At 37.0% G+C, this 288358-nt stretch overlaps 2 protein-coding genes and 1 long non-coding RNA gene across 5 annotated transcripts; 2 read left to right on the plus strand and 1 right to left on the minus strand.

Moving 5' to 3' along the window:
* The first annotated feature begins 8821 nt into the window (after positions 1-8821).
* Positions 8822-88448, plus strand: TBC1D15 (TBC1 domain family member 15). Of its 3 annotated transcripts, none has more exons than XM_007503054.3 (18): positions 8822-8944; positions 25028-25126; positions 25767-25841; positions 28435-28573; positions 37434-37644; positions 44244-44346; positions 45206-45256; positions 45586-45783; positions 47362-47490; positions 47940-48043; positions 50022-50116; positions 65161-65277; positions 78093-78193; positions 80661-80760; positions 81176-81273; positions 84041-84157; positions 86281-86367; positions 87073-88448. In XM_007503054.3, exons 1-18 carry the CDS (start codon positions 8843-8845, stop codon positions 87292-87294), a joined length of 2148 nt encoding a protein of 715 aa, XP_007503116.1. In that variant the 5' UTR covers positions 8822-8842; the 3' UTR covers positions 87295-88448. The 3 variants fall into 3 exon arrangements, with proteins under 3 accessions (XP_007503116.1, XP_007503117.1, XP_056654438.1); XM_056798460.1 differs by lacking the exon at positions 8822-8944 and adding an exon at positions 22669-22687; XM_007503055.3 differs by lacking the exon at positions 45206-45256.
* Positions 88449-103877: 15429 nt separating this feature from the next.
* On the plus strand, positions 103878-239808 carry TPH2 (tryptophan hydroxylase 2). The gene is made up of 11 exons (XM_001363038.4): positions 103878-104138; positions 109677-109817; positions 115388-115571; positions 115663-115763; positions 124785-124852; positions 148536-148732; positions 151662-151797; positions 169614-169740; positions 219694-219789; positions 238462-238595; positions 239113-239808. The coding sequence occupies exons 1-11, from the start codon at positions 104034-104036 to the stop codon at positions 239285-239287; spliced, it is 1464 nt and encodes a 487-aa protein (XP_001363075.1). The 5' UTR covers positions 103878-104033; the 3' UTR covers positions 239288-239808.
* Positions 239809-275789: 35981 nt separating this feature from the next.
* On the minus strand, positions 275790-276518 carry LOC103105865 (uncharacterized). Its single transcript, XR_472353.2, has 2 exons — positions 276259-276518; positions 275790-276093 (listed from the first exon to the last, which is right to left on the minus strand). It is a non-coding gene; the product is annotated as an uncharacterized LOC103105865 (long non-coding RNA).
* Between the last annotated feature and the right edge of the window lie 11840 nt (positions 276519-288358).

The raw sequence follows: 288358 nt of genomic DNA on the forward strand, positions 1-288358 counted from the left end.
AATTAACAAGTATAGTTTATTAAGATTAGATATTTAATATTTAGTTAGTTAAGGAGTTTAAGTCAGGCTTGAGAAATCAAGCTTGAAGCAGTGTCTCGCGAGACAGATACGGGCAGTGGGACATAGTTTAGACTTCTTAGATTAGGGAATTTATCTCAATCCTATATTTATCCTTTCCTTTCCTTTCCCTGCTCCTTTCAACAATATAAATAAATAGGTTTTTGTTATAAGCTGTCTCTAGCCAGTTTCCATCTACCAAATCTTCAACTAGGCCCTAACTGCTTTGATGGAATCACAACCAATACCAGCTGATAGGCCTATTTTAGATCAATAATAACTGGCCCAATCTATACAGTATCAATTTACCTTATTACACTAGGTATAGACCAACATCTTGCACCATTCACTAAGATAAAATCAAAATGGAGACAAGATCTAGACATAAAAGGAGATATCATAAGCAAATTAGAAGAGGGAACATATTACCTATCAGATTTATGGATGGGAGAGGAATTTATGAGTGAACAAGAGATAGAAAGTATTGTGAGATGTAAAATGGATAATTTTAAGTACATTAAATTGAAAAGGTTTTGTACAAATAAAACAAATGTTGCTAAGATTAGAAGGAAAGCAGGAAGTTGGGGGAAATTTTTCATAGTTTCTCAGATCGAGATCTCATATCAAAAATTGAGAACTTTGTTAAATCCATGAGAATAAGCACTATCCTACAATTGATAAATGGGCAAAATGAATAGACAATTTTCAGATGATGAATAAAAAATGCTCTAAGTCATTACTAATTAGAAAAATATGAACCAAAACAATTCTGAGGTATTATCTCATACCCATCAGATTGGCTAAAATGACAAAAGGACAAAATTACAAATGTTGACGGGATGTGGAAAAGTGGGCACACTAATTCACTGTAGGTGGAACTGTGAATGGATCCAACCATTTTGAAGAGCAATTTGGGATTTCACCCAGTTATAAAACTGTGCATACCCTTATACTGGGTATTGCTGGGTCTGTTTTCCCAAGGAGATCAGGGAAAAAGGAAAAGATCTTATATGTTCCAAAATATTTATAGTAGCTCTTTTTGTTGTGGCCAAGAATTGGAAATTAAGGGGATGCTCATCAATTGGGGAAAGGCTAAACAAATTGTGGTATATGATTGCGATGGAATCCTAATGTGCCTTAAGAAATGTTGAAAGAACTGCATAAGATAATGAAGAATGAAATAAGTAGAACCAAGTGAACATTGTATATACATACAGATCTAATATTTAAAGAATCATTTGTGAATATTCACCTCCAGAGAATGAACTGAGAAGTGGAAACAGGAAAGACATAAGCTATATATTTCACCAGATGATGCCTTCTGTGGTATGTAAGGGAAGGGAGGTACTGAATTAAAAACAAACAAAAACTTGTCTAAATATGGCAAAAATAGTTTTCATGTGAGGTATTTAAGCGAACAGATCTATGATCCTTGTTTATGTATATTTTGTGAAGTGGAGGCAGAGTTAAGAGTTATGAAGATGTGGGTTCCAATCTATGCTCTGGTACTTACTGGTTGTGTGTCCTCAGACCAAGCATTAACCTTCTCTGAACTTCTGTGTTCTTCCAGAGAAAATGGGCATAATAATACCCATTGTAGTATCTACCTTGTGGATTTCTTAAGGGGCTCAAATTAGCTGCCTCTATCATTTTTTTAAAATAATTTTTTTAAGCCCTTACCTTCCATCTTAAAATCAATACTGTATATTTTTATTCTAAGGCTGAAGAGCGGTAAGGACTAGGCAATGGGGGTTAAGTGACTTGCCTTGGGTCACACAGCTTGGAAGTCATATTTGAACCCAGGACCTCCCTTCTCTGGGCCTAGCTCATAATCCACTGAGCCACCCAGTTGCATCATGTTTTCTTAAGAGGAAAAGTCTGGAAAGGGTTTAGGCTAGAAAAAAGAGATCATTTCTTAATATTTCTATAAAGAAAAAGGAGGTTTTAAATATGATTCCACAGAAATTAAAATGAAACAAGGCACTTGTGGACCATAAAATCAATAAAAATAATTTTACTGATGAGCTAGGAAATATCTGAGGCCACATTTGAACCCAGATCCCATTAACTCCAGCCCTGGAACTCTATCAGTTGGGCTATCTAGCTGCCCCAGAAGAATTAATTTTAGTAAGGAATAAAAAAGAATTCTTCTTTAGAGAAGGGAAGGAAAGAGAGAATAGCCTATACTGTTGCTAACCTTTGATGCATGAACAGAGGAATTTAGGGGTTCCTATGAGAGTCCAGTGATCTTGGTCAACCTAAGAAGAAAGAAAGGAAGCAAACAAGTATCTACCATGTGCCAGGCGCCATGCTAAGTGCTTTAAAAAATATCTCACTTGATTCCCACAAACAACCCTGCTATTATTATTCCAATTTTATAGTTGGAAGAACTGAGGCAGTTAATTGACTTCCCAAGGTCACAGTGTCTGAGGCTGGTTTTGGACTCAGATCTTTCTGAGTCCCAGTCTAGCGTCCCATCCATTGTGCCACCCACTTGCTCACAGACTTTTGGTAATATACTTTTGACAGAATGCTTTGGTTTCATGACTGCTAAGTCATGTCTCCAGGTATCAGCACCAACCCAGCCATTTCCTAGAATTGCTTCTTTCTTGTGCTTTTCTCCCTTGTCTGCTACAGATAAGACTTCACTCTGAGGCAGATAGCACCAAATGAGGCCTCAATACCTATCTTTCCTCACATGTGTGCTTTATTCCCTAATTGTTTTCTATGTAACATGACTGCAAAATTATGGCCATATCCAGGTGACAACATTGGGGAATTATATAATGCTTGTCTCTTCTTTGAAACTCTCTAAAATGCTTTACTTAGAAATGAGGATATAAAACAAAATATGTCTTGGTTATGGGATTTGTGGGGCATCCCAGAAGTCTGAGTTTTTAAGCTATTAAAGCCTAATCTGTGCTAAAATTTAATAGCACTAATATTACAATCAGACTTATGGGGCCCTTTATAACTTTTGAGGACTTGGTTCTAGAAAAAAAGTATAAAAATTTAATTCAACAAGCACTAATTAAAAGCCTGGTGTTGTGTCTAACTATCCATGACCTCGTTTGGGGTTTTCTTGACAAAGATACTGGAATGGTTTGCCATTTCCTTCTCTGGCTCCTCCTGGGGAAACTGAGGCAAACAGGGTAAAGTGACTTGCCTCTGGTCACCTACCTAATAAGTATCTGAATCCAGATTTGAACTGAGGTCTTCCTGACTCCAGGCTTGACACTCTCTCCACTATGTCACCTTCCTGCCTCAGAGCCTGCTGTGTGCCAAACATAGTATTAGGTGCTGGAGAGACAAAGGCAAAGACAAAACAGTACTTGCCCTTACGGAGTTCACATTCTATGGAGGAAAACACCTTGTTGGAAGGAAAGCAAATATAAACTATGTATAGCGTGAATGTGCAGTCATTGGAGCACTAACAAGGAGGGGGGCATCAAGAGAGGGCTCTTGGAGGAGCCGGCACTGGACCTGAGCCTTCGATGAAGTCTGGGGTTCTGGGAAGGGATTCTTCTTTGGAGAGAGAAGAAGCAAGGCATGGAAGCACACAGTCCATGCAGTCAGAGAATATACTGTATGCAAAGAACATAGAGTCTAAGTTGGCTGAAATGTGGAACGACAGGCAATAAGTCTTGAAAGAGAGACAGTCACTAGGCTGTGCAGGGCTTTAAATGTTAAACAGAAATTTGTATTTGATCCCAGAAGCAGTAGGCAGTCTCTGAAGTTCCTTTAGCAGTAGAGAAATGTGATCAGACCTCTATTCGCTCACCATCGTCACCTTTCTTTGAATTGGACCTAGGCCAAAGAAGAATCCCAGAGTGGTGACGTAGCCATTCCTGGGGATAACAGCCCGGCCTAGTTATTAGCCCCGAGCTGAATGTCCTGACGTTTCATGGAAGCTGGCTGAAGCAGACCACTGCCCCAGGGTTGGAGAGAATCAAGGAGCCACAGAGGCCTATGGGCAGAATGTCCATGCTCCTACTGAGCATCCTTGTCAGAAGACATGTCTGATCAACCAAATGGTCAGTATGGATTCCTTCTTGAGCTCAGACCTGGACACCTACCTAAGTCTTGCTGGGCTGATTGAATTAACAGAATATCTCTGCCGTTTTATCAGACTAGCACAGACAGCCTCAGTCTTCATACTCAAGCCAGAGGTTAAGTCATGTGCTTTAAGTGTGATGGGTGGAGTAAGGAAAGTTTGTGACTGCTACTCTGAGGAATGAGAGAGGAAGTCTGTTTCCTCAGCCTGGAATGTATCTTGGCCAGTTTTTGCCTCAGAAAATCCTACCAGTCTTTCTAGGCTTAATTGAAATGTGTCCTACTCCATAGCCACCCAGTCAGAAGCGTTTCTGTTCTCTATCTACACTCCTACAACACTTAGCTTCTATTACCCAATTTACTATGAATACATATTGTCTTATATTATGTTTATTTATTAGATTGTAGGGTCCTTGACAGCAGAGTCCATCTCTTCTTACTCATTTCTATATATTTCAGAGCACTTACTGCGGAGGGAAAATAATGACATTCTAGAAATGTAGTAGTACAATATGATTACTAAAAAATGAAAGTTTTAGTGAAAAAAGCAGAGGATCCAAGACAGCCCATTAATGATAAGTTGAAAAAAAACTGGGAATGTTTATCCTGGAGGAAAAAAAAATGACTTAGGGGGAAGAGTAGTATTTGAAGGACTGTCATGTGAAAAAGGGATTAGCTTTTTTGTCTTTTGGTACCAGAGGGCAGAGCAAGGAGCAGAGTACAAGTTGCAAAAAGGAAAATCTGGGCTCGATGCAGGGGAAATAACAATTAAAGCTGCCCAAAGTTGAAAAGATTGCCTCTGGACACTGAAGGTTCCCCTTTCAATGAATGAATGAATGAAAAAATATTCATTAAATTCTTAATACATACAGAGCACTGTCCTAAGTGCTGGTAATATAAACCAAAAAGGAAGAAATGGGGCTAGGATAAAAGCAGGACCAGTGATCTGAAGGGAACTACTGTTCCAAGGGGCTCTAGACTTACCTGCCTTTTGGTGGCAATTGGTCATTGGTTACCATTGAGGGTGGGAGGATTGTAGGCCTCTTCTCCAAAGAGTTGACCTCCTTATTGGTGGTTTACAGAACCAGGATGATCTAGGGGCACTACTATTTCTGGGGATCTTGGGCTCAGGGTCCTGGACTATCTCTACCAGGGTCTGAGGAGAGGCATTAGTCAAAGTGGTTTTACCTAGCTGGTACATACCACTTCCTATGTTTTCCTCATGGTGACTCACTACTTCAGCTAGACTGAGTCATCTTTCTTCTTGGTGGCAGATGGTCAGCAGTTAGTGGCAGGAATGGCAGGGACCTTCTTTACAAGGATTGCAGGTATGGTATAGTGAGTAGGCAGTTGTTTCATGTATGGGTTGGCCTAGATCTGTGCTGGCGAATCTATGGAACCCATGCTGGAGGGGGGCTGCTTCTTTTCCCCTCTCCATGAGCACCTGAGGACATTTCTCACATGACCCACTCCTCTGCCCAGCAGCCTAATGGGAGCACTTCCTCCCTTCCCTGTCTGGGGCAGGGGGTGGGGAGGCTCCCATGTGGAATGAGGGTTGTGGTTTGGGCACTCTGTCTCTAAAAGGTTTGCCATCATTGACCTAGATGGTTATAAGGTCTCTTATAAGGGTTTATGAAATATTGTTTCCCTCTAGTAGAATGTAAGATCCTTGAGAGGAGGGAGTGTCTTTGTGTTTATAGTACTCAGCACAGTCCTTTGAAAATTTAGTTTTAGTTGCGTTTTTTTTTTTTTTTTGGAGGGGGGAGTGGAGCAGGGTTTTTAAACCTGTGATTTTGCTGGATAATGGAATACTCCATGAAGAAATGAAATTCTGTTCTCTTGGGCCAAATAGAATAAGCCTAAACCTTCTTCCACACAACAACTCTTCATAGGATGTAGAATGGGAAGGAACTTTACTGAGCATCTAGTCAAGTCTCTTTATTTAAAGATGAGGAAAATGAAGTTTGAGAAGCTAAATGATTTACCTAAGGTCTCATAAGTAGAAAGTAACATTTCTGATTTCAACTTTATCCAAGCAAGTACTTGTTCTTGCTCTCTGTGCATGTAGTTGTCACTGATGCTGGAGTTGTACCAGGAAAGGGAGAGAGTCCCAAAGTGACTGGGAAGGACAGATCCATTGTCCAATCCTTCATCTTAGCTATGCTTATACCATAGGTTCAGTCCTGTACTTTCTTAACTCCCTTATACAGTTTCACTTGGTGATCTCAAGAGTTCCCCTGGATTTAGTTAGTAACTTTATTGATTTGTTGCATGATTTGTTGATGATTCTTAATTCTACTTGCCAGCCCTAACCTTTCTTTGATCTCCATTGTCACATTTTCAATTATCTGTTTGTTAGCTTGCATTGGATGTCCTATAGACATCTTAAATTCATTATATCCAAAATTGAATTCATCTCCCCACATCCCCACCTCAATCTCCCCCTGGCCAATTCCAAATTTCTCTATTATTGTTAAGGGTACCACCATTCTCCTAGTTACTCAGCTCAAAACTTAGATTTCATCTCCTATTTCTCTGTCTCACCCACCAGATTCAATCTGTTACCAAGGCTGGTCAATTTTGCCTTCCTAACATACCTTGCATATGCTGCCTTCTCTCCTCTGATGCTGCCATTACTATGATACAGGCTGTCATCACCTCAAGCTATTCTAGCAGCTTTCTGGTTTGTGTGCCCACCACATACCTCGCCCTACTCCAGTTCTCCATTCATTCATTAAAGTGATTTTCTTAAAGTGCAGGTTTAACTGTCACTCCTTTACTCAGTAAACTTTTTGGCTCCCTATCACCTTTGTATTCTGTTCCCTATTCCCCATCTTTCCAGGGTTTTTACACTTAACTCTCCCTCCCCCTAGCCCCAGCCCTCCACTTAATGATCAATTCAGTGATACTGGCCTCTTTGTAGTTCGTGGCCTTGTCTCTATCACATTCACCTTCCTTCCCTGTCTTCCTTCAGGTCTAAGCAAAAACCCTGACTTTCACAATCTCTTTCAGTTCTAGTGTTTGTTAATATATGGTTATTTATGTGTTGTCTCTCCCATTAGGCTATGAGCTCCTCGAAGGCTGGTATGGTCTTTTGCCTTTTTTTGAATGTGTAAACATGTGGCCCGGCACATAGTAAGTACTCAATAAATGGTTATTGACTGACTGACTAGAGCTTTGACTCACATACCCAGATCCATCAGAAGTGTTTGCGCCAGGAGAAAGAGTTGTACCAAATTACACTAGTTTAAATAGCTCTATCTCCACCCATTTGTACATTTATATTTGCATGTATGTGTGTATATATATGTATACCTTCTGTCTTAAAGCCAAAGCAGTATTAGTTCCAATGCAGAAGAGCAGCAAGGGTTAAGCATTTGAGGTTAAGTAACCTGCACAGGGTCACACAGAGGGTTGAACTTTGTAAGGTTCCTGCTAGCTCAAAAATCTCTGATCCTTTCAACAGTAATATGGTATAACAGAGAGCTAGCTTTGAAGTCAGAGAAACCTAGCTTTATATCCCACCTCTGATGTATGCTGGTGGTATGGCCTTGGGCAATCATGGAACCTCTCAATGTCTCAGACAACTTCCACAGATAATCTAGATTCATAGTAAAGTTTGAAGGGGCCTTAAGGTCATCTAGTCTATTCTCCCTCATTGAATAGTTGAGGAAACTGAGGCCCAATGAGGTTTAAATGAATTGTCCAGGATCACACAGGTAATGAAGAACAGAGCCTGGATTTGAACCTTCCCCCTCTCCTATCCTACATTATTTTCGTACCAGTTACAGCAAAGGACCTGATGTGAGTTGGTAGAGTTTCCTCACCCAGGAGTTTCCTATTCCAATGAATCACAAGCCCACCATCTCTCCAAGGACCCTGATAAGACAGCCCAGGACCCCCAACCTAAGGAGCCTTTACAAAAAATGGCTCAACATCAGAAAGGAATAGGATTCCATTGATTAAAATTAAATGAAAGAAGAGGCATTACTACACCTTAACTAACCATGGGACGTTTCTGACTTGCTGCTGAAATTTCCTGTGTCATTTCCCCCTCTTTGAGAGCTAGGGGTTTTAATGTTGGTTGAATGAAAAGAATTGTTATTTCTTAGACACCAGTCAAAGTAATCAATTTTGCTGGATCTAGCAGCTGACTTGCAAATGTAACATCTCACATGTGTTACCACCCCCTATTAGAATGTAAGCTATTAAAGTAAAAAAAAAGCAAGCTCTTTCTGAACCCGGACTATCTTTTCTATTTATATCCTCAGTCTAAAGGCAAAGAGTTTTGCATATAATCAGGGTTTCAGAAACGCTTCAGTTAGTCAGTCAACAAACATTTATTAAACACCTACTATGTGCTAATAAGCCAAGCGCTGCTTGGTTTCATACTCTGTACTTAGGTTTCCAGCACATAGGCCAAGGCTTGGAACCTGCTAGACATGTAAGTAGATGTTGATTATTACTATTTTTTTTGATTGATTTTTGAAGTAAGGTGGCAGTAGAGTAAGTAGCGAAAAAGAAGTAGAAGGGAGTGATGTTTAGAACTGACACTGTCCGTCCCCAATACTGGTTCCTTTTATTTTGCTCCCAACAACTACTTATCTCTGGAGAGAACAATTTCTTTTAAAAAAAACCCCAAACAAAACAAGCACCTAGTGCGCACGCGCAGTTCCCACACTTTCCCCCCCCCTTGCCCCTCCCCCTTGCCCTCCGCCCTTAGTTTCGGCGGATGTTGTGGTGTGTCGGAGCAAAGCACGTGAGGGGCGGCACGTCATCACAAGCACGCGCAGACAACATGGCGGCTGCGGCGGCGGGTGTCGGGAGCGGGAAGGTAAATAACGGCCCTGGGGCTCCGAGGCGCCTCGGATTTTCTCTGGGGAAGGGCAAAAGGGGGGCATCCCCCCTCCCCCTCGTTGGACTGAGGCGGGAGGTCTTTCCTTCCTCCCCTCCCCCCTTCCGAACCCTGGTCCGGCAAGCCGGTGGCGGGACTTAGTAGGGGAAAGAGGACGTGGCGGTGACAGCTGCCCCCTCCCCCGCCTCCGTACCTGCGTCGGCCCCGTCCCCTTCCCTTCCCGTGGGCCTCCGCGGCTGAGCTGTTTCTCCCCTCCCCGAACTGCTAGAGCTTCGAGCCCCTTTGCTTCCCATGAACCTCCGCGGTTGTGGCGCCCCTTCTTCCTTTTAGCTGCTAGAGTTTCAAGCCCCTTCACTTCCCGTGAGCCTCTGCGGCCGGACCATTCCCGCCCCCTCCTCCTCCTTTCTGTCGGGGTGTGGGGTGGGAATGCAGAGTGTGTGTGGGGTCTCATCTGTGGCCGGGATTGCTTTGAATTCCTTCTTTTCCCGTGACCCTCAGCGTCTTGGCGCTCACTGCTCCCCTCAGCCTCGAACTGGGATGCCCGCCCTTCCCTGTTATCTCCCCGTCTCCCGGCTGCTGAGGACGTCTTTCCCCCCCACTCCTAGAGCCCTCGCTCCTCCTATGTTCTTTTCACCTCCGGATCTCGGGCAACTTTGAGCCTGGCGCATGTTCTGGGGGCCCTCAGGCATCTGTAGGAGGATCGCATGCAGCCCCCTTGCTGGGGTCGGGGGAGAAGTCTGGGGAGGGTCTGGGACACCGCCTTGCCCAAGGTCTCCAGTCCAGGATGAGGTTTGGAGAGGGCTGACCGAGTTCATTGTCTCAGGGCATGCCTGGTATATTTGAGTCCGCCTTTTCATTCTGCATTTTCCAGCTTTAAGGTTTGATAAACATTTGCTAGAAAGGATGAATGATCATCGAACACTAAGGGCTAATTTATCTTCGATTGATACTGAGCTCATTTTCTCCCTACTCCCCATGATCCTCTCTATTAATACTTTTTAGTTAACCATTTACTTTTCTTCTCACTTGTCTTCCCAAAAGAAGACACGAAAACACTTAACAACTATGCAGTAGAGAAAAAGGAATTCCCACACTGGCCAAGTCCAAAGATGTGTGTCAGTCAACATTTTCCCTCTGTCACTTCTTTGCTCATAAGTCTCTGATTACCTCTGCTTAATAAATACGTGCTTGTTGACTTCTCAGGAGGAGTGAGTAGCATGCTTGGGAATAAAGGTTGATCACCATTGAGCCCTGTTCTTAAATGATTTAGTTTTTTGTCCTTACAGCAAAACTCACTTGGGCGTTTGTGGGAATCTAGAAACTTGTTTTCTGTAAACTTGGCTCCTGAGGTACTTGGATTCTCTGTGCCAATTTTAGTCATCTATAAATGGGTAAAATACAGCTCTCAGTTTTGCTATTAGGGACCAAGTAAAGGAGTAAGGACACTGGTTTTGAATTCTTTTTTTCTGCAAATTCACAAGTCTGTTAACCTCTCATGAATCTATTTCCTAATCTGTAAAATGGAGCTGACAACTTGCACTGGCTATCTAACCTGGTTGTTGTGAGAAAAGGTTTTCAATCTTTTAAGTGTTATAAAAATCCTTAAAGTGATAGTGATGTTTTAGGTTCAGTGGTTCCAGTCAAGTCAGACTTTTTATAATCCTATTTGGGGTTTTATTGGCAAAGAAACTGGAGTAGTTTGCCATTTCCTTCTCTAACTCATTTGACAGATGAGGAAACTGAGGCAAACAGGGTTCAGTGACTTGTCCAGAATCCCACAGCTAGTAAGTGTCTGAGGCCAATTTAAACTCAGGGAGATGAATCAGTCTGATTTCAGACGTAGCACTCTATCCTGTATGTCACTTGAAAGTAAGTAAAACCCTTTAGGAAAAAGAGGAAAATTTCTGAAAGTAGAATGCAAAATATACATTCCAATTTTTAGGTATTTATAGGTTCAAGCTTCATTTTGTGAATTGTCCTTATTTTTCTTCTATTTTTTCTTCTAATGTGTGAAGGAAAATAACCATTTCTGTAATTTTCTTTGGCCAAAGATTTTTGAGGGCTGCTTCTTTATTTGCCTATGTTAGGTCACCTTGATTTTGAATTTGAACAGAATTTTCATCTGCTCACCTGTTGTTTGCATTGGTCCTGGAAGGGACCGGGAAATTGAAATTCAGCATTTTTGTGAGTAAGAGAATATTCCATATTATGGGGAACTCTAGGGAGGAGGGTGTTCAAATTTCAGTTCAGGATTCCCTGAGTAGTTAGGAAAGGACTGAACTTCATTCAGTCAATCACCATCTTTTATGGCTTGGTGCTTCATAGGATCTGGTAATATAAGTACAAAGTGAAACAGTCCCTACTTTCAAGTCAAGTCTATTTAGCTTCTGCTATGTGCCAGCCACTGCTGAGCTTGGGGATGCAGTGATGGAGGCAAAAAAACCAAAACAATTTCTGCTCTCAAGGAACTCAATTTAATAGAGGAAACGACTCTCAGATTTTACATTCTAAAAGGAGAGACATATACTCTCTAAAAAGAAAATATAAACAGCAAAAAATAATGTGAAGGGATACAAATTAGTTAAATACAAGGTAATTTGGAAGGGAGAACACTAGTATTTGGGATAAGGAAAAGCTTCATCCAGAACCCCAAAAGTTCAGTTGGGACCTGAGCAGATGGAGAATTGGCTACATGGTTTGTATCCTTGTTATAGAAAGAGCCCAAGAAAAATTTTTGTTGACTAAAAAAACAAAACCTATAAAAATTTAAAATGAGATTGTTTCATTCTTGTCATAATGTTCTCTGTTGGTTTGGAAATGATGTTTTAATGGAAGGAGATTTTTTAAAAAATGGAAACTTGTATGAATTTAAAGTGGAGTAGAAAAGAGAGTAGACAAGAGGAAGTAGTATTAATTGACATTACTTAGTGTAGACAACCTTAGTGTACTTGGGGTAATTGTTAACTTAAAATTTCTTTGAGCTTTCTTCTTTTTTTTGAGCTTTCTTTTTTTTTTTGTAGGCAAGTGAGTAGTAGTGTGGTTAATGGATGTTTGCTATCTGAAGAACTGAACTTATGAACAAAGGAAAGAAAAGTTTACATACATTGAAAATTGCTGATAGCACCTACAAAAGTATGATAGAATGTGCCCTAGTGAAAAGGAAAGGAGAGGAAAAGAGAGTTATCTTTAGAATGGGTTCTAGACCTGACTAAACTTTTTCCCCATTTTTTTTTTGGTAGAACCTTCAGATAGTATCCAGCCAATAGGTTTTAATTACTATAAAGAAATCATAATAATATAGTGCAGAAATCTTTCATCCTTTTAAATTCATCAACAAATGATACTAAACATTTTTATTTTATCTAGTTAAATGTACTGAATAAGTATTTTACTTATATTTATACTATTTTCCAGATGCACATGGTTTGTTAGGCGGAATTAAGATAGTTCTCTTAAAATTTCTGAATTCACAGTAGAAATTCACTTTAAAAATAGTAGCCTTTTTGCTATTTCTTTTCTGAGTGGATTGTGGTACAAGTACGCTTGTATTGGGATTTGAGAAATATTTTAACTTAAAAAGAATCCAACTGAAAAGGTTTGAAACAACTGCACATTATAATTTCTAATGTATCTTCTAGTTATAGAACTTAAAATTAGTTCTATGATCTCATTAGTTATGAGAAGTTCCACCGGTGTATAAATGTCAGTTCCTTCCAGGTTTTTAGTCTTGTGTAAGTCTCATTAATATTTAGTTATGATTTGGACTTAAAAAAAAAAACTTTTACCTTCTTTCTTAATATAATTTCTAAGATGGAAGAATGGCAAAGACTAGGCAATTGGGGTTAAGTAATTTGCCCAGGGTCACACAGCTGGGAAGTATCTGAGGCAGATTTTAATCTTGGTTCTTGTGACTAGAATAGTAGAGATACTTCTTCATGGGATTTTTGGATTTGTCTTTATCCTTTATCTTTCTGTTGGCCTTTGTCACTGTTACCATACATACTAGGATTTGGAAGTCAAATGCATGAAAAAAATGAATTAAAAAGTATTTGCTAATCACTTAATCTGTGCTAGGCATTGTGCTAAATGTAGAAGATATAAATGTAAGTAAATAAGATAGTTCCTGCTCTCCAGGGAGGATTTTACCTTTTGTTGGCAGTTGAAGAGAGGATTTATTGGCATTGAGTGAGACAGGAAGACCAAGTTAGGTAATTACAGTGGTAGTGCAGGTGGAGAGATGATGAGGTTTATGGTTTTGTGGGGAAAAAGAAGGGGACTGTTCTGCATTGGTCCTGATTTAGGCCAATCCCCTGAGGGTTGGTTAGGTGTTTGAATTAAATGAGATACTCTTGGACATTTAATAATTAACAAAAGATTTACTTATTCTCTGTAAGCTTCCCTGCTTCTGTTATCTTCCAACCTTGCATCAGAGCAAACTTGAAGTTATTTAGTGCTCAGGGAACTTGGGAATGATATCTAAGTCTTTGGACACCTGAAATAAGTAAGTCTTGAGGATAGTTTCAGTTTCTTTTATTGACAGATTAGGCCAATTTGCAGTTTGGATGAGGGCATTATGGTTTTGTTCCTACTACTGGGGCAGATATGAGAGATTTTGTGTGGGTAGAAATGACAGGATTTAGTGATGGATTAGAAGATATGTGGTATGGAAATAAGGAATTCAGGATGGACACTAACTTGGGTTGTGAGACCAGATGACTGGGAGGACCATGACATCTTTGATAATAATAGGGGAGTTTGAAAGAGAGTAAGATTTTTTTTGAAAGATAATGAATTCTATTTTGAATATATTGCGTTTTAAGATGCCTATGGGTTATCCAATTTAATTTGCCATATCATGGCTTACCCATATGCCAGATATTCTATTAAATACTGAGAGATTTAGAAAGGCAAAAACAGTTCCTGCCCTCAAAACACTTCAGAATCTAATGGGGGAAGACTACGTGAAAACAAGACATATACAAACAAGATTTATATATGTGTATGTATGTATATAAAGATTTGGAGGTAAACTCAGGGCAGGCAATAGCATTAAGATATTAAGGTCCAGATAAAGACTTCTTGTAGAATATGGAATTTAGCTGAAACTGAAAGAATCTGGGGAAACATGGAGAAGGTGAGAATTCCAAACCTGTGAGACAGTCAGTAAAATTGGTCTTAGGAGATAGTGTCTTATAGGAACAAGAAGGAGGCCAAAATCACTGGGTTGTGGACTATGTGGAAGGGAGCAAGTTATAAAAAAGGACTAGAATGCTAGAAAGGAGGCTAGATTGTGAAGAGCTTAAAAAGTCAAACAAAGTCTTTTATCTTTGATCCTATAATAATAATAATAATAATAATAATAATATCACTGAAGTTTATTGAATAGGAGTGTGACCCGTGCTTTACAAAGATCACTTTGAAAACTTCATGGAAGATGGAATGGAATATTAGAGACCTGAGGCAATCTAGAGTCAGGGAGGCCAACTGGCAGGCCATTGCTCTCCAGGTTTAAAGTGACAAGGACCTGCACCAGGGTGGTGGCTGTGTCAGGAGAGAAGGTGAGTATAGGAGAAATATTGAAAAGGTAGAAAGTTTGGGGAGGGCTGCTTCCATTGAATAAGGAGGTTAGAAAACAAATTACAAAGGATTTGGAGGGTAGTAAAACTAGTTGGTTGAGGCTGAAAATCCAAATGTAAATCAGCTTTCTCAAAGAGTTTATCAGGAAGAGGTGGAGAGCTATGGAATGATAGCCTGCTGGGAATGATAGGATCAAATCAAGGTTTTTGTAGGGAAGGATCTAGGTTGTACAATAAATCTCTGGATCTGGAGTCAGGAAGGCCTGAGTTCAAATCCAGACCCAGACACTTGCAAACTTTGTAGCATTTAGGCATTGATTGTCTCAGTTTCTTTGTCTGTAAAATAAGGATAATTGCACCTATGGGGTTGTTGAGGATAAATGCAATCATATTGCTAAAAAAGGCTTTGAAACCTAGAAGTACTATACAAATGTGTTTATATAATAATAATATCATCCTCATCATGATTATTGTTATTAATTTTAGTTTTTATGAGCTATGAGAATCCTCATCCCAACTCCCACTCCTGGAGATAAGTGAATTCTCAAGAGCTTGGTTACATCTTGGCCTTAGAGTTCTGGGGGGTACTGTCAAGTTTTTACTGATGTGTTTCTTTCTAAGATTATCAATTAAGAGTCATTTTTGTCATAGAGCCTTTAACTTTTAGAAGGATATTTACTAAGGTGATATGATAAAAACACTTGCCATAAAACATTCCCACATGTTTATTTCCCATGAATCCAGAATCCAGGAAATAGTAGGCTCAAGATTAGAGAAAGCCCCTGTGGCATAAGGCTAGCTTAGTCAGCTCTGGGTTTCTTGAAGTCCTTTTCTTCTATTTCTGGGGTTCTTGAGAAGCTCATTTTTTTAGACCTAGTATGGTTTTGTTCCTGTGTGTTCCTTCTAGAGCTTTGAGTATAATTTCAATTCCTGCCTCCCAGTACCAGTGCTGCTGCCATTTCATTTGGGGACACCATTCAGGTTAGAGACAGCAGTAACATTCTTTTTTTTTTTTAAAAACCCTTAACTTCCATCTTGGAGTCAATACTGTGTATTGGCTCCAAGGTAGAAGAGTGGTAAGGGCTAGGCAGTAGGGGTCAAATGACTTGCCCAGGGTCACACAGCTCAGAAGTGTCTCAGGCTAGATTTGAACCTAGGACCTCCCATCTCTAGGCCTGACTCTCAATCCACTGTGCTACCCAGCTGCCCCCAGCAGTAACATTCTTAAAAGCTGGAGAGTCTTCCTCTGGTCAAGAGCGGTGGGGAAGGAGACCCTGATGGAGACTGACTGAAATCTCTCCTCTCCTTTCCTTTCTTTGTGGTTCATCAGAGATGTGATAGAAAACTGCATTCCAATTTCTAGAAAAAGTTTCCCATTTCAGCTAATTCATGTTTGTTTTTTTTAAATTTTATTTAATTAGTCAATTTAGAACATTTTTCCTTGGTTACAAGAATCATATTTCCCTCCCCTTCCCCCATCCCTTCCCATACCTGACACATAATTCTACTGGGTTTTACGTGTGTCCTTGATCAAAACCTGTTTCCATGTTGTTGATATTTGCACTAGGATGATCATTTAGAATCTATATCCCCAATCATGTATCCCCATCGATCCACGTAATCGAGCAGTTGTTTTTCTTCTGTGTTTCTACTCCCACAGTTTTTCCTCTGACTGTGGATCATATTCCTTATCCCTCCCAGTTGTTCTGGATCATTTCATTGCCACTAATGGAGAAGTCCATTACATTTGATTGTACCACAGTGTATCCGTCTCAGTGTATAATGTTCTCCTGGTTTTGCTCCTCTCACTCTGCATCAATTTCTGGAAGTCTTTCCAGTTCACATGGAATTCCTCCAGTTCATTATTCCTTTGAGCACAATAGTATTCCATCACCAACATATACCACAATTTATTCAGCCACTCTCCAATTGGGGAGTGTGCATCCTCTCATTTTCCAGTTTTTTGCCACCACAAAGAGCACAGCTATGACTATTCTTGTACAAGTTTTTTTAACAAGACTTATGAACATAATTCATGTTTTTATATAAGACCAAAAGAATTAAAAAAAATCTCACAGCCAGTTAGAACAGACCTCTTGTCTGGTGTCATTTCACTTCATCAGTTGATTTTTGAAGACTTTCTGAGGGGCAGCTAAGAGGCTCAGTGGATAGAGAGCCAGACCTGGAGCTAGGAGGTCCTGGTTCAAATGTGGCTTCAGATGCTTCCTAGGTATGTGTCCTTGAGTAAGTCATTTAACCCCAATTTCCTAGCCTTTCTGCCTTGGAATTGATACTTAGAATCAATTCCAAGGCAGAAATTAAGGATTTTTTAAAAATGGAGACATGAGTATGTTTGTAGGTAGTAAGGAAGGAATCAGGAAAGATGAACGATAGAAAGGGAGGATGATAGGGGAAGCAATTTGCTAGAGAAATATGGAGGAGCTTGAATTAAATATGTACAAAGGACAGTTGACCTTGGCCAGAAGTGCTCCTTTTTTATCTGAGACTAGAAATGAAGATAGAAGAGCTCTCCTTGAATGGCTTCTGACCATGTGATTCCTGCCTCTCACCCCCACAACCCTCCTTTCTCCTCCTACACCTCCTTAATAAATTCCTTTGTGATTATTTCTTGTCTCCTGGATCAGTAGAAACCCCCTTCTTTGGAATTATTAACTTCTCTTCCACATGCACTACAATCCAGTTATTCTCTCCTATTTGGACAGGACAATCCATTTCCTGGCTTCATGTCTCTGTATTGGTTGTGTCACATACTTTGCTCCATCACCTCTGCTGCTTGGTTTTCTTTGCATCTTTCAAGACAGCTTCTGCCTCTCCATCTGCAGGAGGCCTTTCTTTGCCCTTCTAGCCACTGATGGCTTCCACACTCAAATTGCCTTTGTCTATCCCATATATATTGTGTATCTATCTAGGTATTTATATGTTGTCTTCTCTGTTTGAATGTTAGCTCCATAAGGTCAGGAACTATTTTTGCTGTTGTTTTTCTCACCAGTGGTTAGCACAGTGATTTAATACACAGTTCATTGAATAGTGACTCAACTTTTTCATATTACCCAGAGTTCCTTGTTTCCTTCTTCTTTCCCTCTGAGAACTGTCCCTTAAAACAAAAAATTAAAGGGGGAATAAAACTCCCCAAAACCCACTGAAAAAAATAAATCTGATATACTCAATATTCCATATTTTGTAGACTACACTTCTGCCCAGGGGGATGGAGAAAATGTTCTTTCATATCTTTGGAGCCTCTGTCATTATTTTTTCCCAATATTCATTTTGAATGGTTTTGTAGTTCTTTCAATTTACATTGTTGCAATTGTTATATAGATTATTTTTCTGACTTTGCTTATTTTGTATCAGTTCATGTTAAGTCTATGCTTTTCTTTATTCATATTTGTTATTTCTTATAGTACAGAGATATTTCATGTACCACAATTTGTTTAGCCATTCCCCAATCTGTGGACATATATTTTGTTTCCACTTCTATATTTTGGTTTATATGGTGTCATTCTTTTGTCTTATCTTCCATGAGGTATATGCCTAACATGCTGGAATCTTTGGGTTAAAAGGTATGGACATTTTGGCCTCTTTATTTTTGTATAATTCCAAATTACTTTCCAGAATGGTTATATCAGTTCATAGTTTCACCAGCAGTACGTTAATATACCAGTCTTTCCTCAACCAATTTGTTATATGTGAAGTAAAAACTTAAAGATTGTTTTAATTTACATTTCTACTATTAGTGATTTGGAGCCTTCTTTCATATGGCTATTAATACTTTGTGGTTCTTTTTAGAATTGTCTCTTCATTTTCTTTGACCACTTCTCTGCTGGGGAATGACTTTGGTTTGTTCTGTTCTCTATCTTGCAATATCAAATTCTTATCAGAGATATTTGATACAAAGAGGTTTTTTCTCCTAGTTAACTGCTTTTCTTCTTATCCCAAATGTATCAATTTTATTTGTGTAAAAGGTTTTCATTATAATGAGAGCTATTTTATCTTAAAAAATTATGAAGCTCTGCCTTTTTTCACTTTCCCTATCTCATTGAGAAAGCAAGAAAACAAAACCCGTTACAAACATGTATAGTCAAGCAAAACAAGGTCCTACACTGTCTATGATGCGTGCATGTGTGTATATGTATGTACGTGTGCAGACATACATATATATACACACACACATATTAAGGCCTTCACTCTGAGTTTATCTTTAAGCAGATGGGTGGTACGTTGAGTTCTCTGGAATATAGTTGATTATGCTGTTGATCAGAATTCTTAAGGCTTTTGAAGCTGTTTATCTTTACAATATTTTCTTATAATATAAATATTTCTCTTGGTTCTATTGCATCAGTTCATACAAATATTACCAAGTTTCTCTGAAATGTTCCATCATTTCTTATAGCATATTAGTATTCCATTATATTCATATTTCATAACTTATTCACTATTGCTCAAATTTCAATTCTCTTCCACCAGGCAAAGAGCTGCTTATAAATATTTTTGTACATAGGGATCCTTTCCTTATATTTTTCATCTCCTTGAAGTAGAGAACAAGTAAGTGGTATTGCTGGGATCAAAGGGTTTTAATACACAGTTTAATAACTTTTTGGTCAGAGTTCCAAATTGCTTCTAGAATAATTGAACTGATTCAGTTTTATCCACAATTTCTTAATGTACCTGTTTCCCACAGCCCTCCTAGCATTTGGCATTTTCTTTTTATGTCTCTTATGCTAATTCAATGGTTAGGAGGTAAAATCTCAGTAGTTTTAATGTGCATTTCTCCAATTATTAGAATTTAGAAACGTTTTCACCTTTGAAAACTGCGTACTATGTCCTTTAATCAAATGATCAATGAGAGAATGGCTCTTATTTTTATATAATTTCAGTTAGTCCACCTTATTTTATCTTTTGCAATTGCCATTATCTCCTGTTTCGTTAAGGAACCATTCTCTGCTCCACACTCTGAAAGGTATATGATTTGCTTCTTTTGTGTGATCTTTAATATTGATTGGCATTATAATGGGAGAACACAGTATATACAAAAAGAAATTAGAAAAGGAATTGGAAGTTCTGTGCTCAATTTCATGGTTTAGAAATATAGGCAAGATTAAGTTGAAATCCCATTTATAAGAGTCCAAGGTCATAAAGGCTGTCTGAATTCCAGAATGCAGGGGTGGTATGGTTTGAAAATGTCGAAGAATAGTGTAAAGAGCACTGGTTCTGGAGTAAGAGGACCTAAGTTCAAATATCTTTTCTCTCTCAGTTTAATACCTGTGTGGTCATGGTCAAATCATTTAACTTTCTTGGCTCAGTTTCCTTAACTGTAAAATAAGGGCATTAGTGGGCTATCTGGCCTCTTAGGTATCTTTCTGCTCTAGATCTGTGTTTGAGGTTTCTGTGATATATGGTGCCCATGGCTTTATTATTTCATTCAATCAGGTACACAATAGTAGGCCCAGGGGATGAAAATCCAAAGAATGATATAATCACTGTAATGAGTTTACATTCTTTTTTTTTTCTTTTTTATGCGATAAATTTAATCTTAATACCTAACCAAAGAAGGGAAAAGCAAAGAATAAGGACTATAGATATATCAATGAATATTCATTCAAAAATTTAAATAAAATACAATCAAACTGACTACACAGTTTATGAGTTTACATTCTAATGGGTGACAAGTACATAGATAAATGTATAGCAAATATAAGTGCATACAGACAGAATAGTTAAAAACAGTAGTTTGGGAGGGCATTAGAGCTCAATCATTTGGTGGAATCAGGAAAAGACATCATGTAGAAGATGGTGCCTGAGCTGCATCTTAAAGGAAGTGAGGTACTTTATGAAGTGAAATTAAAGAAGAGGGTGCATTCCAGGTTTGAGGGAGGAAGGTACAGTGAAAAGACAGAAATGGCAGAAGGGGTACAATGAATGAGGAACAGACAGAAAGCTCATTTAGCTAGATCTCAGAGCTTGATGGGGGGAACTATGTATGGTGAGTCTGAAAAAATAAATTGGGGTCAGGTTGAGATCAAGAGCTTTAAAAGTCAAACAAAGGAGGTTCATCTTATATGTAGCATTTCAAAATTGATATTCACTTCTGGTCTTTTCATCATAGATGCTTGAAAGCCCTCCAGTCTATTATTTTTCCTCTGTAGGATTGTACTCAGTTTTGCATATTAAATTATTCTTAGTCATAAGCCTGTTCTTGTCATTTGGTGTTTTATATTTCAACATCTTATACTTGGTTTTAGAAGCTAACAAGCCTTTAGTGATCCTGAGTATAGTTACTTGGTACTTGAATGGCATCTTTATAGAGAAGTAGTTTTTCTTTCTTTAGTTCCTCTCAGAAGGTGATTGGTAGATTCTTGCTATATTTCCTTTGCTTTCTGATTCTAATAGATGTGAAGAATTTTCAGTTATGATTATTTGAAATAAAGTGACATCTTTTTTTGGGTATGTTTTTATTCAGCTGGTCTGATTCTTGAATTACTCTTTTATCTTTTTTTAGGTCAGTTGTCTTTTTTTTTTAAAAGATATTTTACATTTTCTTCAAATCTTTAATGTTTTGATTTTGTTATATTTCTCACCCTTTCTAGGAGCCATTGGTTTTTTTGTGGTTTATACTAATTTTTTCAAGGGTGTCTGTTAGTTGGACATACTATTTCCTGATCTAAGCTGTTGTTATTCTTTTCTAGTTTTTTTTGGTTGTATGCCCAATTCATTAGTCTGCTCTTTCTCTATTTACTGATATAAGCACTTAGAGATACAAATTTCTCCTTGGGTACAACTTTGGCTCCATCCTGTAAATTTTGGTGTGTGGTTTCCTCATCATTGTTTTTAATGAAATTGATTGTTTCTGTGCTTTTTTCTTTGACCCATTCATTCTTTTAGGATGAGATTATTTAGTTTCTAATTAATTTTTAGTCTTTCTGCTGCCCTTTGTTGAATATTATTTTTGTTGCATTGTGATCTGAAAAGGATGCATTTACTATTTCTGCTTTTTTTACATTTGCTTGTGAGGTTTTTATGCTTTATCATATAGTCAGTTTTTGTGATGGTACAGTGTATTGCTGTCCTTTAACTTTTTTTTCCCATCAACTTATCCTATTAAGCTTACTTCTTTCTATGTAATAGTGGTAATATTCTAAAATATCTTAAATACTTTAGGTATTTATCATGATACTAATACATAATACATAATACATAATAATAGGTAATTATCATAGATACAAGTATTTTATCACCTTCCCAGGTGTCATGTTTTCACTTTTCTATTTACCTTTTTATGCTTGTTTGAGTGATGAATTTAATCATTGAATTTCTTTTTAGTTCTGTTTTTTTTTTTGGTCAGGAATGCCTGAAAGTGTTTTCTTTCATTAAATATCACTTTTTTTTCCCCTGGAGAATTATGTTCAGTTTTGTTGTATCTGTGATTCTTGGTTATATTCTTAGTTCCTTTGCCTTTTGGAATATAATATTTTATGCTTTTTGGTCCTTTAAGGTAGAAGCTGCCAGGTCTTGTGTAATCCGCACTATGGCTCCATAATATTTGAATTGTTTCCTCCTGGATGCTTGCAGCACTTTTTCTTTGGGGATTTTTGAATTTGGCAGTAACAGTCTTGGGATATTTTATTTTAGGGTTGTGTTGGTGAAACTATGGCACACATGCCAGAGGGGCTGCTCCCTTCACTCTTTGCACACATGCCTGAGGACATTTCTTACATGATCCACCTCTCTGCCCAACAGCCCAATGGAAGCTCTTCCTCCCTCCCCATTGTTTTAGGACAGAGGTCTTTTAGAGAGGGAGTGCTTGGACCTGCCTTCATCCAACCCTGCAGACTGAATGCTGTGCCCTCCCCACCTCCCCCCACCCCCATCCCGACAGGGGAAGGATAAGCACTCCCATTGGGCTGCTGGGAAGAGAGACAGGTGAGGGGAGGCCCACATGGAGGGGGGGGAGAGGAGAGTGGCCCCTGTACTCCGTTCCCTTCTAGCTATATGTCATGCCCCTTCTAGCTATATGTCATGTTGTGAGCTCTGCTCCCCTCAAACCTAGCTCCTCTCTAACCCCATCACAGGAATCACCCTCGCCACAGACTCAACAGGCTGCTGTCTGCACCACACCTTCACACAGCATGTGAGTGCTCCCCTCCCCCCCAAGCACTGTACCCCAGACAGGGGAGGGAGGAAGTGCTCCCACTGGCTGCTGGACAGAGGGGTGGGAGAAGTGAGGAATGTCCTTAGGTGCATGAAGAGGGGGAGGGGAACAGCTCCACCCCAGTCCCTCTGGCTTTCAAGTAAAAAAATCTAGCAGGTGATTGCAGATGTGCCTACAGAGAAGGGCTCTGTGTGCCCTTTTTGGCATGCGTTCCATAGCTTTGCTATCACGGTTTTAGGGTCTCTTTCAGGAGATGATCAATAGATTCTTTCCATTTCTATTTCCTCCTCTTCTTTGAGGATATCAGGGCATTTCACTCTGATTTCTTGTTGTGTGGGGTCCAGGCTCTTCTTTTTGATCATAGCTTTCAGGTATTCTGATTATTCTTAGTGTCTCTCTTTTGGGATCTGTTTTCTAGGTGATTTGTTTTTCTGGTGAGGTATTCCAGATTTTCTTGTTTTTTTTTCATTTTTTTGATTTTGTCATATTGTTTCCTAATGCTTCATGGAGTCATTAGCTTCTATTTGCCCGATTCTTATTTTTAGGAAGTAATTTTCCTCTTTGAGCTTTTGTGTTTCTGTTTCCATTTGTCCCATTCTAGTCTTTAGGGGGCTGTTTTCTTCAGTGTCTTGTTCTCCTCCCACACCCTTCCCCAATTTCCATTTGACTCATCCTAGTTTTCAAATTGTTTAATCTTTCTGTCATTTCTCTTATTTGATTTTTAAATTTCTTTTCAAGTTCTTCAAAGAGTTCTTTTGGGACCTTATTCCCTTTTTTCACTTTCCTTGGGGCATCACATGTTTCTTTTTTTGCCATTGTTGTACTTTTCTGAGTTGATATTTTGAGCTTCCCCTGTCACTAAAGTAACTTTCTAAGGTTAAGTTTTTTTTCCTTTATTTTCCTCATTTTTTTTTAGTAATTCCTCTCCAGTTGCCTTGTTTATCTGTTGAGGTTATGTTTTGCTCCTGGGGATGAGGGAATATTGTTCCAGGCTTGCATTGTAGCCTTCTCTGGTGCTTGGGGGTAGGCTCAGCTGTCTGAGTTCCTTGGTGTGAAATTTGAGGAGTTGGTGTGACTGGCTTCTTGTGGGGAAGCTTGTAGTTGTTTTGTTCAGGCTTTGCTCCCAGTTGTGTTTTTGGATTGGGTAGTTGGCCTTGTTTGGTCTTTACCAAAATCTCTTAGATACCTGTACTGACTTCCCAGGTGTGCCTAGGTTATAACACTTGACTCTTTGAAGTTCAGAGTATAGATTCTTTTTCAGAAGATCATGCTATGGATCTCTGGGTCTTGGTGTCCCTGCCCTATATCTCTCATTCTCCTTTTACTGTGATTTTCAAGGTTCCTATCATTGTTTTCCAAATACCTCGAAAACATTTTTATGGGAATCCTCAACTTTTGTTACTAATTCTGACTAGATTCTTGCAAGCTGCATATATTTCTGTTCCCTCTCAGGTTATTTTGGGTGGGTTTCATCTAGTTTGCTTTGGGTGTCACTTTTTTTCAGGACAAATCTCCCTTTTTTGCCTTTTAGCATCCTTCTTGTGCAGTTCTGACATGAAAAATTGTAGTTTCTCATTAGATTTTTTTTTTGGCCATTATTCAGCCCAGTGCTCTTTTAATATTTTTGCCAGAGTAAAAGTATATGACGGGGGGGGGGGGGCAGCTGGGTGGCTCAGTGGATTGAGAGTCAGGCCTAGAGATGGGAGGTCCAGGTTCAAATCTGGCCTCTGACACTTCACAGCTGTGTGACCCTGGGCAAGTCATTTGACCCCTACTGCCTAGCCCTTACCACTCTTCTACCTTGGAGCCAATACACAGTATTGATTCTATGACAGAAGATAGGAATTTTATTTAAAAAAAAAAGTATATAAGAGCTAGACTCCTTTCCTCCATGTAGCTAGACATCATGACTGGAAATCCATATTTTTTTTTTATTTTGGCATTCTGAGAGATCTGTGATCCTTCAGGTGAAATCAGTGAAAATCACAACCTAGCCATCCCTCAGATGCCTCGATATATGCAAATGTTATTATGTATCCCCAAATTATTTTATAACTTGAGATTTTTTTCCTTTTACAATTTTAGTAAAAATCTGGTAATATAAAAAAGCATTTAGTGGTGAGTTTGACTCAGCATATATCAAGATTTTGCTATTGTTGCTCTTAATATCCAAGTTTTAAGATGCTCTTTAAATATTAAATTTTGTAATGAGTATGACTGTGTGCCTACCCAGATAACATAAGAACACTTCTTGTATATATTTATTTGAAATATTGTAATTGATATAAATAACAATATTTTCCCTTTTTTGAATTACAGATTATATATGAACAGGAGGGTGTATTTATTCATTCATCTTGTGGAAAGATCAATGATCAAGACAGTTTGATTTCTGGAATATTGCGTGTCCTAGAAAAGGTATTAATTTTGTTAATGAACGTATTTTAAAAAATTGTTATGGTTAGCTTCTACAGAAATATTGGATAATTTTTGCCAAATGTCACAGATGAGACTAACTGATATATGTAACCCAATCCCAAAGGCCACTGGTATGGGACTCTCCTTATTGGAGGATATCAATATCTTGTGCCTGCTTATAAATTATTCTCAGTATTTGTAGTTACTATATATTGTACTGCAAATCTTGTGTTTGGACAGACTTGAATTTAAAATAGAGATGTGGTCTTTGAAGTCAGAGTTCAGCTAGTAGAATGTCAGTCAGTGAAAAATCTAACTTTTATAAAGGTTGGATTAGTGTTTATGTTGCTTTTAAAATTGGGACAGTGTATTCTATTAAATTTCAAATTGGCAAATTTCACTTTAGTTTTTCAGTAAAAATGACAAAAGATGCTTCCAACAACTATTTAACATAAATCTATATAGTTTTTCTACAAGGTAAGCAATTTCAAAGATTTTATTTAAAACATTTCTTGAGTATAAAAATTTTTTTCTTTAGTCCTACTGAATGTCAGGATATTAGCTGTTAATGGGTTACAGTTCTGCTATAGAGAATGAACCATGTAACAAATATTAATAGTGCTTAACTTATATTTTATAGGATGCTGATGTAATAGTGGACTGGAGGCCATTGGATGACACATTAGATTCTTCTAGTATTCTTTATGCTGGAAAGGTATTAAGCAAATTACATTAACATTTCATTTCCCATTTTATAACAGAGAAAATTTGCTTATTTTCATTTTCTTTATAGCTCTTTTTTATTCAACCTGTTGTGTTTGCCATATTTTCCCATTCTTTTTCATTAGTTGTACACCTTTTTATAATTTTGTTAATGCTTTGTTTCCTTGATTTCATTTCTACTTTTCCTTATTTATAGTTTAACATTTGTGACCTCTTTATTTTTCCTTTACTTTTATTTTATTATTCTTTCCTTTCCTTTTCCCCATGTCTTTGTTCCTCATTTATTCTTAACCTCCGCTTTTTATTTTTTTTTAATTGCTGCTTTCATTATCATCAAAAATCATTAAGTACCCATGGGAGGACTCTAATGGGTTTGAATCAGAACCTAGCACAGTGCCTTGCACGTAGAAGGGATTCAAATATTTCTGTAAGTTAAAACATTTTGCTTGTTTTCTGTATGTTATATTTCTGTAGTATCTCTGAATGCTGTGGTATTGTGCTAGGTACTATTCAGGGAGAGAATTACATACCCTGTATGGAGATTTTACAATTGAAGTCAAATGAATGAAAGAAAGAATAACAAAACATTTATTAAGCAAAACTGTGTCCTTGTGCCAAATATTGTAATAAACATTGGAGATACAAGACAGTCCCTGATCTCAAAGAAGTCACACTCTAATTGAAGGAAACAACACATAAAAGAAAATTGAGCAGCAAAGCAGATGGGCAGCTCCAGGAATCCTAAGAATGCAGCAGTGGGGCAAAAGATAAGTCCCAGGGATTCTTAGGTTTTAAACATAGTGATGTATTTATTCTATACATGACATAGAACAAACAATAGAGTTTGAGTAGATCTACTCGAGATTAGTTGAAAGGGCAAGCTAGGAGACAGAGAAAGTAAGGTAATTCAGGACACCCATTTACAGAATTTTTGCAGCACAGTGTGAATAGTAGACTCTAGGGTGTTATTAATCTGTCATTGAGCTCTGAAAGGAGATTGAGAAACAGAATTGACAACTTGGAGGGTGAGGTAGAGAACCCTTAAGTACTAAAAATTGTTTCACTAAGAGTTGAATGTGAATGTGGGGACAGTGCATAGAAGAGGCAACTTATTTCATTTACCATATTAAGGAACAAAGAAAAAAAGATGAAGAACAATACTTGGGAAAAGAGATCATCACATTTTATTGATATAAAAATATTGGGGAATAGATACTGCTTCACCAAGTTCAATTTGAGTTGGTGGAATGTTGAATCTGAGATGTATATTATAGGAGTAGCTCTGTAAATTCCACGATAATATTAATAACGTGTACATAATGATTTAACAGTTTTCAAGGTGTTTTACATTAGTGTTTGGAGTGCAGGTATTATTATTCTTTTGTACGTAAGGAAACTGAGGCATATGTTAAGTGACTTAATCTGAGCCATGTGGCTATTAAATGTCAGCGTTAATGACTCAGGCAGATCTTTTGACTCCCAAATCCAGGCTTTGTGACCTTCATTAAACTTGGGCTTTGTAGTATACAGTAAGAAAATCAAGAAAAAAAGAATGGAGACTTATATAGCTCTTGATGTCAGAGGAATAGTTTGTTATAGTACTGTTGAGGAAGATAGGAATGGCCAAATATGGGAGAGAAATTGATGAGTTTATGCTGAAATGCAGATTATGATGAAAGCTTATAGTATTCAGAGCTAGAAGCAGTTGTAGGGATCAGCTACTCTGATCTCTTCATTTTGCAGTGAAGGACTTGTTTGATTTTAAGTTGAAACTCATAGATATTAAGTGATTTTACAAGTGATGACTTAAATATGATTTTGAGGTGAGACTTGTAGATATTAAATGATATGCCCATGATCACTTAGATCGTAGTATCATAGCAGAGTCATAATTTGAACTCTGGTCCTCTGACTCCAAATCTAGTCTTTTGGTTTGTCTCTTGGTTTGATAATATATTTCATTCCTACTGTGAAAGGAAAACTCATCATTTATAAGGGGTTATATTATAAATGTTTGGTACTTAATTTTGTTGGTTATAAAGTGCATATACATTTATCATTGGATTTTGTGTCTGGTGTCTTCAGATAGGATGAATAGAGGACAGACTACTGGCCTGGGAGCCACTATGATTTTTGGATTAGTTGTGAACCTTTAACCCTCTGTTTGAGTCTAGGTTATAGTTGGAAAACAAATAAAAATAAAATCTTCATTTTTGATTTTTAAATTTCCAAGTTTGACAGAACTTTCATGTATGTATATAAGGAAGCATCATGATATTGTGGAAAAAATTCTACATATCAAATTAGAAGATCTGAGTTTGATCTCTTTTTTGCCAGTAACTAGTTGCAAGTTTCATTGTCTCTATTAATTTCTTCATTTATAAAATTTAGAAAAATATTTTGCTCTTATTACTTTACTAATTCAATTTTAAGATCAATTACAATAAAATATAAAGACGTCTCTTTATAACCAGAGTTCTGTATGAATTTAATAATAATAGCAATTATTGTTAGTATGGCTTATATATGTTAATTAGATTTTATGAATTGAATGTAAACTCTGGTAAAAATATTTCCAAATTTAGGACTCCAGTTCAGTTGTGGAGTGGACCCAGACCCCTAAAGAGAGAGTTCTTCGGGGATCAGAACATCTGACCAGTTATGAAGCGGAGTGGGATATGGTCAGCACAGTTTCATTTAAAAAGAAACCACATACTAACGGAGGTATGAATGAATTCTTTCAAAATCTTAAAACTATTTCTAGAAATAGAAACTTAATACTCTGTTTAGAAATTAAAAGAATGAATATCTTCCTAGATATTCGTTCTTTTAATTTTTAGGTGCTTTTGTTAGTTTCCCTACCAGGACTGCAAATTTATGTGTCATAGAAATTTATGTTTCAGGTTTTAGAAATATAATTAAAATACAAATGTTCAATTTTTAATAACTAATTTGTTTTAATTTTCTCTTTAAATCTACTAGAATAAAAGTGTCACTCATAATTATCCAGAAGTTTTGTTGCATTAGTTAATATACTGGGGGAGATGTAATGTATTATTGTGGAAGAGAGAATTCTATAACTTCAGAGCTTCATAATATTGTAGTCTCACTCTATTTTCTTGCTGTACCTCTATCTGCTATCATCTTTGTGAAATGAGTTCTTTTAGAGATGAAATAAAAAGTAAAAAGCAAAGTAAAATTAGTAGCCTGACATTTTTGGCTTGGAATATAATATATTATGTCCTGTTGATGACCTGGCAATGAAAAGTTAAAAATCTTTTCTGATAAGATTAATACAATCTTGGATCTTATAGGTAGAAGGGACCTTAGTGATTGATTTTCTAGGACATTATAACTGAAAAAAAATTTTCCATTTATTTATTTAAAAATTTTAAAATTACATTTTGAAGTAGAATATCTTAGAATGTTGGACTCAGGGTCAGCAAATTGTTGTTGTCCAGTCATTTCAGTCAGTGTCCAGCTCTTTGTCAAAGATACTGGAGTGATTTGCCATTTACTTCTTCAGTTCATTTTACATGCGAAGAAATTGGGGCAAACAGTATTAAGTGACTTGCCCAGGGTCTCACAACTATTAAGTTTTTGAGGCTGTATTTGAAATTGGATCTTTCTGACCCCACTATCCATTGCAAGGGCAGCAAGACCTGGGTTCATTTGACTTAGTAGCTCTGTGACCCTATGGAAATCACTTAACCTTCTTTGGCTTCTGTTCCTAATCTATTAAATTGAGGTCATTGGACTAGATCAGTGATGGTGAACCTTTTAGAGATGGAGTGCTGGGCCTCACTCCCAGACCAAGTGCCATGCCAGCTCCCCCCTCCCCTCAGATGACATGCTCTGCCCCTCTCCCCATCGAATATTGGGTGCACTATATCCCTCCTTTTTACCCCACACAGAGAAGGCAGAAAGTGCTCCTATTGGGCTGCTGGGTGGGTGAAGTGAAGAATGTCCTCAGCAAATGTAGAGAGGGGGAGGGGAGTGGCCCAAGCACTCTGTTCTCTTCCAGTTCTGCTGCCTGTGAGCAACCCCTTTTACCCCTTCTGTGCTCCCATTGGGCTGCTGGACAGAGGGGTGGGAGTGTGTGAAAAAATGTCATCAGGAGGGTGGAGAGGGAGAAGGGAGCAGTTACTTCTGAATCCCTATGCCTTTCTAGTAATGGACTTGGGGGGTGGGGGTGGCTGAGTACCCACAGAGAGCATTCTGCATGTCATCTTTGGTACCTGTGCCATAGTTTCAGCATCACTGGACTAGGTGGTCTTTAATGGACCTTTTAGCTCAAAATTTATAATGCTATGATCTTCTATGTTTTTTCTTTAACATTACTTTGAATTTTTTTTTTTAACCATACCTTCTCTTCTATCTACTGAGCCATCTCTGAAAGTGGGATGGGGGACATCATTTCAACAAAACTGACCAATAGTTTTTGTGATGATGAATCTCAGTTTAAAAAAAAATGTGTTAACTCTTTTTTTCAAACTTAAGTATATTTATTTAAAACTTAAAAGTGCTTTAAAAAAATCCACACTTTGTTTTAGAATCACTACTTAGTATTGATTCCAAGGCAGAAGCATGGGAAGGAGTAGGCAATTGGGATTAAGTAACTTTCCCAGAGTCACATAGCTAGGAAGAGTCTAAGGTCAGATTTGAACCTAGGACCTCCAGTCTCTGGGCTTGGTTCTCTCTATCCACTGATCCCATTGACCTGCTCCTTTTTTTTTTGGTTGTTGTTAATATTTATTATTTTTAACGCTGTTTATTTTTTTATTTTGCATATTGCATTTTTCAGATCATTAATAAGGTGGCTAGATCCTAGCTGAGATATTCTTACTATATTTGTAGCATATACTTTCAGTTAATACCAAGAAATTAGTCTGATTTTTTATATGTGGATTATAGAATCAGTTTTGTTACTTAGGCTGCAGACAAAATTATTTCTAATGAACATGGTTATTTGTAATTAAGCAAGAATATGAAGCTTTTGGGTGATAAATCAAGCTCTTGTTTAGAGAAATCATTAATATGATTTGTGATTTTATAGTTCTTATATACAATTTCTTACAACATTCTACCTCTAATGCTGGAGGATGCTATTACTAGAACTTAAGAACCCCAAGAAAAGAGAGTAAATTAGGATTTTGGCATATGATCCATGAGGTGATGATGAAACCTCTGGACCAGACCAAAGGAATTGGTTATATCTATGAAATTAAGTAGTGTGATAAAGTGTTGACTATTTTTGATAGATCTTGTGAGAAACTGAAAACCAAAGACTGAGAGACTAATTAAGATAAGGCAGTTATTATTATCATTATTCTATGCTTCTTGACTCAGGAAGAGAAGGAAAACAATTTGTAATAGATTTGAGATTAATACTATGTTAGGCTCTAATTTTTTATTAGATATATAATTTAGGAAAATCTCACTTATGCATTGCAGAGGGACATACAATAGGAGGGACCTTTATTCTATAAATAATAAAGGTGAAGAGACCCAACATAAAATATGAGTTAAACATTAGGAATAAGAGGTTGATTTATATTTTGTTTATAACACTAAAAATACTCGTTTTTCACATTTAAGAAATATGTTAATGCTAAAAGTAAAGGTCTGTTTTTTCAAACCTTTAAATTTTTTTGGAATACTCAAAAAACTTTTCATTTCTTATTTCTCATGTCAGTTCTTTAGCTGTTACAGAGACCTGATGACATATTAAAAATATTGTATATCATTACCAGTATTTCTTTGCCTTTTTTTGGTAATAACAGCAAAGAGGAAAGAAAAAGAATAACCAATTTCCCCCCTAAGTTTTCTTCATAGGAAAAACAACATAAATTATGATCTTGAAAATAGTACCAGTTTTTCTTTTTGTCCTTCCAGCTGTTGTTAGTATGCTAAGTTTCAGATTTATTTTTCTGTTTAACTTGTTGGGCTAATATTTAAATATTTTTCCTGTTCTCTCTCTTCTAATTTAATATAGTGAAATGTAACAAGAAGCATTTAAAAATATTTATTAAATCATCTGCTTTTGTTCCATTAACTAAGGAAATAAGCCTACTTAAAATGATAATTTGTGCTTATGAGACAATATTTTTCCAATCTAGCTTTGTTTTGTTAGTTTGAATATTTAGCCTTTTGGAGATTTAATTTAGCTTCTTCGTTATTTTGACCTTAATGATGCTTCTTCGAAAAATTTGGATACTGACAGTATGGATTTTTGATTTTTGTTAATCTTTTCCTTCTGTAGTTTCCTATTTTCATTTACTAAGAGGTAGGGATATTAGTTTATTGGGAGGAAGATAGGTGGATTTCCATCATTATGTTCTGAGTTCTATTACAATTACTTCTCTAATAAAATTATGTGAAAATGGTACCTGTGTGAAAATAGACCATGGACTTGGAAATTAGGCTAGTTAAGTCAGTGTGATAAAGTCATAATTTGGTGACATATTGGACTTTCTGGACTTTGGCATTTGGCTGAACTCTGTGAGTTGGTGGAAATTATGAGGATTTTATAGTGTGTCTTCATTTGTGCATGAGAATATTTATGGATTTCATCTAGATTCTCCAGGAGTTTTATATTAACTATAGAAGCCATAGTCCATAGTATTCCCATTTTCCTAGTTTGGTGCCTTTTGATTCATTTAGTGTAGCTGGCAAATTAAATAAATATTTATTGAAGGTCCACTGTGAGCATTGTGCTAGGTACTGGCACTTAGTTTAGGCAACTCGTATCCTCATGGTGCATACAGTTTAAAAAAGGTCTATCATATATACAGACAACTATAATGGAAATAATATGATATATGGAAAAGAGTGTAAGCTCAGGAAACAAAGAACTTGGGTTGAAATTCACCTCTGAAATTTAACCTGTATTACTCTGGGCAGATCATTTAAACTATGTTTCCCCATGTGTAAAATAAGAGGGCTAAACTAGATGATCCTTAAGATCTCTTTCCAGTTTAACATCTGTGACATAATTTAATGTAAAATAACACATAAGAGGGGAGAGTATTACCAGTGGGAGGAATCAAGGAGGGTGTCATGGAAAATATGTCATTTGAATCGAGATTTAAAGAATAGGAGTTTAATGGGTGATGAAGTGAGGAAGTCATCCTAGATATGGGAATCAGATGAACAAAGGTACAGAAAAGGTAAATGAAGGATGTATTTGGGAAATGGAATAGTCTCAGTTTGGCTGTTGCCTAATGATTGCTTGTTGATTTATTGGAGGACAATAATATTGAATGATATTGCAAAAGTAGGTTGGTACCAGATTGTGAAGAACTTTGAAAGCCAAAAAGAGTTAGATCTTGGTAAGGATCTTAGGAGGATTTTTGAGCACCAACGTGATGTGACAAGATGCATTCAAAGTTTATTCTGGCATTGGCATAAAGACTTGATTGGAGTAGAGAGTAAAAGAAGCCAGACTGAACGAATCAAAAGCCAGAATTAAGACTGTCAGGAGAAATATCAACAATCTCAGATATGTAGACAATAACACTCTGATGGTAGAGAGTGAAGAAAAATTAAGAAGCCTCTTGATGAGGGTGAAAAAACAAAGTGTAGAAGCTGATTTGCAGCTTAACATTAAAAAATCTTAAAATCATGGCAAATGGTCTCATCACTTCCTGGCAGACAGAGGGAGAAGAAATAAAAGCAGTGTCAGATTTTTATATTCTTGGCCTCAAAAGATCACTTCAGATAGCATCTACAGCCTTGAAATTAAAGACATCCCTGGGAAGGAAAGCTATGGCAAGGATGGACAGCATGCTTAAAAAGTAAAGACATCTCCTTGCTGACAAAGGTTCAAAGCTGTGGATTTTCCAGTAGTAATATTTGGCTGTGAGAGTTAGACTGTAAGGAAAACTAAGTGTTTCAGAATTGACACTTTTGAATTGTGGTGTTAGTGAAGACATTTGAGTCCCTTTGGGACAGCAAAGACATCAAATTAGTCAGTACTTAAATTAATTTATACTATTCACTGGAAGGTCAGATCCTGAAGCTGAAGCTTATGGCTATATAATGAGAAGAGAGAACTCAATGGAAAAGACTCTGACCTTGGGAAAGATTAAAGGCAAAAGGAGAAGGGGATAGCAGAGGGTGAGATGGAGAGAGTGTCATGGAAGCAACAAAAATGAGCTTGGACAATTGATTTTGGGGGATAGTGAAGGATAAAAGGATTTTGTGTGTGATGGTCCATGGAGTCATAAAGAGGTAGCTATGACTGGATGAATAGACCCAATTAGTGCTAATGAGAGTCTGTATTGAGGTGATTGTATGAATTGAGAGGTGTGGACAAATGGAAAAAGTGCAAAGAGATGAAATTGATAGAATTTGGCATTTAGTTGTATTTAAACTTTTAACACCTTGAGGTTTTGTTTTTTTTTAAACATCTGAGTTTTGATCATGAGAAGTTGTCACTGACAGAAAAAGGAGAAAGAATGAATTTAACCAGAAAATGATTCGTTTTGGACAGTTCAGATTTGAGGTGTTGGTGGCACAACTAGATAGAAAATGTCTGTAGAAAGCTGGGACATATGTGTTTGGAGATCAGAAGAGGGATTAAGACTGCAAATATGAATTTGGCAGTTATTTATATAGAAGTTAGCAGTTGAAGTAATTAGAATGAATCAGATTCAAGGAAAGAGAGTAGAGAGAAAAAAGGGGTCAAAGACAGAAATTTGAACCACATGCTCATTAAAGAAAAGGGGATAAAATGATAATTTCAAAGGAGATAGGATAGTAAGAAAGGCAGAAAAAGGAACTAAGGCAGTGAGATCTTTGAAATCAAATAAGGAGAAGAAATCTAGAAACAATGGTCAACAGTGTCAAGGTATCAAGGACAAAGAAGCCTGAAGAAAGAGCCATTGGATTCTCTATTAGTAGGCTAATGGTTTCTTTCAGAAGAGCATTTGAAAGTGGAAGTCAAGTAACAGTTGATTAAAAAGATATTGGGTCATGAGAAAATCTGGTTTATGTGGGTTATTTAGGAAGTTTAGCAATAAAATGGATGAGAAAGGTAGAAAAACAGCTGGATGGGCTAGAGGGGTTGGGGGAAGAATTTTTTAGAATTAGGGAGAACTGATTATGTTGGTAAGCAGATGGAAGGCAGCAGTGGAGAGGGAGTTTGAAGACCTATGAGATGGAAGGGATCATTATTGGAGCCAAGTTCTGGAAGAAATGATAAAGAGTATTAAAAAGAGTGTAGAGAGATTAACTTAAGGATTGTAATAGTAGATAAATAGTTAAAAATTAAAATAGAACAAATATATAAATCTCTACTAAAAGCTTCCTGTGCTTCATTGTGGAATGGAGGTGACCCAGGGCCCTGCAAAGCATTGTCAGGGATAACAAATTCTAGCAGGTCCTACTTACTTTTAATATGAATGATTAATGAATTAAGATTTTTATTAAAATAAGCTGGATATCAGTTTTAAAGTCCAGCCCAAAAAACAACAGCCTTGAAACAATCACTTTTCAGTTTTTGAATTTGAATAACATATTTCTTTGTTAATCAGTGTTTTGTTTATTGACATAATATTGAGGTTATTTTTTAGTTGTGTCATTTGTTGAGTATAAGACTTTCCTCAGCCTCTGGCAGAGTGTTTTGAGTGAGTGTTTCCTAAGGGTTCAATTGATGATTGTTTTTTTGGGTGGGGGTGATATTTATAAACCAAACAACTATTAAGAAATTTTTCTGTCGGGGTCACATTTATGAATATGTTTTACTTATATTTGAATTGTCTTAATTTATTGCTTTTTAATAGGATATGTTTTTGAATATCAGATACTTTTTATGTCAGTTGCATATTTCTTATTTCCTAGATGGTACCCAGTATTACTCTATAAGTAAGAAACTATCAGAAAATTCTTTAATTTACATCTTGTTGATAATTTTATTGTAAAAATGAATAATTTCATAATTTTTTCATGTCACTATAATGTTATGAAAATTTTGAGAGGAATGAATAAATTAATGAAAAAGCATTTATTAAGCCCTTACTATGTGTCAAGCCATAGTACTGACCTGGCAGGAAAGCTTTCTCCCCACTCTTCTTATAGCCCACTTAAATACCTGAGGATCTGAAAAAAAATTGCCATCAGCTACACTACTCCTTCAGCACCCCCGTCACTATCTTCCCTCCTCCTTCTAGAGTAACATCCTTCTAGATGAGCAGGCCACTGCCAGATCATCTAAAAATTCTGTTATGATAGAAGATTTCTAAGCCTTACCCTGCCATTTGCATTATAAGAGCTCCAGAGTTTGCCATCTTCTCTATACACATTCCACACCTGGCATTACTGTGTAAGGACATCTGGATTATCAGATTATCAAAGTCTCTTTGAACTGAACCCTTGGGACTTCAGGCCTTTCCATTGCCCCTGAATCTGAACTCTCATATAACTTATCTCCAGCAGCATTTGTAAGTGCCTTGAGAGCGGATCAGTGACTGTGTTGCCTTTCTTTTCTCTTTCATTCACACTTCCTCAGAATTTTCATAAAATGATAGTGATCTAAAAAAGTTTAATAGAGCAAGATATTATCTTTCACAATAGAATTACAATTAGAATATAAAATACATTTCCTCGAACCAACATATTTATAAATACTTAAGACTATGTTATCCTCATGTATATACATTTGGATGTTGTAATTATAGTCCTTCTTAAGTATTTCCCAGCCCTTTTTATTTATAGTACTACATTTATATATTTGAGCTGAGGGGATAGTTCATTTTATCTTTTTTTTTTAACCATTACTTTCTGTCTTAGTAGCACCTCTAAGACAGAAAGGTAAGGGGCTAGGCAAACAGAGTTAAGTGACTTGCCCAGGGTCACACAGCTAGGAAGTGTCTGAGGCCTACTTTGAATATAAGCCCTCCCAACTCCAAGCCTTGCTCTATCCTCTGTGCCACATAGTTGACCTTGATTCAAGCTTTATCATAGAATAATAATTTTATAGTTGTAAAGGCTTTTATGATTATTCAGTCAAACTCTTCCTTTTCCCTTATAAGAATACTGAGGCCAGAGAAGTTATGACTTCCCTAAAGTCATATAACGTAGTTAATGGTGGTGCATGGACTAGAATCCAGACCTCAGTTCAGTCATTTGCCTGTTTACATACTTTTATCACCCTTCAGTGTATATGTATTCTCACATTGTGTGTGTTGTGTACTAACCATTATTATTCAGTACGATTACTCTCAAGGGACTTAAGGAATCTTAATTTCAGATGAAGACTTAATGGATTTACCAGTGTACCAGCAATGGATTTGCAAATAAGCGCCCCAGATTTTTATGGGTGATTTTATAGAATGTGAAGAGGAGGGAAACTTATTTGAAATAAGAATAAATTAAAAAATTTTTAAGTCCTGGAGCAATCATTATGAAAATTTACATAAGAACAAATATCCTGCACTATTTACTACAGGTGGGAAGGCATAGAATTTCTTGTTATAATGCATATGGATGCAGACAATTTTTATTAGGCAGTCATGAGGTGGGTGATTAATACCTTTTTTAAAAAGGTGAACAAAATATTATGGCATAATTTTTTGTTTTTAAGATGCTCCAAGTCATACGAATGGGAAAAGCAAATGGTCATTCCTGTTCAGTTTGACAGACCTGAAGTCAATCAAGCAAAACAAAGAGGGTATGGGCTGGTCTTATTTGGTATTCTGTCTAAAGGATGACGTCGTTCTCCCTGCTCTTCACTTTCATCATGGAGATAGCAAACTACTGATTGAATCTCTTGAGAAATATGTGGTATTGTGTGAGTAAGTATTAAATTATTTTATATCTATTCAAACTGGGCTATTGCAATAATTATAGGCTGAAGTATTCTCCATTTTTGTTATCTGAAGTCTGTTGCCTAAGCATTTCTGTAGCTTTTCCTCTGTGACCTTGATGTTATTCATGAACTCACATCATGTTTAGTATTTTAAGTTTGTATTTTTATGCTTATTAATTTAATGATGATAAATTGAAACATTTTAAAAGAATAGCACTGTGTTAAACTGCAGTGCCATAGCTTATTGAATTTGCTATTGCTTATTCTACCTTCCATATTAAACATGAAATCTTACCTTTTTTTACAAGTGTAATGAAATGCCAAAGTTTCTAATGTAAGAAATAACCTATTAATCCTTATAGTAGAATCTTGTATAAGAGGATTATATATATATATATATGAGTCCATAAATAATCTAGATAATGTATTAGTACCTTGGATTTTGTATAGCACTTTTCTCTAACATTGTTTACCGTCTGTTTCTGAGATACCTCTGACTGCCCATTATTGTTAGTGGCAAATAAGTAGGATATAGTCAATACTTTTGAGTTTGAATTCATAAGGGAGATGGAGCTTGAGCCTGGAACCAGAGATTGTGAAGCGGGTCAGGGGAATGGGACTAGAGAAAAAAGTACTGTTATAATATAGCAGTAGTCTAGAACCTGGGAATTATAATAATAATTAATATTGTGATTTTTGAAGACTTTCATTTGATCCTTAAAATGATGTAGTGTGGCTAGTAGTTATCTTCATTTTACACATAAGGAAACTAACGTTTAGAAAGATTTGATGACTCTTACAAAGCTAGTAAATTGGGAGAGGTAGAATTCTTTTCTGATTACGCCCTTCTGTTTTTTGTTAGCAAGAACCTCTTTATCAATAATTTATCAGTAATTTATGACATAAAATAGAGTGAACAGGAAGGAGAAATGATATTAGATACACACTGAATTGGAACTCATGAGGGAAAGTTGTTACTTCCTTGTGTTATGTTCTATATATAGTGGTATCAAAGCAATGTTATTGAACCATTTATAATTTTAATTTCTTCAATTTAGCAGAATTACCAAAGGGATAACGAAAAGAGAATGCCCTAGGAGCCAGGAAGATCAGAGTTCAAGTTCAGTTTATAACATATAACAGCTTATGACCCTGAACAAGTCACTTAACCTCTTAGTGCTCTTGGTAGCTCTTTCTCATTTTAAGTAGAGCTAACCTGCACTGGCAGAAGGAATTTTGTCCTAGGTGTTTTTTATGCTAGAAAAACCCTATGCTTGGTCTCAAGCACTAGAGGTACTGTAGGCAAGGTGGCTAGCAACCTAGTCTTGGAGACTAGGAAAGTTGGGAGCAAGTCCTGCCTTTGACACAAATACTGGTGGAGTGGCCATGGGCCAGGCTGCTATTTGAGATAGAAAGTTAAAAGTGATTTGTAGATTTGGTTTTGAGGAGGGAGTCTCAACATTAGGAATTTCTTCCATGTGTAAACCACAGATCCTGCCTTCCCTTCCTGCAGGAATTAGGAAGACTTACATTCACATCCTGCCTTCCATACTTGTTATCTGTGTCAAATCAGGTAGCTCTCTTGAGTCTCAGTTTCTTAATTTACAATACCTGGAATATAACTTTTAGGGTTGTTATTGGGCTCAAATAGCAATATGTAAAACATTTTGTAAACTTTAAGTGCTACCTAAGTATTAACCATTGCTATTAATGGTAATATTTGTTTATTGCCCACCCTTTGTTTCATTGATGAGAAAAGGTGCTAAAATGACAAACATTACCTTGTTCTGTTTAGAATCATAACTTAGGAGACTTAAGGATATTTAGGAAAAGTATCTATTTTATTAATTCAGATAAAAATACTTCAGGGTTTTTGGTCTAGAGATAAAAAACTATTCTACTTTTAAAATAACCTACTTTTAAGGATTTTATAAAGTACTTTTTTACAATCCCTATGTGTCAGATAATGAAATTATTATAATTCCCATTTGACAAATGAGGAATATGAGGCTCTAAGAGGTTAAATGACTTGCCCAAAGTCACAAAGCATTGTGATCTAGTAGGAAGAGCACAGGATTGGAAATCAGAAACCCTAGAACTATGTTGGTGAACCTATGGCACATGTGTCGGAAGGGACTCTTCTCTCTTCTACTCTACATGTGCCTCAGGACATTCCTCATATGACACACCCCTCTGCCCAGCAGCCCAATGGGAACACTTTCTCCCTCCTGTCTGGGGTAAAGGGACAGTTCACATGTGTGCGAGGGTCGACGTTTGGGCACTCGGTCTCTAAAAGGTTTGCCATCATTGCCTTAGGGTAACATCCAAACTCTGCTGCTTGTTCTGTAACCTGGAGAAAGGTTACAGGAGAAAGGAGAAAGGTCCTCCTAGGGCCTTGGTTTTCTCATCCATAAAATGAGCCAGTTGGACTGATATTGTGTAAGGTCTCTTCTAGTATAGGACAGTTTTTAATCAATGGCAAGATTATAAAATATACAACATATTTTAGAGTGTAAGCCCCTGGTGAATAGAGATTGTTTCATTTTTCTGCTTATATCACCAGAACATACTCAATGGCTGACACATAGTAGTCACTTAATAAATGTTTGCTGATTAATTGATTGTATGCTTTAGATAGTAAGTTGATGTATTAACATGCAGAATTTTCTTTGATAACTGTCATTTTTTGGATAAAAGAGTTTGGAAACATAGACTTTAAATTCTAAGATTTCTTTATGTTAGGAAAACCATGATTTTCCTTTTAGAGTAAGTAACCTTTATTTTCCAGGTTTTCTGAATAGCTAGGGATTAGCTTTGAATGTCAGAATTTTAAATTTTTAATGACTTGTTTATATAAAGTTTATAAAATACCCTAGAACAAAAGAGAGAGAGACAGACAGAGAGAGAGAGAGAGAGAGAGAGAGAGAGAATGTGTGTATAGGACGTGTATATTGATATATGGTGGTTTTTTTGGATGATGAAGGGTCAGTATTATAGTACATTTCTACTTCTTTTTTTGGAGGTGTTAAGTAGTTGGAAAGGCAGTTGAATAAATAGGGAATTGGTCCTTGAACTTGCTTTTGGTGTTATCCTTTTTCGTTATTTATTTTCATCTTAAGAAGGTGGAGTGAAATGTGTATCTGGATAATCTTGGACAGTGTAACATGGCTTCCTTTCTGGAAACTTTAATTAATAGATTAGAGAAAGTCTGAAATAGCCATCTCCCAGGTACCTTTTTTACCTTCCAGAAAATTATATTCTTATTATCAGTTATGTGCTTTATTTTGTCAGTACCATCCAGAATGTTATCTATAATTTATATCTCACTGAAAAAAATTAAAATAGGCACCTCCTTGGCAACTCGTGCCAACTTTTGTGTGCTATTTATCCTGAGTTTGTCCATGGGGTGTGACGGAGCAGTTTGATAACTTGCTTCAAAATTTGCAGCTTCTTCATGAAAAGAAGATGAACGTTTATAAACATATCGTTAGGTCATACTTTTCTCCAAATTCTTCTTTGTACTTTTCTTTAAATAGAACTCAAGTACAAGCAACACACTATTATAATCAGTTTAAAAGTTAATTATAGTTTTTGTACCACATACCAACTTTTTCTTTTGAAATTCTTCTATAAAATTATTTACTACTTTGAAAAACATTCTGGTTTATTGACTGAATTGATAACAGCATTGATATATGAAGAGAATAAGATAAATATTACAAGAAATCAACCTCTCTTCAGAAAGAGCTCTGTAATTATTCCTCTATTATTGAATGGCTGTCATATTTTAACATGATAACATTGATACTTTCTTTGGGGCCACTGAGATTTAAATAGCTTTACCCTCTTCACAAACAGGTGAGCTGTGGTCAAGGGTTTGATGTGCCTTTTGCCTAACATATAGAGCAGTTTTAGGAATTACTAAGATATATCTTAGACGACTTATAAGACTATCTGCCTTCCCAAAATGTTGTTGTTGTTTTTTTAATTGTCAGGAGTCTCACTGCTTACTGCTGCATTTGATCTCCATCATTTATTTTCTTGTGAAACAACATTTCAGAGTTAGAAGAGACTTCAGTGGCCATTTAATTAAAAAACAACTGCACAACAAATGGTGATCCAACTTTTGCTTGAAGGCCTCCAATGGGAGAAACCCACAGCTTCCCACAAAGTAGCCCATTACACTTTTGGATAGCTTTAATTTTAAGCAGTGTTTTTTTCCCCCTTATATCAAGCCTGAATTTTCTCTTTTAGAATGGCTCGCCATTGCTCTTTGTTGTGTTCTCTAAGGCCTATTGTACTCTCCTCTAAAGTTAAACATCCCCAGCTTCTTGAAACAATTCTACCATGAACTTGAAGCTGTTCACCCTCCTGTTCTCCTCTCTAGCTTATCTGTGACTTTCCTGAAATGCATTGTTTAGAATGGAGCACAATATTACAGATGTGGAGTGACAATGGAAAAGTATAGCAGTCCTGTTACTTCCTTGTTTCTGGTTGCTATATTTTTATTAATGCAGCTTGAGATGATTCTGTTGATTCTAATTGTGCTTTTTAGGCCACTACAACTCCATTTTTTCTTGCTGTCTCTTCATAATTTTACCATTTCATACTCGTGAATTGACTTCTTTTTGAGCCAATGTATATGTGAATCTTCCCTGATGCTTGATAGACGGCTAAATTTCAGTTACTCATTTGTAATTGTGTTTTAAACTTCCGTTCACTTTTGGTTGCTGGATTACTTAGGGGATACTGCTTCACTGCCAAAGAGAGTATTTTTCAGTTTTCCTTCTCTGGTTACTTCTGGGTATAATCAGTCACTCAAAGAGAATATTGAGTGCTTTGCTTACTTGGTGTCTGGCACTATCATAAGTGCTGAGAGTAAAATGAAAGTAAAGACCCTGCATAGGGAAATCCTACTGTATTGTTGCCCTTCCATTCTAACATTTAAAGCTTCAAGACTTTTATAAGAAGTAATTGAATTTTTAAAAAATTCTTGATGAAGATGGAATATTGAATGTTTTTGTTACTGAAAATGCGCTGCTTAAATGTTATTGCTTTCCTTTTTTTGTTGTTCCTTTTTAGTTGCCTCTTAAAAGTTTACATTTTGAATAACTGCCCTATAAAGTTATATAAATAAGTTCCCACATTAAACATCCTCCAAAAAAGGTATCTAGAGAAAATGTTGCAGTATCTTTAGGGTGTTCACTTTACATGACTAAATGACTTAGCCTTTATTTCTTTTGCTACTTTTAGCAAAACTAACGGCTTTAAAACTGCTTTTACCTAGAAATATGAGAATTGTACATTCTGTCTGAGTCAGATTCCATTTTGGATTTCATATCCCCTAGCATTACAGTTGCATCCTGCCATGTTAGAATGGAAAAGAGATAACTATTATTAAAGTTCTTATCTCAGACATTTATAACAAAGTAGGTGCTGTAGGTAACAGTGAAACAAATTAAAATTTTGTTCTAAAGATCTAAAAGTTCTGGTTTAGTATCAATCACTTTCCTAAATAAAAACTTTTAGAGTTTGGGAAATTTTTAAAAATTAATTTAGGCATTAAAAATGCTTGGTTATTCCATGTTAGTCAGATGTTCATGTTCTTAGTGGACTTACTTTATGTGCTGTATAAGAAAAATTTGTACAAAAAATTGCCACCAGGACTTGAGCAAGTATTAAAATTATACTTAGCATATGAATGTATATAGATTTTTGTTTGTAATTGGGAATAAGAGAGTAGAATCATAGAATTTAGGAGTTAGAAGGCCCATCTAGACTAATCTATAATTGTAGTTAAAACTCTTAAAAGTGATGCTTTTTAGTATGATGAATGACAACTACCTTTTGTATTAACTGATTTTTTCATGTACCTTTATGACAAGAATAGCCAGACTGTTTTCCTAATGTTATTTGTAATAGATCATGTTATATAGTTTTAAAAGGTTAATTGAAAAAAACAAACCAGTGGAATAGGGATAGCAAATAGACCAGTGTTTCATTATTTTAGGCAAATTCCAGATTTCTTTTCAGCTTCTTATTAGTATACAATAATTCTTTCTCTCTTAAAGTTAAAAAATGAATTATATTTGAGTATTGCATATTTTTTAAAGAATTTTATTTTTTTATCAACATATTTATTAATTTTTTTACTTCCCCACCCCTTTGGGGGAAAAAAGAAAATTTGGAAAAACTAAACCCTCATAGCAGGTATCACTGAATATTTGCAAGCATTAAATTAGAGAGACAAGCATGGTAAATTGGGAATGATGTTCCCACTTTGTATTAGGAGGCCTGGGTTTGATTTCTGGCACTGAAAACTCTTTGTGGACCTGGTCCTGTAACTTCTTTGAACCTTAGTGTCTTCATCTGTAAAACAGTGATGCATAATAATAGTACTGATCTCCCAGGGTAATTATGAGGCAATTGCTTTGTAACTTAAGGTTGTTATTGGTTAATATTATTTAGTAGTTTGGAGAGTTTTCTTACTCAAATACTAATGCATAAATTATTCAAGAATTCAATAGTTACTTCAGTATGTCAATTTTTCTATAAATTAAAAATGCAGTCTTCATTTTATTACAGATCTCCACAGGATAAAAGAACTCTTCTTGTGAACTGTCAGAATAAGGGTCTTTCACAGTCCTTTGAAAATCTCCTTGATGAACCAGCCTATGGCTTAATTCAAGTATGTTTTTTAGGTACCTGTAGGGCTAATCTTTCTGTCTTCAAAAATCCTCCAACCCTTTCACCTTCCTTTTCCCAAATTTAATTTAACTTGTGTCTATAATTTAAAGAAGCTGACTTTATGTATTAATCATGGAGCCAGTCTTTATTTTATTGCCACAAGTCATATGTTTTGAATTTGTAGAGTAAGAAACTCTCAGGGATGTTGGTGACTTGTTCTTTCTTGGTCTTTAGCAAATATTAGGGCAGTGGTATTTTTTCTCATGAACATAATTTTGACAATGCAAATCAATAGTTTTCTGTTAGTATTGAATAAATTTAGCATCGTTCAGCTGTGTAGAATGTTTGGGTTAATTCATTTCAGTGAATCAAACAATTAGTTTAGATAAATAATTGGTTGAATTGATTTCTTTGTCATTGATAGATTATTTATTTTGGAACCATGTAGCCTTTGAATGTTGGGATACCAAAGGATTTAGTCCTTTTTATCTATTTAATTGTGTTCCAATGTCCAGCTAATTTCAGATGTGAAGTTACTTTATGCTCTTTTTGTTATACTTGCTGATTTCTACATAAGAAGCTTTGTTTCTCTAAAAAAATTTTATTGGTTAAATGCTAATTTTCACTAATGATTACTATTCAGCTTGAAACTAGTTGGAAATTTTAGTTTGTAATCCATAACACTGCCTTATAAATTAGTTCTTTTCCTTTGTGGCTCTTGAGTATCAAATAATTTAACTTATGTACAAGCAGAATCAATATTGCTTAAGCAATTTTATTTTTCAGATGCATATTAAATAGATTTTTTATAAGATTGTAATAGGGCAAACCATGCTTCAAGAAATATTTTTTCTGTGAAGGCAGGACTTCTAGACAGAAGAAAGTTGTCGTGGGCCATTCACCATTGGAAAGTAAGGACAATATTCATTTTTTGATGTATGTGGACTGAATGAGACCCACACATCATTTGTTCTATTGCATTTTGAATCAGTAGCAGCAAGTTGGCACTTATGATAGAATTACTTTTCTTTGATTTTTACTCAATTAAAAAGTTAGCATAGAAAATTCAAATTTTTTCTTCCCAGAAAACAATAGAATCGTCTAGAGAAAATATTAGAAAATCATCTTTGTTTTAGTTTTGATTCTCCTCTCTTATTCTATTTGACCCTTCTGTTAACATCCATTTGTTCACTTTTTGGTACAGTACTACTAGAGTTATTTTTGTTTTCCTGTTCTATAGAAAATCAAAAAGGACCCTTATACAGCAACTCTTGTAGGATTTTCCAAAGTCACAAACTACATTTTTGATAGTTTGAGAGGCAATGATCCTTCAGCTCATCAGAGACCACCTTCAGAAATGGCAGATTTTCTTAGTGATGCTATTCCAGGTTTAAAGATAAATCAACAAGAAGAACCAGGATTTGAAGTCATCACTAGAGTGAGTGGAAACGTGTGTTTATACAACTTAATCTTGAAAGGGGAAAAATTTTTTAATCTTGTACTGGATATAAAAAAAGCCAGAAGATTGATTTGGTTTTAGTCATATATTTCTATCATCTGTTCTTTTTCCTTGAGCCTTCTATCTAACAGCATTTCCTACCTATAATGCTCTTTCTGTTACCAAATCTTTTGATTTTAACTTGACCAGTTATTTTTTTTCCCTTTGGGTCCCTTATGATTGATGGGCTATATATTATCATGGTGTTGTGTAACTTTTGAGAAAGTAACCTCTGCCCAATAAACCCCTAGTTCAATCTCTACTTATGGAACCAGGTTCTTAAAAAAAAAATGAATATCTTCTTTTAGCTAACCAGTTGGAGAATTGTTGAATTTTGTTTAATTTTTTTCTTAAGTAGAATTTTGTTTTCACTCAAAATTGGCTTTAAGCCCTGAATTTTGACATATTCTGATACATGTTCAGAGAGGTCTTTGGTTTTTGACAGATTCTGAATTTGAATATTTTTAAACATTTCAAATATTTAAATTATAATGATATAAAATAATTATCAATGTCTGCTAAATCAAGTATAGTATAAAATTATTAATGTTTCTTAAGGGGTTGCAGATGAGTTACCAAAAACCTACATTTTTCTCTAATTCTTGCATTATGTTTTAGAATCAATAGTAAGTATTAGTTCCAAGGCAGAAAAATGGTAAGGGCTAAGCAAAGGGGGTTAGGTGACTTGCTTAGGATCACACAGGTAGGAAGTGTCTGGGGTCAGATTTGAACTCAGGACCACCTCCCATGTTTAGACTTGGTTCTCAATCCACTGAGCCACTTAGTTAACCCCCAAACCTACATATCATAATGGCAAGTAAAAATATGTTCTGGATGATAATTTATAGAATAATTTTATAGCCAAAAAGTTTTTATAAATGTAATACACTGATTTGAACAGTTTGTTATAAATTTTGTTAGTTGAATGCTTCCATATAAGATTTTAGCAGTATGTTTGATTACCCTGCAAATTCCTTCATTTCCCTAGGTCTTACTTTCTTTATCTATAAAAGAAGGAAATTGGTCTAGATCAAGGGGTTCTTAACCTTGAGTTTGTGAACTTTTGAAAAAACATTTTGATAACTTTCAGTATAATTGATTTCCTTTGTTGTCTGACATAGCTTATTTTATCCATTTGAAAACATTCTGAGACTTCACTAGACTGCCATGACCAAAAAAAAACCCCCAAAAAACAACATTAAGAACCCCTGGTGTCTAGATGTTTCTATGATCCTTTCTAGTTTTAATTATCTGATTTTTTTTTTGCCTTAATACCTAAAATTTGTGTATTTGTTAGCAAGGGGGCAAATTTGTGGAATACTAACTATACTATACTAGGTAGTTTAGATGTCACTTATTAAATAAGTTTTTGAAATAGAAAATAAATGGAAGGAAATTTACAAAAGTGTTGGTACTTATGTCTAACAGATATTGTTATTTCTTTTTTTTTTGTAATCAAAGTTTATTTCTTTTCATTGTTTAATGATGAATAGTTTGTAACTTATCTTTCCATTTTAGATTGACTTAGGAGAACGACCTGTTGTTCAGAGGAGAGATCCTGTATCTTTGGATGAATGGTCTAGGAACATGGATTCAGAAGGAAGAATCTTAAATGTAGATAGTATGAAGCAAATGATATTCAGAGGGGTAATTTAATTAACTATTCTATCATGGGAAGAACTACTTTATTTCCTTGAAGCCTTGAGGTTTTCTGATGGAATGGGCTGATGATATGGTATTCTCTTGAGCTCTTTGGGAGTCAGAGGGAGGATTTACTTGGAGATTAAGGGAAAAGTATTTCTTGCCTCTGTAAAAGCCCATGGCTGTGGGTATGGAATAATTTTATCACCTAGACTGATTTATCACCTGTATTGATCTTTATAATTTGCTTATTAATCATGGACCATATTTTCATGGCATTTAGATCTTAAAAATTTAAATGTTTCAGTATGATATAAGAAAGTAATGTTCATTGAATTGATAATTCCTAATGAAAATTTCACAAATATATAATCTTACTATGGCATAGGTTAGGAGCAAGTCTTACAGTCAAGTCTTTCATTATTATTAATTTGTTTAATGTGTACTTACCTTAGGGGCTCAGTCATGTATTGAGAAAACAAGCATGGAAGTTCCTTCTTGGATATTTTCCTTGGGATAGCACTAAAGAAGAAAGAACTCATTTGCAAAAATTAAAAACGTAAGTATTATCACAGTAGTATTATCCCACTTAATAGGCATTTAATAAACATTTGTTTAATTTATTAAGCCTTAAAAAATAAGTAACTCATCTATATAAGTTAGTGTAGAGATGATCTTTCAAGATGTTGGCAAATGAGAATTTTTATTAAAAAATGGAAATACAATTAAAACTTCTGTATGATACATCAGGCACAAGTCATCACCCTGTCATCAGACGTAGGATCATTATGCCATTGAATTGTAAGAGAGACTTTTGCTTGCTTTGGAGATTAGCAAAAACATCATTTTCATGTTTGATATCTATAAAGAGTATTGGACTTGGATCTTGTGGACTTAGTTTCAAGTCTTGTCTCCTGTCTTGCCAAGTTGTATGACAAGGTGAAGCATATATAAACTCTGTGTTCTTCAGTTTTGTCACCTGCAAAATGGAGGTGATAATTCTTGTTCTACCTATTTAAAAAAAAACAAAACCCTTACCTTCCATCTTGGGAGTTACTACTGTGTATTGGCTCCAAGGCAGAAGAGTGGTAAGGACTAGGCAATGGGGGTTAAGTGACTTGCCCAGGGTCACACAACTAGGAAATGTCTGAGGCCTGATTTGAACCTAGGACCTCCCAATTCTAAGCCTGGTTCTCAATCCACTGAGCCACTCAGTGCCCTACCTATTTTAATAGCTTTTTGTGATGAAATTCTTAAAAACTGTAAAGAAGTTATTCATGTGGATTGTTATTTAACATCTTTCATGAATTGGAAAGTTTTATAATTAGACAGTAACATTTTGAGAATTGTCCAATAATTGGTTAAAATAGTGTATCACTATTTTTTTGTCTTGGGAAGCTCATAAGGATATCTTGAATTGGATTAGTTAGCATTCGTTAAATGGTATAAGAAATTAGAAAAGTGTATTTCATTTATTGGTTTCTTCCTTTTTAAAATGAAAGACTTAAGGGTTTATAATTTTACATTATTTTTATTGATTGAGAATAAGATATAAATAAATATAATTCAAATTTTCTTCAGATTAAACTTCCTATTTATAGATTCCAGAATTGTTTTTTGTAACAATGGTTCATCTGTATTTTCTGCCAGTTATACAACTATAATTAAATAGTACAAGATTCCTTTAATATTTTAAAAATAAACATTTTCCCATTGTCTAAAAGATTATTGGATTTAGAGCTAGAAAAGAACCTTAAATTTCCTCATTTATTGCTTTAGGAAGCCATGAAATAGAGGTTAAATGTCTTGCTCAAGGCCACAAAGGTAGTAAACTAGGATTTGAATGTCAAAATCCTTATTTCAAATTCAGTACTATCTCTACTATATCATGCTGCCAGGATACCTGGTATGATGAACTGTTCTAATGATTTGAAAATGCTGCTCTTAAGTAACTTCATTTTATAAGTATTTTTCTTTATATTTACTTTAGAAACCTACGTGATTAACATTTCATTAACACAGTAGTATTTGGTATGTTGGATTTCAAGAACTGATTGCATATTTTTTACCCTAACTAGATTCCTGTGGTCTACATGAGGTTAATTTTTACATGCGTTTAAGCTAGCACTTAACTTAGAAGCAATTGAAAATTTTCATTTAGTGATTGATTAAAGAATAAGAGACTTGGAATTGGCAGACTTGTATTCAAACCCTCCTTTGGACACTTTACTATTTGGGTGACTGTGAGGAAGTAATATTAATTATGAGCCTCAGTTTCTTCATCTGTTTAATGGGGATGCCAATATAGATGTCATCTCCCTCTCAAAGTTCTGAGGAAAGCACTACGTTATCCTTAAAAAGCTATATGAATTTGAATTATTTTCCAGCCAATGATGATGACTTAAAGAATTTAACCATGATGGCATTATTATGAAATTATGTCCCATTAACATCTTAAATAATTTTGATAATCCCTTTATACCTTGATGATTCCTATTAACAAGCTTCCTTTGAAATAAAGTTATTTTCTTCTTTAGTGATGAATACTTCCGGATGAAACTACAGTGGAAATCTGTCAGCGAGGAGCAAGAGAAAAGAAACTCAAGGCTGAGGGATTATAGGAACCTTATAGGTAATTTTCCCTTATGAATTTGGAAATGGCAGTGATTGGGAAGGAGGTGTTTAAATTAAAATATTTTTTATAAGACTAGAAAAGAGATATGCTTCATATTGTAGGATTGGAGATATAGATTAGAAATTGGAAATAAAAAATTGAAAAGATGGAAGATGGATTGTGTATAGATTTCATTGTATGGTTATTGTTCCTCATCCTTTGGCTGATTAAATTAATTTTCCTTTTATTCGAAACTCATCCCTTTATATACTTAAATTTAACAGTTTTCACTGTTTGTAATAGAAAGGTTTCTAGAATATTGCACATCCCTACTTAAAAAATATACTTCAATTTGATCAAACCTTTCATTTCTCCAGCTTCCCATGGCACTTTTTCCCTACCTTAGCTGAGGCCTCATATTTCATTAGGAAATTTGAGGTCATCTGCTATTGAATACTTCCTCTTTTTACTTTTCTTTTTTAATCTCATATCATTCTCTTCCATTATCTACTTCACCCCTGCCTCATAAGAAGTAGTGGCCCTTCTCCTTGCCAAGGCAAACTTCTCTACATGAACTAGTGAGCCTATTTCATCTCATCTATTTCAGCAGCTTCCTTCTTCTGTTCTGATTCTGTCATTAATCTTTAATCTTTCCCTTTTTAGTGATTTATACCTTGTTGCCTACAAATGTACCCATATATCTCCCATACTTAAAAAGATCCTTTCTTGATCTCTACTATGTTTGCTACCTATCATCCTCTTATCTCCCCTTTAGGAAGACATTGTTGGTGCCTCTACTTCCTCCTTTTTAAAAAAGAAATCATGCAAAACACACTTTCACATTGGTTATTGTTGTAAGAGTACACTCATACAAAACCAAAACTTAAATAAACTGAGGGGAAAGATAGTCTCCTTTGATCTGCATTTGACCCAACAGTCCTTTCTTTGGAGGTGGATAGCATTCTCTATCGTAAATCCTTCAGAACTGTCCCAGATCATAGCACTGTTGAGTGGCCAAGTTATCACAGTTGATCATCGGACAATATTGCTATTATTGTGTACAGCATTCTCCTGGTTCTGCCTATTTCCCTCTGTGTCAGTTGATGTAAGTCTTTCCCGATCTTTCTGAAATCATCCTGTAGCTCTCTTTCCTCTTTTAAACTCTAGGGACTGCTTCTAACCTCATCATTCAATTCAGGGAAGCAGTAAATGGGAAAAAGTTAGCATAATCAGCTGGTCTTAAAAAAATTGAGATACTCATCGTCTACATTACAGGTTCCTTCAGAATAGAGTATTAGATTTTATTTGTCCTTTTATCCGCCTTCATTAATAGCACTTTGCTCTGTGTCTCTTTTTATTAGATACTAAATAGTGAATATAATTTGCAAATAAGCCTACTATCATCTGTAAGGCAATGGAGGGGAAGCTAAGGGAATACAGAAGTTTATATGGGAATTATCTGCTGATTGGGTCTAGCATCACTTTTATTTCCCTAATCCCCTAGTTTTAGCTGGATCCTTCTCCAGAGTTTTTTTTAGATCTTTGTTTTCATTTATATTTTTAAAAAATTATACTTGTACTTTTAGAAAATTAGGATGTTGGACTTCTCACACTGTTATTTAGCACTGAGAGAGTGAATTAAATTTTTTTAAACTTTTTTTTTATTCAAACAACAAATTTGCACATAAATTTTCCAAAGTTATATGATTCATGTTGTCTCCCTCTCCTCTTCCCTCCCCCCCTCCCAGAGTTGACTACCAATTCCACTGGGTTATACATGTGTTATCACTCAAAACTTATTTCCTGAAAGAGTGATTTATATAAAGCACTGTGTTTAAGTAGTGGGGAGATGTAGTAGGTCAACAAAAAAAGTTTGTGTGGGAAGTATTTGCTCTTTTAAAGCAAAAATTTGTTTCTTTTTTCTTGGAAAATTTTATTTATAATTAGTCAATTTAGAACATTTTTCCTTGGTTAAAAGAATCATATTCTTTCCCTCCCCTCCTACCACCCCAAACCACGTGCAATTTCACTGGGTTTTACAAATGTGTCCTTGATCAAAACCTATTTCCATGTTGTTGATACTTGCACTAGGATGATCATTTAGAGTCTACATCCCCAATCATATTCCCAAGAACCCATGTAATCGAGCAGTTGTTTTTCTTCTGTGTTTCTATTCCTGCAGTTTTTCCTCTGATTGTGGATAGTGTTCTTTCTCATAATCCCTCTGAGTTGTTCAGGATCATTGCATTGCCACTAATGGAGAAGTCCATTACATTTGATTGTACCACAGTGTATCCGTCTCTGTATATAAGATTCTTCCGGTTTGACTCATCTCATTCCTTTTGAGCACAGTAGTATTCCATCACCAACATATACCACAATTTGTTCAGTCATTCTCCAATTGGAGGGCATCCCCTCGTTTTCCAATTTTTTGCCACCACAAAGAGCGCAGCTATGAAAATTCTTGTACAAGTCTTTTTCCTTGTGATCTATTTGGGGTACAAACCCAGCAGTGCTATGGTTGGATCAAAGGGCAGACATTCTTTTAGTGCCCTTTGGACATAGTTTCAGATTGCCCTCCAGAATGGTTGGATCAATTTACAACTCCACCAGCAATGCATTAATGTCCCAACTTTGCCTCATCCCCTTCAGCATTCATTACTTTCCTTTGCTGTCATGTTAGCCAATCTGCTAAGTGTGAGGTGGTACCTCAGAGTTGTTTTGATTTGCATTTCTCTAATTATAAGAGATTTAGAATACTTTTTCATGTGCTTATGAATAGTTTTGATTTCTTTATCTGAAAATTGCTTATTCATGTCCCTTGCCCATTTATCAACTGGGGCATGGCTTTTTTTTTTGTACAATTGATTTAGCTCCTTATAAATTTGTGTAATTGGACCTTTGTCAGAGGTTTTTGTTATGAAGATTTTTTTCCCCAATTTGGTTGCATTGGTTTTGTTTGTACAAAACCTTTTTAATTTTTAATTTAATGTAATCAAAATTATTTATTTTACATTTTGTAATTTTTTCCAACTCTTGCTTGATCTTAAAATCTTTCCTTTCCCAAAGGTCTGACAAGTATACTATTTGTGTTCACTTAATTTACTTATAGTTTTGTTCTTTATATTCAAGTCCATTCGCCCATTCTGAGTTTACCTAGGTGTAGGGTGTGAGATGTTGTTCCAAACCCAATCTCTCCCATACTGTCTTCCAATTTTCCCAGCAGTTTTTATCAAATAGTGGATTTTGGTCCCAAAAGCTGGGATCTTTGGGTTTATCATAGACTGTCTTGCTGAGGTCCCTTACCCCAAGTCTATTTCACTGATCCTCCCTTCTGTCTCTTAGCCAGTACCATATTATTTTGATGACCACTGCTTTATAGTATAGTTTGAGATCTGATACTGCTAGGCCCCTTCCTTCACATTTTTTTTTCATTATTTCCTTGGATATCCTTGATCTTTTGATATTCCAAATGAACTTTATTATGGTTTTTTCTAATTCAGTAAAAAAGTTTTTTGGTAGTTTGATGATTATGGCACCAAATAAGTAAATTAGTTTGGGTAGGACTGTCATTTTTATTATGTTAGTTTGTCCTACCCATGAGAAATTAATGTTTTTCCAATTGTTTAGATCTAGTTTTAATTGTGAGGAAAGTGTTTTATAGTTGTGCTTATATAGTTCCTGTGTTTGTCTTGGCACATAGATTCCCAAGTATTTTATATTATCTAGGGTGATTTTAAATGGAATTTCTCTTTCTTAATTCTTGCTGCTGAAATGTGTTGGAAATATTACAACCACTACTTCTAGTTCTGCCCCATGGGACCAAATAGAACAAAGCTGATCCCTATTTTGTATCATAGCCTTTCACATTCATGATGATAGTGTGATTGAAGAAATATGGGAAAAGAAAAATTGGATCTGCAAAGCAAGGAGAGCTCAGAATCTTTGGAACACACAAATCATCAGAGGAGGGGAGAGAGAGAGTTCCATGGAAGTTTGAAAAAGAGGGACAGTTGGACTTCAGTTGCTTGGAGTTCATTCTTCTTCTGCCTGAAGGTGGTTGAGGACAGATCCTCTCATCTCTTCTCTGGCCATTACCTTATTACTTCCACTGTGAATTGAAGGAATAGTCAGTCTTTCCCAGAAGAGACCCTGCTAGAGTTATTGCCATCTTTTCTCTGAGAAAATATTTTATTTATTACTTTTGAAGAGACTTAACTTTTTCAAAGCCTTCAATCAGTGTTAATATTCTGATTTAGGGACATCCTTTTTCCTACTTCCTAACCCCACCTTTACCTCCTCCCCAAAAGAATAAAAGATCCCTTAACTAAGGAAAGTAGTTAGAAGGATCATTGTTACTAGAGAGAAGAATCAACTTACCATCTGTGAAGGAAATCTCCATTAGGCTTGCTCAGTGGGAAAGAATAGGAAGTGGAGAGGGGAGGGACCCAAGATTCAGTCTCTTCCTTTTGCTTACTTCTTGGTGTAACTTCTGTTGATTTCCCAATTACATTTCACCAAGTTCCCTCTCTAGTACAATTTGGCACCCCAGGAGAAGTCTGCACCAGGCTACTGGATATAGATCAACTAGAAAAATGATGCTGCAAATACTATTTGGGTTATCAGTGTTAGCTATCATTGCCTGTTACTGGATATACAGCATTGTGTATGGTGCCTTGACTGGAATTGTGATGAGAACTATAGGTCTGAAAACCAAGTCCACACCATTCATGATGATGATGCCTTTTACAGACAACAAAGTTGTATGGCAAATAATCACCCAAATTTACATATTTGCAATGGTGGCTATCTAAACCTTTACATATATCAGAAATGTTCTCAAGTTCTTTACACCTAAAAAGGCAGCCCAGATTTTAGTGCTAGATGACATCTTGGAGCAAGTAGTCAAAAAGATGTGTGCTGAATACTTAGAGAAGCAGGGAAAAATGACAGGTCAAGGAAGTGAAAGGGAAAAAGACAAAAGTACTGGCAGATACAGAGAATAAGGACAAAGAAAATAAAATAAAAGACCAAATAAGAATGGGGCCTGAGGGAAAAGATAAGGATAATAAAGAAACTGGAAAGATCCTGCCATTAAGAGACATTGCAAACATTTCTGATATAGCCGGTGCTCTTCACTCAAAAGTCTACAAACTCTACCCAGGAATTGGATTGGATAAAATGCAGATTCCTAAAATTTTTATCAGAACCTTATAGGGCCCTTAAAGAATTGAAAAGGACATTTAAAATGTTTGAACCAGATTTTGAAGATTCAGACCTTCTTTTATCTGAATTATTTAGTCCTCATGGGCATAGGCAATTTATTGATAAGACCAGACAAGATATATCCCTGGTAAGTTGGCCTACAGTGGATGAAAGGGAAGATTTGATTTTGCTAACCCAACAAGCTTGGCATACTTTAGAAAGTGCAGGGAAGACCTCCTTGTAGGCAATGAAGTCATTTTGTTCCAAGCCGAATGCTTGGAGCAAATTTGACAAGTTGAGTCAAGAAAAAGATGAACAACCTGCAACATTTATAGACAGACTGGCCGAAATGGTTGAATCTATCATGGGTTTGAATCAAGATTCACTAGAATCAGTGGCTCATGTCAGGAGACAATTCCTGAGAGGTTGTAACTCCCATCTAAAATTTTTTTTTCAGGAATTATTTTCCCAAATATGACAGTATTACGATCAATGAACTGAGAGGTACCGCTACTTACTTGTTTGAAAGTTATACGGAACAAGAATGAGAAAAACAAGAATTGAAACAAAAACTACAAAATACAGAGGAATCTCTTAAGCAAAAAGAGATTGAACAAATCAAAAATTTGCAATTAAAACATACTCTAGGCCCTCATACCAGCAACAGAGAGGTCAAAAAGAGAATAGAAAATGTTTTTTTATGCCATAGAGTAGGCTACTTGGTGAAAGATTGCTATTTAAAGAAGAAATATGAACAAAATAATAAAAGCAACAAAATACAGGGAAGAACATATTATAGATCAAACTCAATCTGATGCTGTGAGCACTGCAGTCCTAAGGTTTCAAAAACCCCAGACCTTGAAAGCATGAAACTGGCTATAAAAACGGGGGCAAAGCCTAAATATTCAGAGGTTGTGACGAAGGGAAGGCATTCTTAATTAAGCCAGGATTTTAAAATAATTGAAAATAAGAAAGGGCATGGAAGAAAAGAATGGCAATGTGAAACTTAATATGGGATTTACAGGATTGAAACATAAAAATAGAAAGGAAGAAGAAATTACATGGGTGGTACCTAAAAATGAATTTATAGGGTCTGTGAGAATTTGTGATGAAGAATCAAATCAAAACATAAGTGAAAAGCCTAGACATGTAAAGGAGATAGACCAAGAGGTCAAATATATGGTAGCAGAGATGAAAACTGATATTGGAGATTCATATGGAAAGTGCATAGTAAGTAACCAGTCAAGAGAACAGCAAAGAACAGATCAAAACATATCTAGAAAATTTCTTTGAGTACAGATTGGGTCCCGAGATTGAAAAGGGGAGAAAGAGAATTCATGAGAATTTACATAAATAAAATCTTAAATTGATGAATGAAACAAGATAATCATGTGAATGCACAGACTAAGGTTACTATTACAAATATGTCTTTAGGAGGTATAGGCAATGTAAATCTATGTAATCTCACAGACAAGGATAAAACCCCACTTAGATCAATTAGAAATTCAAAAAGCTGTTTGGTACAGACTTCTTTAGAGAAAATATCTAACTTGAATCCAGAAGCAGAAACTTTTTACCCTATACAAAACAACTTAGAAAATTCAAATCTAAAGGGTAATGGAGCTGAAAATATAGTTAATATTGATAATCATATTCAAAGTATTGAAAGTGTAACATCAGTTAGATTTGAAAACATAAATAGAATGTAGGGCTAACAACTGCCATGATGGCTAAGGGTTCAAGAAACTTCCACGAAAGCCAACATTCTGAATGGATGGGGGTGGTCTGACTAAGTCAAAGTATATGAACTAACAGATAGCTATGGTTTAAATTCATATTCCAAAGAAGAAGACGACAACACAGAATCGGGTGTAAATAAAGATCAATCTGGAAACAAATTAAACTAAGAAACTTTAATTGGTCCAACCATACAATTAGCACCATGCTAATCATATCTAGATTCATCAAGTTCATGCAGGCTGATCTCAGGGGGCTATACTATTTTGTATGTCCTATGGATTATCTAAGCTTATTTCTTTCCTTCCTAAAATGTAGTGCCCAGAATTGAGCACAGTACTTCATATAATGTCTGGCCAGGGCAGTGCATAGCAAGTCTGTCACTTGCTTTTTCTTGAACACTTTAGGTTAATATAGCTCAAGATATGATGTAGTTGCTACCATTAATCAGCTTATGTTCTAAATTAGAACGGTAATACATACAAAACATTAAAATAAAACAACTTGGACCTGTCAGAATTGGTGGCATATATAGTATATGTTATTTTTAATTGAGAAATTAATTCTAATTCTAATATAGGGAACTAGACAAATGGAAGTTTAAAAGTAGCCTGGTGCAGTGATCTAGACATGGTATCAGGAGACCTTAGTTTTGAATGTCATCTCTGTCACTTGTTAGTTATGCAATCACAAGAAATTTACTTAATTTCTAGGCAAAAAAAAAAAGAAAGAAATCTATAAACTTCATCATTGGATTATTTAGTCTTACTTCTTTTTGTCCAAGTCCATAATTTATTTGGAGGAGTAAATTCCCCCCTATTAATACATACACTTGCTCTGCAACTTATAAGTTGCTGAGGATTCTAAAAAGTTCGTGATTTGTCTAGGATCACTCAGTCAAGGCAGGTATACAATTTGAATTCAGGTTGTTCTCTTATTTATTGAATCATGATGGCTTTAGACTGTTACAGGAAATTAAATGAATTAATTCCTTTTTTTAATAGGAAAAATAAAGTACAATAAAATCTATTTAATGCTTATTAGGGTAATTCTAGCTGAATTACTTAAAAGTTTAATTAAATTAGGATAACTATTGTAATGATGAAGTGAAGACCTGAGGGGGAGGCTTGTGAGTGCCCCAAACCAGCATATATCCAGATAGAGGTCCCTCATACCTCTCCTTGTAGAGAAGACTTCCCTGCCACCCTTTAGGGCTGGCACAGTCACTAAGTGGCAAGCCTTTACTGAGGGGAGATCTCCATTTTGTCTCCCTCAAGTAATTCAGGTACTCTGGGAGAGAGTAGTGTGAGAAGCCGTTTTCATCAACCTTTTCCTCACTTCCTTTAATCCTTATTTCTTCATCTAAGGAGTAAGTCCCCCCCCCCCCCCCCCCAATTTACACTATTTAAAAAAATACAGTTGCTTTTGAGTAAAGACAATAATTGAGACTGCAGTGGAGACCCTGTTGGTATTTTTAAAAAAAATGATTTTTCATTATACTTACTCACATTTTGCCTTGGATAGGTAGATGAAGCATTTTATATTTTAGTTATTTAATTTTGAATAAAAATAAAAGTTTTATTTGACTCGTAATGAAAAAAATACAAAGGAAAAGAAAGACTGTCCCTATCCTCAAGGAACTTATATTCTAGTCAAGGAAGACAGTACATAATAGGGAACTTAGAAAGGGTGAGGTGTGCTTCAGAAGATATGATAGTTGGGGAAGAGAGAGGTGGAAAGGTAGTTTGTGGCATCATAGAATGGCCTGCGTTTCAGGAGGTGGCTTTTGAATTGGACTTAAAAATAGAAAACAACTAAACAAGTCATAAAAATCTTACCTTAAGTTCTGAAGCACAAGAATGGTAAGGGCTAGGTAATTTGGGTTAAATGACTTGCCCAAAGTCACAGGTGAATTGGCCTTTAATGTATGGGTGAAAATTCCCCAGGTGAAGAGGAGGTAGCCAGTTGTGATAGTGAAAAAGTAATCTGAGCAAGGTCAGTGAGTTTTGGCTGTTAAAGTGCCTGATGGGAGTAGATAAATGGGGGAGGGAGGGAGAATTGGCTCATTTTGGCTAGATGTAGAAAACTTGTAGTGCTAGTCGGCTAGAAAGCTGAGGGTGGTATTTGGTTATGGAAGGCTTTAAATATCAATTAGAATTAAATATATTACTTGATGGGTAATAAGTAGTTGCTGAAAATTGTTAAGCATATGAGACCAAAGTTTTATACCGCTACTGAGATTATTCTGGCAGTTGTACAGAGGTTGGATTTCTGAATATGGAGAGCAGAGGAAAGCAGTCCTACTAGATTATTATTTTAATGCCAGGGAATGGTAAATGAAGACCTATACTGTTGTGGTATCTGCGAGACTAGAGAGAAAATGGATTGGATGTAAGAGATGTTACAAAAATGAAACTGTCCAGGACATAGTCATTATTAAAATGGAAGAGGGAAGGAAAATGCAGAATCAAGACATACAACATGATTATCACAATTGATACCTGGGTGAATAATCAAGTTACAAGAAGGAAGAATGAAAGGAATTTTGTAAATTGATTCTGGACATGTTAAATTAGAGATAGTGAAGTCATATTTAAGTGGCAATGTTTTGTAGACAGTTGGGAATGAGTCTCTAGAATTCAGAAGATAGAGCAAGAGGGGAAATAGACATCAGGGTATAAATTATATAGAGGTAATTTTTGAAGTCTTTGGAGTGATATTGCCAAAAGAACGAATATGTGGAAAGAAGAGAGCTAAGCCCAGAGTTAGGATGAAATTGAAGATCTAGTCAGAATAGACACTATGAAGAAGGAAGAATGAGACAAGCAGGAAAATATGGAGAGAAGGAAAATTAGGACAGGTGGGAGAATGAGAGGGTCTTATCTTTAAAGCCAAGGGAGTAGAAAGTATCCAGAAAAGAGAGTGGTTATCATCATTGTCAAGAGACCAAGAGATGATGGAAAAAATACTACTCAATGGTATTTCTAGAGCAATTTCAATATAATATTTGGAGGTTGAGCCATTTTGGTAAGGAGTTACTGAGACACTGGGTTTTGAGGTGCTGGGCACAAATCAGTTTCCTAAGTTTAATTGTGAAGAGGTTTTATTTTATTTTTTATTTATTTATTTATTTTAAAATAATATTTTATTTGATCATTTCCAAGCATTATTCATTAAAGACAAAGATCATTTTCTTTTCCTCCCCCCACCCCCCATAGCCGACGCATGATTCCACTGGGTGTTACATGTGTTTTTGATTCGAACCCATTTCTATGTTGTCAATATTTGCATTAGAGTGTTCGTTTAGAGTCTCTCCTCTGTCATGTCCCCTCAACCGCTGTATTCAGGCAGTTGCTTTTCCTCGGTGTTTCCACTCCCATAGTTTATCCTTTGCTTATGAATAGTGTTTTTTCTCCTAGATCGCTGCAGATTGTTCCGGGACATTACGCTGCCACTAATGGAGAAGTCCATTACATTTGATTATACCACAGTGTATTAGTCTCTGTGTACAATGTTCTCCTGGTTCTGCTCCTCTCGCTCTGCATCACTTCCTGGAGGTTGTTCCAGTCCCCATGGAATTCCTCCACTTTATTATTCCTTTTAGCACAATAGTATTCCATCACCAACATATACCACAATTTGCTCAGCCATTCCCCAATTGATGGGCATCCCCTCGCTTTCCAGTTTTTGGCCACCACAAAGAGCGCAGCTATGAATATTCTTGTACAAGTCTTTTTGTCCATTATCTCTTTGGGGTACAGACCCAGTAGTGCTATGGCTGGATCAAAGGGCAGACATTCTTTTGTCGCCCTTTGGGCATAGTTCCAAATTGCCCTCCAGAATTTATTTTTTTTTTATAAACATTTTATAAGAAACTTGTAGTCAGGAAAAAGAGGAACCAGTTACAGGGTGAAATGAGAGAGATGTGTAGTATTCTTAAGGTGTTGGGACTGTCTGAGGAAGGCACATTTGGTATGCCCTCCTGTAACAAATTTAAGGGAGAATATGGATAAGTTATACTTTTAAGGTAGGAATGTATAATGTATAATATAATATATATATAATATAATATAATATATTATAATATAATATAATGTATAATAATACAAATCCATTTGAGACATACGTTTATCACTTTACCAGTCATTAACCTAAATTCAGAGTCTATTATGTGTCAGGAAGTGAGGATACAAAGAAAAATCAGATATTGCCTGCCTTCAAGGAGCTCACAATCTAATGGGAAAGACGACATACAAATTATTATGTATAAAGAAGCTCTAAAGAGAATAAATAGGAAATAATCAACAAAGAGAAGGCACTAGACTTGAGAAATTGTGAAAAGTTTCCTGTAGAAGATGGGATTTTTACTTGGATGAAGGAAGCTAGAGAAGGGAGGTAGAAGTGGTAGAGACTGGACTGGGAAATAGCTGTTAAAATGCCTAGGATTGGGAGAAAAATAGCTATATGACCAGTGTTACTATATCAAAAAATATGTTGAGGGGGAAGGGGGCATAAAGTATAAGAAAATTGGAAAGACATATGTGGGAAGGTTATGAAGGGCGTTGAATATCAAATAGAAGGTTTTATATTTGATTCTGGAGGCGATACAGAGCCCTAGTTTATTGACTAGAGGAAGTGATATAGTTGAACTTGTGCTTTAGGAAATTTTCTTTGACATCCGAGTTCAGGATGATCTGGTGTAGAAAGGGACTTTTGGCAGAGAGATCAGCAGGTTATTGTAGTAGTTTAAGCATAAAAAGATGAGGACCTGACCAGGGTCAGAGGAGAGAAGAGGACATATACAAGAGATACTGGGAAGGTACAATCCATAGGCCTTGTCAACTAATTTAATATATTGAGTGATTAATTGAGAACGACATTGAAGTTTGAGCTTGGGTTTCTGGGAGGATGGTGCTACAGTTATAGAGGTTTGGAGTTGGGTATGGTTTTTGGGAAAAGAAAACATTCATTTTTGGACATGTTGAGTTTAAGATGTCTATAAGACATTCTGTTCAAGATGTCTAGTAGGTAGTTGGATATATGATACTGGAGGTTAGCAAAGTAGTTTTGAGAATCTTAGCATAGAGAGGATGATTCATGGAACTGACAAAATCCACAAGCAAAATACTGTAGAGGGAGAAGAGAATAGGGCCTAGGGTAGAGCCCTTTGGGATAGTCATGGTAACAAGCCTGACCTGGAATCCAGCAAAAGAATGAAGTGAGACCAGATAGGTATTGAGAGAACCAGGAGTGTGCTGAAATATTAGAGAAGAGAGTATCAAGGTGAAAAGAATAGTTAACAGTTTACTGGGGGTAAAGAACAGTAATGTTGATCTAGTTCACTAAAGAGTCCTGATGGGCAAAGGTGGAAAGGATGAAGACATAGGAGAGAACTGAGGGGTTGAGAGAATGGGGGTCACAGTGTGGATGAAGAGCAGGATTTTGGTATTGGAAGGCAGAGGAAGCTGTGGGAATTTCTAATGTTGTGAACAGGAAAGTGGCACATTTTTCAGTTATGGCAGGATCAAAGATAGAACTATCTTTGGGAAAAGAAAACATTCATTTTTGGACATGTGGAGTTTAAGATGTCTACTAAGGTGGCTAAGGCTAAGGTGGGATTGAGGAAGAAGTCACGGAAAATGAGTGGGTTGCAGAACTGAAAGGTTAGGGTGCTTGGGGGGGGTATCAGTATGTATTTCAAAGTCTCCTAGGTGAGGTAGGTGTTGAGGAGGAGAGAAAGATGGTGAACCATGTATGGAACTTACTTAAAAAGGAAGGGTTTGTAGACTTGTAGGCTATCAGAATTTTCATTGGATGGTAGATTATCAATTATCAGTTGGAAATGGGCAATTTTAACATATTTAGACCAAAAAAACCTACTGATTATAAATCATTTTTGTTTGCAGGTTAAAAAATATATATACACAATTAAACATACATACATATATAATCAAAGGTTTTATAGTTTTAGAGGCACAGGTTTATTTCTTTGAGAATATTACTTTGTTAGAAACAAAATGAAAACAAAAACATCCCAATAACCTCACTCACAGTATATCTAAACCAGTGTTTTGTTATTGATAATTTATTTTGATTAATTATTTTTTGGTGACGAATAGATCCTCTTCCAGTATAGCACCAGTTTTTTAAACTCACATATGTATTTAGGTATGAGATGGAAAGATAAAAAAATACTCAATTGAGTTGATTAGAGTAACAAGTTTATAATTTGGAAGTTCTACAAATTCCTTTTTACTGATGATTCAGTATAGAATTCAAATAGGGAAATTGGTTATATAACTTAGAAAGCCAGATAATCAATTATATTGTATTGTAATATTTTGTTTCAACCATAGAATAGTTTTCAGCGAGAACTAATAATTTATTTTTCATTTTAGCACAATAAAAACCTGTAGTAAATTTTGACTGAACAACGCTTAAGAATAAATAAGCTACTAGAAAAAAATTATTATGGAACATGACAAATTACAAGTTCATAAATTTCTTAAAGGAAACCAAGCAATTATGAATGAAATGGAATTCTTTTGATTAAACTTGATTGCATAATAGCTTTTTTCATTACTTATTTTAAATATTACCTGTATTTTGTTACTAGTTAAATGTGCAATATTCTTTAGTGTTGCTTTTAATTTACTGAAAATGTTTTCTAACATTTAATCAAATGAAAAAAATGAAAATCTATTAAGTTAATCATCTCAATTTAAAACACATTATATTTTATATTGTATAAAGATGATTCATGGCATTTGATAAATTCATTTATCTTTACTTTAAAACCTGTCAACAGGGGGCAGTGGGATAGGATAGCTCAGTGGATTGAGAGCCAGGCCTAGAGCTGGGGGGGTCATAGGTTCAAATCTGGCCTCAGATACTTCCTAGCTGATCTTGGGTAAGTCTCTTAACCCTCATTGCCTAGTGTTACAAGGGAATCACTTTAAAAGACTGATATATATTAATTTAAGGTCGCCAAGGAATTCAGCTATGTAATTCCTAAATGAAAACTCAAGTCAGCAGTCAATCTTTTATGGAGTTTAATTACAATAGGAGGAAGAAAGGAATTAGAGATAGAGAGAGAGAAAAAGGGAGAGAAGGGAATAGGGCTTAAATACCCCTTCTGTTTAGGCTGGGCCAAAAGGCCCAAGCCCTTAGATAGCTGGGGCTAAGAAAAGAGATCAGTCCCTATTACTCACGTGACCAAAATGGAGAAACAGTCTCAGAGGCCCCCACCTTCAGCTTCCTTCAGAGCAAGCTTCTCAGAGCACACACCAACCACACCGACCAACTTCTCAACCACCCTCCCCTCGAGTCTTCAGACTCCCCTATCCTTAAGGAAACCATCCAAGTTCCCTCCCCTCAGTTCTCACATCTACCAATCACCTGTCCATCAATTTCCCTGTGCCAATGGAGGCTCTAGCTTAACCCAGGACCGCCCAGAGGTCTTCTGGCTTTGCACATGTCTGTTGAAGGTCATATTTTCAAATAATTAAATCTTTGATCCTTTGCTACAGCCCTTTCTAAATCCTGTTAACCTGAGTAGGGTAGAGATTGAAATAATTAAATTTTGATCTAGGCTGCAGCCCTTACTCAATTCTGTTAGGACTGAATAGGGTGGAGATTGATTCCAAGTATCTTCATTGTATCAATTCTAAAATCAATCATGACTCAAAGAAATTCCTGTTCTATGCTTAAGCATAGGTCAAAGTCCTTTCCATTGTTCAGCAAAAGGTTTCTGTCCTAAAGTAATCTTAAGAAGGGAAGAGAAGGAACCTCCCATGCCAATGGGGTTTCACATTCTAATAGTCAAGACCCACTATCAATAGGGAATTTTTCAAGTATGAAATTTCCCAATGGTGAAATTTCCAACATTTATAAGTCTAAGAAATTTTGAGGTTTACACTAGCCCTTACCACTCTTCTGCCTTGGAACCAATACTTTTAGTATTGATTATAAGATGGAAGGTAAGGGTTAAAAAAAAAACAACCTGGCAACAATGTAAAATTAATAATGAGGAGAAATGCTTCATTTTGTAAAATATGAGCTTAATACAATTGGTTTTGGTAAGCATTTAAAATACTATGTGACATTTTTTTCCTCTTCAGAAAAAGATGTTAAGAGAACAGATCGAACAAACAAGTTTTATGAAGGAAAAGATAATCCAGGATTGATTCTTCTTCATGACATTTTGATGACCTATTGTATGTATGATTTTGATTTGGGTAAGTTTTCTTAGATCATCTTTTAAAACAATCTTTTACGTTTTAGAATTTAAAGTTCTTACTGTTCATTAGCGCCTGTTGTTACTCATCATATATTCTTGTTATTTTTAGAGACTGAATGAGTTTGATTTTTGACATTTTGTCCTATCCTCCTATTTTCAATTACATGTTGTTTCCCAGAAGATGGCAAGGTTATTTGTCAGGTTAGGTAACTATAGTTGCATTTTTCTAGAGGTTTTAGAATGATTTTATCCCCATTCTACAAATCTCCAATCATAATTTGCCATATAGTATCTATTCCTATGCCCCAGCTAATTTAGAATTGTTGATGTGGAGACTTAGAAGTCTTCTCTTTTCCTTTCAAAAATTTCTGATTAGAAAAACACCGAAGAAAGGCAACTGCTTGACTACAGGGGCCGAGGGGATATGATTGGGGATGTAGACTCTAAATGAACATCCTAGTGCAAATACCAACAACATGGAAATGGGTTCGGATCAAGGACACGTGATACCCAGTGGAATCTCGAGTTGGCTATAGGAGGGGTAGTGGGAGGGGAGGGAGGAAAAGAAAATGATCTTTGTATTCAATGAATAATGTTTGAAATTGACCAAATAAAAATAATATTAAAAAACAAAACAATACAAAACAAAAAAAATTTCTGATTGTTTGACTCTCAAGTTTGTATAGAGTATAAGATATGGATATCTTATAGATGGATTACATGGATCACCATGTAATCAATCAGTCAGTCAACATGTATTTATAAATCCTTTGTCTGTGCTAGATATTCTGCTAGGTCATAGGCAAACAAGTACAAAGAATAAAACAATTCTTACTGTCAGTGTTATGTTCCAACGCAGAAGATAACCAACACATAAAAATGTAAAGTTAGTAAAACATATATAGAAAACAGTTAAATACAAGGTAACTTGAGAAAGAAGAGAATAGCAGTTTGGGGCAAACAGAAAGTTGATGTTACTTAGGCAACATTTTAAAGGTGGAGAGGACTTCTGTCAGGGATCCACAACTGGAAACACAGTAAGTAGGAGAGAGGTGAATTTCTTTTTAAATAATGGAGGAAACTTAGATACCTTTGACAGCAGTAGTGAAAAAAATAGTTGAAAGAAAATTTGAGAGAGAAGAATAGTTGAGTTTGCAGTTCCCTGGAGAAAGTGGGAGAGGATGGGATCATGGGATGCACACATGGAAGGTTTAGCCTTGGCAAAGAGAAGGGCAATTTTTTTGTCAGAGACTTGGGGAAAGGAGGAGAAAGTAGGTGATGATGTCAAAGGCTTTTGAGGTGATGAGAATGGGAAAAGGGGGAGCTCTTATGTGGGAAATTTATTAACAGAAACACCAATAAGGGAAACAAAATCTCCAAGCCCAAAAGAAATAGGTTTATTGCTAGAGGGCCAGTTCCACAATAAAACTGGACCATAGTCAAGACCAGAGCCACTGATGGCCTTTGTGTTATGCCCAGAAATCTGATGATACTGTGTCAGATTAAAGACAGAATATACAGTTAAATTTAAATAGAATGAACATAAATCTTCCAAGTGAGCAGGTTTTAATTAATGACAGAAGTGCTGAATAAGCTGGAAAGTACATAAGTCATAAGGCATGACCTTTGTAAGGCTTTTGCAATAAGGGCATAGGGTCTGATTTTTGCTGACAATCCTTATCCCTGTCAGGAGTCAGTCACCTGTATTTTGACCTAAAGATGGTACCCAAGGATGACTGACCTAAGCCATTGCACCTAGTAGCTAGGCATCCTCTACTCTTGACTGAATGCCTCATGTCAGGCCCTCCAAAAGCAGCCCTCTTACCTCCTGACTGACTTACTGTCTTATGTCCTATCATCAGGGTGTGGTGGGCTTGGTAGGAATTTTTGGGTTACAGGCTTAAAAGGTCAAAATGCCTGTCAGCAAGATTTAATGCCACCCTAAGCTATATTTTTCTTAGCTGTGGCTTATAATTCATATAAGGCTAACTATATTACTTGACTATTAACTCAAAATATTGTGTTATAAAAATAATCATAAAGGCTAATACTATTATAATCATAAAGGGGGTAGGGGGCTTCACATTCATGGTTAAAAAGCCTTAATTCTTTTTTGTAAGCTAAGTAGCAAGGTTCTTAATAGAGAGATTTATCTATGAAATGGGAAAGAGGATGAATCAGATTCAGGCTTAGAAATATTAAAGCCCATTTTTTCAAATATCCCAAATGGCCCCATATTATTTTCTCTGGATCATTTGACCTCATGGCCCAATTGATTAATTTGTTTCATATTGCCACTTAAAATTTCTATTTCTCCTAGATAGCCAAAACCTTTCTGTTACTCCTTTCCATATTCTCCCTTCTTGAAGGGAATGATCAATTAAAACCCTTCATCAGATACCTCAGCCCTAGATGGGTAGGTCACTCATTATTTATGATCCTTGCTTTCTCAAACCTTCTTCTGGAATATCTTTTCTGAGCTCTTTTGACTAGATAAGATGGTGAAATCTCCTTTCTTTGCAATGTTTCCTTCAAGAGGATGGTAGAGTTCCAAGCCATAATCCTCTATTCAGCAGGTTGTTTCCTCCTTTTAAGAGGTGGGTTATAGCTACTCAAAGCCCTCCTTCCTTAAAGTTAATGTATGATTCATTCAGAGCAACATATCCATAGTTATATCTCCTGACTACTATAGAGTCACTATTCCTTCCAGTATACTTTAATAAAATGATATGAATTGACTTTAGCCTCCCAGCAATAATTTTAGTTCAGCCTATTCTCAGCATCATTTTCTGTCTTATTTCTTCATAGTTTTAGTACCCGAACAGTTGATGAGAGGTACTATAATGTAGTGGATAGAGAACTGGCCTTAAAGTTAGGAAAGTCTAGCTTGAAATCCTTCCTACTTGTGACACTTACTGTGTGACCAGGAGCCACTTCATGTCTCAGTGTTATAGGGAGCTCTTGAGGACTAGATATTCAAGATGAGATATGCTAAACTGCATTGGTACAAGGAACTTCCTTACTGGGGAGTTTGCTGTATCAATGAAATCACAGGTACAGTCCCTTTCCTCATGAAAAGTGTTTTCTTTTTTAGGAAAGTGAACATTTTTTTAAAACCCTTGCCTTCCTTCTTAGAATCAATACTATGTATTGGTTTTAAGGCAGAAGAGTGGTAAGGGCTAGGCAATGGGGGTTAAGTGACTTGCCCAAGGTCACACAGCTAGGAAGTATCTGAGGTCAGATTTGAACCTGGGGCTCCCATCTCTGGGCCTGACTCAATTCACTGAGCCACCCAAATGCCCCATGGAAAATGAATCTTTGAAGAAATGTTATCTCAGAGAGCTATCATGTTTTCCCTTATCTATTTAATGAGACCTCAACTAAGGCCCCTTTGACATTTTCCTGTATTCTTCTAAAGTGGAGTGACTTTGAGGCAGTTTTCCCTAGAATAGTATATACCCTGCCATGCAGTCCAAGTGACTGGCATCTTTTTTTTAAAAAATCTTTTATTTTTATTTATTTTTAATTTTATTTAATTGATTAATTTAGGGTATTTTTCCAGGATTACAAAAATCATGTTCTTTCCCTCCCCTCCCCATAGCAAACACACAGTTCCACTGAGTTTTACATGTATCAAAGACCTGTTTCCATATTATTGATATTTGCACTAGGATGATCATTTAGGGTTTATAACCCCAATTATATCCCCATCAACCCATGTGATCAAACAGTTGTTTTTCTGACTGGCATCTTTAGAACTTAAAACCTTCTAAAGAGTCTCTTACCGGACTGGGGACCAGAAGTTCTAGTTGTAACAGCAGCTAGGAATATTTGGCAATGAGGTAGAAATGGGATTTGAATATAGGTTAATTATGATGTTAAAGGAGACAATGCCATAGGAATAAAATTATAAATGAAGATTCAGCTGACCAGTGTTATATTAAGGCTTTACAACATCATGGTTCTTGTATAGGATATTGAACTTTCAAGTCAAGAAATTTGGACTCAACTCCCTACTCTGATGCTTTGCTTTTTGATCATGGACAAGTCCTTTAATCTCTTTGAACCTCAGGTTTCCTCATCTCTAAAACAGAGACAATAATATTTGTGTAGATTTGCTGTAAAGAAAGGGTTTTATAAGTTCACACACTACTTGTGAGTTTTAGTTGTATTTGGATGGATATGTTTGCATTATAGATGTTAGTGTTGAAATAGTGTTCATTGAGACAAGTTCTTGGCAGCTATGCTTATACTCAGATTTGCTCATTTTAAAAAATTGTAACCTGTGAATTTTGAGATATTGAGGAATAAACATTACTTTTACTCAAGATGAACAAAGTTTTTGTTTAGTTCATAAAGAATACTGAGGCACCATCACAGAAACTTTTTTGTGAGAAGAGTTTCCTTTTTAGTGTTAAAGTTAAAAGAGTGGTTGCCATAAACTGTGACCGTGAAAATATGGGTTCAAGACTTTGAATTGCCAAAAGCATAAAGATAATTTTTAGTGTCTTGATTTAAATAAAAAAATAAGTGGTCGCCATGGAAAAAATTCCCAAATATGAAATACCCACGTCAGCTGGGTTTTATAGAGATTTTAATTAATACAAATTAAGGAATTAAGGAAAGGAAAGGCCAATGGCCTAGGCCTTTCTTTTAAGAGAGAAAACTAAATCAGTCGTTAATCACTCACCACAAGATCTTTCCAAGCAAAACTGTAGTGTTCAGAGAGACCCTCCAGTTCAGCTCCTGAGCTCCACTAAGTTCAGCCACCGAGAGAGCCAATTCAGCTTCCTAAGCTGAACTAAGTCCAGAGGCCTCTGACCTCCTTTTAAAGAGAATTTTCTCTTATGTCACCTCCCCTAAATTTTCACATTTACCAATCACAGTAGATGTTTTCCAAAAGACTGACCATTCTTAATTCACATCTTGTTATCACCTTCTCTGAGTAGACTAAAACTTCTGAGTATTTCACACCTCTTTGCTAAGGTTGTCCTTTGCAAGTTGCCTGACCTTTTAGTGATTAATTTGACCTTCATAGGTACTTAGCACCCTTTTGTATTAGGTCTAAAAATAGACCTAGCTTAAGGGCTTTTGCCTCACTATGAGTATGAGTTAAGTACTTTTCCATTGTTCAGTAAGGAGTTTACAACTTTATCTTCCCCTTAAGGTATGCCTAAATATGGGTGGAGTAAGGTTAAGTTCTCAATACATTCCTGATCAAGTACCTTCATTGTTTAAATGGGGAATAACCTTAACCAAATGTTTTAAGGTAGAGTTTGAGCAGTTTTAAGATTCACATTAGTTCTCTAAAGTTTTGAGATTAAGGGTTGGCTTAGGGAATGGGGAGTCAGGTGGTTGGAAGAATTCCTCAGCTCCTTGTTTTAGTATGCTAGAAGGAGTGGTGGTACTGATGAAAGTTGAGGGATCAAGGGACATTGGTAGCTTTAAGTTTACTCTTGTGTAGTCCATAATGACGGGTGTGCATGTGTGTGACTTTTGTCTTACAATCCACACTATATAACCAGCTATGGGGACTAGAGAGGGCAGGTACTAAAGAAGTAGAAATCAAAGTTTCTATTGTTAAAGAGCATAAAATTTAGTTAAGGAGGCAAGCAATTGCACATGAAATACCTTTACAAAGTTCTTTTATAACACCAAGTGCTGTGTAATTAGTATAAAACCCTGAAGAAGTTGGGGATGGGGATAAAGAATAAAGGAGAGAAGAAAATGGGGTAGTTAGTCCAGGAAGACTTCTTAGAGGAAGTTAGTTGAGATCTATCTTCCAACTGATAAGTGAGGAATGCTGGTTATAGTTTTAAAATAATTCTAGACATACATTTTTTCAACTTTGTTTAGTCTTACCAACGCATTTCCTCATGTAACCTAGAATATTGAAGCCTCTATGACAAGCAAATAAGGCCTTATTTCATTTTCTGCAAAGTACTATGGCTATAAATTGGGAGAAAGGGATTTCTGCCCTTATACTTCTGTGGAGCCCATGGAGCCATTGTTGTGGCCACTGAATTTTGCTTGAAGGAGAAAAGAACTATTGCAAATCTGATCTTTTGCTCATTTTTGTTTTTGATTAGGAACTGCTGCTAAATGGCATTTCATGTTTTTTGAAATCTGATTATGACTCTTTTTGTGATATTGTTAACCTCTGTTTAAAGAGGCAGGGAAATGTGTACCAGGAAGATTTCCATCCAACTTGGTTAAATAGAAAGCACAGTTTTGATGTTTGAATTATTTGAAGAATTCACTTTTTTAACAACACTTTCCATGACAGTGCCCAAATTGCAATGTTACTTAATTTCACTCTAATAATGCAGGAATTAGGATTTGTTAGATAAAGTTCTAGATTTCAAGCCCAAGTTTTAAATCCAATTCTGACATTAACTATGACTGGACAAGTTCCTTACCCTTTGTGTCCTTCAGTGTTTTTACACTCATCATGCTGACTTCCTAAGCTCATTGAGAGTGATGTAGTAGCCTGGAAAAGGCTTTGTGAACCCCTAATTTCATTATGAGATGTGTCCTTCAAAATTTTTTGTTCTTTTTAAGAGGGAATATTTTAGGCTCATTAAGAGCCTTCTTTCCCCTCTTTTTTTATTCCACATGCTAATTTTCTATGAAAACAATTTTGATGAAGTACTTCAGGGCTTGCAGTTGTTCTTGTTAATATGTGTATCAGTCAGCATTACTCTAGAATCTTAAGTGTTATTGAATGCTAATTTAATCAGCTATAATCTTTCTTTAATTAAAAGGAATTTATATATTAATTCTTGGCCCCTGCAGCCTATGGCATACTTTCAAAGGACACCACGTGTAAAATAAAATATACTGAAACTCAAGAAATAACATAAAATCAAGAATAATTGTACTACTTTCTTCACAGTGTACATTAAAAGTATGTCAGTGGTCCTATGTGAAAGCTGAAGGTTTAAAAATTTTAATCCTTCAGAACTTTTTATTCTCTAATAACTTTTAAAGATATGTTTCACAAATGAGAGGCAGTTTGTAAGTCTTTTACTTAGCAAACTTTAATACTGCATTTTTCTTTTTTTTGCTATTTCTCTAAGTTTGACATTGAGGTAGGTAGGTAGCATGATATACCGAAAAGTCTAGAGAATTTTTCTTGATTCATTTTTTTAACTACCTAGCTGTATAATGTGGGCAAGATAGGTAAGCTTTTTCTTTTCTTATCTGTAAAGTGAAGTTATTATACCAAATGGAAGGTCTTTCTATACAGTCCTTCCCTCCTCTATTTAAGAGAATAGAGCTTTTAAGCTCTAGTTTCCTTTAAGGTTCAGCTCATGTGCCACTTTATATAGGAAATCTTTCCCAGTCCTCCTGGTTGTTAATGTTCTTTAATTTATCAAATAATTATGTTTATACTTGTTTATCTCTTTAATCCCCCCTCATATGATGGGGGAATCTGCTTCCTTGAGGGAAGTAACTTTGTAATCCCTTGAGTGTACTTACAGTGCTGTGTACTTAGAAAGTACTTAAATGTTTGTTATTGGATTTTTGACAGTGATTAGTCAGGAACTTGAACATATGGGAAAAAGTAGAAAAAAATTTAAAAATAATTTCCCAGCCTTTGGACCCTTAATTATTAATAAGCAGGTGCCCTCCCAACCAAGAAAGCAAGACTTGGGGACCAAACTGTCCAAGTGTGATATGCCTCCCCAATCCTCTATTAACACACTTGGTAATGCTGTCCCAGTTGGGTTGTGCTATGGCTTTCTGCTCCATCAAGTAACACAAGATGCCATTGTTTTTTCTTTCAAAGAATATTGCATTGCTTTTTTTAGCCAGCACCTCAGTTGCAAAATAAATATCAAATTAATGTGAAAATCAGACACATATTTTAGGTGGTACTAATACCCTTCTCTAAACAATGTTCTTTCATGTTGCAATGGTTTGGTTGGGGTAAGGAGTATATAATTATTGTAGCATTAAAAAAAAAATCTGAATAATTGTTACTTAGAAAAGGGATTTGAATTGTTATGTTATGAACCAGAGAACAAATGTAGTACTAGTTAACAGATAATTGCAGTAAGGTAACCACTGGCCATGAGGGCAGGTCATAAAGTACAGAAGGAAAAATTACAGAAAAGCAGGCTTCCTGCAAATTAAGGAAAATTTCCTGATACTTGAGTTGTCTAGAAATGCACTGGGCTGCTTTGGAAGCTAGTGAATTCTTTGTTATCTGAAGTCTTTAGTCAGAGGTTTATTCATAACCTCCTGTCAGAAATATTGTAAATGAATTCATGCTTGAGGTAATGTGAGGAGATTATGGGTGAAGTACCAAGAAGTACTCAAAAGATTACAAGGCAGTAGTCTCTCGGGCATTTAAGTATGTGGCTCCCGAGGCCCTTGGACATACAAACAAATAGTGATTTGGGCAGACAGTGGAATGTGTGCCCAGATCCAGACTCTCAGGTCTCTGGGTTATATCTGATTGTTGTTGATGGGTAGATTCACAGAGACTGAGAGGCAAGGGGACCTTAGGGAGTAGTCAGTCAGTGAGTGGTCTGGGCTGCAACCCGACCTTTCCATATTCCCAAAGACCACAAGGTCATTGTGATTAGGAAAGTTTGCCAACCTTACATCCACTGATTAGACTAAATTTGCCAATATGACTATAGTTAGGAGAACTTTGTATTTCTTGGGTAAAAGAAATTGACCTCATATGGGTACATAAGGAACTTCTCAGTACATATAGGTTACGTCATTCAGTGGTTAAACCTGGAGTTATTTTTGTCAGCTAGGCAGAATTAGAGGGATCTTTCTGTTCGGTAATTCCATGATTTTCTCTGTTCATATCATCTTTGTTTCATGTTCTTATTCATCATCCAAATCAAGCCACCTATATTTAAAAATCTGTTTGAAGTATCATCAGTATATTGCACTTCAGAGCAGGAATGACACCTCTCGCTAAAATCACTGATGTCAATAAATCCACCAAAGTTCTATCCTGCTCAATAAAGTATTTATAAGAAATCTGAGAGCACACAGGAATAATATATCAGATCCTTTGGGCTAATTAATTCCTACTAGAATTATAAAGCTGTTAATGGTATTGGTAATAACAGTAATAATAGTAGATCTGCCCTCTATATTTTAGAACGAACTCTTTACAGAGGCTAGTACCTGTGCTAGTCTACATCCCATAACACTTTTAGTTCAAACTTTTCATAGTTTGAAACCAATTAGAACTATTTTGAGAGGGTCTGGATTTATTTGTTTCTGAAGCATGGCCATTGGTACTGTGGTATAGAGAGTACTTAATCCCCTAACACTTCATTTTTGTTCTTAGAAATCACCTAGTCCTTCCTCCTTGTTTTACAAATGAGGAAACTTAAGCCTTAAGAGGAGTTAAGTGATTTGCTTAAGATCACAGAAGTAGAAGCACTAGATTCAAACTCCAGGTGTTCAAGCTCCAAATCTAGTATTTTTCCTTCTGGACTTCATGGCCAGTGGTTACCTTACTGCAATTGACTTAATTAATTTTCACTTAACTTAGGTCCTGGGAATACTGGTAAAACCAAATTATTAAAATGAGATGGAGGCTTATACATCACTTTCTGCATAAATAATAAATCATTTTGTTGTATTTTTTCTCTCTACCTATCCCAAATACAAAGAAATTAAAGTGAATAAATTTCAAATCTTTGGAACTCTCAAAGTGATAAATGATTTCTTGAACAATTAGAGAATAGAACTTATAATTAATGACTAGAAGAAATTATAGACCTTGTCAAACTCCCTTTTTTTACAGTTGAGGAACCTAAAACTTATTGAGGATATTACTTGACCATGGCCAAGCATCTAGTTTTAATGACATAATTCAGACTACAGCTTCACCCTCATAAAAGTTTATATAATTTTTTTTGAAAGGAATGGGATGGAATGTGAGGCCTTTTTCTTTAGGCAATCTCTGTCTGTCTGTCTGTCTGTCTGTCTGTCTGTCTGTCTGTCTGTCTGTCTATCTATCTATCTATCTATCTATCTATCTATCTATCTATCTATCTATCTATATCTTTCCATGTTTATATGATTCACTTTCTTTCCCTTTGCCAATAAGCACTTCCACTGGGTTGTACAAATGTCACTTCATACCTATTTCTGTATTATTCCTTTTTGCTATAGAGTGATTTTTTAAAAGCCTAAACAAATCATATATCTTTATGAACATGTGATAAGTGATGTCATATGTTTTGCTTTTGCATTTCTACTTCCATATAGTTCTTTCTCACAATATGGATAGCATTCTTTTATATAAGTCCTTCAGGAGTGTCCTGGCTTATTGCATTGCTACTCATAGCAAAGTCTATTACTATGGATTTTTCCACAATGTTTTACTTTCTATGTAAAATGTTTCTCCTGGTTCTGCTCATTTCATTCAGCATCAGTTCATTGAGGTTCTCCCAGTTCATATGGAAAGCTTCCAGTTCATCATTCCTTTCAGCACAATAGTAATTCATCACCATCATATACCACAATTTGTTCAGCCATTCCCCAATTGAGGGAAACCCCCCACATTTTCCAGTTTTTTGCCACTACAAGGAATGTGGCTATGAATATTTTGGTACAAGTATTTTTCCTTATTATCTCTTTGGGGCACATACCCAGCAGTTGTATGACTGGGTGAAAGGGTATGCATTCTTTTAAAGCTCTTTGTGCATAATTCCAAATTGCCTTCTAGAATGGTTGGATTAATTCACACCTCCACTAGCAATGTTTGCTACATTCCCTCCAACATAAAAGTTTATATAATGTTAAAAAAAATGTAAAAGCTGAACAACAACAATATAAAAATGTAGTGTGAAAGGACCCAGTGTGAAAATTTTTTCCCATGGTTAGTGAAAGTCACTGATCTTTCATTCTTTTAAGACTAATTAAGTTTGATTGTAGGAATTCAGAAGAATTCAGTTTCAGAAGAAAGAAAGAAATTAAAAGGGAAAATCAAGATTTTGCTGAGGAGAACCAAATATTCTATAACCAGGGCTTTGTATTTTGAGAACCTCATGACTTTTTATTTTGTATTGACAAATCTATCTGAAAGGCTTCCCAACTATGCTGTTTTGGTATCGAATTTATAGCAGACATGAGAATTGTAACAGGATCATGAATAGCATATAAGGCAGAATGAGAAGTGGAGGAGGGGTATACAGATTGAACCTAGTAGAGGAAATTGGATTAGAAATATTGTTGCTTTATACTGCCTGGATTATAGAGAAGGAAGATAAGTAAGGGGAAAACAAATTTCTTTAGAGAAGAAAAATAGATTTAAAAAGGACTACATAATTTTGTATTCAATTAGCTTTTGGCTCTGCTATTTTGCTCTTCCTCATATGCAGTGAAAATTAGCTCTTTGGAAGGGCAATTTGTATAATAAAAAGCAGTTGCTTTTTGAAAAAAAGGTTTGTTAAATTCAATTATATGATTACTTTAGAAGTTCCAAAAATAATTGGGTAGATTATTAATGGAAGACGATTTGTTTACCCATTAAACAAGCCTACTTTTTGCCCTTTTCCTAAGAACTCAAATATGTATATGTCTATGTGTGTATAAGTGTATAAATCTGCCCAAAATGTTCTAGTGCAACTGTGGACAAGTGACTTAGCTTCTTTGTACTTAGAGATTTGTCTGATCTTTAAGACTCTAAATTAAACCTTCATTGGTGGGGTGTGTCTCCTCATACAGGGGTTTTTGATACCAATGAAATAAAAGATCTGAAATGATAAATGGTACATCCATATTAGAACTTTCCTATTTCCTTAGGTCTTTCCCCTCCTTTCCTTCCTCTCAAATGAAAATATTTAAAAATTATCATTTAGGAGAATTCCTTATAATATCACAGTGTAACAAACATTTATTCATCATTTTCTGTGGACTAAGTACTGTGCTAGATTCTAGAGAAAGACCATATTTAGATAAGATGGTCCCTGTCCCCAAGGATCATACATTCCATTAGAGGAATGAGAAACTAATTCAGAGAGCATTTATTACAGTATTTTTCATAAACCTTTTCAGCTTATTGTTTTCCTTTAAACATCTTTCCTCATTGTAGAGAAAAAATTTTTATTTATAGTTCTCCTTGACAGTGTGTGTACATACATGCATATGCACACATGTATTCATGTGTAGGTAATTACAGCAATACAATTTTGCCAAGTCATGATAGTTTGATCTCTCTTTAAATCACCATAGGTCTAACCTTTTAGAAATTTACTGTTTTTACCTTTTTTTATTGTTGTTACCAAGGAAAGCTGTGATAAAATGTGATTTCATATGGTTTTCTGAAATGTTATTTACTGAAGCTACTTTTAAATCCAGTTTTGAGAGAGTAGTAATTCAATTGTCATATTTTGGATAATATATTAAATGACTACATGATTTAATGGAATTTTCAAGCAATTTTCGTTCCTCAAACTTTTTTTGGTCTGTGTCTAAAGTTTAATAATCATAGAGATTTCCTGGTATGGAAATGTCTTCCAATACTATTGATGAGTAAATCTTCTGTAATATTGTCTCACAGAATTGCCTGAGACAGAAAGAGCTTTAAGTACTTACCCATGGTCATACAGTATTAGAGGTAGGCCTTGAATACAACTTTTCTTGATTCCAAATTCAGCTTTACATTTGCTATGCTATGCTTATTCTCGGTCCATTTTATATGTCTTTAGCATACAAGGATACCGAAATTTTGCTATTGTTGATATTTTCATACCTACCAATGTTAAGATTTGGGTACATGTTAACTTAAATTTATAATGTATTATTATTTTCTTCTCCTTTGCTCAGGATATGTCCAGGGAATGAGTGACTTGCTTTCCCCTCTTTTGTATGTGATGGAGAATGAGGTGGATGCTTTTTGGTGCTTTGTATCTTACATGGATCAAATGGTAAGAAAAAGATTTCCGTAAAAGTTTGAACTCATCAAATGTAGCTTATTGATAAAAATTTCCTTGTATAAGCCTCTTTGTTTTGTGGCTTTATGTAGGTTGAAAGGTATTTGCATAAATTTTTTCCCATAGGTTTTATAACATTATTTTCTTTAATAGAAAAAGGATAGTTTTAGAGTGTAAATAGCAGAGTCAGAACTTAATATAAACGAGTATTCATATCTGCAGAAGTATCATATAGAATATTGATCAAATAAATGAATTGTGCCCATGTAGAATAGTTGAGCTTAATCTTGTTATCTATTTGAGATAAGGCCATAGCCCTACTACTCCTAACCAGGATGACTGACCTTGGGCTTTGTCATCATAATACTTCTTCAACCTTTCTCATTTTTTCCTCTTGTATTTTACTTGTTTAACCTCACCACATTCTTTGTAATTGTTTTTTTTTCTCATAAATGTATAATTATTAGCATGTATAGGATGTTATGCCTGTCTTTAGCTTAAAACCCTTTGAAACAGGCTAAGTTCCCAGAATAATGTAATCAGAGTATTAACAAGGAAGTAAAATTGATTATAAAAAAAAAGATGGGAACTTAACCCAGATAAGTAACGAGAGCCCAATTGATTCTAAGGCAGAAGAGTGGTAAGGGCTAGGCAGTTGAGGTTAAGTGTGACTTGCCCAGGGTCACATAGCTAGGAAGTGTCTGAGACCATATTTGAACCCAGGACTTCCCATCTCTAGGCTTGGCTCTCAATCCACTGAGTAACCCTGTAACTTTTTTTTTTTAATTCATACCTTTTCTTAGAGTTCATAAGGGCTAGGCAATTGGGTTTAAATGACCTGTTCAGAATCACACAAGCAGGAAATGTCTGAGGCCAAGTTTGAACCCAGGTCCTCCCATCTCCAGGGCTAGACTCTCTTTCCACTGAGTCACCTAGCTCCCTTCCTCCCCACTATGTAATTTTCAAAACTCTTCTACTTCTGCAAATCTTTTTGGCCTTCCTTCTGTGCATTTTAAAAATGTTCCAGTGAACCTCCTATTTTTCTTTTTCTTTTTTTTTGGCAACCCTATAATGGTCATGCCCCTGTTTCCTCTTCACTCCTTCTAATTTTTCCATTGGGGAAAAAAAAGAAAAAAGGTCCTTGTAACAGATTTGCCTAGTTAAGCAAACAAACAAAAAAAAAACAAACAAAAAAACCTCACATTGCTTATATCCCAAAATATGTCTCAAAACCAATATGTTCTGCACCTTCAGTACATCTTATGTCTTTATCAGGAGGTAGCTAAGCATTATCAGTCCTCTGGTATCCTAATTTGGCATTGTATTGACATTTATGGTATAAATAACTCTGTAGGACCTTGTTTCATTTTATTCAGTATGAGTTCATACAAATTTTCCTCAGATTCTCTGAAACTCTTCCTTTTGCCAAATTACTTTCCAGAACATCTGAACCAGTTCATAGCTTCACTAACATTGCATCAGTATTTGCCAATCCTTTCATAGACCTTCCAGCAATTGCCACTTTTCACTTTTTTTGTTTGTTTTTTTATTTTTGGCAATATGATTTGTGTGAGATGTAATCTCAGGGGTGTTTTAATATGCATTCCTTTTATTATGTGATTTGGAGCATTTTTTTCAAATGATATTGATAGTTTTCATTTCTTCTTTTGAAAACTAACTTCATATCTTTTTGAACATTTATCTTTTAGAGAATGGTTTTGGCTTGTTCTTAATGATTCCATGGTGGTTTATAGTGGTTATTCTTTCTAAATGCCAACATATGGTGAAACTTAATTCAACAACCATTATATATTTAGACAATAAAAGTTTTTTATAATACTTTCCAAAGATTCTATGGAATTGTTAAAATCTAAGATAATCATTTAAGCAACAGGTCATTTGTGTTAATTTAATGAGAAATACTTTGTTAGAAGTTGATTTCATTTTGTAACTTATGATATAGAATGAAGGGTAGTAATTTAAAATAGTGTGTTTTCCTTAATGTTCATATATGCATATGTATATGTATACATACACACAAATAGAGGGGATCAGAGAGACAAAGAGACAGAGACAGAGAGACACACACACACAGAATTTAAAGATATTTCTGGTAACATTTTATTGCTGTTGCTCAATTTTTTTGTCCTTTCCAGTAAATTTCTTGTTCTAGATAGAAAGTATATGAATTATTCACTTAAGATATGATATCTCTATATTTTGGTTTAGAAGAGAATAAAAGAAAAAATAGCCTTTTGCCAAGATAACCAAACCCAAGTTCCCCCCCTCCCCCCACTGCCCCTATTTGTAGGCTCTATTTTAGAATTGTATGTTTATCCCAGAAATCAACCGAACATTGATAAGTCCATGTTTGGCTATATAAATGACACTTTTGTGTGATTATCTGGATGGTATATATCTTATATATCTATGGAACCTAATAATTCTTTCCTTTTTAAAGCATCAGAATTTTGAAGAACAGATGCAAGGCATGAAGACACAGCTAATTCAGCTAAGCACCTTACTTCGCTTGCTGGATAGTGGATTTTGCAGTTACTTAGGTATGTTATATGAATCAAAACTAATTTCTAATTTTAATAGGTAGTTTACAAAAAAGAAAACTTAAGGATCCCTTAAGAAGGACTATAAACAATTTTACAGATATCTTTGGGAAATGAATGACTGAAACTAAATGGTACTTTTGTAATAATTGTAGTCTAGAATAAATACCATTCACTGAACGAAATATTTTTACATGCATGTATGTATGTATTATGTATGTATGTATGTATGAGTATACAGCTGATTTCCCCCCCTTTTATAGGTTAATCTGTGAGTTTTCATTATTTGATAATTACTAATGTACATTTAAACATACTATTCTTTTAATGAAGTAAATATGTCATAAATTTCAGATTGGTCTCTATAATGTTACAGTGCTTTTTGTTTCTAAAATGTCTTTTTCTTTCTTTTTAGAATCTCAAGACTCAGGGTACCTTTATTTTTGCTTCCGTTGGCTTCTAATTAGATTCAAAAGGGAATTTAGCTTTCTAGATATTCTTCGATTATGGGAGGTAACAAGCTATGTACTTACTGAATCTTCACTTTTATTATTCAGAGAAACTTTGTAGAGTGCAACTAGAATTTATTGGTGTTTTTGAATGTATTAAGGTTTTACATTTGCAGTCTTTCCTTCTATATCACTACACTGCCCATGAAAGTTTCAGGCTCAGTCATCCAAGATGTTCTGCAGTACCCAGATACCTATCAGACGTTGGAAGAGGGGAAGATAGTGTCAGGCATACTCTGGAACCATCTCTTCTGACCGAGAGCTGCTAGAGCTATGAACAAATGCCTTTGAGGGTTTCATCTCGAGAGGCAGTTTAGCAGATCTGGAATAGACCTGTACTTCAGAGTTCTTGGAGGCTATGAAACATGAGCTTATAGGAGAGTACTGACAGTGTAAGCCAAAGTGGCTGCTTGTTCCACTATGACACCAAATGAGAAGTATACCAGATTAATGTATGTTTTAAAGGAAGATTTTAAAATCCAGAGGATTACAAATTTTCACATTCTTCTTTTTACATTGAACTTGACATAATGCCAGTGTAAACCAAGAAGAGGCATAGAGGATGTCCCCCCAAAATAGGAAAATGAAGTCCATTATGAGAGCAGAAAAACAAATCTATCCACCTAACAACTGTATACTGTGTTGATGATGCCAACTATTTGTGCCAGTTATTCTTCATAAGTACTCTTACCTAGTGATCCTTGTGCCTTGCAAGAAGGACATGTTTAAATTGAGAAGATTTTTATTGCTTTATACAGTTTTCAGATTGTTCTATGTTTTAGAGTGAAATTTCAGAAATATAGTTATTATATTTTTTGCAATTGGTATTATTTTTAAGGTTCATCATTTATTTTTCATGGCTTTACTTCCATTAAAAAAATTATTTGATTAAGAAGGTAGCTAGGTATCACAGTAGATAGAGTGCTAGGCCTGGAGTTGGAAGAACTTGGGCTCAAATCTGGCCTCAGATACTTCTAGCTATGTGGCTTGGACAAGTCACTTGACTCTGGTTACCTTGTCCTTGCCATTCTTCTCTCTTAGAATCAGTACTAAGAAGATAAACATTAAAAAACAAAACAAAACATTAAAACTTACTGACAAAAAGGAAGTACCACATATTTGGAATTACTAAATTGTCTTGGCTAAATAGAATGTTTTAAGTGAAATATTTGAGATTAATTGCATCATAATTAAACTTAAAATGAAATTTTGTTGAGCATTTCTTAATCAAAAAACTAGGAAAGGTAGGAGACCACTGATAGCTTGAGCAGAGAGTAGGGTTCAGTTTTTTGCTGTTATTTTAAGGATTGGGCAGATCTTAAGTGTGTTTATTGGGAAGGAGTCAATGCAGTAGAAAGGTCAAGTTTGAAGGTGAGGGAGAGAAGGAATGATTACTGAGTTGTGCTCTCCAAAGGAATGGGAGAGCCTCGGGAACAGAGCCTCAGCAAGGAGGAATGGCAGTGCTGGAAATAATTTTAATAATAGTAGCTAGCGGGGGCAGCTGGGTGGCTCAGTAGATTGAAAGCCAGGCCTAGAGATGGGAGGTCCTAGGTTCAAATCTGGTCTCAGACACTTCCCAGCTAGGTGACCCTGGGCAAGTCACTTAACCCCCATTGCCTAGCCCTTATCACTCTTCTGCCTTAGAACCAATACACAGTATTGATTCTAAGATGGAAGGTAAGGGTTAAAAAAAAATAATAGTAGCTAGCTTTTATAGATTGCTGGGCTACACAGTACAAGGTGGGAACGCTGAGCACTTTGCAATCATTATCTCATTTGGTCCTCACAACAATCTTGGGAGGTGCTGTTACAGTTGAAGAAATGGAGGCCAACAGAATTGTGACTTTCCCAAGGTCACACAATGAATGTCTGAGGCTAGAGTTGAATTCAGTCCTTGCTGACTCTAGGCCCAGCACTATTCTACCTAACTACAATAGTTGTGCATGATTAAATTTTATTAAAATCACATTTATTTAAAATATCACTCTAGAAAATAGCTTCTTAAAGTTTATATTTAGCTGGACTTAAAAATTACTTGTTCATATTCCTGTACAGTTGCCAAACACACCCATTAAGGTATATTTCATTTTTTAATCACCATTTCTTCTGAGATAAAAAAAAAACTCTTTATGTGGAAATCTGATACTCTTATGCAGATTATTAATTCTTTTTGTAATTTGTGGACTTAGAGAGATGCCTGGGGCATTAAGAGGTCTAGTGATTTGCCAGTCACTTGATATGAAGCAAAACTTATCTTTGGTCTCTTTGACCTCAAGATCAGCACTCATCATAGTTATAACTAGGATTTAGACTGCTCCTTCTAGGAGAAATAATTAAAAATCAAGAATTTGAGGCATCAGAAGAAATCTTATAAAAATAACCTTAAAGCTTTGGCTTGGTCACACCCACAGGTCTCTTAAACTTTTAAAGAATATTGTTGTTATAGATTAGGCAAAAGAAGTTTGCCAGACTTGACTTTGTAGCATGATTTGAAGTTGCTTTCTTAATTCAGAATACTACATGATATGCAATTTAACATTTTCTGAATTATTCTGAAATTATTTTGAATTCTAACATTCTTAGCTACTTGCTAACAAAGATGCCATCTCATGTCTATATTTCTCTATTAGTGTATGGGGCTACAGAGATATTCTTTTTGTGTTTAGCATTGTGTCTGCTGTAAGGTTATCATTGTCTCTCTAAGAATCAAAATTTTAGAAATGTACCTTAGAAACTTTAGGAAAATTTAAACATTTCTCTTGTTTTTACAGGTAATGTGGACTGAATTACCTTGTCAGAATTTCCATCTCCTTCTTTGCTGTGCTATTCTGGAATCTGAAAAGCAGCAAATCATAGAAAAGCATTATGGTTTTAATGAAATACTTAAGGTATGTGGTATTTTTTTAAGATCAATACAATCTTGAATTTTAGTATTCAGAAGACTTTCTTTTGTTTCATTTTGATAGCATTGACATACAGATAATTTTTGCAATGGTATATAAATACATTTCTTGAACAGCTTCAATTAGTTAAAATTTAGGCCACATTCATTTCCCCAAATTGGGCTTCTACAAAACTGAATGGGGCTGATAATTGAGATCTCATGGTGAGAGAGACTCCCTGGTTTCCCCAGCAGAAACAGTAGGTTTCTCTGTGTTCTCCAATACTGGGTTGGATGCTTTTGCTTCTAGTGCTACAAAGAAAGGAAGACTATCCCTTGCATGTAATGGTCTACATCCTTGCCTAAAGTCCATTAGCAATTAGGATCTAACTTTCCCTTACTTCCGCAAAGCAATAGATGACTACCAGGTGTGGGTGGTGGCAGGGGATCATCAAGAGTTCTCCCCAGGAGTTTACAATTTTGTCCATTGGCTGACTTCTTACTTAGGATTATTGGATTTTAGCTTTGTAAGGGAACTTGGAAATTACCTATTGATAGAGGATCTTGTTGCTGATTCTTGCAGCTGGAGAGGTATCTCCGTGACCTTGGTAATAGAGTGGAGTATTAGGTAGAGGAGGAAAATGATGGGGTGGAGCTCTTGGAGCTATGGGGCTTTGGAGCTTTGCAAGAAGTTGCTGTGTTACCCTTTTTCTCCTTGCTGCTGGTATCTGCAGACCACCAGACTTCTTTTCCTCCTTTTTCAAGGAATCTCTTAGTCTCTACCTAAATTTTTGTGAGCTCTTAATATTCATATAGATGTCTTCTCCAGCACTCTGTCTTCCTCCTTCAACAATCCCAACACCCATGTCCTACACTTTTATTCTTTCTCAGTCATTCCCAGAAGTAACAACTGAAAGTTGGCTTTTAAAGCATAACTCTAACCATATCACTCACTTGCTCAGAAACCTTTCATGGTTTTTCTTTGGCTTGAGGATGATACGTGACATTCTAGAATAAGCTTTAATAGCTTAAAATTGTGTTATGTTTTTTGGAACACCCTGTGTAGAATTTCCTCAGCCTGATAATTAAGATTCTTTTGAATCTATCTTACATCAGCCTCATTTCATACTATTCTCTTTTCTAGTTTAAAAACTTTTATTTCTCTCCTGTCCATACTCCTATCGAAAAGAAAAAACCCTTATATCAAATATGCATAATCAAGCCAAACAGACTCCTACCTTGTCTATGTATAAAAAGTTTAATAGGTTGTATGCTCCACCAAATCAGACCATAGATTAACATTCTCTGACATTCTTCTTTCCACCTTTTTGCATTTCAAATAAATTTGGCCTTTGCCCTCTGGACTCTTTCTTCTGCAGCTTTACCTCTCAGAGTCTGCTAAGGCTTATAGCTTAACTTCTAGCTCTTCCATGAAGTCTTCTGATTAAGTAAATCAGATTTTAAAAATATACTTTTCTGTAAATGTTGTCTCTCTCCAGGGGAATGGAGACTAGAAACTCCTTGACCATTGTGGTTTTCAAAATGGAATCCCTAGAACCTAAGAGATTGAGTTGGACAAAGGAGGTCAAAATTTAAAAAGGAGGTCAAATGATTTAAAAAGGGCAATAAAAGTGGCCTATTTTTATGTCATTTGGAAGTTTTGAACTTCATGGGAAGTAATTACTGTTTAATGTTTACCTAAATATTTTTTCATTTCAAAAAGATTTTAAGAGATTAGCCTGTATTTTAATCAATGAAGTAGCTCTAGACTCTAGGTGAGAGAATGCAACAAGTATGTACTAATTCTTATTTTTTCTTGGATAATCGAAGAAAAAATTATATTTAACAAAGAGTATGTTCTAAACTTAAAGGAGAGCAGCTTTATTTTCTTACAGTTTGCACATGGTACAGTATAATTACTAAACTTATTCCATAAAATTAAATGCTATTCTTTAAAATAAAAAGTTTAATCAGTTTGATGGAAGGAGTATTGGATTTTTGGGGGGAATAATATGAATGCTTGGAATGTAAAAATCTTATCACCAATGAAATATGATAAAATTATTTTCATGGTAACATATTACAATGTATGATTTCTGAGTGTAATTTTATTTTATAAATGCATTTTAGCATATCAATGAACTGTCCATGAAAATTGATGTGGAAGATATCCTATGCAAAGCAGAAGCAATTTCTATACAGATGGCCAAATGCAAGGTATGCCATAATAATTTTAAGAATTGGAGGAATTTGAGATGCGTAGCTAAAGGAATTATTCTTTAGTTGAGGCAAAATAAATAATAAGAGTTTTAGGAATGCCAAAGAAAGCACTGGCTGGTTTTTTGGCAACTACTATGGATTATCTCTTTTAATTTAAAACGTTTGCCAGTTTGGAAATATTAAGACAATGTAGCAGATATTACTGAAGACATTTTAGAGGACTCAAGAAGCTACAAAATTGAACTAAACCATGATATATTATCCAATTGAATTAGTAAATGCAAAATAGGACATTTTATTAAGCTTGCAGTAGTGAGAAATAGAGATGATCAGAAATAATTAAATGAATAGTATTTTGGTTCTCCTATTAAGTTTTACTAATTGGACTTTTAATCCATTTTACAAAGTAAATTACTTTTTTTCCTTGTAAAACAAAATTAATGCTCAGTAGGTTTTGTTTAAATCAAATCATTATTCTGCATTCTGTTTTTGTCTCATGAATTTCTTATGAGAATTTTGAATTCTTGCTTTGTCATACTTTATTTTTTTAAGGATCTAAACACCAGTTTTAATAGGTAAATAAAGCAGCCTGTTTAAGTAGTTTTGAGTGAAATGTGCTTTTAAGTCTGACAACAAAATTTACATGATTTTTTTCTTCTCCCAAATGACTCTTATCTTTTATTACTTTTTTTTCCTACCTAGGAATTGCCACAAGCAGTTTGTGAAATTTTGGGACTCCATAACAGTGAAGTCACAACACCAGATTCAGATACTGGTGAAGATGAAAATGTTGGTGTGATTAGTTGTTCTACACCTGCATTTCAGAATAACTCCTTGCCTTTAATTACTGCCAATGGAACCAGAGATGATAACACAAGGCAGTTAGGGGTATCACAAAGTGTCAGCAGGTTAACACCTGCATGATCAGTCTTCTTTACTTAAATTTTTAAGAGACACTTTGCTTCAATTCTTTTTCAAGTACTTGAAAGGTGGATATTTATAATTTGGAGTTGATTATGCTTTAAGGTTTTTGGAAAGAAAGTGTACTGTGATGTTCTTGCATTAAAGCTTTACAAAGATTTAAACTAATTATTTTTGTAGTTACTTCTACCAAATAGCCTTTTCTTTTCAATAACATTCCTTAATATTTTTATAGCCAAGTGCATTTTCTTTTCTTGCTGATGAACTGGAATTGCATAATATTTTAAGTGGATGAGCTAGAAATTATGCACTTTGAAAAGCATTCACTTTGTTTACCAGAAGTCTTGGTGGTTTTTGGACTTGATGGAATTAAAATTGGAACCAGCAGCCAAGTTGAAAAGTAGCTTGTTTCCCAGTAGATTTGACCAAAAAAAAGGAAAGAAAAAAAGAAAGATTTGTTTCTTAACTGTTTACAAAAAATACTCTGCCTAAGTATTTGTGCTATTGAATGTAGATTTGAATTGGACATTTTAAAATTCAATTTGATGTCCATTTAATGATTTTCCCATAAGTGGAGGAACAGTATATTTTTACATGTTAACATCTCTTCACTTGTGCATATAAATACTACATATACAAGCAAAATGAGTATTAAAAGGATAGGCATATTTTCATTATTCAGTATAATAAATTTGACTATTGATTTGTATAAACTAATCTGACAAAATTAATACATACCTTCAGTATGAACTCTTTTTTCAAAACTATTTTCTTAACTAAAGATTTATTTCATGAGAATACATTTACTCCTGTTCCTAGTGTAATTTTAAAATTAATAATAATTTACTAATAATGTCTATTCTTTCCTAATAATGCATTAACTGATTAGTAAACTCTTTAAATTTTTATGAAGGACTCCTGGGGGGAGGGGAACCTGAAAATATGTATAAAATTTCAATCAGTAATCACATTTCTCATAATAATGCATTTTTTTTGTATATGACAAAGGTTGTTTTGTTTATACCACACTATGTACTGCATGACTTTTTAAAGTTATGTGGAATTAACATAACTGATTCACTGTATTAATTGTAATTTGTTAACTACTGTACATATTATGAAATAAACCTGAAGTTGATTTAGTGTTTTCAATTAAATCACACTTAAGAGGAAAAGTCTCTTGTTAAGTATGAAAAAAGGGGGGATCCAAGCTGGACCTCAGTTTATCTCATTTTTGTGTGGGCTTGTAACAATCTTTTGAATGAATTGTGGAAGAAAGAAATTCGTTCCCTTAAGACATCAAAATTTCTTGATCACCATTGACTATGAAGGAGATTTATTATCTGGCTCTTCATGGCATTTTATTGAACCTGATATTTACAGTGGAAAAAGAGAAGTTCTTAACATAGCACTGAAATGAGCCAGAAGATAGATTATTTCAGGAAGTTGGGGAAACAGAGTAAACTTTCTTCCCTAGTTGAATAGATGTTGAGAATCATCACAGTAGAACCATTATATTTTAGCTTTTAATATCATATGTGTGTTATCTTTCATCATTTAATAATGAATAAGCCTATTCAGAGAAAAAGCAAACTGATCTAAAGCTCAACATCTCCAGTTTTTCATTTCCTGTTATCCAGGAAATTACTAGGACATCATGATGCCCTTCTTGTTCTTCCTGCCTGAATGCTGGCTTTGGAAAAAAGGGTCAGGGGGTAGTTTTTCTATGCAATTTACTATCTACTTTGATTTTTATTCTTTTATACGGTTTGTAAATTGAATTGCTGTAAAAGTAATGACACTTTAAAAAAAATATGAACTTTTTTGTTTAAAACACATTTTAACCAAATATTCTGTCTTTTTTCATACAAAAATGTCATTAAAGGTATTTTATAGGCTCTGACCAAGACTGCATCAATGCAGCAAGAGGTAAAGAAGTAAACATTTTCACACTGTTACTGCCTTGACAAAGCAAAAACTGGGTGGATTCTAACTCTAAGTTATCTTTACGAATGGTCAGTATTTTCAGTTTTCACCTAACAGTGAGATGTTTTGGTACATGTTTGAGAGGATCTGAATGGCAAAATGAAAAGAATCTTGGTTTAGAAATTAGAAACTCTAGCTTCTAGTTCAGTCCTGACCCTTTTACCAGCTTTGGGCTTTTTGTTGGTCTGGTCCCCTACATCTTTCTCATCAGGAAATATGAATAACTTTTTTTTATCTCACCTGGTTATTGTGACATTCAAATGTGAAAGCACGTTGAAAACCTCAAAGCACCGATTAGAAGTTATTGTCAATCGAATCAATTAAAGACAGGGCTTGTTGTATTATGAAATAGTCTCCCCAAAGGGCTACCATAATTAAGCTCAAGTTCTTAAGAGAAACAATACTAGAAAGAGAGCTCAAGTAGGCTGTTCTACTCATGGAACTGTATCTAGTACAGGTGATTTCTGCTTTTAAATGTCTAAGAATATCTGAGTGGTTAGAAAGTTTTACTTCTAGTAGTTTTAATAATTTAATAATTGTTATGTATTTAATATCTTAAATTTTTTCACTTTTAAGAGCAAACATCTTAGGGGACTTCCCTTAGGGACATGACACATTTTCCCCATTTTAAATGACCCTTACAACATGGTTTGAAGACAAACAATATAAAAATGTGCTGCAGTGATCACAAATGGCAAAAATCAAAGGTAATAAAACTTTTCAGAACTGTTAGCTACCAAAACCTTGACCAGCATTTTAGAAAAGATGATCTCTGATAAACTTGACATTTTCAGTGTTTTGTAAACAATGAAACCTCAGGACATAACTATAAAGTGCACTTAGAATTATAGGGAGATGACAATTATTGCAAACTCCCTGTAACCTTACAAAGGACAATAGTATCTTCAAGCTGTTGAAACTAAACAAAAAAAAATGCTAAACAATTTTTTTTTCTGATCAACTACAAGTTAGCCTGCTAGTTTCCTTGTATGATTTGGCTACTCATAGAGTCAATAAACATTTATTAAATAACTTCCAGGCACTTGAATACAAAAAGGGGTGAAAGACAATCCGTAAGTAAGAAAACTGAAGTAAATGATTTGATCAACTAGTTTATCCATTCCAGATAACTTGGGATATTTTACCTCCCTTTTTTCATTTGTTATGCTCAGGAAAACAAAGTATGACAAGAGTGTTCTATAATATTCCAGTTAGTTATGTTGAATGAGTAATTTTTTAAGATGAAAAATTAGTGTGGTATGACTAGAATGCTTTTAAAATTGCTTAGGTCTTGTTTTGTAATAGAAATCTGATTTGAGAGCTAGGAGCTATCTAGTCAAACTCCCTTATTTTAAAGATTCTAGTAGGTTAATTGATTTGCCCAAGGACACACAGTGACAGATTCTTGAATTTGAACCCAGCTCCTCTGACTTCTAAGTTCAGCCCTCTTTCCATTGGACCATACTGCTTCCCTTTTAACATGACCATCCAATAAAAGATACCCTCATTATTTGAGGGATAAAAAATTAGTGAGCAAATTGGGGTATGTTAGTGTAATTCTGCTGAAACCCACTTGGGTAGTTGGCTATATAGTGTCAGGTTGTTGGGAAAGATATCTTCCCTGGGCATTACTTGTTCACCCTAGGAATGATAAATAGTTCCCTGGTAGCATGGGGAATTTGCAGCACCTTTTAGATTCTTTGATTTTTATATGGAGCATAACAATTTGGATTTGGGATCAAGCCTATTATATCACAGATTTGGGAGGAGAGAGAGATGAGTTAATAAAGCATTTAAGTATGGAGTTTAGGACCTTCTAGACGGCCATCTGTAAACAAGTCAAATGAGGCTTGTGCAGAATTAAGAACCTACATATTTTATAGCAAAAGGCTAATGCAAATATTTAGTTATTAAATACACAAGAGGAAGTTTTAGAAGCACATTTCTTGTTAAGCTAGTGGCTTCATTGTGTGTAAAAAAAGCTGGTGTTAGTGAATAAATTTCAATTTTCAGAATACATTGATATGTTTCTAAAAGTTGGCTTTGAATAAAAACTTTAAATATTTCAGATAACCAAAATTACCATTGAATCAGGTCTGATAGGGGTCATCTTGAGGTCACTCTCTGGGCTAAATAGGACATTTCAGGAGACCTAGTGAGAGGGGCCTCCACAAAATACTGTTTGTGGGTTCAGGGTTTCAAAGTTTTTCAGATGATGCAAACAGGTATAAAATGAGCATATATGATGCTCACAGGAGGCTGAGATGATGGGAAGATGGGTGAAAAGTGGAGGAGCAATGCATCTCTGAAGCCTCTGGTATGAGCTACCCAAGCTATTTGTGCTGGTAAAAAGGAGTTTGTGGGCAATGATTTTGAATGTCACATCCATAACATGCCTAGAACTTGGGATTACTTTTCTGAATGTTTACGTGTGAGGGTTGTGTCCAGATGCTACAATTAGAGCTTCTTCCCTCCTTTCCTTTCCATGGAAGACATTGATTTCTTAATTGAGCACATTTATCTTTTAGCTCTTGGCACTAGTTCCAGAAGTAAGTTTATTAAGGGCAATATTTCTGCTCTTGCCCTTCTTTGGACATTTCAAGATCAAAGATTGCTTCACCTTCCTCTATACTTAAATAAGCAAAACTTTTGAGCAAAGCTTGAACTAGGTCAGTTTGTAAATAATCCACCATGTGGATCAAACTGGTAATAGCAATAAGAAATTTCCATTAATATTTAAGTGGAGAAAACAGTTCATCAAAGGCAACTGATTGGGCAGGGCAAGAAAAAGGTTAAAAAAAGAAAGATAGAAGAGAAAGGTAGAGTAGATAGATTTCCCTTCCAAGCTTTTCAAAATGTTAAAGGATTAAAAATTAGATTAATTGAAGTCCCTGTGAAATAAAGATTTGAATTTACTTTTTATTTGCCTTGATATTTGTAAAATATAATTGTGGATATATACTATTCTGGGCGAAAGGATGAACATGTTCAACAAGAAGTAAGAGAAACTGTTAGGGGCATTTAGGTGGATTGAGATCAATATCTGGAGACAAAGGACCTGGTTTCAAATTTGACCTTAAGACTTTGCAGATGTGTTACCCTAGGCAAGACACCTAACCCCAATTGCTTAGCTCTCATCACTTTTTCTGAAATCATCCTGTTCATCATTCCTTACAGTAAATAAGATTCTATCCAGCATATAGCACTATTTGTTCAGCCACTCCCCAATTGATGGGCAGGCCCTCGATTTACAAGTTTTGCCACCACAAAAGTGCAACTATAAGTATTTTTGTATAAGTAGGTTCTTTCGCCCTTTTATGATCCCTTTGGGATACAGATCTCTTAGAGTAGCAGTTCTCAACCTCTCAATTTGTAGCAATGAGAATCCATAATGCATATCAGGTATTTACATTATGAATCATAACTGTAGCAAAATTACAGTTTTGAAGTAGCCACCAAAATAATTTTTTGGTTTAGGGTCATTGCAACATGAGGAACTGTATTGTGGGGGTCACAGCATTAGAAAGGTTGAGAACCACTGTTTTAGAGAATCAAAGAACCTGCACAGTCTGGGCATAATATCAATTGGCCATAATGGTTGGATCATTTCACAACTCCACCAGCAATGTATTAGTGTCCCAATTTTGCCACATTCCCTCCAATGTTTATCACTTTATTGTTATATTGGCCAGTCTATTAGGTGTCAGAGTTTTTTAAATTTGCATTTCTCTAAGCAAGAGTGATTTAGAACACTTTTTCATATGATTATTGATAGCTTTGATTTCTTCATTTGAAAACTCCTTGTTCATATCTTCTGTCCATTTGTCAATTGGGGAATGATTTTCACTCTTATAAATTTGACTTACTTTTCTCTATATATTTGAGAAATAAGATCTTTATTAGAGAAATTTTCTTTAAACATTTTTTTCCAGTTTGTTGTTTCCCATCTAATCTGGGTTATTTATATATATATATATATATATATATATATATATATATATATATATATATAAAACCCATATATATGTATGTATGTATATGTTTTGTTTGTACAAAAACTTTAAACTTAATATGTGAATTTTATATCTTAAAATAAAGTTAGTATTTAAAAATATAAAAACTATTCTTAGTTCATGAGCCATATAAAAGTAGGTAGTGGGTCAGATTTAGCCATAATTTGTCAACTTTGGAGCAAGATGATATTTATTGTCAGTCCCAGGTAAAAGGTTCTGTGATTCTGTAATTGTTGGTTTCCTGCCTGGCTGTTAGTCCAATTAAAAGGTCATTTCTTTGGTGGTGCATTGGATAGAATGCTAAGGCTACTGTGATCAGAAAGACGAGTCCTAATCTAGCTTCAGACACCTTAGACAGTTTGCTTCAGTTAATCAACTATAAAATGGGGATAATAACAAGCATCTGCCTTGCAGGATTGTTGTGAAGATCAAATGAAATGGCAGTTCTAAGAAAACCACTTGGTACAGAGCCTAGAACATAGTAGATGTTACATAAATGTTTATTCCCCACCTATTCCCCCCCCCCCCCCACAGGATACCTTTCTTTATTTGTTTTTCTATCTTTTTTTCTAAAGAAAGATGCTTTGAACTTTGGTCCCTTTTAGTAAACTGTAATGCAGTCTTAGAAGATGCCACCCCAAGAAGCCAATGTCAAGGGGTAAAATTAGGGGTTATTGACTAAATATATTATACTAGTGGTCACCAGGGATTAATTCAATCCTAATAAAATATTCAAGTCAGTATGGGATTTTTATGGTGGTTTAATTACAATAGAGGGAAGAAATTATGAAGAAGAAGAGAGAAAAGTGTATAAGATTTTTCTGGACTAGCCTAAGCCAAGGGAAGTTCAGAGAACTCAGCCATGAGGCCTCCTCAGAAGATTAAAACTAGCTCAGCTTCCAGCCATGAGGCCTACTCCAAGATGAGGAGCCTCCTGTGAGGATAGTGCTTTAGGAAGTAAAGGAAAGGAGAAATCAGCCTAACCACTCACCCAGGTCACTCAGAGAAGATGCCTCACCTAACCCACGCTACAGAGCTTCTCCAGTCACCTTATTGGCAAGCCGCAACCCTCAAACTGCCAAGATGCCCAGCATGCTACCACAGCCACATGAACCAGAGAGAGACCACGTCTCCGCGAGAGAGGCCGGAGAGAGGAAGTGACGTGTAATATATAGACCGTTCTTTACACCACTTCCTGCATCTCACATGTACCAATGGTAGCTTAAGCTTGACTGTCAGTTGTTTCTTATTTGTCACTTGCTAGCACATGTCTATCATAGGCCATCCTCCTCAACACTTAATCCTTAAGTAGGGGTGTATACATTCCTGGTTGCTAGAATTTTAAAGACTGGTCAGGGTGAATAAAATCTAAAATTCACAACACAATACCAAAACAGTCCTCCAATTAAGTGAAATGGGAAAATAGTCAAACTGGCTGCCTGAATTGTTTGGGTAAGTCACTAGTGGATTGAGTCAGATGGGAATCTCCATTAAGGTTTTATTCTAATGTCTCACTGTGGGGTAGAGTTTACCTTGGGTTTGCTGTAAGACTGGATCAAGACTTGGTACCATCATATCTTTCTTGTGTAAGGTGGGGAGGTGCATAGCCAGGCTGGTTCCAGGGTTATGATTTTTTCAGGCACAGCCTCTGTTGAGGGCCATCTATTAAGTTATAAAGGAGTTGTGATTTATGGGAGTAGACACTGATAAAATCATGAAGTATTGGAGCAGCTGCATTGATGACCTCCATATGGATACAATCATATGCAATCTCTCCTTATTGCATACTGTGCTTTTTGTCTAAACTTCTTCCTGAAGCACTTCTGTCCCAGACATACAGCCCTTATTTTCAATCAAGTCTCCAACCTAATTTGCATAATATTTAAATCTTATTTTTCAGATGACATCAGTGTATTTTTCCTTCATTGAAAAAAAGAAAAAAACCCAATCCCTTCTATCAAATATTCATAGTCAAGCAAAATGGATTCTCCCATTAGCTGTCCTACTCCCCAAACCTCCTCCCCAAAGTTATGTTTCATTTTGCACCCCAATTTCATGGCTTATCTGTCAAGGTGTATAGCATGCTTCAATTTTGAGATGCAACCTAGGATACTGGTCTCAATTTAGCTCCTGATTCACTGTGTGACCCTGAATGAGTCACTTACCCTATTTGTTAGCTGATTCCATTCTCTTCAAGTAGGCTATAAATGTGCTTGGTTGTTGAATCTATTTTTAAAAAATTGGGATGGAGAACCATAAATATTAATGCAATGCCATGTGTAAGATACTGCACTGATTTCTGAAGCAGTTTCTATTTAAATATATATTATTATCTAATAATAACATCTAACATTTATGTAGCACTTATTCTCACTATAATAATAATGGTAGCATGTATTTACCCAATGGCATAATCTTTTCATAAACCCTTCACAGTTTCTTATTTGATTGTCACATAACCCAGTCAGGCAGGTGTTCCTGTTAATCCTATTTAATTTTAATTTTAAATTTATTGTTATTAATAAAAAAAAAAACCTTACCTTCTCTTTTGGAAGAGCGGTAAGGGCTAGGAAATGGGGGTTAAGTGACTTGCCCAGGGATACACAACCAGAACATGTTTGAGGCCAGACTTGAACCCAGGACTCCTATCTCTGGGCCTGGGTCTCAATCCACTGAGCAACCTAGCCATTCCCCATGTTTTATTTTTTTTTACAATCCTCACCTATCACTGTACATCTATCAGATTGGCCAATATGGTAGTAAAGGAAAGTGGTAAATTTTGGAGGGTATGTGGCAAAATTGCTACACCAATGCATTGTTGGTGGAGTTGTGAACTGATCCAGTCATTCTAGAGGACACTTTGGAACTATACCCAAAGGCCTATGAATGTGCCAAACCTTTGATCCAGCAATTCAACTACTGGGTCTGTATCCCAAAGAAATAATTAAAAAAATGGGAAAGGACCCACTTGTACAAAAATATTTATAGCTGCTCTTTATGGTAGCAAAGAATAGGAAATTGATGGGATCCAATGGGGAATGGCTGAACAAATTGTGGTGGTACATGTTGGTGATGGGATACTATTGTGCTATAAGAATATATAAACAAGATGAATTCAGAAAACGCTGGATAGGTCTGTAGGAACTGATGCAGAGTGAAATAAGCAGAACTGGGAGAACATTATACACAGTAACAGCAATATTGGAGGATAATTATCTCTGAAAACTTGGCTACTCTCAGCAATGTCCTGATCTGTGACAACCCTGGATCCTGAAAGATTTGTGATGGGGAATGCTAGCGTCTTTCCCATCAGTGTATTTATGGTTTTATTTATGACTTTGCTCTTACAACAAATGACCAATATGGAAGTGTGTTTTGCATGACAATGAAAAAGAAAAAAAAACCTCACGGTCTGACTTAGAATCAATACTAAGTGTAGGTTTCTAGGCAGAAGAGGTGTATGAGCTAGGTAATTGGGTTCAAGTGACTTGCCCAAGGTCTCTATCCACTGAGCCACCTACCTGCCCCTGTTATCCCTATTTTATTTAATTAAAAAAAAATCCTTACCTTCTGCCTTAGAATTAATACTATGTATTGGTTCAAAATGTCAAATTCTGAATCATTAAAAGGAGATTGGGTATAAATGAATGGGTCATGGTCTCACCCTCACTTTAAAAAATGTGTTCTCAGGACAGCTAGAGAGCACAAAGAATAGAATGCCAGGAGGCTTGAATCTGGCTCAGACACTTCCCTGCTATGTGACTCTGGGCTAGTCACATAACTCTGCTTCAGTTTCCTCATCTGTAAAATGAGCTGGAGAAGGAATTGGCAAACCACTCCAGTGTCTTGCCAAGAAAATCTCCATTGAGATCATTCTAAGAGTCAGACGTGACTGAAAATGACTGAACAAGCCCTTTGGCACTTTGGTTAAACCCTTCTCAGAATAATGTTTTTAAATGCATAAAATAAAATATTTAGGATTAGAAGAGTAAGCAAATATGTGGCCAAAATACGTAAAAACAAATTCATAGAACTCAGGTAAAGAATCCCTGAACTAGATGTTCAATTCATTCAAATGAACTTTTCTATGACCATCTCCTAGTCATTTTTTGCCTTCATATAACAATAATAACTAGCATTTATGTAGTATTTCCTGTGTCAGTCACTGTGCTAAACCCTTTACAAATACAATTTCATTTGATCTTCACAAAAGCCTTCCAAGGTAAGTGATATTATTTTCTAAAAAACAATGTTCTCAAAGGAGGATTCATAAAGGGGAACCTAAGCAAACTGTACTCCCGACTGAGAACTGACAGAAATGTTCAGAAGGGACACCAGCTTCAAATTATCTTGGAGGTTCCTTCCATGTTGGTACTTTTATGATTCTAAATGGCCTTTTAATCTCTACTTTAAAATATCCAATAATAGTGAAGTCCCTATCTCTCACTGCAACCCATTTCAAATTTGGATGGCTCTAATGCTACTTCCTCATTTTGAGCCCAAATCAACTCCTTTATAACTTTCTTCCTGTTGATTGATGCTAGTTCTACTCTCTGGAGCTACACAAAATGAGCCTAGTTCTTCCTCTACATGGCAGGTCCTTGGATATTTGAAGATGATTACTATGTTCCCCTAAATCTTACATTCCCCAGGCAAAATATTGCCAATTCCTCCAACTATTCATCATATGACAGCTTCAAGAACCTTTACCACCTTTGTTACTATCTTCTAGAACATCCTAACTTTTATCAAAACTCTTCTAAAATGTGGCACCAAGAATTGGAGTTCACATTCATTTTACTTCATGTAAAATAGGCTTTTAGGCTCAAGGCTGCCAGTCAAACTCTGTCTCAAGAGGTCTAAACATCTAGATGCTCTAATAGGAAACTATGGTCTTCAAGCAAGAGAAAGGAATAAAAGTAACAAATATCCTCAGAGTTCACAATGGATCTTAAAAAATGGAGCAGAAAAGGTAACCAAAAATTTGAATGGACAATCTATTGGGAAATCAAGGTCCTTTGCTCTTTGATGCTGACAGGTACACTAGCTAAGCATGATCCTCTTCCACATTGCAGTCTATTACTCTCCCACTCTAAAAGCCTAGCTAATACTTGGACAGTAATAATCCTGATAAACTTTAACTCACAAAGAGTAGAATAAAACAAATACTTTCATCATCATGGATATTCTTCATTTACCAAGGTGGTCCAACTCATTGACAGCTTCATTGCATTGTTGGTTCTCATTGAGTTTGTAATTAACTAAAATCGTCTACTTTCTTTTTCATAAAGAGTTGCTTTTAAGCCAAATCTCCCTTATTCTTTACATGTGAAACTGATTGAACTTCAATGCTAAGTTCTGCATTTATATCTATTCAATATCATGTTTTTAAATTTAGGTTCTTTGGTTCCAATTGTCAAGATCTTTTTGAGTCCTGATCCTGTCATCCAACATATCCATTCTTTCTGGTTTTATCTTATCTGAAGATTTGGAATTTGAAACATTCTTTCTGCCTTCATTTAAGCCATTAAAATGTTGAACATGACAGGGCTAAGTAGAGGGTCCTCTGGCATGTCATTAGGATCTACTTTCATCTTGACATTGATCCATATTGATCAACTTTGGGTACAGTTGTACAACATTCTACAAATTCACCTAACCATACAATCATCCAGCCCACATTTCTCCATTTTTTTCTGGAAAGATATCATGAGAGACTCTATTAAATGCCCTGTTGAAATTATAATATAACATATATCCCTCTGTGAATTGGTATGGTTAAAATAATCCTGTGAGAAAAGGAATTGAGGCTAGCTTGGTATGACATTCTTGGCAAGTTCAGTGCTAGCTCCTCTCTATTTTATTTTCAGTCTTACAGATCAACTTCTTGCCCCTAATTAATGTAAAAAGTTATGTATGCGAACCCTTAAAAAACCAGAAAACTCTAAATCGATAACAAATATGAAGGAAATTAGGTGACATGGTAGATAGAGAACTGGACTTAGAGTCAGGAAAACTTGAGTTCAGCTCCAGTCTCAGACACCGTATGATCCTGGGCAAGTTACTTAACTGGTCTTCCTCAGTTTTATCAGCTATAAATGGGGATAATAATAGCATTTACCTTGCAAGGTTTTTGTGAGGATCAAATAAGAGTATTTGTAAAGGGCTTAGCACAGTGTCTGACACATAGGAAGTTGTACGTATATGCTACTTATTGTTACATGAAGGCAAACAGTGACTAGGAGCAGAGGGTAACAGAAAAGTTCATTTGAATGAGTTGAACCTTTAGTTCAGGGATTCTCTATCTGAGTTCTATGAAATTATTTTTAGATACTTTGATCATTATATTTTAATATAATCACTTACTTTTGTAATCCTAAGTTTTTGATTTTATGAAAAAACATAATTTTGAGAAAGGATCCATAGACTTTACCAGAGTGCCAGAGGGTTTGTTCAGCCATTTTCAATCATGTCTGACTCTATGATCCCATTTGAGATTTTCTTGGCAGGATATTGGACTAGTTTGCCATTTCCTTCTCCAGTATAAATTTGTCTTCCTTATTGTTTGTTCTTGTATATGGGTGCCTATGGGTTTTGTGTATGTCTTTCCATAGGTTTGTTCATTTGTTTCTCTCAAAATTTTAGCAAATCTCTATTTTCCCTTTTGAATACACCTTCAGGTTCACTAGCTATAGGGTTTTTCTTGCATTAATTCTCCTTCCCTCTTAACATGCCTATCTATTCTGTTTCCTACATTGATGCTTCTAACACCCATCTCTATTATCCAGACATGATGCAGTGGAAAGAAGGCTCTCACTCATGCTATCCTTTTTCAGTGCTATTTTAATCACCCTACCCTCACTTATCCTATCCAATCCTTGCCCTTCTAGTTTGTTTTAAACCTTTACCTTCTGTCTTAGAATGAATGCTGTGTATTAGTTCCAAGGCAGAAGAGTGGTAAGGTCTAAGCAGTGGAGGTTAAGTGACTTGCCCAGGGTCACACAGCTAGGATGTTTCAGAGGTCAGATTTGAACCAGTACCTTCTGTCTTGAGTTCTGACTTTCAATCCACTGAGCCACCAAACTATCTTTACTTCACATCTATTTCACCTTCCTCTTGTGTCTATTGGAGCTTTTGACTCAGTCTTAGATTTCCCTTTGAGCTACTGAAACTTGGCTGTTTTCTGAAGAAACTTCTCATCACTCTTATGAAAGCTTCATTTTTCTCTCACTCTTTCAGGTTAATTGAGAAATGTGGGGGGATCCAGCCTTTTTGAATTCCAGACCACCAGCATTTTATCCTTATCAGATCTCTAAAAAAGAAAATCCTTTACTTAAGTGGTCTTCCTCAGTTTTATCAGCTATAAATGGGGATAATAATAGCATTTACCTTGCAAGGTTTTTGTGAGGATCAAATAAGAGTATTTGTAAAGGGCTTAGCACAGTGTCTGTGTAACTCTGAAACAGAAAGGCAAGGACTAGGCAAGCAGGGTTAAATGACTTCCCCAAAGTCACATAGCTAGCTAGGAAGTGTCTGAGGCCAGATTTTTTTTCAGCTTTTGAAATCTGTCGTTCATTTTTGTTTACCATATTCTTTAATTCACCTCTCACATTCACTACCACTGAGAGTCAGTATGATGCAAAGGAAAAGAGCAAAGGTGCTTGGATTCAAAATGAAATTTGACATTAATTACCAGTATGATCTTGTGCAAGTCACTTAACTGCCAGGGGCCTCAGTTTCATGATCTGTAAAGTGATAAAGTTGAAATAGGTGGTGTCTGAGGGCCTTTTTAATTTTATGAGTCTGTGACTTGTGATACTATGATTTCTCAGGATCTATTTGCACTTAAAAACAAACAAAAAACCCTTACTTTCTGTTTCAGAATCACTACTGTGTATTGGTTCTAAGACAGAAGAGTGGTAAGGGCTAGGCAATGGGGGTTAAGTGACTTGTCCAGGATCACACAATTAGGAAGCGTTTGAGGTCAAATTTGAACCTAGGACCTCCTGTCTCTAGGTCTGGTTATCAATCCACTGAGCCATCCTGTTGTCCCTTATTTCTTCTTTCTTAAGTGACTTTGGTGCCTATAGAACATTCTTCCCCTATCTCTCATCATCTGCTATCATTCTCAGTGATTTCAACTTCTTTGTTTATTGGCCATTGCACTCCTTAAACTTTTAGTTTTCCACCCTCCATTCTATAGTCCTTCTACTCCATCTTATGGACTCCAACATATCCATGCCTAAGACCTAGTAATTATAAATGTCACCTCTGAGAGTTTGTATCTGTAGCTACATATTTCCAATGACAATTCTACTTCACACATCCAATATATTTCAAACCTATTGAACTGGTTTTTTGCCCTTCTTTCATTTTATGCAGTAGCCTTATTTCATTTGTCTCTTTGTCATTCTTGACCCTCTAGATAGCCACTTCATGAACTACTCCCTAATAAGCTATATTGCAACTTCTTGTTCTTCACCATTTTCACGAGGGCAATGTCTACCCCTGGAAGACATTGAATCATCCCTTTTCTCATTTTTTTCTCTCAGGATGAAAAACATCAAAGGAAGAAGTAATGGAATTATATGATATTTTTCTAATACAAATTCATGCTATCCTATTTCATATAGGCTCCCACTATTGCTCAGCAATTATTTTATTCATTGTCTGTTGATTCCTTAGTATGCTATGTGGCTATACACAGCGGTTATGCCAAACTTCAAACGTACAAGTAACATTTTCCCATTTACTTGTGAAGAACATTAGCTCAATCACAAATGAAAAAGCTTCACTGAACAGAATCCAGAAGTTTATCAGAACAATAGATTTTGATATTTTGGACATGTAGTTAAGAAAGTCTGGGTACAAGTCCTGCTATAGAAACTTAAATCTGGGACAGCTAGCTGGACTGATTAAAATCTGGCCTTAAGACTTTCTAGCTTTGACTCTGGGCAAGTTTAACTCCATTTGACAAGCCCTTGCTCTTCAGTCTTTGAGTTGTTACTGAGACAGGCAGTAAGGATTTATTAAAAAAAAAAAAAGAAACTTTTATCTGTGTGATACCTGTAGAATATCACCTGTTTTGAACTCAAGTTTTTTTTTTGACCAGTAAAGTACTGATAATATCTGTAGCATTTATGGAGTTTTTGAAAGGATATATGAAAAAAACTATGTAAAGTGCTTCATTCTATCCATTGCATCCAGAGAGTTAGATGGTACAATGGATAGATTGCTGGGCTGAGTTAGTAAAACCTGAGTTCAAATCCAGCCTTAGACACTTTCTTGCTGTGTGCCCTTGGTATGTCCCTTTAACTGTCTTCCTCAGTTCCTGCAAATGTAAAAATGGAACAACAACAGCACCTATCTCTGATTTAATCCATGAGGATTAAGTAAGATGATATTTGTAAAGTGTTTTGCAGAGTGCTGGGCACTTACTAGGTGCTTAATAAAGCTTATTCCTTTCCTTTCCTTCTTTTTGCAAACTTCAGAGTACTACATAAGTGCTACAAAGTACTACTACATAAGTGTGAAATAATGTTAATAATGATATCTATATATCTACATATACTATAATGTTAGTAACAAAGAAATTATTATTGACTTTGAGTCCAAAGACCTGGATTAGAATTGTAGCTCTTCTATTTACTAGTTGAAAGATTTTGGGCAAGTCAATTAGTCCTTGTGAGTTTCATTTCTCTTAGCTCTAAAATAGGGATAATAATACTTAGACTCTATAATTTACACAGCTGTTTAAAAAACCACTTGTAAAAGTGATGTACAATATAGGTGTGAGAGCATTATTACTATTGATGATTTTTGTGTGGATCCTTTTTTTTTTAAACCCTTACCTTCTGTCTTGGAGCCAATACTGTGTATTGGCTCCAAGACAGAAGAGTGGTAAGGGCTAGGCAAGTGACTTGCCCAGGGTCACACAGCTGGGAAGTGTCTGAGGCCAGATTTGAACCTAGGACCTCCCATCTCTAGGCCTGGCTCTCAATCCACTGAGCTACCCAGCTGCCCCCTATATGTGGATACTTTTGCACCTCACATTCCTTCTTCTTTCCCAGGATCTGTAGGTTAAACATTATACAATGCCTAACTTGTAGCTAAATCAAGTCCTCCAATTTTTCTGCAATAAAGCTAGCTTGTATGGAATATGAGAAACATTGTCTTGTATTTACGTCAAAGAACATTCCATTGTTTTCTTCACTAGGAAAAGTGTATTCTATTGTGAAAGGCATCACACTAAAATAATAAAAGACATTTAAGGCCATAGAAAAATGTTAATGTGTGAAAAAAAGTAAGATGATGGCTTAAAGGTTTCAAATATCCTTTGAGAGGAGAAATCAGTAGGAAGATCAGGCCAAGTTGTTTTCTTGTACAAAGAAAGCTCTCTTGTATGTTTATTCCCCAATACGCACGAAAAGGTCACGATGAAATAAAAAATCTCTGTGGGTAGAGATAAACCAAAGGCACAGGTCTTTAATCTGGCTGAAGCCATCTCAGGCAGAAATGAGTCTGCTTAATCAGACTTGCATCAGTTCCCAGTTACGCATATAAAGAGCCTAGAGGGAGAAGAAGCTTCACAGCTCCTTCTTCAGCACCGGAACTCTGGACAGCTCATCCTCTGTGGCCTCCCTCGTCTTCTTTCTCATACTTTGCAGCTGGAGCTGAGGACTCAGCCTTAGCCTCTGGCTGGTTCCCCCTGCTATAGAGAAAGGAAATTAAACAGATTTCCCCATGCAGCCTGCCATGATGATGTTTTCCAGTAAATATTGGGCAAGGAGGGGACTCTCTTTGGATTCAGCGGTCCCTGAAGAACATCAGTTACTCAGCAGCTTAACAGTGAGTACTAAGAGATTGACACTTTCAAGAAAGCATTTCCTAGGCTCAACTGTATCTACCTGTGGGTTAGTAAACCCTGCACACCCTACACACATTAGAGCACCTCTAGACACCCTTCTGTAATGAATTAAAACATTTATCAATGTACTAAAGTAACATATCTCCATGTCTTTCCAGATGCCTTCTCAGAAAGTTATTTGGAAAGGATTTAAAAAGTTATAGAAAGCAAGATAAAGTTGTGAAGAACTCTTTCTTACTCTGGAGTAGGAAAATGTGTGTTAGATTTAGAAAGGACATTCTTGATGAGGAAAAACAGGGAGAGCTAGATTTTTTCTGGACTTTCACCAGTATATTGCTGTTTCCTTCACACATATCCTCCATTTTAAAGTCCATAATTATTGTTTTCCATTTTTATCTTTCAAAACTATCTTTGGTAATCATTGCTGGATCTAGAACATCTTGAAAACTGGAAAGAAAAGATTGGATTAATTTTGAAAGTGCTTCATTTTTCCTCAGTTTAGTTTCAAAGTTATTTAAAAGTTTAAAAAATGGAATGAAACAAAATGATTTCAGATCCTTATTTCAGTTGAAAACTTTAGCAAAAGAAAATGAATCCAGGTCTTTATGCAATGAAAGTATTGAATGGTATTTCATTATTGCAATAACAGACTTTATCAACTGTTTTAATTCTCTGAGGGAGGAAAAAAAGTCTGTTTGAATATCTTAGCTCTGTATATCAGCCAGAGGGCTTTATTATATTTACACATATTACTACTAAATGAGTTGATAAAGCAAGGAAATTTTACTATTATAATTATAGTGTTTTGTAGAACTATTTAAATCAATTTAAGAAAATTCTGAATAAATGTAAATGACTTTCTGTGCATTTTAATAATATATAGATATTTGAAATGATTCAGTAAGTACATCGAAGACTTCTAAAGAGAAATACTAAATTTAGAAAACAAAGAAACAAAATTCATGTCCACAATGAAGCTTAAATATTTAGGGTTATGTTTTTAATGTGATGAGGAGGCAGATGTTGAAAGTAATAGGAAATTATAGTTTAAAATAGCTTTAAACAGAGTCACCATCAAATACAGAAATCAACATTCATTTCTAACCCTCTGTGAAATTATGAATAATGAAGCCAACACATCATTTTTCTATGAATTTCTGACAATTAAAAAACTGAATAAGAATGACTTGTGATAGAAGGTTAATATGAAAATGAAAAAAAGGGGGCACAGAAGAAGAGAATAGCAAATTATTCTTTGCTGAATTCCCTACCAGAAACACATTTTTTGGTTTCTGCCAAAATACAGGTAATGTTGTAAATGTTTTAATATCTTCATTTGCAGAGGGGGAAGCACTCTCCTTCTCTAATTGTCAGAGCTTAGTGAGTATATTGCATAACCATATGCATTTGGATGAGAGTACCATCACTTCATAATTTTACAATAACTTTACATCATCTGTCAAAGGCAATTTGCAAGTTATTTTATTCCCTCATGTTCTACTCAATTCTGACAATGCTTTGACTCCTAAGAATCTGTCATCGTTCTCATTAGCAAATTCCAGCTACTAGTCATTACTTAATCACATACTATATAGTATCTTGCATGGCTAATGAAGTTTTAATCCCTTTCAGTTTCACTGATGCCTCTATTTGCTCATGAGGATTAGTGATCTAGTTTTTTCATGTCTCGATTTTAACCCTCATTTCCATTGTTATCTACTGACACAATTTAGGTAGGCCTGGATGATATACTCTCTGCCAACATTGTAGTAATTAGATCTCTACTGACAGAATAAAATTAGAGAGTCAAAAGTTAGAAATGATGGTTTTATTGATTTAGGCACATGCATAGTCAGATGGAAGAATATAAAATGGTTATTTACTTTCCAGTTATATTGGAAAAAAATAAGGATCTATGTGGAAAAATGAATCTTCAATCATTTTGCATTTGCTTCAGTACCAGGTTTAATTCATATTGTAGCAGTAGAAGGAGGATTGGGCTCCATGTCAGAAGACCTGGGCCTTCTCTGGTTAATTAAATAAATAAATATTTATTTACTTTATAACCACTACTTTTTGTCTTAGTCACAACTCTAAGACACTTGCCTTGGGTCACACAGCTAGCAAGTGTTTGAGATCACATTTGAACCCAGTTCCTCCTGATTGCAGACCTAACCCTCTATCCACTGTGCACCTAGCTGACCCTCAATAAATATTTATCAATAAATTACTATAGCTACAAGAAAAGCAGTGTGGTCTATCTTATGGAGAACTGATTTTTGAGCCAAGGAGTGAGGAGTTCAAATTCCACTCCTGACATATGCTGTCTGAGATTTTAGGCAAGTCACTTAACCTTTCAGTGCCTCAGACAACTCTCTAAGACTATATAAATTGCAAAGCAGTTACCAATCTGCATTGGTAGAGGGAATTTTCTCACTGGAAATTCCCTAGAACAATAAAATCACAAATTCCTTCCCTATTTCTAAAGATAGGGATACCAGGTACTCTGATGAGGATGGCTGGGGGAGGAAACAAAAACAAAATCTGAAAACTTAAAATAACTTGAAAAATAATGCCATTCAATTCCTTACAGTAGCTTTTAAATTTCTTTTCACTTCTTTTCAAGGACTAAACTCTTCAATCTCACAGTTGCTTCCTATTTAGTCAATTAAAGCCAGCAGGAACAAATTGTTTTAATTCTCCCTTTTCGCTTCTCTCAATCTATCAGTATGGAACTATATTGTTCTCCTTCCCTTCACTCCCAGAAGCTGAGAGGATCTTCCTCTTTTGCCAAAACTAACCATCCCCCTGGACCTTTGGATTTATCTAATTTGGTCTCTTCTGCGGATCTTGTTCTATTAGTTCCACTATATCTCTTGACCACATTTCTTTTTTCTACTCCCATTGAAACCACCTTAATGTAGGCTTTCATCACTTCTCACCCAGATTATTCTAAGAGTCTCCTTATTGGTCTTTCTGCTTCCAGCCTTTCCTAATTGCAATCCACCCTTCTCAAAGCAACTTGAGTTTTTTTTCTAAGGTACTTCTCTAATTATGTCAGTCCCCTATTGAAAAATCATTTGTAGGGGGCAGCCGGGTGGCTCAGTGGATTGAGAGCCAGGCCTAGAGATGGTTCAAATCTGGCCTCAGACATTTCCTAGCTGTGTGACCCTGGGCAAGTCACTTAATCCTCATTGCCTAGCCCTTAAAAAAACAACTGTTTTTTTAAAATTCTTACTTTCAAGTAAGAATTAAAAAAAAAAACAGTTGTAACTCCTCATTGCTTCTCTGAAAGAATATAAACTCTTTATTCTGGCATTCAATACCTTGTGCAATCTGATTCCAAATGATCTTTTTAGACTTATGAGATACTTTATGTGCCCTGTATTTCACTAAATTGGATCACTCTCTGACCTCCTACCCTTCTCATCCATCTCTTTTCTATCTCTTTGCTTTCACCTGACCCACTGAAACATCCTTATCTATTGAAGTCTGTAATTTCTTTCATCTTCCTCCTTTCTTCTACTTCCCTAAGATTCAAAGATCCTGTAGTGCAGGGTCTGTGACCTGTCTTTAACCTGCACATGGTAGGTGCTTTATACATTGTGAATTAATTGACTTGTACTACATACTAAGTTTGTGACTGGATCTAATTTCCCTAAGACTCACTTTCCTCATTTGTAAAATGGTTATAAAAAGATACTTGTAATGCCTACTCAGTATTTTTTAGGAATAAATGAGAAGTATGTGAAATGCTTGTTACTGTAAAATGCTATATAAAATTTGATGATAATTGAATGAGATATACTTTGATGCCACTTACAAGCTGGAAAGAAAACTTACAAAAATTGGAGATTACTAATGAGTAATTCTTTTCATCCTCTTCTTAAATGTTTTATTGATGTTCTTTTCTTTTTTATATCATCATTCCTTTCCAATTACTCTTCCCTCCTCATCCCTTACCTCCCTCACTTATAATAAAAAATAAGTACAATCAAGGAAAACAAATCAATATATTAACTAGTGAATAATTCCTAAAACCCGTTATTGTCCATCTTAGAGTCAATACTGTGGATTGGTTCCAAAGCAGAAGGGCAGAAGGTTAAGTGACTTACCCAAGATCATAGAGCTAGGATATGTCTGAGGCTAGTTGTGAACCTGGGACCTCCTATTTCAAGGTATGGTCTTCAATCTACCAAGTCACCTAGCTGCCCCCATGAATAATTCTCAATGCATCTTGACAGTTAGATATTTTTTCATGGATAGAATGGACACAAACCTTTTGAATTACTAGCTGATAGGCTGAAAGCAGTTGAAATTAGTGAATCAAAATAACCTACTATCACCTATCTGATTTTTAATTTTGAGCAATTCAATTTACCTAGAATATCTTGATAGAGTTTGGTTGCTCTGTTCATGTTAAAGTTGTCTCGATAATAGTCTAGGCTCTCTGATCAATTTATTTATGGGAAGCTTATCTTTACATATTATCTTTAATTTGTTCATAAACTACAGTAAGTATAGTCTAGTGGAAAGTCTAGTGGGAATCAATAATCCTAAGTGTGGGTCCCAGTTCTGTCACTAGCTGACTGTGTGAACTTGGGTTTATGCTTTGCCTCTCTGAGCCTCACTGTCTTGATCTGTAAAATTTGTAAAAAAAGAGAAAGAATTGGACTAGATGAAGCTCCTTGAGAATAGGAACAATTTCATTTTTGTCTTTGTTTCCTGTGCCTGGAATAGAGTGGGTGCTTTATGAATGCTTGTTGGGATAGAGGATAGAGGGTTGGATTTGGAGTCAGAAAGACCTCAGTTCTCATTTTTGCCTCCCATACTACCTTTGTGACCCTGGGCAAGTTACTTAATCTCTCTCCCCTTCAGCTTCCTCCTGTTTAAAAAGGAATCATAATAGGGGTCCTTTTAAAAAATTAAAAATGGGGGAAAATATACAAAGTACTTTGTAGACTTCAAAATGCTATATTTGTTTTTGTTGAGTAGTTTTTCAGTTGTCCCTGACTCTTCATGACCCAATTTTGAGGTTTTCTTGGCAAAGATACTATTTCCTTCTCCAGCTCATTTTACAGATGAGGAAATTGAGGCAAATGGATTTAAGTGTCTTTTACAGGGTGACGCAGCTATCAAGTGTCAGGCTGGATTTGAGTCTTCCTAGGGGCAGGCAGATAGATGGCTTAGTGGATTAAGAGGCAGATCTAGAGACAGGAGGTCCTGGGTTCAAATCTGTCCTCAAGACAATTCCTAGCTGTGTGACCCTGGGCAAGTCACTTAACACCCATTTCTAATCTTGTGTCTTGGAACCAATAAACAATATTGATTGTAAGAGGGAAGGTGAGGGTTTAAAAAACAAGAGATGAGTCTTCCTGGTTCCAGGCACTCTGTTCACTACACCACCTTGCTGCCCCAAGTAAAGGGCTATCTATATACATACAAGCTCTTATTGACTGAATAATCTCTGAATGGAAAGGTGCCTTTCATTGTCATTTTCTGTCCCCTCTTCTTTACAGTTCAACAGAGCAAATGATGAGAAGAAAGGCAACAAAGGGAGTGGCAAGAATGAAGTTGCTGGGGAAAGTGGAAAGACTGCAGTTGTGTTTTCTTTGAAAAATGAAGTTGGTGAATTGGTAAAAGCCTTAAGACTCTTTCAGGTATGTGTCAAAACTTCTGACAGAGCCACGTGCTTTGTTATGGACTTATCATCTGTTGGGAAGCATGATTCAGTGAATGAGTCAGTTTCTGCAGACTGGTATAATTATGGATGTTGAAATGTACAAAGGAACAAAACTTTATGAGGCTTCACAAATAGAATTTGTCACTTAAAAATGACAGAATAAACACAATCATGTGAAATAGACTTTTTTGATCCAGATGATCTTTGGGGAATGATATAACCCTCTTACGAGATGGAAAGGTCAGTAATACAAAGCTATATAGGGGTGTTGCTATTCACGATGTGTGAGAAATAGAGATCTGCACAAAGTATTAATTGGGTATGATTATTAATAACAGCTTGATGTAGCAGAATCAGCAATAAACTTAGAGATGGAAGACTGGAGTTCAAATATATATATATGTATATATATTTACTACTTACTAGATGTATATACTCCAGGGAACTATCTGCTTTTTTTGTGACCATGAAGAATGGAGGGCCAAAGAAATTAAAGGATTTGTCTAAGATCATACAAGTAATAAGTGATAAAGCTGTGATTTAAATTTAGGTCCTTGGACCCTCAATCCAGAACTTTGTATGTTGTCCCATTATTATCATAGAGCTCTTCAGCATCTTCATTTTTAGGATGAAGAGTTGGGCTGGGTTATATGGATTCTTAGTTCTCTTTCAGGGTAAAATTCAGTTCAGGGTAAAATCCTACGGTCCTATGAACTTTACAACATTATTCTCTCCTTTTCAGAAGGATTCTCAGTGGTACTCCTTTAAATAAAAATCTTCATTGGACATTTAAAATAATTTAATTCACACATACTTTGTAGATGGTAATTTGTGGTATCATAGATGAAATAGATTCTAGGCTAACTTTACTCCTTGACTGAACAGGAGGGGTAAGATTTAGAAGATTGCAAGTGGGATTCTCCTAGGAAATGCCATATTGCCATCTTAGTTGAAGCATCTTGCTAGAAGAACCTATGCAATTGGCTCCTGTGACTTGGGGAGGAAAAACTGGGAGAGGGAAATTTGATGTATATATTCTGCAGCTACACCATTATTGAAGCCACCAAGACCTCATTTGGTCCTCACAATATTCCTATGAGGTATGTTCGACTATTTTATGGATGAGGAAACTGAGGCTGGCAGAGGATAAGTGACTTGTCCAGGGTCACATGGCTAGTAAGTATTAGAGACAGTATTCAAATTCAGATCTTCCCCCTTCTAAAACCAATAAATCTCTTAATTGTTCGACACACCCCAAATATATGCCATTACCCGTGATATGTTGGTGAGTGTTTCACAATTGGCTCTCTCTCAAAAAAGAAATATTCAAGACACAATTTTAAGTTTAATATATCTCATTTACATTTTCTTCATCATTTTCTTAAGGCTAGAAATCAATAGAAGAATACATCAAGCTCTGATTTGTAGTATTTGTCAATTTCTGAAGGGTAATTCCCATGCTGAAAATGTGGTAATCAGCTCTCCCAATCAGTACACACTTGGTCATAACCATCAGCGACCATGACAGCTTTTCAGGATGAATCGTATTTCCCTAGGAGTATTGACCCTACACAGAAACAACAATGAAAAGTGACTTGTCTTTCTTTCATTTCAACCCAGCAAGAGGTTTTCAATAGAAATCCATTCCTTTTTCTTTATGTTGTGTGGTTGTGTGGTATTGATACTCTCATACCTTGATTTCCTATTGATGATTAGAGAGTTTAGTTGTGTTTTTGTATTAGTGTGAGGAAAAGCAAGAAGACTAGACCATAAAGTGAAAGGAGAGTAGTATAAACAAGGCTGGAAAGGTGACTTGGGGACAAGTAGAATTACGGACCAGAGGAGTACAGGGATCCACTGTAGTTTATTGAGTAGGTCAGACCTGAATTTTAGAAAGATCTCTGGGGCAAGTGTGTGGTAGATGGGTCAGAGAGGGGAGAGACTTGAGGCAGGGGGAAGGCAGGAGGGAAGAATATTTGAATAGTACGATGATAAGGTCTGGTTAAGGGAGCAGCTGGGAGGGTGAAGAGAAGGAAGATAGATGTGACAGATAATATGGTGGTAGAATTGACAAGATTTGCCAACTGCTGGGTTATGTGGAGTGAATGAAAAGGAAGAGTAGAAGGACCATTGAGGTTGCAAATCTGGGTTACTGGAAAGATTGGTGGTGTCCTTAACAGAAATAGCCAAGTTCTAAAGAATGGTGGATTTTGGTAAAAGATAGTGTAATGAGATGCTTGATGTTCATTACAATTCACTCATGCCTGTTCATCTTGTCCCACTCCAAATGAAAATGTGAGGTGGGGTATTTACTCACTGGTGACTGCCCTGCAGTGAGGAGCTTCCCATTTAATATGATATGATCTGCAACCAATCTCCTAGCTATATCTTATTTGAAATAATTGTTTGCATCTTGTTTAGACTGTGAGCTCCTTGAGAGCAAGGACTAGTGTCTTTGTTCTTACATTACTTAGCACAATGATTAGCATGTGGTTCGAACTTTGCAAATGCTCTTTGTCTTGGACTTTTTTCATATTTTATTCAGTTTTAATATGGCTTCCATTATTAACTTTTAAAATAAAATGATTTCCAGTTTAGAAAACAATGCATTGAACACATAATACCTTTTTCTTTTTATGGTTATACAAATATTCTAAATACACATTTTATGTTCAAGATGATGGCAAATGAGATGAACTGTACAGTGCATAAGGGAAGAAAATATTTTAGCATATTTAGAAGCAATAGAAATGTCTATGCAAAACAAATATTTTCTTGATGACTCTGAGGAGTTCCTGTAATAGTCATGAGATAATTTGGGAGGAAGTATAGCTAGGATTTTCCTCCCTCTCCCTTCTCTCTCCATGGCACCTGCACAGCTGCTGCTGTAGGTTAGTTATAACTGAGGCATCAGCACTGGGCCTGAGAAGAGAAGTGGTGTGAGGGGTTGGAATTGAGGAGAGTCCATCCATATTAGGTAAAGGGCAAGTGTGGTTGCAGTGGAGATGAGACCTATACTTCTCTGTTCTAGGGAAGGGTAGAATGTAATACATCTTTCTACTCTCCAGTTGATCCATTGTACATTCCTGGATATCAGTGGCTAGTTTACTCAAAGATTGTGAATTATATAGGTTTGGGACAGGATTCAGAAGATCTAAATTCTAGTTTGAGCCCTACTTTTTAACTAGCTGTACAACTTTGGGAAAACCACTTAAACTCTCTGTGTAAAATGGAAATAAAAGTACATGCCTTTCCTACCTTACAGAAATATTATGAGAATCAAATGAACTAATTGATATGAAAGCACCTCGAGAGTAATACATTTCTTAGTAATATGTTGTTATTATTAATTTACTTTATGACTCCATGACTGGGTATTCATTCCTTTATCATAGATTGTAACTTCTTTACACCTTAGTGGAATTGCTACATCCCCTTAAATGAACCAGTTGGCACCTGGTGGTCCTTCTGGTGAGCCTCTCCACATGTAGCTAAATTCTTCCTCAGGTGTTGGATGGGTTGTCCTTCACTAGTCCCTTTCTATCGTCTTTTAATCTTTTTTATCTTCATGGGTCCTACCATGGTGGCATAGTGGACAGTGAGTTGGGCTTGGAGTCAAGAAGACTTGTCTCTGTGAGTTCATTCTGGCTTCAAACTCTTACTAGCTGCAGGACTCTGGGCAACTCACTTCTCCCTTTTTACCTCAGTTTTCTCATCTATAAAATGAGTTGGAGAAAGAAATGGCAAACCACTCCAGGATCTTTGCCAGGAGAACCCCAAATGGGGTCATGAAGAGTCAGACATGACAGAAATGACTGAATAACACCAGATTACAAGGATACACCATCACTTAAGCTCTGTTGGTCTACACGAGGAGACCTTGAGTGAAGAGATACAATGAGAGAATTTCAGCACTCAGGATCACAAGTCAGGCGGATTATTACTCAGTGGCATGAAGATAGGAGGCTCTCCAGTCCACAGTTCTAACTGGCACTCAAGGGGTGGTGTGGATGTACTATGGGGGTGCATCCCTGGATCAAGAGTTCATATCTCTGTCTTTATAACTGATTGTTGTTGCTGAATAGGGATGGAACAGGAAAGAGACCTTAGGGACACTTAATCAATAGTGGTCTGGATTGTACTCCCCCTTGTTTAGACTTCAAGGTCATTGTGATGAGGAAAGTCTACTAATCTTGTTGACCTGGATTGGAATGGAATTTGCTTGCTTTGCATTCCTTGCCCAAATGTAGCTGACCAAGCGAATTACTGAGTACATAGAAACTTCCTGGTACATAGGTGGATCAATTGGTGGTCAAACATAGGGTTTTATGTGTCAAAATGAGACCCTAAGTTGGAATTTAGTGAAGGATTATTATTAATCAATTTGAGGTGTTTTTTAAAACGTAAAACCAAGATCAGATCATCTGTAATAGTATACTTGAATGGGTACAGAACACAGAATCAAGAGCTCTGTGTCTTCCTCCTGACACTCCTTAGCAATTTGATTCTAATCTCTATGGGTCCCAATGTTTTAAATTAGAAAATGAAAATTTTATAATAAATATACTCAAAGGCTCTTTCAAATCAAAAGTTTTATGATTCTACATTCATTCATTCAGCAAACATTTGAGTGCCTATTCTATGGCCAAGGGGTTGTCCAAGGTAAAGATCTATTGGCATAGTCTTCACTTTCACGTTTCTTATAATTTAGTAGGAGAGACAAGATACATATACACAAAGCTGGAATGCAAAGTAGTATTGTGGTACAATGAACATATTATAGAAGTTCAGGAAAGAGGAATAGAGACTTGGCTAGGATGATGAGAAAAGAGGTGGAAAGGGAAAGAATTGAATTGGGTCTTGAAGGATAGAGGTGGGAATGGGGGAAGAGATGGACCTGGTTGGGGTGGGCATCCCAGGGATAGAGATCGGCAGGTTCAGGGACAAGAAGCCTCATATTTGTTTGAGTAATATTAAGTAGTCTAATTTGAAAAAAATGTAGGATTCGTATGGAAGAAATGGGAAGGTTGGCTAAAAATGGAGGTTGGGTCCAGATCTGGACTATGGGAATGTGCCTGTATTTTCATTCTAAGGAATATACTGAATAAGTCACTTTAATGAATTCTTGAGTGAGACCATGTCTATATGACACCAAAATCACTGGCTAAAAGTTGAGAAGATTCAGCTAGACAACTAAATATTAGGTCTACATGATGCCAAACAACTGCTCTTATTTGAGTATTTTAAGTATAACAGTTGAATATTTTGACATTTTATTGATACTGGTAAAACTGTAGTGTTGTTTAGTGTAACCAAGTAGCATAGCTTGTAGACAATTTTTTCCTTTTTTTTTTAATCAGGAAAGCTAAGAATAAATTATTTTTAAAGTGTAGCAAAAAGTGCAACCCAGAAGTCATTTTTGTTATGTGTAAAAAACCAAGTTTATCCGTAGTTTTGTGTTGATTGAGAGCAGTAACCTGTTGACCACTGGATATTGATGATGAAAAGACTAAAAGCATGGAAATATGTTTTCTAATGTTTCCATAGGAAAAGCATGTGAACATGGTTCACATTGAGTCCAGGAAATCCAGGCGAAGAAATTCGGAGGTAGAGATCTTTGTGGACTGTGACTGCAATAAGAAAGAATTTAATGAGCTCATTCAATTGCTGAAATTTCAAACCACCATTGTGACACTGAACCCACCAGAGAACATTTGGACAGAGGAGGAAGGCAAGGCTACTTCTGCATCTTTTGCTTTTTCTTTCTAGTCCATATTTCATAGGAAGAATGAGCTAATATTTTTGATCTCACACTCTAACAGACCTGGAAGGTGTCCTGTGGTTTCCTCGGAAGATTGCTGAATTAGACAAATGTTCTCACCGAGTTCTTATGTATGGCTCAGAATTGGATGCAGATCACCCCGTAAGTAAGAGGAAAAATCCCAGTGAGATTATTACATGTCAGACTTTATTGTGGGCTTATGCTATATAGCTATTTATGTCAAGTTACTGAGAGAAGCTCTTTAGACTAAAATGTCTCAACCTGCCATAGTCAGGCTAGAGAAGGGAAGGTCTTAACTTTTTTTTTTTTGCACCCTAGACCCCTCTGACAGTCTGATGAAGCTTATGGATTCTGTTTTTGGAATAACAGTTTAAAATAAAATAAATAAATAAATAAATAAAAACAACAAAATAAAAAACACAGGATTATAAATGAAACTATTTACATTGAAATAGTTATCTATCCATTTATCCTTCTATCTATCAATCCATTTCTCTAGCTTTCACGCAAACATACAATACCAAAACTACTGACCTACCTGGATTAAGAATTCTTGGCTTGAGGAAAATAGTGTTTCCACTTTTGTGTCACATTGCATTTCATTTATTTTTAAAGGATTAAATACAGGAAGTGCATATTCCAAAATTCCTGAAATCTATTGTAGGAAGATAATCCTATATATTTGAGAAATTAGTCCTTTATCAAAGATAATTACTACAAAAATTTTTCCCAGCTTTTTGTTTCCTTCTAATCTTCTTTGTATTTGTTTTGCTTGTACAAAAATTTAAATGTAATATAATTAAAATGAACCATTTTATATTTTATAATGCTCTCTGGCTCTTGTATTGTCCTAAATTTTTCTCTTATAGTACATAGATCCTACAAGTAGATAATTCTGCTCTCTGCCATACCATTTTCTAATTTTCCCAACAATTTTTGTCAAACAATCAATTACTGTTCTAAGAGGTTGGAACTTTTGATTTATCAAATACTAAATTACTATGGTCATTTATTAGTAGGTTTTGTGTACCTAATTTATTCCACTGATCCTCTACTTTATTTCTTAGCCAGTAACAGCTTGTTTTCATGATTACTGCTTTATAATGCATTTTGATATCTGGTACTCATAGGCCACCTTCCTTCACATTTTTTACCATTGATTCCCTTGATATTCTTAAACTTTTGTTCTTCCAGATGAATTATATTATTAATTTTTCTAGCTCTACAAAATAATTTTTGGGCAGTTAGACTGGTATAACATGGAATCAGTAGATCAGCTTAGGTAAAATTGTCATTTTTATTGAATTTGCTCAGCCTATCCATGAACAATTAATGTTTTTCCAGTTGTTTAGATCTGACTTTATTTGTGTAAAAAATGTTTTGCAATTAAGTTCCTTTAGTTCCTGGGTTTGTTTTGGCAGGTAGACTTCCAAATATTTTATATTATATACTGTTAATTTAAATGGCATTTCCTTTTCTTTCTCTTGCTGCCATGCTTTGTTGGTAATACACAGAAATACTGATGGTTTATGTAGGTTATTTTATATCCTGCAACTTTGCTAAAATTGTTGATTATTTACACCAATTTTTCAGCTGATAGGATTTTCTAAGTATACCATCATATCATCTTTGAAGAGTGATAATTTTCTTTCTTAATTCAAACCAATTTATTTAGTCTCAGAGGGTGGCCTTTGGAATAATAATTAACCAAATTGGATTTTACTTTGGGGAAGCTGAAGACATTATACTCTATCAAGAATTCTTAACCATTAGGGAGAAGCTGAGCATGGATTTGTTTTTAAAAAGTATTTTGGCAACTTTATTTCAATATAATTTGTTTTCTTTATATCTTATTTCATACATTTAAAAATATGATTCTGAAGATGATTCTTTAGACATTACCAAGATTTCCAAAGGGATCCATGACACAAAAAAGGATCAAGGGCTCTTGTCCTGTGGAGACATTCTGAAAGAATGATACTCTACCATCTTCTTTGTTAATAGTCAAGTAAGGCTTTAGACTCAATGGAAATGCACAAATTTCTAGAACAGAATTTGATGAAACAGGCTAATCTGTTCTTCTTCATGCTTCCTACTCTACTCCAACACAAATTGTCTTTAAAATAATATGGACCTTTCACAGTGATTTTCCACTATTTTCTTTGTATTTCATTATCAACATTTCTTTAACATGAAACTTGGATGTCAATTTCTACTCCATCTGAAGTGTAGTGTAATAGTGTGGGAGAAAGAATCCATTTAATCACACACATCTTTAAAAAATTTTGATTTTTTTTTTGCAACAAGAACATTTATTTTTCTCTTTTTCTCTACCCAATTGGAAAAAGAAAACAAAACCCTTAGTAGCTGTGTGCCCCTGGGCAAATCATTTACTTAACCCTTTGCCTCCATTTCCTCCTCTGTAAAATGAGATGGAAAAGGAATGGCAGACCACTCCAATATCTTTGCCAAGAAAACCCTAGATGGGAACATGAAGAGTCTAAAATGACTGAATAACAACTTTTTTTTTCTGGAAAATTAGCTTTAATCACCATAGCTGCTCTGCTTCTAATCATATTGCCGTTTTCTCTGAGAATGTGGGGAGTCCTTGCCCTTCTTAATGCTTTGTGCCACTTTTTGAGTGTGTAATAATTTTTACAAGCTTTGGGAATCTGCATCATGTTGGCAGCACTAAGAGAGGGAAACAAGCCTGGAAACAGAAGGATCAATCTAGTGACTTTGAAATAAAGCAATATAGAATAAAATAAATATTCCTGCATGCTAGAACAAAACAAAACAAAACATGGGAAACATTTGATAATCCTTTCATTAATTCTTCAGGGAAAGTCAGCTTTAGCTAGATAGCTTAGGAGGCCTTGCCACATAGTGAAAAGAAAGCTGGGCTTGGACCCAGAACATGTGTTCAAATCCCAGCTTTGCCACTTACTAGCTACATGACTGTGGACAAATCACTTAATGTCCCTGAGCCTTAGTTTCTTCATCTGTAAAGCAGGAATAATGATAGTTGGCTTGCCCATCTCCCTCATGGGACTGTTGAGAGAAAAATGCTTTGAAAACTTTAAAGCATGGAGGCTTGATGTATTGGAAAGCCCTGGATTTGGAGTCAAGAGTTTATAGAATCCTACATTAATGATTCATAGCTAGAAAGGACCTTAGAGGCCAGATAGTCCAACGTTTTCATTTTATAGATGAGGATCAGAAGCCTGGAAGGATGAAGGGGCTTACCCAGGGTCCCAAGGGCAGGAGGCAATGGAGCTGGGATTCGAATCAAGGTCATCTGATCCCAAGTCCAGTACACTTGCTGCCTTTCCAAGGGAGAGATTAGGCTAAGGAAGAAAGATGGCACAGTGGAAAGTGTACTGAATTTGGAATGACAAGACTAGGCTTTGAATCTTGGCTGTCACTGAATTCTTCTCCCCCCACCCCTTTAGCCCCATACCTTCTGTTTTAGAGTCAATACTAAATAAAGGTTCTAAGGCCAAAGAGTGGTAGGAGCTAGGCAATGGGGCTTAAGTGGCTTCCCCAGGGTCACACAGCAAGGAAGTTTCTGAAGGCAGATTTAAACCCAGGACCTCCTATCTGGTCTGGCTCTCTATCCACTGAGCAACTTAGCTATCCCCTCTCACCCTTCTTGTGTGATCTTTTTTTTTAAACTTAAGTAATGTTTATTAAATTTACTAATTATATATTTTTCAAAAAATCTTTAACACTTTCCAGCTAGAGAAGATTTTCTTGTGTGATCTTGTTCAAGTGTCTCAATTTCTTTGGCCTTCAATTGACTCACTGGTAAAATGGAGGTCTTGGTTTGGTGACCTTTTAGATCCCTTCCAGTTCTAAATCTGATCCTGTGCAAACAAATACATTATACTAGGTCCCTTCCAATTCTAAACCCAGTTTATGGTGGTGGTGTAGTTGTTTTCAGTCATGTCCTACTCTGTGATACCTTTGGGGGGAGGGTTTCTTTCTTTTTTTTTTCTTTTGAAACATTTTATTTAATTAATTTACAATATTTTTCCATGGTTACAAGATTCATGTTTTTTCCCCTCCCCTCACCCCACCTCCTCCATAGTTGATGTGCAACTCCACTGGGTTTTCATTGATCAAGACCTATTTCCATATTACTGATATTTGCACTAGGGTGATCGTTTAGAGTCTATACCCTTGGGGGGGGGTTTCTTGACAGAGATATTGGAGTGGTTTACCATTTCCTTCTCCAGCTTGTTTTACATATGAGGAAACTGAGGCAAACAAAGTAAAGTGACCTGTTCAGGGTCACAGACCTACTAAGTGACTGAGGTCAAATTTGAATCCAGGAAGATGTCCAAACTCAGTGGTCCTATTAATACTGTTAATTATTAATACTGTTAAAAAGGTAACCTATCCTAGAGCAATGCAAAGACCAGCTGTTAATTTTCTTGGTGATTTCGGATAAGTCCTTTCACCTTGTGAGCTTACAGTTTATATATGCACATAAATACACATATGTATATATATATGCATCTTAATTTTCATCTTAATTAATTTTGTATATATACAAAGTGAAAATTAAGATGCAGCTGGGACTTCAGAGGAGCTATTGAAAAGACTAGCTAACAAAACAACTGGAAAGCATCTTGGAGAGCATAGACGCTTGCTCCCACAACTGGAAGTGATCTATTGCATCACCTCACCCATCTCTCAGGCCACAAAGGAGTTATTTCCAACCTTAAATTCCCAAATGCTTCACTTAGGCTAGTTTGAAAATTGTCCAACCCATAGCAGGGGGTCAGCCATTTCCCCGAATGACTACAACATCACTGACCTTGCTGTGAAGAAATTTTATTTTGGTATCCAGCCTAAATTTCTCTTCGCTTAATTTCATCCCATTACTCCTAATTATATCCACCTTATGAGGCCTTCTCTTATTTGATGTGCAACCACTAGAAATAATTGCAAGTAGTTAGCAATTCCCCACCTCAATCATGTGTTTTGGTGTTGGGTTTTTTCTCCCACCACATGTATTTATTATACAGATAGATCAAATGTTCCTTGTGCAAAAGTTAATTTTGGTGCATTATTATTTAATGAGTAAAGAAAAGGAGATAGCATGCTTTTCCCCCCTTGTGCATGGACAAACTCAAAGCTGGGCTGACTAGGAACAGGGATAATTGGGATACTGCCCCTTGGACACCTGGCTTTGATGTCCTCAGAGGGAAACCGGTTGACCACGAGACTCAGAATGTGAGATTTAGGGAGATAAGTCTTATTGGACAGAGTTTAGAGGATCAGAGATTTAGAGCTAGGTGGCCTAATAATACCAATAGCTAGCATTTTCATAGTTTTTTTCTTTAAGGTTTATAAAGTGTTTTACACATATGATCTCATTTTAATCTCATATCAGTCCTTCAGAGGTAGGTGTTATTTTATAGACGAAACTGAATCAGGCAGAAGTTAAGTGACTTGCCCAAGGCCAGAAAGCTAGCACATATTTGAGGCTGGATTTGAATTCAGATCTTTCTGGCTCCAGGTCCATCACTCCATCCATTGTGCACCCTCCATGTGTCATAAGAGGTGAAACACTCTAAAGTTATAATAATAGGGGGCAGCTGTGTGGCTCAGTGGATTGCGAGCCAGGCCTAGAGACAGGAGGTCTTAGGTTCAAATGTGGCCTCAGACACTTCCCAGCTGTGTGACCCTGGGCAAGTCACTTAACCCCCATTGCCTAGCCCTTACCACTCTTCTGCCTTGCAACCAGTATATACAGTATTAATTCCAAGATGGAAGGTGAAGGTTTTATTAAAAAAAAAGTTATAATAATAGAAAGTAAGTAAGCTGGGATTTGAACCCTGGTTCTCTGACTCCAAGTCCACTGTTCTTCTCATTACATCATAGTTAATAGAATGATATAACAGTTGAACTGATATTTAATAACAAAGTATTATCAACGTTCAGTTGAGGATACTAGGTTGCTTACCCAGTGTGGGAGTTCTTGCTTGAGGGGATAACACTGAAATATTGACACTGTGACCAATTGTTTCCCAGCTTCGACTTCATGTGCTCTAATTTCTAGTGTAGATGCTCAATGTCCTTTCTTCCCAGTTTTAGTTAGGAAGCTCATGTTGCCACATAGGACAGTCTGGATTGCTGGAGCTAGACAGAGCCTTTGGATAATTGCCATACTTGTTTAATGAGGAATGGTTAGTGATTCATTCTTTCAGCTACTCTGGGATGATGCAGGTGCCTGCTTTGAAAGAGTGTGCAAGATTTCTCTGGAAACCCCACAGGAGTGGGACGCCATTGGGATAGCGTCATGCCTCTCAAAGAAAAGGAACAGATGTGGAGTAATCCATGGGCAGGAGCCTTTTTCTTTTGCCCTGATATTCATCACTTTGAAAAATCTGGTTAGCCCAAAGAATAGACTCAGCTTTACCATCTGGAATACCTTGACTTTATCCATGAATTTTGAAAATTGTACAACTTCTGACCGTCCTGTAGTGAAGGGAAGATCTCTGCTTGTTTTTCAAAAAATATTTCAATTGACAAATATTTATTTTCTCTTCCTCCTCTCTCATTACTTTTGGGGAAAAAACTTCCAGCAAAACAAAACTCTTGTAGCAAATATGGCTAGCCAAGGTAAACAAATTCTCACATCTGCCATGTCCAAAAATACACGCCTCATATTGCACCTTCAAATCTTTACTCCTGCTTCTGTTATATGGATTGTTTCTCTGGGAGTTTACAAAATGCTACCTTTAAGACTAAACTAGTTTTTCCTTTTGTTTATTAAAAATTACGATCTCTTCCCAATTTTATGACTAGATAAAATGGTTTATAATGAGCACATCAATTATTTGTAAGCTGAGCTTCCAAAGCTTAGAAGATTCTTGAAAACAGTTCTCTTTAAGTAGCTGAAACATTCTCTCTTGAAATCTTGTTTTTGTCATCAATGGACTCAGCTACTCTTTTTAAAATCAAATTTGTTTTTTATTATGAGCGTAATCAGCCAACATAAACATTCTACTTCTACCCCTATACACCATTCTCTGGTAACCGAGAAATATAGTTTAACAATACGAAGTCAAAATTGCCCAGGTCTGTTACCATCTCTGCCAAGAAGATGGGCATGGACTTCATGGCCAGTCCTTTAGAGATAAGTCTCTGTGTCGACCAGAGTTCTAACATCTTTCAGATTTGTATGCCTTTATCTTATTGTGGTCACAGTGTAAATAAGACATTATCTTTTTACCATCAAAAGAGGGAGTCCATGGGGTATATAGTTCTTGAGTTTCCTGCCAAGCTCATTTTGTGAAGATTTTAGGCCAATTCTCTGGGGCCAACGGACCATTTTCTAGTGAAGTTGGGAGGCTTGACAACAGAATAAGCCCAAGTCTATTTTGGTGTGTAGACATCTTCCTACTGTCTCTTTTCCTTTTGAAATTATTTCCTCCACTTAGCTTGAACTCCTGAGGAGATACATTACTTACAACAGCAATCCTTACTCTGTCTCCATTTTCAGAGTTGTGTGGAGGCTTCCATAATATCGCTCCAGGTGCCCGGACTGTGGAGGAGAAAAAGCAAATCTGGAAAAAATATTGCTTATACTTTGCTCATAGCATGAAGAAACAATTCCCTTATTTGTGGGTGGCTGAGAACATCCCAAGAAAAGGAAAGCAGAGAGCCACATACAGAGAGGAGAGATTCTTCCTCTCAGGAGTCCTTTCTTGCAGAAGTCTAATAGAACCCCCTCTAGGTGCAGGTGGTAAATTCCCTAAATTTAGATTTAAAAAAGTCAGTGTCTTCCAAGCACTCTCAGAAACAGTGCATTTAACGAAAAACAGAAACTGTCTCATTGCCAACCAAAGAGGCAGAACTTATGAAATTTTCAAATTCCATAAGACTTAAAGATGGGAAAGATATCTTTTGTGCTTGGGATTTATAGTTGTGGTCATTTAATGCAGTAAAATCTCCTCCATTTTGACTAATTTGGGGGGAACGAGTGACTTAAAAACTATTAAAAAAAAGAAATACTGTCTTATTTTCAAGTCCACAAAAGTAACTGAAATGAAGCTAACAATTGCCCAAAGAAGTCTCCAGGGGACCAGTTTTATGAAGATATAAAAATGGTTTATAATGAACACATCAATTATTTGTAAACTGAGCTTCCAAAGCTTAGAAGATTCTTGAAAACAATTCTCTTTAAGTAGTTGAAACATCCTTTCTCTCTTGAAGTCTTATTTTTGCCATCAATGAACTCAGCTACTCGTTTTTAAATCAAATTTGTTTTTTATTATGAGCTTAATCGGCAAACATAAACATTTCAATACATAAAGAATGAAGAAGACAGATGTATGGGAAACCATGAACTTTTTGCAATTAAAAGAAAGTATGTTAAATTTAACAAGGGAGTAGCAAAGTTGTTCTGTTTGTTTTCCCTCTAGAGTTTCTTTGTTCCTTCTGTATATTTTAAATATTTTATTGGTGTTATTATTATTTTTTGTATCCCAATCATTTCCCACTAATTCCCTTCTCCAAACAGAAGTGCTCACTTGCAACAAATATGTCAAGTCAAGCAAAATACTTCAATGTATTGGCCATGTCTGAAAATGTCTCTATGTCTCATGCTGTCTCTAGTTCCTCTAGTTCAGTGGTATGAAACTCAAAGAGAAATGGATCCCTGTAGGGTATATATTGATTTAGAAAAACCACCAACTAATATTATCTATGTTGTATTTTTATTTATTTTGTTAAACATGTCCCAATTACATTTTAGTTTGCTTTAAGCTTCTCTCGGGAGTTTTAGCAGTGTCTAGTTCAACACCTCTTCTAGTCCATCACTTCTTCGCCAGGAGGCAGGAAGCTTGCTTCTTTATCAAGCCTCTGAAGTCATGGTTGGTTTCTCAGATAAATCATTCTTTATAAACTATGGGGAACTCAACTTCAGCTTGATTGAACACATGTTCCAAATCAGCAGAGTCCCAATTGTGGAGATTTTACTAGCAGTTCAATTTTGCCATTTTTGAATCAATGGTTAGCCATCAAAACACAATGCTGAAATTTGAATTGATCACTCATTATGTAACACTTTGACTATTTCCTTTTAGTCTTCCTATAGCTGATTTTCTTGTACTTTGTTAAATAAATGAATCTCTTTCTTTGCTTAAGGGATTTAAGGACAACGTCTATCGACAGAGAAGAAAGTATTTCGTGGATGTGGCCATGAGTTATAAATAGTAAGTACCCATATAACTCTTTTTTGTGCCTTTGTGCTGACTAGTTAGAAAAAAAATGTCATGCTGAGTTAAATGAGAACTGGGTTCTCTTAGCTTTAAGTTTTCTAGAAGCAGACATGAGCTTTTACACATTAGCCAGCTCCATAGAGGCAATAAGTGCCAACACTGATGCTTGACATCCTGGAGTAATTGTAAAATAATGAGGGTTATGGGCCAAGTGCCAGATGCTACATATTCAACATTGTGTTCCCATTCCTCTAAGGCAAGGTGCCATGTTTTGTAAGCCTCTGCGTGGTTCTCCATCATTCTTTTGCGCTCCCTTGGTGCTTAATGTAGGGTTTGAATAGGCAGCTCTGCAAATAGGTTCTACTTTTGTTTTTGCATTGACTTTTTTAGTCATTCTCTCTCTTCTAACCCCTTCCCTTTCCTCCAAAGAAGCCCTGACTACCCCAAAGGAAAGTTCCTGACCCCTACATGGTGAAAAGGTGCATTTATACGGATAGAACAGAAAACAAACTTTGTCAAGCCTTAAATTGAAGGAAAAATTTCCTAGAAGGAGAAGTGTGAGAGTGATTGTAGTCATTCATGGATGCTTTAAAAATTGAATCCTTACATATCGACTCTAAGATTGCTCTATGTTAAGTAAGGAGTCTTAGACATGGGATGAAGTGAGTGCTCCTTTTTACACGATAAGGTCTCTAGTATTGTGATGAGAACAAATCTTTGAGAGAGATTTCCTGAATTTCATAGCAGAGAGGGAAATCATCTATTTTGGAATTTAAACAAAAATCGAACTCTTTCTTATATATGTGCAGACTTTGATAAAAACACTCTTCTAATCTGTTGATTGAAGACCTATAGTATATTGTTATAGAAACCCCCTAACTCTGTAATATATGTATATATGTGCGTGTGCATGTGTCTGTGTGTGTGTGTGTGTGTGTGTATGTTGTATGGTCCCTTTAGACATTCTGGTAAAGACATAGCCAAATGGAATCTTTTTTTTTTTAATCTTTACCTTCTGTCTTAGAATCAATATTAAGTATGCCCTTCTGTCTCCAGGCCTGGCTCTCTCTCCACTGAGCCACCTAGTTGTCCCAAATTGAATACTCTTTCAAAGTGAATGCATTGATGTAGTAGAGGGGATCAACTAGAAAAAGGATCTGAAGAGTGATTGAAAGGCCAGAGAAAAAGATCTTCATCTTATCTCCTCTTATAGAGTCATTCCTATTATTTTGTCAATATTGACTGAACAATAAACTGAATTTTGGCATGGTTAAAGTTGTATGCACCTTATGGTCTCAGGGTCTTCTACTCCACGAGGTCTAGGACACTGTGAGGTTTTTTCTTCATTCTGTAGATAAATAAATAACTTTTAAAGGAGAAATGAGTTGTTTTTAATGACTAAAATGCTGGAGTTGGAGTCAGGCAATTCTAAATTCAGATCCCACCAGTGACGCTTAGTCCATATAGAAGTATTAGCAGATCATATCTCCTTGAGTCACAGCTTCCTCATCTATAAAACAGGCATAATAATACCCACAATAATTACATAGGATTATTGTGAGGCCTAAAAGCTATGATAATCCTTTCGTAAACAGATTTAAATACTTTAAAATGTTCTATAAATTTCAGCTATCACCATCATTATTAGTGCAGGTGAGTTAGAAGGGGGTAAAAATGGGAAGAGTCCAAGATACATCTCAGACATACACAGACACAAATTAAAGGAGCCCTCTTTCCTTGTCTTCTAGTTATATGAATGGGGCTCTCAGAAAGAGGGGAGAGAAATGAAAATCTTAGTGTAGTTCCATGTTCCCTGTTACAGGAGTCTACAGAAAAGATTCCTCCGGATGAAGAAACTCATTAGGTTGGCATCCACTCATTACTATACTTCATGAGTCCTCAATAATGTGAGTGATTTCACTAGCCAGCTAGAAGATACATTAATTCAAGGCAAAAGACTTAGTGACAAGAAAAGATTCCTGACATAGTCATGTATTATGAATTCTCCCATAGGTTTGCCACATAACCAGTGAGAGAGGATGTGTACATATAGAACACATTACCAGGAAAAACTCATAGAGAACACACTTATATGGGATGTGTGTGTGTGTGTGTGTGTGTGTGTGTGTGTGTGTGTGTGTGTGTGTGCTGAGCTAGGGTTGTTCACAATTTTGAGCAAAGCAGACTGCTGATGTCACAATACACTCTCTTCTGGGAATAGTTAAATTCCCTTCTGAGTACTAAAAAGTGCTTTTGGGCATGGGTAGGGCTGGTGGTAAGGAGCAGAGATGGACATAAAATAGAGAAGGGCTTGGTAGTATATCACAGAGTCCATGTGAAGTGTCCTAATCCACTCAAGGTGCATGTAGATTTGGGACGAACAGATGAATGAGATATAGTTTGAACTATCTGCAAGTGAGTGAAAACGAAGGAAACAAATGCAGTATAACACATATATTGAAGCAGTAAGCAAGAAACACCCTCCTGGAGCATTAGTTATGAATAGCTGCGTTTACTATGGCATTCTTGAAAGTATAAAATGAGACTAGGAATCAACACAAGCAGAGAAAAATGAAGAATCCCACTCTATGTGGAAAACCAGTAGAGAAAAATGTATGTTGTTGTGAGTTTGAAAAAGAAGAGGAAGTGGAGAAATGTAAATGTGCTGAGAGCTGCCAGTAGATGAGACTCTGATGAGTTTCAAGACTGGCATCTCTGCATAGAGACACGATCAATCACCCTCCCTTAGATGTCCATAGGACCTTAGACTAATAGCTCCTTTTTTTGGAAAAATTTATTTAATTAGTCAATTTAGAATATTTTTCTTGGTTACAAGAGTCATGTTCTTTCCCTCTCCTCCCTCCACCCCCTCCTGTAGCGAATGTGCAATTCCACTGGGTTTTACATGTGTCTTTGATCAAAACCTATTTCCATATTGATGTTTGCACTAGGGTGATCATTTAGAGTCTGCATCCCCAATCATATCCCCCTCAACTCATGTGATCAAGCAGATGTTTTCTTCTGAGTTTCTGCTCCTACTGTTCTTCATTTGGATGTGAATAGTGTTCTTTCTCATAAATCCCTCAGAATTGTTCTGGATCATTGTATTGCTACTACTATTGTATCACAGTGTATCAGTCTCTGTGTATAAGGTTCTTCTGGTTCTGCTCCTTTCACTCTGCATCAATTCCTGGAGGTCATTCTAGTTCACATGGAATTCCTCCAATTCATTATTCTTTTGAGCACAATGGTATTCCATTACCAACATATACCACATTCCCCAATTAGAGGGCATCCCTTCATTTTCCAATTTTTTTTGCCACCACAAAGAGCACAGGTATGAATATTCTTGTACAAGTCTTTTTCCTTATTACCTTTTTGGGGTACAAACCCAGCAGTGCTATGACTGGATCAAAGGGCAGATAGACTTTTAGCACCCTTTGGGCATAGTTCCAAATTGCCCTCCAGAATGGCTGGATCAACTCACAACTCCACCAGCAGTGCATTAATGTCCCAATTTTGCCACATCCCCTCCAGCATTCATTACTTTCCTTTACTGACATGTTAGCCATTAATCTGCTGGGTGTGAGGTGGTACCTCAGGGTTGTTTTGATTTGCATTTCTCTGATTATAAGAGATTTAGAACACTTTTTCATGTGCTTATTAATAGTTTCTTTATCTGAAAATTGCCTTTTCATGTCCCTTGCCCATTTATCAGTTGGAGAATGGCTTGATTTTTGTACAATTGAGTTAGTTCTTTATAAATTTGAGGATTTAGACCTTTGTCAGAGGTTTTTGTTATGAAGATCCCCCCCCCAAATTTGTTGTTTCCCTTCTTAATTTGGTTTCATTGGTTTTGTTTGTACAAAAACTTTCTAAATTAATGTAATAAAATTATTTTACATTTTGCAATTTTTTCTAATTCTTGCTTGGTCTTAAAGTCTTTCCTTTCCCAAAGATCTGACAAGTATACTATTTTGTGTTCACCTAATTTACTTGTAGTTTCCATCTTTATATTCAAGTCATTCACCCATTCTGAATTTATCTTGGCATAGGCTGTTTGATGTTGATCGAAACCCAATCTCTCCAATATTGTCTTCCAATTTTCCCAACAGTTTTTGTCAAATAGTAGATTTTTTGTTCCAACAGCTGGGATCTTTGGGTTTAGCATAGACTGTCTTGCTGAGGTCACTTACCCCAAGTCTATTCCACTGATCCCCCTTTCTGTCTCTTAGCCAGTACCAAATTGTTTTGATGACCACTGCTTTATAGTATAGTTTGAGATCTGGGACTGCAAGGCCTCCTTAATTCACATTTTTTTTCATTATTTCCCTGGATATCCTATCCTAGACTTTTTGTTCTTCCAAATGAACTTTGTTATGGTTTTTTCTAAATCAGTAAAAAATTTTCTTGGTAGTTTGATGGGTATGGTACTGAGTAAATAAATAAGTTTGGGTAGGATTGTCATTTTTATTATGTTAGCTCATCCTACCCATGAGCAATTAATGTTTTCCCAATTATTTAGATCTAGTTTTAATTGTGTGGAGATTGTTGTGTAGTTGTGTTCATATAGTTCCTGTGTTTGTCTTGGCAGATAGATTCCTAAGTATTTTATATTGTCTAGGGCAATATTAAATGGAATTTCTCTTTCTAATTCTTGCTGCTGAGATGTGTTGGAAATATATAGAAATGCTGATGACTTATGTGGGTTTATTTTGTATCCTACAACTTTGCTAAAGTTGTTGATTATTTCCACTAGCTTTTTAGTTGATTCTCTGGGATTCTTTAAGTAGACCATGATATCATCCACAAAGAGTGATAGCTTGATCTCCTTATTGCCAATTTTAATACCTTCAATTTCTTTTTCTTATCTAATTGCTACTGCTGTGTTTCTAGTACAACGTTATACAACAGAGGTGATAGTGGGCATGCTTGTTTCACTCCTGATCTTATTGGGAATGCTTCTAATTTATCCCCATTGCAGATGATGTTTGCTGATGGTTTTAGATATATACTGTTTATTATTTTTGGAAAAGGCCCTTCTATTGCTATATTTTCTGGTGTTTTCAATAGGAATGAGTGCTGTAGTTTGTCAAAGGCTTTTTCTGAATCTATTGAGATAAGCATGTGATTTTTGTTGGTTTGCTTGTCGATATGGTCAGTTATTTGGATAGTTTTCCCAATATTGAACCGTCCTTGCATTCCTGATATAAATTCTACTTGATCATAATGAATAACTCTTGTAATCACTTGCTGGAGTCTTTTTGCTAGTATTCTAGTTAAGATTTTTGCATCTGTGTTCATTAAGGATATTGGTCTGTGGTTTTCTTTCTCTGTTTTTCACCTACCTGGCTTTGGAATCAGTATCATATTTGTGTCATAAAAGGAATTTGGTAGAACTCCTTCTTTGCTAATTCTGTCAAATAGTTTGTATAATATTGGTATTAGTTGTTCTTTGAATATTTGATAGAATTCACTTGTGAATCCATCAGGCCCTGGGGATTTTTTCTTAGGGAGTTCTTTGATGGCTTGTTTGATTTCTTTTTCTGATATGGGGTTGTTTAGGTATTTTATTTCTTCCTCTGTTAATCTAGGCAACTTATATTTTTGTAAATAGTCAGCCATATCACCTAGATTACCATATTTATTGCCATATAATTGGGAAAAATAGTTTTTAATGGTTGCCTAAATTTCCTCTTCATTAGAGGTGAGGTCTCCCTTTTCATCTTTGATACTGTTAATTTGGTTTTCTTCTTTCCCTTTTTTTATTAGATTGACCAGTACTTTGTCTATTTTGTTTGTTTTTTTCAAAGTACCAGCTTCTGGTCTTATTTATTAATTCAGTGGTTCTTTCACATTCAATTTTATTAATTTCTCCTTTCATTTTTAGGCTCTCTAATTTAGTTTTCATCTGGGGATTTTTAATTTGTTCACTTTCAAGTTTTTTGATTTGTATGTTCAATTTGTTGACCTCCGCCCTCCCTAATTTGTTAATATATGAACTCAAGGATATAAATTTCCCCCTGAGTACTGCTTTGACTGCATCCCATAGATTTTTAAAGGATGTCCCAACATTGTTGTTTTCTTCAATGAAATTATTAATTCTTTCTATGATTTGTTCTTTAACTAATCAATTTTGTAGAATCATATTATTTAATTTCCAATTAATTTTTGATCTGCCTCTCCAGGTACCCTTACTAATTATTATTTTTATTGCATTATGATCTGAAAAAGTTGTATTTATTATTTCTATTTTTTTGCACTTGTTTGCCATGTTTTTATGCCCTCATCAGTCTTTGTGAATGTACCATATGCATGCTGAAAAAAGTGTATTCCTTTTTGTCCCTATTTATTTTTCTCCATATCTCTATTAACTCTAATTTTTCTAAGATTTCATTTACACCTCTTACCTCTTTCTTATTTATTTTTTGGTTTGATTTATCTAGATTGGATAGAAGAAATTTCAGGTCTTCCACTAGTATAGTTTTACTATCTATTTCCTCCTTCAACTACACTAGTTTCTCCTTTAGAAATCTGGATGCTATACCATTTGGTGCATACATGCTGAATACTGCTATTTCCTCATTGTCTATACTGCCTTTTATCAGGATGCAATTGCCTTCCCTATCTCTTTTAATCATATCTATTTTTACTTTGACTTTGTCAGATATCATGATTGCAACTCCTGCCTTCTTTTTCTGAGTTGAGATCCAATAGGTTTTGCTCCAACATTTAATTCTAACCCTGTGAGTGTCTACTGCCTCATTTGTGTTTCTTGTAGAGAAAATATGGTAGTATTTTGTTTTCTAATCCACTCTGCTATTTGCTTTTGTTTTATGGGTGAGTTCATCCCATTCATGTTCAAAGTTATACTTGCCACTTGTTCATTCCCCAACATTTTGAAATCCTCTCCTAGTTCTGCCCTTTTTTTCTTTTGTTATATCCTTTAAAACCAGTGGTTTGCTCTTAATCAGTCCCCCTAATCCCCACCCTTATCATGCTTTCCTCTCTGCCCCCTCCTTTTTTGTTAACATATTCTTTTTTTTAGGTTCTGTTAAGCTCCCTCCCTCTTCTCTTTCCCTCCCTTTTGAAATGTCTGCCACCCTCCCCACCCTTGGTTTTACCTTTGCACTTTCCCTGTAGGGTAAGATAGAATTCAATAACCCAAAGGATCTAGATGCTCTTCCCTCTCAGAATTGATTTTACTGAGAGTAATTTTTAAGTATTACATATTAGCACTCTCTTCCTTGCCTTCTTATAATAGTATTCTTCCCTTCTCCTTCCCATGTGCCTCTTTGTGTGATATACATTATCCTATTTATCTTATTCCTTCAAGTTTCTCTTGGTGCCATCTTCTATCCCCCCTCCCTTTTTCTTTTTTTTTGCATATCATCTTAGACCACTTATTGCCCCAATCTCTACCTGTGAATGATTCTTCTAATTACTATAATAGTGAATATAATTTTTGAGAGTTATAAATAACATTTTCCATATATTAATATAAAGAATTTGATCTTATTGAACCTTTAAAAGAGAACATTTAAATAAAAAAATTTTCCCTTTCCTCTCTCTTTCTTATTTACCTTTTCATGTGCCTCTTGATTTTTGTGTTTGGATATCAGACTTTCCATTTAGTTCTGGTCTTTTCTTTACAAATACTTGGGAATCTTCTATTTTGTTGAATGTCCATACTTTCCCCTGGAAATATATAGTCAGTTTTGAAGGGGATCCTTGGTTGAAGAACCAATTCTCTTGCCTTTCTGAATATCCAAGCCTTGCGGTCCTTTAGTGTGGAAGCCTCTAGATCTTGTGTAATCCTGATTGCTGCTCCTTGATATCTGAATTGTCCTTTTTTTGGCTTCTTATAAAAATGTCTCCTTAGCTGGAAAGCACTTGAATTTGGCAATTAAATTCCTGGGGGTTTTCTTTTGAGGATTTAGTGTAGAGGGTGTTCTTTGAACTCTTTTAATGTCTATTTTGCCCCCTTGTTCAAGAACATTAGGGCAGTTTTCTTGGATAATTATTTGTAGTATGATGCCAAGATTTCTGTTTATTTCTGGGTTTTAAGGTAGACCAATGATTCTCAAATTGTCTCTCCATGATCTATTTTATCATCTTATAAGTGAAATATTTTGTTTTCTTTTATTTTGTCAGTCTTTTGATTTTGCTTTATTAATTCTTGCTGTTTTGCAAGATGATTGACTTCTAATTGCCCAATTCTGATCTTTTAAGGATTGGTTTTCTGCTATAATCATTTGATTTTCCTTTTTGGTTTGGTCTATCCTGATTTTCATGGCTTCCAGCTATTTCTCCAATTGGGAGTTCCTATCTTTTAAACTGTTATTTTCTTTTTGAACTATTTCCCTCTTTTTTTGACAAAATTCTTCTGTCTTTCTAATAAGCTCCAATTTAAATTCTTTAAGAGCTTGTGGCCAATTTCCATTTTTGGGGAAGTTTTGGGTGCATTTATTTATATGTCTTCTTTTGCTATTTCCTCTGTAGTCTGGATTTTCCTCCTAAAATTATCTAGGGTCAATGTCTTCTTGTTTTTCTTGGTGTTGGGAAGTTGTTTTTCCTGGGTGTTGTTTGCCATTGCTGTGCTGGTTTTTCCTTCCCTTTCCAGTCAGAAGTCTGAGTGAGGAGGGCAGGCTCTCTTTGTATGGAGCCAAGAAGCACAGTTTTTGCCTGAGGCCACCTCTTGAGTCTCTGTAGCTTCTACTGTTTACTACCCTTCTCTGTGCTATCTTTGTGTGGGTGCCCAAGGTCTGTGCTCTTCAGCCTGCTGGGGTCTCACATCTAGCAGCTCTTATGTGTAGGTCTTTGGTGGTCTTAGTCAGATGCCAAGGATCTAGAGGTGCCTCTTGCTCACTCTAGAGGTGCCCCTCATTCATTCACTGATTCTAGCATGCACTGGCTCTGACTCTGGCTCTGTAGGTGGGGTGGGGGAGGGTTGATCAGCTCTCATTTTGGTAGAAACTATTTCACCTTCTTATAGTGTGCAAATGCCCAAATCCCACATACCTTCAATGCTGAGCCCTACTGTAGAGTCCCTTTGTTCATATGAACTTTTTTATTTTGGCCTCTTGAGGCAGTCTATATTGGTAGGTGGTGAGGAGAGGAAGAGTCTTGGGTCTACACTGTTGCCATGTTTACCCAGAAGTCCTAGACTATGAGCTTTTGAAAGACCCAACTGCTTCACCAATAAACCCAAGTCTGAAAACTCTGAATGGGAAGGACATGATTACCAAAATCATCTTTAAAAAAGTTAAATGTACTTCCTTTAATGAATTAAAATCCAACATGGAAGTGGACCCCATGATTAGAAAATATTTTACTGGCTCTGAGGGAATGAAAGTTCAAGGGGCAAGGAGTACCTGGAAGAATAGAAAATGAGAGCAAAAATGATAGCTGGTGGCAAGAGGGCTGTAGTAATCAGGCAATCTCTGAAATGATCCTGTTTCCCTTAACTGGTTTTAGGAATCACTCTCTGGCACTTCCCTGGGCTCTTTGGCTATCATAGCTTTAGGGGAAAACCAGCTATATATTTAATAAGTGGTGAGGGATGAAGTGTTTCTTTCAGTCTATCTTATTCTTTAAAAGGAGGTTTAGACCTTGCCTTAGATCTTTAAATTGATTTTGAATTTTACCATGATTTTTCTTTTAGCTTAAGTTAAGGCACACCTTACTTTTCTCCTCCATAACATGAATTTAACTTGTTACCTCTGAGCATTTGAATATCTATTTTTCTTTGACATCTGACATCTTTGACATCTGACCAATATAAACAACTGGGTCAAAAGATAGTTAAGATAAATGAGACAATTCCAACATTCTGGATTCCAGATTAATGTTTTAGTATTTGGATTGATGCTGGATTTCTTCAGCTGCCATTTATCAGGGGAATCTCATGGCACGGAAAGGGACTTTATTTTTATTTCTTTAAATAAAACTCCTTACTTTCTATTTTAGAATTGATACTGCGTATCAGTTTCAAGGCAGAAGAGATGTAACAGATTGGCAACTGGGGTTAAGTGACTTACCCAGTGTGACACTGCTAGGAAGTATCTGAGGCCAGATTTGAACCCAAGATTTCCTGTCTTCAAGTCTGGCTCTCTATTAATTGAGCCACTTAGTTGCTTCTGGGAAGGTCCTTTAGAATTAATCTATTTCAATTTTTTCCAGTTTGGGAGTCTTTTGTATGGTATTCATAACAATTATTGAACCTCTCTCCAAAGGCATTTTAAGAGCAATTCCAAGGCACTAGATTTGTTGAAGAGCTGCCATTGTGGCTTTCATGTATTCTGCTTCTATGTTATAGTAATATAGAACAAATCCTCTTGTCAAGGAAAATCACTTAACCTCCATTTGCCTCAGTTTCCTCAAATGCAAAATTGGAATAATAACAGAATCTATGTCATTAGAGTTGTTCTGAGAATCGAAGAAATTTTATAAAGTGCTTTGCAACCCTTAAAGGGTAATATAAATGCAAGCTATTATCATTATTATCAATTACTAAATCTAAGCATATTTGAAAAGCATAGTTTTGCTCAAATCATATTTTAGCTGGGGGGGAAAGTATTGACTTTAGGAGTTCTAGGATCTGGATTCAAATCCTTTCTGATACTCAGCGCCTGTGTAAATATAGGCAGGTCCCTTAATTTGTCAGTACTCAGTTTCCTTATGTGTAAAATTAAAGAAGTGGACTAATAGACTCTGAGGTCACTTCTAGCTCTAAAACTATGCTCTTATGATTATTTGAATAGACGCTCAATGGCTATAGCACATGTGACTAGTTTTTAGGAGGGCAAATCATTCTCCTTGACTTATTCATGAGAGATCAATTTTTTTTCAGTTACTTTTCAGAGTGTCTGACTCTTTGTGACCCCATTTGGATTTTTCTTGGCAAAGACACTAGAATAGTTTGCCATTTCCTTCTCCAGCTCATTTTATGGATGAGATTAATATCTCATTAAAATTAAAGTGATGATTCCAGGTCCCTTTTCTTAGCATGTTAGAGGAGGCATGTCTTGAATCCCATCTTCCTATTCATAGCCCCAAACAATAATTGACATATGGGAAAAATAGTATTTTGGAGATCCCATATAATCCTCTCCAGTTTAAGGGCATATTAAAGACTTCTGAAACCCAACAAGGCAGTGTCTTTTGTAGACCTTACGATGAATATATTAAGCTTCAGGACAAAAGTCCCTTGTCTCAGGAAGACTTTTGAGCTGCTGGTGAGCTTGACAGCTGTCATGCTGGTCATAGGCTGGCACTGCAGTAGAAAGTCCCCTGGAGTCACTGCTGCCACATGTCGGGAAACAGAAAATGAAGGCAGAGTATCATCAGATAAAAATGAGTGTCAGTTCTAGGCTTTGAGCAATGAGATTTGTTTTGGCCACTGAGTAAATAATTTGGCTAAAGTTATTTCCTAGCAAAACACTAGATTAGAACTATATTAGTACATAACTGGATAGGGACTTGGACTAAGCAAGGTAGGTAGCTACCTATTGTTATTTGTTGTTCAACCATGTATTTGTGTGCGATTTTTGTGAGCCTGTGGACCTTGGTCCACCAATGCTGGCCATGGGATTTTCTTGGCAAAGATATTGGAGTGGTTTGCCATTTCCTTCTCTGGTAGATTGAGGCAAATAGAGGTTAAGTGACTTGCCCAAGGTCACACAGGTAGTAAGTGTCTGAATCCAGATTTGAACTCAGGTTTTCCTGACTCTAGGCTCAGTACTCTAACCACTGAACAACCTAGCTGTCTAGAGCACAGCATTTAGAAGGACACAGAGAAGGAATTGAATATGCTACATTTATTTTTATTATAGTACTGGGTTTGTGATTTATTTAGTATGGGGGAACTATTTGTTTGCAAACTCATGCCATTACAGATCAGCAACTCAAATTTAACTTATGAATGAATGAACAAAGTAATTAAGCACTTACTGTATGCCAGGCACTGTATTAGCACTTACTCCTCAATTTAGAATCTTAGAGATTTTCCTGGGGCCACTGAGAGATGAAGTGATTTGCCCAGGACCACAGAGTCAGTATATGTCAGAGGGAAGCCTTTAAGCAAAGACTTCCTGACTATACTACAATGCTTGTTCTCATATTATAAAAAAGCTAAAATTTTTTATTGATATTTCATTTTTTCTCATCTTCATTTCTGAATGTACCCCTTCCTATTATTCTCTTATTCACTGAACTGTTCCTTTGTAAGAAAGTGTAAAAAAACTATTGAATAAAATCAAATACATTGATTAAATCTGATGGTTTATGCAATGTTAAGTGACATTTTCTCATCTCTCGGGTCAAGTATGGTCATGAGAATTAAACAATATTTAGGGTCTTGTTTGTTTTTTGCAATTACACTGATGTAGTCATTGCGTCCATTGTTTTCCTGGATTTCTTATTTCATTTTCTATTGATTCACATAAGTCTTTCCATGCTTCTTTTTCTCTTCTATTCATCATATTTATTATTTTTAATAGCGCAATGCTATTTCTTAAATTCATATATGATCATTTGTTTAGCCATTCCTTATCTGATAAATATTTATTTTGTGTCTAATTCTTTGCTACTACAAAGAGTACTTTTAAGAATCCTCAGATGTATATGGGACTTCTCTGTTTCTGATCTTGTTGTGTTTTTTTTTTAATCAGAGGAATTTCCAAGTCAAAGGATTTAGACTTTTTAATAATTTTCTTAGCATAACTCCAAACTGCTTTCAAGAATAGTCAGACCATTTCACAACTCCCCCCAAAATGTATGAGTGTACCCCCCTTTAACATAGGCTATACCCATCTTTGCTAGCTTTTTTGGGGTAGAGTAAAAGCTTTGAGTTCTTGTGGTTTGCATTTCTCTTATTATTAGACATGGAGCTAACTTTCACCTGGCTGTTAACTTGTGATCTTTTGAGAACTGTTTGTTCACATCCTTTGACCACTTATCCATTGTCTTAGATATTTCCTTTTCGTCTTAGATATTTCCGTTAGTTCTTCTTATATCTATGATATCAGACCCTTGACAAAGGTAATTGCTGGAGATATTGATTTTGCTTATGCAAAAGCTATTATTTCATGTGATCAAAATTATTTTTTATCTTTTGTGAGTGACTTCATCTTTTGTAGCTTCTTATCCTTGTTTTGGTCAATATTTTATAAATTCACATATTGGTAATGTTGGAAGATTATACTTTCTGAGGAGGGAGACATTAAGTTACGTTACCATGAAGGCTAAACATTTTTGCTAGATACACAGAGGGCTTAGTTTTCAAACCGTACCTTATCCTGGAACCAGTGCCTTAAAAGTTACTCAGTTTCGGCGATTCCCAACAGATTTCTAGTCTCTGTGTTGGAGGGCCAAATATACTCATGTGAGAATTCAGCTTTGTGTCTGAATTTGAGAATTTTTTTGAGAAAATTTTGAGAAAATTACTTTTGACTATTTTTTAGAAGGTGTTTGTAATCATCAAAGTATTCAGTAGAATAAGAGAAGTGGGCTCACCTCTAAACTTCCAGAAATTCTAGTTGACCTTAACATTTCTCATTTTGTTCCATGGTGGGCTTGATTTATGAATCTTGGTTATGGAACACAGCCTAAAGAAATGCCTTATTATAAGGAATACTGAAGGCTACTTTAACTTCCTTTAGATAGGCTAATCTTAATTGGAAACATTATAAATTAGAGGTGCAAGATGAATGAGTAGGGACTGACTGTTCTTCATTACCTTGGAAGGAAATGGATTGGCCAGTGTAATGTATGTACCTTCAGTTATATTTCTCCTATCAGTCCCATTGCTAGGAAGTCATCGTGATGGATCATGGAGCCTATTATGATGGGAGACCAAGCTTTTTTCTCCCTTCCCCTGCTCTTCATTTCTGAGGAGTGCCCCCATATAGGGAAGATAAGTTTTCTTTCTAACTGAACTAATTTTATCCTGTTCCATTATCCCACATTGATTTGCTTTCTGGGCTTTTGAATAAAGCTAAGATAATATGTGGCTTCTGGGAGTTCTTTGTGACTCCCCCATAAACAGCATTTGCTGATGCTTTAATTTCTATGAAATGGAGTGGTAAATTAGTAAGTAGAAAAAAATTAAACATTTGGAGGGTTGAAACCATTTTCTAGATCACTGAAAACCCAAAGAAGGTTGTATTGCAGACTCCAAATGAGGGCCTCTCAAAGAGTTCATCCTTTGGCCAAAGAACCACACTTCTTTATGGACAGATGACAGCAATTTCAGGGCATCAAAGCTGAAAATGAGTATGATAGACTTTAACTACTGACACTTTTCCAAGTTGTTTTCCTTCTAAAATGTGTCATTTTCCTAAGTGTGTATAGGGACTAGATCTGTGATTTCATTGCTATGGGGAATTTTGGATGAAGAAAGTACTGTTACGAGTGTAGATTGACTTTTTCCTCTGCAATTTATAGCTTTAGACTGTTGCCTAGAACAGTGATGTCAACTTGAAAAAAGAAATATGGTGCTAAACTGTCCATAAGGATCCCTCCAACTGTGTATTGACTGTTGTTTGTAGTTGTTCAGTCATTTTAGTTATGTCTGATTCTTCATGATCCCATTTGGAGTTTTCTTGGCAAATATTCTGGACTGATTCACCATTTCCTTCTTCAGCTAATTTTACATGTAAGGAAACCAAGGCAAACAGGATAAAGTGACTTGTTCAGAGTCACACAACTAATAAATATCTGAAGCCAGATTTGAACTCAGGAAGATGAGTGTTCCTGACTCCAGGTTTGGTGCTTTACCTACTGCACTATCTAGAAAATTGTAAATTACCATTATTTGTGCTTTATTGTATTTTGATTTGTTTTATTTAACATCTCCCAATTATATTTAAAAATAGGTTTTTATTGATATTTTATGTTTCATATATCATGGTATAAGTGCCCCTCTCTCCCTCCTCCCAGAGAGTAATCCCATAAAACAAATAGCATCTTTTAGAAAGGAAAAAATGAGCACAGCTAATTAATATATTGAAAAGGTTCTAAAACATGTGCAATGTGTAACACCTGTGCACATCCCATCTCCATGAAGGGATGGGTTGAGGTTATCTTCTTATATTTCTCCTTGATCTTTTCATTTATTTTGCATTTTTGATATGTAGTTCTTTACATGTGCATTATTGTAATTATTGTGAAACTGGCTTTTTTTTTTTGGCTTTGCTTAGTTCATTCTAATTAGTTCATACAGATCTTTCCATGCTTCTGTTTTCATCACACACATCATCTCTTACCTTGCAGGAATATTCCATCATATATACATACTCCAATTTATTCAGCCTTTACTTAATTGATGGGTATATACTTTGTTTCCACTTTGCTTTTATCACAAAAAGTGCTACTCTAAATATTCCCTCATTATTTAATGTGCAGAACCTTTCCAGTTGCAAGTAATCCAAGTTGTCTATTTTACATTTTGTAATCATCTCTATTTCTTTGTTTTAAGAATATATCTCCAACCCAGAGCTGTGAGAGATCAGTTTCTCTTCTGTTTTTTAAAATAATGTGATCTTTAACATTTAGAATGTGTTGTGGAGGGAGAGTGGTTTAAGATGTTGGTCTAACCTTAATTTCTGCCAAACTGCTTTCTAGTTTTCCTGCAGTGTTTATCACATTCAGAGGTTTTCCCTCCATAGGTATCATATATTTTCCATTTTATCAAGCATTGGGTTATTGAGTACTATTTTTTTCCGATTCTCCCTTGTCTACAGTTCCATATCTTTCCACAAGTCTAATATTTTTCCATTTTTTAACCAGTACCAGATGTTTTTGATGTGTTGCTTTACAACATAATTTGAAGTTTGAAAGTACCATTTCCTAAAGAAGCAGAGACTTTTTTTTTATCATTTCCCTTAGTATTTTAGATTTTTTGTTTTTCCAAATGAATTTTGTTATTATTTTATCAAGTTCTATAAAGTATTCCCTTGGTAATTGGATTAATACAGCATTAAAAGTACAATTAATTTTGATAGCATTGCAATTTTTTATTATATTGGCATAGCTTAGCTATGAGAACTGAATACTCCTTCAGCTATTTAAGTTCTTTCTCTCTTTATGGAGCATTTTGTAATTTAATCTGTATATGCCTTTTGTGTGGTTTGGTAGGTCAATCCCCATTTATTGTATGCATTTCATAGTTATTTGGAATAGGATTTCCCTTTCTATTATTTACTTCTTGTGGTTTAATATTATTGTATAGAAACACTATGGATTTTTGAGGATTTTGTAGGCTGAAACTTTCCTTCCCAATTAAATTTTCATATGGTTCTGGCTGTCCTCAGCGATGAGCTCACAGATCAAGGTTTAACACCTTTGGCCTAGAACATTGAGAGCCTTGTCCAGTATTACAGAATCAATATTTGTCACTGGCAAGACTTGAATCTTGGTATTCTTGGTTTTAAGACTGGTTTTCTATCTATCATGCCATGCTGCCTAAATGTTTGGAAAGCTTTAAATGAAATGAAAGAACTATTTTAATGCTATATATCTCTCCCACTTGGAAGTTTTGAGATGTATTCTTAACCAAATGAGACAGAGGCAATTACAAAATATAAAATAGAAGACTGATTATTTGCAACTGAAAAGGTTCTGCATAGACAAAATTAATGCATGTAAGATAATAAGTGAAATGGTTGAATGGGAAAAATATTTGTATCCATTTTCTTTGATAAGAGTTGGTATTTAATACCAAAAAGAAAGAGATTAAATGTGGAAAGGACAAAAGAGAAAATTCATTAAAAAAAGTTTTTATTTTTTTTAAGGTTGAGTGGGGTTTTAAAAATGCATGAATGAGTCATTCTCAACTCCTCAACTCATTACTTTCTGTCCTTTTCCTTTCCTTATCAGCAGCCTTCCCAGTACAAAGTGCCTCTGCCCTCTGGCTCTCTCTTCTGACTTATGAGTCCCAATATTGACCACCATTTTATGAGAACCCCAGGCCATGCTCAAGTCACTCCTCACTCTCTGGACTTTGCCACAGACTCCCCAGAAGCCCCTGCTCCCCCTCTCTTTTTAGTTCCCTTTTATATATTTTCTTTTCCTGGTCAGAATGCAAGTTAATTGTGGTCAAGAATTGTCTTTTGTTCTCTCTTAAATTTGTATCTCCAGCACTTAACACAATTCCCTTCCCAAATCTTTTACCTTCTGTGATTGCTACTAAATTTTATGGAATAATCTACCTGAGTATGTAAACTGTTCTCTAACCTTACCCTGTGTCAAAGCACCCAGCACAGCTTATCCTTAAATGAAATTGATAAATGATTGGGAAATTAATTGAATGACTCATGAAGCTGGAGGCTTGACTCTTTGACCAAGATGGTAGCAATACTGAAATGAATCTGGCATTTAATGAATACTCGATGTATGACCCTGGGTAATAATAATGCCTCGTGTTTATAGAGCTTCCTCATCTGAAAGGTATGCTTACATATATGATCTTATTTGAGTCTCATAATAGCAATGAGGATTGTAGAGGATAGGTGAGGATAATACATCTGGTGGTAATAATAATAACAACAATAAATACTTATATAATACAGTAAGGTTTGTAAAGTGTCTTGCATATATTAATTAATTTTAAACACAACAAGCCTGAAAGGTAGATGCTATTATTATCTCCATTTTACAGATGAAGAACCTGAGGCAGACAGAGACTAATCAATCAATCAATCAATCAACAAGCATTTAAAAAGTATTTACATTGTATCAGACACTATGCCAAGCACTGGAAAGGTTAAATAAACTGGTTGTGATTACACAGTTAGCATCAGAGGAGAGATTTGAATTGAGGTTTTTCTGATACCAAGTCCAGCATTCTATACACTGTGCCAGGCTACTTCTAAGCAAGTTACTATTTCTCTTCCCTGGGGTTATTTCCTCATCTGTAAAATGGGGCTAATAATAACTGTAGGACCTACTTCACTAGGCAGTCATGAATATTAGATGGGATTATATATGCTTTGCAACCCTTAGATCACTATATAAGTGCTCTCTCTTCTTCATCATCATTGTCATCTCTTATTATGATTACATCTATTGAGTATGTTCATGTTAATGTTAAATCTTTTCTCCCCCTTCTCTCCATTACTTTGTTTGCATATGAAAATTACTTTTTTAAACTGTGAAGAGAGATTTCTGCTAGATGAGAAAATGATGAGAAGCCCCATCCTGTGATACTTAGGACAAATGAGAGCAAATACTTTCCAGGAGTTTATTATGTATTCACTCCCCTCTGAGGCTATGTATGTGCCAGCCATTTATTTCCATTATGTTTATTATGGAGACAGCCTTGATATTAACAATGTGAATAAAACAAACAAACATTTTTTGTTTGCTACCTTTGGAAAGCTCTTTAGGGTCCATAGACTCATTTAGGAAAACTTGATTGGGTAAAACTCATTTACAAAAGCAAATAAAATATGTGATCAGGGATGAAGCTTACCTGGCTAGCATATGAAATGGGTTAAAATATGTACAGAGTTCCATCTTTCTTTCATGGCATAGGCTACCAGTCCTGCAACTAACTATCTGATCTGGGCACCAAAGGAGCCCAAACTAAGTGTATGGGATCCGAGAATCTCATAGTTAGAATGCATGTCAGTAGTCAGCTGGTTCAATTTTTTTCCTTTTACAGCATCTCTGAAAAATAGTCATTCAGTTTTAATTTAAAGATTTCTAGTAATTGCGAAGTCAATGTCTCCCTAGGCAATCCATCCTACTTTTGCAATTATTGTTGTTTTTTCTTGCTTGAGCCTAAATATGGTTCTTTACAGATTTAGCTACTATTATGTTTGACTGAATGGTTTTGACAAAAATTTTATTTTTTACTATCAGATGGTTGATACTGAGCTTTGCTTGTTTGTGGGATCCCTGTTGTGGAAAGAAGACCATAGTCATGGCGTCTTGAAAAACATATGTGTGGAGGTTTCTTCTCAAAGGGTTGGGGCTTCATGGGAATTGATCTATGGTTAGCATGTTGGGGGGTTTCAGTCTCTTGATTAATACGTGGCCATCTGGCCCCATGATAGAACTCCAGGAGTTACTAGGCTAATGTACCTGGAAGGAGCTAGAAATGTACAAGTGATGAAAAAAATAGGAAGAGAAAAATTCTTTTTGATGCAAGGTTCAAGATGGGAAGGCATGGCATGGCAGCATTTTCTATGAAAGAGATTGTGTATTTGTGAGAGCGCAGGGGACTGCAGTCTCAATAGGAATCAACAGTGAGATGCAGAAGCCAAAACTAGCCGTATGACTGGAGGCTTCACATAAATGGACCCAATGTTCAGTAATGGGAGTTCTGGTTCTGATCTAGCCTGCCTTGGGCAGACTGGGTCTTAAATATTGTGTTTGCTTTTCACAAACACTGATGATGATTTAAATTTCATGATAATGATGATAAATTTAACCAAAGGCTGATTGATGAGTTAAAAAGCACATCAAGGAGGGCAAGCAACGTGGCAGAAGAAGGGCTCAAAGTCACGCCAAGGATAAATTCAATGAACTGGGGATGTTTAGTCTCAGGAAGAAAAGTCATAAATGGGGAGGAGAAACATCATGGCTGTTTTCAAGTACCTGAAAGGCTGTAAGGGAGAGCAAAAGTGACTGTGTTTTTTTCTGCTTGTCCCTAAATGTTAGAATCACAAGCAACAATGCTAGGTCCAAAAGTGCTTATTAAGTGTTAGACTCTGTGCTGTTCTGGAGATACAAAAAAAAAAAGGTAAAAACAGTTGCTGCCTTCAGGGAGCTCATATTCTAATAGGGGAGGTAACACGTGAACTACAGCCCTTTGGAAGAAGTATTAATTAGTAGACATATATTGAAAAGATATGGGGGCAACTAGGTGGCTCAGTGAATAGAGAGCCAAGCCTGGAGATCTGAGGTCCTGAGTTCAAATATGACCTCAGGCATTTCTTAACTATGTGATCCTCAGCAAAGTTACTTAACCCAAGTTATACAGCCCCTGACACTCTTCTGCCTTGGAATGGATATTTATTATCCATTTTAACACAGAAAGTAAGAATTAAAAAAAAAAGAGGATAGAAAAGATACAGACAGGGAGGACAAGTGGGAATTCAATATAACTTACTGACCCGATAATCAATCAAGACTGGAATAATTAAAAATTGACTACAGTGAAATAGCTGCCCTCAAATGGTCTGTAATAAAATAAATGAGAAAATATGTTGAGCTCTATATGATTTTTTCCTCCCCTAGCTCCATAACTCTGATTATCTTTTACTGCCTGTTTGGTTTTTGCTAAGGATGAGAATCACACAGTCTTTTTTAAAAAAAAAGGCAAACTCCATCTTTTTTATATTTGCGGCCAGTCACATTAGAATAGAGGGTATCACTTTTCTCTTGTCCTCTCTCTCTCCACTGGATGACTGAATTGCCATTGTTCTAATGGGAGCAGCTCTAATGATAACCCTAGTAGAAAAGCTGTATCTCACTTATGAATTCTAGCAGCAGGGCTCTTGGGAGGCAGCCTGGACTTACCATCATGATCAAATATTTTTCAGCCCCTAAATTTGAAAAATATGTAAGGAAAACAGACTGCCGTTGATCTTGTCTCAAGAGGAGGAGGTGGAACAAACAGTTGAATGAAATGAAAGAATTGTTGCTCATTCATCATACTGTAGGAGGAGCTCCCCCAAAGTCAGTCTTACACTGATAAGAGCACTACAGAAAAGAAAATGGAAACTGAAAAATGATTGAGCAAAAGGACTCAAAAAGGCCAACCAAATTGGAGCTTACAAAAGAGTATTTTCTTCAGAAAACAGGAGACAGTGTGTAGAGTGTCTTTTGTCCTCTGATATGGATTAAATATACTTCTATACTGACCATGGATTCTTACAAATCAGTTAATATGTTTCTTTGTCATTAGCAGCCATAATTAATTACTCTTGTGCCTACCATTTGGAAAGAGATCAGACCAAGAATATTGGAGATGTTTTTATATTTGTAGAGGATATGCTTTTGGATTTTGCTTGTCAAATCCTAGGTTACATAATTAAAAAATAATATTATAAGTTTAGAGTTTACATTAAATATTATGAAGCAGTGAGGGGCAATGGAAAAAGAACTGGCCTTGGCCCCAAGACACCTTGCCTCTCACACATAATGGTTGCGTGACCTTGGGCAAGTCAGTTTACCTCTTAGTACTTTAGGTAACCCTCTCAGACCCAAACTTACAGGGGAGCTACTAATCTGAAAATATAGAAGAATTTTTCTTAATGAGGAGTCACCTATATAAGGGAAATCATAAGTCTAGTTCCTATGGGTAGCTGTATCTTAGTGCCAATTATATTAGTTTATATGCCTTCCCTTTCCTTCTACTATCAGCACAGTTTGGTGTATTTTAAGCTGAAATAGCAGCTAAGGACAACAAATCCATTCTCTTTTCCCTTGGGATAATAGTAACTAAGCCATCAAGAAAAATAGATGGCTCCCATGATTTCCAACTTACTCTTAAGAGGTTCTTTATATCTTTCATTCTTTCCTTTCTTCCCAGCCTTCTTTTCTTCTCCTTTCTACCTCTGTCACTTTTTTGCTTCCCCTCTTCCTCTGTCTCTGGCTTTCTCTCCCTGCTTCCTCCCTTTTTCTGTCTCTTGCTCCCTCTTTTCCCTCTAGCTTTCTCTCCAATCTCTTTCATTTCTCTCTCCTTCTCACACTGCTAGTCTTCCTCTCTCTCCTCCTTGTCTTTCTCCCTATGCCTTTTCTTTGTTTCTATTTCTCTATCTCTCTACTTCTCATACTTTCTCTTTTCCTCTCCCTTGTTTTTCTCCTTTTTTTCCCTCCCTGTCTTCCAATCATCTTTTTCCTCTCTCTCCCCTTTTTTCTCACTCCTTTTTTTCTCATTCTCTCTTTTACCTTCTTTTTCGAATGGGCAAAATAGAAAGGTCTCTTTCCTTTTTTCTTTTTTTTTGAAAGGTCTATTTCAAATGATACTTCCATTTTTTGCATTTCTATCTGAATAATTGGTTCATTTAGAGATAAGCAGGTAAATATAAATACTTCTACATATGGACTATAATATCAAAATATAATGGATTACTATATGAATTCTAATGTGAAAGTAAAATAGAAAGACTGTTGCTTGGGAGGGAAGAGGATGACAATGTTGGCCATGTTACATCCAAGCATGTAAATACAATAGATCCTCTCCTGCTTTTAGATTCCTGCCAGGAGGGGAAGTAAGAGATGGCAATAGAGGCTGGCCACACTGCTCAGAGAAAGGGTATTGGGCCAGAATTATACTAATACCCCATTTGACTATTGGAAAGATGCACAAAATTACCATTGAAGATGTTGGAAGTTGCAAAAGTTTGTCCTCATGATGTGATTTTCATAAAGTCCTAAATCTTTTCATCTGTTCTTTCAGGCTCTTGGCTTTCCTACCTTCACATTGCTCAGCAACTTTATTAGTTTTTATTATCTAGATCAACTCAGATTGACTTGGTGGCTTTTTTTCTTGAGTCAGAGGCAGACTTTCCTCGATATATTTATGTCGTTGCCCCCTTACTACTAAAAAAATCTTTCCAATTCAAATTTTCATTCTAAATTCATCACAATCCCTAGGAGTTAGCACATTTTCAGTACTACCAATAATACCTGCCAGGCTGTAATTTTCTCATCACAAGCATCCAAGTCGAACTAACGCTAATCTTATTCTAATTTGGTTTGCATAGATCTTAGTGCTGGCACTTAAGGAAAGGTGAACAGTAATTTCTTATTCTTTTTCAATTGTCTCTCTCCCCCACCCCCATGCTTCTCACACACAACCTAGCTCAGCTGTTTATCTTATTTTGGTTTTCAGATTGCTTTGTGAGCAGTAGGAAACACAGTCAGGCAGAACAAAAACATCTTGATGATGAGGTTGCTGAGAATTAGGTGTTGGGTTGGAGGGATGGGTCAATTTGTATATCCTGTGTAGTGGAAAACAACACCAAGGAATTTAAGATTAGACGATATCAGGGTGAGGACCAATTCCACCTCATACTAATTATGTGAAGAGGAATAAAACTGGCATTATCTGTCTCATGGAGTTATTGCCAACAAAGCACCTTATAAAGTATGCAGTGCTTTATATCAATTAGAATTAGAAATATATCTATAGTTGCCAGTTAATATTAATAATCGTCACATGATTAAAAAAAACTTTCTGAGAGTCAAGAAGACTTGGGGTTCAGGTTCTGCCTTTGGCACATACTGGCCATGGAACCTTGGTCAACTTATTTAACTTTCCAGTGCTCCACACAACTCTTTAGTACTATTAGTTGGGCAGCTTGGTTTATCAATAAATAGAAAGTCAGGTCTGGAGACAGGAGGTCCTGGGTTCTAATTTGACCTCAGATACTTCCTAGCTGTGTGACCTTGGGCAATTCATTTGACCCCAATTGACTAACCCTTTTCATTCTTCTGCCTTTGAATAAATACTTAGTATTGGTGCTAAGACAGAAGGTTAAAATAAAAAAGATTAAAGGAATCTTCAAAAAAGACTATCAGTTGTGTGAATAGAGGAATTTTCTTGATTGAGAGTTCCCTATTCTAATGAAATCACATATCTAGCCCACCTACAATGGGATGAAAGAGGGGGAAAACTGAGCTTGACCTTATGAAATCTGACATTAATTTTTCTCCTATCTAGTGGTCAGCCCATTCCCAGAGTGGAATATACAGAAGAAGAGACCAGAACTTGGGGAGTTGTATTCAGAGAACTCACCAAACTCTATCCTACTCATGCTTGTCGAGAGTATTTGAAAAACCTCCCTTTGCTGACTAAATACTGTGGCTACAGAGAGGACAATGTGCCCCAACTTGAAGATGTCTCCATCTTTTTGAAAGGTAAAACTTTAGGCATCTTATTCTTTCTTAGCCAGTCTTTTCTTTGCCTTCTAAGGAAGCAAGTTGGAGTCATGGCACCTTCCAAAGCAAATGACAAATAATAATAATAATAATAATAGGAGCATTAAAGAAGTAATCATGCGGGGGCAGCTGGGTAGCTCAGTGGATTGAGAACCAGGCCTAGAGATGGGAGGTCCTAGGTTCAAATCCGGCCTCAGCCACTTACTAGCTGTGTGACCCTGGGCAAGTCACTTGACCCCCATTGCCTAGCCCTTGCCACTCTTCTGCCTATTGGCTCCAAGACAGAAGGTAAGGGTTTAAAAAAAAAAAGAAGTAATCATGGATGGGTCATGAGCCAAGAAACTGAGAGGTACTAATGTGGTGGAAGTGGAATTTGCTTTGCTTGTTTATTTATCTCAAGAACAAGGACATGCATTTCTAAGGCTGGTAGATTAAAGGTTATATCACAAAGGGCCTTTGTAAACTGTAGGTTTAGCTATTTTGAGGACTCATGAAAAAGCAACTTTAAGACTTTTCTGATTATGCTAGAGGAGTACAGCAGTTTTTATTTCCTGGTAGATGGATGAAGAGAATGAAAACTTTAGTGACTTGCTTCTGCCTAAAGAGTCACAAGGAAATTCCATTCTTTTGGTATTTACTTCAATTTATGGTTGGATGGGGTAGGTGGAAAGGAAGGTCACAGAGACCAGTTCATGATGGCTCCTTGATTTCCTCTTTTCTCTGACTATGGGTGTTACCCAGAGTTCAGTTCTTGGTTTTCTGCTCTTCCATTTCTACCTTTTTTTACTTGTAGAACTCATTTGTCCTTGAAACTCTTAAATCCATTTCTGTCAACTTGATCTGGAAACCTTTAGCTCCTTTTATCCTCCTAAACTCTAGAATCATATATCTAGCAATTTGGTACCTCCTTTTGGATGGACCATTATTTCCATAACCTCAGAATCAATATTTCTAAAATTCAGCTCATGAGATCATGGATTCACAATAAGAAGGGTTTGTAAGCAATTAGATAGTTCAAGTCCTTCATTTTACAAATGAGAAAACTGAAGTCCAGAAAGTTGCCCAAGATAAAACCAGGAGTAAGTGGCATAAATGGGATTTGAGCCCAAGTCTTGAGATACCTAATCCAGAGTTCTTTCCAATAGAAAGAACATCTCCAATATACCAATCATAGATCAAAGAATCATGGACTTAGGGTTATTTGGATGTTGTTACTAAGAGCTTTGGGAATGGCTTTCATTACAAAGTTAATTGGATCTTGATTTTTAAACAATGTTCTACTTTTCCAAGGTTCTTTTGTAATGAGAGGTAGTTTTCAGAACAGAGGTCAATTACAAAGCTGGTATTAGGGAATGAAAATAACACTTAGGTGAGAGAGAGAGTGAGACAGACAGACAGACAGACACAGAGACAGAGACAGAGAGGTAGGCAGAAACAGAGATAGAGTCAGAGAGAGAGAGAGACAGACAGAGACATGGACAGAGACAGAGACAGAGACAGAGACAGAGATTATCTTTATATATATATATATATATCTATATATATATATATATATATATGGAGGATATGACTATGCCCTATATAATTGCTTAGCAGTATAATGAGATACTTTATTTATAATAGAGTTCTAAGAATTGTATTGACTGTTTTGTTTTTCCAACTTGATGCTAAAGAAATTTTATTGATTTTTATGCTCAGAATCAAGCAAATAACAGTAATGTATGTGTAAATAGGATTATTTTCATAAATAAAGAAATTGTAATTGTAGAGGATGAGAAGAATTTGTTTCATATTATGCTATAAAGGGTTACTTTGAATTGCGACTAGCCAGCTACAATCATCAAAGAAAATTGGAATACTTTTGTTTTAACATAAACACACATACACTAGGCACTAGTGTACACTAGGCAGCAATAAAAAATTATATAATACATTGTAATGTTTTACTAATGCCTTTTTTGTATATCATATTAATTTCTAGATCTACAATCCTCTCCCCACCACATTCCCATGAACCCTCTCTTATAACAATTAAGAAAAACCAGCAGGCACAGAGACAAAGCCTGACACCCCTTGTCTCTCTACGGAAAGGAGGGGGACACATTTTCTTATTCTTCTCTAGGGCTGAGATTGAGAATTACCATTATTCAGCATCTGACTTTGTTTTAACTTTCTTTTCATTTAAATTATTATAGCCTTTTTTGTACATTGTTCTACTTCTGCTCTAAATTTAATTTTGGACTAGTTCCTCTTTGGTGTTTACAGATTTCCCCTCCTGATTTGGTTTTGAAGGGAAAATTCTTAAGTACATTTTGATCTCTGTTTATTAAGAGGTGTTCTGTCTTTCTGGAAACAGATTGTCATAAGTGCATTTGATTAATGAAAGGTCCCTTCATTTTGGTGGTTATAAAGTACATATGTTATTCTATATGACACATTTAGTATCTTATGATCCATATAACATCATTATTAATTACTTAGGATATTCTCTTGGACCATTAAGTGCATTTTGTTGTTCAGTTGTTTCAATCACATCTGATCATTCGTAACCCCAGTTGGGGTTTTCATGAAATGGTTTGCAATTTCTTTCTGCAGTTCATTTTACAGATGAGGAAACTGAGGCAAATAGATCAAGTGATTTGCTGAGGGTCATACAACTAGTAAGTGACTTTGAACTCAGAAAGATGTCTTTCTGACTGCATACCTAGTACTCTACCTATTGAACCTAGCTGCTCATTATCCCCATTTTACAGATGTAGATACGGAGGCAAAAGGTATAAAAGTGTAAATGTCTCAGGCCAGATTTTCCTGACTCCAGGCCTGGCACTCTATGTACTATACTATCTAGCTATCCCTATGAAGTGCTTCTGTGTTAACATTTGATTTATTCTTTTTGTTGCTTCTTTAGAAAGATCTGGCTTTACAGTGAGACCAGTGGCTGGGTACCTGTCTCCTCGAGATTTTCTAGCTGGATTGGCTTATAGAGTGTTCCACTGTACTCAGTATGTTAGACATGGCTCTGACCCACTCTACACCCCAGAACCGTGAGTATTCATATTTCAAGATCAGAGCTACATTTTTGAACCATTAAAGGGGATACTAGTCAGTGCTTAGAACTCTTGAAATGATTCAAGCTGGTGGAAATCCAAGTCTTGTTTGTCTCCGTGGTATCAAATTGTTGTCCTACCTCTAAGGTTGCAATGGCACTCACCTAGACGGTTGAGGTGGCTCTTAGAAATGGTTGCATGGCTCCTAGATATCTGAAGAATAAAGTTCAAACTACTTAGCCTTACTCTCAGCTTCTATAATTTGGTATCAAGTCATCACCTCTCTCATTGGAGGTCTTCAAGCATCTAGCAAAGGCTGGATGACTATTTTGTGGGTGTGTTGGAAGGCAGAATCATATCTGGGTATGTCCCTTCCAACCCTGAATTCTGTGATTGTGATACTTGCTCCAATATTATTTTCCATTATTCTCCCCATGCTACTCTTAACATTCTGGATATATTTCCTTTCCCATGTTTTTGCTTTCAAAGCCCTGTTTAATTACCTTCTCTTCCAAGATAACTATCCTGACAACACCAGCCTACAGTGAACCTTCTTTCTACAGAATGCTTTTTGCTGTTTAGTTGTTTCAGTCATATTTGTCTGTTCATGATCCCAATTGAGGTTTTCTTGGCAAAGATACTGGAATGGTTTGCAATTTCCTTCTGCAGCTCATTTTACAGATGAGGAAACTGAGGCAAAGAGAGTAAGTGATTTTTCCAGGGTTACACAACTAGTAAGTGTCTGAGGCTGGTTTTGAACTCAAGAAGAAAAGGGACATGCTATTATTATTACCATTTTATAGATTAGGAAACCAAGCCTCATAGAGGTTAAAGGGGCTTGCTCTAGTTCACCCAGATATTCAGTATGTGAGTTGAGATTTGAACCCAGTATAACCTGGTAAATATGATGTTGGTCAATCAGTCAGTAAAATTTCTTTAAATGCCTACTACATGCCAGGCACTGTGCTAAGTTCTGGGGAAACATAAAAGAAAAAAAATTCTCCCAGTGTTATAGTTGGGAGTTGCAAACATCCCAACAATGCCACAAAATATGTGTCTATTTTACCATTTTACTAGGTATGTCTATACACCATGTGTCTATACTCCACATTTTTTAGGAACTGAATCAGTTTGCACTCATGCTAGTAAGACTGAGTTCCAGATATGGACTATCATCACATGCTTTTATTCAAACTCTCTTAAGGTCCTGTTTAAGAGAAATACATTTCTTCCATTCCCTGCTCTATCTCTTGAGCCCCCATCCGATGTGTTTTCTATCTATACCATCAGCTATTCACAATAACGACACTTCTAAATCTTAAACATACCTATGCCTAACATTTATCTGATATAACATATTAAACCCAACATTTATTTAACAGCAAGGCAAAAGAAATAATGGCCATTATAGATACTAACATATCGAAACACATGCATAAACAATAAAATCTACTTTATGTAGATATCATCCTGAATTATACTTTCCCTTAAATGCACACAATATCTATAGTGAAGAAGGCACAGAGAGAAAGTAAGCATGGCTGTGTTGTCCTATATTTTGGCTACAATACTCTATTTTTAAGTGACAGTCCTTCTCTTCTGCGGGGTTGTTATGTAGGCAGAGCTGAGGCAAAGGTGAACACTAAAAATACAGAGTGAGAATGGAATGATATAACAATAGAGGAATCTAGCAGGGAGGCATATGAGGGAGGACACCATATGTTTAGAGCAACTCACAAGATTGGACTCCAGGTTTCAGTATTATTGACCCATTCAAAAATCTGTAACACACACCCCAAATTGTTTTTCTTCTCACTGCTTGACAGCTGATCTTCATCATTCTTTTTTTCCTAACCCTTACCTTCCTTCTTAGAATCAACATTGGTTGAACCAACAATATTGGTTCTAATGCAGAAGAGCATGAAGGGTTAAACGTTTAAGGATACCCAGCTACCAGGTGTCTGAGGTCAAATTTGAACCCAAGATCTTCTGTCTCCAGGACTAGCTCTCCATCATAGCTGGGTCACCCAGCTGCCCTAGATCTTCATCACTCTTAACCCAGGAAAATGTTCTCTTCTTTATTTAAACAAAGCATCGCAAACTCTTAAAATTGATCATCATCCTTAAAAGAGTATTTAAAAACATGTTAGCTCTTAAGCAAACAGTAGTGTTCTTTAAGCCAGAGAAGCTTTGTTACTTGTCAAACTGGCTGTCTCTTAGTTTTACACACCAAGTCAGCTAGTTGTTCCCTCACACGTGCTGCTCCTTCCTATCAGAATAGAACTCACAGTAATACACCTCGGCTGACTCTTCAATCCAGCTCAGCAATATACCAAAGCAGTTGGAAAGCGCCGCCTCCCTATCTTTTCCTTCTGAAGTCAGAGGTGGCAGCAGAGAGCAAGAAGCACTAATGAAAAGCTTCACCTCTCTCCATTTCTAGGTGGTGCTGAAGGTCAATAGCCTTCACTGAAGCTTGGCCGGTGAAATCAATTCTCTTTCCTATAAGTCAGGAATCCCGAGCTGAAGCCTCCCATAAGCCGGCTGCTTCTAATTATTGCCAGAGCTCCAGACAGAGCAGCTTTTCAGTCCTTTTGTTACGTCTTTAATTCTTCAAGTTCCTGTGTTAGGTTCTTTCTTTCAATGGCTTAAATAAGAGCTTCCTCTTTCTAAATGATTCACCTTTCACTTTAAAAGTCCCAACGCCCCCAGTTTTTCCTATCAGATCAATAGTACTTTTAAAATCCTACCCCAGTCTCAAAATGTTTCTGTCTGTCTCTCTTGCCCTCTTTAGTTATAAAACAGTCATATATTAATGACTTGACTTGAGTTTCCCATAGCATTAGTAGTTCTGAAGACTCCAACTTGGTCATCCATTACTTTAGTGTCCCTGAAACTGTTTCTTTATACTTGTATATCTCCAATTTTACAACTTTGTCATTTACCTTTTATAAGATTAGATTCTTTCTATTTAAGCAGGGCACAATTTAATATAATTTACAAAGATATTTAAGTCTTTTTATTTACATCACTGATAATTTTCTCTTCAAAATTGCTGAAATACTGCATAAAAGTCACTTTATTCATATACATTTTAGCAGGAGACATTACAATAAAATTCTCTTTCTACTCTTTTTAGGTATCAAAATGTTTTTCTATAACAGTAGCAATATTTTGCATCATTTAAAAATTTATATATTTTCTCTTAAATACTTTCTGTCAAGTAACTCAATATAAAAAGATCCTTAAAAGGATGGCATATAGCTCTCTCTATACATATGTACATACATTTATGTCTCTCTGTGTGCATGTTTACATGTATATATGTATGTATATAATTAGCTAGATAGATCAGGGGATAAAATACTCGGCCTGGAGTCAGGAAGACTTCTCTTACTGAGTTCAAATTTGGACTTAGACATTTATAAGCTGTTTGACAAGGGCAAGTGACTTAACATTGTTTGCCTCAGTTTCCTCATTTATAAAATGAGCAAGAGAAGGAAATGGCAAACCACTCCAGTTTCTTTGGCATGAAAACCCAAATGGGGTCATAAAGAGTCTGATACAACTGAAAACAACTGAACAACAACAAAAGAACAGTACACCGTATTTAAGAATTTTCCAACTTCAAGTCCAGGACTAATGAGATCTGCAATGTCACATTTGATAAGATGAAGATTTGTTTCTTGTCACAGGCTTCTGGATTTGTTCATGAAGACCAATTAATTATGAAACTACCAGTCAGAAGTCAGATAAATCCACCTATAGAGATGCCATATCAATGCTTTCTTGAACTTTATAGGATCACAGGATCATAGATTTAGAGTTAAAAGTGACTTTAGAGGTCATCCAATTCAATACATTTTACAAATGAACTGAAGCCCAAAGATGTTAACTTATTTGACCAAAGATTGCTCTTTTTCTTGTTCAGTTGTTTTGTTCATGTCTGACTCTTTGTGACCCCAATTGGGGTTTCCTTGGCAAAGATCCTGGAGTAGTCTGTCATCCAGTTCACTTTACAGATGAGGAAATGGAGGCAGACAGGGTTAAATGACTTTCCCAAGATCACAAACTACTAAGAGTCTGAGGTCTCACAGAGATAAATCTTCCTGGGTCCAGGTCTGACACTCTATGTATCCTCTGCACCATCTAGCTGCTCTACCTAAGGGTACATAGGAAGTAAGTTACAGGATCAGTATTTGAAACTGGGTCCTTTGATTCCAAATCCAGCAACCTTTGCAGTCTATCATATTGCCTCAATGGCAGTTCAAGTCCATTGGCTTATATATTTGACATTTAACTGATCCTTAACTCAATTATTCCTCAACCCACTGAATTTATCAATTTTTTTGTATTAGTAATGAATTCCTCTGATTCCATTCTGGCTTTTAACCCATTTAGTATTACATGGTAGTGACAAGTAGGTCTTATTAGAACTTGGTTTCTCAAATCTCCCTTTCCCAGATGCACTTAAATAATATAATATTCACTGGCTATGTGGCTCTTTGCAACAAACAACATTGCTTTGCAGACATCCTCAAGTTTGAGTGAAACTGTTCTCATGGTAAACAGAGGTTACTTACAGGACTCCAAGGTACTCCAAGAAGAAATGTTTCCTAGGGCAGATTGAGTATTCAAAGGATTGTTCTCAGTATGAAAAAGGTAACCACTAAATATAAGCCAGTGGATCTATAAATAGCAAGCACTTTGTTATTTAGCTCTTAATCACTGGCATGCCATCAAAATGTGCTATTATGCCAGCAAATATGTAGGAGAGAAGGAAAAAAAACAAGAAATCAGACTTTTTGAAAACAAACATATCAAAATTTAAGAGCAGAGAATTTTTATCCAAGTACTTAAAAAGTTTTGGTTGAATCCTTATCTTTTCACTTCCCCAAATCCTTTAGAAACAATTAATACCAGATACTTTTAGAGACCTTATTTCTGGAACTAAATTCCTTTTTCTCAGTTTGGTACCAACAAGAAAGCAAGTCTTTCATATGTTGCCCTATAATTTAGCTACTATGTTCTACTTTTGGGTGATCATCCTTGTCTATTGAACTCTTGCTTATAGGCAGAGCAAAGAAAAAGATGAATAAACAGATTGATCAAAATGGAATGATAACAATAACAGCAATAGGAATAAATTGACACTATATGAAAAGGAATTTTACTTTTTCTCCTTTCAAATCTGGGAGAAATATTTTTTACATATTAAAGCAATATATAGAGTTGTGAAAATAGATTTTTACTTTGTAAATCTTTAGTACCTTTACATTTGGACAGTTACTGTAGTGGGATTATATTTTAAATGATTTTTTTTTGTCTCTACCTATGATTTCATTGATATAAGAAATGTCTGGTAAGGAAACTCCCTCTGCCAATGCAGATAGATAGCAGTTCTGTAACTTTATGCGATTATAGATCTAGAGATAAAAGGGTCCTCACAGGCTGTTTAATTTCGTCCTGTCATTTTTTACAGCGAGGAAAATGAAGCCCAAGGAAGATATTCAGGCTTATAACTCAGGTGCCATCTTTAACTCCTCATTTTTACCTCTTCCCATATTCAATCTGTTGCCAAGGTCTGTCTTCTTGACCTTCATAACATCTCTCAAATAAACTGCCTTCTTCTCCCTTGGCATTGCCACAACCCTTGCTCAGGTCCTCATCATCTCACTTCTGAACTATTGCAATAATCTATTGGTTAGTCATCCTGCCTTTTCTCTCTCCAGTTCAGTCCATCCCTCACTCAGCTGTCAAATTGAACTTTCTAAAGAACAGGTCTGAGCATGTCAGCCTCCAATTCAATAAACTCCAATGCCTCTCTATCATCATCAAAATTTTTTTTAATTGTCTGATTCTACTTTATTGGAATAAGTAGATCAGTAACTGTTCTACAACTTAATTTATACATAAAAAGTTGAAAAGGACCTCAGTAGTGATTTAATCTAATTTCATCATTTTTATGGATGAGGAAAGCTGAGGCCACCACTGAGGTTCCCTCAGAATCAATATGAAATCCACTCTTTAGCTTTCAAAATCCTTCATAAGCAGGCCAAAAGCTGATAACCTCTTGTTTGAACTCTTGCTCAAAATCTAATTTGTCAGATTTATTTCCATTTTCCCATTCTCTCTTTTTTCCTAAGAGTGAGTGAGTCTATATTCTGGTAGGTGGGGGTTTATGTTATTCTACTATGATCAGTTGCTTCTGGATCAGTTGTTTTTGGTACCGAATCTTTTCCACTGGTCACTTTTTCTGTTTTATAAGTTATATCAAATAGGTTCCATGACAGTCACTTAAGTCCTACCAGAGCATCCTTTTTCAGAATACTGTAATACTTCTGGTTTCCCTAGAACATCTTTAGGCAGAATGGTTTGGGCTTCCATGATGTATCTCTAATAGGCCCCCAACTCAGAGTATAGGGAGGCTTCAGCCTTGACTTGCTGAGTTGTCACTAAGCTTTCCTTATGGGATGCTGTCTCAGTGCCTACAGTTTTTTTTGGCTGTCTTTTTGTGTAGCGTGGGATGGATGAAAGAGCTTACAAGTGTTTCTCTTTGAATTTTTTGATTATTATTGAATCTAGTATACTTTGTAGATCTTTGCTGGGAGATATGTGGTTGGGTTTCTCTGACTGTTCAGTCATTTCAGTCATGTCTGACTTGTTGAGACTCTATCTGTGGTTTTCTTGCTAAGATACTGGACTGGTTTTCCATTGGCTCCTCCAGTTTATTATGCTGATGAGGAAACTGAAGCAAACAGGATTAAGCGACAGCTCTTGAATGGAATTGCTTATTTATCTTATAAAATATCATCATCTTAAGTCTCACTCCCCTCTTGTTCCAGTCTACACTGAACTTTTTTCAATCATGACACTGTCATCCAGCATATGAGACTGAAAAACATGCCATTTACATATTCATTCAAGTAATTAATTTTATTTTTATTTTACTTAAATTTTCAAGGTCATTCATTTTTTAAAAATAGACTTGACCTATGATTTTATTGGTATAAAGAACTTCCATGGGCAGCTGGGTATCTCAGTGGTTTGAGAGCCAGGCCTACAGAGGGGAGGTCCTAGGTTCAAATCTAGCCTCAGACACTTCCCAGTTGTGTGACCCTGGGCAAGTCACTTGACCCCCCCATTGCCTAGCCCTTACCACTCTTCAGCCTTGGAACCAATACACAGTATTGATTCCAAGATGGAAGGTAAGAGTTTTAAAATAGAAAAAAGAACTTCCAGTAAGTTCTTTGTAGAATTCTACCAATATGGATCAGTAGCTCTTCCAAAATTTGTGGTCCAGAAGAGTTACCTAGTTTAAGAGAGGTTATGAGACTCATCTAGAGTTACACAACACATAAGTGCCTGAAATGGTACTCAAATCCAGGTCTTTATGACTTTTAAGGGGCCTCTCTAGCCCCTATATCAAGCTGCCTTTTTGAGTTATTGGTAGGAGAGGTACAGTATAAACAAATGAACTGGTAATTTCATTGATATAGGGAACTCTTGGATAAAGGAACCCCCACTACCAGGTTGTCAGCACCTTCATTGCAACTTATTTTCCTAGAGAGATGCTAAAAGTACTAAGAGGTTAAATGACTTCCCTAGGTTCACTATGTGTCAGAGGCTGACTTGGAACCCTAAGGCTGGCTCTCTCACCTCTCATTGAAGCTACCCACTTAAGAACCAAGGACAGATCCAGGTTTCACTCTCATTAGAGACCTCCCTCTACATTGACATTAATTTATTTATAATCAATGCTCAAGTCTGGTCATTAATCAGTCTCTAATCCATCTACCTCAATGTACTGTCTAGCCCTTTTCCCTTTATCTTGTCCCCAAGGATAACACGAGGGACTTTGCTAACGGCTTTGTTGAAATATGGTTATGATATATCTGTAATTTCTCCTTAACTAGTCCCTTAATTCTCCAAAATTTCTTTGATCTTTTGTTTAATCCAGGAAGATTCTTGGACAGATTTTAAAAACAATTAATAAAACCCTGTCTACCCCTAATCCAAGAAAACATCTTGGACACAAGAAGTACCAAACCCTTTTCACTGTGGGTGGCTCTCTGCCTAGCCAACTGTTATTGTAGGGTATGAGAAAGAGCTCATAACCTCAGGCCAAGAGACCTAATGGACAGAGCATAAGGAAATTCAGGCTTTGCCATTAACTTTCTGTGTCACTGTTAGCAAGTTATTTAGTCTCCCAGTGTGAGGATTAATGAAATAATGCTTCAATCTCCCCTGAAGAAAAGCATCATATAAATACAAAATAGATCCATTTTTACTCAGTATCAACTAAACTCAATTTAATGGCTGATGTGTCTCATAAAGCTATAGAGATGTCTTAGTTAAATAGTCAAGTTCTATGTTTTTCAGTAATAATATTCTTTCAAGTTTTAAAAAATGATGATAAGGCCTTGTGTTTCTGAATGCCTTTAAAGAGTTCAAAATCCTCTAACAGATGTCATATAAGAAACAAGGGTAATAAATTATTTAAAATGTGTACATTTAAAAACCAAATTCTTCTATCATATTTCTTTCCCACTTAGGGCAAATTTGCACTGGTATGAGGTGGTAAGATATAACCTCTGGGGTCTCCTCCACCTTTGAAATTCTATGATTAGTCTTTCCCTTTTCAATAATGCTTTTGGTAATGCTTCCTTCATCTGGTTTGGAAGAAGACCTTTCTTTCCTAGTGAGGCCTTATCTAGCCTGACCTACTTACATGGGCAGAGCCATTTGCTTCAAAATTTGTCTTCCTTCCTGAAAAGGAGAGAGAGAGAGAGAGAGAGAGAGAGAGAGAGAGAGAGAGAGAGAGAGAGAGAGAGAGAGAGAGAGAGAGAGAGAGAGAGAGAGAGTCAGAGAGAGAGAGAGAGTCAGAGAGAGAGACAGAGAGAGAGAGAGAGAGTCAGAGAGAGAGAGACAGAGAGAGAGTCAGAGAGAGAGAGACAGACAGACAGACAGACAGACAGAGACAGAGAGTCAGAGAGAGTGTATGAGGGGTTGGATGATGGAGTGGTGTCTGTTATCCTCATCTAACTAAGAGGCTTGGTTTTTACTGACTTCCAGGTATTATGATTTTAAGCCTCTGAAAAGGAAAACAAGTTAAGTGTATTAGATAGACAGATGATGATTAATGATAGATGATAGAAAGATGATAGTCTGATAGAGCATTTATAGGCATTTATTCTGGACCAAGTCCAATGGTCAGTATCAGGATAGAAATATAAGCAAATAAGACAGTCTTTACTCTTTTGAGCTTATATTCTAATTGAAGATGACCCATGAAGGGGAATTCAAGAAAGGGGAGGAATGATACCAGCATTGGGGCAAGGCAGCTGGTGAAGAGAAGTCCTGTGTATGAGTTAAGATTTTAGTGAGAGGAAACATAGTTGAAGCCTATCCAAATGATCCAAGCAAGAGAGTAATCAACCAGGAGAGTGGGACCTCAGGGTGGAAGTTTCTTCAGAGTCAGAAGGTAGCTGGTAAAGAAGAGAAGCATGGAGAGTCAGTTAAGATATAGGAGTGTGGTTTAGAGTAGATAGATGATGTCTTAGGTCATTTCCTTCTCCGGATCATATAAGATAAATTTTCTGAGGATCTTTTGGAGAAGTGTGAATGGCCTAAACTTAATCATGTTTGGGGAAAGTCAATAATAACAATGGTACTTGACTTGATCACATTTAATCCTTATAATAAACCAGAGAGATAGATATTTTTGTTGTTTAGTTATTTTTAGTCCTGCCCAACTCTTAACAACCCCACTCCCTATATGGGGTTTTCTTGGCAAAGAGACTCAAATGATTTGCCATTTCCTTCTTCAGATCATTTTTTGGATGGAAACTGAGGCAAATAGGGTTAAGTGACTTGCCCAGGGTCACACAATTAGCAAATCTCTGAGGTTGGATTTGAACTCAGGTTTTTCTGGTTCCAAGCCTGGCACCATATTTACTGATCTGCATTGGCAGAGGGAGTTTTCTTTTAAGAAACTCCAATTCTGCTGAATCCAGAGGTCTAGGTCAATTCTAATGTTGTGGATAAATAAAAAAGGGTCAGTTCATACCATCTGATTTGGCCAGAATTTTTAACATGCTGGTCTCAATACAAATAGAAGAAAATCCACATTCATTTATGTGGTGGGCACTAAGAAAAACTTAACAAAACAAATCAAAAACATATAAACCCATTTCAGTCCTAAATTAACACTTGGAGAGTTCTCTAGTCATTCTGATGCAAGCAACCCTAGACATTTCCTTGTTATCCCCAATTAGGTGCACTTACCAACCAAATGATGAGTTAACATTGGAAAAAATCCTCCCAGAGCCATCCTTCAGCTTCTTTTCATCCACATGAACACTTTATTCCTCCCATTCATCTCTTTTCTTTTCCTCCTCTTTATGATTTATCTAAGGTGTCAGCTTCTGTGTCATTTACAACAAACAAATCCTATAGAAGTATGTCTTAAAAAAAGACAGGTGCACATATTTGGAATGGGAAGCAAATGCTCAGTGCTTATCCAATTCCTTTTAAAGGCTTTAATTTGCCACAAAAATAAAAAGGAGTCACTCCACACAGTCTGAGGAGTCATCTTTGAAAAGTGATAAGAAGAAGGAAATGCCAGACTTGTCTTTAATGTGAACTTCACAACCAGGTCCGTTATCTGCTGGCGACCAACTTAACGCAACTTTCTTAGAATGATTCAGGCAATTGCTTGAGGTGCTATGCCTGGACTTACAAAAGTCTCTTTTTTGTAGGCTTTGGAAACCTAAACACGGGTCTTATCAGAAAAGATTCCAATTTAAGGCAGCAAAGGTTGGATGTCTGATATGATCCATAGCTTTCGTTTTTGAAAAGGAGACATGATGTTTTACAGCGTTAACAATTTTGAAAGGTTCTACATTTTCACTGAACAAGAATGTTTTTGTGTGAAAAAATGAGATGTCGAAGCATTCTTCAAGGGAAAATGCATAAAAGCTGAGTGGAATTGAAAAGAAGAGAGTTTGCCGATTTAGAGATTGGGCACAGATTGTGCTGACAGGTGTAATTATGGCTGAATAATTGAATCTTTTAAGGAATATCCAGTGGAATAAATCAGCACAAGTATCTCCCTGGTCAGAACTCATTTCTAATTAGATGCTCAGTGGTCCAGTTGTGAGGAATACCACATATGTATTGCCAACAGACTTCTTCCTGAGAAGTAACCAGCAACTTTGCCTCTGGCACTGGGCTAAATGGGGCTAAACAAACTGTGTTTATTTCAATGAACTTAAGCGAAGCTAGTACAAGGTTTCAAGTAAATGGCCCTTTTGGCCTTGGATAGATATCCCTTCCTACCCTGAATGCCTTTTTGTGCATGCTTTTTTTTTTCTATCCCAAAACATCTCTCGCTCCTAAGGAATGGGAGCAAAGCTCATCTTCGAGGATATTCTATAATGGATCTTAGAGATATAGAAGAGAGAGTAGATCTCCCTTAAAGTTTCTCAACCTGGAGACTCTGGACCCTAGAAGAAGCATATGAATAAATGTCAAGAGTTCATGAACTTTGGTGGGAAGAAAATTCTATCTTTATTTCAATATAATTGTTTCCTATGCAATCCTTTATATATTTTCTTTTATATATTTAAAAAATATTACTCTGAGATGGGGTCCATTAGCTTCACCAAACTTCCAAAAGGGATTCTCAAGGTCACATGGCTAGTACATGTCTGAGGTCAGATTTGAATTTAGGTATTCCTTAATTCTAGACCTGGTACTCTATCCATTGTACCACCTAACTGTCCAAGGAAACAAGTAGAGAGCTACAAAAATGGAATGAGCTATCTGTTGAAGGAGTAAGTTCCTTCTCACTTGAGGTATTAAAGCAGAAGATGATGGATGATTACCTGTCAGGGATGTTGAAGAGGGGCCAACAGGCAAGGAGGAGAACTCGATGTTTTCCAAAGTCTCTTCCAGTTCTGAGAGTCTATGAAATCCCAAGGAACCATGTTGATCTCATGGAAAATAAAACACCAGATTAATAGTTTTGTGATTAGCCTTCAAAAATCTTCAAGTCTCATTTTGGGTGAGAATATTTCCAGGCATGCCTGTTTTTACGTATTTATAGAGTGTATAAAAGCTATGGAATACAGAGCAGTTTGATTTTATTTTTGTGACTATTCCACTGAAGTCATAAAATGCAATCACCTTCTTCCTGGTTTTGAAATAGAAACACTCAAAGCCTTTGCCCCATGAGAGGAGAGTTTACAGTAAATATTGCTCTCAGGCTCTCTTTCTAAATCAGAGGCTCCTTTCTCTCAGCCCTGTGCCCCTTAGACAGACAGAGCCACAAGGAGGGAATATTAGGGATGGTGAAGTAAAGGGGCACCATTTCTACTTACAAAAAGATGAAGCTTACTCTCAGCAATGCAAGGACCTTTGACAATCCTGAAAGACTTACAACAGGGATGCTATCCACTTTCAGAGAAAGAACTGTTGGAGTCGTCTTTCACATCATGTATTCATGGTTTTATTTTGGGGTTTCAGTTATGTATAAGTTTGCTCTTACAACAATAACTGATATTGAAGTGTGTTTTGAATGACAATAAAAATAAAATGTATATACCCCCAACTCTGAAGAGTAAGGGGATTCAGGAAGTGGCTAAACAGATAATTATCTATAATTTTCATGGAATGTTATTATCCATTAAATTATGAAATGATCAGTTTCAGACAAAATTAGGAAGACTTGTGTGAACTGATGTAGAGTGAAATAAAAAAAAACCATGTGAATAGTTTATATAAAACATTATAAAAAATACAAACAATTCTGAAGTACTTTATTATCCTGAAAATGCTATTATTCCAGAGGACCAAAGATGAAGCATTACATGTACTTCCTGTCAGAGAGATAAATAGACTTTAAATGAAAAATGAGGAATACATTTTTCAACATGGTCAATGAGGGAATTTGCTTTGCTTGACTATATTATGAGTTTTTGTTTTCTTTTTAGCATGTTAATTTAATTGATATGATGGATTGGGGAGGAGGAGTAAGGAGAGAGAATGAAAGGTTATAAATTAGTAAATAAAAATATTAAAAAGCAAAGGAAAAACCCATATAGATGAAGCTCATCTCTACTTTTCCATGTACAATTGTCTGTTGGCCATATCACTCTGGCTCTTAGATTCAATTGAATGTATAGATTCACCATGTGGACTTGCATAATTTTTAAGACTCCCAAATTAGTAATCCCTCTCAAGCAGTAATAAAAAGGGAATTGTTCTCCCTGGGTATTGGTGGATCAGTTCTCTACACCATTGCAACCAGTGTTTCCTACCTGGCTAAAAAGGTTGTAGGTAGTAGTTTTTTGATACATGAAATCTTAAAAAAAAATTTTTTTTAAACCCTTACCTTCCATCTTGGAGCCAATATTGGCTCCAAGGCAGAAGAGCGGTAAGGGCTAGGCAATGGGGGTCAAGTGACTTGCCCAGGGTCACACAGCTAGGAAGTGTCTGAGGTCAGATTTGAACCTAGGACCTCCCATCTCTAGGGCTGGCTCTCAATCCACTGAGCTACCCAGCTGCCCCCGATACATGAAATCTTAACTTTAAATCCATGAACAAAGTTCTTGGTATCTTGATGCAGTGGAAATCAACCACTCAGCAAACATTTTTCAAGTTCATATTATATGCCAGGAACTGAGCTATGTATTAGAAAGAAACTTAGATAGTTGATTTGTGTGATTCTAAAGAAGGTGTGGGAGAAGGTCAGCTAGGTGGTTCAGTAGATAGAGAACCAGGCTTAAAGACACGAGGTCCTGGTTTCAAAAGTATCCTTCCTTCCTAGCTTTCTAGCTGTGTGATCCTGGGCAAGTCACTTGACCCCCATTGCCTAGCCCTTACCACTCTTCTGCCTTGGAAACAATACACAATATTTATTCTAAGATAGAAGGTAAGGGTTTAAAAGAAAGAAAAGAAGAGAAAGTGTGGGAGAGAGGAAGTATTAGGCAGCATACCCAACAGAAGGTGCACGGGGCTCTTGTGGAACCAGGACTGCATTAGAAAACTGAACCATTTCCACTTGGATTATCTCAGAAAGATCCTGAAGAGTACCTGGCAAGATAAACACTGAGGTCCTCTCAAGCATTCAAACTCTATTGCGAGAGTACAGCTCTGATGGGTTGACCACATAACCTGAATGCCAAACACACACTTACACAAAACAATATTTTTATGGAGAACTCCCACAAGGCAAGCAATCGCATGGTGTTTAGAAGAATAGGTATAAGGACACTCTCAAGGTCTCTCTGAAGAACTTTCGCATTGACTGTGAGATGAGGAAAATGCTGTCAGAGGACTACTTAGTCTAGCATGCCTGCCTCAAAGAAACTGACATATATATATATATACAAAGGAAACATGAATATATATATATACACACACACACACACACACACACACACACACACACACACACACACACACACACAAAGGAAACATGAACTGTGTAAATCCAGAACCACTTCCACTATAAATGTTCTGAGGGACCTTTTGGTGTCAGATCTGTGGTTGCAGCCTTATGAAACCATATTGGTTTAATGAACCACAGCCAAGCATGTCGTATCCTGGCTTCGAAATCATGATGCCATTAGTCTTCAAAAATGAAGGATGAACAACAACATTTATTGAGTGTTTACTTTATTCCAGGCACTGTACTAAGCAAGCAGAAACTAATGTGACTAAAATATATAGTTCGTACCCTCAAGGGGTTATTTTCTAATGAGAGGAAGGCAGCACATTAAGGAGAATTAGAAAGGGAAGGGGCTGTGTGAACTGGGCAAGCCACTTGACCCCAATTATCCAGCCTTTATTGTTCCTCTGCTTTGGATCCTATATTTAATATCAATTCTAAGTCAGAAGGTAAGGGTTTAAAGAGAGAGAGAGAGAGAGAGAGAGAGAGAGAGAGAGAGAGAGAGAGAGAGAGAGAGAGAGAGAGAAAGGGGTGGGGTGATAGAGTGCTTACTTGGGGCAAGGTTGCTAATAAAAAGAAGAAAATAATAAATAATAAAATACAGAGAATGAAGAATAGACCCCAAAAGTGAAGTGAACATGCTTAGGGTCTCACCAATCAGGAGGGTGTCAGAGATACAAACACAAAAGTGACAGCCGAAAGATACAATATGAACATAGATAAATACGTGTAAGAAATGTATAAAATAAATATGATATGATGGTGGTCTGGGAAGAGAGGCTAACAGCTGGTGCAATCAGAAGAGATCTCTTACAGAGGAGCCTTCTAAGGGGTTAGGGAAACTGGAAAGAGAACTGGACTAATAGCAGCAGACCAGGGTTCTATTCCTAGATTTGCTACTAACCTTGGGGAAATCACTTCATTTCTCTGACTCTGTACAATTAGATTTTGAAGGGGTTTGGCCTAAATTCAGTTAAGAAAATTTGTTAAGCACTCACTATGCACAGCAAAGTATCTTTAGTTCCTATAGTCTTTCAGCAATGTTTTATGGCTGCAAGTTATAGAATCCTCTGTTTCCTGAAGATTCAAAGCTGAGATCGCCCAAAGGGCAATGGAAAGACAAATAATGGGCATGAAGAGACTGCGACATATGTAATCATTCAGGAGAAGTTGTATAAAGGATATATCAGAAATGCATATAATTAGAAAAATAGCTGGTTTTATAGGGAGAGCAGGGGATAACCAAGGGATAGTTCCATGGATAGGTATGAAATGTCAGAAGAACTAGAGGAAGGTCCCAGTATTGGGTGTGCACCCTCTTCCCCCCACTACCATTATAGTGTATTTGTTGGGCAATATGGAGGATATTCTCACAAAATGAAGAAGCAGGGAGGGGTTGATATCTTCATCTCTAGAAAGAATAGCCACATTGATATGTTGCTTATTCATTAGAATATGAAAGGATGTATTGGATACTGGGGTTAAAAAAGACAAAAAAAAAATCCTTTCCTTAGTTAATAGTCAATAAAAATTTACAAAGCTACTTTAGTACCAGCCACTGTTCTAAGCTTTGGTGATACGACAACAAAAAGAAGACAATTCTTATTTTCAAGGAGTTTACTAATCTAATGGAGAGAATATGACAGACAAAAGAAAGCTGAAAAGGGAAGGGGAAGTTATCCCTACAAAGAGTTGTGGTGGAAAAGCTAAAGAAGTCCACAATGAGCATAGTCCTCTAACTTACACCCATTGGTTCTAGTTTCTCTCTCTCTCCCCAGAATGAAGCCAATTCTCCTCCTCCACAAGACAACACTCAGATTTATGGAGGATGCACACCCATCATGTGCCAATCTTTGAAGCCCTTCTGAAGTGGCTTGCACAATAGTTATTGTGTTGAGGGAAAATGATTTTTCAAAGAACTTCAGTGTTGGATGGGACTTCCAGTCTAGTCAACCAACAAGCATTAAATAAATATTAAGTACTTATGTGTTCTAGCAAGTATTCTAGACATTGGGCATTTAAAGAGAAAAGAGAGTCTCTGCCCTCAAGAAACTTACATCATATTGATGGAGACGTGTATATATTAGTGTGTTCTTTGGAAAAATGAATACGAGCTAGTTTGGGGAGGAAGGATACTGGCAGATAGGAGGATCAGGCAATTTTTCATGTAGAAGGTGGTGCTTAAGCTTAGTCTAGATGGAAGTAAAGAATCTTTAAAGAGGAAAATGAAGAGTATGAGGAATGGGCTGTGGAATGAGATTGGAATCAAGGGGATTAGTTAGAAGGCAGTTGTAGTAGGGGAAAGCAATATGTCATACCTGTTCTGTGCCAGGTACTGTGCTAATGCCTAGTAGGTACTTAAAAGTTTATTGATTGATTAATGACTGCTAAGTGCTTTACAAATGTTATTTCAGGACCAACTATGTGTCTCAGGGGATTGAGAACCAGGGCTAGAGATAGGAGGTCCTGGGTTCAAATGCTGATTCAAAAGCTTCCTAGCTGTGTGTCCCTGGGCAAGTCCTGTCTCTGGGACTGACTGTCAATCCACTGAGCCACCTAGTTGCACTCCCCCTCCCCCTCAGTCTCTTTAAGTGTTTTTCAGTAGAGTATGATAAGGAACAGAGATTCTAAACCTGGGGTTTGGTTTGTTATTGGTTAATATTTTGTTATTGTTTAACTTTTTATTTATTATTTAGTTATAACTTAATATTTTGATAACTGTATTTCAAAATAGTTTCCTTTGTAACTCTTTGAATTTTATTTTAGACATTTAAAAATATGATTCTGAGAAAGGGGCTGTAAGCTTTACCAGACTGCCAGAAAATTAAGAACCCAAGCCCAGGACATTTAAAATGTGCTGACTTGTCCTTTGATGGATGCTTGCCTCCCAAGTCCTTGACATTCTCCCTTTCTTAATTCAGCCTGATTGCATTAATTTTTAGCTCCTCTGACCCACTGATTACTTGTAAGAATTCCTTTCTTTAAAGTACTCTTGACTTTTTAAAATTATTTTATCTGTGTCTGTGATTTGTGTAAGAATCTCCTCAGTGAGGAAACCACTTCTGATGACACAAAGCATCAACTTATGGTCTTAGAGAGTCATTTGAGGGCAAGAAATAAAGTGATTTAAGGTCTCATACCATGTGTTAGGGGTAGGACTCGAACACAGGTTTTTCTGGCTCTCTTTCCACTATGCCAAGCTGTCTCTTTGCTACCATTTTCTATACAATAAATGCCATAACTATTACAGGGCAATTGATAGCTGGAGCATCTGTAGATTTCTTAGCCAAGTTCTATGAATGGCATAAAGTTTCTTGACTCTACAATATTTATAACATTTCTTTGTGTTCTTTCTTGTCAGAGATACATGTCATGAACTCCTGGGACATGTCCCCCTACTTGCGGATCCGAAGTTTGCTCAGTTCTCCCAAGAAATTGGCCTGGCCTCCCTGGGAGCCTCTGATGAAGATGTTCAGAAACTTGCCACAGTGAGTCTTCTCTGTTTTCGAGTCAGACTTTGAAAAGAAGCTCTTTCTGTTCATCCAAGGTTACTAAAGGGGGAAAAAAGATATTTCAGTTATTAAAGGTGAAAGCAAAACTACATTTTGAAGATGGGTAGGTGGCATTGAGAGGCTATATAGATGACAGAATGTTGAATTCTGGGATACTGTTAGCTCTTCCAAAAGAAAGATCATATTTAAGGGAGATGACATTCATGGTTTTAAACAATAATAAATATTTCTGTAGATAAGTGTTTCCTTACATAGTTTTAATTTTCAATTTTATTTTATAGGCTTAGTGTTTTATTTTCTTAACCTAGAACATACTTTTATTGTACTTATTCTTTTTACTTGTTCTGTTCTGTTCACCCTCCAAATGAATTTATCACCTTACAGACTGAGCTGTTTACAGCACAATCTATACTACAACATTCAGACACGGCCATTTTATTTTACTCCCACTTCAATATTTCCTTTTTTTTGGGTCACATTTTTTTTCATTAGTTCCATTGAAATTTTTGGCTGCTTGTTACTGCAGAAGAATTTTGCTATTTTTTTTAGTTCTATAAAATATTTATTTTTGGTAGTTTGATTCATATGGCACCAAATAAGTAAATTAACTTAGATAGAATTGTTATTTTTATTATATTAGCTCAGCCTACCCATGAGTAATTAACGTCTTTCCAATTTTTTAGATCTAATTTTATTTGTGTGAAAAGTGTTTTTTGTGTTCATATCATTCTTGCATTTGTCTTGGCAAATAATTTCCCAAATATTTTATATAGTCTAGAGTGATTTTAAATGGAATTTCACTTTCTAACTCTCGCTGCTGAATTTTGTTAGGAATACATAGAAATGCAGATGATTTATGTGGGTTTATTTTGTATGCAGCAATTTTGCTAAAGTTATTAATTCTTTCAACTAGTTTTTAAATTTGATTTTTTATGATTCTCTAGGTATACCATCATATCATCTGCAAAAATGATAGTTTAGTTTCCTTATTGCCTACTTTAATTCCTTCAATTTCTTTTTATTCTCTAAATTGCTAAAGCTAGCATTTCTACTGCAATATTAGATAATAGTAGTGATAATGGGCATCCTTGCTTCATTCCTGATATTATTGAGAAGGCTTCTAACTTATCCCCATTGCAGATGATACTTGCTGGTGGTTTTAAATAAATACTGCTTATTTTAAGGAAAATCCTTTTATTCCTATGCTTTTTAGTGTTTTCAATGGGAATGGGTGTTGTATTTTGTCAAAGGCTTTTCCTGCACCTGAGATAATAATGTGATTTCTGTTAGTTTGATTTTTGATATGGTCACTTATGCTGATGGTTTTCCTAATATTAAACCATCCTTGCATTCCTGGTATAAATCCCACCTGTTCATAATGAATAATCCCTGTGATATGTTGCTATAATCTCTTTGCTAGTATTTTATTTAAGATTTTTGTATCAATGTTTATTAAATAAATTGGTCTGTAATTTTCTTTCTGTTTTTGGTTTTCCTGGCTTAAGCATCAGCACTATATTCGTGTCTTAAAAAAGAATTTGGTTGAACTTCTTTGCTTATTTTGCCAAATAGTTTTTATAGTATTGGGATTAATTCTTCTTTAAATATTTGATAGAATTCACTTGTGAATCCTTCTGGCCTTGGGGATTTTTCTTGGCTAGTTCATTGAAGGCTTGTTCAATTTCTTTTTCTGAGATGGGATTATTTAAGTATTCTATTTTCTCTTTTTTTAATCTAGAAAATTTATATTTTTGTAAATATTTATCCATTTCCCCTAGATTATTAGAGTTATTATTACATAATTGGGCAAAATAGCTTCTAATAATTGCTTTAATTTCCTCTTCATTAGAATTAAAACTAACATTTTCATTTTTGATACAGGTAATTAGATTCTCTTTCCTTTTTAAAATTAAATTAATCAATACTCTGTCTATTTTATTTGATTTTTTCATAGAATCAACTCCTCAATTTTATTAATGTCTCCTTTGGTTTTTAGGATTTCTAATTTAGTCTTTATTTGGGGATTTTAAATTTGTCTTTTTAGTTGTTCTTTTTTTAGTTATATCCCCAATTGATTTATCTACTTTTTCCTCTATTTTATTGATAAAAGTATTCTGGGATATAAATTTTCCCCTGAGTAGTGCTTTGGATATATCCCATAAATTTTGATATGTTATCTCATCATTGTCTTTCACTTTAATGAAATCAGTGATTGTTCTTTGACCCACCTGTTTTGAAGAATTATATGATTTAGTTTCCAATTTATTTGCAATTTGCCTTTCCATGAACCCTTATTGATTATATTTTTATTACATAACAATCTGAAAGAAGTTGCATTTATTATTTCTCCTTTTCTATATTTGGTTGTGAAGTTTTTATACTCAGTACATGGTCAATTTTTGTATATGTGCCATGTGCTATTGAAAAGAAGGTATATTCCTTTTTATTCCCTATTCTGTTTTCTCCAGATATCTATTAAATCAAACTTTTCTAAAATTTCAATCACTTCCCTTATTTTTTTGTTAGATTTATCTAGTTCTAATCAGGGAAGTTGAGGTCCCCCATTAGTATGGTTTTAGTATCTATTTCCTTCTTTAGTGCCTTTTGTTTCTCCCTTAAAAATTTGAATGCTATACCATTTGGTGCATATATGTTGAGTACTAATATTTCTTCATTGTCTATACTACCTTTTAGCAATATGTAATCACCTGTATCTCTTTTAATTAGATTTATTTTTCCTTTAGCTTTGTCTGAGATCATGATTGCTACTCTTGCTTTTTCTGTCTTAGTTTAAGCCCAATAGATTCTGCTTCAGCCTCTTACCTTTACTCTGTATTTCTTGTATGGTGGTATTCTGGTTTTTAATTCACTCTGTTATCTGCTTCCATTTTATGGGTAAGTTCATCTCATTTACAATCACAGTTATGATTACCATCTGCGTATTCCCCTCCATCTTGATTTCCTCTTTTAATCCTTCCCTTTCTCCTTTCACTCTTTCCTTCATAACACTGTTTTGATTTTAGTCACTCTCCTTTTTCCCTTCCCACTCCTTTCCACCACCACCCTTATTATTCCCCTCCTACTTCTCTATAGGATCTTTTACTTACCCCCACTCCAGATTCTCCCTCTCTTATATTACTCCCCTCCCTACCATCCCTTTTCTTATTTCCTTTTTACTTCTCTATAGGGTAAGATAGGTTTTGATGCCCTAATGAATCTGACTATTCTTTCCTCTCTGAGCCAATTAAAATTAGATTAAGGTTTAAGTTTAAGTACTACCCTTCACCACCCTCATCCTCCCTTCCACTGTAAGTGTTCCCTCCCTATGTCTCTTTATATGATATAATTTATCCCATTTTACTTCTCTTTTTCCATTTCTCTTAGTACAATCCTTTTTTACCCCTAGTTTTTTTACATCATCCTAAACAGCTTACTACCACACCCTCTGTCTACATATACTTCTAACTACTCTGAAAATTTTTATGTGATAATAATTTTTAAGAATTACAGATGTCATCTTTCCATAAAGGAATATTAAATAATTAAACCTTATTGAAGCCCTTACATTTTTCTCTTTCTTATTTACTTTTTTAGACTTCTCTTGAATTTTGTATTTGGACATCAAATTTTTTTGTTTAGTCTAGTCTTTTCAGAAATGTCTGGAAATCTTCCATTTTATTAAATGATCATAATTTGCCTTGAAAGATTATAGCCAATTTTGATCGGTAGGTTTTTGGTTGTAAGCCCAGTTCCCTTGTCTTTGGAATATCACATTCCAAACCTTCTGGTCCTTCATTGTGGAAGCTGCCAGAACCTATGTAATTCTGACTGGGGCTCCATGATATTCGAATTATTTCTTTCTGACGGTTTGTGGTATTTTCTCCTTGGCTTGGGAGCTCTTGAACTTGGTTATAATATTCCTAGGAGCTGTCATTTGGGGATTTATTGTAGGGTATGATCTGTGGATTCTTTCAATTTCCATTTTACTTTCTTTTTCAAGAATATCAGGACACAATGATACATGTATAACCCAGTGGAATTGCTTGTTAGCTCTGGGAAGGGGGATGAAAAAGGGGTGGGAAAAATCATGAATCATGTAACCATGGAAAAAATATTCTAAATAAATATAAAAAAGAAAAAAAATATCAGGACAGTTTTCTTGGATAATTTCTTATAATATGATGTGTAGACTGTTTTTTTTTTTTTGGTCATGACTTTTAGGTAGTCCAAAAATTCTTAAAATGTCTCTCTTGAATCTGTCTTTCAGGTCAGTTGTTTTTTCAATGAGATATTTTATATTTTCTTCAATTTTTTGATTTTGTTTTAATGTTTCTTGATATCTCATGAAATCATTGAGTTCTATTTGCCCAGTTCTAATTTTTAAATGCTGAATTTCTTCCATGACCTTTTGATTGTCCTTTTCCATTTGGTCAATTCTACTTTTCATGGAACTCTTTTCTTCATTGGATTTTTGTACCTCTTCTTCCAGTTGACCAGTTTTACTTTTTATGTTGTTATTTTTCTATTTGCATTTCTTTTTCCCATTTTTTTGACCTTTGTTATTTGATTTTTTAAAATTATTTCAAAGTTATTCCAGATCTTGAGACCAATTTCCACTTTTCTTTGAAGTTTTGCATGTGGTTGCTTGGATCTCACCACCCCCTACTGGTTTTATGTTTTACTCTTTGTCCTCATACAAATCTTCAAGGGGGTAAGTATTTCTTTTGCTGTTTGCTCATTTCCCCAGCCTTTTTTTTGGGGGGGGGGCTGTGGACTTGGAATTCTGAAAACTGATAATTCTTTTTCCTCTGCTGCTGGCTTGCAGGGCTTGGGACCATGAACTCTTTTGCTCTGGGAGTAGGTCTTCAGAGCAGGCTTGATAGGGCCCAGTGCTATGGATTTCTGAGGCCTCATCTGGGTTGGTGCTAGGGCCTGGGATTTCAAGGGGTGGGTTTGATGTACTCTTTTGTTGGTGTAGCCTGCATCCTGGGACCCCAAATTTAGCTCCTGCCCAGTTGTGGAACTTGGTGCAGTAGGTGGGGGTTTGGTGGGCCAGCACTTCTCTGAGTGAAGTTTTGCTTTTGTTTCCCCCTCATCCCATGAAAATCAGCTCTCTGCCTATCTTTCAAATTGTGTTCAATGGGAGAGCCCCCTTACTCCATTTTGATATTGGTTTTTTGACTCGTCATTTTGAGGTACTTTTTAAAGAGTGGTTTGGAAGAACTGTCAGAATGGTTTCAGCTTTTGCTATTACTAAGCCACCATCTTGGCTTTGCCAAAGTATAAGTTCTAGGGCAGAAGAACAGTAAGGGCAAAGAAATGGGGATTAAGTGGATTGCTCAGGGTAATAGAGCTAGGAAGTATATGAAGTCAAATTTTAACTCTGGACCTCCCTTCTCTAGGCCTGGTTCTCTAGCCACTGAGCTACCTAGATGCCCCGCAACTTATATTTTTGAGAATTGCTTGGAGCCCTAAGAGGTTAAATGTTTTGTTTATAGTCAACGATCAATCAATATTTATAAAATGTCTACTATGCGTCAGACACTGTGCTAAGCACTGGGTTTACAAAAAGAGACAAAAGACAGTCTCTGTCCTCAAGGAGTTCAGAATGTAATGGGACAGACAGTCTAATGAGAGAGACAACATACAAACAACTATATACAAAACAAGCTACATGAAGATTAATAGGAAATAATGAAGAGAGGGAAGATACTAGAATTAAGAGGGTTTGGGAATAGTCAAATAGCTATTATAAAAAAGAGGCTGAATTTAAATCTGGGTCTTATTATAAGAACAGTCCTCTATCTCTTATGGCACATTACCTTTTTTAAAAAAATTATAGAGCTCCCAATATTAGATGTTGGTATTGAAGGCTATGTAGCAAGGAAAGAGATACAGTAAGGAGGCCTGGGTTTTAGTCAACCTCAGTTGACTACGTATGTGATCTTGGACAAACTATTTAATCACTCTAGTCTTTAGTTTCCTCATCTGCATATATGACTTATGGTACCCTATGTTTTAACATATGGAGATATGCAAGGTTCTTATTGGTCCATACCTACTCAATATGTTAGCCAGTATGTGAGATCCCATTAGTGAGTCTCCTTTTCCTCTAGCAAGATAAGAGGTAAAATTAATTCAAAGCTAAGGTATTTAATGAAATAGCATGGTAAGAAGATTTACAATAGCACATTCCTCCAATGGACATAGGATGTATTATGTCACTCATTGACCTAGAGAGTGAGCAGGCTTAGCTATGAATTATATGTGATGAGGCATGAGGGGGCTCCATATGGGGAATACCGGTGAAGGGACAAGTCACATCTTCCACAAAGCAGGATGGTATTTTATGGTGATGTTGTCACACTGTTTTTGGGAATCTGTGCCTCGCCAAGCATGGTATCTCCACTGGGCACATTGTTCTGTTGAGCAACTTAGGGAGGAACAAGGGTGGGGAAAAAAGGTCAACTGGGTTGGAACTTCATGACTGTTAGATAGCAGTGAGAAATAAAAGCAAGATGTAGTCTTGTAGTATATGATGCTTAAAAAAAAAGTATTTAATTCTAACAGGAAATTCGAGAGTATTAGATCAACGAAAACTCCATTTCCTTGTTTTTCCAGGATTCTATGACCCCTGCTCCACTTCATTTCTTAGTTCTCATTAACTTTAACATTTCAACTACCTTCAATTTATAGCCTACCTTGTTTGCTAGTCCTTGCTTTGAAAAGTATTTTGCAGACCGAAGAGAAACTAAGAAAGCTCTCAAGTGATATTTGGAGCATAAAAGGATAGTGACATGTTTCCTATTAGCTGCAACCATAAAGAGTCAGGAAGACTTTTCCTGAGATGACATCAGAGCCGTTTTTGACTTCCAGCACAACATCCTGTCTCTCAGCTAAAGAACAAAGTGAACGGAATCACGCCAGGAAAATCTCTGAGATAGAAAATGTGCTAAGATTCTAACTAGGCAGCTTCAAAGTAAATATGGAAACAAATGAGCTGATGGGTAACATGCATATTAATGAGCTATGAGCAACATACCAGAGTAAGAAAACCATTAAGATGACCCATTTCCATAACTAGAGATGAACATCCAAGGCATTGCTGGGAGGGGGTGAAAATGCCTATGGAGGAAAAAGAAATGGACCTTTTAGGAATTCATACCGGGAATGAAGGCATCATTAATGGACTTCCTGAACTTTGTTTCCATTAAGTAATGCATTTAGTAAAGAGGGAGAAATAACTAGCATAGACCCAGAAAGAAAACTAATAGGATAAAAATCCTAGGAAGCACTGATTATGTAGAACGAAGAGACAGGCAATAGTACTCTTCACACTAGGTGAGATTTATAGTATTAATGATGATATTTATACGAGGCCTGTCTTTCCTTATTGAGTAAATTTGAGTACTTAGGGGATAAAAGAGTTGAGTATACTCTGGGAAGGCAGACATTTCATAACTACTTGAGATGTGCTGTAAACAAATTTGTTCCAGTAAAGAAAGAAGTAATTGTCCCAGGGGACTAAATGACACCAGAAGACTTTTTCATTGTTTCGTCCAACGTTCCACTTGAACTTCTGGATCTTTCTCCTATACCACCACCCTGTTGCCAGGAGCTATTACGACTCCTTGCCATATTTCTGCATGATATTTATTTTGACATTTTAATAATGCTTTGGTTGGGGAATGAAGCAATTTCAGCTGTTTTATTTGGGTCCTGGTTTCTATGCCCAGAAAACTATTTAAATGAAACACTTTTGTATTTGGGGAAATTGATGATGATGTCTTGACTCATTGTTATAAATGTAAATAATTTGCCCTCTGGTGCATAATGAATAAGGCTATGGTTGTAGCTATTCTGTTCTTTCCATACTAATCATCAGCTGTCTGGGTCTTTGCTTTAGTGATATGCAAAAATTGTCCCCAGACCAATAGTAAGGGTAGGCTAGAGATCATTAGAGGGAAGAGCACCCTTGTTTAGCCTCCTTTTAAGGGCAACTCAGATGTTTTCTCTTTCACAAGGTTCTCCCAGATCCAGCTAATTATTAGTGTCCTCTCCCTTATGACCTCCCGTATTTTGTATTATTTTGAACAATGTATTCATTTATTTGTGTTCATTTTGATTTTCTCCCCATCCTCCAGTAGAACATAATTTCTGGAGGGAGGTGAGTGCTTCATCCTTGTTTTTGTATCCCCAGTAACTACAAGTGCCCCACACATAGTAGGAATTGATTTTGAATATAGAAGTAAATCTATGACACTTTCATGGTAGGGTTGTTCAGCTGTGGTCTGACTTGGTTGAGTGATCCTGGTCATTTACTTTCTAATGAAATAATTTTTCAAAAGCTAGAGTGATTCAAGAAACTTAGTATAGATTGGAATTTAGTGATGGGAAGCAGGGGATTGAATTCATGACATATTACTCTATGTAGCATATTTTACATGACTAGTAATGTTCCCAAAGGCTTATTCAGACTGACACCTTTGCATTGTGGGCACCATGTTTGTTGAGTTCATCCTCTAGTAGTTCTTGATGAGTATACCCTGGTACACTTGGTGGCATTGTACTATTTGTATTGTTCATTGTCACAGGCAAAGGGATACATGAATAGAAACTTGCTGATTAGGTGAATATAGTAACTTACCCCTGGAAATATGCTGATTCCCCCACCCAGCAGATTTAAGTAAATGTAAGGGGGCTGCTTTCCTAAACCATGTAAGTATCTTGTGATGCAGATGGTATCAATTCAGTTCATTCATTTCTCCCCTCATAAAGGCATTTGAAACAGACAAAGCTGTATATCATCCTTAGGAGAAAGCAATCAGTATGAATATGCCACAGATGTTTCACAAACTGATTAAATCAGCCTGTGGCCCAGTTGGAATTTTTTTATGTATGGAAAAATCATTCATCTAGGATTTTTTTTTCCTTCAGAAATTGAGGTCCCACCTTATCTGGAATTCCCAACTTTTTGGTGGACAGGAAAGATGGAAAAGGAGGAAGGGAACAACAAGTTTGAGGGGTGTTGCTAAGAATGAGAGTTGTATCCACAACCAAAATGGTCCCAGGGTCTTTGAGAAGGTAGGATTAAGTATAGTCAGAGGAACTCCTGGGAACCAAACAAGAGCTAACATTTCAGAAGGAAAAAATTATTAGGAAATTCTTGTAATGTAATCATTTCCGTATTTCTATTTTCAAGGCTAATAATTCATTTTTGTAATTTTTTGGTTTACATTTTTTGTTTCAACTCTTTTCTTTTTTTGTTGAAAAATTTATTTAATTAGATGATTTAGAATATTTTTCCATGGTTACAAGACTCATATTCTTTCCCTTCCCTCCTCCTACTCCCTCCTGTATCTGACTCGCAATTCCACTGGCTTACATTTTTTGAGTTCTGAATTGTGTCTCTCTCTTTTCCCTAACCCTACATTAGAGAAGGCCAACATTTTATTTTGATATATATATATGTTTAATTTGCATATTTCAGTAAGATGCTCTGCCTTGATTAAAGCCATAAATGATCATAGGTAAATGAAAATATGTTTGAATTTCCTAAATGTGTAAATTTCAAATCTCTCATTTCACATTAGGGTCCCAGGCTTTGTTAGTGCTTTCATGTGATGAGAAAGATAATTAACTATTAATTTGAAACAATAATTATAATTTGAAGGATTGTCAGAGCAGTTTCAGCGTTTGCTGCTACTAAGCCACCATCTTGATTTTGTCCCCAACAATTATAATTTGAAAGGGAAGAATGAATGTAAGAATAACCCAGGGCATTAGCAAGTCATTTTTATTATTTTTTGGAACCCTTACTTTCCATCTTAGAATTAATACTAAACTTTGGTTCCAAGGTAGAAGAGCGGTTAGGGCTATGAAATTGAGATTAAGTGACTTGCCTACACTTACCCAGCCAGGAAGTGTCTGAATCCAGATTTGAACCCAGGAGTTCCCATACCTAGACCTAGCTCTCTATTTACTGAGCCACCGAACTGCCCCATAACAAGTTTTAATAGTTACATGTGTCCTTCCCTTTCACCTTCCTCAGCCAGGAGTTAGAAACTTTAGGATGCCAAAGATGCATACTCAGCTATAGGTCTGAGCTTGAGTGATCATTTTTTGGTAGCTCAACAGAGAACATGAAATAAGACCCAGGCTTAATTACTCAATCTTAGTGCTTTTGAACTATTTCAGATATTTGGAACATTAGATGCAAAGTGTACAAAGCACCAGAAGGAATGCTCTCATCCAGTCCTAAATGAAATACTTGGGCAGCTGATGAGATCAGTGTTATTTCAATGAATCACTTAGTTAAAAGTTAATGTGTTGAATGCATCCCAACCCATTGCTTTCCCTATAATAACTTCTGTGAATAAAGAAAAGAAGTGTCTTACAAAGCAGACTTTTTTTTATTTTAACCATATGATTTTTCTTTCCCTCCTTTCATTCCCATTATCTTTCTTGCACTGCTTGCCAGTGTTCTTCTTTCATATGTGGTTCCAGAACTCATTTCCCTAACCTTCCTGATTGCAATTCTCTTTGGGTAGCACTGATGCTGTTAAATGAGGACATATGGCAATATTCATTTCTGTATGTTCCGCCTCTAATATTTGGTGGTGCCATTACTGGATATCTGTGGCTTGCTGAAGTATGTTGATGATGACACAATTTTTTTGAAATAAAAAATTCTAATTACATGTTATTTTTAGTCACAGGCATATTTTCAATCTGGAACAGTTGTGTATTTTTGCAACTCAAATCTTTCTTTATATTTTATATCTGTAGTCCAGGGTTTCAGGGAAGTCACAGAAGTACACATGCAAAAATTTAGATATTTGGAAATGTATTTGAATATTGTTTCGTCATTTCTAGTCATGTCTGACTCTTCATGATCCCTTTTGGGATCTTTTTGGCAAACATACTGGAATAGTTGGCATTTCCTTCTCCAGTTTATTTTACAGATGAGGAAACTGAGGCCAGTAAGGTTTAGAGATTTGCCCAGAGTCATATTGCTAATGAGTGTCTGACAACAGATTTGAACTCAGGAAGGTAAGTCTCTCTGATATCAGGCCAGTACTCTCTCTGCTGGGGCACCTAGCTATTCTTATTAGTATATATTATTTTATATAGCCACATTGATAATCATCTGACTATCTCAATGACTTTGCCTACATACAAAAGTCCTTTCCATCCTACTCTAAGACACTTGGTACTAAAAGGAACATTGTTATTCTTGTTCTTTGGTCTTCTAGGACTTTAATTTTATATGAGTAGGAAGTCCTCCACTGATGAAGCCTGGCAACTGGACCTAGAGAATTTCCTGGCTAGGTTGTGGTGATGGTCGAGAAGTGGAATATATTTGCCAGGGTCACAGAGTTAGTGTACCAAAGGAAGAACTTGAACCTAGGTCTTTCTTACTCCAAGGCTGGTACTTTTATACATTAATCTATATCTTATTTCTTTGTTTTCTTTCCTTCCTTCTTTCTTCATCTCATTCCCCCACATCCCCCAAATTCTTCTCCCTTATCAATTCTATTGTATCAATTCTATTATCATTTATCATATCATATCATATCATATCATATCATATCATATAGTATCAATTCTAAGACATTAGAGTGGCAAAGGCTAGGCAATGAGGGCTTAGTGACTTGCCCAGGGTCATACAGCTAAGAAGTGTCTGTGGCAGGACAACATAGAATGAGAGAATCTCAGAGTTGAAAGTGACCTTGGACGTCAGCCGGATGGACCTCCAGTAGAACTCAAACTAGATCTCATTAATTTACCTGGTTTAAACAGGATGAAATTTCGAGTGTAGCCCTAGTTATAACCAAGAATGATTTTACCCATGTGAATGTGAGTGGATGAGCTTGAAAGATAAGTATTACATGGTCAAAGACAGTTTTATTAGTTGCTACAAAATTCCAAAGTAATGGAGGTTCAAGGCTATGTGTGTATCTGTGTGTGTATAGACTGCGTGGACGGGGAAGATGTAAGGGCTCTTTAAAGGTAATATTTATACTATTGGGAAGGAGAAGGAAATAAGCATTTATGAAGTGCCTGCTATGTACCAGACACTGTACTAAAACCTTTTTTTTTCTTAACAAATATGATCTCATTTGATCCTCACAACACCCCTGGGAGGTAGGTGCTTTAATAATTCCCATTTTACAGTTGATTAAACTGAGGCAAACTGAGGATAAATAACTTTCCCAGGATCACATAGCTAGTGAGTATCTGAGATCAAATTTGAATCTAGAACTTCCTTACTTTAAACCTAGAGTTTTGTCCATATGCCACCAGTTGTTTCTTTTAGGTAAAGAATGATTCACTTACCAAAGGTGGGAAGAGCTTTCAGCTCCTCAGAAGGCCTACATCAAAACTGCTGTGGTCTAGGGCAAAAAAACCGTGATATAACAAATGGTTTTACATTTCTCATTATAAAACTGACCTTGTCTACTTCCCAGGAATGGTTGTGAAAAACAAATGAAATAACAGATGTGAAAGTGCTTTCAAAGATGTATATAGTGTCACACACATGTGAGGTATTATTGCATGCAATCAAAGGATCTGAGATCTTGAGCAAGAAGGCACCTTGGAATTCCTCTAGTCCTAATCTGTCATTTTTGGGACAAGGAAGCTGAGGTTTGGAGAGGTTTATTCACTCTTAAGAAAAAGTTTTGCTTTCTATCTTAGTAACAACTCTAAGACAGAAGGACAAGGGCTAGGGAAATGAGGTTAAATGATTTGCCCAGGATCACACAGTAGGAAGTGTCTGAGGCCAGATTTGAACCCAGGTCTTCTCACCTCTGATCCTGGTACTCTATCCAATGTATCTAGCTGTCCTGAGTTGATTGTTAGGACTATAGACGGAGACCTGATAGTAGGTTCAGAGGTTATGTATTCCAACTCACTCATTTCACAGATGAGAAAACTGAGTCCTAAAGAGGCATAATGGCTTGCAAAAGTCACACATTTAAAAATGTCATAGGCAGAATTTTTAATTCAAATTTTCTTACTCCATAACCAACATTCTTTCCATTGTATGCTGCTTTTCTATTACCCTAAGGATTTCGCACAATAAAAATCCTAGGCATGCCACAGGACCCTGAAAAACCATTGATTTTATTTGCAAAATAATTAATTTTCAATTTCTGAAGCCTTTGCTCCTCCACATTGAGCTGTCATCTTCCTAGTATGATCAAAATCTCGACACTGAGCTTTTTCTATTTTTCCTGCTCAAAGAAAGTTAGATACATCTGTCAAGGAATACAAAAGAGTGCCAGAGTCATTTCAATTTCCATAAAAATGTACAAAAGGGAAAAAAGAGCTTTGGTTTAACTTAAGGAAGCCTGTGTGAAAACCTCAAGCGTGTGGGATTTCTGGTTAGAATGGTGATGTGAAAAGGAATAAAGGTGCCTTGTTCTCCCATTAAACCCCAACGACTATTTGAAAAATTCCCAATATGACTGATAATAAAGAAAAGCACAAGAAAGAGAAGTAATTCCCTCTATCCAATCCAGAAGACCACAAAAAAGATACCTAGGAGATGGTAGAAGGTAGTCATACCAAGGAAGCTAGAACAAATAAGTTCTAGTCAACCATTAGGAGGCTCCGTTGGCTCTTTGGGGGAAGAGCTACAACCCAGTTTGAGCTCCAGTAATTGAGATCATTAAGCCAGATCCCGAGTCTGGTCTATCAGAGCAAAAGCAGGGCACAGAAGTCTCTACGGGTTTTTGTAAATGGAGATTGGATCTGTCTGTTGTTTACAAGAAATGCTCCTGAAATGTAAATACATATAGAATTAAGATGAGGAATGCAGCAAAATTTGTTTCAATTCAGAAAACTTTAGAAGAGCTGATCGGAGTGGCAATAATGATTGGAGCCAAGGCAATAGTAAAAATAATCTAAGTGCTGGGTACCATGTATCATGAGCTAATATCAACATGATGTATATGGACACCAAATAGTACAATATCTGAGAACCTGAAGGAAAAGTTAATCAATTTCAAGGAGAAATAGCAAAACTATAATAACTGAGGCCTTCACTATGTTCCTTTTAGCCCCCAATAAAACTACTAAGTAGTTTTAATAACTGCTCTTTATACTCTTCCAGGAAGCTGAGAATTAAAGTCATCAACACATAAAGCATTAGATAGGACTTTAAATATAAACTTTCCATTTTACCTTGGTTCTGCACTTTCCAAACAATTCCTTTCTGATATATCTTATATCAAGCTAGGAAAAGACTTGGTCATATTTACTGCTGTGGAAATTCCCCTTTGCGGCTAGTCAGTTCCAACCAATGATTCAAGAGACATTTTTTTGAATGAAGGAATTAAGGATTTATTAAGCACCTACTATGTGTAAAGCTGTGTGCTAAGGACTGGGGACACCAATAGCAAAGAATCAGTCTCTCTTGTCAAGGAGCTCACAGTCTAATGAAGACTACATATATGGAAGGATCCCAGAGTCTGCCTAAAGTAAATAGTATCATAGTAATGCCTTGTATCATTTTTTGATGTTGAATCATTTGACAGTGCCAAGGACACTGGTGGCAGAATTTTTCTATCTGGGTCTTCAGTATCTTTGGCTATAGCACCTATAGGAACAGTTACCAGCCTGCATCTGCACAGGGTTTGCTTCTTAGGAGGATGCCTGCAATATCTGTGCTGCAAGCATTGCTATTCCCAAAGCTTTCATCAAGATCCCAGATTGTCTCAGCAGAAGGGAGATGGTGGTCAAGATGGTGCTGATGGCTAGGATGGCTGGTGTAGTGCTGCTTCGTTTCTCCCCACCCCCAAGAGACTTTGGTCTCATAAAGCTGCCTCCAAGTCTGGGCACACTATCTTAGAATAAGTGTTTGGTAACCAGTGTTCAGACAAAGAAACGAAGCTGAAGAGTCAAGCAGAGGCTCAAATTCAAGCCTATCTCGTTGATCTCTACCTCTAGCTGCCAGGGTGGGGGAAAAGGGTGCTGACCCCCTTTTCCATCTCCCTCACCCCCTACCTCCTAGGAAATCTAATAAAAGTGTTATTTGCCACAGAAAAGAAACAAAGCAGGTGGAAACTTCCTCTCTTCTTTAAACTGATGAAGTTACTCTCTCACCCTCTCCCTCCCCAAATGATGGAGTTCAGGAACTAATAAGGGGATTGCTTCATCACCCTTAAGTGCTTGAGTGCCAAGTCAGCATGGCCCCATGGTATACAATCCTGGTTTCATTTGGATTAATAGGATTCATCTAATTCAGTTTTGAACAAAGGCAAGCATACAATTGTTGAGATTTTCTTTTACAGGATAGAATAGCAGTGTTAATACTCTATCAAACTATAGGAATTTAATTATCCTATTCCACAAATGTAGTTTTCAAATAAAGGAGCTGAAAGGATTTCAAAAGCCATTCTTCAGAATGGTGATATAAAAACGATCTTAAATTTAGCAGGATATAGATTATATTTCTGTAGATTATAAAGCTGCTCAGTGAGTAGAGGCATGATAAGAAACACTCTACAAAGGCAAAACACAATGACTAAAAAAACCCTTAGCCTCTGTGTTACCTGTGTGTGAGTCTGGTGCTTTGCTGAGATTTTAAGAAGTCTGTCATTGTCAATAGGATAGGTGGCAAAATGGTGCTGATTGTAACATACCACAATGGTGAATGATCGCCCAATCAATGAAAGCTCTGGTTTTTGAGGTGCCTGAAGTTAGAAAAAGAGCAAGAAAGGTAGAGGGGAATAGGTTTGGAAAGAAGAAACAAAGGCTCTTCAATAGAGATGGAAGGGACCTTGGAGAAGTTGAATGATGGTGAACATGATGCAATCAATACATATTAGAGGTGAGACTCGAACCTAGGTCTTTCCGGCATTGAGGCTGACTCAGTCTTGATGAGACTATTCTGCTTCTGTTCACAAATGTGGTCATCTAGATATAGTAGTCTTATTAATAATTATTATTCTTTAAGATCCCAATGCTCAGGACAGCTAGATAGCACAGTGGATAGTGCTAGGGCTGGAATTGGGAGGACCTGGGCTCAATTGTGGCTTAGAAACCTCCGAGTTGTGTGACTCCATGGAAGCCACTTAACCCCATTTGCCTAGCCTTTACCTTAGTATCAATTCTAAGACAGAAGGTGATTTTTTTTAAAGTTTACCCTGAGCTTTACAAAAGTTTTCAGAAAGAACATACACTCTTATCCTATATAAGTTTCATGCAATCATTCCTCAGATATTTCTTAAATGTGTAATCCTGGTATGAAGAATGAATCACACTTTCTTTGTCTATCAATCAGCAATTTTTAATTTAATCAACCAAAACCTTAAATACCCCTACTTAACACTAAGTAAGAGAGTTGCAAGTCACTTACTAGAGTGGGTGACAACTCCAGAGGCCACTGACCAACCCCTGAGCAGTGCTAAGCAAACTGAAAGACTGCAATTGGTTCCCATAAAGTGGAGGAAGGGACAGGAATTGATGTGGGAAAAGGACTATAAAAAGTCCTGAACTTCCTGTCCAGAGAGCTTCTCCTTGGCTTTTGGAGGTGGCTTTAGACTTGACCTTTGGCTTGGACCTTGGACTCTTGGCAAGCCAGCCAGGAGAAACTCCCTGGACAGGAAGTTCAGGACTTTTTATAGTCCTTTTTCCACATCACTTCCTGTCCCTTCCTCCACTTTATGGGAACCAATTGCAGTCTTTCAGTTTGCTTAGCACTGCCCAGGGGTTGGTCAGTGGCCTCTGGAGTTGTCACCCACTCTAGTAAGTGACTTGCAACTCTCTTACTTAGTGTTAAGTAGGGGTGTTGAAGGTTTTGGTTGATTAAATTAAAAAATTTCTGATTGATAGACAAAGAAAGGTTGATTCATTCTTCACACTGGGCAAGTCATTTAACTATGATTGCCTAGTTCTTTCCACTCTTCTGCCTTAGAACTGATACTAAGATAGATGTTAGTCTTAAAAAAAGATCCAGTGCTCAAGAAAATCATGTAAGAATCCACAATACATAGAATCTAAACATAGCAGTCTAATCTCACCCCTTGTTTTACATTTGGAGAAACTGAGGTCAGGAGAAGTTAAATGACTTCCTAAAATGCATACAGAAAGTAAGTGGTAGAGCTAAGATTTAAAATCAGCTCCTCTAACTTCAGTATTCTTTCTCTGGCACCACATATCCTCCTATCACAACCAGCTTTCTTTTCATAGTCTAAAAGCCTACCCTTTGATAGGGTCCATAGAAATCACAACTTCAGATTTGGAGAGGAAGCAGATGAACAAGGGTGCTCTCTATAGGATGCTGACTTAGGAGATCTTTCTGATGAAAAGTTAATTTACTTTATTGTACATTAGCCTAGCAGGAAGTACTAGTCTTGGGGTAACAAGGTATAGAAGTTATCCAACTTTATTTTTTGTGCTGTTGAGAAATTGCCTCATCTAATTCCATCTCCAGGAAAAAGTATCAACTAGTGATTCACCAGCATGACAGGTCAAATGGTTTTGGATGCAATTTTCATTGCACAACATTGTACCTATTGTTGTATTTGCTACAATAAGGCTTGCTTCATTTTTCTTCTTTTTATGAGAGGACAATGATTGAGCGACACCATGTTTTCATTTAAAAGGTAGATTCAGAAAATGGGACCACTGTGTGTTTTTAAAACCCTTATCCTCTGTCTTAGTATCAGTTCTAAGTTAGAAGAGCAGCAAGTACTAGTCATTCGGGGTTAAGTGACTTGTCCAGATTTCAACACAAGTCTTCCCAACTCCGAAGCTGATGCGCTAACCACCTAAATACCCCTTACCCACTAGATTTTGGCTCAGCTGAAGATTTTATATTCATCTACCCTATGTTTACCAATGTCTTTTTCAGTTTAAAAATGTCTTCATTATAAAGGATGATTCTTTGAGAGTATCACATGGGAATGTGATACAATGATCTTAAAGAAAGTATGGGGCAGGTAGGTGACTCAGTGAATAGAAAACCAGGTTTGGACACCGAAGATCCTTGGTTCAAATCTGGTCTCAGACATTTTCTCAGCTATGTCACTTCACCTCAGTTGCCTAGCCCTTATCAGTCTTCTGCCCTAGAATTGCCTTAGAACTTAGAATTATTGATTTTAGGAAAAAAGGTAAGGGTTTCAAAAAAGAAAAGAAGAAAAAAGATAGTAATAGAATTTATTTGAAAAGGAAGAATTTCATGTCCTTTGGCCACTTCCCTTTTGAGAAGGGCTCTTGCTCTTATAGGTTTGTACTAATTACTTATATATTTTGGCTATCAGATTTATTATAAGATCATAGAGTTGGAAGAGAACTTAATGTTGGACCAATCCAACTTGCTCATTTTAAAAAGGAGGAAATTTAGACCAAGAGAGATTAAGTACTTCATTTGAGGCCATGCAAAAAGCAAATGATAAAGTCAGGATTTGAACAAAGGTTCTTTGATTCCAAATTTAGAATTTGTTTTATTATAAAATCTAGCCTCAGACCAGGCATATTTAGTTGAAGAATATTTCCCCAATTTACAGTTTCTCTTCTCACTCTGGTTATAGTGAACTCAGTATAAAAGTTTTTTTTATTATGTATAGTCACATAATAAAAATAGATTTTTATTTTATTTGTTATGTGTAATCACATGATAAAATTGATTTTTATTGTGATTACACATTATAATTTTGTTAAAATGCATACTTTTTCTACTGATGAAGATCATAAGCAAAGTTGTACATTTTATCTTTTACGATCCTATCTATCTCATGATTATTCTTTGGTACTTCCCCTAATCATATATCTGAAGGCATTACTGTCTTCCATTTACTTCTAAATGTTTTTTAGTAATGTAACCTTTTTAGAAAAATCAAGTTTCCATCCACAACCAGCTTATTGTGAAACATGGTATAGGATGCTATTCTAAATCTAATGTCTACTCCTCTGCTGTCCAGATTTTATAGGAGTTCTTGTTGAAAAGGAATTCTTTCTTGGCTTTCCCCACTCCTGGGGTTTGTGTTCTATGGTTTTGCCAATACTGATCTCCTTTGTTCCACTACTTTTAGATTTTGCTCACCTAGTCTGTACCAGCTTATCTACTTTTCGCTTTTTAAACCAGGGCTGGATAGTTTTGACAACTGCTACTTTATATGCTAGTCTGAGAGCTGCTACCATTAGGACCTCTTCATTCCTACTTTTAAGAAGTACAACTAGTGATGGGGAACCCATGCCATTTGGAGACACCTTGCTCTGTTTTTGGACAACTTTAATTGTTAGGAACTTGCAGAAAGAGCAGAACTCTGAAATTTCCATTCATTAGTCCAGGTTCTGTCTTTTGGAGCTAAGCATAGAAAAACATATGACAGCCCTTCAGAAACCAAAAAACATTGACCCTGTTGCTCCTAAGTCTTTTCTTTAGGCTAAATAGCCTTAGGTATTGGAACTGACCCACATATGGTGTCGTTTCTAGTCCCCTCATCAATCTAGTCACAGTCATGGCCTGACACCAACAGTTATTACTTGTATGACTATGGGGAAGTGTCTTAATTTCTTTTTTTTTTTTTAAACCCTTACCTTCCGTCTTGGAGTCAATACTGTGTATTGGCTCCAAGGCAGAAGAGTGGTAAGGGCTAGGCAATGGGGGTTAAGTGACTTGCCCAAGGTCACACAGCTAGGAAGTGGATGAGGCCAGATTTGAACCTAGGACCTCCCGTCTCTAGGACTGGCTCTTAATCCACTGAGCTACCCAGCTGCCCCCTAAGTGTCTTAATTTCTAAGAGTCTCAGTTTCCTTATCTTTAAAATAGAGAAAATAATAATTGAATTCCTTTCCTCACAGGTATTGCAAGGAAAAATAAACTGTGAATTCCATATAAATGTGAACTATGATTAATAGTCATCCTTCTAATATAATTAGGGCCAGAAGGTGACCTAATGTTAAAGGCAGCCTTGTCTACATGAACACAGTTAAAAGGAGAAGCCTGAGTCCATCTATAATGATTCTGTATAAGTCGAAGACTTAAAAACCATTATCAATGTCTTGTTTTTCAGTCATATCTGACTCTGTGACTTCATTTGGGGTTTTTGCAAAGATACTGGAGTGGCTTGCCATCTCCCTCTTCAGCTCATTTAACAGATGAGGAAACTGAACCAAAGGAAACTTACAGAGGGTCACATAGCTAGTGTCTAAGGATGGATTTGAACTCACAACGATGAATCTTCCTCATTATTCTGAGCCCAGTGCTTACCAGTCAGTAGAACCAGCTGTACATAATAATATTGTTCTTTTAGAGAGCTGTGATTTTGTCAAGCTGCATACTTTCTCCACTAGAAAGATCATCTTCAGAACCCCTCTACTTCTTATTAGACAGTCTTATTATAGAGCTGAAACTGCAAGGTACCTGCCAATGCCTTCATTTTAAGGATGAGGGCACCGAGGCACCCAGAAGTTAAGTGAATTGCCCTGGATCACATTAAAAAACTCCATCGTCATCTACATTCCAATACTGTCTCTAAGGAGTTCAAGGCATATGATCGCAGACAATATACCAAATGCTCCATGTTCCAGGGGTTCAGGACAAGGAGACAAGAGCGTATTTCAGGCTCTAGGTATGTTGTGATTCTCTAGAATGAGAAATGGTCTTCTTTAGTCAAGTTTGGAGTTGGAATGATGGGGAGGGAGAAGGAAGAAGCTTACAGAGCTGTCAGAAAAGCCAATGAGAACAGTAGCATGATTTGGCATTTGAACAGCTCTTTAATCTTCACCAAGTACTTCAGATACACCACTTCTTTGGAGTGATACAACAAATTCTGGAAAGTAGATATCCTCATCTCCTTTCCATAAGAGAGAAATGAGGTTCAAAGAGGTTAGGTAATGTGGACCAGCTACTAAGTGAGAGAGGAAGGACCAGAGAAATCACATAAAATCTACCCCCAGAGACCAGCTAGTTCAACCCATGCCTGACCAAGAAGCCCTTTTACAACACTCTGAAGATGACCCATCTTGCCTTTATTTGAAGAGCTATTATGAAAAGTAACTCTTACTTTGGGATAATTGTTCCATAAGAACAACATGAAATAATACAGGTAAAGCACTCAGCATAATGCCCTGCACATAGTAGGTATTTAATAAATGTTTGTTCCCATTCCAGTTCCATTTTTTAAGAAAAAAATTAATTCCTTCATCCTTCAAAACAAGATACAGTACAGTACAATCAAAGCACAGTGCATATTTCTGGAAAAACACAAACAAATGTATTTTCTATTGCTTGTTCCTCTTTAAATAACTAACTTGGAAATTGAGAAAAAGAACCGCCAATCACATTAACATATTACAGAGATCAAAATTGATTTACCAAGCAAAATAAATTAAAACATTAAATATTAACTTTTTCAGTGCAACATATACAGAAGTGAGTCACCACGACTAAAAAGCATGAGGCTGATTAAATAAACTTAATAAAGACAATGATAAGTTGAACAGGTGCATGATGGGTTATATGCTATACTAAGTAGTTTTTAACTTTGAGTGTGGGCATTTGTTGATCTTTTCTGTCTGTTCTGTATACTAGTAGAACCTTTCAGAAAGACTAAAATCAAATCAAAGTCAATGCCAGAAGGAAATGGCATTCCTCTTATTGACTAGTTTAATAATATGCCAAAAAAAAAAGGAAATGAGATTGGCCTGGCATGACTTAAAAACCTTGTAGGGCAGCTGGATGGCATAGTGGATAGAGTGCTAGATCTGGAGTTGGGAGGATCTGGGATCAAATCTGGGCTGAGACACCTCTTAGCTATGTGACCCTGGGCAAGTCTTGTAACTCTATTTATGTAGCCCTTGCCTTTCAATCGTAGAAGGTAGGGGTTTAAAAATAAATAAATAAAACCTTTCCTTCTAAACTCTATGATCATTTTCTCTCTTTTGTCTCCAACTCCTCACTGCCTAGCATTGTGCCTGCGCATAGTAGGTTTTTAATAAATGTTGGTTGATTAACTGATCGCCGTTCCCTTTTCTAGAGAATAACCAACCCTCCTTTTAACAAATAAGTTCCAGAATTTCTCCAGGAATCCAGGTCAAGGTCACTGATTTGTCATTTGCAGACTCCAGTTTTCTTCCTAGTTTTTGGAAAGGAAAACATTTTTCCTGACTTCCTCCAGGCCTATAGTTCTAAACTACTTTTCCAAGATCACAGACAGTGTCTCAGCAATCCTGCACCAATTCTTTTAGTACATGAGGAAATACCTTTGACTAGATCAAGTGACTTTAACCCATTGAAGGTAGCTAGTTTCCCAGTCACTATTTTCCTACTTCTTTTAGGTATCAACTCTGTCATTTTTGTTTCTTTGTTTCTTTTATCCTTTCCAGTTCAAAGATCCCAGGTTTTCCTAACCCCCCGTTTGGCAAAACAAAGATGCTCTATCGCCTGAACAGGGAAGAAGCTGGAGCCTTTCGGCCCATAAACATTTTTACTGCCTTGCAAATTTACCCGTCCTCAGCAAATTTAGGGATGTCTTTAACATAATGGAGTTCTTATAAATGTAAGGGAATATCTGAAGTTTAAAGAAATGTAGGACTGCACTCAGCCCTTTTGTTTTATATCTTTGCTTCACAGTCTTAATCTGATTTATTTCCAGCTTAGCCCTATTTCAGGCTTTAATATTTCAAGACAGTAAGGAAATAAGCATTTATTAAGTGCTTACTATGGGCCAGGGACTGTGCTAGGCATTTTATGTTTAATCCTCCTGACAACCCTCTGAGGTGGGAGCTATTATGATTCCCACTTTACAATTGAGGAAACTGAGGCAGATAGGCTAAATGACTTGCCCAGGGTCACCAGCTAGTAGTAGTAGTAGTAGTAATGATAATTAAAATTTATAGAGCACTAGGTGCTAAGCATTTTACAATTATTATCTCATTTGATCTTCCCAACAATCATCTGGGGTAGGAGCTATTATGATCCCCACTTTATAGTTGAAGAAACAGAGGCAGACAGAGGTGAAGTAACTTTCCCAGTGTCACACAGCAAGTAGTATTAGTGGTGGTGGTAGTAATTAGCATTTATATAGCACTAAGTGCTGATCATTTTATAATTATGATCTTATTTGATCTGCACAACAGCCCTGTCAGGGAGGTGCGATTATTATGTCATTCTACAGATTGGGAAACTGAGGCAAAGAAAGTTTAAATGTTTCATCCAGGATCACACAGTTACTAAGTGTCTGAGAGCAAAATTTGAACCTAGCCTTCTTGACTTCAGACCCATCATTCTACCCTCTGTCCCCCTGCCCCCCACTGCCTCTAAATAGCTCCTTCAGCTTCCTCATCAAAAGCACTATGGCGCCATTGGTTTGGGAGATTGTTCCACTGACATAAATGATAACCTGCCCTTGTTGTAGGAGATCAACCTTATTACATAGTGGCTGACTTGGAAATGGTACTCTTTATATAACTTGGCCATTTGGACACTCAAGAATTTCTTGGTTGTACTTGAACCCTTTCTAGCTTGTGAAGACCTGTCAGAGCTTGTACTCCTCTGTGGCTTCTGTGATCCCAAAGTCACTTTGGTGGCATCATGGGACCTCAGAACAGTGTTCTATTAGAGGGACAAGGTGATACCCACCCCCTCTGGCTTTATCTTGGCTATTTCTATCTTCTTTATGAGAATCATAGACTTAGAGTTGAAGGGACCTTAGGGAACCTCTAGGCTAACCTCATTTGACAAAGAGGTCAAATGACTTGACCAAGGTCATATGAAGTCATATGGAGAGAGTTTTCCTTCAAAATCAGAGCTTACAATCTAAAATTACTTTATATATATTTTTGTATTTGCTTCTTTGGGTGAATGGTATTCCCCCTGAGTTGAATATATACACTTTAAAGACAGGACTTTTGTGATTTATGCCTTCATATCCCCAGTGACAGCTAGGTGGCACAGGTGACAGAAATCTGGGGCTGGAATCTGGAAAACCCAAGTTCAAATGCAACTTCATGCACTTCCTAGCTGTGTGACCCTGGGCAAGTCACTTTACCCTGTTTGCCTCCGTTTCCTCATCTATCAAATGAGTTGGAGAAAAAAATGGCTAACCATTCCAGAATCTTTGTCAAGGAAATGGAGTCTTGAAGAGTCAGACATGACTGAAATGACTGAATAAAAACTATCCTTAGTATCTAGTCCTTGTCACACAGTATGGACTTAATAAATGTCAGTTGAATCAAATTAATATAATTTTCTGCACTAAGAATACTAATTTCTTTAGTTTTATTAGAACTCAACTTCTCAGATAACTGCTATGTAGAGGATCCCCTTTTTCATGCTTTCTAGAAGGATTATAGGGTGATAGGTCTAGATAAGTAACCTTAGAGGCCATTTAGTCCATCCCCCCACCCCAATTACAGATGAGAAACTGAGGCTCAGAGATATTAATTCTGTGTGACTTTCCCAAGGTCAGATGAATAAGCATCAGAGGCTGGATTTGAACTCAAGTTTTCCAACTCTAAAGTATGATCATTGCTAAGATGAAGAAATCTAGAGAAGTGAAGGATAGATGGATGGCAATGACATACCACATGGCAAGTCTTAGAAAACCTTTTCAGGTCCCTGTGTAGCAGTTAAAATTAGTTTCTCTGCTAAAGGTATTATATTTTTATGAGGTTTATTAAAGATTAAGAAATAAAGAAAATACAAAATAAGAAAGCACGGGCAACCTATGTTTTGCCCGCTAGGTAGAGAGCTGCCTGTCCCTAGAAGCGGAAACTGAGGGAGAATGAAGAAGGCAGAGTCAGTTTAAATATCCCTCTCTGCTCGCGGCCCAGGTGAGGACCTCACCTAGGATTATGGGGAACTCTAGGAGCTACCAAGGACATTTGGGAATTGAAGTCCGGCGTTCAAATCTCCATTTTTACACCTGGGAGCTTTAGGGCATTCTATTTAGCCTTATGGCAACAGAATGACTGGAAATGAGATAGATAGCCCTTGCCTCTACCAGGATATATGAAATCTCTACTTATAAAACTGAAGAAGGAACGGCGACTTGATGTACGGTCTTGTAGGGCTAGGTAAGGGACGTAAGGGATAGAATGCTGGGCCTGGAGACAGGAGGACCTGAGTGAAAATCCATCCTCAGATACCAGCTCTGTGACCTTGGGCTAGTCACTTAATCCTGTTTGCTTTACCATGTGTAAAATGAGCTGAAGAAGGAAATGACAAACCACCCCAGTGTCTTTGCCAAGAAGACCCCAAATAGTTCTTGAAGAGTTGGACATGACTAATTAACCAGAAAAAAGTTATTTTGTTGGTATTATGGAGAACGATTAGGTGAAGAAACTCTTTCTACTGATACAACTCGACACCTTCCCCACAAATGATAAACTTAAGGAGTTGCTTAGAGAACTGAGAGTTTGAAGTGTCAGTTGGGAATTTATCTAGTCTTCTTGGCTTTGAGGCCAGTTCTGTCTCCATGACTCCAGACTGAATGCTGAATGAATGAAGAGATGAAAGAAGCATTTATTAAATGCCTACTATCTACCAAACGCTGCATTAAGGAATGAAAGGAAGTTTAGCTTCAGTTCAGATGGAAAGCCTAGGATGTCTTCCTAATGGCATAGCAATGGGGCAGAAGTTCTTAGGGTACACAAGTAGGTCAGATGCCCATCAGAAGACCAAAAGACCTAGAGACAAGGTGTATATTAAAGCCTGGAGGACCTTAGAAGAGAGTAACAGGGCAAACAGTAAGTTTTAGTGGCCTTCTCTCTCATCTGAAGGAATGGAGATGTTCATTCTCATCTCATCTAAGGCCTGTGAGCAGCTAGGAGACCAAGGCAATAGGACAAGACAAAGGGGAGGGATTTCTGTTAGTGGAAGGTCTTCCCTCTACTCAGCTATCCAGGATGAGATCTGGTGCAGTTGGGATGGGGAGGAGGGAAAAAGGTAAATTGATTGCCCTGGTGCTGGTGAATGGGCATCTCCTAGCCATTGGGGCTAGATTCTGGGATGGCCTTGGGCAGGGGAAGGGTCAAGAAAGGAATGAAAGGTAGTTAATGCTCTCCTCCCACAGATTTCTAAATGACCCAACGTTGCTCAGAAACATGGTGGTTCAACGGAGCCGAAATATCTGCCAGAGGTCTAATTACTCAGGGTCTTGTTGAGAAAGAAACCCCAGGTCACAGGTCAACCTTTTCAGCCCCATTTATACAGACAGATGGCTAATGTTATGTCTGAATGTGAGCTATGGTGATAGCTAGAGCGGTTAGTGACTGGAAAAGAAACGGGGCTTCATTAACGAGAACTTGAATTGAAGACTCCTTGGTGCAGTGGAGCAGCAAGAATGGCTCTCCACGCTAAACACACCTTTCGAGTGAGTTCTCAAATGATGTAATCGCTCCCAGTTCTTGCCTGGAAAGGAGGAGGTGAGAAAGTTCAGATTCCTCAGCCCCAGGGCCCGAGAGGGGGCTACTTTTAGCCATGCAGTGAGAGAAATAAAATGACTCTCAAAGGCAACTGTGGTTACCCACCGCTCTCCATCTCAGTCAGTGAAAAACTCATTTTTCATACTATCATTAAGGAGATAACCTTTAAAACCACCAAACCCGGGGAGGATGTGTGATCTGGTGCAGAACATTCCAGGGGACAGATGATGGAGAGCACAGATTGCACTTTTCCCCTCCTCCTTAGTGCACAGAGAACGACAGTCTCCTCTCGGAAGCGTCCAAATCGGCAACATTTGCTTAAGTGGGACTTTTGTGCAAAGTGGAATAAATCTGAAGAGGAAGTGAAAGCGCATCCTGGGCTCTGGTAGGAAAATTAAGCGGATAGGAGAGGCCCTTGAACTCTTAAGGCATTTTCAAGAAGCCAATGATGGAAACATCCCAGGAAAATCAGAAAGAGTTCCTGAAAAGACAAACCCTCTCCATTCTCCTAGCTATCCAAAGGACTGTAGGTTCAACGAGTCATTTCCTTGTTTGTAGTATTCTCTAAAGGCGTTAACAAAAACAACACAATTCCAAGATTTATACATTTTCTGTAATTGAAAAAAAACTCATGAAAAATATTCACCCAAAGAATGGAAATAGCTGAAATGTCCAACAATAGGGGAATGGTTAGATAAATTAATACTAATAATAAATATAAATATAAAAATAAATATAAAAAAATAAAAAGTAAATAATACATTTATTTGCCAAGTACCATGCTAACTAAGCATTTTACAATTATTATCTTATTTGATGCTCATAATAACACAGAAAAGTTGGCTTTGTTGTTATTTATAATGATATTTTTTATTTTCTTCTTATTAATTTTATTAATAATTTATTAAAATTATTATTTATTACCCATTTCAAAGATGAAGAAATAGAGGTTAAGTGACTTACCCAGGGTCATACAACTTGTACCTTGTACTTGAGGCTAGATTTGAACTTAGGTCTTCCTAACTCCAGCCTGCCTGTTTTATCCACTGTATCACTTAGCTGATAGAAGAGAATAATTGTCTACCTCCTAGTTTCACACCTTAGGTGGTATAATGGATACATGGCTCTGGGTGTGGAGTCAAGAAAAGCTAAGTTCCCGATCTGACCTCACACACTTACCCAGAGTAGTGTCAAGTCAACCAGTAAGAGGAGTATACAATTACTTGGAAAGACCTGGGTGGAAGAGTGCAAAGCAAACCCCCCAGAATCACAAGAATAGAAAATACTCTTCCTGTGTAAAAAAGGAAAATTGTGTGACTGTGAATGGGCTGTCATTCAGCCCGCTGGGGATGGAGAAGGGAGTAACTGAAAAATTGTAATGAAATTGAATGTCCAGTTTAGTTGCTTGTACTGATGTTCTAGAATACTTCAAAGAAAACATTTAAGATAGTTTTTAAAAGCAATATTGTAGCATTAGTGGAAACAGAATTAGATTCATTCAGAAGACCCATATTCAAGGCCAAGCTCTGATACTGTAGTAGAGGCATGGAGAGAGAGAGAACTTGCATCTTGGTTTACTACTACTACCATATATGTGTGTGTGTGTGTGTGTGTGTGTGTGTGTGTGTGTGTGTGTGTGTGTATACTACAATACTTGATAGCTCCATGTCCTAGAGAGATGGCGCAGTGGATAGAACAGTAGATTTGGAATCATGAAGACCTGAGTTCAAACCTGAATCCAGATACTTACGGTGTGACCTTGGGCAAGTCATTTAACCTCTATCATATCTGTTTCAGTTTCTTTGACTGTAAAATGGGGAATGATAGAAATGCCTACCTCCCAGAATTGTTGTGAGGATAAAAATGAGATAATATTTATCAAATGATTTACACATCTTAAGATCCTATATAAATGCAAGCTGTTATTAATATAGTTTTAGCCTCAGTTTCCTTATCTGTAAAATGGATAGAACAATGCTTATTTTTGTAGAAGAGACAGCATTGCCTAGTAGACAGAGTCAGCCTGAGATTCCAGAGGATCCAAGTCCAAACTCTGCTGCGGACATATACTGGCTGAACAAGTCACTTACTCCCCCATTTAGACCCCCAGGCAATTCTCTAAGCTGAGAAGGTATAGCAAAGTTGCTAATCTGTACTGGCAGAAGTTAATTTCATTCTGAAGATGCATTAAGAGAGTCAAAGTACCCAGCACTGGGAAGGGTGATACTGCCCTATAACGTCCTGGTCAGACCACGTCTGGAGTGCCATGTTTTGGTCTGAAGACTACATTTCAGGAAGAGCATTGGAGAAGCAATGTAGCACAATGGGAAGTAGCCTGACGGTGAGGTCAGAGATCCTGGGTTTGAATCTTAGGTCTACTTACCTACAACCTATATGACCTTGGTCAAATCCCTTAACCTTTTAAGCCTCTTTATTAAAAAAAAAAGAGTTGGATTAGATAGTCAACGAAGGTCCCTTCCACCTCTAGATAATTAGGAAAGTGTCCACAGAAAAGTGACAAGGATCATGAAAGGTCTTGATTAAAGGAGCTGGAGATATTTAGCTCAGAGAAGAAAAGACAAACTTTGTCGTGGCTATCAATTGGAACAATGCATATAAAGCATATATACCTGTGAACTATGGTATCAGATTATAAATTCAGTCCTCTGGGATATTTGTAGGACTCAGAATAATAGCTGAATAGAAATTCTCCTTGAAAAATGTCCCACGTGCACTTTGTGGATGTGCATGACAAGCTAATTCTGCACGTTTGCTTTTGATAATCACTTGGAAGGAAGGAATCAAAGCAGTCTGCTTATTATATTCATGACGTACTTGGAAAAGGTCCATAAAATTTTGTAGAAAACAAAGTTGGACAAATGGCCACCTCACAAAGCTCAATCCCTGGAAGAAAAATAGCATCTCTCAGATTTCGTGTATCATCAACAGTTAAAGGAAGGCCTGGGAAATGACTTTGATAAAAATCTCTTTTCCCCATTAATTCTGAGGCCCTGAATCATGAAGCACTTTCGTGTTCACCTATTAAAGATAAACTCTCCTATACCCTGTCCAAGCAGGCTTAGCATCTTCTCTGGCCAGTCTCCAGTTGGCTGCAAACTTCAGAAATGCCAATGAGAAACACATTCATTCCCCTTGACATTTTGGGATGGGGATCGAGATGTCTGAATCAATGGACTTTCAGACCTACTGCCTCTAATAAATGGGGCCAAAAGCCACAAGACTAGTGTGTTTCCTCCTTCAAATACCAGCCAATTAACATAGAATCATTTTTCCTAAAGACTTATAATGTTGTAGGGCTTTAATACGCCAGGAAGACCAACTTCCAATTGTTCAGATGCTTGGAGGGTTACTAGTCATTTTGGAAAGAGTGTGGAAGTGAACTGGTCTGTTCCTAATCGAGTGCAGAATTGGAGTCACAATTAAATCCTGACTTGACAATTCACTACTTGCTAGCTGAATGCTTTAGTTGGTACAGTGGGTACAGTTCCAGGTGTGGAGTCAGGAAAAGCTGAATTCTCATCTGGCCTCAGCCACTTACTAGCTGGTTGACACTGGGAAAGATATTTATTCCTACTTACCTCAATTTTATCATCTGTAAAATGGGCTGGAAAAGGAAATGGCCAATCACTCCAGTATCTTTGCCAAGAAAACCCCAAATGGGGTCATGAAGGGTAGGAATAACTGAAACGACTGATCAAGAAAAAATCCTCGATCCCCATCCTTATCCTCACTCTACTGTGTCTCACTCCAATTCTGTCAGCCCTTTTCATCGTGCTCTCTGGAGTTCTTGTTCTACAATGACCAAACTCCCCTCATTCTGGACCTCTTCCTCTCATCCTCCTTGCATTGCCCTTCTCTCACTGAGACTTGGTTTCCCCCAATGACCAAACATTCTTGGTTATCCTCTCTGGTATTGGCTGTGCCTTTTGTCATGCCTTCCTCTCTTCCCCAACACACTGGTTTTGGAGGAGGGCTAGAGGAGTCAGAAAACTCTTTGCTCCCTACTGCCCCTTCCATACTCTTCCTTTGCCACCACCATTCAAAAATCTGTCTTTGGAAGTTTACTATGAAATTACCTTTGCTCTGACTTCAATTTCTTCCTTTCCCAATGTTGATCATATTATAATTACCTAATCCTACTTCACACTGTTCTCTAGTCTCTAATCTTTCTATTGCTTGTCCTTTCCCCATTCATTCCTTGCCAAACCCCAGGCCTGAATTATTCCTACCATCTGCCTTCTCTGCTTCTGCTCCCCCCCCACCCCCCACTGCTTAATAGATTTGGACGAAGTCACAGAACCATGATGACAGGGTACACTATAAAGTTATGTTAACTAAACTCAACCAGGTACACAAGGTAATCTTTTTATTCTTTCCCAATCGATTCCAATGGTCACTCCGCACCGAAGCTATTCCAAACCTTCTCTTCTCTCTTTAGGCTCACCACATCTTTCCCTTTCCCTTTACTTTCTCAGCTGATTACTTTACTGAAAAACTGAGGCCATCTGAAATGAGCTCCCTCTTCTCTTGCTCTCTTTATCTTGAAACCCATTGATATTGCCCTTTACTGCCTTGTCCTTTCCTTCCTCTGGTCTCTGAAAATAAGATGACCCTTCTCCTTGATGAGAAAATCCCTTTTCATGTGGCTTTAATACTATGCTCTCAGGGAGGACTTCAACTTCTTTTTTGATATTACCTCAACTATTCTTACTTCCCAGTTCATCAACTGAATCATTTCCCAATGCCATTTCCTCTGTCTCATGTCAACTGCACACAGAGATGGCCATACCTTTGATTTTTTTTTTAAACCCTTACCTTCTGTCTTGGAGTCAATACTGTGTATTGGCTCCAAGGCAGAAGAGTGGTAAGGGCTAGGCAATGGGGGTCAAGTGACTTGCCCAGGGTCACACAGCTGGGAAGTGTCTGAGGCTAGATTTGAACCTAGGACCTCCCATCTCTAGGCTTAACTCTCAATCCACTGAGCTACCTAGCTGCCCCCCATACCTTTGATTTTTGATGTCACCCACAAGTGTTCCATTTCCATGTTCACAAAACCAGAAATTCATTCATCTAATCACAGACTTTTAAAATTCTGCCTTTCCTTCTCCTTCATCACCCCTAAATCTGTGCTTTTATCCTCACCATGACCTATACTCCCCTTATCCTTCAGCTTTTCCCAGGCCACCAGTTCTATACTAGCTCTACTCATTTTCCTTCCTCATCTTGATAGGTTGGTGAACCAATTCAACTCAACCTGAAACTCTCTCCCTCCTTGTCTCCAACTCCTGACTTCCCTAATCTTAAATTAATTCCTTATCTTCTTTTAAGTATCAGCTAAAATTAATACCTTCTGCAAGAAGCCTGTCTGGGTTCTCCTTAAAATTTGCACCTTCCCTCTGAGATTATTTCCTATTTTCCCTTTACATATCTTCCTTTTTTTTTTCTTTGTAGGACTAAGTTTGCACGATTGTAAGTTCCTTGAGGGTTGGGGATATTTTTACTCTTTTTTTTTGTAGCTACACGCTTAGCAAAATTTTTGTGATTGCAGTAGAGTTGTTTTTTCATTTGTGTCTGATTCTTCATGACTCCATTTGAGATTTCCTTAGCAAAGATATTGGAATGGTTTGCCATTTGCTTCTCCTGCTCACTTTACAGATGAGGAAACTGAGGCAAACAAGGTTAAGTGACTTGTACAGGGTCATCTAGCTTGTAAGTATCCAAGACCAGATATAAATTCATGAGTCTTCATTTTTTTTTTAGCAAATTATGTAGCAAGGTTCTCAGGGGTGGGTGGAGGGGGAACTATGGGAAGTTTGAGGGATGCCAAAGTTTGAAAAGAGATGGAAGATGGATCCTTCTGATGCCGGGCCCAGCACTCTATCCATTGCACCACCAAGCTGCCCCACTAGTACATAATGTACCGTTACTAAATGTTTATTGACTTGATTTGACTTGACTCTCCTCTGGTTATCTCTCATTGCTTAGTTTTTGAATCACTCCTTTTCTCTTTCATTTCAGTGTGGGCAGCAGTTCTGCCTGTGAATACAGCCCAGATCAGTTTATTTGTTTAATTCTCAAGGATATTTTGAGGACTGCATTTTTGGTTTGGATATAACAAGTATCTGACATATAATCCTAGTCACCAGGGCACATAAGTCTAGGTCATACGGGCATTCTAGTGAGGTTGGAGACGACGAGTATTTGCTACTAAAAGCATTACCCCTGAGCTTTTACAAATCAAGGCCATTTCCAGGCAATGGTAGGTGACAACTGTCTTTGATAATGATCCGGTTCTAGTATAATTTATTGGTTGAATTTAGAAGGATGTGTTTTGAGATCTGTATTTGCAGAATGGAGATCTGTCATCTCTCAGCCCATTGAAGTTCATGAGCTTCTGATTTATATGGAATTCTAGCCACTAGGTCATTTTTGCTAGGAATTTGGTAGATGTAAAGTTTTTACAGCCTGCAGTCTTGTGCTGCATGGGTTCTACCATCTTCTTGTCCTGGCTTTATTGATGATGATTAGACTAGAACAATCTTAGGACAAGTTGCTTTTCTGCTTTTATCCTTTTGATTTTAATGTGTGGATTATCATGCAGGGCAACAAAATCATTGCTTTTTTGGGTAGTTGAATAAAAGCATTAAGATGTAAGTTTGTCAACTATAGATTCACAAAAAACCTTCCCGATACAATTCCTAGAATTGAACTAGAAGACAGAATGGCACATCTTTCATCCTGTTCTCCTAGCTTTTGGATTTCTTTTACTAGATATATTTGTATCTTGAAAACTTAGAGATGATGAATATTTGCTCAGGTGATATGTATTAAAAACATTATTTTTGAGGGCAGGAAGATAGCTTAATTGGATCGAGAGCCAGGACCGGAGATGGGAGGTCCCAGGTTCAAATCTGAACCTAGTACTTCCTAGTTGTGTGACTGTGGACAAGTCACTTAACCTCCATTGACTGGCCCTTACCACTCTTCTGCCTTGAAACAGTACACAATATTGCTTCTAAGACAGAAGCAAGGGTTTTAAAAATGAAACAAAGATATTATTTTTGAATTTAGTGAATTATTTGTATAAAATACATAAACACACAATTGGCTCATATTTGGAGGGATTGCTAGTGTTCTTATCTTTGGATAATATAATTTTTAGAGGTCAACTAGATGGCACAGTGTATAGAATGTTGGGCCTGGAATCAGGAAGACTCATGATTCTGAGTTCAAATCTGACTGAAATCTGACAATCAAAACTATCGGTGTGACTCTGGGCAAGTCATGTAAGCCTGTTTACCTCAGTTTCCTCATCTATTAAAATGAGCGGGAGAAGGAGATGGAAAACTGCTCCTGTGTTTTTACCAAGAAAATCCCTTAGGTCTTAGGCAAAGTTTCCTCATGTATAAAATGAAGATGTGTTGGGGGCAGCTGGGTGGCTCAGTGGATTGAGAGCCAGACCCAGAGACAGGGGGTCCTGGGTTCAAATTTGACCTCAGACACTTTCCAGCTGTGTGACCCTGGGCAAGTCACTTGACCCCCATTGCCTAGCCCTTACCACTCTTCTGCCTTGGAGCCAATACACTGTATTGACTCCAAGATGGAAGGTGAGGGTTTAAAACTTTTTTTTTTTAATGAGGGTTTTTGCAGATATCAAATGAGATAGCTCATGAGAAGTAGGACATGGCTACAAATGCCTAACCAACAACAAATATAATTTTTTATTTTGCATATACACATATATTTTATATATAATTTATTTTATATGTATTTGGTTGCACAGATGTACACATATAAATTTATATATGTGTGTTTGGTCATCTACATAGAAGATTAATGTAACAAAAATGCAAGTTGGATCAGACAATAACCAGATGCCTTAAATACCATTGACATAATCAATGGCCCAACAGTTACAGCAAGGAAGCCGACCGAAACTCCAGTGTCTCTACAAAGCCTGAGTGGCAGAGCCAGATAAGATCCTTAATTAGTGACTCAAGGGCATCAAGTGGTGCGTAAATTACCGGCAAAGCATTATCCCCATTCCCTCTCAGATGGAAGTCCACTCCTATATATGTATAATTCTTACCATGGCAACAGCGCTGAAGAAAGCATTCATTTGTGAATACCAAGTGTGTGCAGGCAAATGCTTAACAACCAGCTCTCTGAAAAAAAAAAAAAAGGATACATTGGAACTTTTGAGTTTAATCGGCATTGTTAACGTTTTCTCTATTACCTTTTCAAGGCCACATAATCAATACAGCAATTAATCACACCCTTTTCCCTTTTAAAAAGAGTGCTTGCTAAGTTCTGATGTGTAAATGCTCCTACTGGAAATTTAATGACTGGCTGTCATAAACTGGCTCCAGCACAGACCTGGTTAACAAATGCCAGGTTTTAAAATTTACTTATTTTGGTGTAATTACTCTACTAAAAGGCAATGTGGCATAGTGGATAGAGAGTTGACCCTGGAGCCAGGTAGAGATCTTACCTTTGACACATCACTTAAAATTAAAAATTAAAAAAAAAATTTAAAAAATCACCTAAATTCTTGGTGCAAAGACATTCTTTGACACTATAAATTGCAGGGAAGATGCTGGACTGCATCGATGGAGAGAAGTTTGGTATTTTGTTTTTTCTTTATCTAGAAGTTGTTTATATCGACTAAATCATAGATAGGCCCAGGCCCAATTTCTGTCCACTAGTTGGATTCATGCTATTACACTTTAAAGGACATTTGGAATTCCAGTCCAAGTCTGCACAGATCTTTTTCAAAAATTTTTTGAGCTAACGTTATGTCTGTCATCCAGTTCACTAGGAGGTAAAGTTAAGTGAAGTTTTTCGGCGACCTCAGGATCTTACCATTTTTCCTCTTCAGTTTTCAGTATTACCCCAATATCAACTCTTATTTCAACTAATCTAGACTTAGACATCAGGATTTTTTAAAATGTTTGCCCTGCACTGGTCAATTCATTGTTGTGTGACTTGGAACCAAAAGTACCATTTGGTAAAATGCAATCTGGTAAAATCCTTCGTTTATAACTGATGAGATGCCTCCAATTGTTTTATGCTATACAAGGAAAATATTCATGTCTTTGAGGCCATTTTTTATACGAGAGTTTTCTCACTTTAGTAATCAGAGCCATCCAATCAATCTATCAGTCGACATTTATTAACTACCTAGTCTGAGATGTCAGGCACTGTGCTAAGTGCTAGGGATAAAAAAAAAGACAAAAGACAATCTCTGTCCATAATGAAATTATAATCTAATCGGTGAGACAATATAAAAATATACAACTATGTTCTAGGCACTCTGCCATGTGCTGGGGACACAAAAAGAGACAAAAGACAATCCCTGTCCTCAAGATACTTATACTCTAATAGGGGAGACAACATAAAAATATACAGATAGATGCAAAGCAAGCTATATACAAGATAAATAGGAAATAATAACAGCGAGAAGGCACTCAAATTAAGAAAGATTGGGAAAGGGATTTTAGTTAGAACTTAAAGGAACTTAGGGAAGTCAGTCAGTAGAGTTGAGGAGGGAGAGCATTCCATGCCTAAAGGAAAGCCGGAGAACATTTCTGGAGCCAAGAGATAGAGCGTCTTGTTTGTTAAAGAGTTTGGAGGCCAGTGTCCCTGGATGAAAGAGTGCTTGGAGAGGGGGTAAGGGAGACTGGAAAGGTGGGAAAGGGCTGGGTTATGAAGGGTTTGGAATGCAGACAAAGTATTTTGTATCTGGTCTTGGATTGATGGGGAGCCAGTGGAGTTTATTGAGTAGGGGGCAGGTGACAGCTGAATCTGTAGTTTAGAGGAAAATCACTTCGTGACTGAATGGAGCATGGACTGGAGTGGGAGAGATTTAAAGCAGGTAGACCCATTAGAAGGCTATCCTAAAGCATTTACTGAAGGTGGAATATTGATATTTCTGATTTGATCTGATGTATGTCAACTTTTTATGGTATCAGAATGACGGATCACCACTCACTCCTCTGTTCTCTGTGTTAAGCTTATAATCACACTGTTTATGATTATTGCCAGCCCTCAGAAGTAGGCTACCCCATCGAATTCTTCCATTCACAGTAGTTTCTTCATGTTGAACAAAGTGCAAACACAAGAGCTCAATTGACTAGTCATGTTGGGCTTGCAGGGGATTGTGATTATTGTTGTTATTGTTTTGCAGTGCTATGTTATCTGGAGAGTCAGGAATAGCTGTGTTCAGATCCTAACTCTGACACATACTAGCCATACCAGACAAAAAGTCCAAGAAAAGTTGCCAATCTACATTGTTGGAGGACATTTCCTCCACTGGAAGTGCTGAACTTGGTGTGAAGAAGAGCTGAGTTTGAATTCTGCCTCTGATACTTCCCATCTGTGTGACTTTAGGCAAGTTACTTTAGGTCTTAGCCCAAGTTTCCTCCTCAGTAAAATGAGGATGTTTTACCTACCCTGCTGGGTTTTTGTGGGCATCAAATGGGATAACATATATAAAAGCTTGATAAATCATAAAACATACATAAACACCACTACTAAGACCACCACCACCATCATCATCCATCATTATCCATACAATGAAATCACATCCTATTACTATTATTGTGGCTGTTGCATAGATCACCGCCTGTTTCTGATCTTCTTGCTTGGAGAGTGTGGAAAACTGATTGAGGGGTAATTATCTACATTTGATTCCGAAGTCTAAGTTTCTGGCACTAATGATTTGATTTTCTTAATGAGCCAGGACTCCTCTTAGGCCATTCCTTAATACTTACTCCTTCAAACACACTCTAAGGGGTGTGGAGAGGGGCTAGGGAATCATTTTCCTTTTTTTTTTCTCCCCAGACCATGAAAGGCCCAAGTCACTCTCAATTCCACTTAAATGATAACTCAGCCCAACAGCATTCTTTGAAGTTGGAAATGCTCTCAGATAGGCCCAAGAAGGACTATAAAACCAAAATAGCCAGAGGGCATTTTAGCAAAATTATCCATTTATTCTAGAAAGCTTCTAAAAAAGATATAGAGTACAACAGTTAAAAAACACAAATAAAAATCTGACCAAACATTTCAGTGGAAAACCACCTACATCAACACATTCTTCAATAAAGGCCACTTTCTGCTGATGCTTACATCCCCCCCCCCCCAACGCAGCCCCCGACTCCCCACCAATGATGCTCTCATTTTTGATCATCCATTTTCCACACGATTTGGTATAATGCTTCCTCAGAGCTTAGGTTTTTACTTTTAATTTATTCTATAGTAATTTTTAACCTACTAAAATGTGTATTCTTTTTACTCTTCATGGGCACAGCTTATTAGAGAACATGATTGTACTTGAAATTCCACCACTACACTCTATTCGAATAATAGGAAAAAAAAAAGCTGTCAAGTCAGGATTTCTTGGATTTGATTTCCTGCCCTGACACTAATTAGTTGGGGAAGAGTGAGCACTTACTGCTCCTCTTGGAGTTTTGGTCTTCTCATTTGTAAAATGGGTACAATGAGACCTGTCCTACCTGTCTTATAGATTTGTGAGCTAAGTGTTTTATACACCTTGTAGTAATAGTAATAATAGCAAGCAGTCATATAGTGCTTTAAAGTTTACAAAGTACTTTTCAATATTATCTTATTTGATTCTCACAACTAAGAGTTCTTATTATCCCCATTTTATAGATGAGGAAATTGAGGCTCTGAAATTAAGTGACTTGTCCAGGGTCTGAGGCAGGATTTGAACACAGGTCTTCCCTACTTCAAGTCAAGTACTCTGTCTCTTATACGACTTAGAAGACTCTCTAAATAGACTAGATAATTGGGTTATAATTGCTATTCTCTTCCTTATAGGAAGACTAACTGCCTCTAGGAGGGCCCAGGGTTTTAGAAAGGGTAAGAAAGAGTCCTGCGTCTTCACAAATGAGCTCAAATGGGTTCTAGGGATTCCCCCCTCCCATTTTCATTTTCACTCTTCCCTCTTTTCTTTTCAATTACCTGTAGACACACTTTTTAACAAAGGGTATCTGAAATTTTGCAGTTGACATTCTCTCTCCCTCCCTTTCTTTCCTCTTCCCCAAGCCAGTAACTAGTCTGATGCAGGTTATGCTAGTGTTATCATGCAATGCATATTTCCACATTCCTTGTGTCTTGAAAGAAGAAAGCATAACACTCATAGAATAAAAACCTCACAAAAGCAATTAAGTGAAGAGTGGCCCATTTTGATCTGACATTTCCTTCTATGGTTCTGGATTACATATTTCATCCTGAGTCTCTTGCTTGTGATCAGGACATATTTGTTTTCCCCTCTGATAAAACAGAACACTTCTGTTTCCTTCCTTGTTTTTAAGGTACCGTACAGGTGCGCATGCCCACTACCTGCCTCTCTATTGACCTTTGGATGATTCTTAATTTCAAATCTTTGGAGGCTCTGGCAGTCCATGGCCTGCAGCAATACAAGATCACCAGAAGAGGAATGGTATAAAAATAAATAAAGACTTGCTTTGGGGGGAAAATGCCCCTTCGCAACATTAGAAGAACTGGGCATATCAACCCAATGAATCCATATTGTGGATAATACTCGAACTCCAGACTCTTCTGCTTTTCTTTTTGATTTGTAAACATAAATTATGTTGTTCCCCAAATAAAAGACTTGAGAAGACAACATCAGAGTTATGGGAAACATATTTTAGGTTAAATAAAATGAAACCTCAGCTACCCAAAACCATTTCTGTAAAGAACAAAAAAATGTTATTTTAAGAATTTGTAAATCTTTCTAAAGATGTTACACATTTCCTTGGCTCCATTTATCATTTAAAAACATTTTACTAAAGTCTTTTTTTTCCAAATCACATTTTATTTCCCATATTTCTAACTCCTTCCCTCCCCACTGAGCTATCCCTTAGAGTAAAGATGAAAGAAGAAAGAGAAAAAAGCAAATATTGACTCTATCTGACATTATACACAATATTTCACACTCATAACCCTCAGCATGTGCAATGAGAGGAGGCAGGTGTATCTTCTCAGCTCCTCTCCTAGGGTGAGCTTGCTTAATATAATCACATAGTATTCAATTTCATTTCATTGTTCTTTCTGTTTATATCGTTGCTGTTATGTTGTATATTTTTTCCTGGTTCTGCTTACTTCATTTTGTATCAGTTCATATAAACAATGCCACGCTTACTGAATTCTCTACAGTCATTTCTTATTTGTAGCAATATTCTCTCTATATTCATGTACCATAATTTGTCTAGCCATTTCTGCCTCGATGGACATCTACTTTGTTTCTTACTCCTTGCTACTACAAAGGAGTAGTGAATATTATGATGTATATGGCGTTTTTATTCTTATCATTAACTTCCTTGGGGGTATGTACCTGCCACTGAGATATCTGGATCGAAAGTTCCAGGACCTCTTAAACAAGGTGTATTGGACATAGAGAGGGAGTGAGGTGACAGTAGAAAAAATGCATAGCATAGGGGATAGGGCACTAGATTTAGAGTATGAAGACTTGGAGGGCATTGGATAGTGGCTGGCAGATAGTAGGTCCTTCAGATGTCCTTGTTAATGGATTGACTAGATCTCTATGGTACCATCTGATTTTCCACTATACTAACATTTTCTTGGTGACTTAGGATCATGTCAATCAATAAGTGGACAAATAGGGGGCAGCTGGGTAGCTCAATGGACTGAGAGTCAGGTCTAGAGATGGGAGGTCCTGGGTTCAAATCTGGATTCAGACACTTCCCAGCTGTGTGACCCTGGGCAAGTCACTTAATCTCCATTGCCCAGCCCTAACCACTCTTCTGCCTTGGAACTAGTACACAGTATTGATTCAAAGATGGAAGGCTTAAAAAAATAAGTGGACAAATATCAATTAAACACTTATTATATACCGGGCATTGTGCTAGGTGTTGGGAATAGAAATATCAAGAATGGAACAATCTTTACTGTTGATGAGCTTAAGAATCAATGGCCATATTGTGTTCTAACCATGATATAATTACCATGATATATTATATATAAAATAACCATGATATATTAAGATTGTGATGTACGGAGCTATTGTCTCCATGCAAAACTGCCCCTGGTGGCTTTGATTTTAGTAACCTTGTACATGTTTTTTAGATTCTTTGTTGTTTGCTATGGGCTGTGACTTCTTCCAGCAATCAGCGTCCCTATCACATAGCTAAGTGGGGTAATAGATAGGGTTCTGGAGCTGGAGTTAAGAAGAAAACCTTCATCAGATACTATGTGATTAAGGGCAAGTCACTTAACCTCTGTCTGCCTCAAATTCTTCATCTGTAAAATGGAAATAATATGAGTACTTACCTTACAGGATTGTTGTGAATATCAAATGAGTTAACATGCAAAGTGCTTTATAAGCCCTAAAACACTATATTAAGATAGTTATTATTATTTTTATTATTATATTATTACTTATAATAACACCTTGCTTCTCTATTGCTTTTCTCATTTGCAATAAGTAGAATATCAAAGTTCCTTAGAGTTTCATGAAAAGAAAGAGTAAATTAGCGCTAAAAGAAGGCCTGAGGTTCTGTACTGCCAGAAAAACATATGAATTTAAGCAAAAGACAATAATAACTATTTGGCTACTGAGAGAATTTTTTTTACTTTTCTTTTTATTTTACTGACTTATTTTTATAAGCACTTTAAAACTTTTCTTCTTCCTGCTCCTAGCTGCCCCAATGGAAAAATAAAAATTAAAAAATAAAAACTTTATAACAATTATTTGATATAAATAGTCCAATAAGACCAATTTCCATGTTGGTGATATCCAAAAATGTATGTCTCATTCTTCATTTTAAGTCCATCACTTCTCTGGCCTGTATGAATTGTCTTCAGCCCTTTGGACTCATGGTTTATCTTTAGATTGCTCAATATCAGTACATACTATTATGTTAGGCACTGTACTAAATGCTAGAGATACAAAATAAGGTAAAAGGCAGCTTCTGCTCTATTTTTGCTTTCTTTTATTTTTTTTCACAATTGTTTTCTGACATTTTGTGATTTAGATTCTTTCCCTCCCTTCATCCCCTCCCCAATCAACATGGTAAATAGTCTGCTATAGTTATATCAGCCTGTTATACATTATATGCCAGTTATACTAGCTTTCATATAATACATATTTCATATTCCCCAAGCTGTGAGAGATGACTAATATTACACATACAATAAAAAACTCATGAAGGAAATAAAGTGAAAGATGACGTGCTTTGATGTGCAATCAGACCCCAACAGTTTTATAGTTTTGGATAGCATATTTCCTTTGGGGTTATCCTGGGATGTTGTTATATTGATAATAGTTTAGTCTTTCACGGTTGATCATCAGACAATATTTCTGTTACTCTATACAGTGTACTCCTGGTTCTGCTTGGTTCACTTTGCATCAGTTCATAGAAGTCTTTTCAGGTTTTTCTGAATTCATCTTGTTCATCATTTCTTATGGCACAATGGTATTCCATTACAATCATGTATCAGAATATTATTTTTCTGGACCCCCTGATAGATTTGAGATAGGGGAAGTGTCATTATACTTGCTTCTTCTTTAAAAATCAAACTACCCTCTCCAATCATACCTAAAGAGTATCTTTTTAAAGATATGACCTTTCAAAAGGGATAGGAGAGAAAAAGAAGGCACATATATAGTCTTTCCCTTTTTTTACTGTTTTTATTCATTCATACTAGAATGTATCATATTACTTTCTGCATAGGGCTGTTCTAAGAGATGGAAAATACTCTCTGCCTTTGGGATTCTGCAATCAAAACAGTTCAGTGATCATTTAACCTCTTGGCGCCCTCAATTTCTTCATCTGTAAAATGGAGATAATAATAACACCTACTTCACAGTGTAGTTGTGATGCTCAAATGAGTTACATTGAAAGAGCTTCACAAACCTTAAAGTACTATATAAATGCTAGTTATTACTGTAGAATGTAGTTAGGAAAGGCTTTGCAAACATTCTTCTATTGTCCTAGGTTCTAGAGAGAGAAGTAAAAAGAAGGAAACAACTTTTTGGGGCAGCTTTTTGGGGGTGGTTCAGTGGATTGAGAGCCAGGTCTAGAGATGGTTCAAATCTGGCCTCAGGCACTTCTGGCTGTGTGGCTGTGGGCAAGTCACTTAACCTCCTTTGCCTAGTCCTTATCACTTTTCTGTCTTGGAACCAATACACCATTTTCATTCTAAGACAAAAGTTAAGAGTTTAAAACAATGAAGCAATTTCTACTGTCGAGAGTGAGGTAGGAAAGAGAACTCCCCATGGGACATCTGAATATTGAGTTATTGTCCCAGCAAGTGCACCCAGAAGAAGTCACATATCTCTTTATATGGACATTTTGTCATATAATTTACATTTCTGTTAGATTACCCCAAACATGGTACTCAGGGGTTGACTGGACTTTTTTTTTTTTATCAAGCCCCATTGCATCATTTGGTATTTTGCCAAATGTGATCTCTGCAGTGTGGTTATACCCAGTTTCCCCCACTTTCTGGGTCCTCTCATGTAAGTAGGTTCCATTTCAGTTATGCTGGTAATGAACTACCAAGTAATGATCTGAAGATGGCAGCATTGGGTGATCTATCTTATTTTCGTGTTTAAACATACAGAAAGTCACTTAACATACTCCTGTGATTGTAGCAAAGTACTCCAAAATCAGATTGCCATTTGAGGAGCTTCCTCATCTCAACCTCATTCATCTAATTTCTATAAGTGATTTTTGACTCTTCCCTTTCTCCTTTTCATCCTACATGGAGGAGAAAAAATGTTCATTCATAACATGGGAATCTGGGAATGTTCAAAGCTAAATGAGGAGGGGGCCTCTTTAAGGTAAGGCATGCTCCCTAATCTCATTACAAGTTTTTGGATTAGTGCTCAAATACTAGAGATGACCTTTTGGCCATTGCTGGGGTTTGTGAAGTGCAGAGTTTTTGGAAACCTTAAGCATAAGGGGCAACTAGGTAACACTGGATTTCTGGAGGTCCTGGATTTAAATCTGGCCTCAATACTTCTTAAGTGTATGACTTTGGGCAAGTCACTTAACCCTGATTGCCTAGTCCTTGCCTCTCTTTGGTCTTAGAATGGATACTAAGACAGAAGGTAATGATTAAAAAAAAAAAAAAAGAAAACCTAAAGGATATTCCTTCTGCAATGCTAGTAGTGTTGGAGGCAACATGGGATAGTAGACAAAGAACTGTCCTCAAAGCCTGGAAGCCCTGAGTTCAAGTCTTGTGTATTGGGGCAAATCATCTCACCTCTCCAGTACTCTAGGCAACTTTTTTTCTTTCTTTCAACCCTTCTCTTCTGTCTTAGAATCAATACTGTATGTTGGATCTAAGGCAAAAGAGCAGCAAGGACTAGGCAACTGGGGTTAAATGATTTGCCCACGGTCACATAGTTAATAATTTCCAGGTCAGATTTGAACCCAGGACCTCTTGACTCCAAGCCTGGCTCTCTATCCATTGAGCCACCTAGTTGCCCCTATAGGTTTCTAAACTTTCTAAAATGAAGTTACAGAGAAGATGCTGATGTAGGAAGGCCGTTTTCCTTACTGGGACACCAGGGAAATCACAACTCCAGTCCCTAATGATTGTGCCCAGATTTTATATCTCTTCCTGGGTAGTTCCAGAAGAAAGAAGAAACAATATCTTATTTAAAGAGCATATTGGGAAAAAGTAAGCCCTTCCAAATATGACTCACTCATCCTGGAATCTTAGGCTGGAAAGGGACAGCATGGATCACCCCCTTTAGCTCATCCCTCTGGTTTTCCGCCGGACTGAATGGGCACGAGTCTAAATCTGGACCAAACTCTGGGCATCAGCAATATTAGTTTGCCCTCTTCCTTAATTGGCCTGTCTGCGAGACTCTGAAGGCTGGGTTTTCGCTGGCAGCAGAAACAGAGATGTCAGAATGTGGAAGGGCATGTTCTAGCAAGATAATCATCCACGTTTTACTGACTCATTAAGTTCAGGGACTGTTTATTACTGGAATTTTATCATCTCCCTTTATCTGTTAGCATGTGTGGAACTCACAAATAGAAAGAGACTCTTTTGGCAAAATCCGGACTTCTCCAACAAGAGAGAGGGCGCAGGAAGAAGACGTTGAAGGGTCTGTTGGGAGTAGGGAACAGCAGGAGACACGCTGAAGGATAAAGCAGATAAGAAATCAGCAGATGGAAGGAGGGGTGGAAGGTCACAGTTGCTGGAATGCCTCCCAGAACAGGTATGGGTCCAGGAGCCTTTCTGAGAGATGGACGGGAAGTCATGTGGCATCTATTTCCCGAGACACTGGCCTACTTATAGAAACGCAGAGACCAAAGGTATTGTGGGTGATGGATTTGATGCTGAATCTGGATTCACTTGGAGCGCTGACCTTTCGAGACTTGCCCCTGACTAACAGGTATGCAGGCATGACTTAAAATGAAGATGAAGTTTTAAATCTGTTTGAAGGTCTCAGTGGGCATTTTCAACCAGATTTCCTCTAAGGTTAGCTCAGACTGTTTTGATTTGGATCATGAAGCATGCCACTTGGCTCCTTTCCTCTCTTTGTACTTTGTAACATGCCAACTCTTTTGTAGGACAGACCCGGGCTGGTTTCGGGCAAGATGATGAGGCTGGGCTTTTTTTTTTTTTTAACTTCATAGTACATTTTCCCTTCACAGTAACCACAGAGAGGCAGTCTGGCAGAGTCAATAGTGAGCTGGGCTGGGAGACGAGACGCCCCGTGTTTAAGTTCAGCCTCAGATGCTTCATAGCCATGTGACTGTGGGCAAGTCATTTAGCCTCCATGAGTCTCTTGTAGCTCCTTAGAAGAGCCCTGGTATTGCAATTGTAGGGCCTGGGTTCCAATCTCGATCTCACCATTTTGATTAATTTACTTGTCAAAGGAGGAGGTTGGGTTCAATGGCATTTAAGATTCCTTTCAACTTTAGCTCTTTTTTAGATAGGGTTGAGATGTGCTTTGGTGGAGAGAGAGTTTCTACTCTCTAAAGCACCCTTGCTGATGAAAATCAAATAAATGAAAAGGCAATTATTAGGTGCTTACTGTGTGCCAAAACCTGTCATAAGCACTGGGAATAGGCAATTCTTGTACTTAAGGAACTCACATTCTTCTTCTTCTTCTTTTTTTAACCTTTACCTTCCTAGAATAGATCCCAAGAATTGGTTCCAAGGCAGGAAAGCATCAAGGGCTAGGTAATTGGGGTTCAGTGACTTGCCCAGGTTCACACAGCTAAGAAATGTCTAAGGTCAGATTTGAATGCAGGACCACCCATCTCCAGGCCTGGCTTTTATCCACTGAACCACCTAACTGGCTGGAGCTCACACTCTTAATTTTGGAGAGAAGAAAATGTATGTAAGTCCAGCTGCTGGGCTTATGGAAAGACTCAGAAGTCTAAAGACATAAATCATGAGATCACATAGCAAGACCCAGGGGTACTTGGGGTACATCAGAAGTTCAAATTGCAATGTCTGTAGGATATGAAGGGCATAGAAACAAGACAGATGGTAAGAGATAACTTTACAGAAAGCATCACCTAAAAGAAAGCTTTGGGGCATGGCAGCTAGGTGTCATAGTGGATAGAGTGCTGGCCCTGGAGTCAGAAAGACTCACCTTCCTGAGTTCAAATCTGGCTTCAGACACTTACTGACTGTGTGACCTTAGGCAAGTCTCTTAACACTTATCTATTTTGCACCTGTAAAATGAGCTGTAGAGGGAAGTGGCAAACCTGTTCAGGATCTTTCCTAAGAAAACCCCCAATAGGATCATGAACAGTGGGACACAACCGAACAACAATAACAAAAATCTTAATCATGCAAAGGAAGGAAATAGGATTTCCTTCCCTCTCTACCTCCTATAATTCAGTTGATACAGTCACGTGATTTAGTTATTGATAAAAAGGTATTCAAATAGTTGTAAAATTGTAGCTATAACACAAGGATTCCTTTAGAGCAGCAGTTCTCAGCCTCTCAATTTGTAGCAATGAGAATACATGATGCATATCAGGTATTTACATTCCGAATCATAACTGTAGCAAAATTACAGCTTTGAAGTAGCCACCAAAATAATTTTTTGGTTTGGAGTCACCGCAACATGAGGAACTGTGTTGTGGGGTAACAGCATTAGAAAGATTGAGAACCACCGCTTTAGAGAGTATGAAAGATTGAGTTAAAAGGAAACAAAGTAATTGGCTGAGCAAAAAATTGAGTCACATCTTTGGGGTCTTTTAAATATTTAGACCTTGGATTGGTGGTTCTGGAGTGTTTGGGGACTGAGATCCCTGAAGGGAAGGAAGACATCCATTCCTTTCTCCATCCCAGCCCATTGGTCATTGTGTATATCAGCAGGGACACACCTCATGGAGATTCATGCAAGAGAGTTCAAGGCACATTTAAAGAAGCAGAGAAGTGCGTTTTAGATAGACACAGATACAGTAAAGCAATTTCCCCTCTATGGAGGAAGAAGTATTGAGGATTGGAATCCCTGGCAGAAGAAAAGAGAACTAATTAGGGACTCAAGAGAAAACTAGCCTTGAGGATTAAGAGCCAGTTTGTGGGCCAAGTAGACCTTGGGATCCCAACTGAGCAAACTTTCCAGCAGAGATACTGCAACAAAAGGGAACTGCAGGAGGACTTGACAAAGAGAGAAAAGACCTGTAGACCCTGAATTGGCAGGAGTTGGGAGTTGCCTTTGTTACATATGTTTCCTACATGTCTCCACATCACTGTTGTATTAAGTTTGAGCCCATTCTCCACTTGGATGCTTTGATTAGTGGGGAGTTTATTCTAGATTAATAGAGGAAAATGTTTTGTAATCACTGTTTTTTATGCCTCTCTTAGAAAATTCCTTTGCTAACATCCAATTCTGGATGATCCTAAATGAGGAGCATACTAATAGGGGTGCTAGGAGTGTTCACATGTTATCCAATAGAAGCCATGTAGGAGTCATCCTCTGGAACCCCAATCTACGAATATGATACAAGTCCAGAGAGTATCTCAGGAAGACTAGTACAATGGAAATAAGCCTTCAGCTTCTTCAGGATCCAGCCTGGGACTCCATGTTCTAGGCCACATTATCCTTATCACATTTTGATATGAAAATAAAACATTCAAAAATAAACAAAGAGTAAATTAATGCATGTGTTCATTGGAATGTGGAATAAGCTACTGATGATGGTTGGAAATAATTATTTATTCCCTCTCCCTGGAGTTTAAATACATCTCTTTGCCAACACAGTTAGCACTGTCATTACTAGTGCAGGACCTAGCTAATTCTGTGTAGTTTTTACATTGCAAAGTCTCATTTCTCCCTCACAGCAAAATAGTAACTATTTATATAATTTCAGCAGCCATTCTAGCTTATTTAGGTTGAACCATGATCTCATTAATGGCTTTTTCAAACCAGCAGAGCTAATTTTGGATTTCTTTAATCTTCATTCATTCATTCATTCAACAACACACAAGTTAATAAGTGCCTACTATGCTACTCTTAAACAGCCTTTTCCTTATATTTCTGGTAATTACTCAAAATCTAGGCTGCTGATAAAGCCTTCTTCTAATCCAGATTCCTAAATTTTCTTGATTCGTGGAGCCATTAGTATCTCAGTCATTCTTTTATGTTATTCCTAGGTCAAAAGAAATACTTAATAATTTATTCATTTTGTAGTGAGATCCAAACAATTTAATAATTATTGATGTCAGCATCTAAGTAGTCATTTGAAAACATAATACACATTAAATGAAAAAATGAAAAAAATTCATTCTTAACTAACCACAATTGTTTACTAATGGAATGATGTGCCTTTTGATCACTGCACAAATTTGAGCACAAATCTCAAACCTTGGGATCGGATTGGACTCTCCCACCCTCATTTCCTGTTCTACATTGAATTTCCTACTTTACTTGTTTGTTATCACAGTACCGCCCCAAATCCAGCCTACAAAGATATGATGTGGAGTGATTTAATGTTGAAGCTGTGAACTACCACAGAGTTTCCACAGTATCCAACAGATATTGTGATGCCATTGTTTTTCCCTTGAAAACATAAAATACCCGTGTCTCTGTGAATTCGTGTGGGTGCCCCAAGAGAGCTGTGGAAAGAGTATGATTAGGGAACCGGTCCTAATACTGTCTCTGACACTTACTACCTTTGTGATTTTGGCCACACCACTTGACCTCTGTGACTTGACTTTCCTTATCTTTAAAATGAGGGCAGGCGTGGAATAGACGACTTCTTGCTCTGAATTTGTGACCCTGTGATTTTCCTTTTTATTAATCTCTTCTCACTTCTCTCCCTTTTTTCTTCCTCTTCTTCTTTCTTCTCCTCTTCCTTCTTGTCTTCCTCTTCCTCCTCCTTCTTTTCCTTCTAGTATTTTCATACTAGGAGGACAAAACTAATGCTTGCCCGGCTAATGTTTGCATGGGCGAATTGCATTATGTTCAATTTTTCCTTCTAAGTGTAGTTACTATAGTATAGGAGAAATCATATGACCACAGTGATAGCCAATGTAGAGAATAATGAGATTTTACTACTATATTATCTTTGTTAACAAAAGGAACTTACTCCTTATAGCCCTGCTAGAGATATTACTAGTAATTCTGATGCCTGGTAATGTTTGGGACAAAAAAAATGAAAATCACCCTTAAATCAGCTGTAATTGGGGACCTTCAGAATTAGTGACAGAGATCCTAGACAACAGGGGAACCCCATGAGATCATTAAAAAAACCCTTATTCCATCTTAGCATCAATACTAAGTATTGATTCAAAGGCAGAAGAGTGTTAAGTGTTATGCAATTGGGGTTAAGTGACTTGCCCAGGGTCACATAGATAGGAACTATCTGAAGCCAAATATGAACCTAGGACCTCCCCATATGTAGGCCTAACTTTCAATCCATTGAGCCACTTAGCTGCCCTGACCATGAAGTTATTAAAAATACACACACACACACACACACACACACACACACACACATATATATATTTATTCCGTTTTCATTTTGACAATTGTTTTCTGATGTTTGAGGATTCAGATTTTCTCCCTCCACCTCTTTTCCCCACAGGAGCAGCTTAGGAACAAGACCAGGGAAAAAAACTGGGGTGAAGCTGCTGATGGATAGTTAGGGGAGGAAGTATTTGCATTCATTAGATTCCAAGTTTACTTAATTATTTCTTAACTTGTTTCTATGGCACTGATGGAGTGACAGGGTCATCAAAATGTAATAAAAATGAAAATTGCATAATCTTTCCCAATCATTAATACATTTTTTGTGCCCTCTAAATTTTTATGTCCTGGGAAAAAGCTCCAGTTGCCTCACACTAGGTTTAACTCTGTGTTTTACTCTCAAATCAGGAGAATGGCTAGGAATCAGGAAATTAGATTTTTGAAGGGGTGTTTGATTCAGACTGACTTAAAGAACATGGAAATATTAAAGAACCCGTACCCAATGGGTGTCATTTTGCTAGACTGAAGTGCTCTCAATTCAGATTCAATGAGTGTTTGACCCTGAATGTTTTTTTTTCTTCCAGTGTTATTTCTTTACTATTGAGTTTGGACTTTGCAAACAAGAAGGGCAGCTTCGAGCCTATGGAGCAGGGCTTCTCTCTTCCATTGGAGAATTAAAGGTATGTGTCTGTGCATGCAAATGTCCTACCCGGGAAGTCGATTCAAGGTCATGGAAAATATCGATTTGTCTGCCTAAGCATTCATACTTGCAAATATCCCTTAAATATTTAATACCAAAGATTTACCACCTTAGACGTGGGTGCTGACCTAACTTTTTACACTTCTGAAAATGGGGCATGCATTTATCGTTTGCATAGTGTGACACAAATGGATTAGTAATAATGGGCAGCAATCAACAGAAAGGTCAAGTGTGTTTGTGTTGGTGATTTTTAGGTTAAAAAATGGCTAACTGCAATAGGCAAGTAATGATTCTACTGGCTAAAGTTCAATTTGTGTAGTTTTCCAGATGGCAGCCTCAAAAAAGGTCTCTTTATATTCATGTGTACACAACACTTGGGGGTGTCTGAAATGGGATTCTCTTTAATTCAACAAACCTTTATTATGTGCCTTCTCTGGGCAAGCACTGGGCGAGGCCAGGGAGATAGAAAGACAAAAATGAAATCACTCCTGTCCTCAGGGAGCTTACATTCCTCTGGCAAGAATGCAGTCTGACCTGAATCAATTTCTCAACAGTATTTATTAAAAGCCCATTATGAGCCTGCCACACTCGGTGCTAGGTGCTTGGGGCACAAGTACAAAGAACAAAAGAAACAATCCGCACTCTCAATGTGTTTATAAGTTGAATGCAGCCGACAACAAGCACACACAAAAAGAAATCTAACATAAGGATACAGTTAAAAAATAAAGTAGTCTAAGAGAGGGCAGGAGCAGTTCAGAAGGGAAGGGGAGGAAGGAAGAAAGGAAGGCTAGGAGGCAGAGATGAGGAAGGAATTCTTGGAGATGGCTAGTAAAAAGATGTGAAGATGGGACATGCACTGTGATGTGTGATGGGTAGAGAAAAGGCCAGTTTGACCAGGAGGCAGAGAGAATGTGGGAAGGAGCAGAATGTCCAATGAGGTTGGAAAGAGCTTGGGGCCAGGGTATGTTGTGCTTTCAAAGCTAAGCAGAAGAGTCCTATTTCATCCTGGAACCATTGCAGTTGGCTGAATAGGGGAGTCATGCAGTCAGATTGGCAGCTCTTCCAATTTCCAAGCCCAGCTCTCTATCCCCAAGCTATCTCTCTTTGTCAGTTGGGCAGCTTCTTATTTGGTTTCATCACTTTGGGGTATTTTGATTCTTCCTCTCTCAAAATGTCAAGGACTTTTTGGTCTCCTTGATTATTACTCTGGTCCATTTCTACAATCCAGAAAAATACTAGAAGCCATAAGAACTCCAGATGGAGAAGAGATTCATTGAAATGGTCCTGGCCTGAACTACTGACCCCTCACTGAAGTAATGATGCTAAGATAATTCCCCATCTGTCACCTATACTGGTGCTTGCTAAATAGTGTGATAGAGTGCTGGACTACATCTTCATGAGTTCAAATGTGACCTTGGACCCTTAGTAGCTGTGTGACCCTGGGCAAGTCACTTCACTCTGTTTGCCTCAGTTTCCTCATCTATAAAATTATCTGAAGAAGGAAATGGCAAACTGCTCCAGAATCTTTGCCAAGAAAACTCCAAATGGGGTCACAAAGTCAGAGCCAACTGAACAACAATACCTATACAACATTTTAGCTTCTACACATTCTTGCCTTTCAAGAGAACATTTAATACTGCTCCCACTGTAAACTAAGATATCAGTAGCAGTGACTTTGCATTGATACGGTCCAGTTGCTTTACAGTTGTCTGGAATCTATCGTTGACATTGACATTGGAACTACCATCCTTACTTTTTATTTTTATTTTTTAAAGGCAAGGCAATGGAGGTTGTTAAGCAACTTGCCCAAGGTCACACAGCTAGTAAATGTCTGAGGGTCAGATTTGAACTCAGGACCTTCTATCTCTAGGCTCGGCTCTCTATTCACTGAGCCACCTAACTTGCCCTGCAATTACCACACTTCTAATGCCTCTTTTAAGAGCCTTACTCTATCAGCAGTCTTGATGGAGCACTCAGAAATGTAAGTAGAAGATATAGTCAGGGATATAACTTCTATTTTTTTCTTTTTTGACAATGCTTATTTTTACCCTTGAAAAGAGAAACTGAATAAATATGGAAAAACTTACAAAAGCAAGCATAAATCTGGGCACTGTGAAAGTTGAAATTGTGGCAACTCACTCTCTGCACAGATTATATAGATTCTCTGAAATGCTTTTAAGGGTCTTCCAGAATGTTCACATGGAGTACCATGCTCTCCTTCTCTGCTGGAGGAAAGGACTAACTGATTAGAAAAAACTTTTAGAAAGTGGAATTTTCCCACAGCCCCACAGGTTTTTGTTTTTTTGTCCCGAGGATGGAGATAGGGATTGTACAGGTATTTTGATTGAAATCCCAGATGAGGAGATTCCATCTGATGATTCAGGTTGGCACCTTCTCCATAATTACAGCTTTAAAGGGTTTCCTAGTTTCATATAGAAATGGGGCCCCCTTAATCATACCTATTGATCTCTGCCAGCCACACACTGACTTCTAGAAAACCATATGTTAACATTATCTATGTTTTATCTTAAGAAAAACCATTTTGTTAAATATTTCCCAATTATGTTTAATCTGGTTTGGGCTGTACGCAGGAGTGTTGTGGGCCACATATGGCCAGCTGCATGCTTCATATCTCTTGCCTAGAGCACTGAGAAGTTAAATTATTTGCTCTAGGATCACATTGCTAATAGATCTTAAGAGATAGGACTTGTTCCTAAGTTTTCCTTATCTGAAGACCAACTCTCTCTCTACGGTGCCATGCTGTCTTTTTGCCAGAATTATTGTTAATAACCCCCTATGTGCATGTAGAAAGTCCAGGGACATCCTGTTACAATAGTTTATCCACCTTGCTGCCAAACTAGTTTCTATTCTCAAGGAATTTAAAATCCAATGGGGGAGATAATGTGCAAACAACTATGTGTAAAAGTTAAAAATAAATCTCAATAATAATATTATATTTTAAGAGATTTATTAATGATCATTAGAAATCAAGGAATAAAGAAGATAAAGACCACGTGCCCATGGCTGGTTAGCAATTTTTTTAATCATCCCCACTCACCACCATCAATGCTGATTCTACTTCAGAGAGAGCAAGAGCCTCCAAAGCCCACGCCCTTTATCCTCTGTCTACAGGAAGTATGTACTGACAGGAAGTCAGGAGGCTCTTGGGATATGTAGTTCTTTGTTTAGGGTAACAGATTTTCAATCATATGTATAAACAGCTATATAAAGGATAAACTATAGATAATAAACAGAAGGAAGACTCGAGCATTAAGGGGGATCACAAAATATTTCTTATAGAGCAGTGATGTCAAACTCAAGTAGAAAAGAGGGCCACTAATCTGGCTATAAGGATCCTGTGGATGCATACGAACTTTATTTTAAAATATATTGTTTTGTTCAGTAGTTTCAGTTGTGTTTGACTCTTTCTGGTCCCATGTGGGATTTTCTTGGCAAAGATACTGGAGTGGTTTGCCATTTTTTTCTCTAGCTCATCATACATACAGATGAGGAAACTGAGGTAAACAGGGTAAAGTGACTTGCCCAGGGTCACACAGCCAGTAGGTATTTAAGACCAGGTTTGAACCCTGATCTTTCTGATTCCACATCCAGTGCTCTGTTACTGTGCCACCTAGCTAGGCAAATATAATATTACTTATGTTTTGTTGTAGATTCATTTATTTTATTAAATATTCCCCAATTACATTTGAATCTGGATTCTGCCACATTCAGGAAGGACTTGGTGTTTGACACCTCTGAGAAGGAGGGATTTTCAATGGGATTTGAAGGAAGGCTTCCAGGGAAGCCAGGAGGCAGTGAGGACGAGGGAAAGAATTCCAGGTGGGGCGGGGGGATGGTCAGTGAAAATGCCTGAGTCAGGAGAGGGGGATGTCTTGTGAGGCACAGTAAGGAGACCAGCATAACAGAATTGCTGTGAAGCGGTCAACAAGCTTTTATTAAACACAAGTGCCAGGCACTGTGCTTGGACTCTCACTAATGAGGGAGAAATCATGCAGATCATTGGTACATCTAAAACATATAGAGTGTAAATGGGAAGTAATCTTGGAGGGTAATAGCAGTGAGGGAGAACAGGGAAGGTCTCTTAAAAAAAAATCCTTACCTCCTGTCTTAGAATCAATACCAAGTATCAGTTCCAAGGCAGAAGAATGGGAAGGGCTAGATAATGGTGGTTAAGTGACTTGACCAGGATCACACAGTTAGGAAGTGTCTGGGACTAGATCTGAACCCAGGACCTCCCATCCCAGGTGTGGTGCTTGATCCATTGTGCTACCTAGCTGGCCCCTTCTAAAGCTTCTTGTAGACGATAAGATCTAAACTGTCTTGAAGGAAGTCAAGGAAACCAGGAGGTGGAGATGAGCAGGGAGAGATTTCTAGTGCTCAGAAAACCCAACCTTTTATGTTTTAGAACTTGTCATTCCTGATGGTGAGAGGCAAGAATAAACCAGTGATAAAAATCTATGTGGTCTGGAGTTCTTTTGGCTGCTCCCACTCTCTGATTTTGCTTCATAGCCAGATCCCAACTCTCTACTATCCAATCCTCATTTCCTCCTCTTCTAGCCCAGCCTTGATTTCAAAATAATGAGATGGTGTATTAAGTAGCTATACTTGGGCAGTGAGGTTGCACAATGGATAAAGTATTAGACCTAGAGTTGTGAAAACTCATCTTCCTAAGCTGAAATCTGTGCTCAGACACTTACGAGCTGTGTGACTTTGGGCAAGTCACTTCACCCTGTTTGCCTCAGTTTCCTCATGTGTAGAATGAGCTGGAGAAGAAGATGGCCAACCACTCCAGTATCTTTACAAGAAAACCCAAATGAACTCAGGAAAAGTTGGGTGGAAATTTGTTCATCTCGTAAAAATAAAATAAATTTAAAAACTAAAGAAGGTACATTAATAGAGAGAGCTTAGCTTCCTCTTTCAGGAGTTACTGCTATCAATAAAAACACGAGTCCAGTAAAAATTATAAAAAGGGGAAAAAAACCCCCAATTGGGATCAGGAAGAGTAGGATGCAATTGAAACAACTGAATGAGTACTGAGTGAGAGTGTCGAAGCAGGATCTAGGAAAGGTTGAGTTCCTTATTTGTAAAATAGAGATAATAATAGCATTATTCCATCTATAAAACACTTTTGCAACGTATTATATATAAATGCTATCTGTTACTATTTGTCGTCCATTCCTGGCCTTGCTTCTCCCAAAGGCCAGTTAAATCCAAGATTTAGAGAATCGGGAGCCAGAAACACGAGATTCGAATGCGATCCATTTCTAAAGTCTAGTTTGAAAGCCCATCTTTCCCCAAACCCTTGCATCGTTCCATTTTCTGGTGTTTGCCATCGGCTCCCTGAAGGCAGTGAGCATGTCTGATATTTGTTAGAGACAGAATTCCCAGCAGATGAATTATCTGGCTGACCTTTGAGGGGCCGGATTCTTCCAGGGATGAGACAACTTGCATAGATAGAGTAGGTGCCCAAGACACAGTTGCCGACTAATTGCCTGGATCACACCTCGGTACTCCACGAGGGTTCATCTAACTCCAAAAAATGAGTCATCTTTGGCTTCCCTGGCGAGGACCAGCTCTGGAGCGTCTTGAGGTCAGGGACTGATTGTTGAAAAAGTTTGGCAGTGTTCCTCTCCACAGAGGTCGCTGGAATGTTAAATATCTAAACCTACCAGTGCTTATTATCAGGTTTGTTCAGTGTTGAAGAATCATCAAGCTTTTCCCTTAAGCTTTAGTTAAAAAATATAGATAGATAGATGCATATCCCTGAAGAATGATTTTTATCATATTGCCTTTACTAGGACTATTAATAAATTATATGCAACCATGGGGTGCACTGGATAGAGCACCAGACCTGGAGTCAGGAAGACCTGAATTCAAATCCCATCTCAGACACTGGTTAGCTGTGTGACCCTGGGCAAGTCACTTCACTCTCTGCCTCAGTTTCTTCTCCTCATCTATAAAACAAGCTGGAGGAGAAAATGGCACACCTATCCATGATCTTGTCCAAGAATACCCCAAATGGGGTCACAAAAAGCTGTTCAGATATTGCTAAAAACAATTCTACGACGGCAACAGAGAAGAGATTGAGGAGGTTGAGGCTGTGCACTGAGATCATTTGATACCAGGGGAGAGTCTGAAATGGGATTCTCCTCTGCTGAGTTCCTAGGCCATTAACTCCTTCATTGTCATAACGTCTAATTCCTTCCTCCAAATCCTCCGATGTCACAGAACCATTTCTATTTTCGTTCAGTCTGGCAAAAATTTTAGAAATCGACTAAAATATGAGTGTAGAGCAAAGACCCAATATTTAGTCAGTCAACATACACACACATACCAAGTGTCAGCTATGTGCCAGGCGCTGTGCTAATTAATTAATGAGGATAGAAAGAAAGATACAAGATAGTCATTGCTTCAAGGAGCTCACAATTGACACAAATCATCATATAATACAGTTTAGAATATAGAGTATATTTTATGTAACATTGATTGAGAGGAGTTGAGAGATGGCACGGTAGAGTAATCAGAAGGCTGACCTTGGGATCAAGATGCCCCGGGTTCCAGTCCTGCTTCAGACACACATTTGCTCTGTGACTCTGGGCTTCTTTTCTGTTCCTAGAAGGAAAGACTATCTCTATACTTAGAGCCTTTTCTGTCAGAATCCCTCCTGGCCCAGAATTTTCTCCCTCTTCTTCTCTATCTCCTGATTTCCCTGGTTTCCTTATAGTCACAGTTAGAATCCCACCTTCTACAAGAAGATAGCCTGCCCTACACTGATTATCTCCACTTTAGCCAGGGGTGTGCTAGTAACAACTGACCCCCCCCCCCCAAAGTACCCATTTGAGATTTAATCTGCATTATTAATGTTTCTCTATTATTTACTTAAGTCTAGAATTCAACAAAACAATAAGGCAAGACTTAACTTAGAGCATTTTCTGATTTCTGAAGTGTAAATGCTCACACAAAATTTATAATTGTCTCCAGTATACCCCAGAAAATTGACTTTCTCTCTCTTCCGTCTTATCCCCTTCCTTCACCTCCTTTCTGTCCTCTCCTCTCCTCTCTTTCCTCTTCTCTCTTCTCTTATTCCCTCTCTCTGTCTCTCTTTGTCTCTCTGTCTGTCTGTCTCTCTGTCTATTTCTGTCTCTGTCTGTCTGTTCCTCTGTCCCTGTTCATATCTCTTTCCGTCTGTCTGTCTGTCTCTCTCTTTCTCTGTCTCTGTTTATCTCTTTCCTCTTCATCTCTGTCTCTGTCTCTATCTTTCTTTCCTCTCTCTGTCTCTGTCTATATTTCTTTGTCTCTGTCCATATTTCTTTCTATCTCTCTGTCTCTGTCTCTATGTCTTTCTCTTCTCTGTCTACCTTTCTATCCTCTCTCCATCTCTGTCTATCTCTCTGTCTCTGTCTATCTGTCCCTCTGTCTATGTCTCTGTCCATATCTCTTTCCATCTCTGTCTGTCTCTGTCTGTCTGTTCCTCTGTCCCTGTTCATATCTCTTTCCATCTGTCTGTCTGTCTCTCTCTGTGTGTCTCTGTCTCTCTCTTTCTCTGTTTATCTCTTTCCTCTGCATCTCTGTCTCTGTCTCTGTCTTTCTTTCCTCTCTCTATCTCTGTCTATATTTCTTTGTCTCTGTCCATATTTCTTTCTATCTCTCTGTCTCTGTCTCTCTGTCTTTCTCTTCTCTGTCTACCTTTCTATCCTCTCTTCATCTCTGTCTATCTCTCTGTCTCTGTCTATCTGTCCCTCTGTCTATGTCTCTGTCCATATCTCTTTCCATCTCTGTCTGTCTTTGTCTGTCTCTGTGTCTCTGTCTCTGTCTTTCTCTGTGTCCGTCTATCTCTCCTCTCTCCATCTCTATCTGTCTCTATTTCTCTGTTTCTGTCTGTCTCTGTCTCTGTCCATATCTCTTTCTATCTCTGTCTGTCTTTGTGTCTCTGCCTCTATGTCTTTCTCTGTCTCTATCTCTCCTCTCTCCATCTCTGCTATATTCCTCTGTCTCTGTCCATATCTCTTTCCGTCTCTGTCTCTATGTCTTTTTCTGTCTCTGTCTACCTTTCTGTCCTCTCTCCATCTCTATCTGTCTCTGTCCTTCTCTCTGTCTCTGCCTGTCTTTCCGTCCTCTCTCCATGACTGTGTCAGTCTCTTTGTCTTACAGGGTCGTAGGCCACAGCAGTAGGACCTTAATAGATGCTCGCTGTTGACTGACTGAGTGACTAGCAAGGGGCATTCTGCTCTGCCATAATGGTAGCACTTTCAGTTTGGAGTGAGTGAGAACCAGATTTAGAGACGGTATCTTAAGCTTGTATTAAGTCACTGCCTAAAGGAGAGAATTATTTTCTTATCCCCCTTTGTCCAAACCAGCTTGCTTAAGTAGATAAAACTGTCAGCATCATTTATAAAGCTTTAGAAGAGCATTGATCCCATCACTGCCCAGTTTGACAACTGGGACAGAAATGATATGTCAGGAGGTTTTGTTGGCACGAAATACATTTTAGGGTAGGGTTAAACTACATATACACATAGCTTTTTCTCTATGTTTGGCGGCTTCTTGCTCATCTATCTCTAGAGCTCTAAACATTTAATGAGTGTCTACTACATGCCAGGCTCTGTGCAAAGTGCATACGTAGTACATGTATCCATACACACGTAAGATAGACATTGCACACACACACAGACATAAATGCAAACAGATGGAAGCAATACAGAGCCTGGCCCCAAATCAGCCAGGAACTCAACTTTATCTTGGAGATCTTTTTTTCAGTCTTTTCAACTATCATTTGAATGATGGCAATCATGTCCCATGCCCTTAGAGTCTGCGAAAAACAATATCTCTGAGTCATTGAAGGAGTCTTAGGCCACCTAGACCGGAGGCTGGAAATGACATTAGGATGATGGAAAGAGAACTCGGAGGCAGGTCCCTACGCCTGCATCCTAGCTCTTCAGAAATACTAAGGCTCAGGACAACCGAGAAGCTAGAAAATGAGAGTTGGGAAGAGCCTCTGAAAGCAGGCAGTCCAATCCCATCCTTTTACCGATAAGGAAGCTGAAACCCAGAAAGGATAAAGGGATTGTTCAAGGTCGCCAAGCTTCTTGGGACCAAAGCCAGGACTAGAGATCCAGGTCTCCTGAATGTCAGCCCAGTGGTCTTTCAACTCAGAAGAATAAGTCCATTCTGAATAGATCTGTCAGTAAAAAACTGGTATCTAACATCACTTTGCTTTCAAGGGTGTTTGCCAGTTTGGGGGTGAATGAGCCACGTTCTCTCAGCTTAGCTACGTCTTTACTGGAAGTTGTATTACCTCGTTCAAGCCAACAGACATCACGTTGTTCACCTTAATCGACTAAATGACTAAATGGAGCTGTTAAACATTACAAAGGCAACTCCCAGGCCACAGTGGAGAAACCATCAAAGGATATGAATAGACAGTTTTCAAAAAGGGGAACACAAATTCAGCTTGAAAAAATGCTGAGTCTCACTAATAATCAAAGAGAAGCAAATTAAAAAGAATTCTGAAGGACCTCACTCCCATTAAATTGGTGAAACTAATTAAAAGCAAAAAACCTTAATAATGGTGGCAGCTGTCGAGTAACGTATGCTTATTCATTACTAGTGGAATTGCAGACCGGTAGAATCTTTTGGGAAGGCAATCTCTGTTAAAAGTTACAAAAATAGTCATAACCTTTAACTTTATATCATAATCTGCTAACCTAATAATTTTATTTTGGGAAATATACCTTGAGAGTGTTATAAATAAGAAAAGAGCTCTGTTCAAAGATTTTTTTATGCCTAAGTTATAGTTTTTCAAAGGAAAAACAAACAAACTAGAAGCAACCTAAATGTTCAATGACAAACGTATGATTAAATACACCATGCTACATTAATGTTATGGGATATTATAATGTGACCAAGAATGACAAATATGAGGAATAATCCAAAGGAAATGTGGAAGAACCATTATTTTTTTAAAAACCTTTATCTTCCACCCTAAAGTTGATAGTGTGTATTAGTTCCAAGACAGAAGGATGGTAAGGGCTAGGCAATGGGGGTCAAGTGACATGCCCAGAGTCACACAGCTAGGAAGCGTCCGAGGCAAGATTTGAACCTAGGACCTCCTCTAGGTCTGGCTCTCAATCCACTGAGCCACCCAGTTGCCCCTGGAAGTACCATTATGAAATAATACAAAGTAGGGGGAGTAAAAGAGCAGAATTGGGATAATAGAGCAGAAGCTAACTATAACCACCCAAGAGGAGAAGAGAATGGAAATGAATGAACCTTTGTTCATGATGGAGACTTAGATGAAGTGTCAGAGAGGCTATGATGTGTTGTGTGCTGACATTCATTATTTAAATGTAAATAATTGTAAAGCAAACCTAATTGGCTCTACTGATGTTTCATATTAACACTATTATAAATCATTAGAAAATAACTGGCTAAATGGTTCCCTAGGGGCCTGAAAGTGTTTGTTTCAGTATTTATTAAGAATCCACCCCAGGTTGAGCATTGTATGATATGTGACAAGACTTGATGGCTGTCTTTGTGATCCTGATTTCCTAAAGAAGACACTAATAGAGGCACAGGCAAAGACAAAAGTAGCCAAGCAAATTGCAGTAGATCCTTCTTCTATCCAGGACTGGACATCTTGGAGCAATGGGAGAGGCCATTCCTATTTCATTAGGGCCATTAGGTAGAGAGAGTGCTGGCCTAGGAGTAAAGAAGACTCTTCCCGAGTTCAAATCAGGACTCAGACACTTACTAGCTGTATGATCCTGAGCAAGTCGCACAACCCTATTGGCCTCAGTTTCCTCATCTGTAAAATGAGCTGGAGAAGGAAATGGCAAGCCTCTCCAATATCTCTGCCAAGAAAAAAAACAAATAGAATCACAAAGAGTCAGTTACCATTGAACAACGACAACATTCCCATTTCATTATCCTTTTGCCATTCCCTGAACTATCTGTGGCATATCCTGCTGGGTCCTAGTGGTCATTATGTAGGTGGATTCATCATCAGGCAAGGAGATCAGACCCAGTTGCTAATCTTCACAGCCATCAGATACTAGTAGTTGGAGACACTTAACTTCTGTTTGCCTCAGTTTCCCCATATGTAAAATGGGGATAATAACAGCACTTAACTCCCAGGGTTGTTGGGAGGATAAAATAAGATCATATCTGTAAAACATTTTACAAAGTTTAAAGCTCTGCATAAATGCTAGCTATTCAGCATTCATAACCCCTTTGTTGGCCACAGGTAGTTATTGACCACTTCTCCTCACTTCGGCAGCCTGACTTGCCTCTGTTCCCCATGCCCTACCTCCGCATTTTAATATTTCGGTTTTGCTTCCATTACTAGCTTTTTGCATCCTTGACATACATGGCCATTTCTTCCTATTTGGTAACTGAACTCAGGGTTAGGAGAACCTGGTTTCAAATCCTTCCTCTCATGCTTTCTGGCTGCTTGTTGATGGGCAAGTCATTGAACTTACCTGAGCTTCAGTCTTCTCATCTGTAAAATGGGAATATTAATTCCTCTAGCACACCTCTCTCTCATAGGGTTTTCTTGAGACTCCAGTCAAGTAGAGTATGTGAAATGCTTTGGAAACCTCAGAGCTATTGTGGCTCCTTGTACCTCCCTCCACACCTAATAAGGTATTTTACGTGTAGTAGGCACTCAATATATTCTGTTTGAATTTTATTGACTCAGTGCGCATGGGTGCCAGAGAGTTAGAAGCAGCAATAATTAGAGTTTCAGCTGGAGAGAAGGTCATCCCAAGCCTACCAGTATATTCTCCTCCTCATCTACTCACTGCTACTATTATACTCATTGTCTACACACTGAATCCAGTGTGTGCCACAAAGGCTCTATTTTGCTTTCGCTACTTTGATGGATCAAAGATTCATCCGTGATGTGGCTACTCTCTCCATTGGTTCAGAGGTCAGTCTCTTCACATCTTCTTATCCTGCTTGACTCTTGTTCATACCCATCTGAAAATCCTGAATGGGGGGTTTCTTCAATAAGCTAGGACCTGTCCTCTAGAGTTGAGGAGGCAACACAGAGCCCTGAGGAGATCTGGATCTGACTTCCTGTTCTTATGTATACCACCTATGTGACCTTCATATCTTTGTGCCTCAGTTTCCTTGTTTGTAATATGTGGGGGTTGGACAAGATCAGTGGTGCCCAACTCAAATAGAAATGGGGGTCACCAAAGGGTGTACATAAGGATTCCTGCCAGCTACATATTGCTTTAGAAAACTACAAGTTAACAGCATCTATGTTCTATTGTATTCTTACTTATTTTTAATATTTCCCAATGACTTCTTAATTTGGTTCCAGTGGCCTCGAAGGCTATGTATTGACTAGGTGACCTCTAGATATCCCCTGATCCTAGGACTTATTCACATTGCATTGACCAGAGGGACAATGGACTTTCCATCATTTAGCCCTTGCTCTGGCACCAGGCTTGATCTGGCTACTCCTCCAGTCACACACCTCCCTGGTTATATCCCTTCTGCTGCTTCTCCTGGACTGTTCTTCATTAGTAATATGCTGCCGCCTGCTCTGTTTACCAATGCGCCTTTCCATTGCCCTTTGGGTGACCTACAACTTTAATTCTTTGGAGACCGTGGTGTTTCATGATTCATAGGCACACGGTATCACTGGAAGAATATTGCTGTTAAAGCTAGAAGCTTGGGGTCATTAGGAGTACCATGCAATTTTCCAAAGGCAATCTACCTGCTCTCCTCTTCCTATTCACTTCTCAGTCTGAATCGCCATCCTTCCACAGCCTTTGTCCAAGACGCATACACGATTGGACTGTCCATCCAACTGGCCACAATAGCCTGGATGAGAGGCATCCTTTGGCCTCTGATTTCTTGAAGGCTTGGGAAAACCCAAACTCTCTTGCATTTTCTCCTTCCAATATTACAGTAGTTGAATGATATTATAGCTGTTGCCAAAATGATCATATTTATAAATAAAATGCTTTAAGCGTACTGACTTTTCTTCAGTCTTGGGTCACTATTCAGAAAGCTGTACTCTAGCCTCTGGGTGTCTGCTACAGGAGGCTCTAGCCAAGTGTCTAATTAATCTACTGGGCCTGTCTTGAGCCACTTTAATCCCTCCAGCAGTGAAGGCAGACGATGACATGAACACAACTGGGTATACCAACTCCAGTATCTCCATTGTATGAATTTTCCCATGATAAAAACTCCATTGATTTTTACTACAAAAAGAAGAAATTCTATGGATAAATTCAAGAGAGCTTTACACCTATAATAACTGAGATTACTGGCATTTTATGGTTGCTTTGCCAAATGAGAGTACACATTCCTTTTGCTTCTCATTTTTATTTGCTCCTCTGTTATGGGGCAGATAGGATAGGGCACTAGATCTAAAGTCAAACAGACTCTTCTTCCTTGGTTTGAATCCAGACTCAGACACTGACTAGCTGTAAGACCCTGGACAAGTCATTTAACCTTGTTTGCCTCAGTTTCCTCAAATATAAAATGAACTGGAGAAATAAATAGCAAACCACTCCAGTCTATGTGCCAAGAAAACCCCCAATGGGGTCATGGAGGGTTGGATACAATTGAAATAAAGAGCCCTGATGGGTTCAGGAGGAATAAGGTAAGATAGAAACAACTTAAAGTAATTACTAGAGCACTAAATTTGGAGTCAGGAAGATCTGAGTTTGAAACCTGCCTCAGACATTTGCTGGCTGTGGGACAATCACTTATTGGCCTCAGTTTCCTCATCTATAAAATGGGGATGATTTTCATACTACTTCACAGGATTGTTGGGAGGCTACAATGAAATTATATATGTAAAAGCTCTTTGAAAACATTTATCTATTAATAATAATAATACATATTCTTGTCACACATATTATTAATAAAATACTGCGCGTGCCATACAGTAAGCATATAGTAAGAACTTGATCTGTATATAAAGCACTCCATAAACCATAAAATCTTCTATAAAGGTCAGCTTTTATTATTATTTTTATGTCCTCATTTTATGTCCTAGTAACAACTCTAAGATAGGAGGACAAGGGCTAGGCAAATGGGAATAAGTGACTTGGCCAGAGTCACACAGCTAGGACATGTCTGAGGCCAGATTTGAACTGATGTCTGGTGCTCTATCCATTGTGCTACCTAGTTGCCCCTGTTATTATTATTACTATGTAGAAAATGCTTTGCAATAATATATATATATATAAATATGCACATATATATCTATCAATAATAGAAGTGCTACATTTCAGCTATTTTTATTAATTGCTGATTTTTATATAGTACCTTGAGGTTTCCAAAGTGCTTAACATGCATTATCTCATTTAAATCATGCAATAAATCTGCAAAGTGAATACTATATAGGTGTAATTATGCCCATTTTATAAGTAAGGAGACTGAGGTACAGATTTGTGATCTGCTATTTGCCCCTGATCACACAGTTGGTAAGCTTTGCAGGCAGGATTCAAACTCAGGTCTTCCTGGCTGCAGATCTGGCATTCTTGTCTACTCTGCCACATTTCTCGTCTGCTATCACCCTGTAAGGATCTTTAAGAGTTGGAGGGGCTGGAGAGAGATTGGATTGAACAGGTGGGGAGGTCACTGAACTCATCATTGCCTTTCCACGTGAATAGATGAATGGTAGGTAGACAATTAGAGAAAGAGGGATAAGATGGAAGTTTCGTGTGAGCCTAAAAAGAGAATAACCTCTACAATTTAAAAAGAAAGCCAGCCCCAAACGATCCCATCATTCTTCCAGGGAACAACAGTAGTCTTCCGAATGGGCCATTCATTTTGGAAAAAAAAAGAAAAAATGTAAGGTTGTTTTTCTAAGTGGAAGGAATTGTCAGTCATGTGGAACCAAATCTCCCCAATGTTCAATGCACTGAACTGAATTTAGCCCAGATGCATTTGCAGGTGTAGTGACCTTCTGCTTATAATGAAGTTATTCTGGAGGGGGAAAATGAGTTCACTGGAAGATTCCTTCTGCAGTCCCAGTTTCTCATACACATTTATCGAGACACGTGAACTAGGTAGAAGAGAAAAAAAAACAAGACAGTGTGTGCTGCGTGTTGGTGGACTCCTCATGTGTTGTGTCTGAGTCGCTCACAAAGACTTGGGAATGAGCAGCTTTCCCCGTGGAGATCATTGACTCCATAGAGAGTACACGAGGAATGTGCATGGGGAGAGCTTTTCCCAAAGTCTCTCCAGTAAGTTGAATTAGAAAAAGAAAGATGTGCTAGAGCAGTGATGGCAAACCTATGGCATGAATGCCAAAGATGGCACAAAGAGTCCTGTCTGTGGATACGGGGCTGCCCTCCCCTTCGCCAGAGTTTGTTACTAGAAAAGCATAGGGACTTGGGTGGAACTGCTCCTCTCCCCCTTTCCACTGTGCCTGATGACATCTTTTCACACCACTTATCCCTCTGCCCAGCAGCTGAATGGGAGTGCTTTCTCCTTCCCCTGTGTGAGGTAAAGGGGGTTAGGGAGATGGCACGTGATCGTGGGGGGGGGACAGGCATGGCACGCCATCTCTAAAAGGTTTGCCTTCACTATGCTCAGCACACAAAGCCTGGGGGAGAGATCCTCATGTAGACCTAAAGAGAGCACCAAGATGGTGCTTTGAGTTGTTTATTTTAATTTGGTAGATGGTTATTAGTCCTCTTCTGTGTGTAAGGTTCTGTGCCAAATGTCGAGAATACAAAGACAAGCATGATATATACCCAGATCTCGAGAAGCTTTTGCCTTATTGTGTGGGTATGGATGTAACCAATAAATGGACATCAAGTACATCCAAAGTAGTGGCTTGAGGAAGACAGCACTATGTCCTTATAGGAGGTGAGCTAGGACTTGAGAGAAGCTGAGGAGAGAGGGCATTTCAGGCATTAGAGTACAAAATCACTGAGGTGGGAAGTGGAATGCTGGATTCAGAAAGTTCTTCCTTGCTCAGAATGGGTGATATAATATCCGCTGTCCTCTAAAATTAGTGCAGTTTAAAACTTCTCTGGGTCTTTAGGGGAGCCTTGTAATAATGACAAAGAAAGCAATGGCTAGAACACTGCATTTGGAGACAGGAAGACTTGAGTTTGAATTATATTTCAAACATTTTACTAGCTATATGATTCTGGGCGAAAATCACATAAACTGTCGGTTTAATTTTCCTCATCTGTAAAATAGGCACAATAGTAGCATGTACATCACAGGGGTTCTTAAGGGGACAACAAGGAGTCCAGTAGGACTAGAATGGGGTTTATAAGAAGGAATCAGAGATTTAGAGATCATCTAGCTCAATCCCTTATTTTATAGATGAGGGAATTGAGGCTTAAAGAAATTAAATGACTTGCCCAAAGTCATATAAGTAGTATGTTACTGAGGCAGAATTTGAAGTCAGATCCTCTGAATCCAAAACTAGTATGCTTTCCACTATATTGCTCTTCAGCAAGTATAGTAATAATACTAGCTAAGGGGACAGAGCACCAAGCCAGGAGTCCAGAGGACCTGGGCTCAAATCTGGCCTCAGACACTTCTTTGCTGTATGACCCTGGGCAAGTCACTTAATCCCAATTGCCCAGCCCTTACTACTTTCCTGCCTTGGAACTGATACTTAGAATTGTTTCTAAGACAAAAGATATGGGTTTTAAAAATAATTTTCCAAAATAAGTAGTGTATATATCTAGATATAGATATAGTCCCTATTAAGTACTAGGTAGTTTACAAGGAAGTCTGCAAGGAAGATGCTATTATTATCATCCCCCTTTGATGGTTGAGAAAACTGAAGCAAACAGAGGGCAAGTAGTTGACTTGCTCATCACAAGACTAGTAAATATCTGAGGCTGGATTTGTACCCAGGTCCTGTAAACTCAGATCTTCTTGATTCTAGACCCAGTGTTCTATCCATTGTACCACCTGGCAAGATGAAACAAGACTGGACATGTGGGTGGGATCTAAATTCTGTAGGGCTTCAAATGCTGTGACAAGACTAATATTTTTTTCCTAGCTTTATTTATTGGCACATATATGATATAGAGCTTGTGCAGGACACACTCGATGAACTTGGCTATTCTGAAATAATTTTCTTCCTCTAAGGAACCTTGAACATTAGGTAAACAAGCATGAGACACATTTTCTGATGATTTAATACTCATATTCTCTCTCTCTTCCTTTCTCTGTCTCTCTCTTCTCTGTCTCTTTCTTTCCCTACCCCCCCCCCTCTCTCTCTCTGTCTCTCTGTCTCTGTCTCTGTCTCTCTCTCTCTCTCTCCCTCCCTCCCTCTCTCTTTCTCTCTCTCTCTCTGTCTCTGTCTCTCTCTGTCTCTCTCTCTGTCTCTCTCTCTCTCTCTCTGTCTCTATCTCTCTCTCTGTCTCTCTGTCTCTCTCTCTGTCTCTCTCTCTGTCTCTCTCTCTCTCTGTCTCTCTCTCTGTCTCTCTCTGTCTCTCTCTCTCCCCCCCCCCCCGGCTCTCCCCTCTCCCTCCCTTATTTGTTACAAAGAGGTGTTTATTATTATTATTTTGAGGAAATGAGTTATGGGGGCCAAAGCTGGGAGCAACAATGACGTCCAAAAGAGAATGTTCATGAAATAGTTATGAACTATGCAGAAGAGAGCAGAAGGAAGAGAAACAGTAATTGTATTACTGCCCTGCACCACCAAACAGGGCAGTAATACAATTATTGTTTGAAATTTATTGTATGCTTAAAAATCTCACAATATACCAATTTGAAATTTATGATTTCATATTCAGTTTTATTTCCTTTTGTTATATGTATGTGGAAATAATCATGTTTATCGAGGAGTCCAAAATAAAAATAATGATTTAATTAAGGCTAACACAGGTTAGCAAATGAGCAGATGAAAATACGAAGGTAGAAGGGGGGCCCGGACCCTCCTTGTCTCTCTGCCTGTCTTGAAACTACAGCCACTCATCATCCTTGCAATTGTCAGCATCAGTCACGTCATCAGGAAAACTGCCCTCATGATGTTCAGAAAGTGATGACATCTGGTTCCTACTTGAGCCCCAAGCTGGACCCCCTCGGTCAATTGCTCCTGCCCTCCAAGCAGCTATGCAGGCCTCTCTGGAAGTCACCCACCTCTTCAGCATCAGATAATCTTATGTCATCATCTCCCATACAGTCATTCACTCCTAAAGTCACTCTGGTGACACTCAGCATCTGGCCTAAAAATGTCTTGTGATGCTTCCCACAAATAGTTCAGTCAAAGCCCCAATTACCTCTCTGCGCAGGTAATTATTACTTCTGCCATTTCAGTGAAATTTCAGGACATTGCTTAGAGTGATCCATTTATGAGCATATTTATGTGGTGCTGCTCCTCTTCCAATAGAGCCTCCATTTAAATTCCATTGCTGTTGGGGTATGACTCTGAACTGTCCTTCAGTGTGAATTTCACTGATGATAAATAAAATAATGCCATAATCCCATTTCCCCCTCAGTATCTAAGAGACTTAAACCCCCTCCAATTTCCCTCATGCATGAGAGAGCTCCATAATTCATGGGAGACTCACAACTGAGTGGGGTTGGAGCTGCCTCTGCGATGGAGTGGGCTGTAGCAATGGGATGTCAGGGAACTTTGGAGTCTCATTATGGAGCTTAACAAGTTTCTGGGTATACTTTGCAGCATGCTCTGTCTGACAAGGCGTGTGTGAAAGCATTTGACCCAAAGACAACTTGCCTGCAGGAATGCCTTATCACTACCTTTCAGGAAGCCTACTTTGTTTCAGAAAGTTTTGAAGAAGCAAAAGAAAAGATGAGGTAAACATTTCTTTTCCTGTTTGAAGAAGATAGTGTATCCATTTCTCTCTCTCTCTCTCTCTCTCTCTCTCTCTCTCTCTCTCTCTCTCTCTCTCTCTCTCTCTCTCTCTCTCTCTCTCTCTCCTCCTCCTCCTCCTCCTCCTCCTCCTCCTCCTCTTCCTTCCTTCCTTCCTTTCTTTCTTTCTTTCTTTCTTTCTTTCTTTCTTTCTTTCTTTCTTTCTTTCTTTCTTTCTTTCTTTCTTTCTTTCTTTCTTTCTTTCTTTCCTTCTTTCCTTCTTTCCTTCTTTCCTTCTTTCCTTCTTTCCTTCTTTCCTTCTTTCCTTCTTTCCTTCTTTCCTTCTTTCCTTCTTTCCTTCTTTCTTTCCTTCTTTCTCTCTCTCTCCCTCTCTTTTTCTCTTTCCTCTCTCCCCTCTCTTTTTTTCCTTCTTCTCCATTCATCCCTTTCCCACTATCTCTTGCTCTCTTTTTTAACCAATGCCAGCCAATTGTTTAACTTTTTCTCTTTATTATTTTGCAGAGACTTTGCCAAGTCAATAACTCGCCCCTTCTCTGTGTACTTCAATCCTTACACACAGAGCATCGAAATACTGAAGGATACCAGGAGCATTGAGAATGTGGTCCAGGACCTCCGAAGTGATCTGAATACAGTGTGTGATGCTTTGAGTAAGATGAACAAATATTTGGGGATTTGAGGCCTGTGATGAGCCAGCCTCATCTTTCCGTTACTCAACAGCAAATGAATCTGCTTCACATGACACCATTCCTTCTGTAACTATCCTCTCTGTGCCAAAGCTTGCTAGTAACCTGCATTATTGTGTATCTACCTAGTTGCTACTCGCAGATCCAATAAGATTAGGCTATGGTGTGAAACGAGGCAAAGAATATGAAAGTAGACAATCATTCTATATGACAGAAAGAGATTTCAAATAGTCGAAGTCCAGATAGTTGGTTTAATATACTTACTTTTGTATCCTGAAAGTACATGTATCTATATGAATATGACCAGGAGAGGGCACTGCTTCCACTAAGGCAGATCATCTCATATTTACGAATTGTGATCTTAGCTTGATGTCCAGAGAGGTTAAGTGATTTGCTTGTGGTCACACAGCTGATAAGTAGAAGAGGCAGGATCTGATGCTGCTCAATCCAGAGCTCTATCCACTATGTCTTGCTGCTTTTATTCTAATTAAAACTTATAAGAACTATCCCTCTTTGACTGTCTCAGTGGCTCTTTATTTCTTGACTATTTTAAAAATTATTCTTTTAAATTACAGTGAAGCTGGTTCTCCCCTTCTCAAGATATTTCCCTCTACCCCAAAACCCTTACCTTCTGCCTTAATAACAACTCTAAGACAGAAGGGCAAGGACTAGTCAGTTAGAGTTTAGTGACTTGCCTAGGGTCACACATCTATGAAGTGGTTGAGACCACAGTTGAATCCAGGTCTCCCTGACTCCAGGCTTGGCACTATATATACACAGTGCCACCTAGATAGATGCCCCTCCATCTCAATATCTTTGAAGTAAACAAGAGTTATACAACATTGGATCTATGATTTGTTGATAAGGGAAATTTCCAGATGAGGAAATTCTCTCTAGCCATGCTGGTTGGTACCTTGAAATTCATCATTTTAGAGGGTTGCTTAGAAGACTGAGAGGTTAAGGGACTTATTTGGGTCATCCAGTCAGGATATATCAGAGAAGTAATTTGAACCATGGTTGTCCTGGCTCTAGGGATGACTATCCACTGTGTCATGTCTGCCTCTGAGTTATAATGCCTTTTGAAAAAAAATTCCATATCCTGTTTTCAAGTGTGGTGAATCAATAAAGGAACTAATTTTTTAGACTGGGGATTTGTACAAGTCAAGTCAGAAAACTTACTTAATACAGTTGAAATATACAGATGATTTTAACCTTGTACCTACCATATTTTAATTTTGAAGATATTTAATCTTTCTTATTAATAGTAATTTTCAGTCATGCCTACATTTTTGTGACCCCTTTTTAAGAGTTTTCTTGGCAAAGATACTGGAGTGCTTTGCCATTTCCTTTTCCAGCTCAGTTTACAAATGAGGAAACTGAGGCAAAAAGATTAAGTGACTTGCCCAGGGTCACACAGCTAGTGTATAAGTCCAACTTTGAACTCAAGTTTTCATGATTGATCACTGCCCATTTAATATTTTAGAAGTTGGTATTTCCAGGTGGGACAATGGAAAACTCTCTTGGTACAAGAGAAAATTATGGAATTACATGGAACCCCTTGGGATTAATTTAAATAAAACAATCATGGGTTTATCCCAGTTTTTTAAAAAAATTTTCCTATTGAGTCTGTCAGTAAACTCAAGTCACCAAACATTTGTTAAGTGCCTATCATGAGCCAGGCACTGTGTTAAACATTGGTTATACAAAGAAAGTCAAGAACAGTCTTTGCCCTCAAGGAACTTACAATCTAATGTTGTTTGGGTGTGCAGTTCCCTCTAAACGAGGTTTAATGGATTGGAAAAGACAAAGGTGTGCTGGGAAACACTTAACAACAAGCTTTCTGATAAAAAAAAAAGTATGCATGATACTCTTTCAAGCTTAATCTGTATTATTAACACTTTCTCTATCACTTTATTAAGACTAGACTATGAACAAAACAGTAAATCTAGCCCTGATTAGTAGTGGGTGCCAATTTTCAAGGTGTAAAAGGTCACGTGGCTCTAGCATGCTCCTGGTCAAAGACCTCCTAGTATTTTAGGTTTGTCTCTCGTCTCTTATATCTGGGATTTGACATCTCTTGGTAGCTAGTCCTTTGATTCCTAATTTGGGTACAATCTCACAGCAACTGAAGTTATCCAAATATTGTATGATTTTGGCTAGAAGACTGTTAGTGATGCAAAAAGACAATGGGAAGAGATTAATTTGTGTTTGAATCCCTGCCCTGTCAATTACCACCCATGTGAACATGGACGACTGACTTCATCTTTCTGAAGTTGTTTCCTCCTTTGCAAAATTAGGGAGTCAGACTAGATGACATCTAAATTATTTTCAGTCTTTAAATATATGATTCTGTTGTCAATAACATACCTCACAGCCCCAACCATCTTCTGATCTCATAATCAGCGAGCAACAAGAAATTTCTGGTGGCTCTTACCCTCAGCTCAGTGCACAGGCTGCTGAATCAACCGAGGCATGAAAGTTGGTTGATTGAAAGTATGAGTGATTTTATTTCTCCCTCCTCTTTTTATTCTAAATGCCATCTTCTGTACTGTTGGACATATACTTTTGGTATGAAATTTGTTGGTAATTGAGAGACGGTGGGTAAGAGAGTATAAAACTAAAAGCCCACATCTCTATAGAGCTTTGAAATTTGCAAAGCCCCCTTTGGCCCTTAACATACCTGCAAGGCAAATACTACAGGTGGTATCCTTATTTTGTAGATGAGAAAACTGAGGTTTGGAAACGTTAAATAACTTCAAAACCACAATCTAATAAATATTAGAGGTTAAGGGACTTATCTAGACTCAACCAGCCAGGATATTTCAGAGAAGGAATTTGATCCATGGTTTTCTTGGCTCTCAAGATGACTACCCATTGTTTATTATTATTATTTTTATAGAAAATATTATTAATATATTATTATTCTTAGAGGTAATATATGTACATAGCTCCCCCCTGACTATAAGTCTACAAGTCTAATGTTCTTTTTATTATATGATGCTGCCACTAGAAGTAAAATAAAAAATTCTTCAAAGAAATTACTATTAAATAACTTTCACAGCAGCCATTCTAAAACTTCAATTTCAACCTTGCCTAGAGATCTTTTTTTTCTATAGACATTTTGAAATTATAAGTAAAAACTAAGGTCCTACTCACAACTTTAGACTCCCAATGGTTTATGGGAAAATTCTGATTTAGACTAAATAAGCTTAAGGTGAACAAGAAAGACAGTAAGAACGTTCTTCAGGGACAGGCCAAAACAAAATGGGAAACAGTTTTGTTGGTTATCTTGATTATTTATTGCAAAGAAGTGTGTAGTTTCTGAAAATTTCTCAAAATTGTTGAATTTTGAGAAGGAATTGGGAGTCAAAAAGAGACAGGAGCAAGAAGGAAGAATCTTCTAAAGATGATGGTATGGAAAAAGGAAAAAGAGAGTTGAGTTTGATTGGAATAGAAAGGGCAAATACTCGCATAAGAGAGAATGGAGATCTCATTTTCCTCAGCAATTCTGCAAGTTCAAGCCAACCAGGTAATCCAGTAATTCTCAGAAGTAGCTGTTGGATTTCTCCAAATGAGGAAATAACTCAGGACCATAGTACTTAGCACTGGTAACCTCTACAGTTCGCTATTGTCTCCAGGGTTCTTTGTGCCTTTTCCTCATTAAACACTTACACGGATACTCAAACAAACATCCCTTTCTTCCAGTGTTCTTCCTTTCGAGACACTTCAACAGAATTGGAAATCATTGCAGCAAACCACCCCAGGAATAACAGATTGCAGCTGACCATTAGTGAGGCGATTCATCTAAAATGGAACTTTCTGCCTGTTGAAGGCAGAAGGCTGTAATGTACTTTGATTCTTACAGGGATAAGAGTTGGGGGGGAAATAGAGGCTTCCTGAAAACTTGAATGGCAAGGGGCTGGCGTCCTTCAATTTGATGTAATTTGTTCTATTCTCTTCAGAATAGTGGGAAGTCACCGGATTTCATGGTTGCAGAATTAACAGAGTCACATTTCAGTTTGAGAGCTTTTCACACACAAATCTCACTTTGGCTCATGGGTTGGGAAAGCCTACAACATTCAATATCAGGGGCAGTGAGGCAGCAGATATTCTAGCTTGAACCCTGTTTGCCTAGCCCTTGTCCTTATGCCTTAGTTATTACTAAGAAAGAGGGGGAGGATTAAAAAAAAGAAACCAACCAACCAAAACAACATTAAATAGCTATCTTAGGACTAGTGCTCATGACCACTTATTACACGTTATTACAATGCCTGCCCAATGTAATAATTAGTTATAATTAGAGTCCATAACCCAGAAGATACTCCAATGAGGGGCATGGCAGGTTAACAGAATGGAATCAGACTCAGAGAACCTGAGTTCAGATCATGCTATCCTATTTACTTTCTTGGTGACCTTGAGCAACTCATAGCACTCTCATGACTCAGTTTACTCATCTGTTAAAATGAAACGGTTAGACAAGATGACTCCCAAAGTCCCCTCCAGCTCTAAATCTATGGTCTTTTGACTTAAAAGTGAAATCCAATCTAAGGATAATCATGATAAAGAAAGACCCTGTCATCTCATTGAAAGTCTTTACCTAGTTTTGACCTAGATGATTTTTCCTAAATTCGGTCAAATCAGAAAAAAAAGCTTAAGATACTAAGAAAAGTGTACATTTCTTATGTGTTTCCAGTACCTGATTAACAAAGTTTTTTTTTCTTGGAATATGTTAGTTTTTTCTCCAAATAAATGAAGGTCATCAATCTTGGGATTTCTGGGATGACAAGTTCCTGTGACACAATTAGGGAATTATCGTCAGTCGACAAATTATACCTTAAAAAAAAAAAACACAATTTCAATTCAAGGTGTTTAGTTAGTATTATCAGTAACGGGTGTGACAATTGGGCCTCTGGCTTAGCCTCATTTATTTACTGTGTAATTCAGAAATGATGCTTTATGGGTATGATAGATCTGCATTTGCTTTGCTTGCAGAGTAAATGGACCTGCACCAAATGAATGTAAAGTATTGCAACATTTACCACCATGCAAAGTCTAAAATGAAAAACAGTGTGCTCTCCCATGGACGCAAATAGAAATACAAAGTTTCATTTTCAACCAGAGTCATGGCTCACATCATCTCATTTTCTTCATTCGCTGGGAGAAAAACATTAACACGAGATGTAGTTGTCCTCCAATTCATTTGATCTAATTTCAACTTCTAAGGAATTGAGTGCCTCGGTTGCTTAGTCTCATGAACCTTGTCTTAATTATAGTGGAAAAAAAAGATAACAGCCCAGAGGTTTTCCAGCATGTTTGAGTGTTTTCCCAAAAGATGTGCCCTTGTTTTATAGAGATTCTTACCCATGATGGCCTTATTTTGTGAAGTTCCACAATGTCCCTTCCAATAAACAAACATAATAATAGCTAACACCGAAATAGACTAGGCATTATAATAATTATTCTCTCATTTGAAACTCACAACAACTCTGGCAGGTAGGAGCTGGTATTATCCCCATTTTACAGATGAGGAAACTGAGGCAAACGGAGGTGATGGAATTTCCCTGGGATCACATAGTTAATAAGTATCGATGTCTGGATTTTAACTCCGATCTTTTTGACTGCAGACTCAGTATACTATCTATTGATCCATTGATTCATCTAGCAGCTTAACAAGACACTTCTTTTCCAATTCTAAATATTCATAGAGTTATAGGATTTGGAGTATGGAAGGGTAATTCACAATTTCTATCTCATCCTATTGAAGCCCTACCTGAAGCATGAAAAAAATTAATTGGTCAAAAGAAAAGCATTTCATAACTAAATCATGTATACTAAGCACTGTGCTAGACATATAAAGATAAACATGAAAAGGTTTGTGATCTTAAGGAGCTTATATTCTATTGGAGAAGAAAGAAAGGAAGGAAAGAAGCATTTATTAAGTCCCTACTGTGGGGAAGGTACTTTCACAATGTCTCATTTGACTCTCAAAATGGTGGTGCTATTATTACCATCTCCATTTTATAGTTGAGGAAATTTTGTGGTTAAATGACTTGCCCAGGGTCACACAGCTAGTAAGTGGTAGAAACAACATGTACACCCATAAATACAGAAAAAATAAACACCACATAGTTTTGGGAGGAAGGGCACGAGCAGCTTCAGGGATCAGGAAAAAATTCACATAGGCGCTTCATAAATAGCTAAAAGAAATCCAGAAATATCTCAAGTGTTTTTTTTTTAAGATGTACCCATTGTTGTTTGTCAATAGGTAGTAAAATAATAATTTATAATAATTTTAGGGTTTTTTACTACAAAGGTTCCACAAACTTTTACCTAAATTGTATGGTTCTAACATTGTGGAAAAGTTTGAGAAGTTGATATAGAAGATGGGACTTGAACCGAGTTGCTTTCTCTAACATAACATTACAAAACAAGCCATCTCATTAAGCCTTTGCTCAAACACCTCTAGTTGGAGGGAATTTGCTACCACATAAGATAGGCCATTTTATTTTTAATAATCAGAACCCACTTCCTTTCTAATCTCATTTAATCAGAATGTATTGTGAAAGGGCTGGAAAGGTTAAGAAATGGGAAACTGAAGATGGTTTCAAAACAGTGGACCACTCTTCTACCATATTTCAAGCAAATTGAACAGTGATTCTTTGGGCTCTCTTAATATCTGAATTGTAGTCCCAGAACCACAATTATTATTTTTTAAAAAATTAATTAATTAAGAATATTTCATCAGGTTACATGATTTATATTTTTTTCCTCCCCTCCTCCATCCCCCTCCTGGAGCCAACAAGCAATTCCATTGGGTTTCACATGTGTCATTGATCAAGACCTATTTCCCTATTATTGATATTTGCACTAGCATGATTGTTCAGAGTCTATATCCCCAATCATAACCCCTCGACCCATGTGATCAAGCAGTTGTTTTTCTTCTGTGTTTCTACTCCCACAGTTCTTCCTCTGGATGTGGATAGTGTTCTTTTCTCATGAGTCCCTCAAAATTGTTCTGGATCATTGCATTGCTGCTAGTAGAGAAATTCATTACATTCAATTGTGCCACAGTGTGTCAGTCTCTGTGTACATTGTTCTCCTGATCCAGAACCACAATTATATAATGAATAATTAAGTACTTTCAGAGTTCACATCTCATATTATGCATTTGGCATTTTCATTTCCTACCTTAGCCAAGACGACATAGATTAGTTGGGTTTACAGAAATGTCTAGGATGGGAATCTGGAAAGTTGGTGTTGCCATTTCTGTTGCTGTTGCTTTCTTAGATCAACAGTCATAATCTTTTTGCTATACAGGACTTCTCTCAAGTCCTAAAATCTTTTTAAACAAACAAACAAGGAAGCAAATGAATTTTAGCCTTCTCATCAGTTCTCACTGCTAGCCTGGAAAGCAGTTAGCAATTTCTACTTGGGACTCATTTTTCAAAAGGGCATGGAGATTGAACAAAAAGGTTATATCTACACAAGCAAATACAAATTGATGAACACTTTGTGTGGATTTGGACTATGCTAATAATTTTTGCAACTCGTAGTCTTGGAGAGCTGTATTAGGAGCACAGAGACATTATGACTAGCCTCGGGTTACCCAGCAAATATATGTCAGAGGTGATAACCCTAATTTTATTCAGGTCTTCTTGGCTTTCAGACTAGGGCTCTACCCAGTAGCATGCTTCCACCCTGTCACCCTCTGAAATAGAAGTAATTATGTGCCTTCCAATGTCCCCTCCTCTACATAAATCAACACATAGACTCGATAAATTTTAGTGATTATGTTTAAAACTTGTCTTTCTCTATATAGCATCCCTTTTCCTCTTCCCCTCCCTCTATCTCCTTTTTCCTGCTCCCCTTCTGCCCCTTTTCTCTTCTCTTTCTCTCTTTTGCTTATCCCCTCTTCCCTGTCATCTCTCTCCTTTCTCTCTTCTCCCCTCCTCTATTTGCTCTCTGTTCTCCTGCCCCCATTTCAAACAGAATACCATAGGAAAAGTACTCCACTGCTATTTATTTCCTTCCTGAAGAAGAATGGGTCTGGCAAAGCAGCTGGAAGTGAATTTCCTTCCTTGTGAAGATAGCAGTGGGCCTGATGTTCAACCCAAGGGCATCTGTGGTTATGGTGCCTGCAAAAAGCAGCATTCTCATAATCCAGTCTGGATGTAGTTTTTATAATTGAACAACAAAAACATCTGACAGATGCAGGCAGGATAATTTGAAAACTAGATGGCAAAAAGAAATCAAATTCATTTTCTGTCAAAAAAAAAATCTCTACCCTACGAATCAAAGCTAGTGCTCATTTTAGAGAAGGTTATGATAGGGACTATTAATTATGGGAAGGTGGGTGACTGTCTTCCTCTTGCCTTGCCCTCCTCCCTCTAGATCACTCATAGGTTTCTCCCTCTTCAGTCTGCTCATTTACATGAATAGGGTAAGATGGGGTTGAGGTGGGGGCATTTCCAAAGATTTGCAAACCACTGAATACATCTAATAGGAAGCCCTGCCCAATTTTAGCGAATTTTAACTTCATAGATGTTAATGAGGCCAATTATTGGCAAATGAATTTGGAGCAAAGTGCACATAAGAGTTGTCGTTACAACAGATATTTGTTTATCAGGATTGATTGGGGGCAAGCTCCTTCCTGATCATTATATCTGATTGATCACCACCATACACAGTGCTATGAAAGAATGAGTTCCCCAAGTCAGATAGTTACTGGGAAGAAAAATCTCTACCTTGCAAGGACAGACCCTGTCTTGCCATCCATTTCACTGTGAAAGCCTAGCTGTTGAATTAGAAAGTCTTAATGAGTCTCCCCCCAAACCTGGAAAACTTTTTGGCCTTTACTGTTGAGCAAAACTAAAAAGAAAACCCTGGGACTTCTACCCTGGTACTGTTGACTTCATAGAAAGCCACTTGCAGTTTAATACTGACCATGGGAAATACATGCAGCTGGGACAGCCCTGATTTGAAGTGTTACTTGGAGGATAATTTGATTCACCCAGCCAATGATGGCTACAAATACGGATCACAAGCATCCGCCACTCCAGTACAATTGAATTGATGATGGGAAGACAAGGCTAATTGTTATTGTAGATATAAGGCGCCTTTTGTAGTTCTAACTGGGAGCAGAGAGACAAGTCATCAACAGTTCTGTCCTGGAGGTGTTCTCATCATTTGGAATAGGTTCTTTGGGGTTCTACTCACTTTGGGCATCTGGCTTGTAAACCCAAGAGGAGAGGGGTTGGCGACGTTAGCCAGAGAAGCCAATCAGTCAATCAGCCAGTTGGTCAGTCATTTGGTCATTCAGTCAGCTGATGAGTTAGTTAAGTGATCAGACAAATGCATTTCATTCACTCCTTTCTACATGAGACATGCTGTGTGCTAAGTGCTGAAGATACAAAAAGAAAAAGGTGAGAATGCTATGCTTGCTTTCTACTGGGGGAGACGACACACAAATAATTATGTACATACAAGTTATATATGAGGCAACTGGAAAGCAATTGCAGAGGGAAAGTACTAGAAAAGGCTCAAGGATTCTTCATGAAGCAGTTTATTTTGCTACCAGAGAGCCCATTCTTGGAAAAGAACATCTATTTGGAGCTGAAAGGAACCTTGGAGGGGATTTAATCCAATTCCCTCATTTTACAAATGAAGAAACTGAGGCCCAGGGAGGTAATTATTCCTTTAATGTCTTGAACCTAGTGCATCAAATCATTTGCTTCTTCCTTGTATCAAACACTGTCTGGTGGGCTTATGCAACTAGCTCTAAGTTTAGTGCTCTAATATTAGGTGGAGAAACTTAATGGCATGGCCTTTTTCCTAATGTCATCCCACTTATACTTGGCAAAAAAGCCACCAAGCAGAAAGGCCAATTTAACTTAGAATCCCTGGATAGGGACTTGGGATTTAATCTGCAGGCCATTGGATTGTTCCAAAGATGCTTTTTTGTAGTTGTAACTTTTAAGGACAGAAATGCTCCAGCTGAGAGGCAGACTAGATTAATGGTTAAGACTCTGGGATATGTTTCCATTTATGGTTATAACTTCAACCTGGGAAGGATTTGTCTTTAAGTGGAATTAGTCACTGTTTTAAATTGTAGCACAGGTCCCACATGAGTCTGAACCCTCCTGCTACAGGAGGTTCAGTGTGGGGTGTTTTGGGTAATCATAATTATGCAAATACAGCTCATCCCTCATTAAAAACACTCTCTACTAACAGACCAGGCAGGAAAGCATAAATCAAATAGCAACACATTTAATTGGGACAGAAGATTTAAGTAAGTAACAGAAAAACCAACCAATAGAATCACTCTCAGTAACCATGATCTTGAAAAGAACCTCTCACAGCCTCCCAGGTGTGTTGGGAAGAGATTTTCTGAGATGAGGAAGTATCATATCATTGTCAAAAAAGCTGTTATGATCTTGTGTTCGAGGAACAAGCCTTTTTGTTTCTGGGTTCCACTTCTAACACACCACAGTAGGCTCCATAGTTCTGTAAGTTCCCTGGTCACTACCATTCCACTCTACCTTTATAGCTCTTCCATTTTGCCTCTATAGCTGCCATCTGTGATGTGCCACCTTTCCCCACTGCTTACAGCCTGTGAAGCTGCCATTTGATGCTTTTGTCCCATAGTATCTGTTGGAGCTGTGGGGATGCCATCTGTTGTGGCTTTTTCCTGGGGGGGTTTGGAGTATTAACAGTTTTTCCTGAGACTTTCCTGGGCTAGCATACCTTGGAGGCTAATCAATACATCTTCTGGATTTTTTTGTTACTATACTTGGCTGACCCACAAAAGGGTCCCTGGGGTGGTTATCAAAATTGTCAATACTTCAAACGCTAAGTCCCTAGTCCTCATTTCTAGAGGAATCAGAACAAATATATTCCTTTTGCTTTTTCCCAACTCTGACTGGCAGCCTTTAAAACTCCCTCTGAGCCTTTCTGGAGACTGCAGATAAAGACATGCACTACTTTTCATTAGAGCAACTAGGTGGTACAGTGGATAGTACTGGCTTGGAGTCAGGAAGACTCATCTTCCTGACTTCAAATCTGGACTCAGAAAGTTATTATCTGTATTTTCCTAGGCAATTCACTTAATGCTATTTGCCTCAGTTACTTTATCTGTAAAATTACTTGGAGAAGGAAATGGTAAATCATTCTAGCATCTTTGCCAAGAAAATTCCGAGTGGCACCGTGAAGAGTGGGACCCAATCGAACAGCAGACTTTTAATTTGTTTTCAATTAGTTGAGTTTCAGTTGTGCCTGCCATGGTATTCACCCCTACTGCCCCTAGTGCTGTACCCTTAGTTGTCTTAGGGTCCTTGTCCATGTCAATGTTTCCAGTCACATCTTCTTTAGTCACTTCCCCAGGTACTATATCTTTCCCTTTTCCCATGTTCTCCTGTTTTTTTATCATATATTTTTTTCATATATTTTTCATATATATATATTTATCATATATTCCTGACAAATTTTAGTTAGAATGGGTATCTATTCAAATAATGCCTATAGTCTATTGTCAAGGACCATTGTATTAACAGCTTTCTTCTGCATGATAATATTAACATGATGATATTAATTTGATTTAATTGATTAATTCAATTGCCTGTACCACTGCCATGAAAACTACATATATTTGAGGTACAGTGTTCCAGAGAAAGGACATATCAAAAGGTATCTGGGTCCAAGAAGTTGTCATGTTCACCACAATACCTATAGTATTCTTAATCATTCCTGATATTGTGTTGTATATCACACAATATCCCCAGTAAACCATCAAAACCTCCATTAAAGTTGCCCAGAACAATAACTGCAACATCCTTTCCATATAATCCCTTCTGTTGTTCCCACTTGTATTGCCTCACTTAGTTAACAAGATGTCACATACTAAGTGCTTATTGCCTTATAGATGTTTCTTAACAATGGCTACTCTGCCCAGGGACTCTAACTCTTGACAGTTGACTTCCTGCCATTACGTACTTCCTATAGATAGGGGATATTAGGTGGGGATGTGGGAGGTTCTACACCTTTACTTCCTGTCCCAAGCTTGGTGGTGGTAAGGTGGGTGTTTGGACTAGCTGATCAGCCATGGACATGTGGTATTTATTTTGTATCTTCTTTATTCCTTGATTTTTAATGATCTTTAATAAATCTCTTCAAATATAATATTTTTATTATTGAGATTTAATTTTAACTTTTACAATGATAGCAACCACTAGTTGGAGAAGAACCTCTCAATTTTTTAAGATAGCCTAGATAATTTTTTCAAGGCTTTTTGCTCACCCCAACTACCCTCGCAAACTCCAACTCTGTTTGGAGCTGCTGTGTTTTTCTTTTCCTACTATTTGCTTGGTTGCTTGCTCTCCCTACTGGCTGAGTTATTTTTATCTGGGGGACTCTTGGTGAAGAAGAGATAAACCACTTCTACAGCCCAACTGCTTGAGTCCTTCATTCCTTGTTCCTCTTTCATTCCTTATTCCTTGCTGTTGACTCTGGCATTGCTGATACTGCTTCCTCCTGACCTTCTCAATCCAGATTGCTTACCCAGCCCCAGGCCCTAGCCCCCAGCTCCTAGACTTCAGAAATCTTCCTCCTGATCTCTGGTGCTGCTCCTAAAATTGGCCTCCAACCAGACCCCAACCCCTACTGCAGTTGCTGATTGCTGCCACCAAGAAGCTAGGAGTCCTTGGAGCCACTCCTCAGGACAGATGGGGAGAATCAACCCTTTGCCATTCTGAACTGCCCAGTCTCTAAGATTCATTTAATTTGGGATTCCTTCACATTGTGCTCAGCAAGGAGTTTTCCCTTGCTATGAGAGATCCAAGAGTGTTGACAATAGAGATATGAATGGATATAGAAAGGAATTTTAAAGAGTCTGGAGGTAAAATTTTAAGCCTTTACAGACACCATTTTTAAAAATGAAAGTCTCTGTATCTTATTGTATTTTGCTGATCTTCTGCTTTAAGATATAATTTTGTTGTTTTACGTTCATATATAAATGTATTCAATACTATTGTGCTACACTGAATCATTTTAATGTACTGGGTTTTAACTACTGTTATATTCTGTTACCTTTCCCCTATAACTATACTGAACAAATATTGGTGTTTTTTCATAATGATTCTGTCTGATTCCAGGACAAGAGAATACAAAAAGAGCCATTACACAGTGTCAAAGAAGCACAAAGTTAAATGGTATAGTGTTAATTGAGCACAAGGTCAAAGAGACCAACCAATCCCCGATGGGATTGATGAAAATTTTGAGACAAGACAAGAGGACTTGAACTTGTTTAGTGTTTGAGGTTGCATCTGTTTAATATGTGTTAAAGGTAGGTCTTCCTTGTCCCACATTCTACCAAATATCTCAAATTTGGCTCCTACCTGGCTCCTATAATCTAGTCCCTTTTCTGTCTTTCATGGTGTGACAAACTTCCTATAGTCCTGGTTACTGATTGGGCAAATGCCTAATTGCTTAAATCATTTTAATTGGGCCCTAATTCAAAGACCTGTTATGGATTTATTTTTCCTTTACTTAGAATTTTTACACATAAGACTTTGATAGTCCATATTTTATCCAGAACTTATTTTTTAATGTGGGTTTTAAAAATATTTTTTATTTCTCTTGCCAATTGATTCATATATCTCATAACTCAGTCATACAACCCTAAGTGATTCCTGTGTTTTTCAACACCCACTTCAGGGGGGATGTATAATTATTTTAAATTGCAAAGTTTGAATTCTTTTTGAGAGTAATTTTAGTTTAAGAAACATGCTACTTCTCAGAATCCAGAAAGTGAACTGTTTGGAGAAGGCACCATGAAGATGCCTCCATAGACCACATGCTGCACCAGAATATCCAGAGTGAACTTTGGGATGTGGTGATTTGAACTGTATGGGGTTGAATGCATTTGTTTTGTATGTATACTCTTATGTCTTTTTGTCAATGTGCTTGAAATCATTGGTTTTGTTCTCTTTTCCTCTTATCCTCAAATTATTGTAATTTCAAAGTTGATATGTTTACAAGACCCATTGGAGAGATTAGTCTTCCATGGGTCTCAGGGGGAGTATATAATTGAAAATCTGTTATCCTAAAAAAGAACTACATATTCCAAGAGCCCACTGACTTCCTGTCATTACGTACTTCCTGTAGGCAGAAGATAAAGGGCATGGGCATTGAGGCTCCTCCTCTCTGATGTAGAATCAGCAGTGATGGTGGTGAGTGGGGATGGCTAAAAATGGCTAACCAGCCATGGGCACATGGTTTTTATTTTGAATCTTCTTTATTCCTTTATTTCTAATGATCATTAATAAAACCCTTAAAATATAATATTTTTATTATTGAGATTTAACTTTTATAATTCACAAGTTTGGGATCCATACCTCTCATCCTCTGAAGGTGTAAACTCTCATCAAAGGATTCACAAGTTCCCAACTGAGTTAAAAGGGTGGAATTCTCCAAGAAAGAGACTGTGAACTCCCTTACGTAATGTTTGAGTAGGAGTGTTTTTGTTTTTAGATTATTAACTCAACATAGGCAAAGAGAAAAAAGAATTACTTTTGTGAAGATTGGATTTTACTCTCCTATGAAGGTACTTAGGTCTTCCTTGATTGTGGCTCGTCCTACCCATGAGCAGTTAATGTTTTTCCAATTGCTCAAGTCTAGTTTTAGTTGTGTGGAGAGTGTTTTGTAGTTGTGTTCATATAGTTCCTGTGTTTGTCTCGGGAGATAGATTCCTAAGTATTTTATTTTATCTAAGGTAATTTTGAATGGGATTTCTCTTTCTAGTTCTTGCTGCTGAGCTGTGTTGGAATTATATAGAAATGCTGATGACTTATGTGCGTTTATTTTGTATCCTGCAACTTTGCTAAAGTTGTTGATTATTTCTATTAGCTTTTTGGTTGAATCTCTAGGATTCTTTAAGTAGACCATCATGTCATCGGCAAAGAGCAATAATTTGGTCTCCTCCTTGCCTATTTTAATGCCTTCAATTTCTTTTTCTTCTCTAATTGCTACTGTTAGTGTTTCTAATACAATGTCAAATAATAGAGGTGATAATGGGCATCCTTGTTTCACTCCTGATCTTAATGGGAATGGATTTAGTTTATCCCCATTGCAGATGATATTAGTTGATGGTTTTAGATATATACTGTTTATTATTTTTAGGAACGACCCTTCTATTCCTATGCTTTCTAATGTTTTTAGTAGGAATGGGTGTTGTATTTTATCAAAGGTTTTTTCTGCATCTATTGAGATAATCATGTGGTTCTTGTTGGTTTGCTTGTTAATGTGGTCAATTATGTGGATAGTTTTCCTAATATTGAACCAGCTCTGCATACCTGGTATAAATCCTACTTGATCATGGTGGATGACCCTTCTGATCACTTGCTGGAGTCTTTTTGCTAGTATCCTATTCAAGATTTTTGCATCTATATTCATTAGGGAGATTGGTCTATAGTTTTCTTTCTCTGTTTTTGGCCTGCCTGGCTTTGGAATTAGTACCATGTTTGTGTCCTAAAAGGAGTTTGGTAGAACTCCCTCTTTGCTTATTATGTCAAATAGTTTGTATAGTATTGGAGTTAGCTGTTCTTTGAATGTTTGATAGAATTCACTGGTGAATCCGTCAGGCCCTGGGGATTTTTTCTTAGGAAGTTCTTTGATGGCCTGTTGGATTTCTTTTTCTGATATGGGATTATTTAAGAAATCTATTTCTTTTTCTGTTAGTCTCGGCAATTTATATTTTTGTAAATATTCATTCATATCACCTACGTTGGTATATTTATTGCCATATAGTTGGGCAAAGTAGTTTTTAATGATTGCCTTAATTTCCTCTTCATTGGAGGTGAGGTCCCCCTTTTCTTCCTTGATGCTATTAATTTGCCTTTCTTCTTTCCTTTTTTAAATTAGATTGACCAGTACTTTGTCTATTTTGTCTGTTTTTTCAAAGTACCAGCTTCTAGTCTTGTTTATTAGCTCAATAGTTCTGTCACTTTTGATTTTTATTAATTTCTCCCTTAATTTTTAGGATCTCTAGTTTGTTTTTCCTCTGGGGGTTTTTAATTTGTTCGTTCTCAAGTTTTTTGATTTGCATTTCCAATTCCGTGATCTCTGTCCTCCCTAATTTGTTAATATATGCACTCAGGGATATGAATTTTCCTCTAAGTACTGCCTTGGCTGCATCCCATAAGGATTGACAGGATGTCTCGCCATTGTCATTTTCCTCAATGAAACTTTTAATTGTTTCTATGATTTCTTCTCTAACAGGTTTTGGAGTATCATATTATTTAATTTCCAATTAATTTTTGATTTAGCTCTCCATGTACCCTTACCGATCAATATTTTTATTGCCTTGTGATCTGAAAAGGCTGCATTTATTCTTTCTGCTTCTCTGCATTTGAGTGCCATGTTTCTGTGACCTAGTGTATGATTTATTTTTGTGAATGTGCCATGTGGTGCTGAAAGGAAAGTGTATTCCTTTTTGTCCCTATTTATTTTTCTCCATATGTCTATTAACTCTAATTTTTCTAAGATTTCATTCACCTCTTTTACCTCTTTCTTGTTTATTTTTTGATTTGATTTATCTAAATTTGATAGTGGTTTGTTCAAGTCTCCCACTAATATGGTTTTACTGTCTATTTCCTCCTTCAATTCTCCTAGTTTCTCTATTAAAACTTTGGATGCTATTCTGTTTGGTGCATACATGTTGATTAGTGATATTTCCTCATTGTCTATACTCCCCTTTAACAGAATATATTTACCTACCCTATCCCTTTTGATCAGGTCTATTTTTGCTTTGGCTTTGTCAGATATCATGATTACAAATCCTGCCTTCTTTCTATCAGTTGAGGCCCAAAAGGTCTTACTCCAACCTTTAATTCTAACCTTGTGAGTGTCAACCCGCCTCATATGTGTTTCTTGAAGACAACAAATGGTAGGGTTTTGGGTTCTAATCCAATCTGCTATTTGTCTATGTTTTATGGGAGAGTTAATCCCATTCACGTTCAAAGTTATGATTGTCATTTGCAGATTCGCTGGCATTTTGATATCTTCCCCTAGTTCTGACCTTTCTTCTTTAGCTATCTCCTTTTGAACCAGTGATTTACTTTAGGTCAGTCCCCCTAGTCCCCTCCCTTGAGATGCTTCCCTTTCTAGCCCCTCCCTTTTTATGCTCCCTTCCCCTCCCCCCTCTCCTTCCCTCCCTTTTTATACTCCCTCCCCCCTACCCCTCCTTAATTTTCCTTTCTTTCTTGCCCTGTTGTATAAGATAGAATTCAGGATCCCACTGGATCTAGATGTTCTTCCCTCTCAGATTTGATTTCACTGAGAGTAAGGTTTAAGTAATTCCACTTTACGCTCTCTTCCTCTCCTTCTCATATGAGAGTTCTTCCCCTCCCCTTCCCATGTGTTATATGGGAAAGATTATTCTATTAAGTCCCCCCCCCCTACTTCTTGAAGTAAATCTTAGTGTTATCGATGGTTCCCCCCTCCCCTTTCCTTTCTTTGCTCCCACTTTCCCCAAATCTTCTTAATGCCCCAATCTTTCCCTATGCATGTTTCTTCTAACTACTCTTATGATGCATACAATTTTTGAGAGTTACACAAAACATTTTCCCCACATATTAATATATATAATTTGATGTAAATGTAGTCCTTATAGAAGAGAGTTTGACTTAAAGGAAAAGATTAGATTTATCTCCTTTTCCCTTTCTTTCATATTTACCTTTTCATGTTTCTCTTGCTTTCTGTGCTTGGATATCAAATTTTCCACTAAGTTCTGGTCTTTTCTTAGCAAATGCTTGGAAATCTTCTATTTTGTTGAATGCCCATACTTTCCCCTGGAAGTATATAATCAGTTTTGCTGGGTAGTTGATTCTTGGTTGGAGACCCAGCTCTCTTGCCTTTCTAAATATCGTGTTCCATGCTTTGCAGTCTCTTAGTGTGTTAGCCGCTAAGTCATGTGTGATCCTTATGGGAGCCCCCCTATATCTGAAGCTCCTCTTCTTGTCTTCTTGTAGGATTTTCTCCTTTTCTTGGATGCTCTTGAATTTGGCAATTACATTCCTAGGGGTTGTCATTTGGGGATTTAGTATAGAGGGTATTCTATGAACCTTTTCTATTTCTATTTTGCCCCTTTGCTCCAGAACATGTGGGCAATTTTCTTTTATAATCTCCTGTAGAATAATATCGAGTTTATTGTTTATCTCTAGTTTTTCTGGGAGAACGATAATTCGGAGGTTGTCTCTTCTTCCTCTGTTTTCCAAGTCTGTGACCTTTTCAGTGAGGTATTTTATGTCTTCTTTTAATTCATTAATTTTTTGGCTTTGCTTTATTGTTTCTTGCTGTTTTATGATCTCACTTTCTTCGAGTTGCTTAATTCTGGTTGTTAGGGACTGGTTTTGCTTTTCAGCTTTGTCTGCCCTTCTATTGGATGCTTCGAGCTCTTTTTCCAATTGAGCAGTCTTATCTGTCAGACTGCTGATCTCTTTCTCCCATTTTTCTTTCCAGGTTTCCATCTTTTGGGTAAGCTCCAGTTTGAGATCTTCCAGAGCTTGTTGATAGTTTCCATTTTGGGAGGCATGTTCTGATTTTTTTTGCGATTTCATCCTCATTCTCCTCTTTTCCTTGGGTACTTCCACCATAAAAGTTTTCAATAGTCACCTTTTCCCCTTTCTTCCTGGAGGCTTGATTTTGGGCCATGTGAGACATCCCTTTGGTGGTTTTATTCCCCTTTCTTTTTTGGTCTGGGGTCTGGGTGATATGGGCGGGTTTTCTGTGAATTTAGATTGCCTCAGACTAGTTCTTCCCAGCCTCCAAGGTTTCTTAGAGAGCTGGGCCCCTGATCACAGCCACACTGCCCTGGTGTTTAGCTCCGCCCAGATGCTCAGCGCAACTGCCCCGAGTACAGCTCCCTGGGCCCCCTTTCCTCGGCGCAGGATTCTTCCGTGTTTTTTCCTGGCAGTCCCCAGATCCCAAGGACCCTGGAATGCCCCCCCCCCCCAGACAGAGACGTTCCCGACTCACTCGCTGTCCCAGTGAGTGCTACGGTAGCTCACTCTGGTTTGGTGGGGGAGGTGGGGGGGGGAAGGGCGGCTCAGTTCACATTTCTGTGCAAGCTTTTCCTCCTTCTTATTATAGTGTGGAAATATTCAAACCCCACGTACCCTCGCCTCTGTGGGGTACTGGGGAGTACTGGGGAGTCCGTCTGTTACTCCAAAGGTGATTTTTATGCTCCTTTGATGTAGTCTATTTCGTTTGGTGCCGGGGAGAGGAAGCGTGTGGCGTCTAGATTGCAGCCATGATTACCTGGAAGTTGCATCTAGATTTCTAAAGGAAAAATTAAATGAGTTAAAGGAGGAAATAGATAGTAAGACCTTATTAGTGGGTGATCTCTATCTTCCCCTTTCTGAACTAGATAAATCAAACCAAAAAAATATATAAGAAGGAAGGGAAGTGAATGAAATTTTAGAAAAATTGGAGTCAATAGATATTTGGAAAATTTTGAATAGGAATAAAAAGGAATATATGTTCTTCTCAGTAGTACATGGTACATACACAATGATTGGCCATGTACTAGGGCATAGAAATATTGCAAACAAATGCAGAAAAGCAAAAATAATAAAAACAGCTTTTTCAGATCATAATACAATAAAAATATACTTAACAAGAGACCATGGAAAGGCAAATTTAAAATTAATAAATTAAAGAGGTTTTATATAAACAAAACCAATGCAACCAAAATTAAAAGGAAAACAACAAACTGGGAGAACATTTTCATAACAAAATTCTCTGACAAAGGTTTAATTTCCCAAATATATAAGGAACTAAGTCAAATTTACAAAAAAATCAAACCATTCTCCAATCAGCAAATGGTCAAGAGATATGAATAGGCATCATCACATGATGAAATAGAAACTAGTAATAAGCATGTGGGAAAGTGTTCTAAATTTCTCACAATTAGAGAAATGCAAATTAAACCAATTCTGAGGTACCTCACCTTACACCTAGTAGACTGGCTGATATGGCAGCAAAGGAATGTGATAAATGCTGGAGGGGATATGGCAAAATTGGGAAACTAATAGAATGCTGGTGCTGTGAATTGGTTCAACCATTCTGGAGGACAATTTGGAACTATGAGCAAAGGGATTTAAAAGAATACCTACCCTTTGACCCAGCCATACCATTGCTGGGTTTGCACCTCAAAGAGATTAAGGAAAAAGACTTTGTACAAAAATATTTATAACCATGCTCTTTGAAGTGGCAAAAATTGGAAAATGAGGGGGTGTCCATTGATTGGGGAATGGCTGAGGAAATTGTGGTATCTTATGGTGATGGAATATTATTGTGCTGAAAGGAATGATGAACTGGAGGAATTCCATATGAACTAGAAAGACCTCCAGGAACTGATGCAGAATGAAAGGAGAAAACCAGGAAACATTGTACACAGAGACTGATACATTATGGCACAATTGAATGTAATAGACTTTTCCCCTAGCATCGATGCAATGACCCAGGACAATCCAGAGGAACTTAAGAGAAAGAATACTATCAATATCCAGAGAAAGAACTGTGGAAACAGGAATACGGAAGAAAAACATATGATCGATCATGTAGTTTGTTAGGGATATGATTAGGGTTTTGATATTAAAAGATCACTCTACTGCATATATGAACAACATGGAAATAGTTTTTAAACAATGATACCTGTATAACCCTGTGGAATTGCTTGTTATCTCTGGAAAGAGGAGGGAAGGGGGGGGATCATGAGTCATGTAACAACGGGAAAGTATTCTAAATAAAAAAATAAAAGAAATGGAATACATCTCATGAGGACTGGGAAGAAAATATCTGGTGAATCTGATCAATGAAATTATAAACTGAAACTGGATTATAAGATAAGTATTCTCAGATAAAACTCTAAAACCAGATACTAGGGGGAAAATGGGTCTAATCATAAAACTCATAATAATTAACATAGAGCTTTAAATTTTACAAAATGAATTATACATGTCATTTTATTTGATCCTTTCAACAACCTTGGGACATAGGCATTATTATTATTCTCATTTTAGATGAGGAAACTGAGGCAGACAGAAACTACTTGACCTGTCCAGGATTACACAACTAATATCTGAAGCTGGATTTGAATATGACTCCCAGACCAGCACTCCATTCATTGTACTACATATATAGCAATGATGAAGAAGGCATCCAATAATTCATAGGGAGAAATACTTGGGAAGAGACTTGAAGGAAATACCTATGGCCTCAGACATCTATAGTTCTTGGGTTATGGGTAAAACAATGATCTTTAAGTTTTGGCCCATGGAAGTAAATATACATTCAAAGGTATGATGGAGATCTGTTACAATACATTTATGACAATTAAAGGACATGGCTTCTTCAAATGAAAAAAAAAATCTGATAGATGGATTTGACTATCTTTATATATCAGGAAGATTCCTATCTATGAGAAAACATATAAACCTGATAGTAGAAAGGAATGAAGATTATCTGAGTAATAGTGAAAGGAGAGAAACAAAAATATCTGAACCTCCTGGTCGGAAGGAACATATATATAGTCTGTACTTTCTTGATACTCACAAAACTAGCACAGATGAAAATTATAGTGGTGATGGGAATTTAGGCTACCCCAAATTAAAAGCCCCATTCCATTAAAACTAGAACACCTGATAAATTCCTGAAGACTTTAGCTCATGGGGTAGGGGTTGGGCAGGGGAGGAAAAGGGCAGAGAATAAAAGTGAAGAGTTACTTTGGATTTAATTGACACAACAAGGAAGAATGGATTTTTGAAATGGAGATAGTTAGAACCTTAGGAAAATGTGATAATGTTATCTTAGAGATTGTGATGCCATAGTATCACTATACATATAATCTAGTGTACCAGTCATAGCTGAACTTTAGGAAAATATATTTTTAAAAATTCAGAAAAATGTTAGGCATTATTTCAGAGTCTGAAAAGGAGTAGCAAGCAGTCAAAAATTAAATTCAGATAATACATCTGAGGATAAAACTGAAAAATCAGATACTATAGATCTGTGTTGGAGAACCTATATTGGAGGGGCTGCTCTCCCACTTTTCCATGTGTTCCTGAGGACATTTATCACATAACCCACCCCTCTGCCCAGCAACTCAATGGGAGTGTTTCCTTTCTCCTCGGTCTTGGGTAAGGTAGGGGTCTCACAGGTGGAATGAGTGTTGCAATTTGGGCATTTGGTCTCTAAGAGTTTTACCATCACTGCTATAGATCATTGATCTAGACTTGGAAGTGACCTTTGAGGTTATCTAATTCAATCTGTTCATTTTATCATTAGGAAATAGTTGGTTCAAGGAGGAGAAGTGACTGGTCAAAGGTCACAAGATAATAGGTGGCAGAGTTAGGATTTGAAACCAGATTTGCCTTCACATCAATAAACATTTTTAAGCTCCAACTATGTGCCAGGCACTGTACTAAGGACTTGAGAATTAAAACTAAGCTCTCCTATTTTTCTTCCCACTGAATCACATAGTCAGATAGAAAAAGAAGAATGGGAAAAGAAGATAAAACAACGATTAATTTTTTAAAAATCAAATGAAGCCACACAGCTAGTTAAGAAATAAAGTTTTCTGACTATGGGTCCAATCATTTTCATAATACCAGTGAAACAATATTGGTAAAGAGGTTGTTGATAGGAGGAAAGAGAGGTTCAAATGACATGATGGAGTTAAAGCTCTTTGCAAACCTTAAATTTTAAGTTATTTGTAAACAACAGCACCCAATCGAAATACTACTGATAGCTTGGCCATAAGGCACTCATTCATTGCTTTCATACCTCAGAAATTAAAACGAACAAACAAAAAACCAAGAACCAAAACATGAAATAGGGAATGCTTTATTTACTGTGCTGGTTTTCGGAGCATATGTTTTGATAGTCAGTCATCCATTGAGATGGAGAAAGCTCATCCTATCGTAGTTCAGCTAGGGTTCCATTCCTGAACAATCAACAAACAAGGTTTGTTAAAGCCCTGGACAGAGGGAATGAATGAAGTCTGAGATGTAAATGCGTTTTATTTGCTGAGGGGAAACAAGAGTGCTAAGTGAGTAGAAGCAATTGGAATATTACATGTGGGAAGAGCAATTCCCTTTCATCCTAGTAGCTAATGGACAGAACAAAAAGGGAACTCTTTGTTTCATGTGATGATTACCGACTGACAAAGTTTCAATTTCAGGGAACAGCCCCACAGCCAGCTGCTTGTTTTGTAGTTCAATAGGGCAATTATCTCTCTATCTGCTGAAGAGCATAAACAGAGATCTTTGAGTTGTATGTGGATCATAAAAATAACTGCATAAATCCTTCCTATTAAAGGAAGAGTCAGAGGAAGAAGATATGGGATACTCTGCCACATGCTTTTTAAAAAGACATTTCCCTTTTGCTCTGTTCACCTACCTGAATTTTGCTATGGGAAAAAGATCCTTTATTGGTTGGGAAATAAATTTAAAATTCAAAACATTTGGGATCTGTGATTCCTGCCCCAGCCCAATGGGTATTCCCTCCAGTGGTTCAGGTCAAGATGTTTCCATGTCTGAATAAATGGTGTTCATGGGCTGTTGTGTTCAAAGTTACCTGCTCTGTTTTTTGGTAGGTTTGTCTCTGGAAGACAAACTTATCTAGCCTGTTGGTGATAGTCCTGCACTCCTTTTAGTCCTTCTAATTTAGAAGGATTTTCCAGAGTTTGTATCCAACTGCCATAACCTTTGAGAATCAGGATCACCTTCATACCATGCTAAGGCATTGGAAATAGGATTTCAGAAGCAAAAACAAACACCAAGACTGAATTTCATTTTCAGATTCTACTTGCTAAGCCTGATTCTTTCTCCCCCTATTGTCTTTCTTGATCAGAAATAAAATAGTTTTTTAAAATAAAAATTTTTAGTGAAGAAAAAAATCAATTTTCCCTCCCTCCCATACTCTCTCCTCTACGTCCAACTGAAAAAAAAGAAAATCTTAAAAAAATAGCCATAGTTGAACAAGACAAATTCCCACACTGTGCACAAAAATTGTATCTCTTACCCTGTACCTTGATTCCATCACTTCTGACTTCCAGGTGGTAGTCTAGATGCAGGACGCTTCTTCTCCCCAGCACCCAAAGATATAGACTGTCTCAAAAGACCAAAAAAAAAAAACCCATTCTTGTAAGAACAGTAGGGCACAGCATTGAAGGTTCATGGGATTTGGGCATTTCCACACTTTAAGGGGGTGAAAAAGCTTCCACCCAAATGTGAGCCGATCTACTCTCCCCCACCCTACCTATGGAGCCAGAGTCAGAGCCAGCACTTGCCAGAATCAGTGAGTGAGCAAGGGGCACCTCTAGAGCGAGCAAGGGGCACCTCTAGGTCCTTGGGAGCTGAACAAGACCACCAAAGACCTACCCCTGAGAGCAACTACACCTGAAACCCTGGCAGGCTGAGGAGTGCAGACCATGGGCACCCCCAGGAAGGCAGCACAGAGAAGAGCTGCGAACAGCAGAGGTGGAGATTCAAGAGCTTTCCTCAGGCAAAATCCTTGCTCCTTAACTCCATACACAGAGAACCTGCCCAGCTCACTCAGATTTATGACTAAAAAGGGAAGGTAAAACCTCCACAGTGAAGGCCAATTGTGCACAGGATCAACAAATAGCCTCTAAGAAAAACAAAAAAAAGGCAATGACCCTTGAAAATTTTTATGGAGGAAAAATCCAGGCTACAGAGGAAATACAGGAGGAAATTCAAACACAGACAAAACCTTCTAAAAATGGCAATTGTCCACAAGCTCTGGAAGAATTTAAATTGGAGATTATAAAAAAGATGGAAGCCTTCTGGCAAGAGAAGTGGGAAATGGTTCAAAGAGAAAAATAAAAAAAATTATAGCAGAAAATCAAAAGATTAAAGCAGAAAACCAGGCCTTAAGGACCAGAATTGAGCAACTGGAAACCAATGATCTTGCAAAACAGCAAAGTCAAAAGACTGACAAAATAGAAGAAAACATAAAATATCTCACTGAGAAGAAGACAGATCAGGAAAACAGAGGAATGAGAGACAATGTGAGAATCATTGCTCTACCTGAAAAACCAACCAGAAATAAACAGAAATCTTGACATCATACTATAAGAAATCATCCAAGAAAATTGCCCTGATGTTCTTGAACAAGGAGGCAAAATAGACATTGAAAGAGTTCATAGAACACCTCTACACTAAATCCCCAAAAGAAACTCCCAGGAATGTAATTGCCAAATTCAAGAACTTTTAAGCTAAGGAGAAAATTCTACAAGGAGCCAAAAAGAGAGAATTCAGATACCAAGGAGCACCAATTAGGATCACACTAGACCTGGAAGCTTCCACATTAAAGGACCTCAAAGCCTGGAACATGATTTCAGAAAAGCAAGAGAACTGGGTCTTCAACCAAGAATCACCTATCCATCAAAACTGACTATATACTTTCAGGGGAAATTATGGACATTCAACAAAATAGAATATTTCCAAGTATTTGTAAAGAAAAGACTAGAACTAACTGGAAAGTCTGATATCCAAACACAAAGATCAAGAGAAACATGAAAAGGTAAATAAGAAAGAGAGGGAAAAGGGGAAAATATTTTTTTAATTCAAAATCCCTTCTTTAAGGGCTACCATTAGATCAAATTATATATATTAATATATGGGGAAAATGTTATTTGTAACTCAAAAATTGTATTCATTATTATAGTAATCAGAATAATCACTCATAGGAAAAGACTGGAGGCATTAAGGGCTATAAGATGATATGCAAAAAAGAAAAAGGGTGTGTGTGGGGGAACCGAAGATGGTACCAAGAGATACTTGAAGAAATAAAATACATAAGATAATCTTTTTCACACAACGATACACTTGGGAAGGGGAGGGGAAGAATACTCTTATAAGAATGAGAGGAAGAGAGTGCTAATAGGTAATACTTAAACCTTACTCTGTGAAATCAATTCTGAGAGGGAAGAGCATCTAGATCCATTGGGATCTTGAATTATATCTTATCCTACAGGGTAAGTGAGAAGGGAAAACTAAGGGGAATAGGGGCAAGGAGTATAAAAAGGGAGGGAAAGAGCAGTGGGGAGGGAACTTAACAGACCCTAAAAAAACCCAACAATAAGGGAACAAAAAGGGAGGAACCAGAAAGGGAAACATATCAATGGAGGGGATTAGGGGGATTGATTAAAAGTAAATCACTGGTTTAAAAGGATATAGCAAAAGAAGAAAGGACAGAACTAGGATAGGATATCAAAATGCTAGAGAATTCACAAGTGACAATCATAACTTTGAATGTGAATGGGATGAACTCACCCATAAAACGTAGATGAATAGGAGAGTGGATTAGAATCCAAAAACCTACCATATGTTGTATACAAGAAACCTGAGGAGGGTAGATACTCACAAGGTCAGAATTAAAGGTTGGAGCAAGACCTATTGGGCCTCAACTGATAGAAAGAAGGCAGGAGTCGCAATCATATCTGACAAAGCCAAAGTAAAAACAGACTTGATTAAAAGGGATAGGCAAGATAAATACATCCTGATAAAAGGGAGTATAGACAATGAGGAAATATCACTAATCAACATGTATGCACCAAATGGTATAGCATCCAAATTTGATTCCATCACTTCTTTGTCTAGAGGTGGGCAGCAAACTTCATCACTGGTTTTCTGGAATCTTGGTTGGTCATTGCACCAATCAAAATCCTCTTAATACTTTCATAGAAATGAAATAGCTTTTAAAACTATGTTCATGCTTCCTCCTTCTACATTGAATACATTTTATGTCTCCATATATGCTTATGTGTTGTTTTCCCTGGCGGAACGCACACTCCCTGAGTGCAGGGATTTATTTTAATTTTTTAATGTTAATTTGTTTCTTTTGTTTTGCTTTTAATATTTTATTTTCCCAGTTACATGTAATAACAATTTTAACAGCATATGTTTTCCAATATTACATGATCCTCCTGGATTTGGTAAGCAATTTGGTCTGAGTTATACATGTATGATTATGTGAAACTATTTCTATATTGGTAAATATTGTGAGAGAATACTCACATAAAATCAAAACCCCCAAGTAAAAACACAAATAAAATGAAAAATAGTATGCTTTCATCTGCATTAAGAATGCAATAATTCCTTCTCTGGGAGTGGACAGCATTTTTTGACATAAGACTTTCAGAGTTCTCCTGCATCATTGAATTGCTGAGAAGAGCTAAGTCTTTCACAGTTGATCATCATATAATATTATTGTTCCTGTGTACAATGTTCTTCCTCTTTTTTTACAATGTTCTTCTTGCTTCACTCTGCATCACTTCATATAAATCTTTATGTTTCTCCCCCTGAAATCATCCTGCTCATCATTTTTTATAGTAGAATAGTATTATATCATAAACATATACCACAATTTGTCAGACATTTCCCAATTGATGCACAGCCCATCGATTTCCAATTCTTTGCCCTCAAAAAAAGACTTGCTATAAATATTTTTGTACAAATAGATTCTTTCTCCTCTTTTTTATTTCTTTGGGATACAGACTTAGTAGTGGTATCACTAGATATAAAGGTATGCATAGTTTTACAACCCTTTGGGCATAGTTCCAAATCACCTGAAAGCAGGGATTTAAAGAAATTATCTTTGTATATAGGTGCTTAATAAATACAGTAATTCTGTAAGTATATTATTTAATGATTCAGGCAACTTAACACGATTTATAGTCTTTGAATTGTTTAGGCAGAAAGTGAATCTGGCTCTTAATTTGGTAGGCTGTGCTATATACAGTTCTTGTGGAACTCTCTGTTCTCTTCTCTTTCCATCCCTTTGATCACAACTAGAGAATAGCTGGACTCTACTCCACAATTGGGGTAAATTCTCCCCTCTGTAATTCTTTCTCCTGCCAACTACCAACTAAAGTTTCATGATAGAGAGCTAGAGAGGAGCTTAGAGATGATTCAGTCCAACTCCTTCATTTGGCAGACATGACAACTGAGGCTAGAGAAGGGAAATGCCCAAGGTCTTGCAATTAGGAAATGATACTGAGGCTCAAACACAGGTCTTCTGATCACATTCTACCTAACTCCATCCCACATATAATACCTCAGGCTCTGGGAAGGGGAGGAGGATTAGATTTATAACTTAACTTAGATCTCATATAGCACAGTTCTACCATGTTCTAAGATCCAAGATCTAAATGAATCTGAGCTTGCTTTCTTGGCATTCTGCTTCTCATGGCTTCATTGAGGGTTTGGCAGCTACATCTACCCTAGAATCTCTGCTCCAAAAATCTCAATTCCTAAAGCTCCTAAGTCCAGGAACTCTACTGTCTATGCACAGAACAGAAAAGGTCAAAGAAAGACCAAAACCCCAAAGCCTGATTCTTGGGGTCTCAAGGACGTAAAGAGGAGAAGAAAGTAGCCCTTCCCCCACAACCAGCTTAGTGCATGGTGCTCATGCTTTGGGTGAATAAGACTTCCCCCCTTAGATGCATCTGGAAAGAGAACAAGCCTGCCAGTCTTAAAGATATATAATCCATTTCAGTGACATAGCCAATGAAAAAAAGGCTTTGCCCTCCAAAGACGTAGGACCGTATTGGATGTCTTCTCCCAGAATCAGGTCCCTACTATCTCTCACATGGATGTCTCTATCTTGGGTCATCTGGGCATGTGCCAATCCCCATTACAATTGTGATGTAGCCCAATTGATCATTTTGGAATAAGATGCAAGGTACTGTGCTTTCCACTATGCTAACTCCCTTTTCCTCTAGAGCCTCCCAGTGTCCAAGGTCACAAAAATGAAAATCTCTGCAGAACAGCACTCTGTTGCCTCCATATTATTCAGACCCTTGCCCCTGTATGAATTTGAGGTTTATTTATTTTACTAGGTGGGCAGATTTAGTGCCCATATTCAGGTATCCCACTTCTTGTTGTAAGCCAAGCTGCTATCAAAGTACAAGCCAGAACCTAAGGCAACATTAGGTACCTAACTGTTATTGACTAACTGAACACCATGTAGAATATGTGGCTTGTGGTAGGATACTAATGGAAAACTTTGGCCCTGCTTCCTCATTGTGTCTCAAGCTTTTCCCATTGCTTTCTCCTTGGTACTCTGTGACCTTGTACCTGTGGCTGCATCATGCTGTACAAAGAAGGGGGAGCTGGACACTGTCTCTAGTCTGAGAGTCTCTAGAGTTCCAATTGTTTCTTCTAAATTCACTCTGGAAAGAGGTTAACTCATTAACTGCACTAATGGCCTTGGAGAGACAGCTACCAACCATCCTAAAAATATGGTCTCTGTCTGATCACACTCTGTTTTGTAGATATTTATAGCTTTCTTTTTTTTGGTCAGATGTGCAGTTTCTTCTTCCCTTTCCCATCCCTCCCCACCTCCACTCCCATGAGTCAAAGTATTTCACCAGCTAATCATAATTTATCATTTGGTTTCTCTCTTAGAATTACATTTTAATCTTGCATGCTAATATTAACCAGCTTGTTTTGTCAGGATTAACTTCATATCTACAAGTTCGTAATGGGGATTTATCTGAGCTATATATTATACAACCCTAATATTTCAAAGGCACAGAAATAAAATTAAATGTTTCCCCTGCCCAATTGATAGTCAGTCAGATAATAAACTAGCATTTTTAAAGCAACTACTATGGGTCAGACATGGTGGGTGCTAAATGCTGAGGATACAACAACAAAACAACAGTCCATCTTTTGAAGGACTACCCAGTCTAATAGGGGTGATTAAATGTAAACAGTAATGTAAAGACATGGGTTGCATAAATTTGAGGTAGACTTAGAGGGAAGGCACTAAGATTAAGGACAATTGGGAAAGGCTTCTGGCAGGTGGGACTTAAGATGAGACTTGAAGGAAACCTGGCTCAGAGGTAGTAGGATGCCAAGGTCATTGAATTACAGAGAATGTGGTAGAAAGTAAAGTGTGAGTAAGAACAGGATAGAGCCCTGGGCTTGGAATTAGGAAGATTCATCTTTTGAGTAGAAATCTGGCTTCAGACACTACCCAGCTATGTGACTTTGGGCCAAATCATTTAGCTCTTTTTGTCTCAGTTTCCTCCTCTGTAAAATGAGTTAGAGAAGGAAATAGCAAACTAGTATCTCTGCCAAGAAAATCCCAAATGGGTTCACCAAGAATTAGACACCATTGAAATGACTGAACAGTGGCAACAACAACAACATATATGGAGCCTGAAAATATAGTATTGTTTCTTGCTCTTGATTTTTGAAATAATTTTCAATAAGTTTCAGACTCTTGATCAATTCTGGCAAATATTCCATCATAAACATTTCACTCTTCTACTTAATTGGTGTGATACCTCTTTACTGCTGTCCATTGTACTGGTTTTTCAAAGGATTCAATTCAACAAGCATTTATTAAGCTGGGGATATAAGAAGCAGTATAGTGCCTGCCCTCAAGGGGCTTATATTTTATGGATTATCACTGTGTTCAGGGTACTTTAGGATATTATTAGTCTTCACCTCTGGTTTCTGAGAAAAGACATGACTGGATGACAAGCAGAATTGGTGTCTTCTCTGTTATCTCTAGCTGTGGCCCCAAAGATGCACAAGGGATTGGCCTTCAAGGGATAGAAAACAAAATGACTGTGTCCTATGGTCTGGTGAAGTTTGAAATCTCTTGCTAGAGGACACATAGATCAATAAAATCAAACAGACAATCCACAAAAGTTTTCAACAAGAAATGGCAAAATGACACCTTGAATATTGCCTGAGAATTAATTCTCTTCAGACAGAATCACAGAAATCTTAGAATTTGAAGGGACCTCAGAGGCCATTTAGCCCAATCCGTACAGGAATAAGAATCAGCTGTACTATGTATATGACAAGAAGCCATCCATACTGTACCCTTTGGGGGTGAGGAACTAATTCCACTTCTGGGTAACTCTAATTGTTAAGAAATTTGTTTTTCATAAAATCTTGGAATTTTAAGGCTGAAAGCAACCTAAGAAACCATCTAGTTCACCCCCATCATTTTACAAATGAAGAAACTGAGGCCAAAATAGAGGGAAAAATTATTTGCTCTGGTTCACAAAGCTAGTCAATCTGTTGACAGGCATTTATTAAATGCCCATGTGTTCCAGGTATTATTTGTCCTCAAGAAACTTACATTCCTTTGGAGGAGACATATACGAATGTAAGTATAACCAAAATATAGATGTAGCACATGCCCTGTGGCAACTCTACCAAATCCCACTGTCCCTGATGTGGCTACTGCATTTCATTAGGGGTCTAGGAAATAGCATTCTAATGCTATAGCTTCTGAGCCCCCACCAGTATGCTCCCTCCCCCTAAGATTATTAATGATATAAAATATAAAATAATGATATAAAATAGCCAGACTTAATTTGTTTTTAGAAAGAAAACATTTACTTACGGAGGTACAGAAAGGGAAGTTGGTACAAACATTCCCCCCCCCCAAAGTCGATTATATACTCTCTGATGAGAGTTTAGAGAGTCCCTAATAAAGTGGACTTGACTTAGAAAGGTACCTGGAAGTTCTTTTATTGGAATTTTCCAGATGCTCCCCTTAGTGCAGTTTTTCTCTGGTGTCCTTGAATAGCTATGAATCTGCTTCCTGCAGTTGAATCAATCTGTTCTCAGTTCCTACTGCCAGAAGATGCTGAGTGGAGGTGGACTGAGGTCCTTCTCCCCCTCACCAAATAGTTTCTCTTCAGAAATTTTGCTGGGATGCTCATTCACAGTTCTTACTCCCATCTTTCAATCAACTAGTGTATGCCCAAGTTTTTTCAACCAATCCAAAGATGCTTCTTTTGCAATAACACTCAAGTTGATCAGGGACTTTTCCCACAACCAATCCAACATTTTTAAATGGATTTATTGATCATACAGTTTCTCACCTACCTTGTTAAGGTATCACTTACTTTAAATGGGGTGGGTGGGACTCAATTGACTCCCTCACTCTTACACTCTTGTCCGTTTGCCTGCTTCCATTTAAATATTTGCTTTTCTCAGCAAATCTACTGAAGTATATTTGGCAAAATCTATAGTCAAATTCTGGATAGCTTTCTAGTAAAACCAAGTTGTACTCTGGCTATTCCTTGTTGATTGCTCTTTTTAAATTTATGTGGTCACTTTATTTCAGACACATATCACTCATTTTTAGCATGTATCTATTTTAATTTTTAAAAAATATACGTGTTCTATTTCAGAATCAGCATGTGTAAAGGGTCTCAAACCAGCCTTAAATTCAAATTCAAGAGGTGGGAACATTTAACTTCTTATAATTTAAAAGTTTTTCTATGTCATAGATCCCTTTGGGCAGTGTGGTGAAGCCTTTGAACCTCTTCTCACAGTGAGGTTTTAAATGTATAAAATAGAAGATATGGGATTAAAAAGAAGTCAATTATGTTGAAATAGTTTAACCCCCACAAAACAACAACAATCCACTCACCTCCCCACAAAAGATTACTAACCCTGGGTTAGGAAGCCCTGTTCCAAGATTAGAAGTTAAAGAATAGATCCAGATTTTATTGGTAGGGGATACTCCTCACTGGAAATTAATTCCCTGTATGAACGAAATTATAGATCAAAATAAACATATATATGCATATATATATTAAAGTGTGTATGTATATACATACATATAAACATGTATTGGTCATGTAACTTCTTCAAACATGTTTTCTTATTTGTTCTATGAACGAATTGGATCTCCAAGGTCCCTTACATTTCTAAAACTCTATGTATGAATGTATGTATGTATGTATCTATATCTATCTATCTATCTATCTATCTATCTATCTATCTATCTATGTAGTCTTTCTCTATTAGACGACAAACTCTTTAAGGATAGAGATTGTCTTACAAAAATTTAGTATCTCTCCAGATACATAGCATAGTGATTGGCAAACAGTAGGTACTTAATAAATGTTGTAAATTCCTTGAAAAAAGGAATTGGGCTTTATTTATATCTGTAATACGCCAGGCTCAACTCAATGCATTATAACCACTGCATAATAAATACTGAATGAAGCACATAACTAGATCATTCATCCTGTTTTTCTCTTTTCCCTTGTTATTACCTAATAAATTCTTCAAATATCTCTGCTTGAACTTGTTGGACACCCTACATATTTCAGGATTTCAGTGGATCATCAACTGAGGTCATGACCACTTGTCTGGAGGCTATCTACTGGAGGAGAAAGGAGTGGTGGGGAGGGTGCTTTCCAGTACTGATGTTTTTTATTACAAAACTAGCTGGTAATGCCACAGGAAGAAACAAACCGAATACCTTTGTTTTCTTCTAACTAAAGGTCAAGAGGGAAGAAGAAAACATGTCCTTTCACAGTTTTTAGCTACTCAGGATCAAATTATATGCCATTACCATCACTACAGACAAATTTTATTAATAATTATTAGCATTTATATAGCATTTTATGTTTTGCAAAATACTTTGCAAAATTTACCCCATCTATCTTCACAGGAGTTAAATGCTATTATTCCCTTTTTAATTTTATAAATGATAAAACTGAGGCAGATTGTGTATTATCATTTATGAATATTATTTGAACATTACTTTGTGATTAGAAACTGTTTACACACAGAATGTTGTCCCGACTTCAATAACTTTCTGGAAATACTTGAGATGGCTATAAGAAATTTTGAATTCTCTCAAATTCTGGATCTATCTGAAACATTTTCATTCTACACAATTGGGACCTGTTTTGGGTCTACTCAAGCTTATATTTTGGGTTCTCTTCATATGATTCATGTGTGACTTGTGCATGAGAACCTTTGTCAAATATATTATAAAGTATATATTTGTCATATATAGTGTAAACCTTCCAGAACTTGAGAAGACAAAGGAGTCACCCTTTCTTTCTGGCTCTCTCCTCTACTAGATGACCTAATAAATTTCTTTCTAAAGCTATTTCAGATTCTGGGGTTTGGTCTCATGAACAACAATATAGTGTCAGAAGTGGGATTCCCTGGTGGTAGCCCAAATAAATCTGAAGGCTCTTTGGAACCATGGAAGTGGAGTTTCTGTGATTTTAGGATTTTAGAATGGGTGGGACTGACCAATCTAAGATCATAGCAAACCCAGTGAGAACCTAGTGAGTCTACTTGGGATCAGGTTGGACACAGAGAATTTCAGTTTTGACATACCACTTGCTCTTTATATACTTATTTGAACCCTATACTTGATAGGACAATGCCGACAGACTGAAGAATCTTAAAAAGAATTCATGAGGACCTGTCTTAGTTCTTCTTATAGCTCTGCCATTTATAGGATTAATTCCATAACCTTTAAGCTGGTTTTCACATTAACTGGTTAGTGGAAAACCAAATTTAGGAAGTTGTATTAAATTGTAAGTCCTTGTTACTGACAGATTGTAGCAATAATATCTAGGAAATCTTACAGTGACTTGGGACTAGAGAGGAAGAATTTTTAGGAGGAACCCCTTGAGGGCTGTCCTGAGAATGAGGTCTAATCTATAATTTCCAAGAGAAAATGTTTCTAGGGACCAGATGACTACATGTAACAGATGGGACTCAAAGGTTGTGTTGACTAAATTGATATTGGAAATGGGTTACCAGGAATAAGGAGACTTTGTTATAGCCAACCCTTCTTTCCTATTCTCTCCTTTACCAAATGACCTAATTTCTTTCTAAAACTATTTCATATTTTGGGGTTTGCTCTTGAGAACAACTGTGGCAAAGGGCATACCTGGACCCATTTCTATGTCCAAGAGTGTGTACATTTTACAATGTGTTTTTCATTTCCAGGTTTAGTACAATTTTACTTATTTATCTTTCTAATAAGATTTTGCTTCTATTAAAAAAAAGAAAAGCAAAAAGGGAAAACGTTAATCTTTTTTTTTTAATTTTATAGTATTTTATTTGATCATTTCCATGCATTATTCATTAAAGACAAAGATCATTTTCTTTTCCTCTCTCCCACCCCCCGTAGCTGACGCGTGATTCCACTGGGTACCACATGTGCTCTTGATTCGAACCCATTGCCATGTTGTTTGTATTTGCATTAGAGTGTTTGTTTAAAGTCTCTCCTCTGTCATGTCCCCTCAGCCATTGTAGTCAGGCAGTTGCTTTTCCTCGGTGTTTCTACTCCCACAGTTTGTCCTCTGCTTATGGATGTTTTTTCTCCTAGATCCCTGCAGATTGTTCAGGGACATTACACTGCCACTAATGGAGGAGTCCATTACGGTTCGATTATACCACAGTGTGTTTGTCTCTGTGTACAATGTTCTCCTGGTTCTGCTCCTCTCGCTCTGCATCACTTCCTGGAGGTCATTCCAGTCTCCATGGAATTCCTCCACTTTATTATTCCTTTTTGCACAATAATATTCCATTACCAACATATACCACAATTTGTTCAGCCATTCCCCAATTGATGGGCATCCCCTCGGGAAAACGTTAATCTTAATAGCCATTGATAAAAATGGTCAATCAAATAAAACAAAATAGGGAGCAAACAAGCAAACCTTTGGCCTTTGACAAAAGTAAAAGGAAATTAACAATTAACTGATGAGCAAAGAAAATGATTTTAGTCCCCTTTCAGGCCTGACCAAAACTCCCCCACCTTTGGCCTAGTTTTCTTATGCCTTTTTTCTTTTTTTAAAGAAATGTGGCTGTGCTGTGCATACACTTCCTGGTTGTTTTCTACATTTCCTTGAATTCATAGAAGGCACAACTGGACCTGCAGCTAAGATCTGAATGGAAATCCAGCTTTGGGCACTAGTTGTGTGACCTTGGACAAGTCACTTAAACTCTATGCCTCAGTTTCCTCATCTGTAAAATAATAGTTCCCTCACAGAGTTGTAAATGAGATAACTGTAAATTACCTGGCATTGAGTAGGTGGTATATCAATATTAACTATTATATTTATGATTTTTAAAACAAAAAAATATTCTTTACATTAATACAGGGGGAAAAACTAGATTTCTGACTTCCTGGGTAAAGGGGTCCCTGAAGAAGTTCTAGCTACGCAGGTTTCTCCTGTACTTAAGAAGTTAAGTGACTTGTTCAGAGTCACCCAGCCAGTAAATGTGGGAAGCTTTCCCCAAACCTGGGTGATCCTTACTTAGCTAGAAAGCCAACAATGCCATGTTTTTTGTTTTTTTTCCCCCCGAAAATCCTTACCTTATGTCTTAAGTATTGATTCTAAGAGGCAATGGGGATTACACGATTTACCCAGGGCCATACAGCCCACACCAAGTGTCAGAGATCATATTTGAATCCAGGTCCGCTGCACTGCCCCCTCCATCTACCCTGTCCCAGCTGTCCCCTCCTGTGGTTGTCTTTATTGAGGGGACTATATGCTGCTGCCTTTTCACAGTGCCCACGTAGCAGGCGCTTTATAAATGTTAGTCACTTAGTTATTATTACTTCTATCATTAACCCAAGCAGAGCCACCCTGAACAAAGTTCCAGAGTCAAATTTGTCCTATTAAATGTAGGCCATTTTATTGTTATTTTAAACATAAAACTCATGTCTGTTGCCAGTTGCAAAGGCAACTAGACTGGATCCAGATCCCCATCGTGGGGTCCTCGTGAAAGGCCTAAGCCTCCTCATCTCCCCACGACCCCCACCAGCTAGGCTGGGGAGAAGGCTGGGCGGGGTGCCAGGCCCCCCCGAAATGGTGGCAGGTCCCAGAGCCGGGTCAGGAGGCTGGTGGCAATGGCGCACTAGAGGCCCCTCCCGTGTGGCTCCTCGGAGAAAGCCCAGAACCGCCATGGAGAATCTGCCAAGAAAGAGTAAGTTGTGGTGGTGGGATGGGGAGGAGATGGGGGGCTGGGGGCGGGGTACAGGGATGAGGGGACGAGGGGCGGGGATGAGGGTGGGGATAGGGGTGGGGGGCAGCAACGGGGGCGAGGGAACCCTCCCAGGAGTACCAAGGCCCAGTCACCTCTAAAGATGCGGGTTTCCGAAGAGGAGACACTCGTCCCTCAAGAGCTCGGTGGCAGCCCCAAGGCGGGGAGCCGCACCTAATCAACCACCTTCTTCGCCAGGCCCCCTCAGGAAAGACACCGTTGAGCTGATGGGGCTCACGAGCTCCCTTGGCCTTCCAGAGCCTCGACCTGTTCCACAAAGCCCGGTAGAGGCTCGAGGCTCGGCTCCAGGAGCACGAGCCCTCCTCCTTCCCTCCTCCCCCCTTCCCCTCCTCCGAGAGCGTGGGCCCTCCTCCTCCCCCCACTCCCCTTTCCCTCCTCCTCCTCCACTCTTCTTTCTTGTCCTCCTCCCTTCATCTTTTCTTCTGGATTTCCTATGTAATTCTGTATACCATCTATTTATGTACGTACTTACACTAATGGGCATCCACCTCGTTTCTTTGCTATCAAAAAGTGTTACTGGAGTCAAAGATGATGCACAGTTTAGTGACTTTTTGTGTCCAGTTGATTTTTTTAAATGAAAAACCATTTCAATTTTGTGAAATGAAATTTTCCATCTTCTGTGATACTGTACTCCTATAAATGTAGCTATTCTTGCTATTGATTATTCATTCTAACCTTTATGTGGTCAAAAACTCTTTCCCTATCAATCAATAGTTATGAAAAATCTCCTTCCCTGCTCCCCTAAGGGGGTGATGGTAGGATCTTTGATTTCTAGGTTGTGTAACCAGGAGTAACTTATGGTATATAGTGTGAACTGTTGGTATAAATCCAATTGCTGCCAGACTGCTTTCAAGGTTTCTTAGCAATTTTTGATAAATTGAGAGTCTTTATCTATCTAAGTCTTTATGCAAGTCAGAGTGCTCTGGTCTTTAAGAGTATCTCCATGTGCCAACAGTACTTCATGTCCCTTAGAATATCTCTCCTCAGAGTATTAGGAAGCTTTGGTCCTGTATACTTGATCTTGTGTTGCCTTCCCTGGTGGGCCTGCTTCCAGTGCTTCCTGGCTTCTGGCTTTCTTTTTCTGCAGTTTTAGGCTGCATGAAGGTCCTCACTTAAATACCTTTTTGGATTATCTGATCATTATTTTATCTGGAATCCATTTTTGGTCTTTTCTGAAAGTTATGTTGGAGAGTCAGGTCATGGTTCTTTATGATCTCTTTCATGGTGCCATATTTGGATTTTGTTAGCAATGATCATTTTATTTTTTTTCAATGAACAGACATTTATTTTTCTATATGTCTCATTCCCTACCCCCTACTCCCCATCCTGACATTGAAAAAAGAAAAATAAGACCCTTAACATATTTGCATAACAAGCAAAACAAATCCATACTTTGACCAGATACAAATCTCTCTTTCTCTTTTCCTTCCTTCTCTCTCTCTCTCTCTCTCTCTCTCTCTCTCTCTCTCTCTCTCTCTCTCTCTCTCTCTCTCTCTCTTTCTCTCTGTCTCTCTCTCTCTGTCACTGTCTCCTCTTTCCTCTCTCTGTCTCTATATTTCTCTCTCTCTCTCTTTTTCTCTTTCTCTCTCTTCCTCTCTGTCTCTGTATTTGTCTTTCTCTGATTCTGTCTCCATCCATCTATCCATCAATTCAGCTATCTATCCATCCATCCATCTTATCTATTTGTCTCATCTATCTATCTATCTATCTATCTATCTATCTATCTATCTATCTATCCATCCATCTATCTATCATCTAATGTTCATTACTTCTGTAGAGCACGAAACATCATCAGTTCCCTGGCAACAAAGTTTACTGTGGAGATCAGAGTTCTTGAATTTTTTAAAGCTGGCTTTATAATGTAGTTGTTGCATGCATGGTATTCTGAACTCTGCTCTGTTTGCTCTGTATCAGTTCATGTTAGTCTTCCTAGGTTTCTCTGAAACCACCCCTTCTTAAAGTACTGTTAAGTAGTATCCATTACATTCTTATACCATAATTTGTTTAGCCATATCTCAGCTTAAGTACAACTTATTCATTTCTTGTTCTTTAGTAACTTTTATTTTGGTTGTTTTGAATACTTCTATGTCTGAGAGACTTTGTTGTTAGAAGACTCCTTATAAGTGGATAAACACACGTGTGTGTGTGTGTGTGTATAATGTTTTCCCCTTAATTCAAAGAAATTATAAACTTAGACCATGTCAGTATATAAATGAGAAAAGAAAAAAGTAGGTCATGTGAAACCTTAAGCTTCTATAATGCTGAATTTAAAATGTATTAAATTGGAAACAAGTTCTAAAACTGCTTGCCTTATTTTTGTGCCCTTTACAACTTTTTCCTTCTCTGTATTACTTGGTAAACTTTTCCTACTCTATTTACTTCTTAAATATCCTTTTCTATGTTCTTATATAAAGATGTGATTTATTAGGTAGATAATTCTTGGTTCATGGTTCATGCTTTGTAAATGTTATAGTTCTTGTCCTCCTTGAAAAATTCTCTTTATTTCTAAGTCATGCTTCATTTTTACCTTGTTTGTTATTGCTTCATCAACCAATGTGTAATGTCTTCCCTTCAAAATATAGCATTGTGTTTTTAACTATGATGTTTATGTGTGCTACATATTTGGTTTTCCTTGTGGGCATGCTATGTTTTTTTTTTCTGGTTGTATTCAATAATTCTGGGAATTGTTTTTCAAAATGTCCTGAAATATGATGTTTGGATTCTTCTGATTTTCTAAAGTTTTAAGAGATGTTAGTGATCCTGAGATTTTCACATTTTATGATTTATCCTTCTGGTCTCTCCTATAATTCTTTGACTTTTTTTTGCATTAGTCTTTCTAGCTACTCTACATTGAATGAAATTTATTTTTATATCAGTCTTCTGTATATTGTTTTGAGTTTTTATAATGTTTTCTCCATATTTATAGTTTTCTTCATAATTATTTCTTGTTTTTTAAGCAGTTCTTTTATGTGTGATTTAAAAAATATTTTCTCCAAACTTTCAATTCTCCTGTTGTTTGATTAGTATTATTAATCTTGCTTTATGTCTTTGTAAATGTTATTTATCCACTGTAAGGCATCTCTTGAGCTAGCTTGTTTTTGCTGTTTCTTATTTTTATTTTACTTTATTGTATCCTATTATTAATATGTGTGCTTTTTAGACTTTTTTAGAATTTAGATTTCTTTTCTCTTCAGCATTTCACTTTTTGTGTGTGTTAAATATATGAGGAATAAGGCTCCCCTCAGTCTTCTTATTCCACAATCTTTCTAAATTATACCTCTTTTTGTTGTTAAGGGTGTTAAATATTTTTGAACAATTTAAAATATAATATGTTCATGCTAACAAGTTTGAAACATGAAATCATATGAACTTCTCTCCTCCAACAAAAGGAATTCATATTGGATGTTCAGGCTTTGAGGATATAAATCAATGAGTTAGGAAAGAATAGAAAAGTAAGAGGCCCAGTTCTTCTTTGTATAAAACTTTGTATAAAAAATTATCCTGATTATTCAATTTAATGAAAGTCTCTCAGGAGCCAGTGCAATGTATAAGGAATTCTGAACTTTTGAGTCAACCTAACCTGTTTAAATTCAAACTTTGACACCTCTAGTTGTGTGATTTAAATCTCTGTTTCCTCATTTGTGAAATGGGAGTAATAGTACTTGTAGTATTATGTTATGGGAATAAATTCTATGAAATGGTTTAAATACCATAAGGAATAATTTAAAAGTAAAGTTAGGGTGGAGTCAAAATGGTGGTGTAGAAGCAGCAAAAGTTCAGACCTCTGGATACTCTTACTTACCAATTATAAACTAAATGCTCCTAGGAGACTGAAAATCAAACCTAACAACAAGACAGAGCCAAGGAACCCTCCTGCTGGACTCAATCCAAAAGGTATGCTGCCAAAAGCTGGAATCCGAGAACACTGGGGTTTAAGGAGAAGACAGAAGGAAGGTCCCAGGACCCATGCCTCCTCCCACCTAGAGCATTAAGCCTCCAAAGGCAGTGGGAACCTCTGGGCAGGCAAAGGCGCTTGTCTGGAGGGCTTACCTTGCGGGCAGGGCTGTGCCAGGCTCAGAGTGTCAAACACAGGTGGTGGGGAAGGAACTAGAGAGGGAGTACAGAATGGGCAGCCTGGTCACAGTGGCATAGATCCTCCATATTGCTCCAGCCATCCAGGAGGTTTTGGCCTCAGGGCACATCCAGCCCAACCCAGCTGAACTTAATCTCATCAAAAGACTTGAGAGGTCAGGGAATCCCAAGCTCCAACACCCCTCCCCCATAGATTGCTGGACTTTAGTCCAATCAAAAGCCTCCAGAGGACAGGGAAGCTCAAACTCCAACACCTCCCCCCCCCCCCCACAGACTGTATGGAGAGATCTTCTGTCAAAGCTCCAAGAGGGGAAACTGAGAAAAAACCAAAAAAAATGAGAGGAGCAAGAGCACAGATGAATACAGGGAGTAAAGAAGGGGTAAATATGAGCAAACAACAGAAAAAGAAGAAAGAAATTACAATTGATAGCATCTATACAGGCAACAAACAAAGAGCAAACAGAACAGAGGAAGAGGGATCATCAAATGATAAATCAGAAATACCAGTGAATTGGATACAGGCTTTGGAAGAACTAAAAATGCAATTCAAAACACAATTAAGAGAGGCTGAAGACAATTGGGAAAAGAACTTAAAAACTAAGATAAGTCATCTGGAAACAGAAAATAGTGTCTTGAAAGCCAAAATCAACCAGCTCTAAAATGAGGCAAAGGAGATGAAAGAGGAGGTAAAGGAGATGAATGATGAGGCAAAGGAGATGAATGATGAGGCAAAGAAGATGAAAGATGAGGCAAAGGAGGTGAGAGGTGAGATAAAGAGGATGGAAGATGACCTCCAAAGAAAACCAGTCCAGAAGGAGAAGCATGACCAAAAAGACAGGGATGAAATCTAGACTTTAAGAACCAGAATACAACAACTAGAATCAAGTGACCTCACAAGGCAGCAGGACACTATAAAACAAAACCAAAAGAATGAAAAGATTAAGGAAAATATGTAGCATCTCATTCACAAAACAGAAGATTTAGAAAATCATTCCAGGAGAGATAATTTAAGAATCATTTGTCTACAAGAAGACCATGACAAAAGAAAAAGCCTGGACATAATACTACAGGAAATTATTCAAGAAAACTGACCTGATATTCTAGCACAAGAGGGAAAAGTGGAGATTGAAAGAATCGACAGATCACCCTATGTACTTAAAGCCCAACTGACAACACTCAGGAATGTTTTGGCCAAATTCAAGAACTATAAGACCAAAGAAAAAATTTTACAAGCTGCCAAGAAGAAGTCATTCAGGTACCATGGAACCACAGTGAGGACAACACAGGATCTGGCTGCATCTACACTGAAGGACTGAAAGGCATGAATATGATATTCCGGAAAGCAAGGGAACTATGTCTATAACCAAGAATCAACTACCCAGCAAAACTGACTATATTTTTACAGGGGAAAGTATGGTCATTCAACAATTAATTACCTTTTGATAATTCTCTTGAGTTCTGTGCTTGGACATAAAATTTTCTGTTCAGGTATGGTCTTTTCTTTACAAACTCTTGGAATTCTTCTATTTTGTTGAATGATATGTGGAGAAAAATAAATAGGGACAAAAAGGAATACACCTTCTTTTCAGCAGCACATGGTACATTCTCAAGAATTGACCATATCTACTAATTCTAGTGTTTCTAAGATTTCATATACTTCTCTTACCTCTTTCTTATTTATTTTTTTGGTTTGATTTATCTAGTTCTGATAGAGGAAGGTTCAGGTCTCCCACTAGTATAGTTTCTCTATCTATTATCTATTTTATCCTTGAGCTCCATTAGTTTCTCCTTTAGAAATTTGAATGCTATGCCATTTGGTGTATACATGTTGAGTACTGATATTTCCTCATTGTCTATACTGCCTTTTATCAGGATATAATTACCATCCCTATCCCTTTTAATCAGATCTATTTTTACTTTGGCTTTGTCAGATATAATGATTGTGACTCCTGCCTTTTTTATCAGTTGATAACCAATAGATTTGGCTCCATCCTCTTACTTTCACCCTATGTGTATCTACCTTCCTCATGTGTGTTTCTTGTAGACAGCATATAGGGTTTTGGATTCTAATTCACTCTACTATTCACTTGTGTTTTATGGGTGAGTTGACCATTTATTAGGGCATAAAAACAATACAAACAAGTCCAAAAGAGCAGCCAAAGCAAAGGTTTGCACCCCAAAGAGACAATAAGGAAAAAGACATGTATAAGAATATTCATAGCTGAGCTCTTTGTGGTGGCAAAAAATTGGAAAATGAGGGGATGTCCATCAATTGGGGAATGGCTGAACAAGTTGTATATGTTGGTGATGGAATACTATTGTGGTCAAATAAACAATGAACTGGAAGAATTCCATATGAATTGGAATGACCTCCAGGAATTGATGCAGAGCAAAAGGAGCAGAACCAGGAGAACCTTATACACAGAGACCGATACACTGTGGTACAATCGAATGTAATGGACTTCTCCATTAGTGGTAATGCATTGATCCTGAACAACTTGGAGGGATCTATGAGAAAAAACACTATCCACATTCAGAGGAAAAACTTTGGGAGTAAAAACACCGGAAGAAAAACAACTGCTTGAATACATGGGTTGAGGGGGATATGATTAGGGATGTAGAATCTAAATGAACATCCTAGTGCAAACATCAACAACATGGAAATAGATTCTGATCAAGGACACAAGTAATACCCAATGAAATTGTGTGTCAGTTGTGGAAAGGGTGGGTGGAGGGGAGGGAGGGAAATAAAGTGATAAGGGGAAAAAAAAACATGCACAAGGAAAAGAAAGTACATTTTAAAAGTCAGATTTGTTATTTCATTAATAAAGGGAATCACTGATGAAGAAACTTTCTATCCTGTTGAAGGTTTTAGAGAATTTAACACCAGGCAATTAAGTGACTTTCTCAAGGTCACAGTGTCATTATTTGTCAGATATGGGGCTTGAATGCAGTTCTTATGGCATTCACAGACAACTCTCTACTATTCCAAATCCCTGCTAGATGATTATTATTTATACAGTGCCATCTCTCTTTAAGACATTATACTTGGGGGGGGATATAAGAGAAATGAGAGATGATACCTGCTTTCAAGGAGATTACAACCTCTATTTGCTTCTTAAGTATATTTGAGGTGGGAGAGAATTAAAGACCAATTTGTGGCTATAAAATACAGAATTGCATAAATGTGTTAGATTTCCCAGTCTTTGGGAGAAAAATTATGAAGTCATCAATTCATTAAACAAGAAGCAGTAGATGGGGTAACATGTCTGTAGAAAACCAGCCATTCAGAAGATTTCAAAACAAAAGAGAAAAAATGAGAAAATTCTATAAAGATTTCTGTAACAAATTTTGTTCTCCATCAGTGATGTTTGGACTCCTCTTTGAATGTTAAAAATAAAAAAAAATAGAAATGGGACCAATGAAAACAGAGATAGGGAGAGAAGCTGGATTGGAAGATATGTACACAGGGGAGGTTTGTGATGAAGGTAGCATAATTTTGTGGCTGATGAAGGATCAGATTTCATGATATCTCTTTTTTTAATGATTATTTATTCCCCCCCTCAATTACATATAAAAATAATTTTTAATCTTCACTTAAAAAAGTTAAACCAAATTCTTTTCCTCACCCCTTCCCTGAGATGGCTAGTAATCTGAAAGAGATTTTACATGGGCAATAATGTAAAACATTTTCCCACGTTAGTAGAAGAGAACTTGAACAAAATCAAAAAATAAAAAAGATCACATAACATCAAATTCAGTCTTTGTTTGTTGTTTGAAGAGGGGAAGAATTCCTGGATTGGGAGTGAGAGAAGACTTGATTTGTTGTTCTAACTACTACCAATTGTCTCTGTGGCCTTGAGCATGTAACCTAACCTCATTAAGTCTTAGTTTCCTAATCTTTAAAATGAGGGTGATATTATTGGTACAAAAATCTGTATATTGTAAGAGTACCATATCATATAAATGTGATTTTAGAACCAACCAGCCCTTAAGAAATTTTACTTTTCTTTATTGTCCCTAGTAGGTACATAAAAATTATTCATTGAATTGAGTTATGGAGTTGGATTTTGTTAACTCTGACATCTTGTAGTCTCTTGTCCTATTAAAATTCCCACCAAGAATCTCGTTTCTTCCAATCTCTTTCTAAAACCTTCCCCCTCCCCAGTCTCTTCTTAGATATCAGTGCATATTTGATATCTTTGCTGATTTATGAAAATAATGACCCTGGACAAGTTGTCTCAGACTTCTTTTGCTGCTTGAATGGTTTATGTTTTCCTATGGTCATTTAAGGGTTGCAGAATTCTTTTGGTGGAGATTAATATAATTAGGAAATTAATCAAATAATAAATTAGAATGTTTCTTTTTGACATATGTACCTGGAAATATTATTTACTAAACTTGTCATATCTACATTTTCATTCACATTTTTTCCTGCTCCTTTCTGAATCCCTAACATTTATACCCAGCATGCCAGAACCCTTTTTTTTACCTTTTTTACTTTGAAAAATAATTTTGTTGTTGTTTTGCAATTTCAGCAAAAAAGGATTTTGTTGAAAAATAAACAATTTTCTCTTCTACATCTCATGATTATGAAAATTGTAAATAAGTAGAGACTTTCTTTTGTACATTACTTTTCCAGCTTTGTAATTTGTTTTTCAATTTAGTTTATTCTTCTAAGATTTGCCTCTCCCACCCCACACCTTCTTCCAAAGACAAAATAAATTGCTTTGCCATGCAGAAATGCGTTGGCAGCATCCTACAAAATATTTGAGAGGGCTTATCTTTTGTTATTAATTTTGGAGAATTCATGGATCTTTGCAAAGTCCATAAAAAAACTGGTGCTCAGAAACAGGTAGTTATTAATTTTTTTCCTTTCCTTTCTGTTCTTTTTATGGAGAGGATGGGTGGGCTCACTTCCCCAGTTTTAATGATAGTGATGCATGAGCAAAGGTAGTCATTCTTCTAGTACTCTGATGGGAGGTAGTGAGTGTTCATCTATAAGAATGGAGTTTGGTCCTCAGAATGAATGCTTTTGGCCTGGATAAAAGGGATTGGTTTGGACTTTCTGCCATTTATCAGTTCTCTATATACCAAAAGTTCTTTGTATGTCTTACAAGGTCCCTTTAATTTCTTTTACTTTATTAAGCTAAAGTTTCAAGGCACTAAATATGTTGCTTAAAAGTCTTACACAGTGTACATTGAACTTACAAAGAAAGGCAGTTAAGAATCAATTGTTTGGAATACTTTTCTGATGTAGGTGATAACTACTGGTTTCATGAATTTTGAAAGACACACAGTGCTCCTTGGTTAAATGCTTAAAGATCTGCCAGTCATTGCTCTTTATCTTTGATGGTTTTTGTTGATATTTCAATAAAATTTAATTCAATTTTTGAAGACAATATTTAGTGTGAAAATTCTCTTCTCAAGGCTAGACTGCTAACTCATCTATAATTTATGATCTAAGAAAATTTCTTTTAGCACTGAGAAGTGAAGTTATTTGACCAGGGTCATGCATCCAGTAAACATCAGAGACAGGATTTGAATTCTGCTCTTTTTGATTTAAAGGCCAATCTTCATTTGCTCTGCCATGATACATCTCTTAAAAAAAAACAAACAACAATAAGGTAGCATTGTAAATTAAAAAGATCCTTTTAGGAGCATCCAGGTGGCTAAGTGGATAATGAGCCAAGCCTAGAATCAAGAATTCTTGGGTTCAAATGTGGTCTCAGTGTAACATCATTACATTATACACTTCCTAGCTGTGTGCCCTTGGACAAGTCACTTAACCCATATTGCCAACCCCTCCTGATCTTCTGCCTTGGAACTTATACTTAGAATCTATTCAAGAACAAAAGGTAAGGGTCAAAATTTTTTAAATTAATTTTATTTTTAAAAAATTAGTTACAATAACTTTCTCTCCGTTCAATTTCTTTTCTATTTTTTATGTGGAAATAGTCAATAAGAGCCTTTATTAAACCTGTTCCTCATGATATTTGTCAGATACCCCAAAGAAGTTTCTGACAAGAGCATTATGCTCATTATTGAAAAATTTAATTATGTTTTTAAATTTTTTTAGCAATGCTTTTATACAATAGGCTTGCACATAGTAGTAGGTTTTTGCTTTTATTTAAATTTCAAGGATCATATTTGCCATTTTTTTTTATTACTAGGACAAATTGATCAAAACAGCTAACTCATCATCTCTGCTTGGCTTTGAACATATTTGATCTCTTTCAATAAAATAATGATGATAGATCAGTTTTTTTTTGAGAATGAAAGAGATTTCTAGCCACTTAGACCTTAGCTGTAATTAGAGAAGGACCACTGATGCTTTGTCCTCAGGTGCTGATATAGGGTAGAGTATACTTATTCCCTATAGTGAACATCAGACCCACTTATTCCCAAGCATCCTGGTGTTCTTTTGGTCCAGCTTCATTTTTGAGGACTCTTGCCTTCTCTCTCTCTGATCCCACCTCTTTCTAGGGACCAAGGATTGTCCTCTCTGTTCAGATCAGCTGCCCCCCAATGAGTATGGGACATAGCCTCTCTTCTGCAAACCTTACCACCTGCAGTGGAATTTATTCTCTTTGCCATAATTAGTAGTTTCAGCACTGCCTTTGACCAAGACTTCTTTTGTTTTTTATTAATGCCTTTTGATATTTTCTTACAGACTTAATAATCTTTTCCCTCTGCATCTCTTTAAAAAAAGAAATAGATGACCACTGTCATCAGGAACTAAGTAGTAAGAAAAAAATGAATGTCCATGTCATCTGAATGTGTTCTGTAGTTACTTCCAAAGTTAATTTAGCTCAGAGGAAGGTCAGTATTCATTTGCTTATTTTGGAAGGTCATGGTCTTATTTTTAGCAATTTTAAATAAGAATGATAATAAGAACACGATTAAAGTAACCCATGTGGAGTACATGGGAGAGCCATCTAAGTTATGAATAAGCAGAGTCAGTTTAGATGAGAAACATAATTGCAGAAATCTTATTTGAAAAATAAAATAGATTACATCAAGGCTATATGGTAGGATTTTAATCAGATGTTTATCATTTTTTAAATATCAATTCCCTCTCCAAATAAATATAAAGTCAATTTCTTCTCCTTAGAAGCAGCTAGATAGCTAAGGGGATGAAGTACTTGACCACAAATCAGTCAGCCAATAAACATTTATTAAGCTCCTACTGTGTGCCAGGCATTGTCCTAAACTCTGGGGATATAGAAAGAGACAAAAGATACTCCTGGACTTTTCAGAACTCACAATCTAATGGGGGAAACAAAAAGCAAATAAATATGTACAAACAAGCTGTATACCAAATAAACAGGAAATAATTAAAAGAGAAAAGATCTTAGAATTAAGAGGGGATGGGGAAGACTTTATTGAGAAGATGAGATTTTAGTTGAGATGTGAAGGAAGTCAAGGAATCGAGTAGACAGAGATATGGAGGGAACACATTCCAGATGTGGGGGGCAGCCAGAGAAAATGCCTGGTATAAGAGATGGAGTGTCTTGTTTGTGGAGAAGTAAAGAGACCAGTGTCATTAGATTAAGACTAAGGGATGGGGAGTGAGGTATGAGAAGACTGGAAAGGTAGAAGGCAGCTAACTTGTGAAGGGCTTTGAATATCGGTCATTATTTATTTATTGATCCTGGAGGCAAGGGGAAGCCACTAGACTTTATTAAGTGAGGGGTGACATAGTTGGATCTGTACTATAGGAAAATAATTTTGATGGCTGAATGGAGGACAGATTGGAGTGGGAAGAGATTTGAGACTGGCAGATCCACCAGGATGCTTTTGTTCAGGGGAAAGGTGATGAGACCCTGCACTAGAGTAGTGTCAGTGGCAGAGGAGAAAAGGAGAGATGCTGGGAAAGTAGAATCAACACATTGGAGATGAGAAATGAGAGAGAGTGAATAGTAAAGGATAATATCTAGGTTTTGAGCCTGAAGGATCATGAGGATGGTGTTATCTTCAAAACTAGCCAACAGCAAAGGTAGGTGTTTAGGAGGATTTATGGAAAAAGAGTTTGGGCATGTTGAGTTTAAGATGTTTATTGGATATTCTTTTTTGAGAAGT

This window comes from Monodelphis domestica, chromosome 5, assembly GCF_027887165.1.
Source record: "Monodelphis domestica isolate mMonDom1 chromosome 5, mMonDom1.pri, whole genome shotgun sequence".
NCBI lineage: Eukaryota > Metazoa > Chordata > Mammalia > Didelphimorphia > Didelphidae > Monodelphis > Monodelphis domestica.

What these genes read in the sequence shown, in the direction of transcription:
- TBC1D15 (XM_007503054.3), top strand. Translation starts at nt 8,843, where the DNA reads ATGTTGTGGTGTGTCGGAGCAAAGCACGTGAGGGGCGGCACGTCATCA. An exon ending in CGGGTGTCGGGAGCGGGAAG is followed by an intron (nt 8,945 to 25,027) that starts GTAAATAACGGC and finishes TTTGAATTACAG; the next exon opens with ATTATATATGAACAGGAGGG. An exon ending in TGGATTTTGCAGTTACTTAG is followed by an intron (nt 80,761 to 81,175) that starts GTATGTTATATG and finishes CTTTCTTTTTAG; the next exon opens with AATCTCAAGACTCAGGGTAC.
- TPH2 (XM_001363038.4), top strand. Translation starts at nt 104,034, where the DNA reads ATGCAGCCTGCCATGATGATGTTTTCCAGTAAATATTGGGCAAGGAGG. An exon ending in TGTCTCCATCTTTTTGAAAG is followed by an intron (nt 148,733 to 151,661) that starts GTAAAACTTTAG and finishes TTGCTTCTTTAG; the next exon opens with AAAGATCTGGCTTTACAGTG. An exon ending in GAAGCAAAAGAAAAGATGAG is followed by an intron (nt 238,596 to 239,112) that starts GTAAACATTTCT and finishes ATTATTTTGCAG; the next exon opens with AGACTTTGCCAAGTCAATAA.